Raw genomic sequence first — 245,477 nt, 5'->3', positions numbered from 1 at the left:
CTTCCGAGTAGACATGCAAAGGATTGCATAGTTGGGTTGCAGTCCTAGGCATACTTACCTAGGAGTAAGCCCCATTGAAATCTCTGGAGGGCCAGAGGGTAGTAGACATGTACTTCTGAGTAGACATGCAAAGATTGCACACTTACCTGGGAGTAAGCCCCATGGAGTACAGTGGGGCTTACTCCTGAGTAGACACACAAAGGATTGCACAGTTAGGCTGCAGATCCAGACACCATCCTATCCCAAGCAGGCCGGATAAGGGATAGCCAACCAGTGTGACTGGCAAATCCCACCTCTTCCACCAGAGACAACAGCTGTGCAGAGGGGTGGGAGGCTTGTTCCCCAGTTAGGGCTTTGCTCTGCACCCTCCTTCCCCTAACCATGCCTTTCCTGAAAGGCCTGGCACATTCACAGGACACGTAGGCTAGGCAGGGCAGTGCCATGTAGTCACCATGGTAGTTGGGAGCCAAGGACTGTCTGCCATACCGCAAAAAGTACCACGAACTGTAAAGCACTGCTTCAGTAGAGGACAGCTGCACACAACTGTAATATTTCCCTTGCTGAAGGCAAGAGAGAGGATCTCCTCTGTGGGGTGCCTTGCTTGTGGCACTCCCTACTGGTGGAGAAAATGATGGTTCTGATCATTTCAGTGGCAGCTGTAACTCATCTTGGTCATCTCCTGATTGGTCAGGCTAAAATAAATAAGGCTGCAGTCCTATGCACACTTTCCTGGGAGTAGGGTGCATTCAAACTTACTTTTGAGTAGCCATACATAGACTGAAGGATGCCAACAACATAGGATTGCATTGTAAATCAGGGGGTGGACAAACTTTCAACTTTAGAGATCCTGGACTTTTAACAATTATATAAAAGAGGGACTTTCAGCAGGTGCAGCTTATCATCTCACAGATGGGTCTTCAAGGTACATAGACTTGCAACTGTAATCATGAGAACTAGTAATTTGTATTTTTAAGAATCGCAAATCATTGGATTCCAGATTCCATGCCCCCATTGCTGTCTTACGTATGCCTGGAGTAAACACTCTGGATCAGAGTGAGAGAGAAACTAGACTCTTATTTTCTTATTTTCTATTTACAAACAAAGGAGGTGTGGGAAAAAAGATTAGTAGGAGAGAAATGTTTTCCCCAAAGTGAGAAAGAATCTTGTAGTACCTCAATGTATCAATCGATTAATCTTTAGGATGCTACAAAATCTTTGTTGTTTTTGCCGCAACAGCCTGATCCTGTGGGGCAGGGAAGCAGTACCAGATCTCTTCAGGTAAGGGAACAAATGTTGCACCGAGGTGGGCCTAATGGGTCTCCCTGGATCAGTGCCAGCTACTGAGCTGGTGCAGACCCAAGAAGATGTGTGTTGGATTTCCTGGCCCAGGAGGGGGCCAGGATATGGCAGGCAGAGACTGCCATCGTCTCTGCCCCCCTCCCTTACCTGTTCCTCTCCTCCCCCACCTAATTCTGCCCCCTTCCTGCCATCCCCCTGCCCTGAACTGCCTTGCCACTAGTTGGTGACTGTACTTGCTGCTGGGAGCTCGTGGTAGCCATCTTCCAGCGATGAGGCCCAGCACAGACTGATGCTGGGCTCAGCGCTGGTGGCATGCCAGTACCACTGGCATAGAAGTGCCTTACGGCACTTTTTGTAACAGTTGGGTCAGTGGAGCCTGTGCTCTGTCACCACAGCCAATAGAATTGGGCCCTCAGGCCAGAGCTCTTGTGCAATGCTTTATTCCAGTGTTTCTCAAACTGTGGGTTGGGACCCACTAGGTGGGTTGCAGTTTCAGCTGGGTCCCCCATTCATTTCAAAATTTTATTTTAAATATATTAAACTTGATGCCACCATGGTATGTGACTGCATTTGGGGAAATGTCACACATCTGTACTTTTAACAGGCTGCTATGTATATGCTTTTAACTATAATAGTAAATGGGACTTACTCCTGGGTAAGAGTGGTTAGGATTTCATCCTGGGATTGTTAAAAATTTTCCTGCTTGATGATGTCCCTTTTGGTCATGACATCACTTCTGGTGGGTCCTGACAGATTCTCATTCTAAAAAGTGGGTCCCCGTGCTAAAAGTTTGAGAACCACTGCTGTATTCTGAAGGATCTGGGAAAATAAAAATGGGCATTTTATCACCAGCTGAGGGTGCTCTAGTTCTACCAAATGTGTTAAGTCTGCTCTGGAGGGTATAAAGCAACAAATGCAACCATCAGATGTCTCTGCTATGAGGATGCAGTGTGTCCTCCCAGATGAAGCTTTAATCTGTAGCGCACATCTTTGCTGCTGTAAATTCATGCTCCATTATTCCACCATATGCTTTGATTCTCCTTGAAAACGCTGCAGTCATCTCAGCATCTTGTTCTGGAAGGGAATCTCAGCAGGCTCCGTTGCATGTCGTTTTTGTGCACCCTTTCAAGAGTACACCTTAACAAGTTGTCTTTACACAAGTCTATTAGTCTGTGAAGGATGTTGTTTAAAAAAGACAACAGCAAAGAAGTTGGCACCAATTACAACTATGGGATGAGCTTCAGATGAACTTAAAAAAAGATCTGCTGAATCAGGCAAACATCTTTCTAGTCCAGTGTCCTGTCCCCAATGGTGGCCAGCCAGATACCTCCAAGAAACCCATTAATAGGACATGAATGTCACCAGCACCTGGGATTCAGAGGTATGTAGTATAAGGCAGCTATCACTTCTAGCTGCCACTGAAAGACCCATTCATTAATTTTTCTAAGACTTGCTATATAGCAGCGGTTTTCAAACTGTGGGTCTGGGACCCACCAGTGAGTCATGACCTAATTTTGAGTGTTTTGTAAAAATGACAGGGCAGGTTAGGCTATGTCCATCAAAGGGTAAACAAGCTGCTACTTGGGAGTGGGGAGCACCGCTGTCCAATCAACATTATAGCCACACCCCTTGGCATTTATAAATCAGACAGCAGCCTCTAGAACCTCTAAAAAGTTTGAGAACCACTGCTATATAGGACAAGCTGCCTTCTACTGAAGCGACAATCCTATCGCACACTTTCCTGGGAGCAAGCCCCACTGAACATAATGGAACTTACATTTGAGTAGACCCACTTGGGATTGGGCTGCAAGTGGGGCCATCTAGTTCAGTATTGTCTACATTGATTGGTATTGGCTCTCCGGAGTTTCAAGCAGTGGTGTTTTCCAGCCTTATTTGGGAATGCCCAAACTGAACCTGGAACCTTTCGCATTTAGAGCAGATTCCCTACCAATGAACTACAACCCCTCCCCATGTCACAAGACAGTGGGCGCCAACTAGAAAAAGTCATCTGAGTAGCTATCACCCACGTCCAACGTGGCTGCAGATTTTATTTCTTTCCAAGATTTGCTTCCTGTTTTTGAACAGGTTACCAGTTCACCAGAGGAGCTGTCCTGGCAGTGGTACTCAATAGCCACCTTTGAAGTCAGTTATGCGTTCAGTGTGCACCAGATTGTGCACCTCGGTCTTGTGCATCTTTCCCAGGGCAGTGCAAGTAGTCAAGCAGGTCAGGTGCAAGCCCATCTGAAGGCCCAGCTGACTGGGCCAACCTCTGAATCCCACCCACCCCCCAGTATTGCCACCAGCAGGAAAACAGTTCAGAGACTTTCACCACAACTGTGCCTGGAATTCAAACTGGAATTTGGAGCATCCCCCAGAAGCCCCTTCAACATGTAGGATCTCTCAGGGATGCTTCATTGGCTGGTAGGGAGGAGGGAGCTGCCACTGCTGAAAATTCCATCTGTTTGTGTATGAGAAGGATGGAAGGGAAGAATTTTGCCTGCCTCGGTTGCCCAGTGCCTGCTATCATGCCCCCTGCTGATAAACCTGGGAGCGGAAAGGGGCCCAGTGTGACAGGGAGCTCAGTTTTGTCCCAGGGCCCCTAGCAGCCTGGTCCCAGTGCAGTGACAGGACCATTGCATCCTGGACACTTGTGTCCCAGTCAAATGTCCCAGTTTTGGGTGTTTGCAGTCATTCTTTTTCCATACCAGACATCTGTGTCCCAATAGATGTATATTTTATTCGATGTACTTTTTAATTTTTAAAACACAAAGGTAGAGTTAGGGCTGGGATAACAGGTATAGAATATATAACCTGGGGTTCATTGTCCAATTATAGTGGGCTGCAAATGACTATTGCAGAAGCGCACGTAGCCTCTGGGACACCAAGTGCCTCGGGAACAAAGTGCCAGGTAAGGCACAGCAAGTTTAGCATCTATGCGAGTTCAGCAGCAGGGCGAGGAAGCCAGGGCCCCAGATACTGCCCTTTCTCTTCCCTTGAGAAGAGGGCTGCTAACCAGTGTAGGGTTTTTAAGTACCCTTAAACAGAAACAAACAAAATTTAAAAAGCTATGCAGTCAGACAGCCAGCAGCAGGGTGGGGGCTATCCAGTGTTTTGCATCAAGTGCCACATGTATGACTATATGCCTCTGGGGCATAAGTCATGGGTGTGTCCTTGGTGCAAGGAGCTCCAGGGACTCAGGGAATGCGTCCGCTCCCTTGAAGCCTTGGTGGGCTCCACAGTCAGGGACAGGTCCTCTCCTGGATTGAGACCTGGTTGAAGACCAGGAAACAGAGAGTGGGTGTCAATGGGCAATTTTCACAATGGAGAGAAGTGAAAAGCGGTGTGCCCCAAGGATCTGTCCTAGGACCGGTGCTCTTCAACCTCTTCATAAATGACCTGGAGACAGGGTTGAGCAGTGAGTTGGCTAAGTTTGCAGACGACACCAAACTTTTCCTAGTGGTGAAGACCAGAAGTGATTGTGAGGAATTCCAGAAGGATCTCTCCAAACTGGCAGAATGGGCAGCAAAATGGCAGGTGCGGTTCAATGTAAGTAAGTGTAAAGTCATGCACATTGGGGCAAAAAATCAAAACTTCACATATAGGCTAATGGGTTCTGAGCTGTCTGTGACAGATCAGGAGAGAGATCTTGGGGGGGTGGACAAGTCGATGAAAGTGTCGACCCAATGTGCGGCGGCAGTAAAGAAGGCCAATTCTATGCTTGGGATCATTAGAAAAGGTATTGAGAACAAAACAGCTAATATTATAATGCCGTTGTAGAAATCTATAGTAAGGCCACACCTGGAGTATTGTGTCCAGTTCTGGTCACCGCATCTCAAAAAGGATATAGTGGAAATGGAAAAGGTGCAAAAGAGGGCAACTAAGATGATTGCTGGGCTGGGGCACCTTCCTTATGAGGAAAGGCTACGGCATTTGGGCCTCTTCAGCCTAGAAAAGAGGCACCTGAAGGGGGGACATGATTGAGACATACAAAATTATGCATGGGAAGGATAAAGTGGATAGAGAGATGCTCTTTACACTCTCACATAACACCAGAACCAGGGGACATCCACTAAAATTGAGTGTTGGGAGAGTTAGGATAGACAGAAGAAAATATTTCTTTACTCAGTGTGTGGTTGGTCTGTGGAACTCCTTGCCACAGGATGTGGTGATGGCATCTGGCCTGGATGCCTTTAAAAGGGGATTGGACAAGTTTCAGGAGGAAAAATTCATTACGGGTTACAAGCCATGATGTGTATGTGCAACCTCCTGATTTTAGAAATTGGCTATGTCAGATGCAAGGGAGGGCACTAGGATGCAGGTCTCTTGTTGTCAGGTGTGCTCCCTGGGGCATTTGGTGGGGCCGCTGTGAGATACAGGAAGCTGGACTAGATGGGCCTATGGCCTGATCCAGTGGAGCTGTTCTTATGACTAGGACACAAAAAAGCCCAGATGCAAACATCCAGGGACACCAATGAGGGATTCATTTGACCAGGACACAATTGTCCAGGATGCAAATACTCTAGTACACCTCCCTCAAGCACTACCCCTTCCTCTCCAATCCGCAGGCCTTCCAAGCAGACAACCAGAAACTATCCAACAGCCACTTTCAAGCTTCCCATATGTCTCCTGCAATGCTACAGCAGGGTGGCCATCTGTGGCCTCCGACCTTGCTATTAAGCCCAGCATTAACACCTCTCAACAGATGCCTGGAAAATCTGGAGAGAAGCAAAAGGGTGGCAATGCTGGACTTAATTGTGTGTTTGGAGGCTAAAGATCAGTGCCTTCCCATGTGATTACAGGCACCGTGAAAGCAGACATTAAGTGGCTATCATGTAGTTCCTGGGAATCCGAACCTGCTCACAGCTTCATTGGTAGCCACAGTGGATGTGGAGCACAGGGCTTTAATTTCAAGATGCAGTCAAGTAAGAGACACAACAGCCGTTGGGTAAATCGGCCGTGCACATTGGCTGTGTGCAACAGAGAACTGTTTTGGTTTTTTTTTTGCATATGCACAGCCAGACAGAATTACAGATTTAGAACAGCCGCTCGTCTTCAAATTAAAGCCAAGCAGCTTTAGCCTATAGTTTAGCTCCTTCTCTGTCACTGTAGTTGCGCTCATCGTGAGCAGCTTGTGTTTAATATCTTGAAAAACACGTGGATCAGTGAGGCATAGGCACTCGGCACATATATGGGAGCTGTCGCCCAGCAAGGATTACAGTTTAGCATAAATCGGGAAGATACTTAGCACTGCTGTTGCCGTCTATGTCATTGGATAAAGAGCTGTATGTATGTTATCTCAGTGGGCCTTTGGATGCACCTGTAATTATACCTGCAATTTATTATTAAATAAATATTATTAAATATTATATTATAAATACAGGGGTGTGCTGCTTAACCACCATTCGCTTAATGACGGACTGCATATATGATGGTGGTCAAATATATGATGGTGGCCTCCAGATGCATGATGCTGCCCCCTCCCATTCAGCAGTGCAGCAGCTGCCACTGCAGCTCTTCTCCCAAACCTTAGGATCAAAAAGAAAAGGGGAAGACACTTTAGCTTAGCAGCCTTCTGTCTGCCACCCAGATACAGGTGGGCACCTGAGGCGACGGCATCAGTTGGCCACATGAACGGGCCAGCCTATGCTCTCCCTATCTTTTGTTTATATTTTGCACATGAAAAATGTCTGCAAGCACCAATAGCACAGCAGCCCCGATTCAGAGAACGGTGCACCAAGGTCTAGTTGAAATAAATGGGACATATTCATTGTGACTAGCTTAACTTCCTCTTGGAATTGATTAACTTTCCTTGGGGTATGACTAGGCAAGTGCCACAGACTAAGAGAAAGAAGAAGAAATTCTTGTGACTGGCAGCAGAGTCAGAGACTCTCTTCAATGAGCTACAACTGGCAGAAAATTGCATTGTTCTTTGTTCTTCACTATAATAACAGCCATCCCAAAATGTCCAATTGAACTTACAGCCCAGTCCTATTCAGAGGAAGTGCTGGAAGCTCCTGGAGCAGGTAAGCCTAAAATGGGGCACAGAGGTAGGACAGGTCAGGGATGGGATTGAACAGTGCAGGGGAAGGGAAGAATGGGGAGAAGATGGGGTGGGGAGCAGAACTGGTCCCAGAAGGAGGTGGTTTTGGCAGAGTATGCCAAATTCTGACCCCCTTCCAGGACCTGATTTACCTGCATGGATCAATGCAGAGTCTTCCCCCGCATGCTGGCTGAATGACAGAGGCCCACTGGAGCAGGTAAGCCTGGCGTGGGGGGCAGGGGAAAAGCAGGGAGGAGTTAAAAGGGCCAGGGTATCGTGGAATGGGGAGGAGATGGGAGATGGTGGTTTGGGTTTGGGAGGGGGCAAGTTCGGCCATAATCCATGCCAAATCCCAACCCCCTTCCTTGAACTGATTCACCTGCATGGATCAACGTGGACTTGTGTCATCGATACCACTGGCACAGGTCTGAGTCAACCTGTTGCGGCTGCTGGGGCCAACCCCAAGGCAAGGGGACAAACGTCCCCTTACCCCAAGGAGACCTGCAGCATCCAAAAATCTCCCTGCAGGATGCAGTGTAGCCTCTGCCAGTGCCCCCGCATCGCACATAGGACTGGGCTGTTACTCTCAGATTCAAAGCTTTTCCCAATCCTATATAAGGCATCAGAGGGCTGCAGGACTTGGGTGATTTATTCCTCACCTACCAAAGCAGCTTGCAGGTGGGGAAAGACAGCTGATTTGGTTCTTGCAGCTCCACAGTGTCACCCTGTTAAAAGTTGGAAAGTGTGCTGCAGCTTGGCAACCAAGCTGGGTCAAGGGATCTGGGGAACCGATAGGGGCCCTGCTGGCCTTCCTTGGAAACTCCATGTCTCTTTGGTTTGTTTGTTTGTTTTATTTGTTTGTTTGTTTACTGTACTTCTACCCTGCCTTTCTCCCTGAAAGGAGCCATCATACATTGTGGAAGAAATAGCAGTGGACTAATCCCGGAGACCCAAGTTCCTCATGGAATTCCTCTGCTGGTGATATGGACCCATCTTTTAGTAGAGAGGTAACAGGCATCTCACTAAGATCTAGCAACTTGGGATTTTGTCCTGCCTGGTATTCCCTCACCAGGTAGAACTGGGTACAAATTACGGTTGCCAGTTTGCCACACCTGACCCTTTTATATATAATAAAGGCCAGCAGGATACTTGAGTTTGTCACTTCAAAGCGATGGTAAATTGGAAGTTTAGCCCCATTTAAATATCAATAGGTGTTATTCTGCTTGTTGGCTGCTTTGGATTCAGGCAGAAAATAGAAGCTAATTACTTGAGCAGTGCTATTTTCTGATGGTGTGTGGGTTTCCATTATTCACCGAGCTCAGATGTTTTCCAGGATAATCACCTTGTCACTCTGGGTGATACACATGCTCATTGCCAAGATCTAAAATATGAAAAGCACTTTCCCAAATTAGCACATGCTCTAATATCTGGTTCTGTCACCCACTTGGGATAATCATTTTAAACAAGTTGCAACTTCAAGGGAGAGCCAAAACGCACCTAAGCGGAATTGCCGTGTCTCTGGGAATTGAGGGGCACGGAAAATGTCTGACATGGAAGTTGTTTGTCAGGAGATGTGGGTGATAATAAAAACACTGCCGTGATAATCTCACTGCTGGATTTTACATTTTCTGAAAAATGGTGGAACAGGAGCAGTTATGATTGCTGCCCTGGGTGCATCCTGAAATCGGCATCTGGCACGGAGTGTCAGGCTAAGCACTTAAACCTGCCCAATTCCTTTTGCATTGTACTTTAAGTTGGTTATAAATTGCAGGCTTTGAGGCTAATCACACCATCCAAGGCCCCCTGCCCTGCCCTTTTGGCTTTGCTTAACATGCAGCCAATGGAGACTTAGGGAGACTGTGACAGCATCCTACTCACAACCTGCTGACATTTTGATTGAGTCCAGTAAAGGGAACTTCTAGATATTCTTGTAGTGCCAACCAGTTTTCATTTCTCCATGCACAGAACTGCATCTTTCCTTTTACGCAGCATTCAATATACTGTAGGACAGTGGACCCCAAAATGGTTCCCATGGCTCCCCAGAGAGCTGCAGAAACCAGCCAGGGGAACCATGGAATCCTTGTGAAAAACCCACCCTCCTATACAATGTATAGGAATACAGCCCCAATGGGGAGCTGTGGGCAATGGTCCAGTAGGGCGAGGAAGCTGCCAGTTGAAAATGGAGATGGCGGGCAAGTGCCTCTGCCCTTGCTAATCTGCCCCCCCTGAGCCAGCTGGTGGAAGTATGTGCTCATGAGTGTGGCACAAGACAGTGATCAACATGTGAGCCTGATTTGCATGACCCCCACCCCTTTAAGAAGGAAGAATGATGTGAATCAAGCCTGTGGACCCATCGATAGAGGTGCTTGAAAACAGTGTTATTTACCTTACTCAGAAGTAAGCCCATTGTGTTCAGTAAGGCTATGGTCCTATCTTACTTACAAATAACAAACACCTCTACCTAGAGGTGTTTTTGTTAAAAACACATAAAAATACAAAACACCACATTTTGTGTTTAAAATATCTGAATAAAAACACTGCATTTTGGTGTTTAAATATTTTCCAGAAATTAAAATAGGTTACTTTTTCAGTGACTGCATCCGCTGACACTATATCACCTACCTAGTAAACTTTTGAAATGTTTAAAATTAATAAAAATGAGAGCATGGAATAAAAACACATAATACCACTTTCTGCTTTTTTCATTTTTTTCAAATCACAAAATCTGCAAAAAAAAAATTTAAAATTCAGGCACCTCAACCTATGGGCTTTCTGATGAATTCCCCTCCCCCACCCATCCTGCAGCCTTCAATACAGATATAAACCTGGTCTTCCATCACTGCAATGCAAAAACCACCTGCTAAGTGTGTGAGCAAGACTTTCATTTTTTCCTTGAGCTTGCAGATCAGACAGACAGTTTCAGGAGAGGAACAATAAAAACAATTTTCAAAACAGAGGAGAAATCACCATATGAAACAGGATCAAAACGACTGGCATCAAAGGAGAAATATTTTTCAGCATCAAAGGCAGTATTCGATTTAACAACAGCACTAAATACAAGTTATGGTCACTCCTTAATTTGTAAGAAAATGCTTTACCAAACTGAGTTAACAAAACACCTTGATCTCCCAATCTCTCTGCCTTGAGTATGTGGATTCTGCAGAATCAAGTTGAGAAATTTAGGCTGTAATCCTCTAGAGCAGTGTTTCTCAAACTGTGGGTCGGGACCCACTAAGTGGGTCGCAAAGCAATTCCAGATGGGTCCTCATTCATTTCAGTATTTTTTTTAAATATATTAGATGATGCTACCATGGTATGTGACTGCATTTGGGGAAATGTTGCAGACCTGTACTTTTAACAAGCTACTATGTTTATTCTTTTAACAATGATAGTAAATGGGACTTACTCTTGGGTAAGTGTGGGTAGGATTGCAGCCTAGAATTGTTAAAAATTTTCCTGCTTGATGACATCACTTTAGGTCATGACATCACTTCTGGTGGGTCCTGACAGTTTCTTATTCTAAAAAGTGGGATACAGAGCTAAATGTGTGAGAACCACTGCTCTACAGCAGTGGTTCTCAAACTTGGTGGGTCATGACCCACCAGGAGAACCAGAAGATGACCATTCCGCCTTAAGGGAAGTGGTCACAAAAGTACTAAGGCAACAGCTTCACAGCAAGTGTGGTGCTACCACGAAGAAGGTACTTTCAAATGTACCTAGGGGTAGTGCCGAACATTGGAAGACTGTGGGGGGACTTGTAGAGATGTGGGCCTCCATGCTGTGTAGAAAGGCTTTAATCTTCTATAGCAGGGGTGCTCAATAGGTGGATCGCGATCTACTGGTAGATCGCAAGGCAAAATGAGTAGATCGCGGAGTGCCGACCACACCCCCTCTTCAGGTGCCTCTGGGAGGAAACGCCGGGAATAAGGCCCATTGTACTCAATGGGGCTTACTCCCAAGTAAGTGTGGCTAGGATTGCAGCCTCACAGCCTAATCCTAGGCATGTCTACTCAGGAGTAAGTCCTGTTATACTCAGTGGGACTCAAGGTACACCAACATACATCGTACACATAAATGTTATATGTTATGATGGCGCAAACATTGTAAAAAAAACTCTGGTAGATCTCCGGGCCTTACTGGGTTTCAAAGTAGCTCTCGAGCCAAAAAAGTGTGAGCACCCCTGTTCTATAGCAACCCACTTCTGGGTTCACGATCATCGTGTCCGGAGGTGTTTTGAGGTCCAGAGAGGCCACCTCAGGCAGGTCTCAGAAAGCCTCCCAGAAGTGTCAGAGAGGCAGTTCTGCTTTCACAAAAACTAGAAGTGTCTTTCCAACACCTCTGGGAGGTGTCTTGAGGCCCAGAGAGGCATGTGCAGCCTCCCCAAACCTCAGCACTTCCAGTTATGATGGGGAGGTCAGGTGAGGTCCTCCGGCTGAATCCTGTGCTGTGTCAAATCCACAAGTGCCAAACCCACAGATAAAGAGACCCCACCTGAATTGGTTTGAGAGTTGTACTTAGACTTGGAAGATTTAGGTTCAAATCCTAGCTCAGCCATGAAGCTTCCTGAACGACATTGGGCCAGTCGCTCTTTCTCAGCCTCACCTACCTCACAGGTTGTTGTGAGGACAAAAGGAGGGGAGAAACATGCACCCTGCCGTGGGCACCTTGGAAGAAGGGCAGTACAAAATATGAAAATAAGTAATGAGCAGTGAAAATGAGCAGTGCTAGCCCTGTACCTCCTGAGATCTGAGACAGGGTACCAATTGCTGCTCCCCCTTATCCTGGTGGTGTGCTGGCCTCTACTCCTCGAACTTCTCAGATTGGAAAAGGAAGGGGAGCATGGAGTGGAAGAGGAAGGGTGGAGGAGATCAGAGTGGTGGGCTGTGGTAAATGCCAGTCTGTTGCCTGAAGTGACCACGTCTGTGGCCTCATGGATGAACTGGTTCTGCTCTTGATCTATTGTTTAGTATTATCACTGCTAGCTGGGCATAGAGGCATTTTTAAAGCAGTGTTCCTCTTATATTTAGCAAGGGGAGAACAACTGTCCCTATTCATCATGGTTATCTGCTAATATTCCTTCTGCATCTTTTTAGATGGTGAACGCTTTTGGGACAGGGAACCCTTTCTTTAAAAAAAATTGCCCTGTAAACTTTTTAAAAGTGCTGTATTTTTCACATTTTTAAACTGCTCTTCCTCCAAGGAGCTCAGGGTAGTGTACATAGTTCCTGCCCAATTGTCACCCAGGTCATTTGCCCCTTCTGAGCTCCCAAGTACGCTAGTGTTCCTTCCCTCTTTCTGTCTTAACGACAACCCTGTGAGGTAGGGGAAGCTTAGAGATAGTGATTGGCTGGCCCAACCTCACCCAGGAAGCTTCATGACGGAACAGGAATTTGAACCTCTATCTTCCAGGTGTAAGTTCAACTCCCAAACCACTACCACCCGGCTCTTAATAATAAGTTATTAGACATTTTTATACTTCCTTCCTATCATGAAACCGATGCTTAAAGTTGCTTACAATAACAAAAATACATTTAAAAATTACATTTCAATTTAGACAATACATATACAAGTTAAAAAACAAAAGAGAGCAATAATTAAAAGAGAGCAACCATCACATTGCTTGATTGCTACTGTACCCCAAGCAACATACAGGCACGCCCTGAGATTTACCACTAGACCCCCATCTCCTTTCTTTCCACCCCTGGTTTACAGCATTTCCAGCTACAGATGTACAATCTGGGGATTCTCTGAAACCTGCAGTCTTGTACTTCTGCTTTTTTAAAAAACATTGGTATAGCTGTGGACTTTAACTCCCCTCCCTGCTCTGGCCCAGCTTGGTAGAAATGTCAGAATGTGACCCCGATGCATCAGCTTGCTAGAGTGCCAATTTTCTTGACTTGAGTACACAAACATGGGGACTCTAATGGACTTCTCTTGTTGTTTCTTTGAAAGCTGCTCTTCTGCTGGTTACAGGTGCATTTAACTTAAATCCAGCAGCCTTGCTGCACTCCTGACAGGAAGAATTTCTGGTGCGTGTCGTCCACCCTCCCTGCGGTCCCTGTTAACCCAGTTTACAGTAGTTTCATCATCTTTCGTTCTTTTCAGTAAACATTTTAATGGATGCAAAAAAGAGATCTGTGAGTTTTTATTATGTAGACAAGCTGAAGCCCATCAGCCTTGGATGGATGTACTCTCTCTCTCTCTCTCCAGCCTGCCTCCTCACACACCAGCACTCATCAGTTTCGGAGGTGAATTCCAGCTTGCCTCCAATGTAGGATGATGATGACTTGGATGGCCCAACTTGAAGTGTGTCCAATGCCAAGGGTCAAAGAGCAATGACGCTTTGTGATGATGGCGAGACAGGTGCACACACCACGAGACTGAGTTGGAAAAGGTGTAAAAGAGGGCAAGCAAAATGATCAAAGGGCTGTAACAGCTTTTTTATAAGGCAAGAATACAGCATTCAAGAATACAGCACTTTTTAGTTTGGGCAGAAAAAGCAATTATGAGGGAGCAGGACTTATAACATTGTACGTCGTGTGGGGACACTGGAGAAACAGAAGATTTTCCCCCCTCTCTGGCTGAAACTAGGGGTCACTCACTCAAACGAATTGGTAGGAAACTGGTAGGATCAACAAAAGGAGGTATTTCTTCACACACAGGGCTTAGTTTGTGGAGTTCATTGCTGCAAGATGTGGTCAGGGCCGATAGCATGGAAGCAAGAATAGTGGGCTCGAGTGTCACTTGAGTCTGTCATTCTAGCCCACCGCTCTCATCTCCTCCACACTTTGTCCATTTCCCTCTACCAAACTTTAGGAGGCAGGAGGGTGAGCAGTGTCAGCAGTGAGCAGGTAGATGGAGGTCCCCCTCCCACACACACAATCTGTTCCCTTTCAGGCATCCTCACAGATGAGCAGTTGCAACAACTTTTTTTAGATACCACTGACAATTACTGCATCCAAAGATGCCTGCATCAAGGGTGTGTGTGTGTGGAGTTGCAATGGCATTGGAGCAAAGTTCTGCCAGTGGTGTTGGGGTGAAGTCATAGCAAGTCAGTGGTGTGGTTTAGGTGGAGGAAAGTTCCACTGGAGTCCAGGGGCCAAGGAATTCTTTTTTCCAAGTATAGGATCGTATTGTAAATGAGCCATTGGAAGTAGGAAGGGTGGGGTGGGAGAGAGTAATCTGGTAAACAGTGAGGGTGGTGTGTTGATATCCTTTGCTCAGTGCTATGCTTCTAGTCTGAACTGTCCCCAGCTGCTTTTACTGAGAAGCCTTCCCTGCTTTGCAGGGAACCCACATATTCAGCACAATCCTATGCAGGTTTACTCAGAAGTAAGTCTTCTTCACACTTTCTCTTTTGCCCCACCCCCCCTTCCTTCCTCAAAACTGGAAAATGGGAAGAAAGGTCTTTTCCCTCTTTAAAGTCTTCAGATTCCTGCCCATCTCAATGGCTCCATCCAATTTCTTGTCTCATCCCAAACCAAGCAGGTGGGTTTGTCATGAGATCAAGCAGTGGGTCACTACTTCACAACATCTAACTCCCTCTCAGCATTTAAACTTCCCATTTGTCATCTTGCCTTGTTATTGCATGTTCATAATTAGGCACGATACTAACCTCCCTGTACAAAGTAATCTCACTGTTATTCCCATGGCACACAGAGAAAACAGAATGAGAAAGAGCGATTGACCCAAAGCTATCCAGTGAATCTATGGCCAGGTTTATGGCTAGGGGTCATAAAAAAATGCTTTTGCTCCTTTTCCCCATCTAAGGAGAGCCACCCAGGGTTTTAAGGGTTAGGCAGGGTGACCAGATGTCACAAGTGCAAAACTGGACAAGGCACTCCAAAATGTAGGACTGCCAAGAAAAAAGTAGGACATGACAAAACAAAAGCAAAAATACTTGTATATTCATTTCATGCAGTCAATTTAAACACTGTTATTTATTGTTAAATTTAAAACTACTATTGTTAAATTTAAATTGTTAAATTTAAAAACTCGTATGTTACTTGTAAATTATTACATATAGTTTATCAATTATAGGAAGACAATGTGCTGCCTGCTCACAGAGAAAAGGACATTTACATTCTTTTCTAGGACAGGAGGCTAAAAAAGAGGACATGTCTTGGAAAAACAGGATGTCTGTCTGATGGGCTATGACACAGCCCTTCTCTCGAAGCTAAGTATGTTTAGACCTAAACACTGTCTGGATGGGTGACTGCTTGGGAAACACAAATTGCACTGTCTTGAGTTCCATGATGGAAGGTGTGATCTACGCAAATGTATTCACAAGTTGGGAACAGCAGGGTCAAAAAATGACAGATTGTGCACCACCATTCCTGGGAGACAAGGGTGGCCATGTGTCTTACGCTGTGCCCTAAAACCATTCCCAGTTTCTCCTCATCTTTGATCCTGCAGCAAAATGATGCCGAATGCCCTTCATGGCAGATATTAGCTGGAAGCAAGAGTTGTTCTTGATCGGAGAAGGAGCCAAGAGTGCCCTGTAACTTCTTGTGCCCCATTTGCTGGAAGCCATCAGACATAACTGCACAATGCAGGATGTCCTGGACAGGTGAGTGACACCCTTCTTCCTACTGTGCCACCACCATTCCTGCATTGCACACCTGCAAACAGTTAGGGAGATTCCCCTTTTGCATTCTGTGTTGATTATATAAGTAAAGTTTAATTTGATTTTTTTAAAAAAGCATCTGTTGTGTCAGGAAAAGTGTGTGATTAATGATTAATTAACAACTGTCTTAAAATTATCAATTGCTAAGTCACTCATGAAGAACAGAGATTCAATGATTTTTTGAGACCTAAATTAATCTTTCATGACAGGACCTTGCGGCTTTGTCATCGCAAGCATCTGGCAATCTCAGTGGGAGGGAGGAGGAAACACAGAAAAGGGCTAGCATGGTTTGGTGGTGTTGTATGACTTACAGACTGGTCCACAATCTAGTGACATCAAAACACTTACATGGAGGTCAATTTTGGATGAAAGTAGATCTAATACTTTAAGGATCATAGAGTTGATTTGAAAACACCTTCTCTGCTCTGGAAATTTAAGTCCATTATTTTCTCTTGTAGCAAGAGCTCCAAGTTCCCATCATCTTGAGGAAAAGCTGGGCACCACACCAGAACCAGGAGGCACTCACTAAAATTGAGTGGCAGGAGAGTTAGAACACACACAAGAAAATACTTCTTTACTTAGCATGTAATTAATCTGTGGAACTCCTTGCCACAGGATGTGATGATGGCACCTGGCCTGGATGCCTTTCAAAGGGGATTGAACAGATTTGTACAGGAAAAGTCCATCACAATTACAACAATAGCATAGTTACAGGAGGGGGGGCACAGCACTATGTTTTGCAGGGCTCTTCAATGTGCTGTGTAAGCGGCCCTTCCCCCTTGCCTTTAGAGCCATTCCAGGCAGTTAGAGCACTGCACAGGTGACCCCTTTGCTTTGCTCTTGCTGCTAGGAATGGCTCTGACAGTGAAAGGGAGGGGCAGCTTACACAGCATGTTGGAGTGCCCTGCAAAACTTAGTGCTATGCCCTCCCCCATGGCTATACTACTGGGTTACAAGCTATGATGGGTATATACAACCTCCTGGTTTTTTAAGTAGTTGATCTCTGAATGCCAATACAAAGGAGTGGCAACAGGATACAAGTGTCTTGTTGTCGTGAGTACTCCTCGTGAGTCACTGTAAGTTACAGGAAGCTGGACCCTTGGCCTGAGCCAGCAGGGCTCTTCTTATGTTCTTATTGGTGTAGTGCCTATTGTCCCATGCCCATGCTGCCACTGACATACTTTTTCAATCCCTGGATAAGTTTTGAAACCGTTTTTTCCAGGTACTCCAAGGCATTTTTGTTTGTAAGGCAAATTGCAAAGCCTTGCAAGTTGGGGTGTGTATGTCACAGGGTGGGTGAAGAATTTGTTGTGACTGTTCTTACAGATGTTAGATCTGGCTTCACATTTAATGTTTGCTGTTAATTTCATATAGTTTACAAACATACTCCTTGCCTAGAGGATAGTCTTATGATATGGTGTACAGGGTGACCCCATATTCGAGGATCCCATATTTACAGTTAACTGTGGATTAGGTCTGTAAGGCCCTCCTGCGCCCCCTACTTCCCTGAATGCCTTTTAAGGCAATAAAAATATCAAGTAACCTTTTTCTCTGTCATTCTTAAGCCCAAGTGTGTATCTGTGGATTCAGTTATCCATGGGGGATTCCACAATGGAACCCCCCATGAATACAGGGACATGCCTGTATTTTGCTTATTTTATTATTTAGAATATTTATATACTGCTTTCAACAACAATAAAACATTCTCAAAGCAATTCACATATCAAAAGGAAAGAGAAAATGGTTCCCTGGCGCATAAGCGTTTGTAATCTAAATAAAACCATGAGACAAATCAGTAAATAGTCACCTTCTGAGATGAACAGGAGATCTTCCCCTTTATTGTCTTCTTCACAATCTTTTCTGCATTAGCAACAACATGTTAACACAATAACTTGGGTAAAGGACACAGCATGGTAGGGAGAAGACTCACAGCCCAATCCTATCCACACTTTCCTGGGAGTAAGCCCCATTGACTCAAATGGGACTTACTTCTGAGTAGACAGGCCTAGAACTGGGCTGATGCTCAGCATGCAGAATGTCTTGACTTCAAGCCCAGGTGGAATCTCCAGGTAGTGCTGGGAAAGGCTCCAGTCTGGAATTTTGGAGTGCTGCCTCCAGCCAGTGTGGACAATACTGAGCTAGAGATAGACCAGTGGTCTGGCAGCACCATATGTTTTTTAATACAAGTCAGGCTCAACTGCTATTTAAATTTCTTGCATGAAAATACTTCAGACCAACCTGATGCAGAGTCCACAAGCATTTCTCCCCCTACTAGAGCACAGAAAATGCATGTTTAAAAGACTATATTGACTGCAAATGTTTCAAAGGCTGGAAGCAAAAGCAAGAAGGGCCCAGAGCTCTTTAAAAATAGCTAGCTATGTAAGGTCCAGCATTTCAACTGAAAGGTGACTTGGAGGGCAAAAAGGCAAAGAAGGGCTGCAAAAAAAGGGCTTACAAAAAAAGGCAAAGAAGGAACACAGAGAACCCTGCCTGGTGTGTCCCCTTGCTGAAAGATGTGCTTTGATGTTGGGGGACAATTTCTTCTTTGGCAGTAAGGGTTTTGGATAAAACAGCATCCACACTGCAAACCAAGAATGCTGTTCAAGGAATGGCTCAGCAATATTTTATACAAAATTCTTGTGATTTATTAATAGCTGTAATTGACAGTCATATTTATGATTTAGGCTTCAGTGGCCAGACTCAGAATCTCTCTCTCTCTCTCACACACACACACACAAAAATGGCCTAAATCTGAAGAAATGAGTGATGGATTTTAATGGGTACAACAAACAGGCAAACAGGCTTCTGTCAAGACAATAAAGGTCTAACAAACTCAGCATCAGGGAGGGATCAGTTTGCTTTAATGAAAGCAGACTACGCTGGAACAAACACATGATGAAAATCCCTTGGAAGTTGTCTGATGTTCTGAAATCAAAACAAAAGACAAAATGTGCACGCCAAAACTCTTCAGACTTGTTTCTATTTTTAAAAAAGCATTTAATGGAAATGCATGAGATCCCTAGAGAAGACAGGGTGTGGTGTCAACAGTGCCCCTTGCTCTGGCAGGCAAGCATGGGGTTAACCACAGGGCTGTAACTAGCAGTGGGTCTGCTGCACAGCTGCAGCCACTAGAGGCAGCCAGGTCATTAAGGGATAAAAGCAGCACCTGGAGAAGGGAGAGTTTGGTGGGTGTTGGAGAGATTAAGAGAGCAGAGAGAATTAAGCTGATGGATGAATGGACTGAGGAACTATTGGACCTGCTGACTGACCAATGGACAGATGGGCAAATGGACTTCTGAGAATTGCTTAAATGGGGACTGCTGAAGATACTGGAGATTGGTGTCTGGCTGCCACTCCCAAGACCTGCTGAGGACCAAGGTGTTGCTGTGGTGGATGGAGGAACTGCTGGCAGGAGAGGGGAGGAAGGAGGACCTCTGCAGGCTGAACAAGTGAGTTACTCTGGTGGTGGGGTCCAGCAATGTAGAACTAGGGCCACTGTTGGGGAACAAAGGAGACCTAATTAGCTAAAAGTGGGCATAGGCTCTCTAGGGGAAGCTTGGCCTGGGAATTTGGCAAAACACAGGGCAAGATAGGGAGAGCCACTCTCTGGGAAGCAGGGGGAAGGCTGCTGGGGAGAGCCCTGGATACATAGGCTGGGAGCATTAGGTTCTGTTTATGTTGGCTTGTCCTCCCCCTCCAGATGTTGGGAGCTCTTGTCCCCTCAGCTCGGGCCAGACTGATTTGGGATATAGGCTTTCAGCCTAGTCCAGCAGGGCCTGCATGTGTGAGGCTTTCCTGCAGAGCCAGCACCATTCAGGGGACATCACCCTGTGAGGAACCAAGCCTGTCTGCATTTTTTCTCATCTCTTAAAAAACTTTTTTGCTTAAAACCTCTGGGATTAGTGGGTGTCGGCCTCCTGCTCTGCAGGTGCTACTGGCAGAGTGAGGGCATTTTAACAACCCTGAATAGCAATTGTGGGGAGGGGTTTTGTCCTGGGAACTGGATCTCTTGGGCTGGTGGCAGTGAACTAGATCTACCAAGCTGCATGTCCAAACTGATTGGAGGAGTGGGGAATGGGAAGGGAGTGAGTGCTTGGCACTAGACATCACTGCCCTGGATCAGCGGGTGGTTGCTAGAAGTCCCCTCCCTTTCATGACAGGGGTAATGGGGGCAAATGCCCTGGGTACCAGGCTTGGTGGGGGTGGTGGTGCCATGACCTGCTGTCCCACAGGTATTGTGGTCCAGAACCACACCAACAGTTGCTGCACTTCTGCAACAACTGTTGGTGCGGTTCTGTGTCAATCTGAGGGCTGCCCTCTTCTCCCCCCTTTCTTTAAAGGGGAAGAGAGGAGGGCAGCCCTTAGATCAGTGGGAGATAGTGTCTGAGCTCCTGCAGCCATTGTTGGATCGGTTCTTGACTGTGTCTGAGGGCCACCCTCCTCTCCTTCCTTTAAAGAAAGGGGAGGAGAAGAAGGTGGCCCTCAGAATGGCTGGGTAGCCAGCTGGACGCGGTGCCCTCCTCATCCAATTTTGGAGGAGGTGTGTGCTACTTTTAGCTTTGTTGGAGTCTTTGGTGGCCCTGCTAAGCAGCGCAAAAGGCTCCATTGGAGCTTTTTGTCTCTGCTGGAAGTGGTGCCCAGAAAGCAAGCACCACTTCCAGGAGACAGATGGTGCTTGTCTCCTAGGTATCACTTCCATCGATGCAAAACAGTTCCAGTGGAGCTTTTTGTGCTGCTTAGTAGCTGCGCAAAAGGCTCAATTGGAGCCTGAGCCGCCGCCGCCGCCGCCGCCGCCTCCTTCCTTCCTTCCTTCCTTCCCCCCCTTTTTTTTCCAAAGGGGGAAAGAAGGAAGCAGTGGAGAAGTAATTATAGTGACAATGGCATTACTGTAATTCCAGCTCAGTTGGTAAATAAGGGGGTGGCCATGGCGGGAACACCAACACCACTCCCAGGCTCTGCTCTAGTTACGGAGGAGGCACTGAAGGCTTTGTGCACCCTGTTCCTTCTCCTATGGTGGTTCCCAGCCTCCAAGGAATGGGGTGTGCAAAGTTGCTGCAGCGACAGTCTCCTCCTCCAGGGAGAACCCGGAAGTGACGTCATGTGACATTGTGATGTCACTGCCTAGACACTGGGCCCTTAGTCATATTGTTGGTCCTTGGACAAGCTGTGGAGGGATGCAAGGTTGGGGCATGAGGATAGGACACTCCATTTAAAAAGAGAAAAAATACAACAGCTAGGCTAATGGACTTCTTTATGCTCTCAGTGCCTTTGTGGAAAAATAACAGACCATGGAAGAGAGAGATAACTACAAGACAACAAGAAAATACATGAGACTTGCAGAAGAAAAGGGAACAAGATAGATCATATTTATTTTTTCTAGTGCTCAAAAAATAACAGTAAGAGCATGAAACCCCGAAACAGGGAAAGGAGAATCAAAGATAAAACTCGGATCTATTTTTAAACTAGAAATATCCCCCCCAAGAGGTGCGCCATTCCTAGAGATACTGCATTCACTCTATGGATCAATTGGGTATTGCGCTAAGGTTCTATTCCATCTCCCAGCCCCCCAAATCCATTTAAAATATATGCTTCTCAGAGGATGTAAAAGATATTAAACTAGTAAGAACAGTTAAGAGACTGTTTCATTTTACATTTACAGTAGCAAAATAGGAGTGAATACTGTAAATGAATCCCCAAGATTGTTGCATGCATGGGAGATAATGGTGTCAGTGGGTGTGGGAGTACATTCTGAGGTATGGGAGCTCATCATGACATCCTCATAGCCATGTGCTCTGAGACTATACAGCAACAGCAAAAAATAAACTTTAAATGTCTTCATAAGAGAAGAAAACGCTCTAATTCCTACCTTGAAATGAGTTATGCTGCATTAAAAGATTAGCTTATTTCATCCCAGACTCTTGGAGTGGGTTCCTATAGTTCAAAATAAATGTATAAAAATGGAATTTAAAAATCATTGTTATCCTCTGCATGTTTACTCAGCAGTAAGTCCCATTGTGCTCAGTAGGACTTCCAGGTAAATCTGCATAGGAGTCTAGCCTTAATGCAACGTGAGCTATGTAATGTCTCAGGCAGCCCTTGGAAAACATGATGACCTAGAGACCAGTGGCTCCCAAATGGTGAGCTGTAGCTCCCTGCAGAAGCCAGCCAGGGGAGCCGTGGAATCCTTCCCCAGAACTTACCACCCTATATAATGTACAGGATTGTAGCCCTGATGGGGAGCTGCAGCCAGTGTCCCAGTAGGTCAAGAGAGCAGTCAGTCAAAAAGGTTTGGGAACTGCTGGCCTAGACATTAACCAACTCTCCAAGGCAAATTTCTCAGTTTGCCTCTTGCTGAGCCAACTAAGCCATGCTGCTTCTCAGCTAAGATCCTTGGCAGAAACTCTCAAGAGTGAGCAATCCTACTGAAGACACCACTGCTCCTGGTGCAGGAGAAATTCCAAAGCTCTGCTCCCTTGACTATAACCCAGAGGTGACTGCAGCCAATATTGAGCTGAATAGACCAAGATTCTGAATCAGTGAAAAGTAGCTTTCTATGCTCTTGTTCAAATGAAATAATCAGAAATCCAGGGCTTCATCTCACTGCTGTAAAATGGATAGGAAAAGAGTCTTCTCCATCATTTTTGGGGATAACAGACCCATCAGTTTCGGGGAAAAAAGCCCATAAAGGAAAACTTTTTATTTATGTATGAGCCTAATGTCTAAGCACTGCACAAAAAATGTAAAAAACATACATTTGTTACTCACTGACATATAATCTCATAGATAAATGTAGAAAATATATAAAAAAGGGTGCCCTAATGGCACAAAAGGAAGGGACTAGGAGGGAGGAAGAGCCCAAGAAAATTTACATACTAATTCTACAGAGTTAATAGTAATTCTTCAAAAAGTTACATAAATGCCCAGATGGAATTGCCACTGAAGACTAGGAGGTGCTGACTTGCCATTGGTCCCAGCCAACTGGATAGAGTAGCTGTCATTGCCTCAGGCTGGACAGCTGTAGATATAGTTCTGGGGAAGCAGTGGTGTAGCTAGTGAGGGGCGGGGGCGGTCCGCCCCAGGTACCACCCTTGGGGGAGGGTAACACCACAAATGACCTAACATTGTGAAGGTTAGGAGTAACCGCATCATGCCATATACTATTGGATGCTGAATTTCCAGTGGAATGCAATGCAAAATACCAGAGTGAAATATCTCCATCAAAAGTTATGGCCAAAAAAAAAACAGAAACCCAAAAATGCACGGAGCCCTATGGAAAGTGAAACCAACTTACTCGTGAGTAGGCAGACTTGCCTTAGTCCATCAGAAAGGGCAGGCTGAGAGGAATCCATTCCTGTCCAATGAAAGTAGCACCCCAAAAACACCCAAGAAAGAAGTCCCTGAGGAATGTATTGAGCCCTATGGAAAGCAAAAGGAAGCCACACAGTTGTGCTTACTCCTGAGCAGGCAAACGTGCCTTGGTTCCTGGTCAAGTTGGGCACAGCGGAGTGCAAGGCTACCTGCATGGTCCTGATCTGATGAAAGTAGAGCTCAACAAATGCTCCAGAAGGAAGCCTTTCCCCCTCAAAGAATACAGCAGAGGCTTCAGCTGTAAGGTGAATTTTTACTTGTTTTTAGACTTGCAAAGCTGAGTGAGTCCTGATAGTGCTATGCTTACTCCCCCCCCCCAAGCCTGGATTCCCACAATGTCCCTTTCTCCCCCCCAAGCCTGGATCCCCCAATCTTTCCCCCCTCCAAGCCTGGATTCCCTACAATCTCCCCCCCCCCAATCCTGGATCCTCCACAATCTCCCTTTCTTCCCTCTCCTCCAAGCCTGGATCCCCCACAATCTTCCTAGTGACCAAAATTCTGGAAATTGTGGCTTTTAGGAATAATACAATGATGTTATGTACCATTTTATGCAGAATTTCATCCATTGCTTGTGAAGAAATATTAACTGCATTTATTTTCTGGCCATTATTATTATTCATTTCATATCATGACTATTATTATCTCTGTCTCACCTACCTCACAGGGTTGTTGTGAGGACAAAAATAAGGGGAGGAACCATGTACACCACCCTGAGCTGCTTAGGGGAAGGGTGGTATAAAAATGTGAATTAATTAATTAATAATAAATAATATAATATAATTTCGTCATATGGGGTGACAAAATTTTATGGGCCCCGGGTGTCAAATGACCTAGCTAAGCCTCTGTGGGGAAGAGTCAAAGAAGTGACTGCAATAAAACTGAACAAAGATCCTATGAAAGCAGCTTGATGTTGGTCTTGAATGAAATTAAATGAGCTGGGTGATGTGGTTGAGCTTTGAAACAAATTTGTATGCAGGAGATTTATGGAATATGACTCATTACACCCAAATGACTTCACTGCACATTCAAGAAGAAAGCCAACTTGCCCTCTGCCCATAGCAGCCAAAATGACAGAGACCTGTGGTGCTTTTAAGGGTGCAATCCTTCACATACTTCAAAGTAAATTCCATTCCACTTTAAAGGGCTTACTATGCACTATGTACCTTGGGGATTGGCCATGATTTTCAACTATTGTGCCACTGGGGTGCCATGAATAGTCTGCAGGTGTGCTACAGGAGTTTGGGGGGAGGGTTGCATATTAGTAGGGTCATTGGGGAATGTGAGACCCCACTGGCAGTATGATGTACCTTGCCAATTGTCAAAAACTGATGGTGTGCCTTGACAATTTTAACTCCTTGTCAGTGTGCCACGAGCTGAAAAAGGTTGAAAATTGCTGCTTTAAGGGGTCAGCACAGATGGTTCCTGGTATCTGGTTCAATTCAGTGTAGGCAGCCTGAATGAGAATCAGGAGCCAGCCCTAACAAGAATAGCTTCCAACATGACACAGATTTGAATAGGGCAGTGGTTTTCAACCATTTACCATGGCACATTGGTGTGCCATGAATTGTTCACAGGTATGCAGTGGGTATTTGGGGGAGGGTCATATATTAGTAGGCCCATTGGGGATGTGTGTGAGCCCCATGCTGGCAGCATGGTGTTGCATTATCAATTATTTAAAAAAATGATGGTGTGCCTTGACAATTCTAGCACCTTGTCAGTGTGCTGTGAGATGAAAGAGGTGGAAAATTGCTGGAATAGGGGTATGCTTGCAACAACTACCTATTGTCATACCAGTTACTGTCTAAGGGCCAAATTCTATCCAACATTCCAGTGCTGATGTAGCCATGCCAATGGGGCATGTGCTGCACCCTGCAGTGGAGAACAGTCATGGAAGGCCTCCCTCAAGTAAGGGAACATTTGTTGCCTTACCTCTGGGCTGCACTGCAGCTGCCTCAGTGCTGGAAAGTTGGATAGGATTGGGCCCTAAGCTGCCTTCACTCACCACTACACACTGCTATAGGCTCCACTGTGTTCTGTAGTCATTTAGTTTGTAATAGCACTTCTTGCACAGTTGTAAAAGCCAAGAGAGTGTTACAGCCCAATTCTATGCCCATCTTTTCAGAAGTCCCATTTAATTCAAAGGGGCTTATTCCCAGGAAAGTGTGCACATGACTGCAGGCTTACAGCCTAATCTTATGCATGTTTACTCAGAAGTAAGCCCCAACAATTTCAATTGACCTTGCTCCCAGGAAAGTGCATAGGATTGCAGCCTTAGGGTACAATCCTAACCCCTTATGTCAGTGCTTTCCAGCGCCAACGTAAGGGCAATGAAGCTCAGAGGTAAGGGAACAAACATTCCCTTACTTTGAGGAGGCCTCCATCAGTGACACCCAACTGCAGGATGCAGCACATGTCCCACTGGCACCGTTATGCCATTGCTGGAAAGCACTGACGTAAAAGGTTAAGATTGCATCCTTACTTTAAGAGAGAGTTTTTGTGTGTGTGTGGTAATGAAATAAAAACACATAATACCACTTTCTGCACTTTCATTTTTGTAAGACAAAGCCAAACAAAAAACCCAAAACCTGCAAAAAAAAAAATTCAAATTATTCTCTAACACCTCTGCATATTCTCTAACTCAGCCATTTTCAACCACTGATCTACAGGTGTGCCCTTGGAGTTTGGGGAAGGATCATTGCTTCGTACGGCCACTAGGGGATGCAAGCCCTTGCTGTCAGTGCAGCCTGCCTTGTCAATTGTCACAAAAAGGGAGGTGTGCCTTGACCATTGTAGTGGCTTGTCAGTGTGCCTGAGACAAAGGAGGTGGAAAATCGATGCTCTAACTCCTCTATATGCATGTGGCCGCACCTGCTACATATACCACCTATGGGCCCAATCCTATCCAACTTTCCAGCACTGAGGCAGCCACAAGGCAGCCCCCAGGTAAGGGACACTCCACTTTGGAGGCAGGAGCTCACCTTTCGTGCTCCCTGTCGGTAAATGGAAGGAGAGGCGCTTTTCACAGAGGTGGTATTGCCACTGTGCGTGTCCCGCCATAGGATTCATCCAGTGGCAGAGCTAAAGCACGAAGTCTTGCAGGGGGCCTCACTGCGGCAGCGCGCAAAGGGCCTCTCCTCTTCAGAGCCATGGGGTGGGGGAAGGAGAGCGAACGGAGGCTACACTCCTGGGGCCTGATCCTGAGCCTCACTGCAGTGTGCAAGGGGTTCCTCCGTTTTGCTCCCCCCTGCCTGGAACGGCTCCAAAAGGAAGGGGGAGGGCCCCTTCAAAATTCCGTGCTTTGCACCACCTCTAGCTACGCCACTGGGCTGAATCCCCCTGGCAGGCAGGAGCAATAAATCTGCCCCCTCCCTGAGATGCCATCCAGCTCCTGCCTCCAAAGGGGAGGGTGCTCCAGCAGCGTGGGGAGGCTCCCGGCAAGACTTACAGCCCAATCCTATGCGTGTCTACTGGGTTCACGGGGACTTACTTCCAGGAAAGTGCGCATCTGATTGCAGCCTCAGAGCCCAATCCTACGTGTGGAGCAGGTGCCATTAGGGTCGGCGGGGCTTACTCCCAGGAGAGCGTGCCCAGGATTTCAGCCTCAGGCCGCACTTTCCTGGCAGTAAGCCTTGCTGACTATACTGGGAGTTAATTCCGAGTAGAGGCGCATTTGCTGGGGCTGCGAGCCTGCCCACACTGTCCCGGGAGGGGGGCGAGCCGCAGCAGCCTCGACGGGCGGGGAGGGGCGGGGAGGGGCCTGGCGCGCCGTCCAACCGGCTGGGCGTCCGCGCCGCGGGCTCCGCCTCCGCGCGCGGCAGCCGGGCGCGAGGCGAGGCGCAGAGGGCGCGGGGCTGGGCGGCATGGGCGGCGGGCGCCTGTGGCTGCTGCTGCTGGGCTGCGCGCTGGCGCTGGCGGCGCGGCGCCTGCCGGCCTTCGGGGGCCACGTGCTGGAGAACCGCCCGGCGGGCTCGCGGGTGGGCGGCCTGAGCATCCCGCTGACGCGGCTGGGGCCGGAGCCCTGGTGCGCGCGGGTGCCGGGGCGGCGCTGGCGGCTGCGGCTGCTGGGCGAGGGCGCGGGGCGCTTCCGCGCGGCGCTGCACGCGCGCTCGGGCCGCGTGTGGCTGCGCACCGCCCGGCCGCTGGACCGCGAGGAGCGCGCCGCCTACGCGCTGCGCCTGGCGCTCTGCTGCCGCCGCCGCGCCGGCCCGGGCGAGCCCCGCGAGCTGGCCCGCGTGGCCGTGGCCGTGCTGGACGCCAACGACCACGCGCCGCGCCTGCTGCGCCCCGCCGGGCCGGGCCCGCTGCGCCTGCCGGTGCCCGAGACGCTGCCGCTGCGGGCGCAGCTGTGGCGCGCGCGCGCCCGGGACCCCGACGCCGGCGCCAACGCCGAGCTGCGCTTCCTGGCGCGCCCGCCCAGCCCGCACCTCTTCGTCGAGCCCCGCGGCGGCCGCGTCCTGCTCGTGCGCTCGCTGCTCGGCCTGCGCGCGCCGCTGCGCCTCCGCCTCTTCGCCCGCGACCGCGGCCGCCCCGCGCGCCTCAGCGCCCCGCTGCTGCTCGAGGTGCTGCCGCAGCCCGTGCGCCCGCCCGCGCCCCGCCGCCGCCGCCGCCGCCGCGCCGCCCGCGCCCCGCCGCCGCTGGCCCTGGCGCTGCCCGAGGACGCCCGCCCCGGCTCGCTGCTGGCCGCGCTCGGCCCCGCCGCCCGCCTGCCCGCCGCCCGCTTCCAGCTGCTCTCGCCCGACGCGCCCGTGCGCCTGGACCCCGACACCGGCGAGCTCACCCTGGCCGCCAGCCTCGACCGCGAAGCCGCGCCGCGCTGGGACATCGTCTGCCGCGTCCAGGACCGCGCGGGTGAGCCCCGGCAGCTCGCCGCCGAAGGGGGGCCCAGCAGAGGGGGCGATTCGGCCCGGCCCGGCCCGGGGTCAGGAAGGGGGCACTGAAAGTTCCCGGGAGCGGGCTTTTCCTGCCTCGCCTGAACTCGCTGCCTGCGCAGGATGCTGGGGACCCAACCGGGGCACGCAGTGGCCACTTCGGCCACTGCCCGGGCCCAGGAGAGCATCCACGACCCTCCTTGACACAGTGTCAGACCAAGCAGGAAGCTGTCCTGCTGCAGTAACTCTTACTGCTTGTGGGTCCAATAGCCATGAGAGAGTGCAGAGGAGCTCAGGGGCAGCTGCAGAAGTTCATTCTGGTGCACGCAGCACACTCTCCACTCCAGTGTGAGCCAAACTACGACGATGCTAATTTTCTGCAATGGATTTTCTGCAGTTCCAAGATTTTAGAGAGACTTAGGAGTGTGTTTAGTTTTCCATACTACTTTAGCTGCCATAGGTAGACCTGGGCTCTGCATCAGGAAGCCTGGTAGACCTGGGCTTCAAAGACTATTCTGGCTGTCAGCACCCTCTCCCTGCCGTGTTTTGTCCCCTGTTCTGCCTGTTCCCATTGCCCCCTCCCCCTTTGGGAAGGGGCCCAAAAGAAAATTCGTGCCCCCTGATAAAAAGCCCTTACACACACTGGGGCTTACTCCCAGGGAAGGGTGGACAGAGTGGCAGCCTCAGAGCCCAGTCCCATGCATGTCTAGTCAGAAGTAAGTCCCATTGGAGTCAATAGAACTTACTCCCAGGAAAGAGTGGACAGGGTGTCGGCCTGTATACTCAGAAGTAAGTCCCATTAGAGTCAGTAGGACTTACTACCAGGTAAGTGTGGATAGGACACACGTGGATAGGATAGTCTTAGCGTCAAACCTCAGAACTAAGCCCTGTTATAATCAATGGGACTTACTCCCACATAAGTGTGGGTAGAATTGCAGCCTTTGAGCTCAATCTTATGCTGTTTACTCAGAAGTAATTCCTGTTATGGTTAATAGGGCTTATTCCCAGGTAACTGTGGATAGGATTGCAACCAAAACCCTGTTCTATTCAGTGGGACTTGGGGTAGAATCCTATGCATGTCTGTTTAGAAGTAAGTTGTATTCAATGGAACCTACTCCAAGGTAAGTATACATAGGATTGCCACCTTTGAGCACAATTCTAGCCTTGTCTACTCCATTGTATTCAATGGAGCTTACTCTCAGGAAATGTGCATAGGATTGCCACCTTAGAGCACACACCTATGCTTGTCTACTCAGAGGTAAGTCCCATTGTCTTCAATGGAGACAATTGTATTCTCTGGAAAGAATTGTAAGAATTGAAAAGAATTGTATTCTCAGGAAAGTGTGTGTAGAATTGGTGCTTTAGGCTGCAGTCCTGTCCACGCATACCAGGGGGTAAGCCCCATTGACTATAATGGGACTTACTTCTAAGTAGACATGCATAGGATTGGGCTGTTGCTCCTCCTAGGGGCCTGATGCTTTCCAACATTCCAGCACTGATGGAGCCAAAGTTCTGTTGTATTCAGTGGAGCTTACTCTCAGGTAAGCATGTGTAGGATTGGCATCTTAGGTTTATTCCTATTCACACTTACCTGGGGTTAAGCCCCATTGACTATAACAGGACTTACTATAAGCCCCATTATAGTCAATGGGCCTTACTCTCAGGAAAGTGTTTAAGTAGACATGCATAGGCTTGGACTGTTACTCCTGCTGGGGGCCCAATCCTATCCAACTTTCCAGCACTGATGGAACCACAGTGCAGCCCCACAAGGAAAGGGGACAAACATTTCCTTTACTTGACTGCCCACCACCACAGGATGCTGCACGCACCCTGCTAGTATGGCTGCAAAAGTGCTGGAAAGTTGGAAAGGATCTGGCTCTGGGTCAACTTCATCCATTCATGCATTTGCAGTGCAGCGTGACTATGTCCAAAGCAAAACAAATAAATACTAGCTCAGGAATAAGTCCCATTTAATTTAGTGGGGCTTAAGTTGAAGTGTGAATGTATATTGTGTTATTTATATTTACACCTTTCATTTCAATAATAATAATGTACTGACATTTGTCAAGAGCATTCAGGTGTTTAAAAGGTTTTGCATCTTTCCTCTCAGTCCTTTTCACTATCTGTAAAGTGAGTATTAGTATCCTGTGTTGCAGCTAGGAGAATGGCTGACTGAAGTCCCACTCCATTGAGGGGGAGTGGCTGGCTGAAGCCCTCTGAGTGAGTCCCTGGCAAGAGGTGAGATTTGAACTAGACACTTTCTGATTTGTCCTGCTGTCTCTTATAGTCCATGTTTGCTCAGAAGTCCCATTTTGTTCAGTGGCACTTACTCCCAGGTAAGATTGCAGCCTTAGGGCCCAATCCTCTCCAGCCTTCCAGTTCTGGTTCAGTTGTGCCAGTGGGGTGTGCACTGCATCCTGTGGTGGAGGGGCAGTCACTGGGGCCTTATCAAGGTATGAGAGCATGTGTTCCCTTACCACAGGGCTGCATTGTGACTACACCAGAGCTGGAAAGTTGGATAGGATTGGGCCCTTAGCTGCTCTCCCTTACACCAGCCATGATTGGCTCCTCAAATACAGTAACTTACAATGATGAAAAAACTATCACATACACAGTTTGTTGAGAGGCAATGTGGTGGAGAGACTGGAGTGGTATATACACAGATCCCTATTTAGCCAAGAAAGTTCCTTTGATGACTTTGGGCCAGTCAGTCTCTTTCTGCCTTGCCTACTCACAGGGTTGTTGTGGGAGTAAAAGGGAGGGAAGAACCAAGAGTGTTGCCTTGTACTTCTTGGAGAGAGGGTGCAATATAAATGTGACACCTAAATATTAAAAATACAGGGGGGCTTATCAATGAGTTTTTGTGTAGCAGTTGTCTCTGGTCAACTGGCAGGTGATACAGTATAGTCCAAATTCCAGCTCTTTTAGGGGGAGGTTGCTGAAGGAGATGCAGGTGGACTTGGAGGCTGGAGGGGGAAGTTAATGCACAGGAGCTGCCCTTCCACTGATTTGCTTTCCCTTGTAAAATTGTTTCACCTGTTGTATTGTTTTGCCTGTCTTGTATTTTTTATTTTTTGTATATTTTGCCTGCACTTGAGCTAACAGGAGTGACTTCCTAATATTTTTAGGTTCATATAAGCAACCCATTTGAAGGTATACTTGGCTGCAATCAGTGGAACTTGCTGTCTGTCTATCTGTCTAGTGTCATTATTTATTGTGAAAATTATCTATATATGTTCCTGCAGCAAAAAAAGTTCCTTAAGTGGTTTAGGGTGCAGTCCTATACAATTTTCCAGGGCTGATGCAGCTGTAATGCAGCCTCCCCAGCTAAGGGAACAAACATTCCCTTACCTTCTGGAGACCTCAATGACTGCCCCTCACCACAGGATGCAGCATGTGTCTGTATTGGTACTGGAAAGTTGGGTAAGATTGGACTCTTAGCAAAATAAACAAAAGGTTCCCTGTCTTCAAAGGGCTCACAATCTATTCCATTACACATTTATCTGAGTGTAAGTCCCATTGAACTCAGTGGGGCTTACTTTTGAGTAACCATGCATAGGCTTATGCTGCAGTGAATCTGTGTCTGACCTATTTTGCTCACTCAGAGCTGATAACTTACCATGTTCACAGCCTGAAAGTGTGCTTCCTCCCTGAAACTGCCCAGCGAACAGGCAGTTAAAACTCTTCCTACTGTTTTAATTCTCTGTCAGCCACAAGGTAATCCAAAGATGCCATGTTATGGGGAGAGACTCCAGCAGGGAAGGCAGTCTCAGGGGGAGCAACCAAAGGCATGCATTTATTTTTAAATATCTCTACCCCACCTTTCCTCTCCCAGTGGGAGGTGCCCAAGGAAGCTTTCAACAGTTGAAGGAAGATAAACCAACAGTAGCACAATAATCAGTTTAAACAGAAGAAAAATCACAAAGCCAGTGTGTGTGGGGGCTGGGGGGGGGAATTCTCAACAACAGAAAAACAATCCTAAAGGACAATTGAAACTAAGCCCAATGAGCCAGAGAAAATAAGTGGGTTTTCAGCAGCTGTTAGAATGCTGACAGAGAAGGGGACCATCCTGATATCCAGAGGCAGGGAGTTCCACAGACACGATAACAGTACAAATCTATATCCGTTTTATACCAGTTTAGCATTATGCATGATTTTTCATAAAAGAAATGACTGATTTTGTGTTCTTAAAAGCTGATTAAAAACAAAACAAAACAAACAAACATTGTCTAGGGCAGTGATTTTCAATCTCTTTCATCTCATGGCACACTTACAAGGCACTAAAATTGTCAAGGCACACCATCAGTTTTTTGACAGTTGACAAGGCACACCACATTGACAGCAGGGGCTTGCGTTGCCCAGTGGCCCTATTAACAAATGATCGTCCCCCAAACTCCCGTGGTGAACCGGCAGACCATCCATGGCATACCAGTGTGCCACAACACAGTGGTTGAAAATGGCTGGTCTAGGGGCTGGAGGGCAATTGCCTTACTGGTGGATGTCTTGAAGGCATCTAGTTCGCTGCTGTGAGATAACAGGATGGTGGACCAGATGGACTTCTTGATCTAATTCTTCAGGACTCTTCTTCCATTCCAAGAATAGTGCTCCGAAATCTACCACCTAATGTGGGTTGTTCCAAGGGCTAATGACTCACCTAAGGGTTGACCAGTTGACAATCCCCGCCCTTAGCATGTGCGGAATCCTCATTAAGGTTCTCAGTCATAGGTTGGAAGGGGGTTTGAATTGAAGCCCAGAAACATGTGTTGTCAATACGTTTGTTGTACATAAAACAATACATGGGTGTTCAGTAACCACATTTGATGGAGTTTCTGAGCCAGTGAGGTCGTCATCTCTCTTGCTGCTCCTCTAGATACGTTTTAGCCCATCATTTCCTTTGCTCTTCCTCATCCATTTTGACCTTTTCTTCCTTTTCAAATCTAGAAAATTGGGTAGTAGGTGCTCTTGCACCTCACCCATCTCCCACGCATCTGGCCTCATGGGTGGGTCAGCTCTGCAAGGAGGAATTTGCTCATGGACTTGTACCTTTCCTTGTGTTTTTGTCTTGGCTGTGGAGGGTCTATATTGCTTCAGTGTTGGATTCTGTTCTCTGACTAAACCTTCTTTCTCTTTAAAGTTTATTTCCCTGGACACCCAAGGTTGATCATTGGGCTTCTTTTCTCCTTAAAATCCCACTTCCTCCTCCTAACTCCACCGTGACCTGATTTTCCCCGCCCCGTTTTATTTTGGTTCCAGCTGTTCTTCTTTTCTCTAACATTCCCTCCCCAAGAGTTAACCCACCAGTAAAAAACGCTTCTCTGAGATTCCTCATTCATTGTGGGGTCTATATTTGTAGACTTATACTTAATCCATTCATTGCATTATGGAATAAATTATCAGCACTTCAAAGGAGACTATCCATCAATTCTTCCTTGGTTGCACAGAAATCTTTTTAAGATGGATGTTTTCGAAGTCTTGGGGATTGTTCTTGGAACAAGAGACAGTCTATTCAGCTGGGAGTTTGCCTCCCTGAAATGTGCTCTAATTTTTATTTAACAAAACTCAGAGCTGGGTATCCTGATGTTGTAAGCCCCAAAGAGTTTGACATGATATTTTTAATGTTGTCACGAAGAGATCTTTCTAGTGGTTGCCTCCATCCTGCCACTTTTCATGTCCCCGCAGTCTTTTCCGAAGCGTGGTTTAGCATCTTGAAGTGTCTGTAATCTACAATCTCGTCTTTCTCCAGAGCAAATCGGTTTCCTTTAATGTTTTTTTGCCAGTTCTTGTCATCTGTAGTAGCTTCAGCAGATAAAGAACAGCATATCGCATGGGGGAAAGAAGGGGCTGAATCTAGAAGGAGCTGCTTTCGGAATGACTGGCTTATCCAATGGCCCTGAGCCAGCTGCTTATGTGCCAGCAAGGGAAATTTTTTACATCAGTTGCAAATTGCTGCACAATAATCTGAAGAAGGCTGGTATACAGAATGGAGAATGTGAGATATCCTCTGCTAGCTGAGTAAAGAGGAGCCTTATAAGAGTTAAATTTAGTAGGGGAAATGTCCCTGTTCATCCCAGTATAACATCTCTCCCAGTGACTTTTCTTTTGCTGGTGTCTTCCTTGTGGTGCTTTTTGGATTGTGAGCTCATTTGTGAAAGGGAACCAGCTTGTTCCTTTCAGCATAAACCACTTTTGTAACTTCTCCATTGAAAAGTACTGTGTTTCCCCGAGAATAAGACACTGTCTTATATTTTTTGGGGGGGCTCAAAAAAAACACTAGGTCTTATTTTCAGGGTAGGTCTTATTTTTTTCAGAAGTCAGTCCCTTTATAGTTAATGGGACTTACTCCCTGGAAGGTGTGGAGAGGATGTCCCCTCAGCGCCCAGGAGGATGCCTGCCTGCCTGTCTATTCAGAAGTCAGTCCCTTTATAGTTAATGGGACTTACTGCCTGGAAAGTGTGGAGAGCCTCAGAGCCAGTAGCCGGTAGGCAGAGATCAGAGCCGGTAGGCAGGGTTGCCTTGCTTGCTGCTTCCCACCTCAGCTCCTCCTCCGCGTCCTCTGCCCAAGGTAGCACAGTGGGTGCTTTCTAGGTGGCACGCATGGGAGTGCAGCGTTCCCGGTCATGTTGTCCGCCTGCCCCCGCTTGAGGACCCCCTCCCTCCCCTGTCCTGGCCCTGATCACAACTAGGTCTTATTTTTGGAATAGGTCTTATTTTCAGGGAAACGGTATATAAATACATACAGGCATAACTTCTATAGCACTGCTGAGTTGAGCGCTGATTCGTTACAGTGCTCTTTCTCCTGGAGTGATTGGCAGCCATTCTAACCAGTGGTAGCTGTGCATTCATCGATGGTGTCTCATAGCGCTGTTTCATGCAGTGCTTGACTTTCAGGTGACATATCCCCTGTGCTGGCCCAAGACCTCTTGGCACCTGTGGAGCAAGCTTCTGCTCCATGGAGTGGAAAAAGAAGAGGGGGACAGAGTGGAAGAGGAACTGCTGAGGAGATTAGAGTGAGGTACTCTAGCTCATCACTCTCTTTTCCTCTCTCACTTCCATTCCATCCCCTCCTCCTTTTTCCATCCAAGGAGTGGAGAGACAAGGAGGTACAGTGAAGGTGAACATGCAGATGGAGGTTGATGTCTCTGTTAATCTGCTTGAGGCCCAAATCCTATCCAGTTTTCCAGTGCTGGCGCAGTCGTGCCAACAGATCATGAGCTGCATCCTGCAATGGGGGGGGGCAGTCATGGAGGCCTCCTCCAGGGAAGGAAATGTTCATTCCCTTTCCTTCGGGCTGCATTGCGACTGCACTGGCACTGGAAAGTTGGATAGTATTGGGCCCTGAGACGACGGTCTCAGTTGGCCTCATGGGTGGGCTGTTGCATATGCCAGTTGAAATACCTTTTGCACTGAACAGTTTGCTACAAGAGAGAGCGCACTGCATAGTTGTATCTGAGTTGCTCTTTAGTAGTGATTGATTGGCACTATTCTCTCTGTCCGCAGAAGGAAGGTGAAAAGGGTGTTTTAGCTGTGAAATGAGCATTAACTTTTAAACATTGCTCTGACATTTAATTTGAAGAAAGAGCCAGATTTCCATTAATGTTCGGGTGGAATGCATGAAAGATCTTTTCTCCTTAATCCTCTGTCATCTCGGGCTTCCATGACCTCCCTTCATCCCTTGGCATTAGCTTAGTAATCCCTTCTCGTTCACTTTTTTCCCCCTTTTCTTATCAAGGGATTTACTTCGTGTGGTGTTTGGCATGTTCTCCAAATAGGTAGTGCCGATCTTGTTATATTTTGTTTAAGCACATATTTATATCATTTAAGCTGGGCATGCTGTGGAGAGAGTTGCTCTAGTTGTTTGAATATTTTATAGCATGCAGCCTTTGCTTTAATGAAGGCAAAGGGTTGCCCGTTTTTGCTGAGGCCAGAGTCCCCGGCTGGCTGTGTTGATTGGGCGTGCGTGTCCTGACCAAGCTTGAGATGAGGGTGAAGTCTCATGAGGCCACAGTAGGCAATACACAACCTGTTCTGGGGGAAGGGAACAGCAGGGTAGGCTGATGTGCTGTAGAAATACAACCCTGGTTGGGACCATCAGCACAGATTCCATAATTGCAGAGAACTGGAGGAGAATCAGGCTTCTGGGACCCCAATCTTCAGCTATCTTGCTGTAAATCCAGCCCCCGGGAGACACTGTTTATGAGGAACTTAATTTAATCCTTAGTCTGCATGCAGTGGAATAAGAGATAGTGTGGTTAAGAGTGTAGGACCAGGGCTTGGAAGACCTGGTTATAAAACCCACTCTGCCATATCACTGTCAAACGCTCTCCATCTAACCTATCTCAGTGGGCTGTTGTGAGAATAAAATGGAGTTAGATGGGGGGGAAGGGAACCATGTATCTCTGCTTAACTTTATAGTGGAAGGGGGGAATAAATAATAATAATAAAAGAATAAGATGGTAAAGTACTTGGGTGGTAATATGGACTGTCCCACCTCAGACTGCAGGTTAAGGCCTGCATTTTTTGAATGCGCACCTGCATTCAAAAAATCCCTTTAAGTACAGGTGTGCCCTGGTATCCATGGGGATGCATTCCTGGGCCCCCCATGGATACTGGAAACAGCTGATGTGGTGGAATGCTATATAAAGAGCGACTCCCTATAGCCCCCCCAACACACCCATTAAATTACCTTAGTTATAAAGCAGAAGCACTTGCAGCACGACTGTTCTTGTTTAACATTCTTGCTGAACATAAGGAGGTCCTGCTTCCTGTTAGTCTCTCTGGAGTGTGCAGGCTAGTTGCCTGCACTTCTGGCTCTTTAGTTCAGCAAGAATGTTAAACAAGAATGTTCAGGTTGCAAGTACTTCTGCTTTACAACAAAGGTAATTAACAGGCCGATCTTATCCCCAGTGGGGCCACTGGGTGCAGCGGCAACAAAATGGCGACTGCTGGATCCTGCGGCCTCGTGGAGGTCACCAGAAGTCTTCTTGGGGGAAGGGGACATTTGTTCTCTTCCCCTGAGTAAGGGCGTACTCTAGTCTTTGTAAGGGCGTATTCAATGGGGCTACTCTAGTCTTTGCTGTCTATTTTGCTGGTGCAGACTGGAGAACCTCCATGTTGGGCTTTTCAGCCAGACATGGAGGATAGAATCCGGTGGAGCAGGGCTCTGCTGGTCCCACCCCCCCGGGCTTGTCATGCCTGCTCCACTCTCCCCCTTCCCTGGAACGCGCCCCCACCCCGAAAACCCTCACTGCTGCCTGGTCATGTGATTTACCTCTGAACACTCCTGCAGTGTCTCCGCTTGGTGCTGACTCATTGCTGGTGCTCCCTCCTTCCCAGGTGCTGTGGACTTGCCTTGTGGCACATGTGTGACATGTAGTGCTGGAGGTCAGCGCTATCGCTCAGGTAGTATAGGATTGGGCCCTTGCCCCAATATACAGATAACTGAATCAGCAAATACGGAATCCACAGATATGGGGGCCCACTTGTAATAACCTAGTGCAGTGGTTCCCAAACTTTTTAGCATTGGAATCCACCTTAAAAAACAGTTTTACTTTACTGTTTACTTCACTTAAGCCTCTGTGGCTATAATGGTGATTGGGTAGCAGTGCCGCTCCCAAGTAGCAGATTATTTATCTCTTGATGCACATACCTTTCAGTTTACCCTCTCAGTTTTGCAAACCACCAAAAATTGGGTCATGAGCCGCTGGTGAGCCACAGTTTGGGAACCACGGACTAGTGCAACATAGAATGCAGTGGAATCTTCCTTGATGCGTTTGTGTTTTTGCTTCTAGAAAACTTTGTGCATAAGGTACGTTCAAACAGGATGGCTCTCCTCTGCATTGTGAAGTGCAGCCTTGTCCAGTCTACAATCTGGATCAGTCCCAAGGTTCAAGTATCTTTCTAGCAACCTGAGCTTGACCTATTATAGAGGCTACAAATGAAACTGCATCCAGTTCTTGTTCCCAGCTCCTTAAAGCCAGCTTCTGCATCCTGACTGTTTTCTGTTCTTCTGGAATCTTTCTCTAGCTGTTTTAAGCCTTGTCCCTGTTCCTTGAGCATCGCTCAAGGAACCAAACTAATGCAGTTCAGTGTTGCAATATACTATCTCCAAGCAGTGTGCCATCTCTACAGGTTTAGTTTCCATTCGGATGTAAGGGTACTGGAGTTTTATGGTGTCTTTCTGATCCTAGCCTTATATACAAAGATAGTGGAAGTAAACCCTTCTTCAGCAAACAGAAAGCAACTAGTGCAGCTACCCCAAGGTTGCACCCCCAGTTCCAACTAATTTCCACTAACTACACTTCCTTTGTCCATTCGAAGCTGCCTTCCCACAGCTGGAAGAATGTCACGTTTTCTAAACTCTGAGTATCTCATTCCGCTTGATGATGTCACTTTCAGTCACAACATGACTTCCAGATCAATGACATCACTTCCCGTGGGTTCCGACAGATAGTCATTCTAAAGTGGGTCCCGGTGCAGAAAAGTTTGAGAACCAATACTCTTGAGAAATCCCCAGCAATCGGGAAATTATCCCTATCCATTAGCTCCCCTTGTCAAAACATCCTGGCCTTCTAACCAGGAATCTTGCAAGAAGGTGAACCTGTGGCTTCAGCCATGGATTCCGTTTGTGCCATGTTTATACATTCCTTTTTTAATTTGTAATTTTGGCATGTTGCCCACTTTCATTGAAGGGAATATCAATGAGGAAAGTTGAGAAACAAAGCTGACTCTCTGTTGCCTTAGAGTTTATGCGTACAAGAGATTTAGATAGGACATCTTTTATCTTTTTCTGCAGGCAGTCAGATTAGAGAAACATCATTGTGAAACTACTTGCAGATGAGCACCAAAGCTGTTTAGACCTGCTGGCTGTTTTTTTCTCTCTCTTACAAACATTTAATTTCTGCAGAAGTTGTCAGCTCTTTTTTTTTTTTAAAGATCTAACTGAATTTCAGCACAAATCTGTTAATCTGCTGACAGATGTAGATTGTAGAACATATGGGTAAAGTCTGTCTCTAAAGCTGGTTGGTAACATTTCAATTTGGAGGACGAGTTGTGAGGCTGACAGTGCAATTCTAGGCATGGCTACTCAGAAGTAAACGTCATTGAGTTCAATGGCACTCCCTGGACAGTATGATTAGGATTTCAGCCTGATACTATGTTGTTTTCACTTGGAACTATTAAAAGATTTCTAAAACTAATAAATGGTGAGGATGCTGTCCATTCCAATTTCTTTCATTATCCTGTAATGTTAAATGGTTTGAAACTTCTTGGGGATCTCCGTATAATGTGTCCTGAAAATTTGTAGATTCTGCAATGCTAAACACATTGCATTGTTTTATTGTTAGGGTCTTCAGATTTCTTGTTTGCTAACATTTGAAAGGGTTACAGATGTTAAATTTTGTTTATTTAGAATGCAGGCTTGCTCTGCTAAACAACTGTTCGCTTAATGATGGACCACATATATGATGGTGGTCAAAGCACAATAAAGATGCTCTTCGTGAGGCAATCACATCTCTTATAGCCTGCAGCAGAGTGTCTGTTACACAACAGAAAGACTCGTAATGCAAAGAAGAGGCGATCTATCTCCAGTAGCTTGTACAGCCAGCTAGCGTCTGGCAGGGAATGTCTGTTTATGCAACAAGGGCAATAGATTGGACTGAATGTTCACTTAATGACCTAACTGAATAACAATGGGGATAGGAGAATGTATCCATCGTTAAATGGTGCACATCTGTAGTTATAACTCGCCTTTTTCCCCTTAATCAGGAGGTGGCTAAGGGCCCAATCCTATCCAATTTTCCAGGGTCGGTGCAGCCATGCCAATGCAGTGTGTGCTGCTTCCTGTGGTGGGCAGGCTGTCACAGAGGCCTCCTCAAGGTATGGGAACATTTGTTACCTTACCTTGGGGCTACACTGCGGTTGCATCGTTGCTGAAAAGTTGGATAGGATTGGGCCCTAAGTTGGCTTTACAGGAACCCCTCCTCCCCATCAAGATATTAGGGGAGATTCTCCTCTCCGGCCTTTTCTCCTCCTCCTCCTCCTCATAGAGCACTTGGTTGGGCACAGGCTTGGGATACTCATAGGGCACAGGCTTATTGTAGTGCCAGCCAGTCATTATGTTCCACTGAGGCCGCCTGTGGAATTGCAATGTTCCTTCCACACTGCAATATCTGTCTCGTGTTCTGGGGACACAGTGGACCAGTGGTTGTCAACGTTTGTCCTCCACTGTGCCACTTCACATGGTCCACCTATTTGAAGTACCACTAGAAGTAACTGGTGATGACATCGTTGCCAGTTACTTCTGGGTTGGGAGGCCAGACGCGATGCAACAAACACCAGTAAGAAGCTCAGGGTGGATGTGAGGGTTTTTTTGAGTGCTGAAAAGCATGCTTTGGAGCTCTGCCCATTGAGCTGAGCCTCCTATTGCTGTTTGTTATGTTGCGTTCCTGGTCTCACTGCTGGGCGGCAGTTGTCCAGGTGGTGAGTACCACCAGACATCATCTCAGGTGCCACAGGTAATACCAGTAGCATTGGTTGAGAAACACTGGAGTAGACTGACCTTTTTCCTTTTCCTCCTTCTGTTTCTGCAGTTGAATATGGGCCTATGCTTCTTGAAAAAGACAGAGCAGCAGCGCTAATGATGATCCACCTGTGTGGTTATTGTGCTGCTGTTTTCATTATTAATGGATTTTCCTTGTTGTTAAAATGTGATGACTTAAGCCTGAAGAAAATACAGGTGGACAGTGGGTGGGTGACGGCATTGTGGGAAGCCATTGTAAAGAATGAGGGCACAATCCTAACCGGGTCTACTCAGAAGTAATTCCTATTTTGTTCAATGGAGCTTACTCAGGAATGTGTGGTTAGGACTGCAGCCTAAATGAACAGAGTGTGACCATCTTGAATTAAACAGCCATCCGGAAGCAGCCACAGAGGAATTGACAGTCATTTAGGGTTAAGGAACATACGCTTTTGAGCATGTGTTAAGCTCGAGAATTTGTTTTCTGTGCCACAACTTTGACGTACAACTTCACTCTTTGCGTTCCCCAAATCTTTTTCAGCAACCAAGTTTTAAAATAAAAAGAGAGCTTTTTTCTGCTCCTGTTGTTAAACAATTGGGAGTTGGACATCATCCCTTCCCAATGTACTGCAAATCACTTGGAAGCCTACCAGTAGATACTGATCTCTGTTCTGCCTGCTTCTGATTTAAGGCACCTGGCAGGTGGGAAATGTGAGCAGTAAATTATACTTTTAATTCCTGTTGATGCATGTGTGATTATGAGCAAGATTGGTTTTTAACACTTGTCGGCAGACATTGTTAATAGTATTTTTGGGAACCAGGGTCTCTGCATGCATCCTTTGGGGATTGTCCCCCAAAATTCATGGGTGCTGTTCTGCATTCAGCTACTGCAAACTCATTGATTTTTACGCAGGTTCAGCTTTTGACAGAGGATCACTCTCAGGCTGCAATCTGATACACGCTTACTGAGGAGGAGGTTCCATTGATCTCATTGGGGCTTACTTTTGAGCAGACATACATAGGCTTGCACTGTCAGTATTTAATGATTCCAGCTTGCAAAGCTGGGGAATGTGGCAGCTACTGTAATTCAATTCTTGTCCTCGTTCTGTAGGTTATATTTCAAGTGCTGTCAGGTGCAATCAAGTACTGATTGCGTGAATTTCCCCCATGGAGATGGAAGGGTTTTTTTGGTGTGCAAATGGATTTTTGTAGCTCATGCAGCATTCATCTGTGAGCACTCCCTTTAAAATTAGCTTGAGGTCTGCCAAAATTTGAATTTTTGTACCCCTTGATAAAACCTTGGAAGGAGCATTTATTTATTCCCCAGTTCAACTTTGTTGAGGCTTCTCCCTCATTCTTCTTTGCTGCCTACAGACTCTTCCACCCTTTGCTGCTCCTCCACCTACCTCCTTGTACAGCAAGTCATCATTTAAAGCCATTTCGTTTTAAGGCAGTGTTTCTCAACGTTTGTTATTCACTGTATAACTTCACATGGTCCAACTATTCGAAGTATCACTGGAAATAACTGGTGATGACATCATCACTACTTCTGAGTTGGGAGGCCAGAAGATGCAATGTGACAAACACCACTGAGAGGCTCAGGATACATGGGAGGGCTTTTTCAAGCATGGAAAAGCATGCTTTGGGGCTCTTGCCCATCAAGCCAAGCTCCTACCGCTGTTTATTGTGTCTCATGTTCCTGGTCTCACTGCCAGACGGCAGGTGTCCAGGGGTCCTGAGAGTACCACCAGGCACCACCTCGTGCCACTGGTTGATGACTGGTGGTACCCATATCACTGGCTGAGAAAAACTATTTTAAGGTGTTCTGTTATAAAGTTGATGAGGGGGAAAAATCAATTCTTGGCTTGGGCCGCTGTTTGTGTGGAGTTCTCACATTCTCCCCGTGTCTGCGTAGGCTTTCTCTGACCTGGAAAGCTCATACTAATTTCAGTGTTTAATATTAGAAGGGTTTGGGGTCCTTATTTAGATGTTTGGTAATCTTTTTGTGACCAGAAATGTGGGGTAGGAACTTAGCTCTTGTTTATGTATATCAATTAGCCTATGGTAAAATTGGTTTCATTATAGGTCGTTTTGCTTAAAGTTGCAATTTCCAAGAATCTGTTGACAACTTTGAGTGAGGACTTGCAGTACTGCCACTGGTATTCTTTCAGCTGCTGCACTCCATTCTCATCTTTTTAGTGTGGCTTTCTATCTCCAGGGAACTGTTTCCAACATTGACTCCTCTGCCAAGGAGTAGTGGAATAGCGAGGGGGATACAAAACACTAAGTTTTGCAGGGAGCCTCACCGAGGTGTGCAAGTGACCCTTCTCCCTTCACCACTGGAGCCATTTTGGGTGGTGGGAGCAAAACGGAGGTGAATGTCAAAGAAGACCCAGAGAAACAGGCAAATGCCTCTGTTTTGTTCCCACCACCTGGAATGGCTCCAAAGGGAAAGGGGAGGGGCTGCTTGCACAATGCAGTGAGGCTCCCTGCAAAACTTGGTGCTTTGCACCCCCCTCTAGTTACACCACTGCCAAAGCGCATATTTTATGGTACCCCAGCACATGACAGAAGATTCTGGTCTGCATCCTCCGTTTATACACATCACTGGCAAGGCCAGTTGCACCTGCCCTGTGTGAACTGCAGAAAAGTCTAGCCTTTGCTGTGAGTATTCATGAATAGATGTGCGACGGGTCTTCCCTGTTTATGCATATGTTTGGAACCCACGGATTTAACTCACCACAGATTCCAAATCCATGGTGGAGGTCTGAACCTGAGCTCCTGGATGCGATAGGAGGTGTTCTCTAGTCACGGCCATTTGCTTTCGTGCAGGTTTCAATATCTTTGTGTGTGTGGGGTGTGTGTGTGTGTGTGTGTATGTCTGGGAACAGATCCCCCATGGATACAGAGTTCCAACTGTATTTTGTTGCCTACACAAAGTGTTCAAAAGTAGTGTTGTTGTGGCAGATTTGCACCATAACAGGACTATTATTTTATTTGGGAGGAAAGGGGACCTGAGAAGTGTTCAACTGGATCAGATGAAATGGGCATGTGGCTCACCATCGTCCTACCCAACTGGCCGACTGCCTCCAAAGAGTTCACAAGTGGGGCATGACTGCAACGCTCTGCCTGTTCTTTGCCGCCATCAACTGATGCTAAAGGTATATTGTATTGGCAACCTTCAGTCTCGAAAGACTATGGTATCGCGCTCTGAAAGGTGGTTCTGGCACAGCGTCTAGTGTGGCTGAAAAGGCCAATCCGGGAGTGACAATCCCTTCCACACCGGGAGCAAGTGCAGTCTGTCCCTGGTCTGTCTCCCTGGCTATGGGCCTTCCTTCTTTGCCTCTTAGCCTCAGACTGTTGGCCAAATGTCTCTTCAAACTGGGAAAGGCCATGCTGCACAGCCTGCCTCCAAGCGGGCCGCTCAGAGGCCAGGGTTTCCCACTTGTTGAGGTCCATCCCTAAGGCCTTCAGATCCCTCTTGCAGATGTCCTTGTATCGCAGCTGTGGTCTACCTGTAGGGCGCTTTCCTTGCACGAGTTCTCCATAGAGGAGATCCTTTGGGATCCGGCCATCATCCATTCTCACGACATGACCAAGCCAACGCAGGCGTCTCTGTTTCAGCAGTGAATACATGCTAGGGATTCCAGCACGTTCCAGGACTGTGTTGTTTGGAACTTTGTCCTGCCAGGTGATGCCGAGGATGCGTCGGAGGCAGCGCATGTGGAACGCGCTCAGTTTCCTCTCCTGTTGTGAGCGAAGAGTCCATGACTCGCTGCAGTACAGAAGTGTACTCAGGACGCAAGCTCTGTAGACCTGGATCTTGGTATGTTCCGTCAGCTTCTTGTTGGACCAGACTCTCTTTGTGAGTCTGGAAAACGTGGTAGCTGCTTTACCGATGCGCTTGTTTAGCTCGGTATCGAGAGAATGAGTGTCGGAGATCGTTGAGCCAAGGTACACAAAGTCATGGACAACCTCCAGTTCATGCTCAGAGATTGTAATGCAGGGAGGTGAGTCCACATCCTGAACCATGACCTGTGTTTTCTTCAGGCTGATTGTCAGTCCAAAATCTTGGCAGGCCTTGCTAAAACGATCCATGAGCTGCTGGAGATCTTTGGCAGAGCGGGTAGTGACAGCTGCATCGTCGGCAAAGAGGAAGTCACGCAGACATTTCAGCTGGACTTTGGATTTTGCTCTCAGTCTGGAGAGGTTGAAGAGCTTTCCGTCTGATCTGGTCCGGAGATAGATGCCTTCTGTTGCAGTTCCAAAGGCCTGCTTCAGCAGGACAGCGAAGAAAATCCCAAACAAGGTTGGTGCAAGAACACAGCCCTGCTTCACTCCGCTTCGGATGTCAAAAGGGTCTGATGTGGAGCCATCGAAGACAACAGTGCCCTTCATGTCCTTGTGGAAAGATCTGATGATGCTGAGGAGCCTGGGTGGACATCCAATCTTGGGGAGAATCTTGAAGAGGCCGTCTCTGCTGACCAGGTCGAAAGCCTTTGTGAGATCTATGAAGGCTATAAAGAGTGGCTGTCGTTGTTCCCTGCATTTCTCCTGCAGTTGTCTAAGGGAGAATACCATATCAGTGGTGGACCTGTTGGCTCGGAATCCACACTGCGATTCTGGATAGACGCTCTCTGCAAGTACCTGGAGCCTCTTTAGTACAACTCGGGCAAACAGCTTTCCTACAACGCTAAGGAGAGAGATGCCGCGGTAGTTGTTGCAGTCACCCCTGTCACCTTTGTTCTTGTACAGCGTGATGATGTTTGCATCCCTCATGTCTTGAGGTACTCCACCTTCTCTCCAGCAGAGACAGAGGATTTCATGCAGCTCAGTGACGATGATCTCTTTGCAGCATTTTAGGACTTCAGCAGGGATGCTGTCTTTTCCAGGTGCCTTGCCAAAGGCAAGGGAGTCCAGGGCCACGTGAAGTTCTTCTAGGGTTGGTTCACTGTCAAGCTCTTCCAGCACAGGCAGGCACTCAATGTTGTTCAGTGCTTCTTCGGTGACTACATTTTCTCTGGAATATAGCTCAGAGTAGTGCTGCACCCAGCGTTCCATCTGCTGTGCCCGATCCTGGATGACCTCGCCTGTGGCAGACTTCAGAGGGGCAATTTTCTTCTGTGTTGGACCTAGGGCCTGCTTGATACCATCATACATCCCCTTGATGTTGCCCGTGTCAGCTGCTATCTGTATCTCGGAACAGAGCTGGAGCCAGTAGTCGTTAGCACATCTCCTGGCAGTCTGTTGGACTTTGCTGCGAGCAGTTCGGAGGACCTGCAGGTTGCCACATCTCCTGGCAGTCTGTTGGACTTTGCTGCGAGCAGTTCGGAGGACCTGCAGGTTGCGCTGCAGGTTGCGCTCACTGGGACAGGCCTTGTATGCTGCTTGAGCTCTCCTCTTTTCCTCAATGACTGGTGTCAGCTCCTCAGAGTGGGCTTCAAACCAGTCTGCCGCCTTGTTGGTCTTCTTGCCGAATATGGACAAGGCGGTGTTGTAAACGGTATTCTTGAAATGTTCCCATCTGTTGGATGCGTTTGCGTCGGCCGGGCCTGGAAGAGATTCCTCAAGCGCTTGTGCAAATTCCTCCACTTTTCTCTGATCCCGGGTCTTGCTGGTATCAATGCGAGGTCTTCCTTCCTTTTTCGTGTGATACAGTCGCTTTGTTTGCAGTTTCACTCTGCTGCACACCAGGGAGTGGTCAGTGTCGCAGGCAGCACCATGATAACTGCGTGTGATCTTGATGCTGGGAAGGCTGGAGCGTCTGGTGAGGATCAGGTCGAGCTGGTGCCAGTGCTTTGATCTTGGATGTCTCCAAGAGACTCTATGTTGGGGCTTTGTGTTGAAGAACGTGTTGCTGACACAGAGACCGTGATGACAGCAAAACTCTAGCAGGCGTTGGCCATTTTCGTTCATCCTCCCAGTGCCAAACTGACCTAAGCAAGTGGGCCATGAACTGTTATCAGCACCAACTCTAGCATTGAAATCGCCGAGGATGAACAATGGCTCTTTTACAGGGATTTTCTTGACAGTGGTGGCCAGGTCATCATAGAATTTGTCTTTGGCTTCTGCTGGAGACGACAGAGTCGGTGCATAAGCACTGATGAGAGTGATAGGTCCTGCTGATGACTGGAGCTGCAGGGACAAAATTCTTTCACTTCCCACAGTAGGTGGGATGATGGATTTCAGCAGGGTATTTCTGACCGCAAAGCCAACGCCATGTTCCCTGGTTTCGTTTGGTGGTTTTCCCTGCCAGAAAAATGAGAAATTTCTCTCCTTGACAGATCCGGAATCTGGCAGCCTAGTCTCTTGAAGGGCGACGATGTCCATCTGCAGTCTGCTCAGCTCCATGTCGATGACAGCTGTTTTGCGTGCGTCGTCTATTTCTTGCAGGTCATCAGAGAAGCCAGGTGTCATTGTCCTAACGTTCCAGGTGCCCAGCTTTAGGGCAGTAGTTTTCTGTTTTCTGTTGTATGGTGCAGAGTTGTCGATCCACTTGTCAGTTTTCACCCTAAACCCCACGCACCCCATGAGGTTAACGGACCGTGGCGAGGCAACACCTTACTGGCTGGGGACTGCCCAGCTTAAGGCGGGCGGTAGCTGCCCAATGAGATGCAATGATCTCTCCCACCGTCGGAAGCAGCCCCTGGCGTCATGCTCTACGCCAATCGAGCAAAGACTTATAACCGGTAAACTGCTGCTTCCCGTGTTGTGCCGACGCCGTATGGCGAAGTTGGAGTGTCCTCTCCAGTGCGTGAAGCCTGGGTAAAGAAGGTATGGAGGATAGGCTGTTACCCATGCAGCAAATCCCCCCTCTCCACGTCGCTGGAATGGTCCAATGGAAAGGCAGAAGCCAATACGGTTGGTTCCAGTGGCGTCGCAGGAGTTGCCAGAACGTGACTGTGTTCAGCCATGAACTGCCTAAGGGACTCCGGCTCCTGATTTTGCCTCGAGGTTGACTCCTGAAGCCTTTTCCAGAACTGGATGTAGCCACAAGGCAGTGGAGGTTTGAGGTCAGAGTTTCCTTCTCTCAGATGAGCTGCCTTCCTAGGCTGACGAGTCCCATCTACCCGGTGGCTGTTTAGTCGCCTCTTACGACAAGTACAGCCAAACTGAGGGCCTATTCTTAGCCCCAGCCCCCAGGGGATGCTAAAGGAATACTTTATTATCTCTGAACATAAAGCTTTCATGAAACTATGGAATGTCCTGTTCCTTTTTCCAGAGGAAGCATCCCTACATCAAAAGGGCCCGTGAAACACGTTCTTAGATAATGGAATGAAGATTATAATGCAACAAGTCACTTGATTTTTTTGTGCTCTACAGTCACTCCTTTTTGGTTCCCTTACCCCTAGGTTGGAGATGTCCTTTCGAAGAGAACGTCCTTTTGAAGGACATAAAGGCTGTCCTTTATGTCAGCCTCTCCCAGTCAGTATGTAGGGTTTCAGTTCTTGCCCTGGCCCCAATGGGCTTTCTTGTAGTCGTTAGTGTCCTATCCCAATGGTAGAGCACATGCTTTGCATGTAGATGGTCTGAGGTTGAATCCCTGACAGCCAGCCTTAAACTCTACATACAGTATTCATTCATAGTCTGGCTTTGGAGAAGGCACCTTATGTGTTTAGTCTCTAAAGACGGGCTTTTGAAGAGGGGCCGTAGCTAAGTGATAGCTTTTTTTGCATGAAGAAGGTCAAAAATTGAGCCCTAGGAATATCTAGGCAGGGCTGAGAAATGCTCCTGTCTGAAATCCTGGAGAACTGGTCTCGGTCAATGTGGTAGACCATACTATTTGGATGGAAGTACTACCTGTAGGGATATGCGAGACAGCCTTCTTGGTTGTGGCCTCCTCCCTGTTAAATTTCCTCCCACAGGAGATTCTCTGGGTTCTTTCCCTTTTGCTTCAGTAGAAGGAGAGAAGGCTTCCGGACTAAATGATTTTAGAAGACTTTCTTGGACTATTGTTGATGGCAGTAATCCTTCTTGTGGAGTATATTCTGACTCTGTGCTCATTTGGCTTTTTTGGGGAGGGATTGATTTAATTGTCTTTTGAATTAATGTTGTAAGCCATCTTGGATCTCTGGAGAAAAATAAGTTTGATGTCTTGTAAAATAAATGAATTATATGAACTGATACTCTTTCTGAGTAGGAGTCCGCTTTGTATGTTTATGAGACGATCTTGACTGGCCCAGCAGAAGTATCCCTGAAATGTTTCTTTTCATTGAATTCAGCCTGGAGTTTGAAAACGTTGATGCTTGGCCCTACCTCAGACGTTTGGGATTCAAGGTTCTCCTGCTGAGCAGTACTTCTCCCATTTGCTTTTAGCTTCTAGTTCCTTTTTAAGCACTCTGGCTTTTAAATGCAAGATGAGAGGGGTAAAGAGCAGGGAGATGACAAAGTGATATTATTTTACCTGTGAATAAGGTAAGCTTTCTGAGAAAAGAGCACGGGCTGTCTGTTTCTTTAGAAGGGTTTATGTTTTATGAATGAAGTCAGTACAGTACCAGAGAGCAAAAATCCGTCACTGACAACTTGAATTTCTGAATTTGACATGTGGACATTGTTTTACTTTTAAGAGGGGAGGTTTTCATTTCTTTTAAAGAGCTGGGAGCAATAATTGGTAACTCTGGGAACATTGTTGCCCAGCTCTTATTAGTTACAGCAGGGGAGGGCAAACCTTCAACTTTAGGCATCCTGGATCTTTAACAATTGTATAGAAGAGGGAGTTTCAGCAGGTGCAGCTTGTCATCTGTGAGTTGAAAGTTTGCCCTCCCTGAGTTACAGTAATGTAGTCATATAGCTAGAAGGGGTGCAAAGCACTAAGTTTTGCAAGGGGCCTAAATGCAAGCGGCCCCTCCCCTTTGTAGCCGTTCCTGGTGGGGGGAGCAAAACAGTGGCATTTGCTCCTGGGGCCTGACCCTGAGCATGTATGCTCCTGGAGCCTGATCTTGATTCTCACTGCAGCATGCAAGGGGCCCCTCCCCTTAGGAGCTAGTCTGGGCAAGGGGAGCAAAACAGAGGCATTCACCTCTATTTTGCTCCCCACACTTGGAATGGCTCTGAAGGGGAGGGGCCCCTTGCAAGCAGCAGTGAGGCTCCTTGCAGAACTTAGTGTTGTGCACCCTCTCTAGCTACACCTCTTCAGTAATGCTGGAGAACTTCCCAGTGGATTGATGCTTCCCTCTTCACACTGAACTGTTAATGAAAGCTGACATTTTTCCCAGGATGAATTTCCCCTACAAGAACAATCCTGTTCCTTGGGTTCCTGTTTAGGTTTCCCCAATATGATATCTTATTTTCTTTGACTGTCCACCGATTTGGTAAAAGGTCAGCCTCACTTCTCACAATTTGGTATTGTTTTGCATCTCCCCGTGTTCCAGAGTGATGGAAATTTCCAGAAGCTGCTGCAAGATCTATTCCTTTGTAAGGCTTGTGTTGCTTTTGTAATACCTACTTATTTACAAATACGCAACCTGAAGGAGGGAGAGCTGGCTTGCATGCAGACCGCTATTCTTTGTTCCTGCACAGGAAAAAAAATAATCAGGTTTTTGTTTGTCTGCATTCCAGCTGCCAAACTGTTTTCTCTCTTGCCAGTTCTTAGCTCTCACCTGGTCTGCCATTGGCATTGTAATTGGTTGGTAGTCGCTGCTATCAATCAGTGCTCATTTAAGTAATGTTTTTCTGGCCATTAGTGATCATTGAGGAAACACCCTGTGCTTTAGCTAAGTCAGGAAAAAAGGTCATCCCTTTACCTGACTCATGCAGCTCTTGTTGCTTTTAAGGACTGGTGCACAAAGATCTGAAAAGTGTCTCAAAACATGCCTCAAAAATGTTAATGCAACTTTTTAGCATTTACAGCTATGTTGATTCTTTCAAAGGAGTCAACTGAACAAATATTGATGACTAAACTGCATGCTATATAAACAGAAAGAAAAGATCTTGACTTTGTTTGCTGATGATTGGACATTTTTAGAGATGGCTGGAAATGTCCTGAAGATATTCAAGGCTTTTTATTGCCCTCATAATTTTTCTTGTGTTTTTAAAATCATAAATTGAAATGACCTAAAAATGCCACAACTAACCTGACTTCTCAGCCATTATTGTTTAATCATAGTAATACAATACCTCTTCTCTCAGTAAAATAAAAGAAAGCAGAGTTGAGTTCATAATTGTGAAGACATGTTCACCCAAGTAAGATATTCTGTAGTGTCAGGTTCCCCCCCCCCCACCCCCATTGAAATCACTGAAGCTGTCAGGATTTCTTTTGCCCTGCCACCAATTTATATTGATGTGCAAGAGTTTGTATTTATAATGACTTGAGTTTTCCTGATGTATAAAATGAAATCTTGTATGAAGCATTTGCAGGATTTATTTGTGTCCTTTTTGGAGAAGGTGACTAAACGGATACAAGGCTAATGAAATCAGAAGTCTGAAAATATGTTGAATTTTTGTGGGCCGACAGCATCCTTAATGATTTGACATGGTGAGATGACAAGTCTAGAGGCATATTCTATATGGCGCTCCTTACAAAGGCAGTCAACCTACAGCAGTGATGGTGAACCTCTTGGGCTCAGCATGTCAGAAATTTGGAAAATGCCTAACTTGACTCCGCTGGCATGTCACTCCCCCCCGTCCAATTATGTGTGATGCTATGTACTGTCCAACCTTGGTATCTGCAGAACCCCCACAGATACTTAAACCTGTGGGTAATGGAATCCTCAGGTAGGGCCTCAAGGACCTCCTGGACCTTCTGAAAGCTGGTAGTACCTCTTGGAGACTTCCAGAGGCCTGAGGAAGCCACACACAGTCTCCCCATGTGTTATGACGCCTCCTGAACGCAAGCAGAAGACTGATTCTGGTTGCATCTGGGAGGTACTGTGAGCCACCACAGCAACACCTTGGTCCTCAGCTAGTCTTGGGCATGGCAGCCGCGCGCCAATCTCCAGCAGTCCCCATTCCAGTAATCCTCAGAAGTCCACTTGCCCATCTGTCCAATAGTCAGTTCATCAGCCATTAGTTCCTCTGTCCATCAAGCCTGCAGTGCAGTCTCCTTCCTTCCTCCTCCTACTACCCACCAAACTCTCCCTTCATCAGGTGCTGCTTTTATCCCTTAATGACCTGGTTATCTCTAGTGGCTGCAGCTGTGCAGCACACTTACTGCAATCTGAGGCCCTGGTATTAACCCCATGCTTACCTGATAGAGGAAGGGGCCACTGTTGACACCGCACCCTGTCTCCTTGAGGGATCTTGCGCATCTCCATTACACAAGCATCTGGTCTGTTACTGAGCAGCAACCTCAATTTCCATTTATTTATTTAAAACACAGACATCCCAATCCTGAGCTGCCCATTGTTCTGGGACTGGGACCACAATGACTGTCATGGCATCCTGTGTGCAACAGGGCAACCACAGGGCAGCTCCTTGGGGGTAGGGGATTTTTGTCCCCTTCCCCCGGGTAAGGGACGTAGCCCCACAATGGCTACTTGATTCTGCAGCAGTCCTTCGGCTGTCATAGAATCAAGAGCCTCCATGCTGGGCTGCACAACCTGACACAGAGCTCAGGATCTGGTGGAGTTGAACTTCCCTGGTCCCACCCTCCCCACAACCGCTGAGTGGCAGAGCACAGGTGTTCAAGCCCAGTGCCTGCTATCCTGGACCTTTAACGATTGTACAGAAGAGGGAATTTCAGCAGGTGCAGCTTCTCATCTCAGTTGTTAAAGGTCCAAGATCCCTAAAGTTGAAAGTTTGTCCGCCCCTGTGTCTTGGGGGATGGGCTGGCTGATATGGAAGAAGGTGGTCATGTAGATATGGTCTTCAAGTCGTTTGTTAAAGCAGCTTGTTCAACAAACTTTTTCTTAAATCCCTCTAGTCTCCCCTTCTGCCACCTGACTTTCCCGTAACCTCTCCAACTATTCATTGTAAATCCCTGTCTTCTCTTTCCCTGTCTTTTTGATTTAGACTGCAAGATAAGGTGACGTGTTGATTCTGTGATCCCTAGAGCTCTTCTGCTGCTATAAAAATGTTGGGCTAATACTACTAATTCTTCCAAATGAAATTTCTGACCATTTTTGACATTGCTAACCTTGAGGTTATGAATCAGAAGTATAAAATTGTAGTGACTGCCATACCCTAGGTTTGCAGGTTTATTTACCATGTTGGAGTAAATTCTATATCATTGCAGTTGTATAAGAAAACAGGGCCCAATCCTAAGCTGGGCCAGCACTGGCACTGAGCTCCAGTGCACAATGCTGGGTGTTTTCAAACATGCTAGGTAAGAGCTCTGAGTGGTGGTGAGGGCCTAAGGAGTAGGGGGCAGGCATTCTGGGGTGGGGGGGAGAAACCGGAGTGGAAGGGGATTGGACTTGCAGAGTTCTGCTCCGCCTGATCCTGAACTCTGCATCACGCTTGAAGGGCCACATGGAGTCTATGCTTACAAAATATCCAGTGCAGACTTGAGAAGCCCCATTGCGGGGCTTGGGGCTTTCCCCTGAGGAGACCTCCGGTAGCCTCAGTGGTGTTGCTGGATGCAGTGGTAGCTGTTTTGACGCGACTGCACCCGGTAGAGCTGTCAGCGTCAGGAGTGGGCTATTAGTAACTTTGACTTAGGCTGCAATCCTGTGTGCACTTACCTGAGAGTAAGCCCTGTTGACTACAATAAGTCTTACTTCTGAGTAAACATGCATAGAATTTGGCTGCTAGAGAATGAATGCTGTCTTATGACACCTCTTCCTCTCTTTCCTCCATAAAATCCAGCGATACAAAAATCCATCATTTAATACCATCTTTGCTGTGAGTTTCAGCCTCATTGTCCTTGCAGAGGTGGAGTAACCCATGTGTGGTTGTCATGCACTTTGTATTAATAGATGTGATCAGTGAGAAGTGGGGTGGCAGATTTGGCTGGTAGTCCTGAGTCTGCAGTGATGTCTAGTTCTAGTATTATTCAGTATTCTCTATGTGGCCAGGAGGCACTTGCAAAAAAAAACAACAACACCCCACACCCCCACTCTGTGGCTGTACAAGAATCTGAAATTGCAGCAGATTTAATTTGGACAAGAAGGATTGGCTGTCATCAATAATTATAGACCTTCCAGCAAGAGTAATAAATTTAAAAAAAATACCATTCTTCGAACTGGAATCTCTCAGATTTATAGCAAGCACTGTTTGCTGTGTGTGTCCCCTCCTCCCGAAAGCATGAAAAATTTTTGTCCTTTGGCAGCCGAAATTAAAGGTCAAACTCCTGTTTTTAATATTTCATTTCTCTTTCTCAAGTTTTCTGTCAACAAACCTTAGAGATCTTCATGGGCCTCAAGATCTTGGAGGCCAGGAATTTTTTTTTTTTTTTAAAGATGCCTTGTAGGCTAAACGCCTACTCTCATTTTGATATGACATTTTGATACCATATTTCCAAACTCTATGTGTGTGCTTTGTCCAAGCTTAATTTCTTCTGCTGGATACTGCTGCCCCCTCTCAGCATGAAATGAGGGTCACTTTGCTCCAAATAAGACATCTTTAAAAACAACTTGAAAACCAGTATAGCCAACCAAATGACTTCTGACCTTCCTCAGCTGGGTAGCCAAGAGGGAGTATTCAAGCTATAGTTTATTTTTCCTTATCCCACACATGAAAATATCATTCTGGATAAAATTTGAAGTTAACTCCTTGAAGCATTTTGAACTCGCAAATGAATTATGTTAATGTGCATGTGCAATGAAAGTGTGCAGTTGTGTGGCTATTTATAAGATTAATAGTCCATTGTTCTCCGATTTGCACTTAGGATAGCTAACAAAAATTACAATTGAAAACATCTTAAAAATATACATTTAAAAATAAGTTTTAAAAAGCTAAAAGAGAGAGAATCAGACTAAAATTCCAGCATAAGATGGTTCTAGAAGGCCTGACCAAACAAAAATGGGGCAGACAGGGATGGCACTAGGTGGACTTCCTTGGGGAGGAAGTTTCATGGCAGAAAATACTCCATCTGTCCGTCTGTCTCTCTCTGACTCCCTCTGCCTGTCTTCAGAAGGCAGGGGGACTTGGAGGAGGGGACTTTGACTATGCTCCTAAGATTTGGGCAGTAAAATTGGGAGAGGGTGTTCCTTTAAGTAGCCTGGTCTCAAACCATTTTGAGGTTAAAAACCGGCACTTCGAATTATGCTCAGAGACTGATGGTAAGCCATAGTGAAGTGGTCTCAAAACTGGACTGAAAAGTTTCATTGATACATATCAGGGATTGCCAGTCTTTCAGCATTAGCACTCCTGAACCTTTAACAATTGTGTAGAAGAGGGAATTTTAACATGTTCAGCTTGTCATCTCACAGATGCCAAACTGCACCTGCTGAAATTACACAATTGTTAATGGTCCAGGAGCCCTCAGACTGAAAACATGTGGCCACCCTGATCCATATGGTTAATGTGCAGCTGTATTTTGCTCCCACTGCAGCTCCTGAACAGTCTTCAGTGCTATTCCCGGCACACTGCAATAATCTGTAAATGAGAGGATACCAGTGCGTAGCTTACTGTATGCTTTGCAATGTGTGCTTGTCTGATAAGACGAGCAATGCCAGCAGGCATCCATTAGGACATGTGCACATGGAGGATGGATTGCTTACTACATCATCACTTGCCACCCACAGCACTCCTGTGTCTCCACTGCCTATTGTTTTGCAGGATGCCTCTATTGGGAACGGAGGGTTCTATGCATATGGAATCAGTGTGTATGAATCATGTGTGAAAGTCATTACAATGGCAGTTTCTTTCCTTTTAGCATATGGATTCTAGGGTCACTTCAAAATACTGAACCTGCCATGTGCTTACAAGTGTGTATGTGATCAAGGAATCTTGCCTTTGCAGAGTTCCCACTTGTGTTGGCTTGCTCTAGATCAGGGGTCTCCAAACCCCGGCCCGGGGGCCAGATGCGGCCCGCAGCAAGCCTCTTGTCCCCTGAGAGCCTCTTGCCCACTCAACTGAACACAACTGGAGCTGTGCTCTGGTTGTGTCTGGAGGATGTTCTGAGAGCCAGAGAGGTTGAATGAATGAGCCCATCATTTATTTATTCACTCATTTAAGTTCCACCTCCAATTTATTTATTTAAATTTTATATTTAGATTTTTTTTCTGGCCCTCAACCTGCACCAGATATTCGATGTGGCCTTCTGGCCTAAAAGTTTGGAGTCCTCTGCTCTAGATGATAGGTGGGGAATAGAGTCTGCTGCCATGACTGCATACTGGCTGGCTACCCTTGGTCATTCTATGAGCATAGGACATAATTAAAAAGCTATATTTTATGACTTTTTTCATGCCACATTAATACCTGAGTTATCACTTCCACCTCCCATTCAATTCTTACTGCACCCTTTTATAGATTTGACATTTGGTTCCAACTCTGATCCATGCTAGCCTTGCAGATGTCCCTTTTTGGTACCAACACCTTTAGCACATACATAACCACACAAAATAGTGCAACCTCAAGAATTTGACGTGTTCAAGATCTCAAAGCTGAGAAATTTAGTTCTGCTGGAAGAGTACTGGCAGTTGTGGCTGAACACCTGAAGCTGCCTTTACTGGGCGTGAGACCAGTTTTCCATCTAGCTTAGTACTGTCTGCACTGGGAGCTCGTTTGCAGACAAGGGTGTTTCTTGGCCCTACCTGAAGATGCAGCCAACATCAAAACTTGGGACCTTTGATGCAAAGCAGCTGTACCACTGGTTTGTGGCTCTCCTCCATCAGAGGATGCAAGAAGCAGGTTATAGACTCAGGGTGCAATCCTAACCAACTTTCCAACACTGGCATAGCTGTGCCAGTGGGGCATGTGCTGCATCCAGGAGTTGGGGGGACAGTCATGGAGGCCTCCTCAAGGTAAGGTTTGTTCCCTTACCTCGGAGTTGCATTGCCCTTATGTTCATGCTGGAAAGTTGGTTAGGATTGCAGTTTCAGAGCCCAGTCCTATCCAGTTTTCCAGTGCTGGTGCAGCTGTGCCAATGGGTCATGCACTGCATCTTATGGTGGGGCAGCAGTCACATAGGCCTCCTTAAGGTATGGGAACATTTGTTCCTTTACCTTGGGGCTGCATTGCGGCTGCACCGGTGCTGGAAAATTGGATAGGATTGGGCCCTAAGTCCCTTGAATTTTACCGTGCATATCCCAAATCTGTGAAGCCAAAGACCTGCTCTTGCTATGTGCTTTAGAAATAGAGTGCTCCTTTGCTTGTTTGGAACTTTAGATACTTAAGGGTAGAAAGTGGAAGATAAATTCTTGCAATTAATTTGTTCTACAATAAATAATATTAGCTTTGCTTTTTGCAAATGGATCTGTCCATTTTGTTTAAAATCGTTTATTTTGTTTCAGCCTGTGACAACCAGTTCTGCACACCAGCGGTCATGCTTGTAGAATGATCTCTCCAGAGTTTGTTGGCTTGCTTTTAGCATGTTTGAGCACTGCTCCAAATTGGAACCTTTTGAATGAACAAGCACCAACTAACCCCATTTCAGATGGCTGCTGTTGCATCTGTGTGAAGATAATATAGCAGCTTGTCCGTGTAAATGTGATTTACAGATTCCTTAGTATACTTGTCTTGTGCGTTGCACATTATTGTCCATGTCAGTCTCCTCTTTGCTATCTCTGTCCTCTGGCGAGCCCTTGTCTGATTATGCTTCACAAAGCACTGTGAGATTTGTTTTCACAACTTGTCCAATCGTATTTGTAGGCCTCAGTGCAGAAAAGTGCAGTACTGTCTAGTCCCTCTGCTGCAGTTTCTACTGCGGCGGCTGGTCCTGGAGCCAGGCAGAAATGCCACTGTTAATACCTCATAGGAAGCTGGGCCAAATTAACTAATGGCACTGGGGGCCAGCCAAATGTTGATTCTCTGGCTAGTGTTTTCTGTTTATTTCCATAATTTATGCCCTGCTTTCCTATTGCAGAAGATAACATAAAAATGGCCTGGAATTTCAGCAATAAAATGTGCATATACTGTATATAACATCATCCCTTTCATTAAATGCATCGCTTTTTATAAAGGAGTGTGTGAAGAGGGCTCATATTTCACACCTGTGCAGCTTGGTCTTACTTTAAATGTTCTCTACAACTCAAGATCTTATGTTAACAGTGTGGGATGGGATCATGTTACAAACACTGGGAAAATTAAAACATGCAACATGCTTATGGGTAGATCCATATAACACTCCTAAAACTGGCGTCATACCAATTCAACTGTCTCAGGGCCCAGTCCTATCAAACTTTCTGGCACTGGTGCAACCACAGTGCAGCCTGGGGGTAGGGGAACAAACGTTGCCTTACCTTGAGGGGGTCTCTGTGACTGCCTCCCCACCAAAGTATGCAGCACACACCCCATTGTGACGGCTGCACCGGCGCTGGAAAATTGGATCAGATTGGGTCCTCAACACCCCCATTTAGGGGGATACAAATGATACTCTGCATTAAATCCAGCATCAAACAAAATGTTTGCCCACTTTGAGCACAAAGCGTACAGCCATATTGCAGCATATTGGTGCCTTCTTGTCCTACTTGTGTAGGTGGGGCTTTATGGGAAAAAATGGGCCAAGACTACTGTGTTGTTAGACCAGATTTGTTGTCGCTGTTGGTCTCACTCATTGTTCTACCAGCTTTCCTTTAATTTCCAGGCCCCCCAATTTGCATGATGGGAATGATCAAAAGCAATTCATAGGTGTGGATTTTTAAAGTCATAATGAACTGGAAACTGGATTTTACTTTTGGTTATGGAGATTTCAGTCCTGACATTGGATTTGCAATGTGCGCCTGAGGGATTTTCAGTGCCATTTTGTGATTTATGTTCCTGAATTCTCTCACAACAGCATCATGCAGCTCATACATATGGATTTTAAAAATCATTTTGAAATGGATTGTGCCCTTCTTGTGTATATTTTAAGCCTTGTGCTTATCTGTTGGTATGATGTTGGTGTAGTGTGAGTAGTGTAATTGCTTGAGTGGAACACTATCTTTAGGCAGAACGCAAAGTACTTAAGTGTTGTAACAGGTTAAGACATTGGAGTCTATACTAAGAAACTTAAACTTGACATAGTTAATCTTCACACCAGGGAATTTTCCTTACCAGAATCCACTTACTGGTTACTTACAGACAGCAGATTATGATAACCCATGCTAAATTTTGCTACCTTGTTTGTGAGACTTTCCAGAAAACATTAACCATTTGATGTGCTGCACCGATATATAAATATGAATGCCTCTTTGGATAAACAGAGGGGAAACAGAAAATTACTATTACAGTATATGAATACTGCAAAGACCCAGACAAAGACAGTGGGCATAGACATTTTAGAACTGAGGTTTCTTTTCTGGAGTAAGAAGTCATATGGAAGTTCATAGACTGTAAGTAAGTTAGACTGTAAGTAAGTTAGGCCAGTAAGTTAGACTGCTGCCTGCCATGCAGTGGCATAGCTAGAGGGGGTGTAAAGCACTAAGTTTTGCAGGGAGTCTTACTGCAGCATGCAAGTGGTCCCTCCCTCTCCATTAAACAGATGATGCTGTTTACAAGATCAGTGTGTGGAACAAAGGTGTATTTTTAGAGCACTCAACTACTTGGTTGTTCCCTTAGCAAACATAGAATAGCAGTTTAAGTGTGCTATTTCTGGAGGGTGCATTTCTAATCGCAGTTCATTTGTCTAAGAGTGATTTTCAACCTTTTTTGTCTCATGGCACACGGACAAGGTTTGAAAATTGTCAAGGCACACTATAAGTTTTTGACAGTTGACAAGGCAAACAGTGCTGTTGCTGGGGTGCTCACATCCCCCAGTGTCCCTACTAATAAATGCCCCTCCCCCAAACTCCCGTGGCACACCTGCAGATCATTTGCACACACCAGTGTGCCACATCACAGTGGTTGAAAATAACAGGTCTAAGTTGCAGGAGCAATTGTACTCAAAATCTAATGGCAGATTTCAGATGTTACCTACAATGGCAGTCTTAAAGGTTGTGAAAACTTGTTTCAAGATGGGACCTATTTTGGGCAATTATGTGTTAAATGGCGGGATAATTTAAACATTTCTGTCCCCTATAATGGGGCACTAACTGTGGGGCACAGCATACAGAAGCACTAGATGTAGGTGCTAAAAATAGTAGCACTAAAAGCAGGCACTAAAAACACCAAATAGGTGGTGCAGATCCAAGCAGCTTGACTGTTAGGCTGGGCCACCTGGCACGGGGGTTAGGATCCAGCTTAAGTGCTGAATCCTGGCACCATCCCCCTTCTGGGCTTGGTCCGCCCACTGGCCCGCCCACCACCCTTCCTCTTCCCATCCTGGAATGCCCCCATCCCACCTTCCGCTTTCCCTCCCCAAACCCCTGCACTGGCCTGACTCACAAGGGACTTGCGCTGTCCTAAGAGTGCCTTTGAATTGCTCTCTTACTGAATTTATACACTGGGTGGCATGGCTCACATGCTATTCCCTCTCCAACAGTAATATCAGCAGTGCATCTGCTGATCCTAAACAGTTTCTGTTGAAAAAATAATTAAACTCAGTCTCTTTTTGTTTTTGAAAGCTGATCTGTCGCAGAGATTTAGGGCAGGTAGCAATTTCAGACAGTCTGTTCAAGAATGCTACTCATTTGACTTCCATAACCTTGAACTAAGGAAGCACATAGTGAAACATTTCGACAAGTAGTTTATTTTTGACAGCCAGCTTGGCCTAAACATACTTTGTTCCTTTTTAGTTCAGGATAATAAGGTAGTGGTCTAAATAGCAGTTCCAGGAGGGTGGCAATTTCGAACAGGCAATTGTTCAAAAAATGATACCTGCCTGATTTTACTGTTCTGGCACCAGGGAACTTACAGGGCTTTATTACTGATCTTCAGATCTGATTATGGTGGTGGGGTTGATGATGGAAATGTCACCTATGCTTTTAAAAAAGGTCTTGGACAGAAACAGGAAAAAACTGCATCTGCTTACCAGTTCAGTACTGTAGAGGTTGCACGCTTATGTATTGGGCAGCCCAATCTGATTGAAATTCCCCTGTGCCAATTCTCCAGGGCCAGCACGGCTTGCACTATACCCTGCTGGAGTCTTTTGCAGCCTGGAGGCTACTGTTATTGCTTGAGAAAAGCTATTCCTGCTTAGAGTTCCTTCTCTCTCTCTCTTCTTATTCAACAGGATTGAATTGGTACCTGGTGCACTTGGAACTGACCGTGACAGACGTAAATGACAATGTTCCTCAGTGGGTCATGGAACCCTTTCCTTACTTGGCCACAGTTTCTCCTAAAGCGCCAGCAGGCACGAAAGTCTACAAGCTCTTGGCTGAAGACCAAGACGAGGACGAAAATGGAGCCATTGAATATTTTCTGGTGGAAGGTAAAGAGACCACTTTCTAAAAGGCAGAAATGGCACGTACACATTTATTTTGCCCTCTTGCTCCGTTTTGACTTATTTGTCTTTAGAATTTTCACTCTGCCATTCAGCCCAGTAGGTTCTTAGAGTGGCTATTATTCTAATAATATTTACAACATAAAATCTTACTTTTAACTTACAACATAAAATCAACTAAGAGTTGATTTTAGGTGCTCAAAAAATAATAATGTAAGCCTGACAGGCTGAGTATTTGGGCTGTGGAAGAAAAGAGCTCGATTTTGATGCATGACGAATAGCGGACCTCTCTTAAGGATTTAACATTTCTTCCTGGAATGTCTTCCTTTATTCCATAAGTGCTGTGGTTTTCAAACTCTCAGAGAGTTTGAATCCTGCAGTAAGTCTTTGCGGGGGCGGGGGGAGGCAGCGGCACGATCCCCAGGATTGCGCCGCTCAGGGGGACTGCAGGGGCTTGGTGCACTTGCCCAAGCCCCATGCAGCCCCCCGGGGGTGCGGGGAGCCCTGCACGACCTTCGGCAGGGCTCCCTGGGTCAGGGAAGGTGACAGCCGAGCGATTGCGCCCCGCTCCGCTAAACCGGAAGCGGAGCGTGATCGCCCCACTCTCACTTTCCCTGACCCGAGGAGCCCTGCATTCGCTCGCGCCCAGCTCCCCACAGCCAGGGACGGCTGCTGCAGGGACTGGAGGGTGCACCCCAGTCCCTGCAGCCCGGTCAAAAGGGAACGTGGAGCGATCGCGCTCCGCTTCCGGTTTAGCGGAGTGGGGCGCGGTTGCTCCGCTGTCACCTTCCCTGACCCGGGGAGCCCTGCCAAAGGTCGCGCAGGGCTCCCCGCACCCCCGGGGGGCTGCAGTGGGCTTGGGCAAGTGCACCAAGCCCCTGCAGCCCCCCTGAGCGGTGCGATCCTGGGGATCATGCCGCTCCCTCCTCCCTACCTCCTGGCTGCCCCCGCCCCTTAAGGGGAAAGGGACCAGGACCCTCAGGCTGGAGCGTTGCGACGCCCCAGTTTGAATATCACTGCATAAGTGGACTGCAGTATGTAATAGAGAATTGCTAGCAGTCCTCCTCCTGTTCCATTGTCCGCCTGTTTCAAAAACATACAACGGCTGACCTCTTGTCATTCTGTCTGCTTCCTTGAATAGATCAGAAGCAATGCTGGAAGCTGGAAGCTTCCTGGGCCTCCCCTTGTAAGAATAGCTCTGTTTATCCTTTCAAACTCAGGTGACTGAATGTGCCTTGGTGAGGGAATGAGATCACAGTAGATGATCCGATCCCTGACTTAGGGCCCAATCCTGTCCAACTTTCCACTGCTGATGAAGCTGCAATGCAGCCTCAAGGTAAAAAAACATTTGTTCCTTTACCTTGAGGAGGCCTCTGTGACTGAATCTCCACTGCAGGAAGCAGCATACGCCCGTTGGCACAGCTAGATCAGTGCTGAAAACTTGGATAGGATTGGGCCCTTACTTGCATTCATCTGAAAGTCTGTGTAGAGACTCTGCACATATGACTCTCAACACAGCCAGTGCGCTCTGCTTATTCAGAATTCCCTGTCACATGGAGCTCTCCAAATGAACATGTGTAAATTAGGAGGTGGGAATGGTATGTGTGTTTCCACTGCCTCCACCATGTGCGTTCAGACACTTAAGAGTGTGAATAGGCCTTACGCTCACAGATTGTTCCATAGGTCATGTGACAATAATCCCTATGTTTTTGTAGGTGGAGAAGATCGATTTGATGTTGAAAAAGACACTGGCTGGGTCAGAACCACAGGTTTGCCTCTGGTGAAAGAGAGGGAATATTTGCTGACTGTGGTAGCGGCAGACAAACCTGGTCGCCAAGGGTCTCCTGCTTCCATTTCTGTCCTAGTTGGACGTCGACCACCACAGTTTGTCAACACTTCCTACACTGTTTATATTCCTGAAAGCACACTGCAGGGGAAATCGTGAGTATCCGCAAGAGGTCAAGTTGTTTAGTTAAGAGCTCATATACTACAGTTGTATGTCCTAAGGGCTGCCACTAGGAGTGAACTTAGGCGTGCTGTGGAATGAGGGGATAAAATGGGTTGTGGTATTTCAGATTGTGATGTGTGTGTGTTTTTGAATGTTCACAATTTTGAATGTTGCCTTCAGTCTAAAACTCCTTGCAGATTGAAAACTGTTACAGTAGAAAGCAGTCAAGACCAGAACTTTCCTCCCTGGGATGGTAGTTTTTGCTTTGAAGGAGTAGATTTGCATGGGAGAGGATTTTTTTTAAAATGGCGTCACCATGAGAAGTACTATCGATTCTACTGCCTCGGGGTTCTCCCAACTTGTTCTGCTGCAGGTTCCAACCAAGCCCAATACAAGCCCAGCCAAGCCCAATACACAGGATTCAGGTCTCCTGTTATCTGGTGTGCTCCCTGGAGCATTTGGTGGGCTGCTGTGAGATACAGGAAGCTGGACTAGATGGGCCTATGGCCTGATCCAGTGGGGCTGTTCTAATGTTCTTATGTACTTCCAAATTCAGGTATTGTCAGAATTCGGATCATTGTAGTAGGTATTGAGCTATGGGTAAGAAACACATTTCTTAAAGAGGGAGGGCATTAATAAAGAGGGAGGGTAAAGATCCTAGTTAATGCTTGAGGGGAAAAAAAAGAATACCAGAGATGAGAAAATTTTGTGCTCTATCCCGGAATCCCCTCACCCTGTTTATGAGTTATTTTATTTAAATTAACTTGCCTCTGTACTGCTGTAGTGACACCAGCTTTCCAACTCCGTCTTGATACAAATTGGTTTGGGTTTTTTTTTTTGGAACTTGTCAGTTGAAACAGACAGATGATACTTGTTGCTTACTTTAGGTGATCTACTGTATAGCAACTCATCCTCTTTTCAGGATAAGTACTGTTATAATCTTACCAGATATAGGGCTTGACCCATTAATGTCTATGAGATTCCCATGTACTTTGTTGAACTTTGGCTCTGATCTGGCAGTCTGTCATAATTTAGCACATGTGTTACTGGATGATGCTGTGGGTATAACTTAAATGGTTTAATATCCGATTTACTGCCTGCTGTCCCTGCTTTCGAAGAACAGTTATTTTTTTGTAGCTGCTACTTCGAATGCAAAACAAAAAAACAAAAACCAGCATTAAGTTTTATATGCCACTTTTCAACAAAGAATTCACAAAGTAGTTTATATAGCAATAGAGGGATGATTTCTGTTTCCAAAACTTACCCTCATATGGAAAATATAAGAACACACACTTTGATGTGGCAAAGAATGGGGTTGATTTTGAGTCGCATTTGCTAAATTCACCTACTTAATCTTGCTGAGCTGTTGTGGACTTTCAAAGGATATTTCATTGGTACATACTGGTGCATTGGTACAGAGTGGCCATATGATGTTTGGTAGAGGGCAGCGCGGGATCAACCAGTTCATGAGTCTTGGTGATATGGATTGTGGGGGAGGGGGACGGGCGGTGGATTTGGGTGCCTTTCACATTACACAGCATAAGATAGTAAACTAAGGTGATAGAATTCTGAAGTCTTCTGATTCAGCCTGCATGTGGGGGGAGTTGTATTTTTTAATATTCCCCCATGCAAAACACATTCTGAATGTTGTCAAATAGCAAATTGGAGCGAGGTCTGCCCTAAACCTTTCTTTGGATGTGCTCATTTAATACATCAGTGAGGGGTATTTGTGTGTGTGTGTGTGTGTGTGTGTGTGTGTGTGTGTGTGTGTGTGTGTTTTGCGTAGGGAAGCATTTTAAAATACGGTTCCAGCACCTGCAGTCTGAAGGAGAACAGTCCAGAATTCTACTGTCTCACTCTGCATAATGTTAAAATTGCTCCTGTCTTATGGCACAGTCCTGTGCATCCTTTGTGGTCTTTGGAATGTCTCTTGGCGGCTGCAGGCAGACACACTTGGCCTTTGCGGGCTTCAGAAAGCCCTCTGCAGGCAATTGGAGCACAGCTCCGATTCAGGTCGAGCCAAGTCTGGCTCAGTGTAGGTCCAGAGGAGCCACTTTGAGCCAGATCTGTGGATATAGAATCTGTGGATAAACAGGCTCAACCTGTCTAGCAATCCACCCTTAGTTGCACAAGAGTATGAAATATTGGGAACTGACTCAATTTGCACCTTGCTTTTTAAGCCATCAATTTTTGTTAAACTTTTCATGCAGATTTTTGACGGTGTCTGCTGTGTCACATCAAAACAAATCCCTGAGTTACAGTCTTGTAACTAATCCAAGTGGCCTCTTTGGCATTAACCAAGCAACAGGTGACATCCATTTCAGTCGAAATACGGACTTCGAGAGTGATCAGCACCAGTACCTGCTGCTGGTCCAAGCAAGAGAAAACCAGGGGCAGCTCAGCAGTACAGCTGAGGTAGGTGTGTCTCATTGTTACACATTTCAGTCTCCACTTGTATATTTAATTCTGTTCTGTATTTGTCGTCACCCGCTATTCATATTTCCCAAGCAAAGCTGCTCCAGAACAGGGCCTCCTCAGTTGTGGCATGGAGGCTTTAGAATTCTCTCCCTTTAAGAAGATTTTGCCATCTGGGCCTCTAGAGGAGGGTTCTAGAGGAAAAGCAGTTCTTTTTTTTTTTTTTTTTTTTTTAGACTAATATCCTGAAGATAATTATTTTGGGAAAACTCTAACTTCAGACATTACAGCATGGACAGAACCGTGATTTGCTTGGATACTAGTAAATGCTGTCTTGCTCTTGCATTTAGGTTTGGGTTGTAATCACAGATGTCAATGACTGTGCCCCAGAGTTCCAGCAGTCTATATACACCAAAGACAATGTTCCTGAAACAGTGGCTGAAACAACTGCACTTCTGCAAGGTTAGCACCATATTTGTCGGAAAAAAATGATTTCACATCTTGCTGTCAGACTTTACACCAAGGATAGGGAGGCTTTGAGTGGAGTTGCAGTGTCTGAGAGATAAGGCAGAACTAGGCAAGAACAGTTAGAGTGGATGGAGCAAAAGCATGGTGATTGGGTAGGGCTGAGCTTCTGAAGGAGCAGACCAGACCTGGAAGTTCTTATATAGGCTAAGAACTTGGTTTGCTTGATATATGGTCATAGTGAAAGAAAAAGACTAGAGTCCCACTGACATAAGTCTTTATTGGCATTGGCTGTTGTCTGACTGCAAAAAAAACAGGGTTCTCCAGTGGGATCTCCATGTCTGGGTTCGCCCTCCAGTTGGGTAGCTCCTTCCTCTCAGGATTGGCAGACCAGAGTTAGAACTTCTAGAGGGGGGGGGGCTGCCTGGACTACCCCAGTCTGGCCTAGCCTTTCGGCCAAGCTCTGCTGACCCCCCACTGGAGAACACAGGGGGAACTACTCTTTTTGCTCTTGCCCTTTTTCCTTGCTCCCCCCCACGCACACCTCCAGTCCTAGCAGCCAGGCAGCTCCCTGCCTGATCCGTCCAGCAGGCTCCTGAACATATGCATGTGAGACAGAGACACATGCACAGTGGGCCTTTATTAAGGTCTGTCCTCCCTCTAACCAGAGGTAGCTCACAGATTTTCAATTTGTCCAACACCCCATCAAGCTCTACATTCTGGTGTGGAATTATTTTTTCTGTGGTGTGGTACTTTGTGTGAGTTATGGGATGTGATGCCGCCTGGAGTGTTGAGGATGGAATTCATGGTCACGCACATATGAAAAAATCAGTTTGTAGTTGATGCTGATTTGAAATCATACTTGCGTTATGAGGAAAATACTGTATTGCAAGCATCAAATCTTCTGTGACCATTGGAGTTTGTTTGCAGTGCACCTTGTTTGCAGTGGCGTATCTGAGGGAGACACAAGGGTCAAATGCCTGCATGGATGCCACCATCCGCTTCCCCATGCCCCTGCCCCGTGGTACTCAGTCGGCAGCCAATAGTATCAGCGCGCCATTCTGAGTGCTGAAAATTGTTAACCATAATAATGATTTTCGGTCCTTAGGAGGCATTTTGAGGGCTGGCAAAGCCATGGGTGGCCTCTCCAGCCCTCAGAATGCCTCAGGAGAGAGGCATCAGGTGTGAGTGTGGGGTTGCACCCGCTCTGGCCACCACAGTGGCTAGGAACGCCACTGCTTGTTTGTTTTCTCATTTGCAACTTTGTTTCAAGCGCAAAATTTTGATGGTTAAGACTTGAGTTTGAGCATTAACTGTGGAATGCAGACTCCGTGGGAGGATGGAGGCCAGAATGTGCAGCCAGATCAAGAAAGAAACATCTGAATGTTGTGGTTTCTTGAAAGATAGAAACCTTCTTTCAAATTGTAAAAACCCCTACAGGGATTTAAATTGCTGCCTGCCTATGTAAACCGCCTTGAATAAAGTCTAAGGAGAAATCTGAGAACCAAGAAAGGCGGTATAGAAATACCTGTATTATTATTATTATTATTATTATTATTATTATTAACAAATTTACATAACTAAGTTCTGTTTGGTTTTCTGGTGGGGTTTCTAGCACAGGCCTGCAGCAGGAAAAGAAGGAGGGGGCAGTATGTTGTTCTTAGAGGGACATTGCACTTTTAATTCACTGCACCTGAATACCACACACTTGTCACCTCACGTTTTTCCCCCAACAGTATCAGCCAGCGATTGTGATTCAGAAGAGAATGCAGAAATGTTGTACTATTCCCTGAGCCCTGATTTCAGCATTTCAACTCAAGGCACCATCTTTCCAGCAACAACATTGGACTACGAGCGCCCAAATCACCTTTATGAGTTTGTAATCATGGCTGTAGATAAAGGAGAACCACCAAAGACTGGGACAGCAACCATCAAGATCCGTGTCTCCAATGTCAATGATGAAGTGCCCAAGTTTTCACAACCAATGTAAAGATATGTGGGGGGTTTATGTGTGTGTGTGTCTATGTCTTTTAATTAAAGCTTCAGATGTGTCTGGTTGTCCTAATTGTCATGTGGCAATTTCCAGCCATATTGTCAGACATTGGTGTTCCTGTCAAGAACCCTGCCTCCTCTTGTCTGTCAAATGTATGGGGGGTGAGACCATAACTCAGAGGTAGACATACTGCCTAAGGTCCTGGGTTCAATGTTAGATATTTTCAAGTAGGCCTGGGGGAGATCTTCTCTGAAACCCTGGAGCAGCGATTTTCAACTGTTTTCGCATCATAGTGACAAAACCCTAAAATGGTCAAGGCACACCATTGGTTTGTTGACAATTGACAAGCCACACCACACTGCTGCTGTGGACTCACATCCCCAATGGCCCTACTTAAGTGACCTTTCCTCAAACTCATGCAGCACACCTGAGGATCATTTGCAGTATACTAATGTGCCATGGCACACTGATTGAAAATCACTGCCAGTGATGACAACGCTGAGCTAGGTGGACCCTTAATTGGACTAGGTATAAGGCAGCTTCCAATGCAAGTGTATCTGCAAATTGCTGCCTGCCTGTTTCTGGTGCTCTGTTGTTGAGACTTTGTCATGTTCTTTCTCCTTCTTCCTGAACAGGGAAACAATCAGTTATGTCTTTCCGTTGCATTAGTAGAGTTTTGTTTCCTTCAATCTGTTTCTTCCTTCGTGCTTTGTATTTATCAGCTACAGGAGTTTTGTTTCTGAAGATGCAGGTCCCAACACGCTGATAGCCACAGTTCATGCTATTGATCCCGACGGGGACGGTGTCTCTTACAGCATTACTGGAGGGAATCGGGATGGAAACTTTATTATTGACCCTCAGAAAGGTAGGGGTGTGATTTCAGTGACTGTTGTAGATGCTCAGCTGATGAAAATCTAGTACCAGGTGGTTGTGCACAACTAGAAAAAGGATTGGGATGTGCATCCAAAGCCACTGCAAACATTGCTCATTTTTGTTTAAATTTTATGGAAACCTGAGGTCCACAAAACCTTGGTGTAAGGAATTGCTACTCACTTGTGTCTGATTGCTCACCAGGGAGAACAGTACTTGAGCTTTAGCTTCCCAGAATGTCCTCTAAAAGCAAGCAAAAAGAGGCTGTTGGCAGTCTTGACCATGGGTGCTTTTTGTTGAGCACTGACTGTGCCCTTCCCATGAAACCCTTTGTTTTGCTCCTTTTATTCTTCCCGCCTTGCTCTTTGTGATGATTCTTTTGCTTATATCCCAAATCTTTCCAGTGCTGTTTGTTTGCCTGCTCCTTTCTTATATGCCTTGGATTTTGCTGCAGATGTCTTTCCCAGCTTCCTGATCTAACTGTGCTGTTTGTCTCAGCAATTCCTTGACACCTGGTATCCTGGCTGCATGAGCTTTGCTTGGCAGTATTCCACATCCACAACTCCTCCTCCTCCTGCAATTTCTGTGTGCAATTTGTAAGTTTTCTATGTAACACTTAAGGTTCTGCTCCTCATCTAGGAAGGCAAACCAGGACACCGTTGCCTATTAAGCAGCTAAGCTATTCTTTCATATCTTTTCCCCGCTCTTTGGAAAATACTTAGGAAAAATCCTCTGTGGCTGTAAAAGATATGCTTCTGTATACTCCCAGCTATTGCCTTGATGCATTCACTTGGAAGTGTTGTTGATTTCAGTGGCAAGTTGATTTCTGTGCTTAGACAGAAATTCAGTGCCTGTTCCTAAAGACTTTAGCAACACTGGGGGGGGGGGGAATAAGATACTATCTCATGGATATTTTGAATCTCGAAGCAACCTAAAGCTTCAATCCTAAGCTTAGTGACTTTGAAGTAAGCCCCATTGAAGCCAACAGGACTTGTTTACAATATGATGAGGATAGGAAGGTGTAAACTAGTCACTGACAATCAGAAACTTCTCTACAGCTGCAGATCAGTGAGTCATCTGAATTTGGAGACAAGTGCCATTGAAAATAATAAATCCTGTTATGCAAATTGTGGAGAGGAAGCAGATGCATATTTTTCCATGTGTTTATGAAACATTCTTCATGTTCACATTCAATTTTTGTGTCAAGATTCTCTTAAGCAGTTCTGCAATTCTGTTGGTGATGGTGTACTAACTAAACCAGAATTACATAAGTCTTTTAAAAAATAGTCAGGGAGGAGGGGAAGGGAACAGATATAATCTGATGCAAGGGATCTTTGTGCCAGGATCCTAAATTTGTTTTATGGGGTGCACAGTCTCCATTGCTGTTATGACTGGCTGACATGTAGGTAATGATCGCATGTGAACCATTGGAGTTAAATGTGCATATCTTAATTTGCCCACCTTCAAACATCTTATTTTAGACCATTGTTTTATGTGTACAGGTGAGCATGAAATACAAATTTGCAAGAGACTGATACATGTAAACCTTATGAACAGGTTCAAAGAACCATGAACAGAATGAATGCAACCATTTAGTGCTGAACTGCAAACTCTTGCAGGAAAGCTTCTGCAGAACTTCATGCAGTACTATTACAGGTTGAGTCTATAGCAGTCCTCTTGGGTCACCTTGTACATGAGCGTCACCTGGAGTTCTCCTGTTCAAGATCTAAACAGGTCTTCCGTGAGTGGAAGAAACCTTCTGCTCCATTGGATTCAGCCCTATGTAACTTTCCCCTTGTCTCATGTCTTCAGTCATGAGGTTAAAAAGAGCATTACATTTTTGAAACATCTTCAGATCTGTTACATATTGCATGTTGTTAAACTAGTGTTGCATGTTTTTAAGCATGTTGTTAGATTCCCATGCTGTTTGTCCAGTGCCAAGTGTTTCCAAGTTGTAAGAGGGGTGTGTGTGTGTGTGTGTGTGTGTGTGTGTGAGAGAGAGAGAGAGAGAGAAAGAAAATCCCCCAAATTGACAGTCTTGACAAATGTACTTCATTCCTTGCTTTAACTACCTTACAGTTGACACCTTAATTAAAATACTGGGATTGCTTTGATTTCAGTCCTTCTGGGCTAGCAAAAAAAAACAAAAACACACCAGTATTTTGAACCAGAAAAAGTAAGTCTTAGAGTATATTTGGAGTTACATTGATGTCTTTGCCTAATTTAACTGCAGTCAAATTTTTTACTCTGGCTTTCTGAACTCTCCTGAGTCAGGGAGCTAATCACAAGTAAATAAGATGCCACAGATCTGTCGTACTCTCTGTTTGATCTGTCTTAGGGGTTCGCTTATTATGAAAATTTAATTTCAGTGCAAATAGTACTTTTGCAATATTAATGCTCCAGATCTGAATGTACTTCAGAAAGAGATGCCATCAAATTGTTATACAAGGAGTTGTCGCAAACAACTACAGTCCTGTGTAGACTGCGACTTCCTTTGCCCCCTTTATGACTTTCTTTATGTTGCCAGTTCTCACTGCTTTATAGGTTGAACACAGTATCACAGGTGTTAAAGTGAAATTGCCACTATTTCACAGCACAATCCTCTGCATGTCTACTCAGAGTTAAGACCCATTAAATTCAATGGGACATACTTCCAGGGATGTGTATAGATATAACCCAATTATCCATGGATGAGAAGCGCCCTTTAAATTAAAGGAAAAAAGTTGTTTAACAGTAACCTCGGCAGCCGGCTGACAATCCATCAATCATTCTCTCTCCAGGCACTCAGAACGTCTTCACTCCAAGGCAAGTGATCCCTCCCTTCCCCCTGAGCATGTGAAAGAATGGTAATCATGTTGGGTGAAGGGAGGGGTTACTGGCTTGGAGAGAAGCCTTCTAAGTGTCTGGAGGGAGACTGATTGATGAATCGACTGCCTAATGACTCTGTCTTACATCTCAAAAGGTCAGCAAGGCTGTTTTTAAATTGCCTAGCAAAGGGACATTGTTTTTTAAATGGCTTTGCTTTAATGCGATTTTTGCCATCCATGGGAGTTCTGGGAATGGAACCCTTGCAAATTACAAGACTCAACCTGTATAGGATTTCAGTCTAAGTAGATGGTTCTCGAACTGTGTGCAGTGGCACCCAGGGCTCTGAGGCAAATTCACAGGGGTCCTGTGTGTCCCCCTGTCCCCCCGTGGCCTCTTTAGAAGCTCTCCCCAGTGTCGCAATCTTGAATTGTGTGAGATCTTGCACGATTCAAGACAGTGGCACTGAGGAGAGCTGGACAGTGGTGGTGCTGTGACTGCAGTAAGTTTGGGAACTACTGGTCTAAGCCATTTAACCACTGTTGATTTCTCACTGAGCAACTGGTTTTTTGTTTTTTTAAAATATTGCTTTTTTATCCTAGGATTGGATATCTCAGTGTAGCTTTCTGGAGAGATAGAATTAGTGACGTGGTAAACTTTGAGGGTGGACTGGTGTTCATTCTCCAGACTTTTGGAGCCCTTTTCCCAATCCATCTTTGCCAGGACCTGATCCAAAGTGAATCTGTTTCAGCCTCTAGTGCATCTCAGTAGCTGTTTTCTCAGTCCCTCTTTCTCCAATGTGGTGGGGTTGGGAGGGTTGAGAAGGACTTCTGGAATTGCTGAGACTCTCATCATTGCCATATGAGCTCTGGGGCTACCGAGAAACTTGGGAAATGTTGTTAGCATGGCTACCAGTGCCCCTTGCATGATTCAGTGACCAGGTGTGGTACATGGGATGCCAGCATTGGCATGTGGGATGTGGCATTCCTGGAGTGCCAGGAACTCGGTTTTCCTATGACTCTTTGTGACCTTGGATACCGTAGTGGGGCAGTGCCAGGGTTCTGCCATAATGGTAATTAGAAGAACTTCCGTTGCCTCTTGTTAGGTATTGCCTTACTGTAGCTTAGAAGTCTGATATGTTCCAAACCCAATTTAGTATTCAACTTACCTTTTTTGCTGTCCAGTAGACTTTCCCCTGGAAATAAGAATAGAAAAAGAGCTTAGCTGGGTCAAGCCAAAGGCCCATGTAATCCAGCATCGTATTTTTTATAGAGGCCAACCAAATGCCTCATGGGAGGCCCAGGGCCAGAGCATGAAGGCAGCAGCTCTTTCCCACCACTGTTTCCCTGCAGCTTTCAGCTATTTTTTTGTAAAAAAATCTGTTGGAAGCCTGTTCTGTCGAAGAGTTGCATTTGATGAAACAGGCTGTAACTTTTGCTTACCGTGATAAATCTTTTTGTTTTTATGGTGCCATAGGAGAGTCTTAAGTCTTACTGCAACATATTAGCACAGTTTCTCTACTATAAAGAATCCTTAATTGTCAAAATTTGAATTTTTGACTTTTATGGGAATGTGAGCCTGTTTTTTTTTGAGAGCTGTGATAGTTTGCCTTGGTTGTCAGTCCCCACCCTTCCCATCTATGCCTGTCTCCTTGGGCAGTTCTATTTTAAGGCAGCACTGTCAATGAAATGCACTTGATATCTGGGGAACGCCAAGGTGAAGCTGAGACATCTGTCAGAAATAAGCGACAAAGACATGGCATTTGCAAGTGAGTGACACTTGTCGTGTAACGGCAGTCCATTTGCAAATGACACTTTTTATTATGTTGGATAAATGATAGATGTGATGGGACCATGTTGTAGTAAAGACTGACATCTGCTCTCTACGGCTTTTCTGATAGTTCACGCCTGGTTTGCCTTTTTAAAAAAAATATTTAAATAAACTTTTGTAGATTTCTGATTTTTGCTAGCACTTATATGACCTAAAGGAACATGAAGCAATATTACTGTGTCCCCAAGACCTAAGGAGCAGAGGCTCCTCACAGCAACTGTCAGTCGACTTTTTTAAAAGCAACGAAGTGAGAGTGTCTTAAATAGTGTGCTTGAAATGCTGCAGGTAGTGGTCCGCAGCGCTGGGTTGCGTACACAAGTACTTTTTGTAACAGTACTGCACTTGTGGAATTTGCATTGCTGGTGAAGGAAACCAGCTGTCCAAAGGTGCCCTTCTCCCACGAGTGTCACTGCCTTCCTTCCTTTGTTGCTCCTTATTCTGAGAACTGCCTTCCACAGGGCCTTGGTGATGCCATGTCCTTTCCTTCCCTTTAATCCCTCCTCAAAACCTGCCATGGCCCATCCCCTACCATAAGTCCCTGAGAGAACTGCACATAATTCTCCAGTTTATTCCCTGCATCCCCTTATCTCCTTTTTTCTCAGTCCTGGAGAGCTGCTGCAGGTTGGTGCAGACAAGGTTTAACTAGATGGACACTTCGCTGTACCACTTTGCATGATCCTCCTATTGGAAGTACCTTTGGAAGTAACTGGTGATGACGTAATTGCCAGTTACTTCTGGGTTGAGAGGCTAGATGAGATGTGATGTGACAAGCTCTAGTAAGAGGCTCAGGGTGGGCAGGAGGGCTTTTTAGAGTGTGTGAAAAGCATGCTTTGGAGCTCTGCGCATCGCATTGATTGCCTGATCTCCAGGGGTCCCGCATTTACCCCCTCAAGTACCACTGGTGGTACCCATACCACTGGTTGAGAAACAATGGTTTAGAAAACAAAATGGGAAGGGACTGTAGGTCAATGGCAGAGTGCCTGCTTTGCATGCTACAGGTCCCAGGTCCAATTCCTGGCATATCTAGGTAGTGTTGGGAAAGACCCCATCTGAATGCCTGCAGGGCCTGTGCCAGTCAGTGTAGAAAATTCCCATGTTAGATAGACTCTGTATAATCCAGTTCTGTGAGAGGTTGCAGCTAGCTCATGGTCAGCTACTGAGGTTCATGGCTGAGCATGGATTTCAACCCAGCTCTCTACATTCAGAGTTCAATACTTAGTGATTGCAGTAATGACTAGCAACAGAAAAGGACTGGAGCATACACAAAGCTGCATTAAAAAGCTCACACCAATGTCTTTTGCAGGGTTAATTCGCCTCCGGTCAAATCCACCCCCTAACCTGCAGGGGCCAGAGTATGTACTTAATGTTACAGCCACAGATGACAATGCCTCCAATGGACCCCTCTCTCTCACCAGTACCGCCTTGGTTATTGTACACATTGATGATGTCAACAACAACAAGCCTGTATTTCAGAAGGTAAACGCACTGCCTCATATCACGCCAGACTTGGAGGCTCTGAATTCTACACTGACCTTCAGGCTGACATAGAATCGAGTGGCCCCATTGTGGGGCTACTCACTTTACCTGGGGGTAGGGGATGAAAGTTCCCTTCTCTCGAGGAGAAGGCGGCAGCTGCCTGGAGCGCACTGGATACGGCGGCAGCCATTTTCAGCACCGCTGTAGCCCCACATGCCGGGCAGCTCAAGATTGGGCCATAAGCTATTTATTTCTTTTTCACATGTTTATACTGCCCTTCCTTCTAGGAGCTCAGGGTGGTGTACATTGTTCCTCCCTTGCTTTTGGCCTCACAACAACCCTATGAGGTAGGTGAGGCTGAGAGTGACTGGCCCGAGGTCAACCAGGGTCCATCGTTGGCTGAGTGGGGATTTGGATCTTCCAGGTCTAAGTCCAACTCCTGAACCACGACCCCATCTTGACTACACAATTTCACACAGCTGTTGTGAAAATAAACAGGGAGGAAAACTTGTATAACCATTCCAAGCTCCTTGGAGGAAGACAAAAAAAAACCAAAACAACCCCAGTAATTAAAAGTAGCAATGTTTTAAGTAAAACAAGAAGAGAGATTGCTTCTATTGCCTGCCTGTAGGGAAAACACCCCTCATTTTAGCCATTTTCTGTTTTGAGTGTTGTTTTTTTTCTTCACTGTTGACCCTGATTTCAGTGGATTGCATCACATGTCAAATTGTATTTAATAATGATGGTTCTTTCACCAGTGTCAGCATTACCGGGAGCAGGCCTCTGTGCTGGAGAACCAGCCCGTAGGAACCTTTGTGTTGCAAGTGGAGGCAACGGATGCAGACGAAGGGGCCAATGGCAGAGTGAAATATGGCTTGATGCACAGAGATGGTGTGCTTCCCGTGTTCAACATTCACCCTGATACAGGTTAAAAAACAACACTCAACTGTTGAATTACAGCTTTATTCACGCAGAAGCACATGTAATGGTTTCGTAATCCAGCTGATTACATTTGCCCTAACGGGTTACCACTGTTTTCCCTGCAGAAGCTACAGCTAAATATGGCTTTATAGTGGTGGTTGAATTTCCACTTGACACATTGTAGCTTGATTATAAATAATGACTGAAACATCAAGCCACAGTTTTTATCTTCCTGGTCCTGCAATACTTGAAAAACGTATTCTGGATCAAAGCATGTTGACCTGTGTCTTGCAGGGGCAGAAATAATGCTCTTCTCAAAGGATGCATGGAAAGAGGTAGGCAGTCCCAAGTTGGTGCTAGAATGTGGCAATTTGTTCTATGAAGATTGCCCAGCTTATTTTGACTCCAGCAAAGGTTTTGCATAAGTGAAGACCTGGCATCCCCAGTAGGACTGGGAAAGACCCTTCTCTGACATCTTCGTGAACAACTGCCAGTCTATGATGAAATCACTGGTCTAGTTGAACTAGTTTCCTATGATTTGTGGTCTTCCCCAATACATCGTATCATCATCCCGCAGCAGTGGCACATCTCCAGTATCTGCTAGTTCAGTGTACTTGCCCCAAATTCCCAGGCACTCCAGCTGGTGCAAATTTAGCAAAGGATTGCAGCTTGGTTCTGTTTCTGGCCGCCCTCCAACCCCCACCATCTGGAAATTTAAAAGAGAAAATAATGGACAGTGGACCCCCGTCTTCCACATCCCAGCCCTTGATGAATTATACTGTGTTTAGTTTCTTTTGCTTATGCTCCCCTTTCTAGGTGTCTTGACAACACTTCAGATATTTGACCGAGAAAAACAGAGAGAGCACCCAATCACGGTGACAGCCACAGACCAGGCTGTGGAGCCTCTCATTGGGATCTGCCAAATCAACGTTGTCATCTTGGATGTCAATGATAACAGCCCCAGATTTGAAAACACGCACTATGAATGTAATTGTGGCCCACTGGATTCTGATGTCTAAGTGTGTGTGTGTGTGTGTGTGTGTGCCTGCCTGCCTGCCTGCCTTGCTTGCATGTTCTCTCTCTCTCGCCTGAACTTCTGAACTTTGGCAGAATCCATGAGTCTTTACTGATCATGATTCAGCATGGATGCACAATGAAATTCTCTATTCCTTAGCATTTCTGCGATTTAAAAGCCCTGATTCAAACCAGTAAAGGGGGTTTGCAAGGCTGGTGGAAGGCAAAAAGGCTTTTTGGGCTAGTGTAGAGAACGGGAATATGTTGTATTTGCTGTCACTTGTGCCAGTTCTGAAAATAGTTTTTCCACAATCTGCAGCACAACTAAGTAGATAACAAATGTCAAACCCACTTTTCCAGATTTCCTGAGAGAAGACACAAACGTCGGGACCAGCTTCCTTCGTGTTGCAGCGCACGATGACGACTTTGGTTCCAACGCTTCCATTGTGTATTTTGCAGCCAGTGGGAAGATGAAGTACTTCCAGGTCAATCCTGTAACGGGCTGGGTTTATGTCAGCCAGCCTCTGTTGCAGGTACGGGATGTGTTGTGCCTGGTCTGTATCCAGATGTCAGTTGATAGGCACCTCGTAGGTATAGCAGGAGGCCGAGGAGAGAAATGTGGCTCGATGGCCCGAGCTTTCTCCTTGTATAAATTAATGTCATTCTGATTGGCATACATTGGTTGAGGGCCTGCTTCTCTTGAATGAGTTATTTCTATCAGCATTGAGTTATTCACAGGTGTCATGTCATACCTGTATTGTACTGGCAACCTTCAGTCTCGAGAGACTATGGTATCGCGCTCTGGATGGTGGTTCTGGAACAGCGTCTAGTGTGGCTGAAAAGGCCAATTCGGGAGTGACAATCCCTTCCACACTGGGAGCAAGTGCAGTCTGTCCCTGGTCTGTCTCCCTGGGCCTTCCTTCTTTGCCTCTTAGCCTCAGACTGTTGGCAAAGTGTCTCTTCAAACTGGGAAAGGCCATGCTGCACAGCCTGCCTCCAAGCAGGCATGATTTTGTATTCTGCTTTGGTGGAAAAGGAAGGACATGGAAAACGGTGCTGGCAGGCTCATATCCAGGAGGTGATGATGGTGTCAGAATTCTCTGGATTGAATAAGTTGTGCAAAGTGTGGCAGTGTTAAGGAAATTGGCCTGTAGAGTAATATTTTTAAAACCCAGTGATTCTTGCAGAATGGGCAGCCCAGTCCTAACCAGTGCTGGCACTGCAGGACCACATGGCCCATGCTGTACCCAGCACTGGGAAGTAGCAGGCTGGAGGTCCCCTCAGAGTATGAGGACTGGTGTGCGCCAGCATCAATTATCCTGCCCCCTCCTGGGGCCAATCTGCCCCATCTCTGCCCTCCCCCATCCCTGTGCCACCTGGCAGAGGCTTACCTGCTCTGTTGGGTGTTGTTCCTGGATCCAGGGATGGTGCAGACCCTCCTGCCTGTATTGTTTATTTTCCGGGTGTTGCAACATGCTTAATGGTATGCTTGTGGCACCCTATTCCGACATAGAAGTTACTGCGCCCGCATACATGGCAAATAGGATTTTTTGGTTGGTAGAGGGAAAGGTAGATCATTAGGAGGCCACACATGGCCAGTGTGCCCTTGAAGTGAACGATGTGGCTTACTTTGAATGGCAGGTGGAGGGGGAGTGGCACACTCTGGGTCACCTTGAGTTACTGTCATCCCCTTCTAGTCTGCTGTGGATGGAGCTGCATTGATTCCTTTCCCCACCCATTCCCCTTCCTTGCACAGTCTCTATAAACCCATGAAGGAGTGTACTTCCTGATTTGTTTAAAGGGACTGCATGAGGTGAGTAATGAGGTAAATGAATAATGACCAATGAGTAATAAGAACATAAGAACATAAGAACAGCCCCACTGGATCAGGCCATAGGCCCATCTAGTCCAGCTTCCTGTATCTCACAGCGGCCCACCAAATGCCCCAGGGAGCACACCAGATAACAAGAGACCTCATCCTGGTGCTCTCCCCTGCATCTGGCATTCTGACATAACCCATTTCTAAAATCAGGAGGTTGCGCATACACATCATGGCTTGTATCCCATAATGGATTTTTCCTCCAGAAACTTGTCCAATCCCCTTTTAAAGGTGTCTAGGCTTGACGCCAGCACCACATCCTGTGGCAAGGAGTTCCACAGACCGACCACATGCTGAGTAAAGAAATATTTTCTTTTGTCTGTCCTAACCCGCCCAACACTCAATTTTAGTGGATGTCCCCTGGTTCTGGTATTATGTGAGAGTGTAAAGAGCATCTCCCTATCCACTCTGTCCATTCCCTGCATAATTTTGTATGTCTCAATCATGTCCCCCCTCAAGTGTCTCTTTTCTGGGCTGAAGAGGCCCAAACGCCGTAGCCTTTCCTCATAAGGAAGGTGCCCCAGCCCCGTAATCATCTTAGTCGCTCTCTTTTGCACCTTTTCCATTTCCACTATGTCTTTTTTGAGATGCGGCGACCAGAACTGGACACCGTTCAGTGTCCAATGAGGTGGACACAATGTTCAGTGTCACAATGAGGTGACGCATGAGGTAAAGGGACCAATGGGGTGAGTGAGTAGGGAGGTGGACCTTCACTGTCAGTGCCCCAAAAAACTATGGAAGGGCAGCAGTGATCCTCTTCCCTGTCCACTCACCTTGCTCCTTCTTGGCGCAGGCCCTTCTGAGATGGAGAAGGTGCTTCGTACCACTTTATACCATGTTAGAAGCAAACAAAGATCTGAAACAGAAAAAAAATCTACTGGAAGGAGGAAAGCAGAACTCCTTTCCCTGCAAAAGTACAAACAAAACCAAACAAAAAACCCAACCACCCAGCCAGATATTTGGATCTGCACATAAGGTTCCCTTTTAAGGCAGAGAGTGGAAGCAAAGTGCGATATCCTTTATGTTGGCAAATCCAGAGCCTGCAGTTTTTGTCTATGAAAAATGATTCCCTCCTGCAGCAATCCTTTCCCCTTTTTCAGAGGTCTTTTATAACTGAAGATATTGTAGCGATGGACGGAGGGAACAGGAGCAGCAAGGCTGAACTTAGAGTCACCGTCACCAGTGCGGAAAACCAGCCACCTCAGTGGGAAAGGGACAGTTATGAAGTTGTCGTTCCCGAAAACACAACAAGAGATACTTCAGTTGTGGTAAGTTGGGATTTTCTGGAGGGAGGTGGGTGGAAAGATTTGTACATAGCTGTGTAGTCGCTGCAGGTGTGCATCGCTTAGCAATGTTCTGACCAACGATGAACTGTGTATACGATGGGCCATCGTTTGTTTACTGTTCAGTAGTTGAAACACATTGCCTTTTGGTTTTATGTGTTGGTGTCATTAGAGGAGTCCCCAGATGCCTCCTCCGGGTTGCACTGGGCCTCAGAATGGCCCACAGAAGCCTCCAGAACCTACTTCTGGTTTTTGGAAAGCTACTTCTGGTTTGCTTTTGAAAACTAGAAGTAGTTTCAGGTTGCTTCTGCTGGCCATTCTGAGTCTTGTTGAGAACCAGCACAATCCAAGAGAAGCCTTTGGGCCTGCTAATGTCACCACCAACACAACACAAGGTAGGTTTGCAAAATGGCTTAACAGCAGGTTCTGGAGAACATATCCCAGTTGTTGAGTGATGTATACCTCTACTGTGGCTTTAGCTGTCTACTAAAATGCTGCTTCTTTATGTTCTGCAAATATTGAGAATTAGCTGCAGCAGCAAAAAGCTGTCACAACTTCCTGAGTTAACTGGTTCCGTTGGAGAAGTAGGAGAACTAAATTTAAGGAGGAAGTTGTTCTGAATGTTTTGCATGAGTTGGTCACTCTTGGTACGAGTTTAAATCCATTGCTTTTTTATACTATCCCCCATTGGAGAAGATGGACTTCTTCTCCTTTCCAACTCCAGAAGCTCCAAGTCCTCTTGGGGCCTAATGTAGTGTGCAAAGTGTTGCCCTTACTTACACAGTGGTGTCACCACTGCTGCTCCTCCTTCTCTCACTCTCTGAAAAGGAAGCAGGAAATAGAGAAGAACAGGAAGTGTGGAAGAGATGAGAGTGGCAGGCCAGAGTGTCAGAGATGCTCTAGCCTGCCATTCTCCTCTCCTCCATACTTCCCTTTTTCAAATCTAGGGAGGAAAAAGAGGACCAGTGTTGGTGGGTGAATGGAGATGGTCATCTGAAGTAACCACATCATTCAGCCTAATGGACAGGCCATGGTTTCCAATATCTACACAAAATGTTTGGAGTGTAGCACTGAATGTTCAGCTGCTGTGAGGCTATAGATTTTTGATCTAGTGCATGCTCTGCATTTGACAGACCACACAGTTTTGTGCCCAGAAGCTAGGAAGAGCTGGTTTAAAGTTCTGCTGTCATTCATGACACTGGAAGGAGCCACTTCTGCTGGCCTGTATAGTTCAGTATCGTATGCACTGAGTGACAGCAATCCTCCAGGGTTTCAGAATGTCACCTTCTCCTGCTCTAGCTACCCTGAAGATGCCAGGGATTAAACCTGCATGCAAAGTATGTTTCTGTTACAGCTTCACCCTTATGCGAGGCTGACAGTGCTGGATGAGATGTACTATTTGTCTTAACAGTAGCAAGGGTTGCTTTTGTACTCTGATATTTCATTTATGCTGATTTGATTTACCGTGAAGAGACATGTCAAACTTAATAGCTGTGGTTGACAATAATAAACACAATATTTTTTGGAAAATAATGTTGGGTTGTTTTTTTTGGTGCATGCACAAAAACTACGTCTGACTCTATGAACATTTTGAACTGCACAGACAATTAAAGCAACATCCCCCCTTGGCGACCCACGTGTAACTTATAATCTAGAAGAGGGCCATGTTCCAGAGACCAACATGCCAATCCGATTCTACTTGACTCCAAACAGAGATGATGGGTCTGCCTCCATCCTCGTAGCTGAGCCTCTGGATTATGAAACCACCAAGAACTTTTTGTTGAGGGTTCGGGCCCAGAACGTTGCCGCGGTACCTCTAGCAGCATTTGCCACTGTCTACGTTAATGTGACAGGTGGGTTATGTTGTTAAAAATCAAAAGTCAGGGAAGAAGCATACCGGTCCAAAACATATTGCTTAATTCAGAGAATCCGTTTCAGTCTGATGTCTGATTTGCACCCCCAAGATCAAGCATACCTGTTTGGAATGTGTTAGACTTACTGTTTTTTATCTAAGAGAATGTTGTTACCTGTCTTTTTAAGTCCACTTAATTGGTCTGTACCAGGGGTGTCCAAAGTTTTTGGCAGGAGGGCCACATCATCTTTCTGACACTGTGTCGGAGAAGAAAATAATTAATTTACATTTAAAATTTGAATAAATTTACATAAATGAATATATTAGAGATGGAACTTACATGAATGAATGAAGGTCTTGCAATAACTCAAGGCCTATAAAAGGCCTTGCACAAAGCAAGGCTGGCCTTTCCTTTGCTGCCACTGCTGCATCACAGATGTGAAGCAGCAAGCTGTGGAGGGAGCTCTCGTCCCACAGCTCCCATGAGTGGTCAAACAGTCGCCCTCACGCTGATAGCACTTGCGTCATGTCAGTGTGGGCTCCAGCAAGTCTCCAGAGGGCCAGAGGCTCATTGGAGACTCGGGGCTCCCTGAGGACCACATTGGGAGTCCTCAAGGGCTGCAAGTGGCCCCAGGGCCGGGGTTTGGGTACCCCTGGTCTATACCACTGGTTCCCAAACCTACCCGGGTCATGGCGGGTGCCCCCACAGCCTCTTCTTCCTCTCTCAGCCAGGCACTGCCAGCTTGGATCTCACAAAATCTCACCAGAGCCAAGATTGCAGCATCCAAATCTGGGATTTTGCAACACCCCAGATGTCGACTCCCAAATCTCATGAGATTTGGGCACTGCTATTTTGACTATTGTGAGATTTTGCGAGATTCAAGATGACGGTGCCTGCGACAACAGGTTGGAGGAGCCACCAGGGACATCCTGCTGTGTCCCGGTGAGTGTGTTGTGATGCCCTAAAGCAGTGGTTCTCACACATTTAGCACCGGGACCCACCGGGACAGAATGAGAATCTATCGGGACCCACCAGAAGTGATGTCATGACCAGAAATGACATCATCAAGCAGGAAAATTTTTAACTATCCTAGGCTGCAATCCTACCCACACTTACCCAGGAGTAAGTTTCCTTTACTGTCATTGTTAAAAGATTATACATAGTAGTTTGTTAAAAGTACAGGTCTATAACATTGCCCCAAATGCAGTCACATATCATGGTAGCATCAAGTCTAATAAATTAAAAATAAAATATTGAAATGAATGGGGACCCACCTGAAATTGTCTCGCGACCCGCCTAGTGGGTCCTGACCCACAGTTTGAGAAACACTGCCCGAAAGCATTGTGATGCACACTTTGGGAAAGACTGGTCTACATACGCATACATGCGCAACACTCTAAGTGTGATGAAATTAGTGTTCTTAAGTATTTGAAAATAATTCATCTTGTTCTGTGCAGCATTTGGCACAACTCTTTAGTCTCCTGTTCTCTGCTGCAGTTAAATCAAAATACATGTAGGTGCAATCATGACACATTCTTCTTTTACCATTCATTCTAGCATAGCATCTTTTCTAGTGGCGGTTTACTGGCACTTTTGCAGCCTTTTAGGATGTGTGCGTTTTGGGAGGACAGGGAACCATTTCTTATTAAACTGCTTTGTGATCTTTTTCTAGAAAAACTGTGTGCAAATATTCTTAGTAATTTACCCTGCTACCATTCCACCCTCTCCCCTTTTCGTTATCTCCTTTGTTCTCTAGATCATCCATTTTCAACCGCTGTGCCGTGGCACACTGGTGTGCCGCGAGTGGTCCACAGGTGTGCCACAGGAATTTGTGGGAAGGTCATTTATTAATAGAGCCAATGGGAGATGTGAGCCCCCACTGGCAGCAAAGTGTGCCTTGTCAATTGTCAAAAATCTGGTGGTATGCCTTGACCATTTTATTGCCTTGTCAGTGTGCCGTGAGATGGAAAAGGTTGAAAATCACTGCTCTAGATTATGAGCCCCTCAGAAGAGGGATCTTTCCCTTTTGTTTGCTGTATATTGATGGCACTCTGTAAATAAATGATCATTTGAATTTTAAAACCCCTTTCAGATGTCAATGACAACGTTCCTTTCTTCACCTCCTCTGTTTATGAAGCCTCTGTAATGGAAGGAGCAGAGATTGGGACTTTGGTTCTCCAAGTTTCTGCCACTGATCTGGACCTTGGTCGGAATGGTGAGGTAAGCTAAACAGAGTAGCAAAACATCCACATTTGATCAGAGTGGAAACCGTGTATATAAAGGACCTGTCTGTGTAGTAGTATTACGAATTGAAGTACAAAGCAGTGGTTGCCAAACTTTTTAGCACTGGAACCCACATTTTAAAATGACACTCTATAGGGACCCACCTTGCTTTACAAAAGTTTTAAAAAGGTGATCTAGAATAAATATTTTTATTTATTTACAGGTGATCCTCCTTACCTGTGTTTCAACTATCCACAGGTTCCAAACCCACGGGGTGCGTCCAACCTATACCCTCTGGATGCTCCCATCACCTCCGGAAGGTGTTCTTAGACCTTTGGAGACTGCAAGCATCCTCCACAGGTCTCAGAAGACCTTACCTTCTAGGACCTCCAGAAGTCCAAAGTTGCAGCTTCCAGTTTTCAGCCGAAAACCAGTTTTCAGCCTTCCATAGAACTTGGAAGGTCCTCCAAACATTGCAATCTGAGGATTTCAGGTGTCCAAACCTGCGGATTTCATCTTCTGTGGTGTTTAGCGTCCACAGGGGTTCCAGGAACAGAACCCCCCATCCCTGCAGATACTGAGGGCCCACCGTATTTACAAGTTATTTATTTATTTCTTTGCAATAAAACTCGATCCATTTCCTGTAATGAGGTAGCCTAATGAATAGCCTCAAGGCTAATGAGGGTCTTAGTTATGTTACCCAACCTTTACCTGCCCCCACTACCTATCATTGATGGTCTTGGGGAAAAAAAGCCAGAAAAAGATGCTCAAACATTTATCTCCCTATATTTACATATGCTTGCAAACTGCAGGAGGTCAGCTATTTGCAGGGAAATTAGCAGCTATCTTGCAAACTGCAGGAGCTTGGATCTTTGCAGGGCACTTAGCAGCTATTTGATTTCTGATTTGGGGCTTGAAGGAATTGGTTATCTGATATTTTCATCACCTTGTTTTCATTGGAGACTCTGGGACCCAACAGAAATTGGGTCACGATTCACCAAGTGTGTTCTGACCCACAGTTTGAGGAACAGTGGTATAAAGTGTTTCAATACTGTCATGTAGGAACTACAGCCAGTCACAGCTCTCTGGTGAATCTGTCTGTATGATAGATGCATGTGTTGCATTCACACATTACATTTTTACACGTGCACCTAAAAGTGTATTGTGTGACATGCTTGTGAGAGTCGATTGCATTCATACTGGCTTGGGTTGATGCTCGAGTCTGCTGAGCCTCCAGTGATTGTCCTTGGGGATTCTGATAGTGGATACCAACCTTGGTTCAAGACTTGCAAAAGGTACAGTTCTTGGTATCACTTCTGTATATGCGGAAGTTAATAGGTCTGTCTGCTATCCTACTTTTTGATTTGAAATAAAGGAAGAATGCCATCTATAGTTTGCCAATTCTGTGATCATCCTGTGGAAAGACAAAAATTCGCCTGGGTTTTGTTGTAGCCTCATCTCTCTTCTCAACCTTTCAGATCACTTACTCGATGCTACCTGACCGCAGCGGGGACAATACCTTTTTCCACTTGGACTCCAAAACAGGTTCAATCTATACTGCCTCTGTGTTTGATAGGGAAAAGAAGGCATCCTACCTCTTAGAAGTCAAATCTATCGATAGCTCTGAGTCAGCTCGTCCAGGAAAGTATGGACAGCCAAATTCTGGTAAGAGGAAAAAACCCAGTCATGGCTCACTGGCATCAGGACTTAAAAAAATTTATTTTGATGCTATGGTTTTTATGTTTTAATTGTTACCAGATATTAAGATTAGTGCCTGCTCTTGGAAATAACATTAATTCTTGCAACATCTGGGCTCAGGGGAATTAACTTGCAGTTGAAGCAGCTGAACTGCTGAAGCCATTGCACAGGGGTCTCTAAACTTTTAGGCCAGAGGGCCACATCAAATATTTGGCATGGTGTCGAGGGCCAAATAAATAAATAAATTTTAAATATAAAATTTAAATAAGTACATTAGAAAGTCTCAGAAAGCCTAAGGCTTCAGATGGGCAAGAACGTTTCAGGAAAACCAGGAAGTGATGTTTTTAGGCCTTTAGAAGGCATTCTAAGGCGAAGCGCATGACCTCCCAAGCCCTCAGAACACCCTCCAGGCACAACTGGAGTACAGCTCTGGTCACATTTGGTTGATTTGGCCCAAGGCTTACAGGGGGCCAGAGGCTTGCCGTGGGCCAGACAGAGGTTTGTTGTGGACTGCATCTGGCACCTGGGCCGGTGTTTGGATACCCCTGACATAGCGCAATGATTTTCAACCATTTTCATCTCATGGCACACTGATAAGGTGCTAAAATTGTCAAGGCATACCATCAGTTTTGTTTTTTTTACAATGGACAAGGCGCACTGCACTGCCACTGGAGTGCTCACATCCCCCAGTGGCCCTACTAATAACTAACTGACCCACCCACAAACTCTTGTGGCATACCTGTGGACCACTCATGGCACACCAATGTGCTACAGCACAGTGGTTGAAAATTGCTGCCTTAGCAGGTCTGTCCCTGTAGGGTGCTGATGGACTTTGTGTCAGCTGATGTTAACTTTTAAAAGTGAGAGAGGTATATATGTAATGTATAAATAGTATTTCTTTTTGTGTTGATGGAGCCATATAACTGTAAGACTTGCATATGGCACAGCCAACCAGTGAGGGGATGACGACTACTCAGACCTCTCCTTCTTATACAATAATGTCTCAGTCAGTAATGAAAAACTGCTGGAGAAAAGGTCAAGCCTTAAATAATAAAAGGAAATCTGATTATCAGTTGACTTAGCCATGTTTTTAAAAGGAAGGAGTTAATTTGGGGGAACTCCAGGCTTTGGGACAGGAAAGTTACTACGAAAATATACAACTGTCATATTAGGCGTGGGTTATGCACGTGTTATCTGCTTAAACAAATTGGATGTGACATTCATTTGATATCCAAGTGCTTTTTGAGTAATGGTGGTATTATAAATTGTCCACAACCCTGAGGGTTTGCTTCTGTATTGTCTGTGTTATTCGTCTTCATTTAACGTGCGGCTAGACAGCTAAAAGAATTGCAGCTGACAGAAGTGGCACAGCTGAGGATTTTAATCTCTTGTTCCCCATCTCTAGACACGGCCTACGTGCGCGTTTTTATCAGCGATGTGAACGACAACAAACCTGTCTTCGCCAAGAATGTCTATGAAGTTAATGTGGACGAGGACCAAGATGTGGGATCCTCTGTTCTTACCGTCAGCGCTAATGATGAAGATGAAGGTAAAGTTTCAGAATGTCCACAGGCGGCACCTGAAATATTGAGTTAATTTTTCAGGGAGCGTGGAGACTGTTCTAGAGGCAGAGAAGGGAGACGTCTTGGCTGTCTCGGAACATTTTTTTTGGAAAGGTTTCTCTTGAGCTTGAAAGGTTGTGATCATTTTCTTTATATAGGGCCTGCGAGGCTTATACCAAGCAACTTTTTTTTTTATTCAGGCAGACCTTGCATAAGCACAGCTAAGGTTGGGGAACTGTGCCAAAATAGTCTCTGTTATAGGAGCAATAGAAGCAGAGGAGTGAATGTGGGATAATGAAGATGCTTGTCCTGACCAGGCAGGATTCTCAAGATTTCATGTAGTGATTCATTCAAATAGGGCATTTCTAGGCATGTTTACTTGGAACATACAGTGGGCCTTCCTTTTGCACAGGCTTGGACAAATCCTTATCCACGGGATTTTAATATTTGCGGATGCCAAGTCCACGGCTGTTTAGGGTTGTGCCCAACAAAACAAGACCTTTTGAGAGAGACTAGTGTGTAAGTGTATCTCTGTTCAAATTTCTCCTTAGTCAAGTGACCATAGCAAATGTTGACCGTTCAGAATATAGGTATATTGATTCTGGTCTGCTTCATAGGGTGGGTGTGTAAGGTTTACTTCTAAGGTAATATATGTGTGGTATAAGTTGAGCACTTGATAGAACATATTTTACTTATTAGTATTGCTTATAGGAGAAGATTTTGTGTGGCAATGTGGGTAGTTAATAAAGATAAGCACATTATTTTTATTCACTATTTATTAAGGTATTTATATATGTCCCCCCCCCCCAAAGTTCAAAGTGGCATACAACTATCTCCCCAAATTGGTTCAATGAAACAGAAGCACCACTCATGGGGGGAGGGCTTTTCCAAACCTCAGATCCAGCCCATGGGCCAGGGTTTGAAGAGTTCTGGGTTAAAAGAACATGGCCCAGCTATTGATCCAGAATTGATGTAAGATTTACAAACAGAAATCTGCTTTGCTAGTTGTGACAGCACATAGTTTCTCCATTTCTTCCTTGAAGTGTGCAGCAGTTGCAATTGTAATCAAGAATAAGTGGTGGGGGGAGGGGGGAGTCTGGAAAATTGCAAAGTGAATTTTTTATCATAGGAACTGCACTGCATCAAGATTCTGTTATAGACCCTTTTCTCTTGAACCTCCAGAACAGTGATTTTCAACCAGTGTGCCATGAATGTTCTGCAGGTGTACTGTGGGAGTTTAGGGGAGGGTCGTTTATTAGTAGGGCCATTGGGGGATATGAACTCCCTATCTGTGTGTCTTGTCAATTGTCCAAAAACTGATAGTGTTCCTTGACAATTTTATCACCTTGTCAGTGTGCTGTGAGATGAAAAATCACTGCTCTAGAAATGTTCATAAACATTATGATGAGTCATTCTAGGAATTTATCAGAAAGGTGGGACTGGGGTGAATCTTTACCATCATGCTACATTGGGGTGTCAAACTCATTTCATACAGAGGGCCAAAGTTAGAATTCATGGTGTCTGCTGAGGGCCAGAAGTGACATAATTAAGCAGAAAGTGACATCATTAGTCAGTGGCTAGAAATAACCACTTTTATATGTTCTCATATAAAATTTCATTAGTTGCAAATGACAGAAGAGAAAATGTGAAAATCTTGTTCATATTTTCAAGATATGAGAGAGCCTAATTATCAAGCTGGGAGAGCCAAATTATGAGGGCCCGATAAATTGCTTCTGGAGGTCACATTTGGCCCTCAGGCCTTATATTTGACACCCTGTGCTGCATCATCACATATTGTTGTGGGGAGGACATCTAAAGTGGTCCACTGTGAATCAATCCTTTCTCTTCCTTGCTCCCACTCCTCTCCATTTGCAGGAACCAATGCGAAGTTAAGGTACCAGATAACCGCTGGAAACACAGGAGCAGTATTTGGTGTTGAACCAGAAACTGGAGTCATCTTCATTGCTCAACCACTGGACTATGAAAAAACACAATTATATGAGCTTCATTTCTTGGCTTCTGATGGGAAGTGGGAGGACTACACCATTGTCCTCATCAATGTTGTGAATAAAAATGATGAAGCTCCAGTTTTCGCACTCAGTGAATACTATGGAAGTGTGATTGAAGAACTTGATGGTCTTCCAGTCTTCGTTCTTCAGGTACATTTGGGTATCCTTATCTGGCATGTAGCTGGCATGACTTGGCAGTGCAAGGGCCAGTTAGGTGAAACCACACTCCTTGCTTCTGTTGCTATTGATGCAGCAGGCCATAGCGAGGGAAGGACCTTCTGCTTCCCTTGCTATACATTGCTGGCTTCCATTTTATCCTCTGTTGCTTAGCCCTGGGGAACAGAAGGGTCTCATGGTTCTAGTTCAGCTGTCCTGAGGCTGATCCAAGCCTATGGTGCCAGGTCCCTATCACTGAATTGTGATTGGGGACATGGGGGAGATCTTGTCTGCGTGCCGGAAGCTGTATGGCGACAGAGGAAGGTGCACAGGTTAGCTGTTGATGCCAGCAACCTGTTTAATCCAGTGTCATTGGTTTGGAACTGTGCTGGTTGTTGGGGCTGCTGCGAGCTGCTTATGTCTGTTGGTCCTACAATGCTGACATACTATGCTGTTATATTATGATTTGTTGTTACTAGATGTATGAATTTTTCACTTCATCCTCCGTAGGTTGTTGCAAATGATCCTGACAGTAGCCTGGATGGAGGTGACCTGAGATATTCCTTGCATGGTCATGGTGCGGATGACGTGTTTGCAATAGATGAGAACACGGGCAGCATTTATTCCCAGAAGATGTTAGATCGGGAAGAGCGAGCCCTTTGGAGATTTGTTGTGTTGGCCACTGATGAAGGAGGGGAAGGGCTTACTGGATTTGCAGATGTAATTATAAATGTTTGGGATATAAATGACAATGCCCCTGTGTTCACCTGCATGCCCAGTGACTGCAATGGGAGTGTCTTTGAAAATTCTCCTGAGGACACTTTTGTCATGGAGATGTCAGCTGTAGACTTGGATGACCCAAATGTGGGCCTCAATGCCATTTTGACTTACCGCATAACTGAGAATGCGAAAAATGACTTTGATGTGGACTTGTTCAAAATCAGCCCCGCTACTGGCCACATCTATGTAGCAGGTGGGTTGTTGGATAGAGAAAAGACGGAAAAATATTTCCTTATTGTTGAAGCAAAAGATGGGGGAGGATTGACGGGCACAGGGACTGCTACAATCTGGGTTGCTGATGTAAATGATCATATCCCTAGTTTCATGCAAGAAATTTGTCAGGCTGTAATTCCTGAAACTACCACTGTCAACTCGGAGGTTCTGGAAATGTTGGCAACTGATGGAGACAGCGGAGAAAATGCTCTTTTAACCTTCAGCATTATTGGGGGGGATCTGGAACAGAAGTTTTACATTGAAAACCATCAAGAAGGTCAGCGTGCTATTCTCAGGCTGAAAAAGCCCCTGGATTACGAGCAGATTCATGAAAGGTGGTTCAACCTGACGATCAAAGTGGAAGATCTAGATTTTTCCAGTGTAGCCTCTTGCTTGATTGAGGTGGAAGACCGTAATGACCACAGCCCTGTTTTCAGTTCTCCGTTGATCCAGATGAGCCCTTTCTTTGAAAACACGCCTGTGGGTACAACCGTCATCACAGTAACAGCCGCCGATGAGGATTCTGGTCTGAATGGGAACATTGAGTATTCCATCCGGTTGGATTCAGATCCCTTTGAGCAGTTTGCCATTGACCAAGATGGTCATGTGACTGTGGCAAAAGTATTGGACCGGGAGGTCACTCCGGAGTATGCTTTGGTCATACAGGCTTCTGATCAAGGACTTCCTGCCAGAACAGGAAGTGTTACAATATTGGTTGACTTGTTAGACATCAATGACAACGGGCCAAGGTTTGAAGCGTCCTATATGCCTGTGGTCTGGGAAAATACACCTGGACCTCAGCTGGTTTCCATGAACCCTGCATCTAACTTAATTTGGGCTTTTGACCCAGACAGCAATGAGAATGGGCCCCCTTTTATGTTTTCCTTGCCGTCAGATTATCAGAACGCTTTAGATTTTTCTCTTACCGACAATGGAAATAACACTGCAGTGGTCACCGCTCTGCGGTCTTTTGACAGAGAGAAGCAGAAAGTATTCCATCTGCCCATCATTATAACCGACAGTGGGACTCCACCGATGAGTTCTACAAACGTCTTGACTATAACGATTGGTGATGAAAATGATAACAATCATGAAGCTGGCCATAAGGAAATCTATGTTTACACACACCCAGGTAAATATCATGTAAACTATTGGCATAGCTTTGGCCATCCATCCACCCCTGCTAATCTCATCCTTCCCAAACAAAAATGCTTGATGGAAGGGGGAAGGAGTGACCAGCATTAGCCAGGAGTGTTCTAAAGGTGGGAGAGGGTCTAACCAAGCTCTTTGAACTGGAAATGATGCTACCCATTTCCAGCTGGGAAGTATAGGATTTCCAGTGGAATTCGAAGACACAGAAAACTTCAAATCCCATGCTCCCTGTCTGGAAAGGAAGCTTTCAGGTATGCCCAAGAGCATTGCTAGCTATCTGTAGCAAGGCATGCCTGTGTCATTTGTTGTTGCCTTCTGTTTTTCAAAGAAATATTCCCATACAAAGAGGGGGGAATGGCAGGAGAGTGGGTGAATTCTCGTGGATTGGGAAATGGACCTTATGTACATGTGGATCTGCCTTATACCCCATTGGTCCACCTTGGCCCAATATTGCCTACTTCAAATGGCAGCAGCTCTCCAAGTACTCAGGTAGACATCTTTCCCAGCATCTGATATTTGAGATGCTTTTAAAGGCCATCATCCTGCATACATGAACCTAGCAGTATGTCCCACTGAACTTGATGGGGCTGAGTAAGACGTGCATAGGATTGAGCTATAAGTAGATGTGCATTTAAGGATTGAGGATCCAAGGATTGAACCACTGACTTGCAAAACACTACCATATTGATCTATGCTCTGAATAGTTATTTAGTTTTGCTAGCTGTGGTGAAGGGCAGAATAAATGATGCAAAACTAGAAACCTAGTTTTTTTAACAAGGAAATCATTTATTCATGCTGCAGAAGAAAACTTTCCATGGAGCAGAGTTGTGGGTTAGCTGGGTACAGCAGTATTCAAGAAAGCAGAACATCAGTGTGCACACTCCTACACAACACTATTTGTGGCCTCGCATTCTAGCGGCACTTACATGAAAGATCAGACTCTGTGCTATTACATTACTTGAAATGTCTTGGATCATAACCTTCATGAAAGCCAAGCAGCAATAAACATGATAAATGCATCAATAAATGCTGTGGAATGTGAAGCTCTTTGGGGGGGAAAAATAAAACAAAATTAATGCAGATTTATTATAATTTATCTCAACAGAAAAATGGTCAAGAACAGTGCTTGGGGAAGTATTTGCACCCGATCAGGATGACTGGGACAATAAAACATTTGTCTCTGAAGGAAAGATGCACAAGTGAGGATTGTATTTATGTCAAACTGAGTAATATTTAATATTTATGCATCTGTAATTATTTTCTTACGCTTCTTTATGTGTGTTATATATGTATAAAACTGGGATTATTGTTTGGTACAGAGATGGCAAATCTTTCGTGTTTGCATTTCGCACTATATTGTAGGTTACAGTTGTAACGATCAGTTTGTTTCGCTGGTGCTGCCCCATTTTTGCCACCCTGCCTTTCAGTGGATGGGATGATACTAAATACCAAGTTTGGGCTGGCCTAAGTCAGCTCAGATTCCACCCTCTTTGCCTGGCAGTGCACCAGCCACTGCTATCGCATCTTCTCCTGCTCCCTAGTTTTTAAGAGGAGTGGAATACAGAGCCTTCAGTGCCCTAGCCCTGGCAAGCCAATCTTTGGGTAGCCCCTCCTACCTGCTCTCCCAGGCACCACCATCTTGCATCTCATGAGATTTTGTGAGGTCCAAGATGGCACTGCCCAGCTGAGCCAGGAAGAAGAGACTGTGGGGGCTCCATGACCTCAGTAAGTTTGGGAACCGCTGCCCTAGCCAACCATGCTCCTCTCCTCTACGCTTCCTCTTTCAATCTGTTCCTCTTTTCCATTTTGAGGCAGAAAGCAAGAGGAGGAACAGCAGTAGAGGTGGGTGGACAGATGTGGGTGCCCCCCACCTCAGTCAGCCTCATGAATGGGCTGTGTCTGATCAAGGAGGAAGGAGGGGGTCTTATATTCTCAACTTTGACCCTCTCCCAGTCTTACGATGGCTCCAAGTTTTACGTAGCAGTTGAGTGTACTGCCATGTTTCCCAAAGCAGACTGTTAAAATGCAAATGACAAGTGTGTATTCTTAAAACACCCAAGTTCATGCTTTGGAGTTAGCAGGCTAGGGATGTTAGCCTTATCTGGAAATGTCAGAGATTGCTTGTAATAGTCCAAGGTTCAAAGCAAATTCTCCATATCTGAGGTGCAGCTTTTGTTTCTACTGGATCATATTGGTTAACTTTGGGATGTATTTTCATATGATTCTTCTCTACAGAAGTGATTCTTGTAGAGAAGACAATTACATCAGAATCATCTTTTAATAAGCTGCGTAAACTGTAATGTTAGCTACAAAGATAATGTCTTTTAGATTTAATCTTTTTTGTGTTAAAGAAAGCTGTACGTTGTAGCCCAAAAAATGTTTCAGTGCTTAGCATGAGTTAAAAGACAGTCCTCTTTGAGGTCAAGAGTGTAGTTCTTGATGCTTTTATTGATGTGGGGTATGTGTTATGTTTCTAGATCTTTCAGACTGAATCAAAGAACTGGCTCTCTGATAATGGTGGATAATGCACCTCAGGGAACATATGAACTAAAAGTCAGGGTGTCAGATGGAATCTGGCCTGATGTTGTAGCATCTGTGCAGATACATGTCAAAGAAATAGAAAATGAAGCCATTCGAAATTCAGCCACCATACGCCTGGCAGGTTAGTGTTCTCCATCAGTTGAACTTCATTGCGGTTCCATGGCGAAAAAGCCAACCTGAAATGTTTAGAATTGTAGTTAAGAGATTTTGTTCCTGTGACTCACAACTCAATCAAGCCTTGTGCAAGTTCTTTAGTATTGCTGGGAGGTGCTGTAGACATTTTGATAGTGTAGGGCCATTTGACACGTTAGGTGTACTCCCGAGGGCCAAACTAGAGACAAGTTTAAAACAGGAACCAGAATTGTTACTTCTGAGCTCCTGTACAGCCATGGAGCCTGATTTGGTGTAGAAGTGTGACTTGCCATGTGGGGAGCTTCTCTCCTCCTCCTCCTTCCCACACTGTTTGTTTTTGGGATTTTTTTTAGTTTAAAAAGTGGCCATTTGTTCCTCCAGGAGTGCTTTGTGGCCAGATCACTGCTTTGGTGGGGATTTTGGCTGCCACAGCAGCCGTGAGGAGGAAGTAGCCAGTCCTTTCTTATTGTGTGCCATTCTGAGCCAGACCGCTCATGGGCCTTACAAGGATCACCTCTAATCCACTTGCTTTAAACCCAGCTCTCAGTAACATATGGTTTGGCTCTGAGATTATTTAAGCATACAGTGGGCCCTCTGTGTCTGTGAGGGATCCAATCCATTCCACAACTCCCCTGCGGACAATTAATTCCGCAGAAAATTAGTAATAATTCCAGAGGGCCTGCAGGGGACCTCCCTGGATGTGACCAGACATGCCTTCCAATTGCATCCAGGAGGAGGTGTTTGCAGGCACAGAATCGGCTTCCACGGATTTCAGTATCTGCAGGTGCCAAGTCTGTGGCTGGAGTGGCCTCTGAGCACCTTCTAGATCAGTGGTGTTGCTAGGAGGGTGCGGGGAGTGAGGGCCACACCAGGTGACATGCACAGGGGTGACACCATTACTGGCCAAAATTTTAAAAATTGGTTTTTTGAATAATGCCATCATGTTATATATCATTCAGTGTGGAATTTGAAGCAGAATGCAACGAGACAAACAGTGTTGAAATATCAAAAGTTGTAGCCAAAAGGCCAGCAGGGTCAGGACAATGGTGCATCTTCACGCCTACCTCCTGGGGCATTGCCCTGCCCTCTGCATGGGAGGAGGTCCATCCTGGGGGTGATGCGCTAGCCTCCTGCATGGGCTGACAAACCCTAGTGACGCCACTGCATCTGGAGGAGGTGTTTGCAGGCACAGAATCGGTCCTATGAGGCCCTCCAGTCACAATCTGAGTGTTGAAATCCGTGAACGCTGCAGCAACTGTTACCCAGCAGATGCCTGATCTTGTCTGATCTCGGAAGCTAAGCAGGGTCAGGCCTGGTTAGTACTTGGAAGGGAGACCGCCTGGGAATACCGGGTGCTGTAGGCTTATACCATAGTCTTTCCAGACTGAAGGTTGCCAACCAGATCCTTCAGATAAAGAGGGCCCACTGTATACCTCCCCCTAAAATGTGCCATGTCAATATGATCAGATGAATCATGCAGGGGAATTTGACAGGGAGTCAGAATTTGCTGTCACTCGCTGCTGAGTATATGCATAATAGGAAAACATGGGTTTGCTACTGTTTCATGTGTGAAACGGCCCTTTGTCAGCTTGGGATAGATGTAGCTGATGACATGTTTCAAGGCTCTTGCATTAATACAGCTGGTTTTGTTTTTAACCCACTCTCCTGGATCAGACATGACTGCTGAAGACTTCATAAGGAGGGATGAGCCTGAAGAAAGCAGACGGGACAAATTTAAAGACCTACTTGCTGGAATCCTCTTGGTCCACCCTGACGATGTCCTTGTTTTCAGTGTGATGAATGTGGATGAGAAGCAGGCAGATGTGAGGTTTGCCGTTCAGAACAACTCTTCCTATTACAGGCCTGAGAAATTGCAGGGGCAAATGGCAGCCTTTAAAGATAAGGTGAGGCTGCGTCCTTGCCCTTGGTATTAGGCTGATCTGACATTGACTGTGTGCCATGTACATTGAGGGTGCAAAATACAATTCATTTACTTTAGAGAAGTTCATTTTGAAGTTAGTGAAATGTTGGGGGGCAAAAAAGGTTGTAGCCTTGTGTGCAAGAGCAAAGGTCGTTTTAGGGCATGAGGGATGCCCAGGTCTATCTAAGGCACCCGTGGTTGTTGCAGCCATTAGAGAGAGAATGGCACCATATTTGGCCTGGGGAGGGAACGCTCTTCAAGAACATGCTGCTAAAGGCTGCCATGAGGCTTTTCCTTCCTTTGCCAAGTGTGACTGAGACTGCAATCCTACACCCATTTATCTGGGGCTTAGTGAGACTTCTGAGTAGACCACCCTCAATTTCTGCTATTAGCTGTTTTCCTGGAATCACCTTCAGCTTACCCACTTAGCAAGGGATTGTCTACAGTGCACTTTGCTCCTAGCTGCATGCACACTGCAGTGACCAGCTGAAACTGGTCTGGGGAAGTGTATTTGAGAATGCACGTCCATGTTTTTTCCACTTGCCGTAAAGCACAATTTCTGTAAACTGGGGAAAAAGCATTAAGAATCTGGCCTTGATGTTATTCTACTAGAACAGTGCAACCATGTTTATACTTGGGAAAACGTTCACTTCTTTTAGGAACAGCTGGGTTGCCTCCAAACCAGAGGTCCAGGGAAAGGATAAGTGGCCCATGTCTTGTCTGCTACAAAAACGTTGCTGTGATAGTTTTGTTATCGTTGACTTGCAGTGCTACTAATAAACTAGTATAGTTATCTGTGGGTTTCTGATAGTTTGTCACAGTTCTTGAACTCCATAAATTGAGCATTATTTTTACTTTATTTTATTTATTTATATCCCACTTTATTTCCCCTGGAGGACATTCAAAGCTGCTTACAGGCCTAAAAACACATTAAAAACAATATAGACATTAAAAACTCCTTAAAAACAACCTTAAAAATATCACATAAAAGCCCCCAAAACAAGGATAAAAACCCCAGACTCAGAAGGCTAACCTAGAAAGAAACTTCTTTAGGCCCTGCTGGACCGCCTCCAAGGAGGGAGCATGTCATGAACTGAGAGGGTGGGAATTCCATAAAGTTGGTGCCACTACTGAGAAGTCCCTATTTCTTGCTGCCTCCCCCATCTCCGTAGGCCCCACGTGTAAACAGCTGTTGAGTATGATCACTTTCATGCCTTGCTTGTGAACCTTCAGAGACATATGATGGGCCTCTGTTGGAAAACAAGAATAAGCACTCCCCCCCCCCCCCAGTTGAGTATACTGGCTCACAAACAGCATTGCTAGTTAACTACAACAGACTGACAATGACAATATTTTTGTAGCAGCCAAGATGTGAACCGGAAGAATGAAGTGGATATCTCCTGCTGTTCAAAAGTGTCTTGCTCCCTCAAACGATGCCACCTTTTCTGCTTCGCTGCCCCTTGTGCTTAAAACTGCCTCCTGGAATACCTGCATGATGCCTCCTATCAAATCCCTTCTTATAACCATCTTTGGCATTACACCTTAGCTGCCATACCCTACTGCTATTGAGCCTAGGTATGTGTACTCAGAATAAGCCACATATGCTTTCCCTATTCACCCATTTCTCCATTTCCCTCCCCTTCCCCAGTTGTCTCCTTTTTGCCAGTATCTAGATTGGAAGCTGCTCTGGCAGACATCTGTCTTGTTCTTTGTAAAGTGCCATGTGCACATATGGTGCAATATATTGCACATATGGTGCAGTATAAACATTTGGATGGTTCTTGATTTTATTCTGCAGTGCATTGCTTCTGCTCATGTTCTTATGCAGTAGACCAGCGGCTCCCAAACTGTGGGTCTGTGGCCCACCAGTGGGTCATGACCCAATTTTTGGTGGATCTCAAAACTGACAGGGCAGATTAGGCTACATGCATTATGACCCAATTTTTGGTGGATCTCAAAACTGACAGGGCAGATTAGGCTATGTGCATCAAGGTTAAACAACCTGCTACTTGGGGGGAGCATTGTTGTCCAATCACCATTGTAGCCACAGAGGTTTGAGTGGCTGTTAAGGTGAAACTTTATTTAGGTGGATTCCAATGCTAAAAGGTTTGGGAACCACTGCAGTAGACCATATAGGCCAGGGGTGTCAAACATAAGGCCCGGGGGCCATCTGTGGCGCGAGGAAGCTTTTTATCTGGCTCTCAGCTGCTGAGCACATACTGAAGTGTTACTGCTAAAAGGGAAGCCCACTTGAAAATTGAGCTCTCCCATATCTTGAATATGATCAAGATATGTATATTTTCTCTTCTATCATTTGCAGCTAATGAGTTCCCAGGTGAGAAAAAGTGCTTATTTTTGGTCATGACCTGTTTAATGACATCACTTCCTGCCTAATGACATCACTTTTGTTCCTCAGCAGGCATCATGAATACTATTCAGCCCTCTATATGAAATGACACCCCTGATATAGGCTAAGGGAAGCATCTTGAATCTCTGCAGTCTTTGGAGAATAAGTAGTAGGCTTGTTTGGCATGCACAGCAGTTCATGATTAACCATGTGGGGTTTAGAGAAAGAAAGGAAACTTTTTGGGATTTCGTGTCCCTCCCCCCCCCCTTAAATTCTCGGTTAGGTGCTAAAGAAGCAATTTGTAATTAAAACCATCTGCAACGTAGATGAGTGTATCAATGTAGAAAGCTGATGGAGAAGTTGAAAGCTCTTTGCTAAGGAATCTACTGGCTCTTGGCCAAACTATATTTTCCTCTCAGATCCAGTTGGCTTTAGGAGTTAATGTTTCTCAGATTGAAGTGGATGAATGCCATAGGACAGACTGTAGTGGCGGAGGCAGCTGTACCAACTACATCACGGTGAGTGACATCCCCACTGTGATGGACACAGGAAGTGTGTCACTTGTCTCCATAACAACCAGCGTCAACGCCGTCTGTACGTGTGCAGCTAGAGACAGAGTTCATCGGTCATGTAGCTCCTACTCTAACAACCCATGTTTCAATGGAGGGACTTGCATTGACATGCTGAACGGCTACAGGTGAGACAGACCATGTTTCACAAGCTCTTCTTTTCTTGTGTTTCCTGACCGTAATATATGTCAAGATGTGCAACTACAGTGGTGTTAAAGAAAGTGATACATAGACCAGTGTTCTTCAACCCATGGGATGCGACTCCAAGGGGTCATGAAGCCTCTTTTGGAGGTTGTAGCAATCTTTCAGAGCCCTCCTCTTACAGGAACAAAACTGGCTCAAGCTTTACTCTCACTTATTTAACACGATTATCCACATGTGCAAGAGAGGGCTCGGATCCAATCCAGCAATTGGTACAATTACAATCTTGATACAATCCTGCACAGCCTCTTCTCGCTGTCTTGCCCCTCAGCTCCTATTGCTGGCTCTGCACAGGCCGCTACCCCACAGAGTTGTTGTGAAGACACAAGAAGTGGGGGAAATGGGCTTGAGTGGTGATGGGAGGTTGGGCAGATCGGATCCTGGGATGGAAGCAGGATCAGCGGTGGATCTGCAGCACAGAAAAGGTTGAAGGCCACTGTCATAAACCATTTATAAGGCCCTGCTCTTCGCTATGTAACATGCTTGGTTTAAATAAAAAAAATTCCGACCTGGTTTTATTCACTGTGCTTTGTTTCTTTGCTTCAGATGCCAGTGTTCTGCTTCATTTCACGGACCTGATTGTCAGCAGACAAGACGCAGTTTCTATGGAAATGGCTATGCCTGGCTCCGCCCCATCAGGCCTTGTTTTGAGAGTTCCCTCTCCCTCGAGTTCATTACCGATGTTTCAGACGGACTTTTGCTATACAATGGTCCTTTGTCGGATTCAAGTCCTGGGAATTCAGAAAACTTCATTGCAATAGGTATTTGCATCCTAGAAGTTGACTTGCACATTATCTCCTGGAAAAAGCTGTCAACTGATATCGTATGCCAGTTCCTCCTGCTCCTGTGCACCCCCGGTCCCCCAAAAGTCAATTTATGTTGTGGCTCCTCTTGCAAGATTCATGCTTTATATGTTCTAAATCAGTGTTTCTCAAACTGTGGGTCGGGACCTACTAGGTGGCCAATTTCAGGTTGGTCCCCATTCATTTCAGTATTTTAGTTTTAATATATTAGACTTGATGCTACCATGTTATGTGACTGCATTTGGGGAAATGTTACAGTCCTGTTCTTTTAACGAGCTACTATGTATATTCCTTTAACAATGACTTACTCAAAGTCAATGGGACTTACTCCTGGGTAAGTGTGGGTAGTATTGCAGCCTAGGATTGTTAAAAATGTTCCTGCTTGATGATGTCACTCCCGGTCATGACATCACTTCTGGTGGGTCCTGACAAATTCTTATTCTAAAAAGTGGGTCCCGGTGCTAAATGTGTGAGAACCACTGTTCTAAATATTTAAATTCTGTTGTCTTTTTCGCTAATGAATAACGTACATGTTGTGCATCCTCTTGGGCTGTTTTTGAAGAGCTAAGCAACGTTTAAAATGCCCACAGATAAAACAGTGAACAAATGTGCATTCCTTAACCTTTGTGCGAAGCATGTCATGATTTATTAGTGTTATTTCTTTGATGCAGAGTTTTGTATTTTCTTGGTACCGGGTTTGGACTTCCCTAGCACTGAATGTTAGTGGGGCTGCAACTTGTTCCCAGCGGCAAGCTAGTTGTTTAAAAAAAAAAAAGACAGTGAATCTGCATCATATACTTTAGTGGGTTGTTTTAGTACTTCTGGTTGAGGCTTCTGGCCCATGTCTGAGATGGAGCAATCAAAGTGAAAGCAAAGCCGACAGTTCTATCAAAAGGATCCCAGTGGGAGGCCTCTATTGCCTCGAGTTTTTCAAATACTTTTGAGGCAGGTATTACATGATTAATGAAGTCCTGCTTGCATGTTACTTTTATGTGCCTTGGTGAAAACAGAAAATCTACTTTTGAAGCGCCTCTCTTTCTCAAGTCTCCCCGTACAAGTGCTTTAAAGAAAGGAAAAAAAGACTTCTGGTTGGTTGAATGCGATTTAATTCCATTGTACTGTTGTGTCCTCTGGAAAAGAAATGGAACAAAAATTGTGGTCGCTCACTGCTGCAGGAATTCCCCCCCCCCTCATTTTGTGTTGCAATGCATTGAAAATAGGCAGAATATAATGGGATATATTTTATGCTCATCCAGATCGCTCTACAATTTGACATGTGAGTTTCTTGTATGGAGATGCTCTGAGCACACAAATTGAACGAGGAGAGGCACAGAGAGCAGGGGGAATGCTGATAGCCAGGGGTGGAGAGAGGCTGGGGGACATGCTGAAAATTTTTGAAAAAGCAACACTCAGATTCATTAAGCATCAAAAACTGGTGGCAACTATTGGCCACCACGCAAGGTTGTTGTGGAAGCCTGAAGGCAGTGCACTGACTGATGCAGTCAGTCTATGAGAAAGGCAGTATGTAAGTACTGTAATAATATCCTTCAGCCAGCTGCTGGCACTAAACTTGAAGGCAGGGGCTGTTCTCTTGTGACAGGGCCCAGCTCACTTAACCCTTCTCCTGCACAGTATTTTCTCCCCATATTTGTATGCCATGGTTTCAATAATTTTTTGTGTCTAGAAGAACCCTCCTTCTCCCACTTGTTCTGCTCTCTGGATTTTCCCTGTTCATCTGTTCATGCATCCTTCATCATGAACAGCTGACTGCAATGTATGAGACACACCAATGTTAATTAGCAACAAAACAAGGAGCCATGTGGCACCTCAAACTTTCACTTTCAAAATGGGCATTTGTGGACTATGTTTAGCCTCATTGGACCTTCTTCAAATACTTTAGGCAGGGGTGGGTATGCGTCTGTATTTCATGTGCACATACTTGGGCAGAGATTTTAAAAAAAAAAAATCAAGATCAACAAAATGGAAACCAGGAGTGGTAAGAAATGAAAGTGACCTAGTCTATTGACCATCTTAAGTATACAGGATAAACATGGAAATGTTCACTTACTGGACAGTCTGAGAAACTGGATGAAAGTTTTGAGACTTGCAAAAACTAATTTAGAAAGTGAAATTGACCTCATCAAGAGGGCGGTAATTCATTTGTCGAACCTCAGAAAATGAGACCCATAGCCGCTGCATACCCTGGGAGATCTATTTGGCGCCTTCTCTTATGATAGCGGTTCCCAAAGAGCAAACTCACAAGGGTGCCATGGAATGTCCCTGGTGGCTTCTTCTGGCTTTCTTGGATGCTGCCCTCTTGGATTGCACATGATCTAAGATGGCGGTGCCCGAGAAAGCCGGGAAGAAGAGACTACTGCCAAAGAAGGGCACTGGGACCATGGTGCATTTGGAAACTACTTGCCCTGTGGTGTTTCAATAAACGGTCAAGACATTTTTGCTTTGGAGGGCTTCTGACATGCCTGCAGCCTGCTGTGTTCTGCCTTGTTCTCACTTTCTCTGAATTCTCTGTGCATTATGTTTAAGGGATTTCTTAATTGTCGTCATCCTGAGGCTTTTACGTAATTGTTGTTGGTTGTCTTGGGTGTTTGAGGATGCATCCCAAGAGTCTCTCTCCTCAATTTCCTGATCCTGATGCATTCAGGCCTGCACTAGTAGCAGGTGACCCACCTGATGTGCTTTTTAAGACTAGTGCCAGCATCTGTGATAGCGAAGGAGCAAACCCATCCCCTGTCCCCCCACCCAGTCCCATTGCCGTCTCGGGGCCAGATTTGACTTAGTACTTTTCTTTTTCAATCACCTCAGAGCTGTCAGTTGGCATTCCTGTGCTGAAAATCAACCATGGCTTGGGCACGGTGGAGCTCCATTTACCCAGCTACGTGAATGTTACAGACAAAAGGTGGCATAGGCTTGAAGTGAGAAGCGGCAGCAGGCAGGTTAGTGACCCACCATTGTGTGTTGTGGATTTGTTGCAACGAAAGGGGAAAAGCAGGCAAGTAGGAATGAGACATTTACTTGAGCCAACACTAATATATTTCATGGATGTCTGTAGTGAATGCTATAAGAACAGTACTGTGAATAAGAATATACTCCACATTCAGTGGACCCTCAGTGTCAGTGGAGGATCTATTCCTGGACCCCTGTGGATACTGATATCCGTGGATAATTAAATCTGCGGAGGGACCCAGCTGGAAAAACCAGATGTGCTTCTCAGAAGTCTCCAGCCGGCCTTCTGAGGCTCGGGGAGGTGGTGCGTACAGCCTCCCTGCGCCTCAGAAGGCCGCCCAGATGCAGCATCCGGTCTTGTCCAGGAGATCTTCTGAGGCCCTCCAATGTGGGCTTGCAATCCGCATTGAGTCAAATCCATGAATTGCAAACTCACAGATGATGATGGCAGACTGTGTTCAGTGTGTGCTTATTATGGGTAGCTGTTTATGTTTGCCACAAGTCAGATATATAGGGATATTTCTTTACTACAGAATTGTGTCAGCTTTAAACCGTGCAAACTTTGTGTCCCCAAACTGTTCACTGGACCCCAGTTAAATGCTAGTTTAACCTGCATGTCTTTGAACGGTGGAGAGGCGCCCTTAGTCATGTTCCCTGTGTGGTGATCTGATGAGGTCACCATAGCCCATCATATGGGATAGAAACAAGACACACAGCTCATGAACCTGATGCATTCGTGGGTAGCTCTCAACAAAACAAAGAGGGTAGTTGCTTACACCAGGAAGAGAAAAATCACCAAAATGGGGGGCTCTTTACCCTACCTTCTTTTTCAGGGGAAGCCCAATTTTTGAGTCTGTGCAAAATCTGTTTGATGGTACACATGAAATTTTTTGTGTCAACATATTTCAACTGCTTTCTGTGTTGTTGGTGCAGCATGTCCGATTCATTTTGGACCAATGCAGAGCCGCTGTTATCTCGGAAATAGAAGGAGTGGGAAAGTGGCTCTCCACTGAAGACCGAACAAACTGTGAAGTCATTGGCTTTGTTCCACAAGCAAGAAAGTCAGCATCTAAACTACTTTTCACAACTTTAGAATGAGTGCTTGCGTGTGTTTATTTGCCAAGCTAGCAGCAGTGTTTTGTTTAATGATTTACTAAGGATTCTTTCTACTTGTGTAGCTTTAATCCTACAACCCAATTATGCAGAGTTAGGCATGCCCAAGCCAACTGAATTTTGCATGGGAATGAGGTCTGTTGAACAAAATGGAACTGAGGCTGTGTTTGTGCCAGCAGTGCAACCAGGTACAATGGGCTATTGTCTCTTCAGATTGCAGACATAACTGAATACTCTTCATGTGGGGGGAAAAAAAACCCCTGCAAGCAGAAAACTAGCATATTGGTTAGAGCAGGGGTGTCAAACTTGTTTCATATAGCAGGCTGAATAGCATTTGTGATGCCTGCTGAGGGCCAGAAGTGATGTCATTACGCAGGTCATGACCAGAAATACACACTTTTTTCTCTCTCTTAGGAATTCATTAGTTGCAAATTACAGAGAAAAATATGCAAATATTTTCAAGGTATGGGAGAGATTAATTATCATGCAGGCTGTCTTTTCAACAGTGACATCTCAGCACAACTCAGCAGCTGAGGATGGTGGTAGGAGAGCCCGAGGGCCAAATAAAGAGCTTCATCTGGCCCCCAGGATTTATGTTTGACACCCCTGGGGTAGAGGTTCTGATCCAGCTGTTCCTTTGCTGTGCTGGTTTTTTAGGTGGAGGACATAGTTATTCTTTGTTTGCTTAAGAAGGCTTTAAAAATGTGATCTGTCACCTCTAGTCTATAACCTCATTCTGCTGTGTGTGCTTTACTTCTGAGTAGGTAGACATTGAACTGATGGAAAAAGATAAATAAGAGTCCAATCTTAGGCATGTCTACTCAAGAGTAAGTCCCATTTTAGTCAATGGGACTTACCCCCAGGAAAGTGTATATAGGACTGCAGCTTGTGCCAAGCTGTGGTGCATTTCTCACACCCCTTACCCCCCCCCCCAACTACAGATGCAAAGTTGGATAACTATGGGCAAGATATTTCAGATCTGCCCACTAGTTCTCAATTAATTATGCTGGACTCGTTTGTTTGTGTGATACCACTGACTGAGGGCACAATCCTAAGCATGTCTACTCAGAAGTAAGTCCTATTGTGTTCAATGGGGTTTACTCTCAGGAAAGTGTGGATAAGATTGCAGCCTTAATGACTTAAGTAGTCAATTTATTTACTTAATTTTTAAACTGCTTTTCCAAGCTATCAATGTGAGTTTATTTGTATGGCACATAGAGTAGTAGACAAGCCCTTGATCTGAGGAGTTTCATAAGAAGAATGTTAAGAGTTCTTTGTTAAGAATTAAGAATTCTTTGTTACAGAATAAGGAAAACTGTTGGCCACACCCTCTGAGTCCGGTCAGGGGATGATCCAAAATAGTCAGGGAAGGTGGTATGGCTGAAGCATCTTGGAATTTCATGTTTAAATCATCACAATATTACTTGAGAATCATTTCTTACTCTTGTTTGTGTAAGCAGAAAAGTACACTCCTCCCTCAGCTCAACTCAATTGAAAAGTACCCAATAGACCTCACTATAACCGCCTAAGCTGTAAAAAAGAAACGGGGAAATGACCTTTCTGAGCTGGACTGCTTTCAGAAAAACTCTGAAAGCAGTCCAGCCCAGTCCAGACCTCTTCCTCCTTTGCAAGTGGGCACGGTGCTGACACCCACCTGCCCATCCCTAGAGCAGTCTGAGTTTTACTGGTCGCCGTTTGGGGCCGGGTAGGAATTTTTTGCTGTCTGCCAGCATTGGCTGGTGGCAGGCAGTTTTTTTGCCTACCCCAGACTACCGGGGTTAAGGAGTTCCTTTCTCCTGCTATCCTAGGTCACTTTATGGCAGGTGGTGTGGGGTAGAAAGCGTGAACTGGATGCACCTTCAGGCGGCATAGGCAGGGCGGAACCACTTTCAGTCCTCAGGGGCCCAGCAGCCTGAGGGCAGGGACAGGGCCTTGGCCGGGACTGCAGGGCCACCTCAGAGGCTCTGTGGCTCGAGGTGGCATTGCCCGCAGTCTGTCTGCCTCACCCCTTCATGGGCTGGAGACCTGGATAAGCTGCGCCACCTGTAATGGGACCAGGCTTGGAGTCGGGTGCTCGCCCAGCCCGGGGGACGGGTACGATTCTGGTGCCTTCCTTCCGAGGGTCCAGCCTCCGCACCACAGGTGCTTCGCTGCGACAGCATCTGCAGGTCTCTCTGCCTCTCCTTCTACACTATCTTACTTGTTAATAAAGTGGCCCTTTCTCCCAGCTCAGTTGTCTGGAGTGTTCATTGGGGGGTGCACAAACAAAAGCCATTGAATAGTTCCAGAGTCATAAATGGAACAGTAGATGGATCTGGAACATAAGAGTTCCAGTGATTTGTGGTGGTAGGTTGATCTGCCCTCTGCACCTTCCCAGTGTATTTTTTAGTGGCACAAAATACTAACATTCATCTCTTATTTAGCACCTCTGTGTTTTGAAGGTATCTGAATATGAACCAAGTCCTCCAGTTAGGCGGCGTAAAAGAATCGATTCCTTATGCATACCCTCAGCTGCAACACAAGCATTTCAGCGGCTGCATTCGCAACCTCGTTGTGGACACTCAAGTAAGTGGCAAGTTGTCACCTGCCGGTATTGGGGGTCTAGACGTTTTGGTGTGTAAGCGAATGCGATAAGTGTAGAAGGTAGCTGTTGTCCAAGGTTAGAATGTTAACAAATCAGGCCCAAATCCTAACCAACTTTCCAGCACTGCCATAGCTGTGCCAACGGAACATGTGCTGCATCCTGCAGTTGGGTGGCACTCACGGAGGCCTCCTCAAAGTAAGGGAATGTTTGTTCCCTTACCTTGGAGCTACATTGCCCTTATGTCAATGCTGGAAAGTGGATTAGGATTGTGCCCTTAACCATGCAGTTTACTGAGCCATTTTTTGCAAGGTCTGACACTGTTTTCTGAAAGTTGTCCAGACACTTGTGCATTGGAACAGATGTATGAATGTGGTCTTAAATCCCTTTGTCCAAACTTGTCTGCAGTAGACCCTTCTTAGGCTAGGAATGCCAACCCTGATTTGGTGGTTGGTTGGCACTGGTTGGCAACCTTCAGTCTCGAAAGACTATGGTATAAGCCTACAGCACCCGGTATTCCCAGGCGGTCTCCCATCCAAGTACTAACCAGGCCTGTTCCTGCTTAGCTTCCGAGATCAGACGAGATCGGGCACGTGCAGGGTGACTTGCAGTCAAAGTCTGCTTTGCTTTGGGGAGGGCCCTGTTTGCCCCTGACTCGGCCTGGAAGTTCTCTCTTGCTTTTCTTTGTCTCCTTTCTGCCACGTGTGGCCCTCTCACCATTTTATTTTTTATTTATTCACATTTTTATACCACCCTTCTTTCAAGGGGCTCAGGGTGGTGCACGTGGTTCCTCCCCTCCTTTTGTCCTCACAACAACCCTTGGTGTAGGTGGGGCTGAGAGATAGTGACTGGCCCAAGATCACTGAGGAAGCTTCATGCATGAGCAGGGATGTGAACCCAGATCTTCCAGGTCTATGTCCAACTCTTGAACCACTGCACCATCCTGCACCTCTCACATTTGGCAGCCCAGCCACTTTTCAGCTGTATATGGCACAATAATAGTCCTGGGATATTTAGAAAAGTCTCTATCTAGCCTGTACCCTTCAGCTCAGGCATTCCTGGCTGACTGGCTCTGTCCAATTCAGACTGGACTGTGAGCTTTCATTTGCTATCCTGTGTGAGCAGAATTTTGTGATAACGGTTCAAGGGACAGGATGGATCAGCTGGGCCTGATGGTGATTACCTTTAATCATGTGTGGCCGAACCATAAAAATACATCATTTTGTAGTGGTGGCAAATTCAGAGATTACACACATAGGAAGTAGTATCTGTCTACCCACGAGGTGTGAGCTGTACAAATCTGATGCAAGTTTGTGTTCTTTCTAATTCTCAATGATGTGCAAATTTCTAGCTCTCAATGAGAACAAATTTCTAGAACAAATTTCTAGCTCTCAATGATGTGCAGAAAAGTCTGAAAATGCAACACGGATTGACAGTGGGGGTTGTCAGAGCTTAGCATAGCTTCTGGCCCTTCTGCGAGAGCCTGTATTCCCATATCAGTTATTCCTTTTTTGGTCTGTTGCCATCTCAGACCTTGCCAAAGTGTCCTAAATGTTATGAGGATAAAAGAATGGCAACAAATGTGTTCATGCAGATTTGCACAAAATTTAAGGTGTGTGTATGTGTGTTGGTTATATATTTACATTTTTTCTCTTTTGCATCAAGAATATATCTGGACTTAGTGATCAGTTACTCCTTTTAGAGACAGCAAATATATTTGGCACTTCTTCACACCAAGGCAATTGATAATACCTTCTGTTGAAAAGGGATAATGGATATACTTTTTCTAGCAATGTGGAAATCCATTCAAAGCCCCTCTAAGTCCATTTTAAAGCTCCCTTTATTGTTTTTTACAGCCAACCCTGATGTTCTCTTCTGCCTTTGCTTTTTTTTGTTGCTCATTTAAAGGTGTATGACCTTGAGTCTCCAGCGGAGTCTCTGAATAGCTCTCCTGGTTGCACCTTGACAGATGGCAGCTGTGACAAGATGGGGTCTTCTCCCTGCGGTGATCATGGGCGATGCCTTGGCGAGTGGGGCTCCTTTACCTGCCATTGCTTGCCAGGTTACTATGGTTATAAATGCGACAAAGGTGAATTTATCTGCCTGCTTCATTGGAGTAGTGCATTTTACAGAACTGCAGTGCAGTCTTGACCATGAATATTTTGAGTTTGGGTCCTCTGTTCTGGTCACCCACAGGCTGCAAAGACAGTAGCTGTACATTCAAGAACATATTGGTGTGTGATGGCTGGTCCCAGCTTAACGCTGGCTCTCACTGGACTTGTTCTTAACCTTGTTATGTTCACTGGCCAGTGCTCATCCCACCTGACTTGGACCCCTGGTGTGGCTCCTGATTCCAGTGTATTTATTTAAAGCATTTTTATCCCAACCCTTCAGCTGAGAAGGCTTGCATAAAATCATTACATAGGCATTGTTTTTTATGCAATGCCTAAATCATTTTAGGCATTGCATAAAAAACCCTTCAGCTGAGTGACTTGCATAAAATCATTACAACTGTAAACGGTTAATTTTGGGGGGTAGGGGAGATAGTATTGTTTTCTGCTTTTTTCTTTTCACAGGATGGTGTTTCTGTGGCCACTTTGAGGGGGAAGGGGTACAGTCCACACTGAACATCTGGAAAGCCAGCAGATGGGGCCAGGGGATCAGAAGCAACCAATAGAGTTGCATGCTTCCCCTCCCATTTCATACTGTTAATCTCCCCAACCTATTTTAGTGCAGATCAGCGTTCCAGCTGACCACCATTAACAGTGTTAAGGTGACACGGAGGATAGTCCTAAGGTAGCTTTTGGAACCTGGTTAAGGAAACACAGTGGAACACTTCAGTTAGTGCTTGTGTGCACTTTGTCTCATGAGTGTAGATGTGGAGCTGTGATGGTGCAATGCGCCTGGTTGTCTGGAAACACTGAATACTTGTAGCTGCGACCAGCAAACGGCCCAATTACAGGCCTGCTGGTGGAGTTTTCTCTGTATATCTTTCAACATCTCATTTCCCACCATAGTAAACATCTATTTAAAAAATTTTTAAAAATGAAACCCATGCAATTCTTCCCCAATTGTCTTAGTTGCTGAGGAATACTCCTTTGGGCCAGGGAGTCACATTCGCTATCAGCTGCCTGACTTCATACCTGCTCGCAGAACCCTGGTAGAGGCAATGATACGGACGCGAGAGCCCAACGGTGTCATCATGAGCATGTCTTCCCGCAATAAGGATGAACACATCACCCTGCAGGTGAATGGGGAGTGATGGTCAATGTCAGCTCTGAGTTAATTCTGCTCTTCTGACCAAGTGAGGCATAGTCAAGATAGGTCTCTCTTGTAGGCATCTTTATTGCTTAGAATTCACCTTTGATTTATTTTCTCCCCCTTTCCTTACTTACTGGTGAAAGTCAGTACTGCGCTGAAAGGAGTACAATAGTGTCCTCATTATCCTAACCTCAGGGCTGATTCACACTGAGAAATTCCTATCTGTGGATACGCAGGCATGTGGAGAAATTTTCTTCTGTATAGGTGGGAGACCAGCAGCCGTTGGTGTAATTGCAGTTGTACTCTCTTCTAGCGGCTGCGCCTACAGAGATGACTGACTCCTGGCTCATCACATGTGCAGCCTGGTTCACAGTCGACTTTTTTCATGTAGTCTTGCACCCACATATATAATTGCATGGAGGAATTTTGACAATAGTTGTTGAAACTTGTTGGTTGCTCTAGATCAGGGGTGCCCAAAGTTTTTGGCAGGAGGGCCACATCATCTTTCTGACACTGTGTCGGGGGCCAGGGAAAAAAAGGATTAATTTACATTTAAAATTTGAATAAATTTACATACGTTTACATAAATGTATGTATTAAAGATGAACTTCTATGAATGAATGAAGGTCTTGCAATAGCTCAAGACCTATAAAAGGCCTTGCACAAAGTAAAGCTGGCCTTTCCTTTGCTGCCGTTACTGCATCACAGATGTGAAACAGCAAGCACTGGAGGAAGCGCTCACCCCACAGCTCATGCAAGTGGTCAAACAGTTGCTCTCACGCTGAGTGCAGTTGCGTCGGGCCAGTATGGGCTCCAGCAAATCTCTGGAGGGTCAGAGGCTCATTGGAGCCTGGGGGCTCCCTGAGGGCTGCATTGGGAGTCCTCAAGGGCCGCAAATGGCCCCAGGGCTGGGGTTTGGGCACCCCTGCTCTAGATGCATTGTGTGCTCTGCACAGTCACTGCAGTCAATGAACAATCTGATTTAAGATATCTCATTAATGGGATAATTTGGACGGTCTCCTCACTTTGTGCTATATAAGTATATGATTGAGTGAAGCCATGGGCAGGGCTTTTGAGGGGGTTGATTGTTCCCTTCGCAATAGTTATTGTGACTGTCAGTTACTCAAAGATAGAAGCACGAAAAATGGAAATGTTTTCCCTAACTTGAGCTGTAGTTGTGGAGCATGTGAACATATTTATTACGGGTAATGTGAATTCAGTGGACGACCTGCACAAACACTGGTGATTTTACACATTCCTGTGAAGGCAGGGATAACGTACCCAGAATGATAGTGTGGTCAACATATGTGATACTGTAGAATGCACACAAGTAGACAATGTCAGTCGGGTAGTGGTTGGTCACTGTGTATAAGTGTGGAGATGGCCAATTGATGTTCATTTTGTCCAACTGGGGGCTATGCACATTGCCCAGGAAAAGAATGAAATTTGTGCGGAGATGATGCATTGCAACTGGGCAGTTTATGACATGTCTATTCAATTCATATTCTCTGGCATCCTTCAGTGGTTATCGTGTACTGCTTGCAGAAGATCCCAGGTTCAGTTCCTGGCAACGTTTCCAGCAAGGGCTGAGAAAGATACCTGCTTTGAGAGCTGCATAGACAGTACTGAGCTAGGTTGACCAGTGGTCACACTCTGTGTAAAGCAGCTTCATGCATTCATTTTAACTGGGCCAGTTTATCTATGCATCTGTTATCATTGTTGTAATGAGCTGCCCTGAGGGCCTGTTGGGCCATGTGGCAGGGCATAAATATAAATAAATAAATGAACCATCAGTATTTTACGTAGGTTCCCCAGTCAGCTCACATTTAAGCCAAGTGCGTTCATACAGTATCATCTCCCTTGCGATGAGAAGCTTGCTGCATTTGTCTAATTGTGTGAAAGGAATTGCATTTCTTAAGCCTGATCCTCTGAGCATGCACATGGCTGAGTCCATGGCTCATGGTGCAACCTGCAGAGATGTTCTTCTGCCCTTGCTCCCTTCTTCAGCAGTACTCAGAGCCTTACTATATAGCATGCACAATTACTGACACCGATTCTTGGCTTTCTGCAAGGTGGCCCAAGGGTTATTAGCAGTGTCTTACAACCTGGGAGATGGAGCGTTTGTGGTTAGCCTTCCTTCCTATCAAATTGATAACGGTGAATGGCATCATGTCTCCCTGGAGAGAAATGAAAACGAGTTCATTCTTCGCCTGGATGAAGGAGGCGGGAAGAGAGAAATACTGAAGGCGGCTGGTGTCTACAAAGAGATCATCACTGACTCCAGCAGCTTAGTGGTTGGCAACACCTACCCTGCCAATCAAAACCACAGTTTCCAAGGTACAGAGAGTGCCACATAACTGTTGCTTTTGATAACTGTCCATCTTTGAGCTTAGCTATTAATGGAGTTTGGAGCTGGCAACTGAAACTGTGTTTTGACTTCAGATGTTAACATTTTGTGTTTTGTCATTTGTGCACAGCGAAAGAATTGCAAGATTAAACAAGAAAAAAATATAGTGACATCTTTCTTTTTTCTGATTATTCTGACTTCTCCTTTATAAATCTTATGGCGCAATCCTAACCAACTTTCCAGCACTGGCATAGCTGTACCAATGGGTCATGTGCTGCATCCTGCAGTTGGGGGGCACTCACGGAGGCCTCCTAAAACTAAGGGAATGTTTCTTCCTTACCTAGGAGCTGCATTGTCCTTATTTCGGTGCTGGAAAGTTGGTTAGGATTGCAGCCTTAGCCAGTTGTGATATCTTGTAAGCTGAAGGTGAAGATATATAACATTTTAAGAGTGCTAGAGATGGTTTAATATTGCTCTTCTGTTCTTTGTAAACAAATGTACATTTTTCTTTTCTGGGAAAATGCTATGACAAACAGTTTTGCAGGTTTTGAGAATGATCCAGGTTTCTTTGCAGAGGGGGGGAGCTGAGTATGGAGGTTCTGTTGGTCAGTGCCCATGACATCACCAACATTCCTGGAGCAGTTTTGAAACTGTTTTGTAAACTATTTTAAATAATTTTAAATATATTCAGGAAAAAAGGAGCAGACAGCCTTTTTGGTATACAGGCAGTGGGAAAGACTGAGGTCTTATCCAGTCTCTGACTTCCTGGGGTGCAAATCTGGAAATTATAGAGCTCAACTCATGTTGTTGAATAAAAACTTGTCGTGAGTGCTCCTAAACTCCCGTGTCTCTCTTTACTGTGATGGGTTGTCTTTGCTAGTTTTGAGGCAGAATTTTCTTGGTGACTACAAGGACATTTAGATCCAGGTCTGCTTGCAAGAAATTTAGAGTTTCAGTAGAACTCTGCAACTAATGCCCTCAAAATAATAATAATAATAATAATAATAATAATAATAATAATAATACAGGTATTTATATAATGCGTTTCTTGTCGTCAGATTTCTCCTCAGACTTTAATTCAAGGCGGTTTACATAGTTACATAGGCAGGCTGTTCTAAATCCCTGTAGGGATTTTTACAGTTGAAGAAAGGTTCTACCTTTCAAGAACCGCACAACATTTCAGATGGATCTTTTGTGGTCTGTTATCACTTTCTGGCCTCCAGATTCCTCCCACACAGGCTGACAAGCAGCTCCTTCATCTCTCCAAGAGCAGTTGGAATAACTCGGCTGGGTTTGTCAGCTGCTTCAAGGTCTCGCCATTCGCGGTGCCGGTGGCCTCAAGCTGGCGACCTTCGGATGTTATCTTCAGGCAAACAGAGGCTCAACCCTCTAGACCAGACCTCCTGCCCTAATCTGGAGTAGGGGTGTGGAGATGGGGTAATTAAGAGCTGGGCCCAAACTCCTTTTTTTACTTGAGTCCGTCATTAAATACAACACCTGCACAACCTGATGGTTCTGTGACTTCTGTTTCAAATATTGTTCTTGATCAAGAGCTTTCCAAACCAAGTGTTTGTGTTTTTCCTTAGGATGCATGAAGGACGTCAGATTCAATAACTACGGGCTGCCTCTAGATTCTAACTCTAAGGAGATGGTGTTGAGCGCCCAAGGAGTGAAAAAAGGCTGCATTTCCAACGCTTGCAGGAGCAGTCCCTGCAGCCCACAGTTTATATGTATTGACTTGTGGATGATTCATGAATGCAGGTAAGTTTTATTTTGGCTGCAGTCCTAAATGCACTTACTAAGGAGTAAGCCAGATTGAACACAACAAGACTTGCTTCTGAGTACAGGCACATACCACAGTATACAAGGGTCCCTTGGCATCCACAGCATCGGATTTTACTATCCGCAGATGCTGAGGGACCCAACCATGGAGCAGTTTCTGTTGCTCCTGGAAGTTACTTCTGGGTTACACTGGTGCCCGATCTCGTCTGATCTCAGAAGCTAAGCAGGGTCAGGCTTGGTTAGTGCTTGGATGGGAGACCGCCTGGGAATACTGGGTGCTGTAGGCTTATCCCATAGTCTTTCGAGACTGAAGGTTGCCAACCATTTTTTGAGGCTTGAGATCCCCTCCCTTTCCCCCCAGAATGCATTGTGGATGCATTTGGGAAACACTTCTGCAATTCATTCTAGAGTGTACCAGGGCCAAGGAAGAGGGCTGTGAGGCTCAGTGCGACCCCAAAGTGGCTTCTGGGAGTGCCAGAGACCACCTTGCGGCTGGTGCAGTTTACAATGCGAAGGTAGAGAATGCTGTGTTTTTTACTTTTTAAAAACCTTTTTAAAACGGATTTTGCTATCCATGGGGGGGGCGTGTCCAGGAAAAGTATCTCATGGATGCTGAGGGCCCCTTCAGTTTTCAGGTCTGTCTTCATTTTGTGTGCAGCTTTGCCAGAACATAGACCTAATGAGCTAGATCTATTCCAGGAATTCAGCCTTTGCTAATGGGAATCTTCTGGGAACAAATTTCATTATGTTGGACCTGGCTGTTGATGGAAGTACAAGGGGATATTAAATTAATTTGGATTGCGTATGGAGCTTTGGATGAGCCAATGACAAGTTTAATTCTGGACAGTATTTTTTGCGCATTTGTGTCTTTTCAGTTGCCCTCTTGGACACATGTTGGTGGAGAATGCCACAGGTCGGCACTGCATTTACACAGCATGTGCTCAAAGACCTTGTAACTATGGCACATGCGTCTCTCAGTCTGCAAGCAAGTTCCGATGCCACTGCCCTGATGGCTATGCCGGCCGCAACTGTGAGATCACCCTAGCGATCTTTCACAAGGATGCTGGGCTGAGTTTCAGCTCCATGTTTGCCATCTGCATCTGTTTTCTGGCTCTTCTAGGTAGTTACGGCAACTACATATTGTACTATCTTTGGTGACTGCTAAACATAGCCATCCCATATGTTGTCATGGATACTCACCATGTCACCTTGCTGTGAAGACTTCCCTTGGATTTATGCCTTCACTGCTTTGTCCCTCCGTCTTTGTTCCATCCACCAACACAATCCCTACCCATTTTGTCTGCATCTCTGTGTGATTGTTCTTGGGAAAAGATCCTTTTCAGCATCTGCTTTTATTTGCTGCAAGTTGTATGCTCTGTCGCCAAGGCTCAGTTCAGAAGGGACAAGTTCAGAAGGGAGTGCATGTTCTCTATGATTGTGGAAAGAAAGAAGTGAATATAAGAAGAGTCCTACTGGAATGACCAAAGCTCCATGTTGCTCCCCAGCAATTGACATTCATAGCTATGCTGCTTCTGATCCATGAAGCTTCAATAAGTTATCCTGGCTAAAAGATAGTTGATGACCTCTCCTCACCCATTGTCTGATTTGCTTTTAAAGCCATCTGAACTGGTGGCTAGAAAAAATGTACATTTTTCAAAGTGTAGTTCGTCAAGTGATAGATTTCCCAGACTAAGTTAAGCAATTTGATGGAAACTGTACAGTATGCTGAGCATTATTGATCTTTAAGTGTTCCATTTTGGTACAGCACTTAACTCACAAAGTGCTTTACAATCTTTTTATCCTTACAACATTATTACCCCATTTTACAGATATGGAGGTTGAGGTGATGTAAGTACACGTGACAGGTTATGCAGAGACCAGCCCTTATTCCAGTTCTCTGCCTGTGGCAACATACTGGCTCCCTTCCCCGTTAGGGAAATTTCTGTGGAAGTATCAATGGAACTGTGAATCCTGTTACATGATTAAGGTCGTAAAGGCACGTATGCCTAGGAGCAGGGACGTCCAAACTTTTTAGCAGGAGGGCCAGATCATCTCTCTGACACTGTGTTAGGGGCCAAGAAAAAAAAAAGAATTAATTTACATTTCAAATTTGATTAAATTTACATAAATGAATATATTAGAAATGGAACTGATATGAATGAATTAAGATCTTGCAATAGCTCAAGGTCTAAAAAGGCCTTGCACTTTGCTGCTGCTGTAGCATCACAGACATGAAACAGCAAGCAGTAGAGAGAACCATCATCCCACAGCTCACACGAGAGGTCGAACAGTCACCCTTATGCTGAGAGCAGTTGTGTTGGGCCAGCACGGGCTCCAGCAAGTCTCCAGAGGGCCAGAGGCTCATTGAAGACTGGGGGCTCCCCGTGGGCCAGATTAGGAGTCCACAAGGGCCACAAGTGGCCCCTGGGCCGGGGTTTGGGCACCCCTGCCTAGGAGGATGGAGGGAATAGAAGAGGGAATTCTGGCAGGTGCAACTTTTTAAACCCTTCCATGTTGAGCTGCACAATTCCAAAATTGTGCCAAACAACCTGCCAAAATTCCTTTTTCTATACAATGGTTAAAGGTATAGGCAGTCTGTCCCTGTTTGTATCTAGTACCACTGCGTATGCCTTCACGTTCACTCCACCAGGACAAGTCTTGACTCATCCAGTCCCACTACTAAAGATCTGAGAAGGTTCTGTAGAATTAAACCTGCCTCATTAGAAAGTTCACCTCTATTCTGTTGGCTTTGTTGTATTGTCCTCTTTCAAGTGATTGTAGTTGCAATTTTGTGGCAAAACTTGGAAAACCAATTGCTTCTTTTTTCAGTATGCTTATCCTCTTTGTCTTTGCGTTTTTGTTGTTTCTGTTGTATGAATATGTTTGCTATGCAAATATGGGACAACAGGTAGATCTGACTAGATCCGAATTAACTTTTGAGAATTGTAGGGATCTCTGTGGTTTAGGTAAACAGAGAGTTTATAAAACAGTTGGTGGGCGTTTCTGCTATCAGTTTCAAGTAACCTGTTTTCATGAGGTTGCCCTGTTTTTGTTTAAATATTTATTGCCGTTCTTCAGTAACGTGGGGCTTCCAGTGCTCTCCTGCCTAGAGGACTGACCAGGTCCATGCCTGCTTAGCATCAGCAGTGCTGCAGCCGGGGACACCCCCTGACGATTCACCGGAAGCCATATGAGGCCACATTGTTGTGCAGTTGTGCGCTGGGAGAACGAGCCCTTCCTTCCCAGGCATAACCTTTTACTTGGCAGTAAGGGTCTGAATACATGTTCTTGGAACGGTATGAAACATGGCTCCCAACTACTGAACACTTAGCGTGTGTCGCCAGGGCTCTTTTCCAGTCAAGCTTACAAATGTCCAATGCAAGTTTCTGTTCAGTTTGAAGCAAGATGAAGTTGGCTTTGAGATGTAAAGCTGGCATCCACTGGCACTTTCTGACAGGCGGTACCAGAGGAGTAGCTCCTCTGAGCATTGCGTCTTCAGAACGCAAGATCTTAAAAGAAGCAGAGTTGTGTGTCCCACGACGCTTCTCTGTAGTCGGAAGAAATTTTTTTTTTCCTGTGCCAGGAATAAGGAAAGTGAAACTGAACTGGGGACATAAATTTAAAACTTGAATAGGCCTCCTCTAAGTGTTTGCCCCCACCACACAGGAAAAATCAGTGTAACCGTACCCACTTATCTGTACCCGTAGCTGTCCTTAAATGTTCTCTCAGCTATGTCTTGGGTTGTCCTTAGGCATGTAGTGCTGATGCGTTTTGGCAGGACATCTGATGGTTTGCTGATTTTAGTACCGATGGTTGACATTGGTGGCATCAGTGACCAACGTCTGCCTTGGTTGATTATAGCATATTGCTAAAGAAGTATTTTATTTGGGATATTTCTCCCTGCATATTTCTGAACCAGATGCTTTATTAAAAAAAAACAAAAACTCTCATGAATGTGTTCTTAATGTGGATATCTCAGTGGGTCCCAGTATGGATGGAATACTGGGAACTTAGGGCCCAGTCCTATCCAACTTTCCAGCACTGATGCATCCATACCAGTGGGACACACACTGTATCCTGCTGGGGCAGTCATGGATGCCTCCTCAGTTTAAGGGAATGTTTGTTCCTTTACCTTGGGGTTGCATTGCAGCTGCATTGATGTTGGAAAGTTGGATAGGACTGGGCCCTTAGAATGCTGATATTTTAAATATTATAGCCTTATCCTGTGTATGTTTATTCGGAAGTATCTGAATCCCACTGAATTCAGAGGGAATCTTTCCCAAGTTAAGACTGAAGCCTTAAACATATTGGTTTTGGACCATTTACTGCTGAGTTCTGTGGAGCTCTTAGCAAGTTCCTTAGGATTTCTGCAGTCCTGGGCTCATGTTTTGGGGAGCAGGTCCAACTGAACTCTATGGAATTTACTTCTGAGTAACCATCTTTAGGATTATGTTGCACAATTGCAGTCTTCAAAGCCCAGAGTTTTGATCTGAGCTATACCAAAGAATAAGTAAGGGCTACAGTCTACTGGGGGGAGAGAACAGTAAAAAGCTTATTTCTTCAAGAACGCAAGTTTTTGAAAATATTTCACAGGGGTATTTTTCTGCAAGATCTGGATTTGCAAGAATGGACTGTGGGACAAGGATTCCTTTTTAAAGTCATTATGGAGATCACGCCTGCAGCGAATTTGCCCTTCAGTCATCTCTGTTCTAGTGGACATTTTTGAACGTTCCCGTTATGCAAACTTTAATTCAAATATACTATAGTCATTAAGTTGTGAAAATAACTATCCTTTATTGTTGTGTTATCAGTTTTTGTGTGACAGATGTGTTTTCAAGCTTACGTTTATCTTGCTTTAAAGCAGTGGCCAGTTCCACCACATAATATTCATGACTAAGGGGCAGTAGAGTAGCTAGAAGAGGTGCAAAGCACTAAGTTTTGCAGGTGCCTGAATGTGCCCTGCCAGCGGCCCCTCGTCTTTCTTTTCGGAGCCACTCTGGGCAGGGGGAGCAAAACGGAGGCTGCTGGCAGGAGGGGCTGCTAACATAGTGTGTTCAGGTACCTGCAAAATCTTAGTGCCTTGCACCCCCTCTAACTACGCCACTGCTAAAAGGGCATACATGAAATCACATTCTGATTTTGCTGATTGTGCAAAGGTTAGGAATAGGGCACATTTATGCCACTTCTCTGTTCCATTTTCCTTCCCTTCCCCTCCCCATCTCTTTTGTGTCTATTTAGTTTGGTTCCTTCCCATGGGCATGCTGTGCCTCAAATATTACTTATTATATATTTTAAAGATTTAAACTCCTACTTCTTGATGAAATGGTCTCCAAGGCAGTTTATAGCAGATTAAAACAATACAAGACTAAAATAGAAAGCAATTTCAGAACCGCTGAAATAAACTGTGGAACAGCATCCACTTCAAAAGCAGCACAATTAGATTCTATCTAATGGTTGAGCAAACAAAACAGGTTTTGTGTTTTTTTTTAGCCTGGCAATCTTTTTGTGGCACCTAGTAGATTTTAGGTGATTTAGAAAAAATATATTTTATTAACAGGTTTTGACAGGGCATACAGGAGATGCTGAAACGTGAGGCTTAATTTCCAAAAGGAGAGGTGCCAAGATTTAATGCATCTTAGACCCAGCTTCTGTGTAACACATTCTGCCTCAAAGGTCTAGTTTGACTTTTAATCACCAGATACGTAACGGATGGTTATGGTTGCTCGGTGGTTAGTGACAGGCATTCTGTTGTACCCAGAGGCACATTCCTCATTATCATTTCACATGTTTCACTGGTGAAAAAGGATTCCAGATTGAGCCATGGAAAGCTTGGCCCAAGTTAAATGCTGGCTAAACTATTAAGTAAGAGGGGATCTTAAGCCTGTGCCCTTAATGGGTTACTGTCAGTGATAACTGTGAAGCAAGTTGCATTTGATGGGTAATATTTAAATAGGAAGCATGTTCAAAACAAATCTTCTCTTGCAGCTTTCAAATCTGAGGATAAAAAACAAGGCATTTATTTTGTGTCTCTCCTTTCCATTGCCATTCTCAAGGCAGGCAGCAAAATCAATGCTGCTTAGAGCAATCAGACAAAATCAATATCAAAAACATATTAAATGGCTCTTATGACAGTCACACTGTTTTGTACACCCCCCTAATATAGATGAAGGAGGAGCATATAAATCTATTAAATAAATAAACAGAAGGTGGAGGGCTTGCCCCACTGTTGGCTATAAACAATTAAAGTCATTCAGTGACTGTAGCAGAGGTGGCAAGTGAAGGTTGGTCTTAGATCTTTCTCTTCTACTTGCCAGGGATGTGCCCCAGTCACTGTGCTGAGTCACAAGTCTCCATCCTCTTCACTCAACTTGCTTGCGAGTCATATCTGGTGGCTGTCATGACTATCCTAAGCCTTTTTTAGAGTCATTCTTAAGTCAGAGTCTTCGAAAAGCGAATCAAGCCGCGAGTCAGGCGCAACTGTGCAGAAAAAAGTGATGGTGGAGGGATTCCCCTCCCTGGCCTAACCAGGCATTTTTCTATTGCAGGAACCCCCACCCCCCTCCATTGGGCTCCCCTCTCATCCAGAGAAGAAAATAAGGCCATCCATTTGGCCAATCAATTGTCCGTTCCAAGATGGACAAGAGAGCCTGCTCCCTTCCATGTCCTGGCAGCCCAGCCTTATGGTTCCTCTCCCAAGCCTCATGCACTTTCTCTAATCCCCTCCACACCCCCAGGCCTTGCCTCCTGGAACCAACCTACCCTCCTCCCACCAAGTCTGTTTCTTGCACTGGTTTGGATGCTGGCTTCCAGATTGACTATGAGATCTTTTGGGGCGGTGCAGCGGGGGATAAAAAATAGTAAGCAAGCATGCAGACACATAAAACTGAGTTGCCAAGTCTTGGTCCTAAAATGACAAGTTTTCATGACTTACGTTTATTTGAGTCATGACCGTTCAGGTCCGACTTGCGAGTCGGTGCCTTGTGACTCAAATCAGCATGTTCACAATTCAAGTCTGTGAATTGCGAGTGCCCAATCCCTGGTACTTGGCCTTGACATTAACAGTGCAACAGCAGGTAAGACAGATGGGCTTGTTTCCTGAGATGTTTGTCATCAGGACAAAGTGGAGATGAGACTATCCTATTACACTGGCGCAAAATACATCCTCCCCAGAGGTCTGCAGTGAATGTTTTGCTGGTAAATTCCAATATACCACCTCTATGATCAATAGATGATTCCTTTCCCCTCCCCCTCCAATGAATGCTCTCTGCCCTGATTCAGATGTTGGCACAGGTTCTCCGCTTGAACCATCTCCAACAACATGTTAGGCACTCCACAAAGACAATCTCATGGAGGTCTCAGTCTTATGATTTCTCAAGGAAAGGAAATCTGATGGGGTGGGGAGGGGAGGTTCTGCATGAACAGGAGGCACTGCTTGCCCACATGTTCTTGGAAGGGAAAGATGGAGGATGGGTGGCAGCTGTTGCCAATGTGCTGATTGTAACTTTCTTTCTCCCCTTGCATCTACTCTCTCATCTCCTTCCTCCCTGATCCATTTGGTGTTTTTGTGTGTGTGTGTGGAAAGGTTTTCCCTGCCTTGTGGACAATACAGTACAAGAAGACATGTTGGTACAATGGGATAAACATTATGTGATGGCTTTTATGGAGTTGCTAAAATGTCATTATTTTTTCCCCCCATTTGTGTCATTTGTCATCAGCGATTTTAGCCAATAAAGCAGTTTACCATCTTCATGCCATTCATTCCACATGACAAACATATAAGGTAGGTCCTTATTTCTGTTCTATCCAATAGGGAGAAGACTGTAAGAAAAAACACTCCAACCAATCCAAGCTGGCTAGTTTTTAAACCTAACTAACTGGATTACATTGTTGTTGTTAACATTGCAGTTTTATATAAATTTAATTTAAACCAATAGCTGTTGATTTCATGGAATTTTCTCATGTAAACGCTCTTAGAATTGCAGCCCAAATGTAGTTGCTAAGATATTTCATCTCTGCTCTGGGCATTGCCTTCTAACTGATTTACTGCTATTAATAGTAAATCAAAAGATGATCTTAAGTTGCTGCTAAGACTGTAGCTGTGCTTATTGGATTGTGTACTTAAAGATCCAAATCTGTGCACACTTAAATCAGCAGAATTCCACTGACTTTGATAGAACTACTGGGGTTGCACTGCTTGGGAGCAGACACTGACTCTCAACATTTTGAGTATGTTGATTAGGGGCCATTCCATGTGCAAACTTTCACATCTTTCAAGGAGTCATTTCACACATGGTATTCCAGCATGAAAACCATAATTCCTGAAGTTCTGCTGTATTTCCGTTGTGACACTTGGACTCCGTTTCTAAATGTCAATTTCTCTTTATCTCTTGATCCAGTTCTGTTCAGTGGCGTTTTCCTGTGGACTCGGTGGAAGAGTCACAAAAGTATGAACGGAGGAGTCTACCACGTCACCACCTGTCAAGATGACTTGGAGGGCATCCGAGAGAACATCTTGAACTACAATGAAGAAGGGGGTGGAGAGCAGGACCAAGTAAGGGTGTCTCATTTTTCTGGGTTGGCCAAAGGTGTCTCAGATCAGACAGAAAATAACCTGCTATGCCAGTGCTCTTCAACCTGTGCTGGTGACCCCAGTGGGGTTGCAAAGCCTCATTTGGGGGATCATGGCAATCTTTCAAAGCCTGTGCAAGAGAAGGCTTGGATCTGATCCAGTGATGCTACTATCTTATCAAAACTGAGTTCTTGACATAATCCTGCACAGCCTCTTCTCACTGTTTTACCCCACAGCTCCTAAGTCTGGCTGATCTCAGGCTGCTACCTGACAGGGTTGTTGTGAATACACAAGAGGTGGGAAGGGATGGGAGGTCAGTGGATTGGATCCTGGGAAGCAAACAGGGAACGGTGGTGGATCTCCAGTCTCATATTTTACGTATTGTGGTCGTGGCATGTAAAAGGTTGAAGACCGCTGTGCTATGCTTTTTGGCATGCAATGGCTCCTGTAGTCATATTTTGTCAAATCATGGCAAACCGCACCTTAGAAGAGGCACTCCCTTCTTATGGGAGGAGATACCTTTTCTGAGATAATGTAAAAGCAAAGAACACATGCTTTTGAACCTCAGCACTATTTGTTTTTACTCATATTCGAATTTAATCAGTGCAATTCTATACAGATTTACTCAGAAGTAAGTTTCCCATGGGATTTATTCTCAGGAAGGTGTGTACAGTATAGCAGCAGTTCTCAAACTGTGGGTCTGGGGCCCACCAGTGGGTCATGACCCAATTTTTGTTCAGTCACGAAACTGATAGGACAGATTAGGCTAAGGCAGGTCTTTTCAAACTGGGGCGTCACAACGCCCCAGCCTGAGGGCCCTGGCCTCATTCCCCTTAAGGGGTGGGGACAGTCAGGAGGCAGGCAGGAGGCAGCGACGCGATCCCCAGGATTGCGTCACTCAGGGGCTGCAGGGGCTTGGCTGCACTTACCAGAGCCTCCTGCAGCCTCCTGGGGGCGTGGGGAGCCCTGTGCAACTTTCTGCAGGGCTCCCCAGTGCTTCAAAAGTGAAAGTGGAGCTATCGTGCTCCACTTCCACTTCCACTTCAATTGCTCTGGAAGCAATTGCAGAGGTGGGGTGCATTTGCTCCGCTTTTGTTTTCAAAGCTTCGGGGTGCCTTGCAGAAGGTCATGCAGGGCTCCCCACACCCCTGAGAGGCTACAGGAGGCTCTGGTAAGTACAGCCAAGCCCCTGCAGCCCCCTGAGTGGCTCGATTTTGGGGATCATGTCGCTGCCTTCTCCTCGCCCCCGCTTCTTTCCCCCGATCCCCAAGAACTTAGGGCGGTTTTCAGACTCCTGGAGAGTTTGAAAACTGCTGGGCTAAGGATTAGACAAGTTGCTACTTGGGGGGGGGGGGAGGCTGCCCAAACATCATTATAGCCACACCCCTTGGCATTTATAAATCAGGCAGCAGCCTCTAGGGCAGCCATTTTCAACCACTGTGCCATGGCACACTGGTGTGCCACAGGTGGTCCATAGGTGTGCCATAGGAATTTGGGGGGAGGTCATTTAATAATTAAAATAATTAATATTTGTCAGTTGTCAAAAACCTGGTGGTGTGCCTTGACCATTTTAGTGCCTTGTCAGTGTGATGTGAGATGTAAAAGGTTGAAAATCACTGCTCTAGGGCATCTAAAACATTTGAGAAGTTTTTTTTTTTTATAATCACCCTGTGATCACCATTTCCCCCCCCCCCATTGATTAGCATAATAATATGGGGAAGCTTGCTTTGCTCATGAAGCCAGCAAAATGAAAGGAAAGCATGTAAAGTCATTGTGCTTTAATTCTCAGCAGTGTTCCTTTTCAGACTAGACCTAAATGCTACAGAAGTGGGCTTACACTTAGAATTTCCTACATCTTGCTTGTCAAAAGGAAGTTTCCTGTGCTGGTAAAAAAGCTGAAAATTTTTGATGAATTTCCGTGAACATGTTTTAAACACTTAAAGGGATATTTATCTTCAAGGTGGCACAGAGAGAGCTAAGTACACAAATCCTATTAGTGTATAATAAGATTAGCTCCCCATGCAAATTGTAAGGGGGGGGAAGGTTTACCCATGTAAGGGGGGATGTAAATGGAAGAAATGCTCATTGTTTGCCTATCATGTCAGGCATTTTGTGACTCTTCCTTTTGGAAAGCTGTAAAACTAGTTTGTGTGGTTCAAATGTAGATTGACTTCCTCTCTGCCCTGGTACTAGGAGGCAAAGGATCTGCATGTACGCAGGGTGAGGTTGGTGGGAGCAGCAGTGTTCTCTAAGGCCAGAAGAACCTTTTATAATGGGGTCAAACTATGTGTGCCATGAAGCTGATGGGCTTGTGTAACAGCCAGATCAGGACCTCTGTGGATCCTTGAGGCATCTGGTAGGCCACTGTGAGATATCGGAAGCAGGACTGGATGGGCCTTTTGCCTGATCCAGCAGGGCTTTTCTTTATGTTCTTATGGGATTGCAGTGTTGGAGGAGGGGGGCATTAACCCCGCCACAGTTCATGTCCGAATTGAAGCCTTTTGTGACTATTTTGCTCTTTGCACCATTGGGTGCTCTTTTTCCACCTAGGACAAAGCAGTTGTGAGGGGCCCTGATCAGAATTGGGACCATGGATCATTTGCCTTTTGTCCTCTCTCTATGAACCTCATAGATGTACACACACTCACATTGAGAAAACACTACCCAGGGGAGGAGGAGCCAACAGTGGATGAACAGACATGTCTTCAGGGGCTCCTGAGAGACAGTCTGTTTCCCCCCCCCCCCCCAAAAAAAAACTGCAGGTCTGAAGGGGATCTGAAGATCTTTATCAGGAGAGATAAGATCTTTCCATGGTGCAGGTGCCAGAGATTTTGGAACCCTGATTGGGGGGGGGGGCGGGCGGGCGGGCTTTCTTCTTGGAAACCTAATCATCAGGGACAGTATTGGGGGAGGTGCAGTGTCTGCAATCAAGCTGCTGGCTCTGTGCTAAGATACCATATGGAAGAAAAAGCATGAAGCGTAAAGTTTAAGTTGGAAATTTAAGATAAGTATGTGTTAATATTGTCCCCGGCTTTGATTGACTGATTTGGCTAAAAGCCCTGGACACACTGAAGGTGTTAATGAGAAACTTTTTAAGGATGTTGAAAGTGCTCTTTATCTTTGTAGTGAAATAAATTGGTCGTGGATTATAATTATAAATATAATTTGGTGTGTGGACTAAAATCCAGAATTACTTGTGGACATAATTTTTATTAGACTTGGAAGAGTTTTGTCTCCTTGAGACTGTTTCTTTTGTTTTGTTTTTCTCCATTAATCACACTGTTATCTGTAAGAAAAATTCAAAAAATGCCTGACTGAAAAAACATGTGGTGGAAGTAAGGAGAATAATATGCTGTGGACATCTTGTGGATTAGAGAGAAATTGCAAGATGGAGCCTGTTCCAGATATTTGGACTCAAATGATCCTCAAAAATTTGGAAAAATTGCTCACAATGAGAAGGCAGCAGTTGAGTTGGTCCTTACAGATTCAAGCCAGTTTAAAGACTCTCTCTCAACAGATAGATGTGTGCAAGGAGCAATTGGAAGATGTGAAGAAAACAGAAGATAAACAGAAGGAGAAAGCGGAAAAGATGATGGTGAGGGATGAAGAGTGGATACAGAAATTAGAAGAGTGGAAAATCAACAGGATCTAGAGGGGACGCTGATAGAGATTGAAATAGAGAAGATGGACAGAGTAACATGGGTGCACAAAATACAAAATTTGTTGGAACAAGAAGAAGAAAACATATCCCAGTTAATTGGAAGAATGAACATACCTTATACAAGATAGTGTGGGCTTATTGGAATCTGTTATGGAGATAATTTATTAAAGATATTACAGGAGAAAAAATGGAAAGAAAGAAAGAAAAAGAAACCTGAGGAGGGTTAAAGAAAATTGGAGGATTTTATTTAGTTAATAACTGGTTTAAATTTACTTAAAAAATAAATATATATGAAATTGATTTATATATGAATTAGAATGAATTAGAAAAAATAGCTGGAAATGTTAGCGTGTGGATGAATTGTTTCATAGGTGGTTATTATGTTAAAGAAAAAAATGTAATCAGATTGGAGAATTAGATTGGAGAATGGTAAAGAACATATTATAAGAGACTGTTGGTTTTATTATAATTTGGAAATTAGATTATTATTTGATATTAATAATTGAACTAGCTGAGATGATAAAAAGTGAATATTTAGAAAAGATATTATAGGGAATTAGGAAAAATCTATTATATTTGATATAAGAAATATATAAATGAGTAGAAGAGTTAGAAGTAGATGGAAGAACTTTTTTATATGTTATACTTTGGTAATTAGATTATTTTGTTTTAATATTAATAATTGAAGCGAGTTTATGTTTGATAGAAAGTGAAAACTTAGAAAATATAGTACAGGGCATTAGGGAAAATTTAGTATATAATATATAAATAAATGGATAAACTAATCATCATCATCATCATTTGTATCCTGCCCTTCTCCCTAAAAGGGACCCAGGGCAGCTAACAACATGTAAAAAACAGATTTAAAAAACAAATTAGCACAAATAGCAGATAAAAAACATATTAAAAACACATTAACAGAGACCATAAAAACAGTAGTCAGATTAAAAGACAGAATAAAAAGAGCACAAAAGAGCAAATCACAGAGGAATCAGGCCTGTAAAAAACTAAAAGATAACTAAAACTAATAAGAGGCAGAAGTAGATGAGTAGTAGATTCGGAGATATAGTATGATTAATGAGTAATGGTATATGGTATTTAGCACTCCTAAATTTATGTTATATGTTTGTATGTCTCTGTGTGTTAATTAAAAATACATTTTTTAAAAAAGAGAAAACACTACCCCAAAAAGCAATCTGAATGTGCAATTGCATCAAGATTCTTTTTGTGCACATTTTACTGATGTGCCCATGCGCTCTTGCACATCAGCAAACCAAGACGCAAAAGGGGAATAAGAATTTTGGAACCATATCTAATTTTGACAGACATGAAGTAGCAGAAAAACCAAGCAAGGGTGACAGTATGAAGAGATGCCCATGAAGTTACATGTGTGTTGTGTTTCTAATACTTTAGACATCAACCAGTCTCTGTAGAAGAAGTCAGCCTTTAAGAGGTGGCACCATGTCTGCATTCAGAGGGGAGGTTTCAAGCCTATGGTTAGCAAAGGGTAAACCTCCTTGTTGCATGTAGCTACTTGGCTCGATTGTGGCTGTTGAATGAAAGCCCAGTGAAAATGGCGTATTCCCTGTAACAGAAAATGGACCATATTTTTTTGGCGGGAGTTCTGAGTAATAACACCATCCTTATTTCTTTCCCCAGGATGCTTATAACATGGCAGAGCTGCAGATGTCTCTTCAAACCAGTCCAGCTTACTCCCTCTACAAGAAAAAAGGGAAGCGATCAGAGCTGCACAGTCCCTTGAGCTGTGACTTGCCCCTCGGCCCGAAGGAGCCTCTGGAAGCTTCTGCCATGGCTGGAAAGGGCTGCTCCTCCTCCTTCTCAAGCATAGATTTTGGCTGCTACCTTTCTGGCGTGGTTAGAAATGTTGACGAACAGCACCATGCTCTGCCCTGCGATTCCTTGCAGGTGTTTTACACCGAAGGCGAGTGTTCAGAAGCCAGCAGTCTGAGCTCCCTTGGGTCCTGTGGCTGGGATGAAGATGCGATGTATGGAGATATGAAAGATTGGGGCCCCAAGTTTGAAAAGCTAAGTGAACTCTATTCTCATGCAGAGCCTGATGACATCTAGACTGTTTAACAGCACAATCCTAGCCATGTCTACTCAGAAGTAAGTTCCACTGTATTCAGTGGGACTCACTCCCAGGTAAGTGGGCATAGGATTGCAGCCTGAATCTCTCTGCATAATGTTAGAAGAACTGGTTTGTGTGTTTTTTTAAAGAGTGAGGTTGGTTCTTTGCTCACTTAAGATATTTCAACAATGTCTGGAGACGAGATGCCCATGAATGGGCATTGACTGCATCCAGAAAAACTTGCCATCCAAAGTCTGGAAGAAGAGATTCAAAACTATGGGCACTTGGGCAATTGCTTTTTGAAGGCTGGGAAAGAAAGGGCTGAATGAAACTGGATTGAAGGTGACTGCTGGAGATGCTCTAGGAGAACTTCCTGCTACAAGCAGGGGGTTGGACTAGATGACCTTTAAGGATCCTGCCAATTCTATGAATAAAGGTTGCTGGAAGATGCTTGCAAGTGACGATGCCTTCTCCATGGGACTTTTTCTGTGTGCTTTTTGGCAAGCGGAGGAGACTGCAGCACCAGGCAAAGTGGACATCTCAGGGCACTGCAGGGCCTTGTCACCATAGCCTGGGTCTTTTATTGAACTGCTGCAATAAGTCATAACATCTTTAATGCACAATTTTTGTCATGAAATGTACTGAGTTGAAACTGAGCGTCCTCTTGAATTTAAAAAGCCCCTGCTACAAAGCTGCTGCTGTTCAATCTTGGACTTGGGGGATTTTTCATGCTCCTTCTTAGGAGAAACCTTGGTGGCTTCTGGTTCGGTTCAATTCCCCTGGTACCCCTCCCCAGTTTAGGAAGGAACACAAACTTGCAACTTAGCGCAAGACATGGAAATCTGTTCCTTGCCACTTTTACAGCTACCCTAAAGGAGCTGTGCTGCCCCTGAAGCGGGTCCAGGCAAGACAGTGTTCCCCAAGGTGGTGTGTTCCTTCTGCGATTCCAAAGCCTGTGAAATAAGGTGGATCCCAAACAACTGAACATCTGTGCAGATGCACTGGCTAGCAGAAGATGGCTAATTTGGCAGATCCAATGCAGTTAAACACAAAGCTGGCTGCAGACCTGTATTTATTGTGCTTCTGAATTGCCTCAACCTGTTGTCTTGCAGAGCTCTGGTCTTGATTTTCCCATGCAACTCGATATGCATATTATCCTTTCTGTCAATCCTCATTGATTTACTAGCACAGGGGCATGATATGGCCAAAAGTGGGAACTCGCCCTTAAGAAGGGCAAATTTTCGTTCTGTTTTTAAATGCAACGCTCCAAGAAAAGCCTCTTCTTTGCAGGATACTTGGGTTGGCTTCACATATGCAAAAGAACTCAGTGGCAGAGTCCAGTCCTTGCCTGGGTTGTACTTCTTCATATGGCAAGCAGAGGATATTGTTGCTGTTTGCTCCTGTTCTTGTTAAAAAGCTGTCGTTCTTGCAAACAGAAAAGCTATAGAGCAGCATTTCTCAATGCTGCTTCCCTGACATCCCACATGTTATCGCGCTGTCCGTGGAGGTACCACCAGAATTAACTGACCATGATGTCATCTCCAGTTAGTTCTGGGTTCGGAGACCACAATGGAAGCTTCCAAGGTCAGTAAGAGGCTTAGAGTGGGCAGGACAGCCCTTTTGTGTGCTCGAAAACTGCACTAGAGCTCTACCTGCGAGCTCTAGCTTCCTATCGCCGTTGGAAGCTTCCATTGAGATCTCACTGCTGGGCTGTGGGTGCTATGTATACCACCCAACACCGCCCAGTGTACAACTTGTGGTCTGTTTACCACCAGTTGAGAACCACTGCTGTTGAGCAAACAGATAGCACTCTATAACCTTTCTTTCAGTTATATTAGCTTTTATGTGGGAGGGGCTCTTAAAAATGGTCCATCCCAGTACAAGGGGAATTGTCCACTCTATCACCTCATTCAGTTCCATTTGTTATTGGGACTACTTCACCTAGAATTGTTGGTCAACTACAGTACCTCTTTGCAAAACCTTGAGACCCATCATAGTCTTCCCTCTGAACTCTTTTCCCAGTCAGCCCCATTTCCAACATGAGCCTCATGTGCTTCCAAAACAGACCTTTCACTGAGCTGTTTGAAAGAGGGGCTTGTTTTTCTGAAGTTGCAGCCTATCTGGGTAGGAAATGTCAGATAAGCCATTGCAGTGAGTAGCACCCTCATGTTTGTCCTGGCTTCTGCAAAACAGGAATGGTTTGACAAGGGATAAATGTCAATGGACAACCTCTTCTGTTAAGAATGGTGATGTTGCAGTATGATTATGCATGTTGTATGTTGGTAAGTCCTTTCCAGAATTCTTTTCTTTCACTAGCTCAAATTCTGCTTTCACTAACTCTAAATGTATGCATTGGGTTGCGGGTTTTTTTTTTTTTTTTTTTTGCTAAACCACTAATATTGGAGAGAAGAAAGCACGGTGGTGCATTTCAATCTTCTTATCTTGGGTCTGCATTTTGGCTTAAAGCATTCTGAATAAAAGCAGTGCGGTGTCCTAGAAGGCACTGCAGACTTAAAATCTAAAGTTAGATTTCATTCTGCTGACATTTCAGCCCAGAGTTAAGTTATCCCATTCCCTCGGCTTTGCAAAAAAAAAAGTCTCTGGTTATGAGTGCTCTTTAGATTATTCATACATTTTTTCAGCAAATGAAGCATGGAAGAATGAGATATAATGTTATGAGAAAAGTCAGGCAGATGAGGGACTGGAAAATGGAAGATCATCTCTGCACAGGGAGGGAATGAACAAGTGTATTGAGAGACAGATAATGGAGATGGAAATGTCCTTGGTAGCACACAGAATAACATTTTCAAAAGTTCCTAAGCCCAATTTTTCAACAGTATATTAAGCCACAAAGGGGTTCAGCATTTCCAGAAGGGAGAGTAGAGTTGTTTTTCAGGCATTTTCATTCACTTTGATAAGGTCATTTTCTCCATTAATTCAGTGCTAGACAGCTCACTCAGCCATCTTGTGTATGATGGGAGACTTGCAGACTTTCCGTGTTTCAGAATAACAGGGATTGTTTCTAAAACTCGAATTTCAGTGTCAGTCCCATAATTGTATCAGTTACTTGGTCAATAGCTAGACGAAATAGCTACCCCTGGGGGCTGGGGATAAGAATAGGCCCTCAGTTTGGCTGTACTTGTCATAAGAGGCGACTAAACAGCCACCGGGTAGATGGGACTCGTCAGCCTGGGAAGGCAGCTCATCTGAGAGAAGGAAAACTCTGATCCCAAACCTCCACTGCCTTGTGGCTACATCCAGTTCTGGAAAAGGCTTCAGGAGTCAACCTCGAGGCAAAATCCGGAGCTGGAGTCCCTGAGGCAGTTCATGGCTGAACACAGTCATGTTCTGGCAACTCCTGTGACGCCACTGGAACCAACCGTATTGGCCTCTGCCTTTCCATTGGACCATTTCAGCGACGTGGAGAGGGGGGATTTGCTGCATGGGTAACAGCCTATCCTCCATGCCTACTTTACCCAGGCTTCGCGCACTGGAGAGGACTCTCTGTTCCAGAACCACCATTCAGAGCGTGGCACCATAGTCTTCCAAGACTGAAGGATGCCAACAACTAGCTAGACTAGCTATTCTTCTAAGTCCCAGTTCATACGTGCATTCCTGGGCTGCTCTAGTCCTGGTGGGAGAGGCACTGCTTGTCTGAACACTGTGAAAATCATAGAACTTACAGAGGAAGGCTTAACTTATGACTTGCTCATCCACAAACTGATCACCCTCTCACAAATATACATGTAGCTTTCTGAAATAGCTCGTAGGTGTTGAGAAAAGTCAGGGAAAAATTCATGAACGTTTTCCATTTACTCAGACAATGAACTACTAGTCCAAACATAATAACCCATTTTCCAGGAAATGGAAAGAAAAAAAAATTTACATTTACATTGTGCAGTTAGCTGAAATAATGGTGATGCACTGTTGAGACTTCTTTTTGTTTTGCAAGTGTAGCAAACAAAACTTTTTAGGAAATGGCAGGAGTGCACATCCTCCAGTCTCCTGCCCCTCCAAATACCGCAAGACATTACTCTGTATTAATTATTGTTTCATCTAAATCCCATCCGTCGTATGTATGATATGCTGTCATTTGAGTTGCATTTTCAAACCCATTTAGATTATTTACCTTGGCTTGTAGTATGTCATTTACGCCCTCGGTGTCTTGTACAGAATAAAATGCTGTTCTCAACATGAGCCTGGCTTTGGCGCATTTCACTCAACCCACTCATCAAATGTTGATTGATATCAGCCCAGATTTCTGCTGCATGAAGCTGAAGATGCGATGCTGTTCTTGGATAGGTGAATTTGTCTCGCTGGTTCAGATTAGGAGAACAGAGATCAGAAGGGAGAAGCAGTCCTGACTGAACTGTGCTCAGGGGGCTGTCGGAAATGAGACCAGATGAAATTGGTACAAAGCGCTCTCAGTAGCTAACCCCAGTCTGTGAGTAATTTGCTGTGTTCCACATTGTTCCACAGCTTCCCAATTCACACGGTTGTTATAGCCTGCTCTTCAGTCTAGGCCTGAGGTGATGAAGATGCAAGTTATGGTGTTTAGGGCTGAATGAGAGGGATAACCTTCCAGCCTCTTTACCAGCTGGGGCTAGCAGAGGCATTCATAGCCATTTGCAGAACCCCACAAGGTGTAGCAAATGCTTGCACCACGATTATCATCTTTTTGTTCACAGCCATCCTAATTCTTGCCATATTATGCACATTACTTCATGGGCCTGCTCCTTACCATAAAATACCTTGTCTTATGGGTTGTTTTTCCCCTTGGTGCTGTCCTACTCCTTCACTAAAAAGCTTATGTGAGAGAGTTAGTGCCATTGCCAAGAATGAGGCCAGCAGGCTTGATTATCAGAAGAGGGGGTGGGGGAAGGAAATCAGTATGTCCCTAGGTAGTTGTATTTTCAGTAATCTGGTACTTTAACTAATCCCCTTCCAAGCTCTTTACGGGCTATCATGTGGTAACAACAACTCTATGTCGTATTTAAAAAAATTGTGTATAAGTCTGCAATTTAAATAATCTTGTATATATTAGTATTTAATCTTGCAACCTGTCAGCTCTTATTGATTTTCCACTGGGTTTTTCTTTCCTCATCTTAAAAAAGTGGCAGCCCAGAGATAACACAGAGCTGAGTTGTACAGCATTGAGGCACCCTCCCACGCATCGTCCCAGGATTGGTGGGTGCTCTTAGCCATGCCATAAGTGGAGACATTGAAGCAACTAAAAAATAAGTTGGGTCCCTTGAACCTGATGGCCTGACTTCTCAAAGGCTGGAAAAGAAGTGGAAGTACAGCAGTTCATTTGCCCACTGTGCCTGCCTGTCAATCTTGCAGGTGGCCCAATATTGCAGACTGGGGTTTGAGGAGACTCTTCGCTTTTCACAGACTGAAGACCACTTGAGTGAGAGTGCTTTCCCTTAGCAAAGGGACTTCCATTGCTACAAGAAAGTTGCTGACCTAGGGCTGCTGAGATTAGATAAACTGCTTGAAGCAATTACATCTTAAGAGAAAATCATTACAATTCCTAATTTTGGTTCATAGTTTATATTTGTTTTACATTGTGCAGTTTTATCAAGATACAGCTAGGCAGGCCATGGGGAAAGTAGGTATAACTAAAATGTCTTCAGGCTCACCCATGGCATCTTACTTGTATTTTTAAACTCTTGCTTTTGAAGTTCAAATAAGGTACATGCAAAATGCAGTTTCTTTGGGATGACAAGGCCTAGCTAAAACATGCTTTTATATATCATTCAAAATTTCAAAAAGATCCAGGCATTCACCATGAGGAGGAAAGGAATGGGGGAGGGGGAAGAAACAACTGATCCCTCTGGATCAGGAAGCAACATTTACTTAACAGTATCCAAATAACTGCCAGAGACAAGCTGCTGTGACCCTAAGTGCTTCAGGCAGCTGCAGAAAAAAAAGCTACTGATGAATCATTTAACTTGGAAATTCAATAAAAAACTACTCTTACAAGCTGTCAAAGCCAAAGATTATTGAAATAAATATTAACTTCTGTCAGCCTGTTCTGGAACATGAGCCAAAGTCAAAAAAGTTTCTGGCAAAAGAATGAACTGCTTTTGCTGGACAATGTGAATAGGAATAAACTCTCAAAGTCTGTGTTAAACAGGACAAATGGTGACAAGTTTTTGTTTTTTACCTGTATTGAGAAAACAGTACTTATTCATGCAGGAGGTCTGGTCTAGAGGGTAGAGCCTCCGTTAGCCCGAATATAACATCAGAATGTTGCCAGTTTGAGGACACCGGCAGCTTGGCTGAGAATGGCAAGACCTTGAAGCAGCTGACAAACCCAGCTGAGTGATTCCACCTGCTCTTGGTGTGAGCAAGAAGTGTCTTGGCTGCCCTCCACGTGAGAGATGGAGCTTCTTGTCAGCCTGCATGGGAGAACTGGAGGCCAGAAGTGAGACCAAACCAGGAAGATCCATTCTGAAATGCTGTTCGTTCTTGAAAGAGAGAACCTCTATGATTGTAAAAATCCCCTTGAGGGGTTTAGAAACGCCTGCCTATGTAAACCACCTTGAATAAAGTCAGAGGAGTGATCTGATGACCAGAAAGGCGGTAAATAAATACCCTGTTGTTGTTGTTGTTATGCCTCTCATTTACAGCATCTTAGAAAATGCCTGCATTGTGAACTGTCAACAATAGAACTGAACCTAGATTCCAAAACTAGAACTGAAATGTTTTCAAACTGACAGAAAACAAAGAACCTATCAAACCCCTTATGACAAGTGACTTCTCACATCCATACTGGTTTTCTTGAGATGCTGCTGCTCTATGGACTTCTTCTTGGACCACAAATGTATGCCTGTGCTCCTGTTTGTACCAAAGGACAAGAACCGGTTGTACACAGTTACTTGGAAGTAAATCCACTTTATATCAATTGGCCTGACTTCTGCATAAACTGTGCAAAGTTGGATTTTAAACACTATCTTAGGCGGTGCACAGATAAAGAACCAAAAGAAGCCAAAGTGACTATTAATATCTGGTGGCTGGAGGGCAGTAACTCTCAAAAGCTAAGTTCCATTTTCAGGTGGTAGAATGTTGGTGACTGGGCTGAAGTTACATGGGGGGACGGGGGACTAGTCTTGTTTCTGGAATGCGAAATATTTAGGTCTTCACAGCTAGACTTGACTTTTTGGAAGTGTAGTTTGATTGAATTCTGTAGTACACTGTTCTTACCTGTGCTATGGCAGTTTAAACCTGACTCACGTGGTTGGCACAAATTCCAAAGTACAGTTAACTATCCTCCAGTTTAACTTCAAATTAGCAACAGGGCAACTTTCTGCAAGTTCAGATTCTCAGGGGTTTGCTGCTTGCTAAAATACGTTAACCTACTTTTTAGTTCTTTTGTTAACAGCCTCCAAAATCCTCACTGCCACTATCTTGAAGAGAGCCACAAAGTATCCCCCAAAATGCACCTTGTATATGTACTATGGTTGTAGTTGGTCTAGTCTGTATTAGGATTGTGTCTTCATTATGTATGTAATTAATATAGCCCATGATTTTTGATGCCAACTTGGCTAAGTTTGGAGGGGCCCTCCCATGACCACTTGAACCTTAACCTGTGGAAGTTCAAATTGATGGAAAAATCCACTAGCCAGCATTTGGTCCATTTCCTCAAAGTTGTGGGTGCTCCCATCATCTGAAGTTCTGATTAGATGAGCGACCTAATCCTTGAAGGTCACTTGAAATCCTAATCTCTGTCAAAAAAAAGAAGAAAAGCACTATTTCAGTAGTAAACAGTATTCCTGTCTTGGCTATGTGAGCTTGGGTTGGATCTTGGAAAGGATTTCTTTTTAACTACAGGTAGAGGGCTCCTATTCCTTTACTAGCTCTGTTATAAAGGAAGTGAGAAGTTTGCCCTCCTGCTTAGCTGGTAGACCATGGCTCTGCCATTTAACCACTGGCTGGACCACTTTAGTTGCATTATAGAATAGTTTGGGCCAGCTGCTGAATAGTTTTGCCACAGCTGATTGTGAGTTGGCATCCTAAATTACTGAATGAGCAGGGCTGCCATCTATCTTAGAAATTAAGATGTTTGTATTCAAGATTTTCCAAATGGAGATAGGTAAGAAGAGTGTAGCTGCCTATTCATACAAAGAAGGGCTAAGCTTGTGGTTTTAAACGGGTGTCAAACATAAGGCCCGGGGACTGGATTTGGCCTGAAGCCGAAGCTTTTTATCTGGCCCTCAGGCTCTCAGCTGTTGAAAGGTGTCACCCGCATGATATTTGGGCTCGCCCATATCTTGAAATATTATCAAGATTCGTATTTTTTTTCCTATCATTTGCAGCTAATGAGTTCCTAAGTGAGAAAAAGTGCTTGTTTATGGTTATCACCTGTTTAATGAGATCACTTCCTGTCTAATGACATCACTTCTGGCCCTCAGTCAGAAAGAAAAACCTCTTCTCTTTGAGTCAGTAGGTATTCTGTAGGTATTCCACCTGATTTTCAGGTATTTTTCAGCCTATAATAACTTCTTGCATGTTCTTACAGCCATCAATACTGGTATCTCCAGGAAGTCAACTGCAGTGAGAACTATTTTGCAGCAGCTCAGACATTACTCTGAATGCCTTAGGGCAGTGGTTCTCAAACTGTTAGGGAACATTACACCCTAACTTTGTGGGGCTGGGCAAGGGCAGTGACATGATTCCCATGATCACTAAGGGGGGGCGAGGGAGGGTGCTTTTACTTACCATGGGCTTCTGCAAGCAGCAAGAGGTGCAGGGAGTCCCACCCAGCCCTCCACAGGGCTCCCCGAGGCTTGGAATGTTGAGAAACAGCACGTGAAAAACCACGTACAGTTTGCAGGAAGTGGTTTGCATATGCAGTTTCTCAATATTCCAAGCCTTCAGGAGCCCTGTGGAGGGCTGCATGGGACTCCCCACACCTCCTGCTGCTTGCAAAAGCCCACAGCAAGTCAAAGCACCCCCTCCTCCTGCTTAACGATGTGATCCTGGGAATCGCGTTGCTGTCTCCCCCTTCCCCTGCCTCTTAAAGGGACAGGGGAAGCTTTACACTAACTGGTGAGTCGCAGCCCACCAGTTTGAGAACCACTGCTTAGGGGATTTGGGGCTATCTGTGATTGTATTGGTGTATTTGTTGCTTTTTAAAAAAGATGCCTCTCTACTACAAAGCCCTTCAAACACCAAGTAATGCCCCTGAAACTGTTTTACAGATCAGGCACAGCAAATCCTCATGTCTAACATTGAACCTCCCTGAAGTCTTGATGTTTCTTTTTCGTCTGGAAAGACCTCACCAGATTAACATCTCTCTAGCCAAGCAGCAGCCCTTGTTTTCCCCCATTGCTTTTAGGATCTAAGCCTCTTGGTATTTTTTTAGCTGACCTGATCCAAGTTATTGCCTCACTGACTTTTTATTTCTTGTACTGTCTGCCCCAGCAGCGTCTTTTCTAGTGGCTGTTTGCTGGTGTTCTTTTGCATCTTTAAAAATATGCCCGTTTGGGACAGGGAGCCATTTAGTTATTTGACTTTGTCGGTAAATCACTTTGTGAACTTTTTGTTGAAAAGCGGCATATAAATACTGATGATGTTCCTTCATGTTAAAGGACAGGGCTGACATTGGGATTTAGCTCTTGCCAGTTCCAGGAGAAAGTCTGGATCAATAGGTTGGTACTACTCCCTAAACTGGTATGGAAAATTATAAGAGGAATACACTGAAAGAGGAAGTCTAAAGGGGTAACAATCCTGCTTGTACTATGTATCAAAACCCTCAGTGCAGAAGACCAATACCATAAAACTGTGGTTCTCAAACTTTTAGTACCAGGGCCCACTTTGTAGAATGAGAATCTATCAAGACCCACCACCTGTTAAAAGTACAGATCTGTAACATTTCCCCAATGCAGTCACATGCCATGGTAGCATAAAGTCTAATATATTAAAAAATACTGAAATATATGGGGACCCACCTGAAATTAGCTTGCAACCCACCTAGTGGATCCCGACCCAGTTTGAGAAACACCGGGCTACTATGTATACAATGTATATGCTTTTAACAGTGATAGTAAATGGGACTTTGGGTAGGATTGCAGCCTAGAATTGTTAAAAATTTTCCTGCCTGATGATGTCACTTCTGGTCATGACATCACTTCTGGTGGATTCTGACAGCTTCTCATTCTAAAAAGTGGGTCCCGGTGCTAAATGTGTGAGAACCACTGTAGTAGCCTGTTCAAAGTACAGATCTGTAACATTTCCCCAAATACAGTCACATACCATGGTAGCATCTAATCTAACACATTAAAATAGTGAAATGGGGACCCACCTGAACTGGCCTGTGACCTACTTAGTAGGTCCTAACCCAGTTTGAGAAGCACTGCCATAAAATAATCCAGGGCTGGCTAACCAAGGCTGTGTGCGATGTGTAGAGGAGAGATGCAGGTGTTGGGCAAAATGGTGCTTACTGCTTTAGCAGATTTACACTCCATGACTTTCAAATAGGACAGTCTCACCTCATCTTAAACATGCTTATCCTGAATTAGTATACAGCTTGCAGGGGGAGCGATTCCACTGACCCAGGCCATCAGCAAAATCAGGCACCCATCATTTAATTAAAGTTTTACTACTTATTAAAATGTTTTTTATTATATTGAAATGGCAGTGGGCTCCAACCTCATTAAGGGATACAGAGTAGAAATTATTCAGGGCCTTTGCTGGCTTAAAAAAAATAAAAAGGACTTCTTGTCCAGGTTTGATTTAAATGCAAGTTGATTAAAGTCTGCTTTATTTATTTATTTTTTGATGGCAGCATAAATGTGCAGAATGATCCTGCATGTTCACTTAATGAACACTTAACTAAATATAACATTTTGTGTGTGGATGACAGAATTGTATCTAGCCCTGCAGTAATTTACCTAGGAACAACTGCAGAGGGGAAAGCATTTAAATCATTGGGAAATGGAACACAGCTCAGTTGGGGAACTTTAATCTCATTATACATCTTGATTTAATTAAACGAGGGGGAAAGTGAGCTGGAGCCCTGCAAGTTTCTCATCATTTGAAATTAACTGTAACCATTTTCTTCTGTGAATTATGGGAGCTAGGCCAATATGCTCCTATTGACATTCTGACTGTTTCCCAGAAGCACTTGATTACCTTTGTATTTTGCACCTGACATGAATACTGGTCACAGTCTGCTGGGATCTAAACATGGGTAGGTCTGATTGAAATTAATAAGACCTGGATTGTGTCCTTGTCTGACTTCCATTTTTCAATAAGAATGGTGCGGGAGAAGGTACAGTTCTCTTAGGAGCATGTCTATCAGGTGAATTCTTAAGCCAATTCTGCCCAATGTTGCATATACACAACAGGAATCAAATGTGTGGCAGAAATGGGTAATGATCCCAAATGCTGGGCAGAAATGGGTAATGATGGGAAAAACTACTTTCAAACAAACCCTCTCCCAGTTTCAAATTTTAAAAAAAAAAGTTAAAATTAGCATTAAATCATCACAGTAATTTTTTTCTAAAAAAAGACAGCATTAAAAAGTTGGTAGTCTCCATAAAAGTTCAAAATGTACAAAAATGTGCCATCAATGTGCTTGAATAAAATATGGTTAATGGGTTTTGTTTTGTATAAGGAAGGAAGGGGGGACTGTCTTGGGGAAAAGGTTTCATGTATCTGTCATGTTCAATAAAGAAAATTCTCCCTTGAAACATGTATATCCAACTGATTTAATTATCTTTACAACAATATCTAGATTTGGGTTTGGCACACTTACTTAAAACTTGCCCTCAACAAACAATTCAGGGACTGAACATCGCTGCAGGGCAAAGAGAGGGCATTTTGCTCTTGATTTATAATACTGCTTTTAACAATTTGAAATACAAGACACTATAACATGCAACATTACAAAACAGAAAAGAGAAACTCATGCTCCAGTTTTCAAAACCTCAAAATTGCAGACAAAAACCCTTATCAAGTGAGAAATTGCAGGAAAACAAAGAGCAACTAGTGGATACAGCTAAAAAAAACTGAGTAACATGAATTTGAAAGTAACAAGAGCTTAAAAAGTGGAACGTGTTCTGAGAACACACACAAGCCCTTTAGCATTCCTAAGAGGGCTTGCTGGATTGTGGCTACAGTTGTAACACCCATACAAAAAGACAAAGCTCAATCCTCAGCAGTTGTGAAAAATTGCCACAGGCTGACCCATCGCATAAGAAGAGGACACAGCTTGTTTCAACCAGGATACACACTTGCAAAAGCGTACATGAGCATATTCTTGAATTCCTTTTGCCTTAGCCACAAAATAGGTTGCTAAGATGCTGGCAGCCTTGTTAGCAACCTATGCCTTTAAGGTCAGGTTACACGCTGCCCTAGACACATAACATGTTCTGGTGGGGTGGAGGTGTTTTAGATAGCCAGGAGAGGTGTAGTGGGGGGGGGGTGGAGCATATGAGGATTCTATATGTGCCATTCTAAAGAGCTTCAATTGAAAGTCCTAAAGCCTCCAACCTATTTGCCATCATTTGGCTCCCCTTTGTGCCCTTCCTAGCTGCTATTTTGGGGATGGGGAGAAAACACACTACACACCAAGCCATGTTACATGTTTATGGTAACATGCAATTTACAAGTAACCTTATAACCAAGTACAGGTTTCCTGTGGATCCGCCCTCCCTGCCCATTACTTTTGTTTGCTTACCTAAGTGCAAATGTAAATGTCTTTTAAAAATGCTATAAGCACAAAGCTTATAGTAAGTGGAGCAGGCAAGCAGCCTAGAAGAGACACTAAGAGGAAACAGGAAGTTTGTTTTTGTTCTTAGTGGTCCCTTCTAGGCTGCTTGCCTGCTCCACTTGCTATAAGCTTGGTGTTTATAGCATTTGTTAAAGCAAGGTAGTGAAGCTAAATAAAGGTAATGGGGCATGGGGGTCGTGGAGATAGGGTTGCCCATGGTTTCCAGTATCTGTGGGGGATAGGGGGCAGGAACATATCCCAGGCAGATACTGGGAGATGCCTGTATTTGGATTTTGAATTATCGTTCCAGAGCACTCCAAGAAAAAGAAAACAACATCACAGGACCACAGCAGGAAGGCAGAACCCTGAGCAGAAATTCCTACGCTAGTGGTTGATGGAAAGAAATTACAGTTGATCCACACAGGCCTATAATAAGATGACTCTACATGGCCTGAGGTCATGTCCCATTTCATCCCCAGCTGTACACTGGCCATCTATTGTGACATGTGACATACGCCTGCATGCACAATCTATCCTTCACAAAAAAAGTCACAAATGACATCCTCGTTATATAGAGCTGGAGTTTTCAGAAGTCCGACTTTTGCCCCACCACATGTAGAGTGTACAAAATCAGGGTCCTTTGTGAACCAGCTGGATGTAATCTATACAAGCTTTCTGGACATATGAAGACGTTATCAAAACAAACCCTCTTGACTTGTCACAGTAACTAAGTAGTAAACACTTCAACCCAGTGTACAATAATATTTTAAAAATGGTCCATTTTTAAGAACAGCTCCAGCGTTTTTCACTGTCATCACAGCAAAACTCAGAGGTCTTTTTCAGGCTGTTTCAGCTTGTAAACATGGAATGTTTTATTCTGGTACACTTTAGTAAAATACTTCATGTATGAAGGCATGTTGCTTTTGACTTCCTCACAGAAGCGAGGATATGGTGATGGTTTCAGATCCAGGTAATTTTCTCCAAGATCATCCATAATCTGCAACAGAAATCATAGGGTTGTTCATACATCCTTAATTCTTAATACGTGTGGGAAAAATAAAAGGATCACTTATACTTCCTACAGTATGAAAGGAGTACACTGCAAGCTGTACCAGCACCCACTGTAGAATGCTGCATGTCTCCTCCTGAACTCCTCCCTTTACTAGCTCCTAACATTCCACAGAGAATGCCCCATTTCCTAGCCTAAGGTTAACCTGTGAATCCCAAATCAGAAATCAGCACTGTCATCCATAATAGTCTGTACTTCCTGGTCCACAATACATATCTCCCTATCCCAGCTGTCCATCTAAAAGCTGTAAGGATATCACTGAGACAGATGACATACCTGGTGGTTAAGCCCCTGGTACTATTTAAATGCAGTATGTGTTTGAGGGATACAAGGTTCTTGCAAAGACTTACATGGCCATTTGCTACATCAAGAAGGTCACGCAATCGACAGCCCCTGCTATGTGCTCTTCCATAACAAATGCTGTCCTCCAGTATGACAAAGTCTGTGCCAAAGGACTTGAGGATCCTGTAGACATCTTCTGGGGACCTTTTTGCATACACTTGATAAACCTACAAACAAGAAAACCATTGGGACAATGAGTTATTGTTCATTTTTGATGCCTCCTCCATTACTACAACTCATGATTCAATTTGCAATGAAGTCAGTGTCACACTTTTTTGTGACTACTAATGGTCCTGTTTACCTCAAAGTCAGGAAGCTTCAAGATACAGCCTTGCTTATTAGCAGAGGTGTTTGAAAAGAGTGTTATTTCTTCACTCAGAAGCCTATTGTGTTCAGTAAGGCTGTAAAACTTACCTTACTCATTGAAAACAAACACCTCCACTTATTAGCTTGAATTTGCTGATTAATCAAGGTGCAACTGGTTACAGAGTATTCTAAAGTCTATATTCTAAAGGTGTCTCTCTCTGCTCCAATGAACCAACATCTGGTGTTTTCTTTAAAGGCTGTGGGACCTGATACATCCTTCCCATCAACCCAAGCAAAACAACCTGAGACTGGCCTTGTTATGTGAAAATCCCTTTTTCCTTTTAGTTGTGATTTTATATCTGGTTATGTTACTATGGACTAAAATATCAGGCAGGCCAAACTTCTCATACAGGCCACAATCAGGTCAAGTCACAAGCTCATGGTTACAAAATTCACCTCCCTATGATTCACATATAGGAAGAAGTCTGGCATAGTAAATCATTGTTTAAGTGTCTCCTATTCATTGTATTGTTTTAACCCAATCATTGTTTGCAAAAGTGTCTCCTAACTCAATCACTGTTTAAGTACTCTATGCAAATTTGAACTGCCTTCCTGGGTTACTGTATTCATTGTATTGTGTAAGTTCCCCCCACCTAGGAAGCCAGCCATTGCTGATAACTGACTTCCTGATCCTTTCATTGTTTTACTTACTCAAAGCATCCTGCTGGGTGGTAGTAAGCAAAGCTACCATCCAGCTCAACACGTTCTAAAAACCCCCTTTTTAAGAGAGGGCTGGCTGCCACACGCTCTCTCTGGCTCCCCCTCCAAGGACACAACACATCTGTGTTTTGTCAGAGGGTCCTCTACACAGGTCTCCCCCCCCCAACTGCTCTGCAGGACAGGTAACTATCTGGAGCCTGAAACTTTCCTTCTTCCCCCCTCCTTTCTCCCCTTCTCTCCCCATCTTTAGTTAGCAACTGGGTTTGGCAGACCAGGGACCCCTAAAATCCTTCCCTACAACCTTTCCTTTTTCTAATTTCCTCGGATGCACCAAATACTCTCCACATGCAACCACCATGAAAGCTAGGTACACTGGATTCAAGTACTAGGACCAAGAAACATATATTTACCATTTTTCCATGTGCATTATGTTTACCTTTGTGCTTCTGTAATAAAACTATAATCTTTTATTAAAAGTTATCTTTCTCCCAGTCTCCTCTTTAAGCTAAAGGGAATTTCTCTGCATTACGCCTTCTTGTTATCCAGCCTGCGATCCTGAGGTTCCAATAAGGGTAGTGTAATAGTTCCCCTGAAACACAACAGCCCTTTTGGTAACAGCATGGCTCATGCACTCCTGGCATGTGCCCAGCACTATGTTCATGTATATCTAAGGCTGCAATCTTAACTGTGCCCAGGGCTGGCGCAAGCCCCTTGCACCTGCCCAGGAGGGTCACAAACATGCCGCAAAGCACGTTTGCACCTCCTTGTGTATTGGCTGGGCAGGTGCAGGGACGTGTGCCGGCCCACAAAGACTACATCCAGCCTCCGTGCTGATGGAGTTAGGTAGGTCAGCACCAACCCAGATCAGCTGGCGTAGTGGTCTGGGGGGGCATGGGGAGGGTGGAGAGGAGGCCTTTTGGGGTGGGGGAGGGTGGGTGGTGGACAGGCCCTTGGACAGGGCCAGGACCCAGCATTTATGCCAGATCCTAGCCCCGTTCTGCTCAGATCTGTGCCACCTCTTCAGGTGGCACAGATTCAAGCAGACCCATTGGGACCACTGTGGCTCTCTCTGGAGTAAGGGGAATAATTTCCCCTTGCCTCGGGCTGAGCCTCAACCAGCTCCAAACTTGCACTGGATACAGCGCAAGCCTCCTGGCCTGCCTGTTCCACTGCATGTTAAGATTACTCTGCCCATGTATCAGGGAACATTGCTGAATTTTTGAATTCTAGTAATGTTAAAGTAGAATTCTAGAAGATGTCATTTAATTTGTGCCATCATGTATGAGCAAAAAGGCGGCTTACATAGATCCTTGGTAGATAATGTATTTGTCTTGAACTCCAGGGAAGGAGACAGGAAGACAAAGGTCAGTGGAACCATCAAAGACTCAAGACCAGGACTATTCAAGATGGCCAGAGCCCCTTACCTGTTTTGTCCTCTCTCTTAAAAATTTATCCTCATAGTGGGGGTGATTTGTTAGAATCCTTCCAGTACACAGCTTGACTCCTGCTAAGAGCTGCATGCTTCCAGCAATCACCGCTTTCTTCGGAGTGTTAAGCCTAAATTGAACATTCAGCACAACTTTGTAAGGGTATGCATATAACTGTAGCTGGAGGCTAAAAGGGAACTGTCTATGTTGCAGTGACCAGTGATGGAAAAAATTCCTCTGTACTCACATCTGCTTGCAGAATGGCTACATTTAGCTGCAAGCATCGTTTTCTGCACTCCAAAATGTGAATGAACATCCTACAAATTGAATGCCTTGCAGGCTCTGCTTAGAGCTGCCCACTGGGGAAAGAAACTGTAGCCTCTAGACTTGTTTTTCTGAGTAACTTTTCAACAAATTCTTGCAAGGTACTTTTTAAGAGTGTTATAGTTGACAATTCCCTTCACAACAAGAGTGAAGTATGGGGTCGTAGTAGCAGCTAAGAGCTGGAGGGCACAGGACTGATGTACTTGAAAATTGCAGGTATGTATTTCATGCCAGGGTTACTGGCAACCCTGAGACAAAGTTCTGCCCGGTAGCCCTCATGGCACCCCCTGTCTGTCCTGATAGTGCATTGGATGCTAGCACTGCCATAATTACTTTGGGTTCAGGGGCCAGCCTGGGCAGGTGGGCCCCCAAAGGGCATGTCAGCATCTGACCTGGCCAACCTGAACCATCCCTGCAATCACTTGTCATTACTGCACGTGTGCAGTTTACTTTTGTGCCAACACCAGACCAAAAGCAAATTTCAAGGATTTAAAAAAAATTAGACACTGTTTAATATTGTTTCAAGAAAACTGGCTGTAACTGCAAATTATCCAAGCCCTTGAGTTACCATGATAAAAATTTGAAAATGTTAAGAGACAACCATAAATGCTTGCTACAAGCCCTAAAGGCGATAACTCTTAGAAGTGAATGCAAAAAGTACAAGCAGCATTTCCTGAAACTTCTTACAGGGCCAGACTATCTCATATATAGACAGCACAGATAATGTTTTTGAGCATGCCATTTTAACTTTTGATGGGAAAAGAGAACCACTGCAGTCTCTCTTTGGTTTCAAAAGCTGGCTTCTTTTGAAAAAAAAAATCTCTTTGCTCCAGTTTAATATTTTATAATTACATTTAAAATATTCAATGTCACAAATGCCATGATGCGAGGCCTCAGCATATGAATTGGCATAAGAATTTATAATCTCCTGCTGCTAGTCAAAGGGTGGAGGACAAATCCCAGATGGACCTCAAGTCTATGACTCAACCACATGAGCAAAAAGTGACTCCATTAAGTGGTTCACATGTGGCAAAGCCAGGTTCAAAAAACTGATTTGCTCTCTTGCTCTTCCCACCTTTCTTGTGACATTTACAGCCTGGATTTCAAGTTTGTTGGCAAGAACAACTTCTGAAACTGGTCAGACTGTCTTATTCCATGCCATTTCTTCCCCATCTTTTCCATTCAAGTGCTCAAGATAGCTTATATTAAAAATAGCTTAATATAACAATGTCATGCCTAATTAAAAACGTTACGGTCAATCAAACAAAAAAGTACATTAAAAAAAGAAAAAGATCAGAAACAATTTGCAAAAGACCAGCATTGTCCAAGGAAAGGCTCCAAATAATGAATAGCTCTTATTGTGTCATGGTGTCAGATGGGGCACCATCACTGAAAAGAATGCAAGTTCATTTGCCACCTATCCAACCTCTGAAGGTAGGGGTACCTGGAACATGGTCTCAGCAGAGGACCTAAATGATCAGGGTTATCAATCAGTAAAACCAGTAAATAGATTCTGCCAGCCTCCACCCACCACCTGCCCTAGCACTACTCCCAATTTGCCATACTGCTTCTGACCCACCGGCTTTTGCCGTGACTCCACATGCCACAACTTTACCCTTCTAACGCCAGAATTTTGATCCACACATTCAATTCTGATGTTTCAAAAGACAGAAAGATGAATCCACTGTTTTTGTTTTCCGATTTCTATGTAAGCGTTAAATGAACTCCAAGTAGACATAGCAGCAGGAGAAGAGTCCTTACCCCAGAGAATGGCCACTGGAGGGGGACAACGAGCCAGTGAGTTCCAGGCACAGGAGTGCCCGCTATACTGCATTCCTCAGCTTCAATACTTCTGCCTGATGCAGCCACTGAAAAGCTTAGCCTGTATCTTACACAGCTAATGTGCTTCAAACGACCAAATGACACTTTTCCATTATGGAAAAACGAAGCAATTTTTACAAATGTCTGAATAAATGATGTATAAAATGAAAGGATAATTTGTTTTTATAGGTTTCTGCCAAGCTCCATAACCAGGCTGCCCAACCTGCAAACAATTTATTCTGCAAGAAATGTCACTAAATAATGACAAGGACTTACAGGTCAAACTGATTTACATTATGTAATTTAAATGTCATTCCAAGCAGACTTGATGGCATTTTGAACAAATACTCTCATTTATTTCTGAAGCTCTAAGCTTCAACAAGTTAATTACTGCTGAACTAATGGGGTAAACTGAGCACTATAATACAAAATGGGATCCTCTGGTTTATCTACACTTTTAAGAATTATAGGATTACTACAAAATAACTCATTTACAACAGAAGGCTTTAATGGGAATTACAGGGTTCTATGTATTTCTGGAGAAAAGGAGACTTTAGCCTGCTTTGGTTAAGATCCTAACAATATGCAAAACACTTGTTTTAACAAAAGTCTTGTGAGAAAAACTGGGCTCTCCAATTTTTGGAGGCTCTTGTGCCCATTATGGGCTTGTGGCAAGGGAAAATATGGGGTTTGTGTCCTACAGCTGAGTAACAACTAAGGGTGCAATCCTAACCCACTTTCTAGCATCGACATAAGGGCAATGCAGCTCTGAGGTAAGGGAACAAACATTCCCTTACTTTGATGAGGCCTCCATGAGTGCAGGATGCAGCATACGTCCCATTGGCATCGCTATGCCAGTGCTGGAAAGTTGGTTAGGATTTGGCCCTAAGGCTCTCTTGCTCAGTCATGTGGCATCAGGGGCTCTCGTGATCACTTAAGAGGGCCAGGAGTTAGGTATGGATATTGAAGGAGACTTCTTCCTGGTTCATACCTAGACAATATCTACAGGTTGGACTCCAGATGCAAAATTTTTAGCTCTTCCACATTAGAATTCAGTGCTACAAACACTGTGAATAGTTACAGTGTTCCCTGGTGTTGCATAAAGCAGCAAAAATAGCACGGAACAAGAAGCACAAGAGGATGTACCTCAAAGAAGAGCCACTTCTTTAGTAAAACAGCAGCAGTACCAGCCGACAGGTTCTGGAGGACATGGGACAAAACCCTACACCTACTGGCACCTCCTGGCTCTCTCCCTGATGGGGCATTAGATATTACCAGTGCCACTGGTGTTGAAGATTCAGGGATCAAGCCACATCTTGTGATTAGCAAGTGATTCACCACGCAAAATGTATGCATTTCGGTTAAAAATAATCAAGGATAAGAATCCTTCATTCTGCTGTGCTAGCTTTCTTCTTGCAGGGATTTTTGTTTTTTCATGCAAGGAAACTTTAAAAAATGAATTGAGAAGTTTCCTTAAGGCATTTAAATTTAACCTGGATTACGTCACAATACTCTAAACACCTACTGCATGGAAAGGGTAATTAAACAACACAATGTATAATTTGTTGAACTATATCAAAAAGGAAGTCAATGTCTCTTAAATCTGACTGTGTGCAATGATAAATTTGGCTTTCAAATTATATTTTGAGGGAAGCAAACATGAAATCCGCTTTGTCATTGAAAACTGCAAGCCCAAACAAAAAAATAGTTACACCATGCAAAAATCCCTGAATCAGATTAAATGAAGTTCAGCTGAACTTTTAAAAAGGCTGAATGAATAATGACTGAATCATTTTTGACATCAGGAGCTTACATGGCAAGAAAGTATCAGCCCCAGTTTCAGGTGAGAGGCATAAATTGGTTGTCGGTGACTGTTAAAGAAAAAGTAATTAACTTCTCCTTACATGCATAACATTCGCTCTCCAACGCAATAAATTCTAAACAAAAAAGAAGCGTCAGCCATGATTTAGCAGGAAAAGAGGATAAGCAGCAGTTTAGTATTCTCTGCTCTGGAACTGTGTGAAAAATTACTCTCATTGCAACCAGTCAAATCCAGTTTGTGGCTGAAACCAAAGCCCTATGTATATTTTATGTATAAATCTATATATAAAACACTGCATATTGCACTCCAGAGACCCGGACTATCAAACATTTAGCATCTCTTAATACAGAAGTGGTACTAAAGACCCCTAAAGCTGGGGAACATTAGTCATGAGAATATGTCAATATGGTAGCAAAGGATAGAGATGACTTTGGTCTGCTTTCAGAATGTTGTTGAAGATTTATACTACCTATTTTGCTCTTGAATAATTACACTTACCTTTAAACCCAACAAAAAAGGCAAACAAGTTGTATACAATCCCATCAAATTTTCTGCAGGTGACAGAAGGAATTTGTTCTCCTTTTAAGAGAACATGTTCTTCACCAGGAGTAGCCAAGCAGGAGGCCAATGGGACCCAATCAATCCTTGGCCCAATGCTTTGGCCTTGAAATGCGTCCTCTGCCAGGTTGGGTGGCACTTCTAATACGGCATCCTGGGGGCTGGATTCTTCCAGTCGGGTTGTTCAGGGACTGAAAATGTCCTTCCACCCACAGCTGACATTGGTCTAAAGCAGCTTGGCTAGACTGGGTCCATTCCAACAGGAATGGGCCTCTCACTGAGCAAGACAGCAGTAACACTACTGCACAATGTGAGAGGACATCAGAGGCCTTTGTACTCTCTTATTTTGGAATATAAGATGGAATCAGTGGCTTCACGGGCACTCTTAATTTGCACTGGAACCATGCTATCGAAGCTGCTTTGGGGCCAATAGCATGCTGGGAAAAGTGATATGGAGAAGACTTCAGCCCCAAAACAACCTGACTGGGAAAATCTAACCATCTTACCTGACAAAGGTGGTTAGAGCAGTGGAAGGAAATCAAGGAGATACAGGTTCAAATTTTAGCCCAGACATGCAACTCACTGGGTGACCCTGGACACGTCACTCAATTTACCAATTCCCTGAGTTCACTATCTTAAAAGTTAGACCTAATCTTGGATATATTTGGATGCTGAATCCAAAAATGGCATTGGTTTTGCCTGATTGGCTCTAGTTTTGGGGGTATAGCATAGGTACCTTACATGCTGATTCAAGCAGCTTTCTCATGAAAAAGCTGATGCCATGGCTTCCTCACAAGCAAGCTGCTTGAATCAGCATATAAGGTGGCTATGCAGTATCCCCAAAACTAGAGCCAATCAGGCAAAACCAATACCAATTTTGAATTCAACCTTCCCAAAATATCCTACATCCATTCAAATATCCTTGGCAACTAAAAAAGGGGTTTTTTTTAGGCCTGTCACTTGATCACTTATCAAAAACTATAAATACAACCCTCAGTAAAAGGCTTTAAACATAGTGATTTCAATTATAACTGCAGACCAAAGGCTTTTTTTCTGTGTTCCCTGGCCTACACTTTCTAGTGCTGGTCAGTACAGGTCATGGCTGTAACTGGAAGGCACCTTGCTTAACAGCACAAGCTCACTCTGAACAGTATCTAATTTAAATAAAGTGCAAATCCTCTTACTTAATCCAGTTCATCAGATCCACTGTGTCTGGGTCATAGAATTCTGCCAACTTCGAAAGCTCAGCCTTCATTCCAGGCCAGAACTGGAAGTTACAAGAAAAACATGAAAAGCAGAGTGCATAAGACACACGTCAGATACTAGGATACAGCTCAATTATTCAACAGATAAAAGTGAGATTTTTTTAAAGCAGTGGTGGAAAATGTGACCATTTACATCCCTGACATTTAAAGAAACCAGTATTTTGTTTGGCTCAGTACTGGTTGCATGGTGTTTTTAAAACGTAACTGACAAGAACATTATGGATTAGAAAAGACTTGCAGAATATTAAATTGTCTGACTACACAGACTATGCCAACCTTGAGAAGGGCTGTTGCAACATCTATATGTCAGATGATAACCAGCAGTTGCTTGAAGGAATAGTGCTTTATCATGAGAGGAATCTGCAGGGGTAAAGTCTTCTTACTTTGAGGACCAAACTAAACGTTATATGCAAATCAATGCTTTTTAACCTCCCATGGCTGCTTCATTTATGGATTTCAGATGGAGCAACTTACACTGAAGCAGTGTGCACCTGCGTCTGCACACTGAACCTCTCTTGTTGCCTGCCATTTCTAGTTTCAAGTCAAACTGTGAATTCCACATGTGTGTGCGTGTGTGTGCGAGGCTAAACATACACCTGGAATTCCACATGGAGAAGAGCAGCAGAAAGAGGGGGAGATTGGAGTGGAAAAACTGGAGGCAGAGAAAGGGTTAAACAAGCCTAGACCCCTCTTGTAGGTTTCATGACACTACAGTAGATGACTAGCCATTCTAAAGTTGGCTAGTGAAGCAGCTGCACCTGTAGCCCAACAAATGAATATATCAAGTAATGTATCTGGATTTATAGTGACCACATGCCTCCAAAGAGACTTTCATTAGTTCATTGTGGATTAGGTGATAATCCCCCCCCCCAATTAAAAAAAACGCTACTAGTTTGAGTAGATGGCAGCTAATGCATATTCAGCTTCATAAATATAACCACAGAAGACTATGGGTACAATCCTACCCTGCACTGGAACAGGCAAGCCAAGAGGATTATATCCAGCTCAGGATTGTGGCCAGAAGCTGCTTAGCCAGAGGCAAGGGGAAACTTTTTTCCTTACCCCTGGGTAAGGGCTGCTGGGCCCTATGGGTCTCCTTGGACTTGTGCCATCTCTGGAGGTGGCACAAGTCCAAGGAGAGTGGAGCGGCTTGAAGCCAGGAACAGGGGTTGGGATACAGCATAACTGCCAGATCCCAGCCCCGCCTCCCACTCCCTGCCCGACTGCCCCCGGGGCCACCCACCACCTACCCTTCCCCCTGCCCAGGAATGCCTCCCTCCTGCCTCTCCCCACCTCCCTTTCTCTCTCTCTCAACGCAAGACTTGGTGGGGAAGCCACCATGGAGGCTGGATTCAGCCTCCGTGTATTGGTGCATCTGAATGTGTAAGGAGGCACAAACGTGCTTTGCGGCACATTTGTGACCTTCCTGGGTCGGCACAAGGGACTTGCGTCAGCCCAAGGTGCAGTTTGGATTGCACCCTATGTAAATTAATTCCTTAAAACCAGATGCAACTGACAAGCCAGTTCAAAAGTTTAGGACAGAGCTGCTGTTTGATGCACAACAGGAGGGAATCTAAGAATGGAAATAGGTTTCCACGCTTTTAACAACCTTCTAGATCGACAAACAAGTGATGAGAATGAGAATGTAGAAAGTACCCCACAGGCAGGTGAAGCAGAGGGCATCCAAGTGTGGCACACTGTTTTGATGTGCATAAAAAGATGATTGGGCCACCCAGCATTAATCACTAGCTTGAATGGGACTGAATCGAAGCACATCCTTATCTCCCCTCAAACAGGTGATCATGTTTGTCAGTACTGACAACACCAGCCATCTGTTTAGCAAGAGGAGAGAGAGAAAGCAACCTTCATACACATCAGCCAGCACAAAGCCAGCTGCTGCATGGCATGATCTCTGGATGATGGCCGTTGTTTGAGGTATTTACACATAAAAGTTGGAGGCTGCTACAATTTGCTTCTGAGCCAGAGCTAAAAACAGAACACATCTTGCAGCAGTTTCTATTTTTAAAAAATGTGAAATAAGACAACAAACAGTACAGATGACAGTACTGTAATCTCTTTTTTTTTTGCCCTAAAAATGGGTCATCAAACAGCAGGTATGGTGTATTTGCAGTAAGTATTTAAGATGAGGATTGAAGAGACCTACACATTTAAAAAACAATTGATTATAGAACATTATTAGCTAATCTAGTTGCTCATTTGTATGTGAAATTATTGCTATGCTGCTTCCACTGACAGAGGTAGAATAGGGTTTATACTGCAATCCTAAATGCACTTACTAATCAGTGTCCCAGGGAATACAGTGAGACTTACTTCTGAGTAAATATGCACAGGCCTGCACTGTCTGAGTACAGTATGACATTTAAACATTTAAAATGGAGAAAGGTTTGTAGATGAGGAATTCACTTGTTCAGAACAGGTGATAATTTTTAACTGGACCAGCCTTTATAGGTACAGGAATATCTGCTGCACAGATCTCTTCCTTACCAAAACAGTAATTTTACTTACCTGGTGAATTCTTGTTCCTGGTAGAGGAAACATATTCCGTTAAACTGGGGAATGACCTTGCACTGGTGTGAGGGCATTCCCCAGTTTAATAGAATGCCCTTCCTCTACCACGGAAAAGCAACTATTCCTCAGCTAGAGAATGTGCCATATTGAGTTTGAATGCAAATATGCAAACCTGTTTCCTAGATCAGAAATTTCATATACATAGATTCATACCCACGTATGGAGGAAGTATAATTTTTATTTACTTTTAAAAACATCAACACAGTTACTGGGAAGTTGATACAGCTGATTTACACTGTCAGGATGAAATAAAACACATGATTTCTAGTATAATATAATTTGCACAAATTAATTATCCCATGCAATCATTTACAGGCATGCCCCCTTATCTGCAGGGTTCCCATTCCGGGACCCCCCATGGATACCTAAAACCGCAGATACGGGCAGACACCAATCCCTGTAGTCCCCCCGCCCCGGGCGAGGGGAATTACCTCCAGGGCTTCCCTTGACCTCTCAATGCCTTCTAAGGCGTTAAAAAAGTCACTTCCGGTTTATCAGTGAAAACAGAAGTTGCGTTTTTTGAGCTGCATAGCTCAGTCTGAGTCCGGACTCTGCTGAGCTCAAACTCCCCTCCGGAGGTGCGCTTGGGTGTGTGCGTGCTGGGGAGGACCGGACCCAATCCACAGATAACTGAATCTGAGGATACAGGAGCTGTGGATACAGCCTCCTCTGTGCATGGTTGTGTGTAGAAAAGTGCTCTGGCAGCCATCTCTGTGATCATGCAAATAATATGAGGAAGTACCACTGATTCCCCTTAAACTGTCTCTGTGTGCTTCTATATCTACGTAGAAGACTGCACACAGAACTCATCAAATGCTTGGAAGATAGTTTTATATTTAAATTGTCTTTCATAAAAAACATTATTTTACCAGATGAAAAATGCAACGCTATGAAGAAAAAGTCCTACCTTATAAAAAAGAAAAAAGATTATGAGGATTGGTGTTAAATACCTCATCACCGTTACCTAAACAGAAGAGACAGCAATTACATTTATTGAAACATACAATAATTTTGATGAACAAATTCAGTGAAAACAGAGACCTATGAAGCAGTTTCAGAAAACAAATTCTAGGGTCAGAGAGTTAACTTTCTTTTGCATGAACAACTAATCTCTCAGAAAGTCATTTGGTTAAGAACTTCAGCAGAATGTCATGAAACACATTAAGCTTTTGTGAAATTCAAAATATCTTACTGTGCTATACGATCAAAAAATTGTATACATTTCATTCTATGATTTTTCATGAGAAGTATTGTTTTGTTTGTGCCTTTCATTGCTTCTGCAACATCACCATCTAGTGGATTCAAATGGCACTTATTTTAAAAAGTACTACACTCCCCCAAATGAATCCTAAACTCCAAATTAACAAACACACTTTCTCTGGTATATTACATGCCAGTTATAAGCAACTAGTTGATTCACCTCAGTTTTTCCCTTAAAAACCTAAATATTCATGGATCAATGAGAAACAACATAAATACAAGGAGAACTGCTCTAACCCTCCGTGGTGTATGAAGATTGAAAAGTCTTAGGATCAGTCCCCACATGTCACCATTACACAAGCCAGAAGCTGCAAACACACACATATGGGAAGTCCAAAGATACTTCATCCTGCAAAAAATTTTACAAAAATTTGTAATGCAACACGTGAAACTATAATTGGTTGTATTTTTTTTTTATCTATTTGGCAGTGCAAAATTAACTGTGATTTTTTTTAGACCCAGAAAATGCACTATTTAAAAGTAGCTATGTAGATAGGTTTGGCAGCCCAGCAGGAGGAGCTGGAAGTAGAGTTCTTACACTTCCCCTAGTTTGGGGTTCTGTTTTTGTGGGAGGATGATTTTCATGGACAATGCAAAAGGGACACATCCATGACAAAAAGGGAGGTAAACGGGCAGTAGGAATGATTTATTGTCTACTTCTAAAATGAAGGTCTAATGATTTCCATGGGGAGAAGCTATCTCAGCAGCTGAAAACAAAAGAAGCTACCTCAGCAGCATGCAAAATGTCCCAAATTCAATCCCTGGCACCCCCAGGAAGGGTTTGGAAAAATGCCTCTCTAAAAAGCTGCTTCCAAAATGCTGACAACACTAAGTTAATGGACAATGGTCTAGAGCAGGGGTGTCCAAAGTTTTTGGCAGGAGGGCCACATCGTCTCTCTGACACTGTGTTGGGGAAAAAAAGAATTAATTTACATTTAAAATTTGAATAAATTTACGTAAGTTTACATAAATGAATATATTAAAGATGAACTTATATGAATGAATGAAGCTCTTGCAATATCTCAGGGCCTATAAAAGGCCTTACACAAAGCAAGGTTGGCCTTTCCTTTGCTGCTGCTACTGCATTACAGTCATGAAACAGCAAGCAGTGGAGGGAGCTCTCATTCCACAGCTCATGCAAGAGGTCAAACAGTTGCCCTCACGCTGAGAGCAGTTGCGATGGGCCAGTGCAGGCTTCAACAAATCTCCAGAAGGCCAGAGGCTCATTAGAGACTGGGGGCTCTCTGAGGGCCGCATTGAGAGGCTTCGAGGGCTGCAAGTGGCCCCAGGGCCGGGGTTTCGGCACCCCTGGTCTAGAGGCCCAATCCTATTTGGCCATACTAACCCCTGCTAACTGGGTAAGAGGCACTTTTTAAGTGAGTGCTTTTCTTTTATTTAGCAGGGGGAGAGTAACTGGCCCTCCTCACCCCAGCAGCGTCTTTTCTAGTGGCCGTCTGCTGGTGTTCTGCATCTTTTTAGATAGTGAGCCCTTTTGGGACAGGGAGCCATTAGCTGTTTGTTCGATTTCTCTGCAAACCGCTTTGTGAGCTAGCCGTTGAAAAGCCTTATATAAATACTGCTGTTTAATAATAATAATAATAATAATAATAATAGCAGCAGCAGCAGCAGCAGCAGCAGCAGCTGATGCAAACATACCATAAGAAGAGGATGACAGCTCCGGGCCAGCACCAGATGGCACTGAGCCTCAGTGCCATGCAGAGGGCCAGTCGGCACTCCTGCAGCGCTGACGGGCAGTATTTTGGGGTGGGGGAGGCGGAGACTGGGTGGGGTGGGGACAGAACCAGCCTGGGAAGGGGTGGGAAAAGTGAAGCCTTGCTCTGCCATATCCTATTCTCCATGCCATGTTGCAAAGCCCGACCCAGAAGCTCTCGAGTCTCTGATGACAAAATAGCTGGAGCAGACTTGAGAAACCCCATTGCAGGGCCTGGGTCTTTCCCCAGGGGAAGGGGACAAAAGTCCCTTTCCCCTGAGGAGACATCCAGCGGCCTCAGTGGTGCCACTTAATATAGTGATAGCCATTTTGTTGCTGATGCAGCCAGCGGAGCCACCAGGGACAGGATTGGGCTGTAACTTGGTGCAAGGCAGTTTAATGGTTCAAGATACATCAAATCAAGAGTACCTCATTGTGCTTAAAGCTAACAATCCAAACAGAATGGTGTGTACTAAGTTGTAAGCAGCACCAGGTTTCAGCAGAGCTATGCACTTTTGTAGAATATACGCGGCCCTGATGTTACCACTGAGTGAGAAAGAAAAAAACAAAAAATAAACAGAGAACACAGCTCTATTACACTCAGCAATAAGTTATTTTAAAGCACGACATCTGTATGCAGTTCATAGTAACCATAGTTTTCCATGGTTCCAGGGAAAATAAAACATTCTAAGGCAGTACTAATAGATTTTTCATTCTCATTGAGAGCTTTAAATATTCCCCTGTGCAAGATTTTCCATTTTCAAGCTGAACTGGCAAATGTTGATACAGGAGAGAAATAAATATAAAAATGAATGATTTTATTTGCACAATGTTATACTACAAATGACAAAGAATAAATGTGCAGCAAAAATAAATCCTGACAGTCAACTCCAAATTTATATTGAATTTTCTTCTGTGATTTTGGACAAAATCCTGGTCTGTAGCAAGGTATGTGCAAGTGTTGCCAAAAAGAGTTCCTCAGACAAGCACCAGTTCTATAAAGTCCTCTCCTCAATGCACAGATCATTACCTGATCATTTTATACTTGGGGTCAGGGAGATTCTTCCCTGCTCAAGCAGAATAATTTTTGTGTCAATTTAATGTGGTCTAAGTGGAACACATTGTTGATGACTGACTGTGGTTGTCATGAGCATGCATTAATCCTGGCAAGAAAAAAAGCAAGTGACCCCAAGCACAGTTGTCCTGTGATAAAGTTCCCAGTGCCAAGGGTGCTACAAAGTCTTGCTGAGAGTACATACAGGAGTGTGCACCTTTGGTGCATAATCATGGAATAGCTGAATCGGTTGGAAATAAGTGAAAAGGAAACCCATGCAATGTCCGCAAGGTTGCCTGGGACAAACCTCAAACTGGAACTCCCATGGGGCTCCCATCTAGCTCATAATGGTGAATTGGGCACTACTTTTACCTGTGGTGAGGGTTCAGCTGTCAGTCCAGCATGAGGGCCCTCTGAGAAGTGTGGACCTGATCTGGCTAAGCCCTGATACCACCCATGAAGTCATGTGTCCATATCTCATCATTATAATCACCAGTAAATTAAAAAGTGCCTAATATGTGCAAGGCACCTTTTACCACAAGCACTTAAACAAAAGCAGGCTCACGATCTAAACCAGCATGACACAAAAGGAGAAGGGCACTAAAGGAAAAGGGCAAACATTGTATAAACTGGGAAAGAATAAACAAAAGAGAATACAAGAATTAACCAAGGAACAGGAAAAACCAAAAAGCCAATGACATCAAAAGAAGACAATGGAAGAGAAAAGTGGAATTTCAAACCTGAGAATTCCTGTTCTGGGGAGAGGAAGGGAGGCATTCCTGACTCTTGGGGAACCATTCCCACTACCAGGAGGCAGGGCCAATCGCAGATGAAGTCTCCTCCTCCAGGGAGGGCTTCCCATCTCCTCAGATCGATCCTGGAGAGCTGGAAAACACCTCCATGATCCCACTGCACCACAGCAGGTGACATCAACAATGGGATCACATGAAAAGTAACTACAGTCAAACACATAACAAGTAAAAACAAGAAAAACAGGCAAATTCAAACTGGCAAGCTGATGCCCCGAGACTACCCTTGCCAGAAGTTCCCCAAATTCCTGGATATCTCCCCATAAGTAAACTAAAGCTCGAAGAATGAGACACCAAGATTGGTGAAGAGGTGGGTGAAATGCCCCCCTTCCTTTCCCCAGGACAGGAATTCTCAGGTAAGAAATTCTACTTTTCTCTGGTAGAAGAAGGGGGTCGTTCCTGACACTTGGGGGTATGTCAGAGCCGTCAGATACTGGGATGGGCCAGACAAGGTGGAATCATTGAGGGCCTCACTGCAGAACTCTGCAGGACTCGCCTGCCAAAAACGTCAGCCAACTCTCATGTCCGCCTCATAATGCTTGGCAAAGGTATGCACCAATACCCATGTAGCCACCCTATAGATATCCACCAGAGAAGAACAGCCATAAAGGTTGCTGAAGCGGTTCTTCCCAAGGAAGTGCACAGTGGCACCCAAGAGAGGTTCCCTGAGAGGTTGTTTTAAGCAAAACAATAGGCGTACTACCTGAACCCTCCCCAGAAAGTTCTTCATGCTCCATGGAGGAATCAACAGGAGAAGAGAATCAGGGCTCAGTATGTCACAGATGTTTGCCACCTTGGACCTGCCCTGCTTCTTAATAGATCTTCTGGCTTGGCATTTAGAAGTTAAGCAACTTTTGGTTTTGTATATGGGTTTAGCCTTATGCCACAGGTTTGAACTGGCATCTAGTGAAGGACCTCAAACACAGTGAACTCAGGGGATCTCTCTGAATGGGGAAGGGAATACCCTGCAGACATCATCCTGGTAGTTCACCTTCCTCCCTAGAGGAGTTGGAAAATACTGCAGACTCAGAAACTGAGGAGTCACAGACAAACCTGAAGAGGCTGGGTTGAGCTTTCTAGGGTGCTTAACCCTGGTCCATTCATGACCTTGGTGCCCATCCCTGCTGTAGTGGATAGGGAATGGGGCCTCTATACTTGGCAGCCTGGCTTCAGCAGCTCAGCTGTGATCCATTACTGAAGGGCTGTGCTCTGGCCTGATTTACCAATAGATTGAGCAAGGTTGAAGAGGAGATGACCCCAGCATCAAAGGAAGACTTGTTGGGGAGGTCTGTCTGTCTGGGATTGCCCCCACCCCAGAAAACACATCCACAGTACCAAACCCAATCTCAAGGATCATGCCTGGTCAGTTGTTGCTGGGCTTGCCACATTCTCCCTCTACCCTATTCCACCCAGTCCACGAAGGCATAGGGTGAGAAGGGAAGGCTGTAGCTGGGGTGCGTTGGGCAAGACTCCATGAGTGAGAGCACTAAATGCGCAGGCCTGCCAGATCCTACCAAGCCAGCCAGTTCAGGTGGACAGGCAAGGTGAATCTGGGAACTCTGCAACTCTCCCACAGTTTGCCACTACTGCTGTGACCTGAGTGTGGCAAAGCTGAGCCTAACTGGGTAGCACAAGGCAGCAGAGAATGCACTCTACCCAACTCCACCACAATATAGGGTGAGAAGGGGAGGCTGCTACTAGGGTGCGCTGGGCTAGGACCCTGTGAGGAAAAAATGCATAGTCCTGCCAGGCCCTACCAAACCAGCTGGGGCAGGCAAGGTGGATCAGCGAGTTCTGCAGCTCTTCCACAGCTTCGTCACTGCTGTTGTGATCCATGTGTGTCAAAGTGGAGCCCTCTTGGGCTGTTGTGCTGGCAGGGTTGGCTACAGGGAAGTGCTGGCAGGATGATAGCCACATTTTCCACCAAAAACTGTGAGGGTTCTGAGTCTGCTGCTGCTGGATGCCCTCCTCTGACTGTCACTCCTGTCAGGAGACCCTGCCATTCTTAAATTGGCATGTAGGCCAAAGACCACCCTTGTGCAGTAGCATAGGGGAAAAAAGGTGGCCTGCCAGACCTAGGTCAGCGCATAGGCCTTGGGCCTCCCTTGTACAGGGAAAAAGACTGCTAGGCCCAAGTCAGCATGTAGGCCTGAGGCGTCCCCTCATGCAGTGGTATGGGGAAGAAAAAATCCCCTTCCTTTGCCTCAGTGAGGGCCAAGCCCTGGCTAGGAAGGCAGGAGCAGAAAAAAAATTGTTTGAAGAAGAGAAGAAAAATGTACAGAAAAACTCTGAGCTGCAGAACTCATAGGACAAGCTTCCTGCCCCAGCAGAGCCGGTCTGGGGAGATGGGAAGCCGTCCCTAGAGGAAGAGACTTCACCTGCCTCCTGATAGTGGGAGTGGCTTCCCCAAGAGTCAGGAATGATCCCCTTCCTCTACCAGAGTTTAAAAAAAAAAAAAAATTTCTTAAGCTAGCAGAGAAGAGGCCAGCCAATGCTAATCTTCAATTACCTAGAGCTAGGTAAGACCAAAGCCTCCCTTTGGTTAGGCCAGAGCATATCTGGTGAGACTCTGAAAAGTACAAAGGCATTGTCCCTTGTTGAATTCCAAGCTCTTCCTGAGTGTGTGTCTTGGTTTAGAGGTGGAAATGTTCCTCCATATCCGAAATTATTACCATTTGAGTAATATGCGAGAACACTAGGATAGGAGAGAGAAGACTTCTAGCCTCGACTTCCGTAGACATGCTAGCTTTCTACATGAGAAATTGTATCAAGGAGCACTCCATCATGCGAACAGAATACAGTAGAACACAGATATAGGCTTAGCCACCTCAGTGAGAACTAAGCTTTGGTGTGTGAAGTACTGGTGATCGTCACTTAGCAACATTCTGACCAGCGACAGCCCACATATATGACAGCTGCTGGTGGTCCCTGCCCCCCAAGCCTCCAAAGTCAAGGGGAATTGGGCTCCCCTCACCCTCAGAGGCTTTTCTGAGCCCTGCAGAGGCAGCGTGTGTCCGCAAGCTGCCTCTGTGAGGCTCTGAATGGTTGAAACGGCCAAAAAGACGCAACTTCTGGTTTCCTCAGGAAACCAGAAGTAACTTTTTTCACCTTATAAGGCAAAAAAAAAAAGGTCTCTTCCATCACCTTCCCTGGGACTCTGAATGCCTTACAGTGTTTCTCAAACTGTGGGTCGGGACCCACTAGGTGGCTTGTGAGCCAATTTCAAGTGGGTCCCCATTTCAATATTTTCTTTTTAATATATTAGACTTGATGCTACCATGGTATGTGACTGCATTTGGGGAAACGTTACTGACCTGTACTTTTAACAAGCTACTATGTATATTCTTTTACCAATGACAGTAAATGGGACTTACTCCTGTATATGTGCGGGTAGGATTGCAGCCTTGGACTGTTAAAAATTTTCCTGTTTGATGACATCACTTCCAGTCATGACATCATTTCCGGTGGGTCCCGACAGATTCTCATTCCAAAAGTGGGTCCTGGTGCTAAATGTGTGAGAACCACTGCCTTATAAGGTGAAAAAACGACACATTTTCTCAGTTGTTTCAGCCATTCTGAGCCTCTGCAGAACTCAAAAAAGCCTCTGGAGGTGAGGTGATCGCAGCTCCCCTTGGCTTCAGGGGCTTCATTAAATATCAAGCCTTGCTTGATAATGAGGGTGCCAGTCCGCATCCCTGTCATTAAGCGACACATGACTAGTTGTGTTCAAGTTCAGAGTAACTGAACTCTGATACCGCTGTAGTTTGAGAACTTCAATTTTACATCACAACTGAATTGTGTTACTTTCCTGAAGTGTTACAACCACAACCTTGCTATGATGACAACTCATTTATTTACTTTGCAAATCTCAGGATTAGGATTGCCACTTACATTTTTTCATGCAGCACATTGTTTTGATGTTATAGATTCAGAAGAACAACTTTAGTACTGCTATCACGTAACAACCAAATACCTGGTTCACTTCTGCCATGAGAATACCCTGCTGTGGTGCTCTGTTCGTGCATTCCTGTTCTTAGTAAAGAAGCAAGAAAAGATTCCCAGTTAAAATCTTAGAAGTTTTAAACAGACATACCTGAGATTGTGAAAAGCAACAGCAGCAGTCGCGAAGATCATTACAAGAAGCACAAACATGTAGGAATGGAAGACTAATGTGTCTTTAAGTCTCATGAAAGTATCAGAAGGCAAGAAACCAAAAGCTGTTTCACACAGGTACAGATTAGCATCAAAATCTCTACAAGGAAAAAAAAGTTATATTGTAAAGCTCTCAAGTGAGCTGCACATGTATACAGAAAACTATTCTTACAACCCTATGTTAAAGCATTAATCTTTCATAATCAACAAGCAGGAAAAGTTACTACTTTATATCTATTTAAAATATTTATATTTTCCCTGATTTAAATTTATTTTTTCCCTGATTACAGCAGCGCCCAAGGTAGCCTACAAAAGTCACAATAAATACAATACTGTGATAAATAAATAAACAGAAGTAAAAAAAACAACTAGTAGCATTAAAAATAAAAACATCCCCACAAAAGCAAAGACTAACAAGAGAGGAAGAGACAGAAATTCAGAGAGAAAAGAATTTACTTTGCATCATGATGAGTTACCCTACCTTGTTGCACCAAATCCAAACTTTGCTTTCAGGAATTTAAATATATGTTCATCGGAATCAAGTTTAAAAACTCTCTATGGAATAAGGAAATGTAGAAAGTTATATTGTCCTTCTGGCTATCAAAAGTAACAACTGCTGATATTATTGGTTTGATATAAACAAGCCACTGTGATGCTTTGTAAGCACCATATTTTTACTCTGGTTTTTCTTAAAATGACACATTTCACAATGTTCAGGACTTAAAGGATAATGCCACTCCAATAAATGCAACACACATGAAAAAATACCCACACAGAACACCCTCACTATCAAAATATTATTATTGGTTTGCAAACTCAGCCTGTAACTTGACATTCATCTAGAAGTATTTCTTGGGGGTGGGGGGCAGCACTATTAAGACATACTATTTATGATTTTATGTATTTTTATATGAATTTCTAATATTAAATCTTCACTTAAATGAGAATCCCTATGGGTTGCAAACCAAGAAAGCCAGCCATGACTTGTCCCATTTAAATAAATCACAGCTAATTTGCCTCACTGATTTCAAAGGTGCTGAACCAGGATTAACTTTCTTTGAACACCAAGTATTGTCTTTGGAAACTATTGTCTTGATTCATGCTATGGGTGAATTAAATGTAGATTCTTCAAGTGTAAACAAAGAGATCAATCAAAAAAATCCAGGCTGCAACAATGCCTGGAGTTGAGGAATGCACACCTGGCTTCTCTTATAAACCTCATAGGTTCTAGGAAGAGAAAGACCATTTAATTTCCATTTCTGCCCTTGCAAACAAGAAAGTCTGAACTGATGGAGAGAGGTCATGAACATGGGAAAGTGGAGCCTCAGCAGTGGCATCAAGATTAGCCACTTTAGGCATGTGCCACACCAAACAGAGGGCCCATTTGGCTAAGCTGACCCCTAGACCTCCAGTACCTTATCGAGGGTTACTGGGAAGTGCAGTGCTTTCCCCATGGCCCCAACATATAACACTGGCATACAATGGAGGCTATGGAAACTCACTGTACTTGGTCACCTGGAATGAAAGCAACATATTCTATTTCTTCTTGTTAATGAATGTTTTTGCAAGTACAACAATCTGCAAGATTATGACCTTTTTGGAAGTGGAAAATTCAATATCAGGAGACTTACGGAAGACAAAAAAGAAACAGCATTTTCTTACGATCTTACTATGACTGAATGCATAAGGGTACAGACCTATGCAGTTAAATTGAAAGTAATTCCCAACTCAACACATTGGAAATTGCTTCTTAGTAGACATGCATGGGATTACACTGAAAGCCACTTAACTCTACTATCTATTAAAGAAAACCATAGGAAAAATAAGTGGACAAAAAAAATTCATATTTACTTACCTTAATAGAAGCATTTATTAGAAGTGTTGAACACAGAACACAGGGAACATGTAAAAAAAGCTTTCCAAGTCTAGTAAAAAAGCTTCCTGTTTTCAGTTTTTTCTGAAACATATAAACAATCAGTATTTTATTGTTGAAAACCACTTTGCAATTGTACAGTGCTTTTGGAGAGCACTTTATACATATTAATGTTCTCATTATGGCAACCCTGCAAGGTAACTAAACATTATTGTTCCTATGTTGCAGCTAGGGAAGGCTGAGGCTGAAAAAGAAGTGCCTTGCCTAAGGCCACCTTGTGAGTGGAAGAGGCAAAATCGAAACAGGGGGAATTCTGACTAGTCTTTTAGCCACTATGCTATACCAGGTCTCAGAGCATGTGTAAAGACTATGTTGAATATTCAATATTTCTTGTTCACCTAATTTATAATAATATGTATATCACTGTTTTAACATACTGATGATGCACAAAGCAACATTTCAGCCTTGTTTATATAGTAGCACTAAATGCACAGTTTTGAAAGGAGAAGTCAATGATGTTTCAAAGCACTGGCTCTCCTGCAGCAATCATAAAGTTGGTGTCAGGAGCTGCATGTGCCAGTGACAGGCAATAGCAACAGCAAGAGCATGAAATGAAGGAAGAAACTTGGAGAGATTATGGTTGTGAGAGCAGGAGTTCATACTGAGTGATTCTCTAAACCAGTGGTTCCCAAAATCCTACTCGGACTTTGGGAACCCTGTAAGTATTTGCAGGAGAGGACGCTAGGGCTCTCTAGAGGGTCTGGGGGGCCTGTGACCTCCTTTGCAGCCCACCCAGCAGCTTCAAACTCCTGAAAAAAGAAAAAAACTTCCTGTTTTTGTCGCAAAACCAGAAGTGTTTTTTTTCCTTTGAGGGTGCTGGGGGGGGGGGGGTGTTTTGCAGGCTCCCCAGATCCACCAGAGAGCCTTAGTGATCCCACAGGTAAGTTTAAAAAACCCTTCCCTCATCCCGATTGTGTTGCTGCCGATTCCCCTTAAAGGGGAATGGCCCCTTTCCAGTTCCCCTGCTGGGTCGCAACCCACCAGTATGGAAACCACTACTGAATTGATAAGATTAGGCAAGAAGGGCTTGTGAACCGGAGATCTGAGGGAAATCCCCAGGTTCCTCATGGTTCCTTGGGTAGCTGCTTGTTATGCACTGAGGCTGGAAATGGTATGCCAGCTCTCTAACCAGTTCACCTGTCATGGTGTTTCTCAGCATTCAGGATGCTTCTCCTTTTTACTGTACCTCTCCCCTTGTGCCACTTGGTGAAAGCACCCTAAGACTCCAAGCATTTCCAGATGTTATGCCAGCATCATCACAGGCCGGCACCATGTGGCTACCAGTGTTCCCAGGTTGATACTGTTACCCAATATGACAGCTGAATCAATGGAGAACCCACTCAGCCCCACGCCCCAAAGGTCTGCAATGCCACCCCCCCCCCACTCACTTGGAGTGAAACAGAGCATCATGTGGCTCCAGGACCAACCCGAGAAGCCTCCTAAGCCTTCCCTTCGGTCTTAAACTGTGCTTTCAGCAAACCGAAACTCAGTTTCCAACTGCACTGGAAGCCTCAATGAGGCTTCCTGTGTGGTCCTAAAGGCACGTGGACTCTGCGTCCGGGATATTTGCCCTGTTTACAAAGTGCTAGGTCTGCTGCTGAGCCAAATGGGCATAAGAGGAAAGGACCAGCAGTGGCCTGCCAGGGATGAAATCTCACCTTATACTCTTCTGCCATTGCTCAGTCTTCTTTAGTCATCTGATTCTTTATGCCCCATTTTTCTGTTACTTTTAAAACAAATGTTTAAAAAAAGGCATACCTGAAATCTTCTTGCTAGCAAGCAGGATATATTAAAGCTTAGAAACAACGAGCCAATTATCATGGAATTAAAGAACTGCAGGAAGTAGACAAGCAACAGACTTGCTACTTGTATTATGTAGATACTGGTTACCTGCAAAAATAACAATGAGAACAGATGCAAGTCACAATTTTAAAAAGAAACACACACACACACACACATTTTTGCTGTACTTCTCCCCTTGTGCCACTTGGTGAAAGCATACAAAAGAGAAACTCCATCACAGAAGATCGCTTCCCATTTTCTAAATCAATTGACTATCAATTGACTATTGAAAGTGAAATGTCAAACTTGCATAACAGTCATGTCAGCCCCACAATCAGGAAATTGGCATAGGTAGACAGAGAGGGTAGAATGTGCAACATAATTATTGAGCTTCAGTATGCCTTCCACCCTTAAACATGCATGTGTGCCTAAACAACCAATGATGTATTTACTTATTTTTTTAAAGGATCCTATTGTGGATAAGGAACGAGCCCTTAACTCAGGTGACTGACCCTTATGGGTGTTCCAACACTGGCCCCTGTCTTGACCTACAGCAATCCAGGGACATATTTCCAGTTTAGGTAGATTAGACACTAAGGCTGCAATCCTAACCCAGCACTGACATAAGGGCAATGCAACTCCGAGGTAAAGGGACAAACATTGCCTTTCCTTGAAGAAGCTTCTGTGACTGCCTCCCAACTGCAGGATGCAGCAGATGCCCCACTGGCACAGCTATGCCAGTGCTGGAAAGTTAGTTAGGATTGCACCCTTAAGGGATCCAATCTCAGTTTAAGTGTCAGGTCTACAGTTCTTAGTTGGAGTTATTCTATTCCTTCCAAACTCAAGGGGGCACAACATACTTCAAGACAGTAAGACACAGTTCTTAGCAAACTAAACTAAATTACAGAATCTTGGTAGGACTGCCACCACCCTGATTATGCCAGTTCCTCAGCTCAGGAACTGAGGATCTAGGGGTTTACACCAGCCCTTGCAGACTCTGGGCTCCCTCTCCCTCAGGGACCCAAGCCTCAAGGCCCTGGACTTTTACACTGGTAGCTAGACCTAGCAGTTAGGTTAGATTGCTGGCTCCCATTCCAAAGTACTCAAGACCAAACAGAGACCTATAAATATATTTGGATTTATTAAAGAAAAATTAAGATTACAAACACGTAACAAGGCAGAAAATGGCCTAACTTAAAGACAGAAATATTTCAGTTCTAAAATAATAAAGCTAGCTTCCTAGACTACATTATTCCCTATCTCTCACCAGGTTCTTCCAACCATAAAAGAAACCAAATGGTTCCCAAGCTACTTGTCCAGTCAGGCACCCATGATGGAAGTCAGAGCCAAATGAAGACAAGCTCCAAGCAAGAGACACCCCTCCCGCAAGGGTCTTTTTTAATACTCTTATGATAATTACGTCTGAGACAGTCAACCAGGATGCAGAAAGGCCAGAAACTTCTGGAAGACTGGGCAAGTAAACTACCTTTGGACACTGATCTTACCCCTTACAACCAGAAACCACACAGCCGTAAGCAATTCTCTCTTGATTGCGTCCCTGAGTGCGTCCTTGAGCACCTGACACTATTCTGTTATCTAGTTCCTGTGGCCACAGAGAAGTAGATATCACCAGATGCACAGAGGTAGTTGCACGTTCCAAGAGGGACAGAGTTGGGCCCAGATTCTACATGTTCATGACACCCATGTTTTAATGTCTAAATTTTCAAATTCTGACGTAAATTTAAAAACCCTATCAAAAAGCCGCAAAAGGGGCTGCATCCAATGAAAGACAATCTTTAGCCCCATTAAAATGAGTGGAACTTAGTCATCATGACCAAGTTTGTCTTGTTAATTTCAATGGTGTTTAGTCAGGATTTTTTTTTTTTTTTTTTAGACACAATGCAGGGGCAGCAGGGATAAAACAAATAAAAGCTGAAACACCCAAGAATGGAAAAAAATAAATGCATCCAGAAACCAACAATGAAAACAGAGCAGTCATAGCAGCAAATAAATAACCTAACTAAAAGACTAGGAGAATTAAAAAACATTTTTACCTGGCACCTATACACCAAGTAAGTGCCAGTTGAGTGTCCCTGAAAAGACTGTTTTACAACCAGGGTGCTGCCAATGAAAACGCCATTTCCAGCTGCAATTTGTCTACTTCAGAAGGTGAGAGTATCTGCAGCATGGCCTCTGATGAAGAGGCCTCTAAAAAGAGCGGGCATATGGAAGCAGGTGGCCATTCAAAAGGCCTTTAAGTATTTTAAGATGTGCAATGCTACTATATCTAGGCCTGGATACAGGGGCTGGATTGTATGATGAAACCCCAAATTCTAGTTTCTGTTTCTTAATTGCATACTACAAGACATGTCATCCTAAACATACATGTATGATCTTAGCAACTAGCACAATTTCCTATTACAGTTGTGTGCCACTTAACGACTGGGATCAGGACCCCAATTCCCAAGGTCAAGCAGCGCTTGCGGAAATGCGGACCTTCCACAGGGAAGGGGATGCTTCACTCCCCTCCCCTCTGGAGGGTTGTCTGAGCATCCCAGAGGCAGCGCAAGTCTGAGTACTGCCTCTGCAAGGCTCAGACTGAGATGCAAGGTCTCGCATTTCTCGCAAGACTTCTGGTTTCACGGAGGAGGCCGGAAATTGCATGAGAAACATGATTTCCCAGTTTGAGACTTGCAGAGGCAGCACTCGGACGTGTGCTGCCTCTGGGAGGCTCAGAAGACGCTCTGGAGGCGAGGGGAGCAGAGTTTCCCTCACATTTGGAGGCTGGGGGTGTGCGCCCCCCAATGACCACGAGACCACACGTGGTCACTGGATATGTGATCCCTGTGTTAGCCTGAACGTTGCTAAGGGGTGCACGCCTGTATTGCAAATGAGATTTAGGTATGCCCAACTGCATGCCAAGCATGCCGTGTCCAGCAATTAGCTTACCTTGCTGTTAGGAAGTAAATCTAAACAATCAAGGGAGAACAGAACCAATGCTTGGATCAACAGTATAAATTGATTAAACTGCCAAGTCAAACTGAAAAGGAAAGTTGAAATAAATACTGCCAGAAGTGTCGGCCCCTGGAAAGAGAAGAAGAAAAAACATATATACAAAGACAGCACGTAAAAATGAGAAATAAGAGGCAACCAACACCAAAATAAACAGCAACATCTGGACTTTTCAACACAGCAACCAGCTGTTATTTGCTACCATCCTGCATTTCAGCAACTCCAAAAGTAACACTTGTTGATTCAACACTTGGTACAAGAAATCATTTTTTTTCCTTTAAGAGTCAAATCCCATCAGGCAGCAGCTTGATGGGGGACAAGGAAACAAATCCAGCCTTCTCTCCCTGAACAGACCAAATTGAAAGAATGCAACTTCTAAGAGTGAACTGCAGGCAGCTCTGACTTCTGGACCATGTCTGAGAACAGCACTCAGCACCTATTTGTGCCTGCAATCCAACTCCTCCCCCCCAGCTAAAGATCCATGACTGAGTATACCCAGGGCCCCTAGCTGAATTGGGAAACCTGTGCACAACGGAAGATGGCATGTTAGAATAGAAACAATCATTTTAAATAGCAAGTGCATCTGCTATATTCTTGGTTTTCTTTGCATCAGCTTTGTCAATACTTCTGGTATGACATCAAAAACAATTACCATTACATTTTAATCAGAAAATTTTTCCTATAGAGCACACAAACAAAATAGCCCAGATGTAACATAACTCACTTCGAAAAGAGGATGTAGATGAGGTCGGAACAAGAATGTAATTGCTGCTACCTGAACAGCAAAGAATGGCAGTGCCCAGTTCTCTCTCAAAGCAATGCTGAATTCCACCCGGGTGGTGTCTAATCTAAATAAAACAAAAAGCAAAGGTGCCTAAAAGTTCTTCTTTAAGAGGCAAAAATGAAGAAAATCACAGCCAAGAATCTTAAATATTTTACTACTTTCAAAGTTTTTGGGTTAAGCCAGTTAAAGCAATAGAGATTTAAAATATACTTAAAAAAACCACAGATTAAACTAGAAGAACTATGTGGAAAGGCATTCAGTGCTTAAGCTCAATACAGTTAGTTGGCAACCTTCAGTCTCGAAAGACTATGGTATCGCGCTCTGAAAGGTGGTTCTGGAACAGCGTCTAGTGTGGCTGAAAAGGCCGATTCGGGAGTGACAATCCCTTCCACACCAGGAGCAAGTGCAGTCTGTCCCTGGTCTGTCTCCCTGGCTATGGGCCTTCCTTCTTTGCCTCTTAGCCTCAGACTGTTGGCAAAGTGTCTCTTCAAACTGGGAAAGGCCATGCTGCACAGCCTGCCTCCAAGCGGGCCGCTCAAAGGCCAGGGTTTCCCACTTGTTGAGGTCCATCCCTAAGGCCTTCAGATCCCTCTTGCGGATGTCCTTGTATCGCAGCTGTGGTCTACCTGTAGGGCGCTTTCCTTGCACAAGTTCTCCATAGAGGAGATCCTTTGGGATCCGGCCATCATCCATTCTCACGACATGACCGAGCCAACGCAGGCGTCTCTGTTTCAGTAGTGCATACATGCTAGGGATTCCAGCACATTCCAGGACTGTGTTGTTTGGAACTTTGTCCTGCCAGGTGATGCCGAGAATACGTCGGAGGCAGCGCATGTGGAAAGCATTCAGTTTCCTCTCCTGTTGTGAGTGAAGAGTCCATGACTCGCTGCAGTACAGAAGTGTACTCAGGACGCAAGCTCTGTAGACCTGGATCTTGGTATGTTCCGTCAGCTTCTTGTTGGACCAGACTCTCTTTGTGAGTCTGGAAAACGTGGTAGCTGCTTTACCGATGCATTTGTTTAGCTCGGTATCGAGAGAAAGAGTGTCGGAGATCGTTGAGCCAAGGTACACAAAGTCATGGACAACCTCCAGTTCATGCGCAGAGATTGTAATGCAGGGAGGTAAGTCCACATCCTGAACCATGACCTGTGTTTTCTTCAGGCTGATTGTCAGTCCAAGATCTTGGCAGGCCTTGCTAAAACGATCCATGAGCTGCTGGAGATCTTTGGCAGAGTGGGTAGTGATAGCTGCATCGTCGGCAAAGAGGAAGTCACACAGACATTTCAGCTGGACTTTAGACTTTGCTCTCAGTCTGGAGAGGTTGAAGAGCTTTCCATCTGACCTGGTCCGGAGATAGATGCCTTCTGTTGTAGTTCCAAAGGCCTGCTTCAGCAGGACAGCGAAGAAGATCCCAAACAAGGTTGGTGCAAGAACACAGCCCTGCTTCACGCCGCTTTGGATGTCAAAGGGGTGTGATGTGGAGCCATTAAAGACAACAGTGCCCTTCATGTCCTTGTGGACGGATCTGATGATGCTGAGGAGCCTGGGTGGACATCCAATCTTGGGGAGAATCTTGAAGAGGCCGTCTCTGCTGACCAGGTCGAAAGCCTTTGTGAGATCTATGAAGGCTATAAAGAGTGGCTGTCGTTGTTCCCTGCATTTCTCCTGCAGTTGTCTCAATACAAAGCAGTTTACAATACAAGCTCAATACAAGCAGTTTGCCAAAACCTACAGCAAACAAAGTGAACAGCAACAACTTTCAAACACCAAAGACTAACTATGGGCCTGCATTATTTAGTCAAGAAAAAAATGGCCAGCTTCCTTGAGCATCCTCAAAATATTATGAAGTAAAATATTGCAGCAATTACTTTAATTAATTGATTAAAAGCCAGTTAATTGATAGTTCATTGACTGTGTCACACCTGTGTTACTTACACTTTGCAGCAAGCTAATAGCATTAAATAAACATTTACCAGCAATAAAGTACCCATAGCTAGCTGTCAGCTCTGCTCTCAATGTTGCTACACAAAAGGAAGATTGTTCCTCTTAGGGATTGTCTACATTTGAACACCCTAAACCAGGGGTTCTCAGACTTCTCAGGAGTAAAACTTTCGAGGTAAGTTTATGCAGGTACAGGGAGAAAGGCATTGACATGATCCTCAGGATCGTGCTGCTGCGGGAGCAGGGAAGCTTTTTTTATAACCTACCTTACCTGCTGCTGGAGTTCAGGGGGTGTGGGGAGCCCCGCAGAGCCCTCTGCAGGGCTCTCCGCAGCTTGTAGAAAGTGAAAATAGCAATCACAACCCACTTTTAAGTTGCCCCCCTACCCATGCAGTGGCGCAATCTTGAGGATGGCGTCACAGCCTTCTTGCTTCCCCCATCCCTGGGGCAGAGGCTAAGGTCCTCTGGCTGGGGCGTTGAGACGCCCCAGTTTGAAAACCACTGCCCTAAACTAAATACAAACAACAACATTTCCTTCAAACAACATTTTTACACTGAGACTTCATAGCTACAAAGTGGCACTGTGTAAAAGGTGTACACATTCTTCTCGAGCTTCACCCATAGGTGGGATGTTCTTAAGGAACATGTACCAATGCACTTAAAGTGACTGTGTGACACAAGATGGAATTCAAAGCAAGAAGCTATAAGGGTATGAGCACACAGAGAAAATGATAGAAACGTTGGAAGTGTTGAGATGGGCCAGAATAAAACCTCTGAAACCAAGGGCAATACAGGAAGTCTGTTAGTTTGCATCATGCTCTTTCCTTTTTTCCTCATTCTTGCATTTTTGGAGCCCAGTACTAACCGAAGTGAATGATGCTCAGATCTACCAGCAGCAAGAAGAATTTACACTTGATCAGTGTGTGCAAAACCTGAAAGCATTGACTCTATTTTACCAGAAAAATGAGACTGTCAAGTGTCAAAGGCAACTGAGAAAGCTCTGCAGATGTGAGAGAAGAGTTGGAAGACAGACGTAAGAAGACGCTTGGTGAGCAGAGTTGTGATCCTGGTTTGACTTTAGCACAAGAAACACACAGAGAACAACTGGAATCAATTGATCAGCTTAAGGTAGAAATTACAAATTGTACAATATGGATGAATACACTTCACGAGCGATTCGCTTTCCTGCAAATTCAGATGTTGCTGCATACTGAAAAAGATGGTTCTATCAATGAACAAATTCACTGCTAAGTACAGAGTTGAATGCTGCAACTACAATCACAGAAATGGCCTTTGGTGCCAAATTGTCTTGTACAAGGAAGCCAATCTGATATGCCGATTGCTAACTGGACAGCTTTAGATTTGTTTTGGTGGGTGTACAAGTGGAAGCTGCAAGAGAGTTTGACTAACTTTGTTATGACTTAAGAATCTTTTTCACTATCACTGTTACTATTGCCAGTTGTGAAAGAAGTTTCTCAAAACTTAAATTAATCAAAACGTATCAGAGATCTACAATGAGCCAAGAAAGACTGAATAACTTAGCATTACTGTCAACAGAGAGATTCCAATGTAGATTTAAATACCGTTATTGAAAAATTTGCAAATTAAAACCAGGCAACTTTCAATAAATTTGCGTATACTAGCATTAAATTCATTTTACTTCAATTACAACGGTCCACAGGTTACAGGGTGCAATACTTGCCTTGCCCCAGGTGCTGCAAACCCATGCTGCGCTACTGGCTACAACCTTACCCAATGCCTGTGTATCTCCCTGCTATACTGTGCTTTCCACTTTATGTTCCTTCTCAACCACTGTCCAACATGCCCCCTGTAAGTTATGTAAGTCTGAATCAGGGCTGGCCCGCCTACGCGGCCAAATGAAGTGGTTTCCTCAGGTGGCAAGTTGGCCAGGATCAGTATCCACTGCCTGCATCCATGCTGCTGTTCCCCTCCCTTGTACTTCCAAGATTCGAAAAGTGGAAAATAGACAGAGGTTGCCCAGAGCACTGAAGATGCACATTTTGCTTCCTTTTCACATTCTGGAAGTAGAAGGAAGCAAGGTGGAGGCAGAGGCTGGTGCATCTCCAGATAACAGTGAAACAAGGTACCATGCAAAGAGGGGAACATTTGGTTGCTGCCTTGCTTGAAACAGACCCACATACAGAAGTAATTTTGTGAATAGATCTACTGCCAGCAAGATCTTTGCTGACGTACACATGTTTATCTGCTTACAAAAGATTTAACTTACTCCTTTCTACAGCATGGCAGAAGTTGGATTATTTTAAGGAGTAGGTATAAAATTAACCTCACCTGTTAGTAATATACCAGATGGCGGCTAAGGCACCTGAAAGCCACGTTCCACTGAGAAGCCAGCTGGTTACATACAGAGCACCAACATAGACTGCCTGAAGGCCAAACAATGTGTAGATGTAAAAATAAACAGGCTCTAAATAGTTCTGTGAAGGAAGGAAGGATATATTGAAAGGTGTTAAACACTTGCTGCTTCCAAGTTTCAGCATGAAACCATCAGAAACTCCTGTAAATTAGGCGTGGCAAATTTCCACAATACCATACTTGTAAGCAAAGATCAAGTTGGAGTTGTAATTCATGGAGCTTTTATTGCCAATTTATAATTAAACACTTACCTCAATAGGAAAAATCCTATACAGGATGCTGAGGTATACTTCCTGATAAACATTCATTCTTTTAAGTATGTTAATTATCCTCAAGGATTCTGTTTTATTGTCATAAATCAAATCTTGTAAACCTGTACAGTAAGAAAGAAGCAACTTTGTTTGCAACAGTACTTATAGCTTTATGTAGATGCAATGCAACTAGGTGGCAGAATGCTTTGTCATGGATCTTTGGGGGGGCAGGCTTCTATCAGTAAACGCCTGGGTAGCAATGTGTCTTCAGATTATTTATGACGTACACGGATTCTAAACCTGTAATTGTACTTTTATTACATTACAAAAATTAGTCTAGCCGAAGATTTCTGAGCTGATTTTGTACAGCTTTACATGTTTCCCTTTTAATGTAGGGGGGTTAGGGTGGGGGGAATCAGCTAAGTGGTGAAGAATGAGCTGCTCTGGAGGTCTTATGCAGAGGCATCACTGACAGGGTGCCACCCAGGAAGGCATTTACCTGAAGGAGCTTCATGTCCTGGAAGTTCAGGGGTGATGTAAGCGTGTTGCCCCTGACTTTCCAGGCTCTTGCACTGAGAGCTACCTTCACTGATCTTCAAGTCACTTTGGGCTCAGCTACTGCAAGCTCTTGCCACAAATGGTAAAAACACAATCAGTGGTCCAAAGCTCGCCAAAGGATGGTGTGGTAACATGCCCCCGTCTGGGGGTATCACTCGGGGTAGCCTGCTCTAATAGTACTTATTTATTTCACATTTTTATATCCCTTCTTTCTGCCTCACAACTGACATACAAAGCTGATCCCAGTAAGGCACAATAAGTTTAATACAGCAGTGATAATCTCATTGATTTTTAAGAAGCTGGATAGAATTCCATGTAGCCAGGTGTTCAGGGGCCGCTGTACTTGTCCCAGAAGATGATGAACTCTCAAAGGCAAAAGGTTGCAATGTTGGATGCTGTGAATACCCCTGCAGATTAACCTACAGTCATGCCCCATTGTAGGAATATGAGTGAAAAGGCGCAAGTTTGCTGAAAACACAGATGTCTCATGAGGCTTGGGAAGAGCACACGCACCAGGTGTGATGCTCTAGGACAGTTCAACTTAGCAGGGCTGCTGCTTCGGCAGCTACACTGGCAGCCAGTTTGTTTCTGGGCCCCATTCAAAGTGCTAAATTTGACTTTTAATTTAGTCAAATAGGGTGCTTCCAGGCCCTATTTGACTCAGGACTAGGGTATCTGAGGGGCCGAATGCTTCCATAGAATTCTACTCCTCCTCCATATTAGTAGATATGGACTACTAATCCAGCAGTATCCTTAGTCATGCCATCCTCAAGCTGTACCTTTTGTCTTTCAGAAAATCAAATGGTTCAAAATGTTAGCACTGTACCTCGTAGAATGGATGGAGCCTGCAGCATCTGCTTGTAATAAGAGTAATACAGACCACATTCTGTCCTGAATGAAATTTCCCGCTCTACCTCCTGTATGGAAATAAGGCATTTAAAAAGATGCAAGAAGCTTAAGCCAACACTTGTCTTAGCACTGCTTGACACTGACCTGTATAATACAGCCACCACACTGCTGTTAGGATGGGAACAATTATCAACCTAATAAGCAAACAACTCCCTACAGTTCACTTTAATTCTTACAACCGATACCATCAAGTTAATCATCATCTTTTTCAGTTTAACCAATGGGGACTTGAGGCTGAGCAATTACTTACTAGTTGAGTTGATGGCAAAGACTGAAACTGTGAATCTCAAAAGAACATAAGAAAAGACTTGCTGGGTCAGGCCAAAGGCCCATCTAATTCAGCATTCTCTTTCCCACAGTGATTCATCACCAGCCTCTTGGAAGCTATAAACAGGAAAGAAAGGCAGACCTCTCTTCCATCATTGCTATCCGGCAACTGGTATGCAGAGACATTCTCTTGCTGGGCCCAGATGTAGCTTGTAGCCATCAGGACTAGTAGCCACTGACAGATCAGTCTTCCATGAATTGGTCCAATCCCCTTTTACAGTCAGCCAAGTGAATGGCCATCACCACATCCTGTGGTGAATTCAGCTATCCTGGCTGAACTGAAGAAGGAAGTCTCATTGCCTCACCTCTTCCTCCAAGGTAGAAAATGGAGGCAATTATGAGAAGAGAGGCCAAGTGGCAGTTGGTTCCAGCCAGGTTAATTTCTTAAATGTTAATCCAGTGTATCAGTCAATTCAAGACCCTAACCAAAAGTATTACTGTGGGCAGAGATGTGTGTATGTTATATGTAAAAGCAGAAATGTGCTCCCATTATTTTTTCCAAGTTCCTCACCCAAACTCAGAGAGACATAAATGTGAAGCTTTGAGAAACCATATTTCTCCAATGCTTTTGGGCGGGTGGGGGGAAGCAATGTATATCAACAACTACTAAACACTGTTAGTGTGCCACTTCTTTACTTCAGTTGTGAAATACAATGGTCTATTCAGAATATAGTCAAGTTTTCATGATCCAATCCAAATTAAGACCAAACTTGAGACAAAGCAATGGAAAAAGAGAGAATACATACCTAAGTGTTTCTAAACTTTATAGGTTGTATCCCAAGAAAGCGAATCATAACTCAGAATCACTGAAACAATTGAGACTTCACTGACCCATGACTAATTTGTCCCATTGATTTCAATCGCAGTTAGGATCCATTTTCTTAGGATACAAGCCAATGTTCTGCAACATACTAAATGATTCAAGTACCAATAAAAACCCATTAAACCATCTGAAATACTGAACATTGCATCGCAGGTTCAATAAATTATAGTGACTAAAGCTGTTGCATTAATTGCACAACTACTAAAAATATATTCAGGAAAAAATAACTTCCATGTTAAAATAAACTGGAAGGTCTCTGAAACATTTTGGAATTCATTCTGAAGGGCTGGTCATAAAGGGGATCTAATTAGCAAAAATGCATCAAACATGATTAATTTGTAAGTCTGGCACCAGCAGTATTCAAGTAAATGCCATTCTTTACAAGGCAAATACTACTGTTTTACATCTGTTTCATACCAGATAACATCTGCTTTCCTCACTCATGATACATTTTCTGTTCTGCAATAATTCATTCTTTTCCAAGAGCCTCACGCCAATGAAGTGGGCAGTTATGAGTTAGTATTTTATCAATACAATGTTATCTAATATCATGTTCTATAGATGTAGTGTACCTGAACCTGAGGTGTTTGGTTGAAAATTCCAAAGTTTTCAACCAGCAGAAAAGTTTCAAGATCAGCAGACAAAAAACACATTTAAATATGCTTGCTGGAAAGCTGATAGTGAATTCTGCAAATGTATATGAAACTACTCTGAGTCATCATGTGATCAGCCACTATCCCTTTAGGTAATAATTGAACAAAGGAAGCCAAACTACAAGGAAGTCAAAGAGAGAAGACTGAAGATCAACCAATAAGCTGTTGGGGCAGCCAGCCCTATTTTCCTATCCTTCTGCCCCCATCTCTGAAGAGAACAGCATGGAATCTGGACTGTGCCATCAGCTAGCAGAGAGCAGACTAGACTGCAACAAAAATTCCAAACACACTCCTGACTGGGTTTTTAATTGTAAGCTGCTTTGGGACCAAACACTTGGCTGATATTGGGATATTACCTATAGCAGTGAAAAACCCAGGAGATGAGCCAGAGGAACTTTGAGGTAAAGGTGGTAGAAGGAGAACAATGTACAGGTTGAGACTCTTTATTTGCAAGAACTCAAAAAAATCAATTTGAAAAACAAAGTCTCTTTCCTCCTGTGATTTAAAAACAACCTTGCTGACCTTTGTAATGCGCACAGTCAACCAGACTCTCTCCAGGAGCTTAGGCTTCACTAGGAAGCAGCAATCCCTCCCTTCACCAGGAGCTCCAGCAAAGGGAAAAGAATGCAGAAGGTGATAATTGCTGCCAATTAGCCTTCTTTCACTAGCTGGGGGAAGGGAGGAGTGAAGCCTGCAGAGAGAATGATTGATGGATTGTCAGCCAGCTGCCCTCTCTGGCATTATTAAATGTCTGTTTTCCTTTGATTTAAAGGGCCCTTCTCATCAGCTTTGATATAGAAAAATCTGTGGATACTTAGGTTATACCTGTAATCACTTGTATGACTGTCTCTCTGCAACAGTAAAAAGCAGTTTTTAAAGGGGTGTATTTTCCCCCTTCTCCAGGGATCAGTACATTCCTTCTCATTTGCAGGGGGCCATTCATAATGAATCAAATCTGTGTATAAAAAAATCCGTGCATAACAAGACTGGACTTGCCCTGAGCTCCTTGGTTTCAGGGCTGGCTGTGAAAGGTTAGTATATTGCAATGGTGGAGAAAACATAACTCCCTCTCATCTAGGAAAGTTTTTTAATTTTTTTTGCTAAAGTAGGGGTTGGGTGAAGGGGGGAAATCAGCAGTGTCTTTTTATGCCGTTCTCTTCAATTAGGTTACATGACAGGCCATTCTGTCTTCTCTGTCCTCTGCTCAGGGGAAGATGGTTCTTAAGGCACCTTGTGGTGGCAATGCAAGGTAGAGTCCTACTCAGTTGAAATCACCAGGACCTGAATGTTAGGCAGGAACTAGGTGGCTGCTCTCTTCTTTCTCTTCCCCTAAGAGCAAGTTATTCTATAGCTTTGCATTCATCACAATCAGACACTACATTTATACAGGTTGAGCCTCATTATTTCCATGGATTCCCTTCCAAGCGCTCACTTGGATGGCAAAAAACACACTATAGCAAATCAATTTAAAAAACAAAGTTTCTTTGCTCTGGTGATTTAAAAACAGTCTTGCTGACCTTTGTGATGTAAGATAACAGTCATTAAGAAGACAATCCATCAATCAGTCCTCCTCCAAGAGCTTAGAAAGGCGCTTCCCTCAGCCCCTCCCTTCACCAATGCAAAGTGATCACCTTTCTTGCTCAGGGGGAAGGGAGGGGTTGCCTGGGGAGAGAAGGACTGTCAGCCTGTTGCCCCCCCCCCTCTCATTAAGCAGGCTACTGTTATAGGACTGTTCAGTTTTTTAAACTGATGTTAAAGGGATGCATTTTTCCCCTTCACCAGGGATCAGCACATTCCTTCTCATTTGCAGTGGCCATTCATGTTGAGTCAAATCCACATATAAAAAATCAGTGAATAGCAAGACTGGACCTGTATGTATTTTTAAAATGTATATCCTGGACTTTTCCCTCCCACTTAGGAGATGCTCAAGGCAGTTAACAATAGAAAACATTAAAAACAACAATAAAATCACAGTAAGAGAGAACAGTTGATATATCTTCCTGGTTACCACATCTCAGGAAAGAAGGCCACCAAAATGATGAGAGGGGCTGTAACACCTTCCTTATAAGTATAGGTGTTTGTTTTTGTTGATAATGACTTAAAAACCACAAAACATTGCATTTTGCTTTTTAAGATATTTTCTAGAAATTAAAATGATTACTTTTCCACTTGGAAATAATACTATGGCTGCTTCTGCTAACACTATATCACCTACATAGTACACCTACCTAGTATGCTTTTGAAGTGTTTAAAATAAAAATAAGAACTTGGAATAAAAAAAAAAACATAACACTGCTTTCTGGCTTTTCCATTTTTTTTTTTTCAAATCACAGACTCTGCAAAAAAAATCTATTTTCAAACACCTCCACTTAGAAGACAAGACACAGCATCTATGGCTTGTTGGGTTGAGGAATAAAACCATTAAGAGAGGAAACAACTGGGACATCTATGCATGGTGTGGACAGAGTGAAAAGAGAGAAGCTGTTCTTTCTCTTTTACAAGGCTAGATCCAGGGATCATTCATTTGACTGATGGAAGATTTAGAATGAACAAAAGCGGGTACTTCTTTATGCAGCAACTCTGTGGAATTCATTGCCACAAAATGCAGTGATGGCCACTGGATAAATTCATGTAGAACAGATCTATCAATGGCTGCTAGTCATAATGGCTAAGTGTTACCTTCAAGTTCAGTGGCAGTATGCCTTTGAATACAGTGGCAAGGATGCAATGGGAGGGCATGAAGGATGCCTTTCTCTCCTGCTTGTGGGCTTTCCAGAAGCATCTGGTGGGCCACTGCAGGAAACTAGTTGAACTAGATGGGGCTTTGGCCTGACCCAGCAAGGTTTCCCTTATTTATTCTCTCTGTTTTCACTCACTACATTTCCCACAGGATAGCTTTCCACATGTACAACCTTTCTTGGAAGGTGTGGTGTGTGTGCGTGCTTCCCAGCCCTCCCTTTTCACAAACCAAGAATTTTATGCGTAGCTATGAAGTACCCCGCATTCTGTCTTCATCATGCTCAACAGGTTGCAGCACTGACAACGTGTTAAAGAAAAAAAGCATGCTGTTTTCGTGTACGGCAAATATGTTTCACTGAACTCTCAACACTTCAGCACAAACCCTAAATTAACTAAATCACATTTTGAAAGGTCTTAAAACAGAACTGTCTAAAAATGTATTGTCACAATTTAGATCCAACTTGTATTCAATACATTAACATTTCTATGAAGAGTTCTGAATTTCCAGATGGAGGTCAGTCAGTACTCATCTGCAGAGTTCAAGAGCTTGCTGTGTGATCTGCTGACAGCTTGGCAATAAAACGTTTGAGACTATTTGGAAAAGGCAATACCTTCTGAGTCACCTGAATAAGACTAATATCTAAATCCTGTTTCACTCAAAAACTTCTCTGGGGTCCCACATCAGGAAAGAATCTTGGAACTAAACCAGGCAAAACTGGATTTAATTTTTTCAGAAGAACATAGTGCAACAAATGCACAATATTTTTGCTTTTCTATATATGCTCATTGCTTAATAAAAGCAAAAATGCTTCAGGAAAAGGGTACTGCCTATACAAATGAAACCCAGTAAATGAAGTCACAAACCACCCCAAGCATAAAAGTAAATGTTCAATACAGATATCTGCATCAAAAAGCATCAGATATCTGCATCAAAAGGTTACCCAACATGTTTTTGTAAGCATAGTTAATATGCACAGAACAAATTTTGTCTGGCAAACAGCCAGCCCATTTGTCCCAACTAGAGTTTGTTCATCTTTGATAAAGGAAGGAAGTGATGTGTTTATACACAGTGGCTGGTGAAATATAAAAAGGAGACTTGCTCAAAACGAAGTAAAGCATTCACTGGATCCAAAGTCATATCCAGTCTTGAAAACTTAGGTTCAATTCTCTGCTTGGATGCAGTAAAATCATTACTTCAAAGCTGTACAGAGCAAGCTTATGCATATTTTCTTAGAAGCAAGTCCCACCAAATTCAATAGGTGTTACTTTCATATTAGTGTGCACAGGATTGTAGTTTTAGTTTCCAAGCCAAAGGAACAGATTATGAATCTAAACAAATTGCTCAGGGCTTGTTATTGTTCCCTTCTACTGGACTGGAGGGAATACCTATTCATTTCTAGACATTGTAGGCTTGTAAGAACCAGAACAAACAAAAGGCATGTTCATAATAAGCTCTTTATCTTGTATAAACCACTTTTTGCTCCTAGAAGGAATCTATGTTCAAAGCAGTGAATTATTGACTCAAATTTTCTCTTGGCAGATTTTCTATCACCATTTGGACCTGATTTATCCTGAGGGAGCTGGCAGTAAATTGCAACTGAATTTGGCCTAATAGAAAGTTAAAGATACAACAGATGCTATTAACATGACATTATTACATGAAAATACTTTAATGTACCACATATGAATTCTGCTGGTGCAGGGTGTGATCCAATTCCAAACTTGCTGGAGTCAGAAATCTCAAGTAGAAAATACCTGGCATGTCACTGTGATATTACAGATCCAGTTTAGGTTTTCTTAGCACAAAAACAATTTTGTGTGTGCCCATAACAAATGTATTACGGTTGTAGATTCATTTTTTTTTTTACATTGCAGTTTAACATTGTGAGGTTGGTTGAGGGTCTTTGGGAGCCAAAAAGCAGCACACAAATTTTGATACAAATAAATAAATATAACATCTGGAGTGGCCCTTATTTGGAGGGGAAATGAAGCCTTTGTTTTTCCTCAATTATGTAAGTCCTGATTAAAAAGAACCTTGTGTACACTGCTGTTTGTTTGATTCCTACTGAGCCTAAACAACTGTGGATTTCTTATTATATATTTTACATTGCACATATTTAAAATACAAAATTACATATCAGTGTGGCTGCCACATCAACTGTATAAGCCATTTTAACCACTGTTCCATGGCACACTGGTGTGGTCTGCAGTTGTGCCATGGGAGTCTGGGGAAGGTCATTTATTAGTAGGGCAATTGGGAGATTTGAGCCCCCTACCAGCAGCATAGTGGGCCTTGTCAATGGTCAAAAAACTAATGGTGTGCCCCGACAATTTTAGTGCCTTGTCAGTGTGCCGTGAAATGAAAAAGGTTGAAAATCACTGGTGTAAGCACTGCTATATACCACCACAATTCCCAAAGTTGGATAAAATCAGTGGCTACTAGAGAACAAAGTGATCAACAATGCAGAATAAGCAGAGTTTTGCAAAAGCTTTGATGAAAAAAGTGGTTTATAAAATACATAATTATCCATATTATGAGCAATGCCCTAGGAAAACAATGATATAATTATAGTTATTCTGTTTACCGAGATGTTGGAAAACCACTGTTCATTTTCATGTAGTGTGGCAACATACACAGCAGTGAGAATCCCCAAAGAAATGCCAACAATTCCACCACTGATGAATGAAATTTTCTTCCATGGCTTGCGACCTACGGAAAATAGTTCCAATGAATACTTCACCAATCTGTTTAAAAAGAACTGCTGTTCCCTCTCTAGATGCTGGCTTCCATTTATTTTAAAAACATATATATCCCACCATTCCTAACCCAATGTGCAAGTCCAAGCAGCATTAAAATACAGCAACACAGTATTACAATATTGAAAACAGGCAATTTTTAAAAAAACCAAAAATACAGAGAATATGCAACATATGTTTACACATAAACAGATTTTTGTTGTGGAAACTAGGATATGTGGAGCACAGAATCAAACTCTGAAATACGGGAAAACTGAGTGGAATAAAAAACACAAAAACAAGCACATATATTTCTTTTTAGGCAAAAAGGGAGCATGGAGGCCAGAAAGAGCTGATCAAAACACAGTGCTTTAAAATAAATACCACAGACCCTGGAAAGGCATATAAAAGTGAAAACAATGCTGGTTTCAAATACTGGTGAGGAGGAACTCTGGTTAGTCTTAACCACAGTCAACATAAAACCCAATACAATGAAGTTTGAAAGATGCATATTCTTGATGTTTCTGATTTTTTTCAACTTAAAAAATAATCACAATTCCAACAGAGTATAGTGTGCAAACAATGCTTAGGCATTTTAATGATCGTTTGTCAATACGACCTACCAGGTACAAGTTCCCAATAAAGATCCCAATTCGTGTTATGAAACACTCCTGGAACAGCTGGGAATCTTGCTCCTCTTCTCTGTCTAACACCTGACATGATGCCAGAATTTTTCACGTGTTACACTGCAAGATGGTTCCTAAATATACATACACACAAAGTAATACATAAATCTCATGCAGCACTATCCTATGCATATCTACTCAGAAAAAAAGTTCTAATGAGTTCAGTAGGACTTACTCACAAGCAGTGGTGTCACTAGGGTTTGAGCCACCTGGTTTGAGAGCTCACTGCATCACTCCCATGATGGACCACCATACAGAACAATTTACAGTATCATATGCACAACCAAAACATAGAGGCATCACTAAGGTTGGTGTAACTCCCATTAACTTTATTTATTTTAATATATAGCAGTACAGGTCACCCAACAAACCACTAACCAACAAAAAACCAGTGGCCAACTTGATGGCACTCACACAACTGAATAAGGGTGCAATCCTAACCCCTTACATCAGTGCTTTCTAGCACTGGCGTAGCGGTGCCAATGGGACATGTGTTGCATCCTGCACTTGGGTGTCACTCATGGAGGCCTCCTCAAAGTAAGGGAATTGTCATGAATATGTACAGTTTAGGCCTAGTAGCATGTAAAGCCTGAACCAAGCTAAACCAGTAACAAAGAAGTAGCTTGTAGTTCCTAGCTGCAAGGAATTTACAACTGAATGGAAGGTGATAATGTAGCACCTAAGCAGACAGAGAGGCTCCCATGAATCTCCAGTGGGGAAGGGAAGAGCTAGGAGGACTAGCATCCAGCCCCACTTCTGGAAGATTCTGGTCCCAAGGGTCTCTGATTGGACAGTTTAAATGAATACAGAGTCACCTCAGACCTGTTAGCATGAGAAGTATAAGAACAAAGCCCAAGGAGTGTGTCTTTGTCTTTTTGGTGGTTCTTTTGGTGGATAAGGTTGTGGGTGCAAGATCCTGCAGGGAGAGCCTGATCCACCAGGGCCAGGTGGCCTCTTAGGTAACTGGGAGCTGAAAGATCTACAAAAGAAAGCTGACCCAGGTGAAAGTTGGGGAATAATACAGATAGCCAGTTAGCTTTGTTATTTTAATGCTGCTATGTTTCTCAGAAGTTTTATGCCTCTAGCATTTGCTGCCTTTTGTAACTTTATGTAACCCTATGTATTTAACAAAGTAAAAATCCTTTTGCTAAGTTGTTTCATTGTCTGTTGGGGACAAAGGTTCATAATCCTGCCTAGCCGTTTAGCAAGCTACCATATCCTCATTGAGGACTAGTAACTTGAGGACTGAGGCTTTAAGGAAAGGCTCAGTGCCTGCAAGGGATAGAATTAAGCCTAGAGGGTCTGTGTCCCTGGACTGAGACACTGGCACACACAGGGTGGTGGCAGTACTACCGAACAGGGGTCCTTGAGGACTCTAGGGTTCAAGAACCAAGAACTCTGAGCACCCCAAAACCCTGGGAATGTACGAAGTGTACGACAGGAATGTTTGCTCCCTTACCTCAGAGCTGCATTGCCCTTATGTCAGTGCTGGAAAGCACTGGCATAAGGGGTTAGGACTGCACCCTAAGAGTTCTAGTATTAGTTATGATACATGGAAATGAGAGCTGACTCATTTGCCATCGTAACACCTCACTAGCCTCACTAGCACTCAGAACAATCAGTTTCACTCGTCAGTTTTGAGTTATGAAAATCCACTTTTTGTTAGATAAAGCAATTGTGTTTTCCTTTCCTGGTTATCTACCCATAACTTTTGATAGAATGTAGATATTTACACAGGGTTTGTTTCATTTTGTTCTGCATGAAACTCTACATCAAATGTTTTATATAATATGATGATATTTTTCAAAGATACTAAGATTTCACAATTTTGGCTAGTAGCAGTGTCACCCCCCCCCCCAGTGTGTTACCTGGTCTGGTACACACTCCCCTAGTGACAGCAATGCTCACAAATAAGTGGGTATAGGATTGCAGCCTATGGCATGCAAAACTTCACAGACATCTGAGTATAATTATTAAGTTACCAAAAAGATGTTTCATCATTTTATCTTGCAAAACATGTAAGTATGCAGTTCAGAAACTGCAATTAGTGCAGAATGCGGTGGTCTGTGTAGTTACTGGAGGTAGGCGGTTCAACTCTGTCAGGTTACTTTTCCAGCGGCTGCACTGGCTACCCATTCATTTCAGGGCCCAATTCAAGGTGCTGGTTTTGACCTTTAAAGCCCTATACAGCTCGGGGCCAGGGTATCCAAGAGAATGTCTGCTTCCATATAGTCCGGCTCGTCCCTAGTTCAGCAGCTTTCAAACTCTCTTGGAGAGTTTGAGCTGCTCTAAGTCATTGTGGGGGCGGGAGGAGGCAACAGGGGCAGGGGAAAGGCAGCAGCGCAATCCCCAGGATCACGCTACTCAGGGGGCTGCAGGGGCTTGGTTGTGCTTACCAGAGCCTCCTGCAGCCTCCCAGGGCTCCCAGAAGCTCCCAGGGCTACAGAAGGTCATGCAGGGCTCCCCCCAAAGCTTTAAAAGTGAAAACGGAGCAATCGCGCCCTGCCTCCGCTAAACCGGAAGTGGAGTGCGAATGCTCCTTTCCCTTCTGAAGCTTTGGGGAGTGCTGCAGAAGGTCGCACAGGGCTCCCCCCCCCCGGAGGCTGCAGGAGGCTCTCTTAAGTACGGCCAAGCACCTGCAGCCCCGAGTGGTGTGATCCTGGGGATCGCGCTGCCTCCTCCATGCCCCGCCTCTTAAGGGGAAAGAGGCCAGGGCCCTCAGGTTGGGGCAACACTGCAATTTGAAAACCCCTGCCTTAGGTCATCGGAGAAGGCCCTCTTACAAGTGCCACCACCCAGGGAAGTATGTGGGACAGTGGCGAAAAATAGAGCCTTCTCAGTAGTGGCACCAACGTTACAGAACTCTCTCTCCCTTGATTTACGAATTGCCTTCTCCCTGGAAACATTCCAGCATGACCTGAAAACATTTCTTTTTAGACAAGCCTTCTGAGTTCTTGGTCTTTTTAACATCTTTTAGCATTTTTTTAACATCTGGTTTTTACAGGCTTGGGAGTTTTATAAAATTGCTGCTCTTTATATTGTCCAATTGCTCTGTATCAATGTCCAATTGCTGTTTTTTAAGATGTTTTTAATTGTGATGGTTTTAATTTGTCATAATTATGATTTATGCTTTTGTATTTAAGCTATGCTGTAAGCTGCTTGGGTCCCTGCAGGAAGAAAGTCGGGGTAGAAATATAGTAAGTAAGCAAATAAATAAATAAGCAATCTCATTCTCTCAACATTCCCCAACAAATAAGCTACAAATACAATATCAAGTAATGTAAAGGCAATGAGTAATTTGAGATGATTTTGTGATCAGTCTGAAAGGAGGAAAAGTAAAACATAAGCTCCTTAATTCATTTTTTGTCAAGGTCAGTATAAAATTGCATTATTCAGAAGTATTTATACTTGCATGCTGCCCAAAATTTTAGTGGATCTCAGATTTTCCAGCCCTCTCCTCCTGTAGTAGATCATTTTTTGATTTAAAAAATACCTGCCAAAGCACAGCTCTCTCTAACTTGGGTGACCAACATAGACACAAAAAGAAAGATGGTTCCTTATTCTATAAAGCAGTGGTACTCAAACTTTTCCAGCCAGTGGCTCCTTTGACCCCCGTGGCTGTTGGCCATGACTCCCCATCATGTTCCTGAGGGCTGGAAGTGATATCATTAAACAGGAAGTGGTCAGAAATATTAACTATATTAAATATAATATTATAATATTAATCATATCATTAATTAAATGCAGATCTTAAAATATATTATTAATACACAGCAATATACATGCTTTATAAATGATCAGCTGCTGATCACTGTTGGAGACAGGATGCTGGAGTAGGTAGATTTTGTCTGGTCCAGGAAGACTCATTTTTTTAACTTTGTAAGCATACCAATAGAATTGTTTTATCAAATGAACTTTGTGAACAACTAGTCTGACCAACATTACACACACACACACCCCTGTGGACCCCAATCCAACTAGTCATTTCTCCCATTCTCCTTGGATAGGATTGAACCCTTTATTAATTTAATGAAATTAAATTTTTCCAGCAGCTGGTGGGGAAAACAAAAATAGACCATGAAAATATATCAGAGCTGATAAGGGTTTGGTTAGGAAGCTGATTTGTCTCCTATACTAGGAGATGCACAGCTCAAGCCTATGCATGTCTGCTCAGAAGTAAGTCCCATTAGAGTCAATGGGGCTTACACCCAGGAAAGTGTGGATAGGATTGGGCTGGCAATCACTTCATCAATGGCTGATAAGTATTCCCTTCAAATAGCAAGATTCATCACTTTAAAAATACAGCCTCTCCTCTTCAGTCAAACAACAAGATTAATAAATCACTTTAAAAATAGTAACCTTTTCCTGCTCCTGGCCAAGTAAAGTGTGTGCTTGTCTCTCACCTCCCCCTTTGCCAACTGCATGGAAGCAACTTTAAGACCCCTGCTGACTGGTAAAATATGAAGCCTTTTATTTAGGGAAGGGGAGGAAAGCGGGAAGGTTTGGAGATCAAAAGGGGGGAGTAAAAGAGGGAGAGGGTTGAAAAGAGAGATTTCACTTTGATGAGAAGCGATCCCAGGCTGGTAACTAAGAACCAACCAGACAAGGATCAAGGAGGGTTTCTTTCTGATGATCAACAAGGGCAAGGACTGCAAACTGAGCATGCTCTGTACTTGCCAGATGGGGGTTGGAGTCAAGAGCTTTGGAAACAACATGCAGCGAACACAGAAGGCGGCAACCTAGGAGTGGAGGGAGAAGAGGGCGGGGCGGCAGCAGCCACTCTCACAGTCCCTCTCAGAGGGAGCACCTGAGCAACTCCCATTTCTTCTGCTTTAAAAAAAAGTGCAGATGGGCTTGTATTCTGCCCAGAGGTGTGACTGTATCGCTGCGAGAGGACATCCCGCGCCTCCCCTTTGTGTTCCTGGCACCTCCCTAAAGAGCCACGCCTCACAGTTTGAATAACACTGCTATAAAGACTAACAGTATGCCACTTTTGGATACTGTATTACCAGAACAATCAGTAAGGGATTCTGCATGGCCACTTTGTGAATATGCAAGCAACATTAAGGAATACACATTTAGGCAAGAACTAGAAGGAACAAAAATAATTTTTATTTCATATTCTTTAGCTTCAAGAAAGGAACACTTCTACAATCTAAAGTATGGGTCTCCAAACCCTGGCCTGGGGGCAAGATGTGGCCCACGGCCAGCCTCCTGTCCCCTGAAAGCCTTGGGCCCACTTGGCTGAACATGACTGAAACTGTGCTCTGGTTGCATCTGGAGAGTGTTCTAAGGGCCAGAGAGTTTGAATGAATGAGCCCATTAATTCATTCAATTAAGTTCCATCTCTAATTTATTTATATAAATTTTATATTTAAATTTTTTTTCTGGCCCTCAACACCGTGCCAGATATTTGATGCGGCCCTCTGGCCAAAGTGTTTGGAGAGGAAGAAGAAGGACAAGATATATCTCCTATGGTTTTTCTTGTAATAAAATACTATTCCCAGGTCTGCTCATTTGTTACTGATTTGAACAACACCCATCTTGAGGTCAATGCATGAGAAAGCAAGATACAAATATAATAGAGGGGAAAAAATCTACAGCACTAAGAACTTGATAAACCTCCTGGTTTCTCTGTCTGACAAACTGCGAAAAATAGGGCCAGTGGGGAGAAAGTCAAACATATGGCAGGCTACATACAGGGCTGGTGAGATTTGTGTGGCCTGAAGAATATTAAGATGCTCAGACTGGTTCAGTTCTACAGTTTCAATGTGGTAATTTGTCAAACCATTAACTGCAGATTGAGTTGGCATCCTTCAGTCTCGGAAGACTATGGTGTCACGCTCTGAATGGTGGTTCTGGAACAGAGTGTCCTCTCCAGTGCGCGAAGCCTGGGTAAAGTAGGTTTGGAGGATAGGCTGTTACCCATGCAGCAAATCCCCCCTCTCCACGTCGCTGAAATGGTCCAATGGAAAGGCAGAGGCCAATACGGTTGGTTCCAGCGGCGTCGCAGGAGTTGCCAGAACGTGACTGTGTTCAGCCATGAACTGCCTCAGGGACTCCAGCTCCGGATTTTGCCTCAAGGTTGACTCCTGAAGCCTTTTCCATAACTGGATGTAGCCACAAGGCAGTGGAGGTTTGGGATCAGAGTTTTCCTTCTCTCAGATGAGCTGCCTTCCCAGGCTGACGAGCCCCATCTACCCGGTGGCTGTTTAGTCGCCTCTTATGACAAGTACAGCCAAACTGAGGGCCTATTCTTATCCCCAGCCCCCAGGGGAAATTAACTGCAGATGGGAATGTTAAAATAATGTTTTTTTTGTCTGCACAAAGTGAATGTCAGGACAAGCAAAATGAGGTTCTTTTTGCATCATGCAATATTAAAGTGCTACATCAAAGTTACAGGTGTGAAGTCAGAGAGGGCAAATCTTATAAGTAACCCACAAGTAAATGTCTCCTGGGCTACTGCTTTGCTTCTAGCATCTTACAGCTGCCCATGAGGAATAACTTTAGATAAACTTAAAGGCTATTGATCTTTTAGTCTGATTTAATGCAACATCAACACCTTCCACACTAGTTGCAAATTACCTAATTATAGATATTGGCTATTCAGGGTACAAGTTCCTTAATAACTGGAGGTGAAGGAGTGCCCTCTTAGGGAGAAGTGCTGTCCTCATGTAAAATATGGAAGTCAAACCAGAAGCTTCAACTACAGATCATCACCTGACAAGAGTTTGTGAAATGCTGCATGATGAAGACATTTGGGCCATGCTTTGAAGGGTCCTTCCTACTTCAAATCATCTCCCTTCCCAGCAGAATACTATTGAAAACGGAAGTCATGGATAAAGTACATACTCAAGAATCACCATTATGTCTCCATCGAATCATAACAATGAATGGCTCATAAGCAGATTATGAGCAGAAGGGATGAGCCAGCATGATCAAGGGGAAGTAATGTTAAGTAAATACAGAATACAGAACAATACATGAGTGCCTGAAATTAGCTATGAAAGAATAACATATACAGGCAATGATGGAGTAAAAGGTGAGGCAGGAAGAACAGGCGCAAAAGGAGCGAGCAGTGTGACTGCACTGAGCTTATACAGTCTTAGGATAGAAATGAGGTGCAGAGAGATGGCATAGGGATTTGGCTCCCAAGTGGTGAAGGGAAAGAAAAAAAACCGGGCATTAGACAGTATACAAAAGATGAGGCAGAAGGATGAATGTGTGACATGTGAGTGTGCCATGGAGTTTGAATAGACTAGAGATATGTATCAAAGACTCCTTGGAGTGGATGAACAGCATCTAAATAGATGCTAACTTGGTCTTTCCGCACACAAATAGAAATGGTTAAATAGGGTTGCTGAGGAATTTTCCCCTTGGAGGTGCCGGTAGGTGTATGACAGGTACAAATTCAGCAAGTCATTCTCTTTCTAGGTCAGAACAGGAATCAGTGGTTGAACTTTTGTCTCTCATATTAAAATCCCTGCCAAGAGCAACAACAAAACAGTTGGCAACCAGGATAGTATGAAATTCCCTACACTACAAAAAAGAAAAAAAAAGGAAAGCAAAACATTTGCTTGTGGATTTTAGTTCATGTTAGAAATAGCCAGAATATGTTGATGGACATGATTCAAAAAGTGACAGAGATGTCAATAAGTTAACTTGATGCAAGAAAAACAACAAAGGGTGCAATCCTAACCAATTTTCCAGCACTGACCTAGCTGCACTGCAGACCCAAGGTAAGGTAACAAACATGTCCTTACCTTGAGGAGGCCCCTTTGACTGCCTCCCCACTGCAGGATGCAGTGCACGCCACACTGCCACAGCTATGTCAGTGCTGGAAAGTTGGTTAGGATTGTGCCCAAAGAGTCTTGCAGTACCTTAACAACTAAGGACCCAATCCTATCCAATTTTCCAGGGCTGGTGTAGCTGTGCCAATGGGGCGTGAACTGCATCCTGTGGTGGGTAGGCAGTCACAGAGGTGTCCTCAAGGTATGGGAACATTTGTTCCCTTACCTTGGGGCTGCATTAAGGCTGCACAAGTGCTGGAAAGTTGGATAGGATTGGGCCCTAAGGCTGCAATCCTATATATACTTACCTACGAGTAAGTCCCATTGGACTTACTTCGGGTAAATATTTATATGATTGCACTGTAGCTTATCTATTGAGGGAGATGCTTTTGCATCCACCTTTTACAGTTCATGGCCTTTAGGCTGCCAATCTTATCACCCACTTTCCCAAGAGTAACCCCATTAGCCAAAGAGGTACTTACTTTTGTGTAGTCTGAATAGTCACTACCAAATAGTAATGAAAAAGCACTCAAAACATTTTTGATGAAGAGCAAGAATTTGATTCCACATGCTTTACAGACCAGAGAAGAGGAATTGGGGGGAGACGACAACAGCAATACTTACAATATCATTATAATTAATGTTTAATGAAGGCTTTGGGTGGGTTGACAGATAAAAAAAATTTGGGGAGTAGTATAACAAGGAGTCTTGTTAAAGACTAATATTGTAGATGTATTGTGCCAAAAGCTTTCATGGATTAGAGCCCACTTCTTCAGATTCATGAAGGGTTATCCTCAGTTGGCAACATATAACTAACATACACAAAAAAATAATCTCAGATAATCTGTGTAAGGAGCATCTACAGTTCAGTTGCAGAAAATGTAGGCCGAGGCTCACAGGTTCAACCCCAGGTTGGGATTTCTGCATATGACAGGGAAATTGCCTGTTTGAAGTAGTGCCAGGCAGAGTAGCCAACACTGAGCTCGGTGACCAGTGTTTACTTTCAGACAGTGCAGCTTCATATGTTCATGTTTACAGTATTCAAATTTCCCACAATGGAGCCAAAAGCCATGAAATGCAAATAATACCATTTCTGTCATTTCAAGGCCTTATTCCAATGTGTACAACAAATGGATAGTGAGACTGCACATAACAGTAGGGACATTGGTGCAGACCAGGCTGTCCATTTTTAATCCCAAATCCAGGACAAAATAAATTGTGGGTTTTGTCAACCTGGGTGACCAAAGGGGCACAAATAGACACATAGGATAAGAGGCAACAGCAGGACTGACAAACATTCCTCCGCGGGTATGTCTTACCCTTCCTTTTGTGTTCCCCACCCCAAGAACCTCTGAAGTAACTTGAAGGAAAGACAGTTTTCACATCCTCAAAGTGCTTTTCTGTACTATCATCAATCAAGATATATAACAAAGCACTATTACAGATACATATAAAAAATAAAAGAGCAATCCCCCAGCAATTAATTCCCTGTTTATGTTTAGGATGGAAGTTTTAACTTGAAATAAACCATGTTTAGGATTCGGAAATCTAACGTTTTGAAAATCTAACTCCCCCTGCCCCCCCCCAATTCCACTTTGCCCCTTCTATGCCTCCCAAATAGTTTTTAAAGGATTGGATTGGATTGGATAGATAGATAATTTTGCACTGTTAGGCTTGCCTAATTTGGATACTGTTGATTTTACATTGTTGTATGCCATAATTACTTGGGAGGGCTATTGTACAGTGGAAGAGCAACTGCTTTGCATGTCCCACGCTCAATCTTTGACACTTCCAGATACAGCTGAAAAAGACCCCCTTCTGAAACCCAGGAGAGCTATTGTGTAGCAGCTGTAGATCACAGACAGCGAAGAAAATACAGCACTATATGGACCCTGTGGAAGGCAGCTTCCAGCATTCCTAACTGTTCTGTACCGTTTGATTTGTAAAAGTAGTACATATAAAGACTTTAAATAATTATATATATACACACACACACATACATTTTCCCAGTTACGCTAATGGATGGGCAGAAGGAGGAACTGAGGTGGGGAAGAGTTACAGTACCAAGAAACCAAATGTATGTGTAGGAATTCAGAGGGTATATACTTTGAAATAATAGAGCGCCTTGTTTTATACACACACACACACACACACACACACACACACACACACACACACACACACAAAATTTAAAATGATGGGGAGAGATGAGAGGGCACTCTAGAGGTGTAATGGGTACTCCTGAGAGTGTGCGCATGCGTGTGCACATGAGACTTAAGGATCTATGCTTTGAAGCTACAAAGGGTCATAGCTTAGAGACAACCCCTTATAATTTATTTATACTGTATAAATTACATAAAGACACATAAATTACTACAGCACAATCTCTTGTATGTGTACTCAGAAGCAAGGCACAGTACACTACATGGGACTTACTCCCAGGGAAGAATGTATAGGATTGTAGCCATAGTCACTAACTTTAAAATGGGAGGGGAAGGAGAAAACAGAGGTTACCTAGAAGGGGTATTGAGCTCACTCCTGCACATATACAGATACACTTTCTCTATATACATACTGTACACTGTACAACACTAGATGGAATTATTATCAATAATAATATCAAAATAATAAGAAAATTGAATCTTCTGGCTAGCAGACATTGCCGTTCCTGGAGATGCCAGAATGATAAAAAAGAACTAGAAAAAATGACAAAATACCAAGGCCAGGCCACTGAAATCACACAACTATGGGTAACATACCAAAGTGGTCCCCATTTTCATTGGGGCACTCGGAACAAGTTTTGTGAATTACTTTAAAGAACCGCAGCTGAAACAACACCATCAGATCTACAAAAAGCAGTGCTTTTGGGAACATCATACGTACTGTGCTGATACGTAGTTGATACTTAGGTCTCAGGCTGACTTATATCAATTACCCAACGGCAGTTAACAAAAATGTCCCATGTAGTTTGGAATAATAATAATACAACACACACAAAATATGTACTTTCCTGGTGCCACTCCTGCATAGGCAAAAAGGGAAAACTAAACATGTGTGCTGCGTGTTGTGGGGTGTGTCTGCATCGTGAGGGTCTATGTGTTGAAGTGATAGAGCAACAGTGTCAAACATAAGGGAATACAGGTGAATGTCATTTAATGATGTTCCGACTAGCATGCAATGCCTTGCATATGCGACGGTCTCCGCTGTTCCCTGTGCACTCCCCCCCAAGCTTCCGAAGCCTCCCCTCGCCTTTGGAGACTTCGCTTAATGTCAAGCCTCATTGTTGTTAAGCAACTATATATTTGCTCCCTGTTATAACTGGGCCCTTCCAGCTTGATAATTGGGCTCTCTCATATCTTGAAAATATGAACATTATTTGCCATTTTCTTTTCTGTTACTTGCAGCTGGTGACTTCCTCAATGAGAAAAAAATAAGTGCTTATTTCTGGCCATCATCTACTTAATGATGTCACTTCTGGCTCTCAAAAGGCACCATGAACAGCCCTCTGTATGAAACAAGTTTGACATCCCTGTTATAGAGGGTCTTATCTGAGACAACTCTGCTTAATTTATTTACACATACCATGCTCTAGAAAGGGTCCTATCCAATAAGCTCATCTTGGACTCCAGAGCAGAGACCATCAAGTTGCATAATCTCCCCACAACACAAGCACATGTGTTTTGTACTAACACATTCACTGGTGGATCAGGTAAATGGGGAGCATGTGTGTCCACTAATCCCAAGACTGGCCAACCTCTTCCTCAGTTTTAAGCCACCAGGGAGGGCTGCTAGGCAGTTTTGGGGAGCCAGCCACACACACACTTCCCGTTTTCCTGGCCCACCGGTGAATGTGTGAATACAACACATGTGTGTGTGTGTGCCTACTAACCTCAAATCTAGCCAGTCTCACCCTCATAAGCCACCAGGTAGGGCTGCTGGGCAGTGTTGGGGAGCCAGGCACACACACGCTGCCAGTGTTACTGGTCCACCATTGAACGTGTGAACACAACACATGTGTACGTGTGTGTCTACTACCCCAAGTCTGGCCAGTCTCTCCCTCGGTTTTAAGCCACCAGGAGTGTGCTAGGCAGTCTTGGGGAGCCAGGCACACGCACACTCCCTGTTTTCTTGGTTCCCCTATTGAACGTGAACACAACACACGTGTACGTACGTACCTGTGTGTGTGTGTCTACTACCCCAAGACTGGCCAGTCTCTCCCTCGGTTTTAAGCCACCAGGAGTGTGCTAGGCAGTCTTGGGGAACCAGGGACACACACACTCCGTTTTCTTGGTTCCCCTATTGAACGTGTGAACACAACACACGTGTACGTGTGTGTGTGTGTCTACTACCCCAAGACTGGCCAGTCTCTCCCTCAGTTTTAAGCCACCAGGGAGGGCTGCTGGGCAGTGTTGGGAAGCCAGGCACAGACACGCTGCCCATGTTCCTGGTCCACCAGTGAACGTGTGAACGCAACACACGTGTGTGCGGGGGGCGGGCGAGCCTCTGGTTGGAGCCCGACCCAGGCTTAGCGGAGACGCCCGTTGGAGCGCGGGAGGGGGCAGCACCCGGAGGCGCCCCGGGGCGGCGAGCTCCGTGGCGGGGCCAGGGGTGGCCTAGGCCTGCCGTACGGCGACGCCGCGACGCGCCCCCTCCCTCCCGCAGCCGCCCCGCCCCGCCCGCCGAGGGGCCCGCCGCCCTCACCTGCCGGGGACGGAGAGCCGCCACGGCGCGTCCGCGTGAGGAGGGAGCCGCGCTAGCCGCTCCTGCCGCCGCCCGCCTTCCTCCTTCACGGCTGTGGGCGGGCGGGCGAGCGGCCGTTGGGAGACGCCTCCTCCTCGGGTCTCTGCGGGAGGGGCTCCGACGGTTGCGGGGACGCGCGCCTCGCCTCGCCTCAGCCGTCGCCTCCCGAGGGGCCGAGCTGCGGAGAGACCATTCAGTCCCCGACTGGCTCCCGGGGAGTGTGCGAGGCAGCTAGCCTGGGCACGCTGGCCTGAGGGAGTCCCCCGGCCTCAGGGCCTTACTTCAGAGTAGACGGGCTTCTGCCAGCCCCTGCACACTGACACCCGGGTAAGCCCCCTTGGCCTCAGTGGGGCTTACTTCAGAGTAGACAGGCACAGGCTCATGTCATCCTATGCACACTTCCCTGGAAGTAAGTCCCCTTGGACCAGGTTCATGTCATCAGGATGCAATCCTATACAGACTTACCCTGGAGTAAGTCCCCCTCAGTATTTCCTGTTGCAGAGTGTAATTAGCCTGTGGAACCCCTTGCCACAGGATGTGGTGATGGCATCTGGCCTGGATCCCTTTGAAAGGGGATTGGACAGATTGCTGGAGAGAAAGTCCATCAAGGGTTACAAGCTATGATGGACAAATGCAACCTCCTGATTATAGAAGTAGGCTACTTCAGAAGGGCAGGTGCAAGGGAGTGACACAAGGATACAGGCCTCTGGTGGTCTTGGGTGGTCCCAGAGGCATCTGGTGGTCTACTGTGAGATACAGGGAGCTGGACTAGATGGGCCTTTGCCTGATCCAGCAAGACTCTTCTTCTGTTCTTAATTTCAGCAGGTGCAGCCTGTCATCTCACACATGAGAAGCAGAATCTACTGAAATTCACCCCTCTACACAGTTATTTAAGGTCCAGGGGCTCTAAAGGTGAAAGGTTGACCACCCTTGCACTAGAGCGTCATTGACAACCTTCAATCTCGAAAGACTATGGTATTGCGCTCTGAAAGGTGGTTCTGGAACAGCGTCTAGTGTGGCTGAAAAGGCCGATTCAGGAGTGACAATCCCTTCCACTCTGGGAGCAAGTGCAGTCTGTCCCTGGTCTTTTCTCCCTGGCTATGGGCCTTCCTTCTTTGCCTCTTTGCCTCAGTCTGTTGGCCAAGTGTCTCTTCAAACTGGGAATGGCCATGCTGCACAGCCTGCCTCCAAGCGGGCTGCTCAGAGGCCAGGGTTTCTCACCTGTTGAGGTCCACTCCTAAGGCCTTCAGCTTCCTAAGGTATGCAACTTGTCCCTCAAAACGGCCATGGTGCCAGAAGATTGGAGGATAGCAAATGTCACGCCTATTTTTAAAAAGGGAAAGAGGGGGGACCCGGGAAACTATAGGCCGGTCAGCCTAACATCCATACCGGGTAAGATGGTGGAATGCCTCATCAAAGATAGGATCTCAAAACACATAGACGAACAGGCCTTGCTGAGGGAGAGTCAGCATGGCTTCTGTAAGGGTAAGTCTTGCCTCACGAACCTTATATAATTCTTTGAAAAGGTCAACAGGCATGTGGATGCGGGAGAACCCGTGGACATTATATATCTGGACTTTCAGAAGGCGTTTGACACGGTCCCTCACCAAAGGCTACTGAAAAAACTCCACAGTCAGGGAATTAGAGGACAGGTCCTCTCGTGGATTGAGAACTGGTTGGAGGCCAGGAAGCAGAGAGTGGGTGTCAATGGGCAATTTTCACAATGGAGAGAGGTGAAAAGCGGTGTGCCCCAAGGATCTGTCCTGGGACCGGTGCTTTTCAACCTCTTCATAAATGACCTGGAGACAGGGTTGAGCAGTGAAGTGGCTAAGTTTGCAGACGACACCAAACTTTTCCGAGTGGTAAAGACCAGAAGTGATTGTGAGGAGCTCCAGAAGGATCTCTCCAGACTGGCAGAATGGGCAGCAAAATGGCAGATGCGCTTCAATGTCAGTAAGTGTAAAGTCATGCACATTGGGGCAAAAAATCAAAACTTTAGATATAAGCTGATGGGTTCTGAGCTGTCTGTGACAGATCAGGAGAGAGATCTTGGGGTGGTGGTGGACAGGTCGATGAAAGTGTCGACCCAATGTGCGGCGGCAGTGAAGAAGGCCAATTCTATGCTTGGGATCATTAGGAAGGGTATTGAGAACAAAACGGTTAGTATTATAATGCCGTTGTACAAATCTATGGTAAGGCCACACCTGGAGTATTGTGTCCAGTTCTGGTCGCCGCATCTCAAAAAAGACATAGTGGAAATGGAAAAGGTGCAAAAGAGAGCGACTAAGATGATTACGGGGCTGGGGCACCTTCCTTATGAGGAAAGGCTACGGCGTTTGGGCCTCTTCAGCCTAGAAAAGAGACGCTTGAGGGGGGACATGATTGAGACATACAAAATTATGCAGGGGATGGACAAAGTGGATAGGGAGATGCTCTTTACACTCTCACATAATACCAGAACCAGGGGACATCCACTAAAATTGAGTGTTGGGCGGGTTAGGACAGACAAAAGAAAATATTTCTTTACTCAGCGTGTGGTCGGTCTGTGGAACTCCTTGCCACAGGATGTGGTGCTGGCGTCTAGCCTAGACGCCTTTAAAAGGGGATTGGACGAGTTTCTGGAGGAAAAATCCATTATGGGGTACAAGCCGTGATGAGTATGCGCAACCTCCTGATTTTAGGAATTGGTTAAGTCAGAATGCCAGATGTAGGGGAGGGCACCAGGATGAGGTCTCTTGTTATCTGGTGTGCTCCCTGGGGCATTTGGTGGGCCGCTGTGAGATACAGGAAGCTGGACTAGATGGACCTATGGCCTGATCCAGTGGGGCTGTTCTTATGTTCCTCTTGCAGATGACCTTGTATCGTGGCTGTGGTCTATCTGTAGGGCGCTTTCCTTGCACAAGTTCTCCATAGAGGAGATCCTTTGGGATCTGACCATCGCCCATTCTCATGACATGACCGAGCCAACACAGGCGTCTGTTTCAGCAGTGCATACATACTAGGGATTCCAGCACGTTCCAGGACTGTGTTGTTTGGAACTTTGTCCTGCCAGGTGATGCCGAGAATGCGTCTGAGGCAGCGCATGTGGAAAGCGTTCAGTTTCCTCTCCTGTTGTGAGCAAAGAGTCCATGACTCGCTGCACTACAGAAGTGTACTCAGGACGCAAGCTCTGTAGACCTGGATCTTGGTATGTTCCGTCAGCTTATTGTTTGACCAGACTCTCTTTGTGAGTCTGGAAAACGTGGTAGCTGCTTTACCGATGCGCTTGTTTAGCTTGGTATCGAAAGAGTGTCGGAGATAGTTGAGCCAAGGTACACAAAGTCATGGACAACCTCCAGTTCATGTGCAGGGATTGTAATGCAGGGAGGTGAGTCCACATCCTGAACCATGACCTGTGTTTTCTTCAGGCTGATCGTCAGTCCAAAATCTTGGCAGGCTTTGCTAAAACGATCCATGAGCTGCTGGAGATCTTTGGCAGAGTGGGTAGTGACAGCTGCATCGTCGGCAAAGAGGAAGTCACACAGACATTTCAGCTGGACTTTGGACTTTGCTCTCAGTCTGGAGAGGTTGAAGAGCTTTCCATCTGATCTGGTCCGGAGATAGATGCCTTCTGTTGCAGTTCCAAAGGCATGCTTCAGCAGAACAGCAACTGTTCAACCTCTCACATGAGCTGTGGGATGAGGGCTTCCTCCACTGCTTGTTGTTTCACGTCTGTGATGCAGTAGCAGCAGCAAAGGCCAGCCTTGCTTTGTGCAAGGCCTTTTATAGGCCTTGAGCTATTGCAAGACCTTCATTCATTCATATAAGTTCATCTTTAATATATTCATTTATGTAAACTTTACAAATTTTAAATGTAAATTAATTCCCCCCCGGCCCACTACATAGTGTCAGAGAGACTATGTGGCCCTCCTGCCAAAAACTTTGGACACCCCTGCACTAGAGGATAGCTGTAAGAAACAGAATGAGCGCAAGCCTATGTATATGTATTTAGAAGGCAGTCCCATTGAGTTCAATAGAGCTTGCACCCAGGAAAGTAGGTGTAAGATTGCAGCCTTAGAGGGCTTGAGCTAGGAGAGACTGACCAGTCATAACATTTAGTGGACTGAAGGGGTTAAGTGCATTTATAGGATGCCACTAACAACTCCTGTGTATTTAATAATTGAGAAGGGGTGAGTATAAACTTCAGTTACTTTTAATTTCTCCCCTCCAGTTCTTGCCTCTCCTGCAACTGATAAAGGTTCAGGAGTACAGCTAGAAAAAGGCAACAACCCTATTTTTGGGGTGGGAGAAACTATTGCATTATTTTTGCAGGATGCAATTAAGTGGGTAGGAGCAGTGGAGGTGAGATATGGGGTGGCAGCAGTCCTATTGGCTTAGAGAACATTGTTTTATTAAAATAAAGTGAAGCATACCCATTTTTTCCAAACATCCCAGTGATTAGTACAAAAGGAGACGGAACTATTGGACACGCTATCCGGCTTCTTTTGTATTCTTAATCCTTCATGACCAATCTGGTATTCTTTGACACAATGCATCTTACATTGCAAAAGCAGGATCTGGTAAGATACAGGCAGTGGCAATGCTCTCTTGGATATTACAAAGCTTTTCACACTTGAGGATAAAAAAAACCTGGAAAATTCCATAATAGGACAGTTATAATTCAGTTCATAATCATCTTTAAGTGCCTGACTGCTCTGGTAGCAAAGTACTGGGTTAGATTAGAATTGCAGGAAAGGAAAACATCCTTTTACTAGTCTTCAGCTTAGACCTGCACAGTTGCCTTGTAAGATAGGCCACTATTATCCCGATAGGTGGTAGTGACTCAGGCTGAGAAACAATCTAGCAAGGACATTGAGAACTTCTAAAGATCCCTGCTGCATCAAATCCCAAGGTCCATGTATTCCAGTATTTTTATTTATTTAAAATATTTAAACCTTTTCCTTCTTGTTGGAGGAGTCAAGGTAGCTTACAGAAACAACTAAAAGCAAAAAATAGTTAATACATAAATAAGAGTAGAAGCTTCTGGAAAACTCTCCATGGAGCCTGAAGGGTTTATCTGCTGTCCACCTACCCAGCAACTAGTATTTATGGCATATTACCTCTGAATATAGCAGCTCCCATAGAGCCATCATTGCTAATAGCCAACCATAGATACACCCTCTCTATCAATTTTTCAAACCCATTCTGAAGTCATCAAGCCAGTGGCCACCACCACCACTGCTTGCAGCAGCATATTCCTTGTGTTAACATTTAACCAGCTTTAAAAAAAGTGATCTCTCTCATCTGACTTCCCAGTTCATAGCTTGGTTGCTCCATCACAGTACTACACACAGTCTTTCTAATACACACCAAACTTGCAAACAATGAAAGCTACATTGACTACAGTACAGATATGTTCAACAAAAGTGTTTATTACCAAAATATAGTTAGTCAATACATGACAAAACTTCTGTAAAGCAAAATAAATTATTCTAACAATGTACAGTATTCCAGAAAGTAGTCAAAGTAGTACTACAAAGTTTGCTTCAGTTCCAAACAGACAATCTTAGAGAGAACTTAAGGCATGCAGCTTAATGTGCAGGAAATACCTTATAAAATAAAGCCATCCTATCAGTCAGATACAGCAAGAGACACACCTGCAATCTTTTTACATGCCAGTTTTCTAAAAGTTTTATATACTTTGGCTATAAAAAGCAGTGCCACAGTATTACAATTACAATTCCTTGTCTTAAAAAAATATAGGTACCCATGCCTATGAATATCAAATGCAAATTTCTATTAAATATATTTTAACATTACTTGAGCACCAACTGTACTTTTTTTTTTTTTTTAAATGATTAAATAAGTGCTTTAAAAATGCAGTAACTGACTAGATCCCACTCTGTCTTTCAGGACAAGAGCAATGTGAAGAGCTAAAAAAAAGCCTTGACTGATAAGCCACGCTTGAATCCAATATAGCATGTTTCCAGATAGGTTGCTTACATTGTAATCCATGGAATGGTTCTAACGAACCAAGGGCAGGGCAGGTGGGCTTGGCAGTGAAGAAGAGAATGGTACTTTACCAGTTCATACCACTAACCAGGTGTGCTTGTCTTACCACCAGACCCACCAGAATGTCTACAAATTGGATGCAACCTTAGCACAGGTTAAAAAGCTACACAGTTTAATAAGTGTATAGGTTGGGCCCACACATCCTGTGCTTCATGTGATTTGGCCTGATGCAAATAGTGCTTGTTGTATGTAGATGTTCAGTGGGCCTGTAGATTGGATAGGCACATCTGATAGGCAGGCATGACCCCACTACTCTCAACCCCTGCAACCTTTTTTACATTTAGAATTCACCCAGAGCAGCTCCCAGTGCTGATTCACTGAAATAATTCTCTCCCCACTGAGTATGACTGGGTAAACTCTGCTTTGTTAAAATATAATCTGCAGCACATTTGTTTGGGAATGATTTCAATATGATCTACTCCCCAGCAAACATAGAAAGGCACTGCAGCCAATAGTCAAAGCAGAAACTTCATCCATAACAGAAACACAATGTCTAAAGCAAAGGCTGAAACTATCATTCAGAGTACTGTATCCACTCCTATATAAATTAAATGAAACAAATGGTACGATTAGCTTTGTGTGCCTGAGCATTTTATCTTAATAAAAATCCTACAGCAGAAAGGGAAGGTGTGCCACATGTCTGAGAACTGCTCTTAAAAAAATAAAAATCCCTACACACCAACACCTTCCAAGACAGGTAACATGATCAGGAAACTCCTCTCAGCCTCAAACCTTCCAAATGTCAAATGTGTGCAAACAGATGGCAATGCATGAACACTAAAATTAGGGATCCCTCAGTATGACTTTTGCTCATTTTCTGTGCAAATGACAGTAATGCCAAACTTGAAAGTATGGTCAGTTTGTTTAAAAGACTCCATTTTATCATTCAAGAGTTAACAAAATATTAACAAACGGCAAGAACAAAACATGCTGAATACATACACCTTGTCTAGGCTTTGCAGTTCATTTCAGTTCCTTGCATGTTGTATTCTAAGAAAAGACAAAACATCTCCACGTGCATTTAAAAAACAGTTCAACAAGAGTACCACTCATAAGCTCATCACTTCACAATTTTCCTGTAGTGTAGTAAGAGGCATGATCCATTATGGGGAGAAAAAGGTTCATGGCAAAGTGAAACTTATGTTTCTGAAATGAAACTAAAATGAATTTGAGTACTTTGGTAATTTTTACCAAGCTTTACACTAGTTGCAGCAAACAGGCCTTAGAGGAGTTGGACTGTTAATACATCCTGTTTGATCTCCAATATTATTCGCCCAATGTCATATGCACGTTGAAACTCCATGCTGAGAATACACAACCAATGCAAGGATTGAATACAAAAGGGCAAAAAAAAGTTGCCAGACATGCTTTATGTGACTGAAATTCATTCTCATCAACAATAAGAGTTCAAAGGAAAACAAATACCTAGTACAGTGCTTTGAATACTGAACATTCCCTCTCAATTGCCCTTCATGTGTCTTATTCTTCAAGAACACAAAAATCCAAATTCTAAATCTCATCGTTCATGTATTTTAAATGTTAATTTTAGGGCATGTTACTCTTTTTCATACACTGCTGTGTCTAACTTAGAAGCAATTAATAGAAGAAGTAAATATGGGGAAGAATACTAGTTCAGGATGTCAGCATAATGCCTTGAAGTACATCGGCAGTCAGTACTTAAAGCTTCTTGAAAATTATATACACCACTCTTGTCCATTTGTCCAATTTCACAGTTTGGAAAAAGAACCTTAAGTAGCACCATGAAAGTTCTGAGCTTTTAGCTTAATTCAGTAAACAAAAATATATAAATAGATAATAAATATGAGAAATATGTTCAGCTATTCTTGGAAAACAATTCCAAATGTGCATACAATGAATTTGTTGGACCACACAGTACATACCATGAAGCAATGAGCTACTATAGTGAAAGAAAATGCAGCAATGTGGCAGGAACTGGGAGTGTGTTCACCCAGACTGAAGCACGCTGCTAGTATCTCATGGAGAATGACAGACTAGTCTTGAACATAGGCTTGTTAACTTACACTGACTTCAGTGAGAGTTTAAAATGGCTGAACAGCATAGAACACTGCAGCCAAAGAAATAAGCTCAGTATATTTAGCAAGGTGAGAGAGCTTTGGGGGGCAGGGGGAATCAGGGATGGACACAAGTACATTAATGGGAATGCAACCCTTTTAGTGGCCAATTTATAACTCTTATAAATTATGGTAACTTCCACTGTATTTTAAGAACATGTCAGTGTACGATTTAACTGGATTTTGAAGAAAACTGTTATTGGATGAAAAATTGAAGATTCTCCTTGAGTTTTCAAAGTTTGGGTTAAGATTCACCTAGGACTAGTTGTACTTCCCTCCTACCCCCCCCCCCCCAATTAGGGCACTTCCAGTACATCTGTAATGAAACACTACTAGTTAAATGCCTGTACATATAATATACAGGCAGTATTAAAATTTGTTGTGAACTGAGTTCAAGACACATATATAGTACATTCATCTAGGATTTCTTATGGCAGCATCATACTGAAAAGAGATCTACTTAGTTAAACCACGGGAAGGTACCAAGTCGTTTTATGCCACCCACCTCAGGCAAAAATTAGTACCTTTTCTGAGAAAAAAAGCAATTAAGCAAGGAACGATAAGGCTTAAGCTGTCCTATTTCCCCTTCTTTCTAAGAGTTCTAGGAAACTAGCTGTGTTATAATCTTACAGTCAGTTACGTCAAGAAAAGAGAGTTATTTACCTGAAATGACTTTGACACTTTTTAAACAGTTTCAAGGTAGGAAGATAACTCCTTAGGTTAACACCTTAGTGTGAATTTCTCATTATACTATCATGCTTTGGATTAGTAACAGGTGTTGAAAATGGCTCTCTTGGCAGGGGATAATGGATGAAATGGACTTTTTCTTTAAAACGGAACGTGCAACAGTTACTCTAAGAGCTTGCAAAATAATCTGTTATCAGTTGTCAACAATTGGGTAACCCTGCTGTGTTTTTACTCAGTTGAGTGAGTATTTTAGGTTATGCTAGGAAACACAGGAAAAAACAGTACTTGTCAGAAATTTCCTCGAGGACCAGTTCCGCCTAGCTCACACTCTGAGCTGCACCATGGTCCTTGTTGAGGATTATGTTTATAATTTCCCCTTCATGCTCCTTCATATGGTCCAACAAGTTCTCTTTGTTGGTGGATTCAAATCCACAGATGCAACAGCAGAAGAGCAGAACGCAGTACTCTGTGCTGAAGTGGGGCAGACCAACGGCCTTATCTGACGTGCATGAGGTAGTCAGTGTGGAACTAAGGTTTCGGTTTTCATCCTCAGAACTGACAGGTTTGTTCACTGTCTGGTTAGATGTGTCTGAAAGAGACAAGCCCTCTGAGCTACTTATCAAAGGAACTGAATCATCTTCAGAACCATTGGTTATCGGCTTTTCAGGTAGCTGCCCTGGGAATCTAAGAAAGGAAGAAAGAAGCTTATGTTAGTTGCATCAATACCATGTAGATGTTAGTCTCCTGTGCCAAGTTCAATTAAAGGTAACCACTACAGATATTCACACATTATACTGTACTCGCATTCAAACTGTGTGTGGTGCACCCAGATGGTTGATTTGTACACATGTAGTTGTTCACACATTATATTCAACATATACTCTAATTGTGCCCTACATCTGATGGCAGAGATGGGCAAAGTACAGCCTGATGCTGGAGCCAGCCTGTGAGAGCCTCCAATTTAGCCATGCACACTGTGTGCATGAAAGAAGGATGCAGGCATACACACTGACTGACCAACTGATAATGCTAGAACTAAGCATGAGCTAAGTATGTCCTATCCAGGGGTGGCACTAGCCTTTGACCCATAGCCATTGGGGCTCCATGTGGTCAACCCTTGATGTTCCAATAACTAGTGTCAGTGGAAGCCACAAGGATGGGTGGTGGCCCTTTTCCCTCAGGGTTTGCAGGAAACTGATGCCAGCACTGGTCCTATCTGAGAATAGTGCAGGTATAAAATATCTGGCTGTTAACAAGAGGTATGGCAAGAAAATTTTCAATTTTCCTTTCCAGAATCCCTCCAATTCAAAAAAAATGAGTGCTATAAAAATAAGAGGCCAGTGAATTTCATGTAAAATACCTCTGTAGCTGGAATCAAAGATATGATGGTACTTATAACTGCATTATGGCTATTCATACAACGTCCACATCTCAATGTGGCCCTTAGCAAAGAATTTTGCCTGCCCTTGTTTGAGAGGTTTCAGTCTCCAGCATGCATTCATGAAAAATAAATGCATGTACAGTTACAGAAGAACATGTACATGTGTCTATTTTCACAAATAGCCCCTCTAAGAATCTGTTTCTAGAGGTGTGTGCATGCACAAGTTGCATTCAGCATTTTCCCAACAGTAGTCCACAAATGCAGCAAATACTCCAAACTATACTTTAAATTCCCAGGACTTTCAAGAAAAATTTGGAGGCTTGGCACAAGAACTGCAAAACTGGGAATTCTCCAATAATGTTCCCTATCAGTACATCATGCAGGAAGCTGAACTGCTCTCTCAATTTGGGATGGTGGGTTCCCAAAAACCTTTGCTGAAAATTAGTTGGGGTTTGGGAGCTTCCAAAATAAAATCATCATAAAGTAACTATAAAATGTAAATATATGTGATATACTATAAAGCAGGGCTTGCCAAATCCTGGCCCGCAGGCCAGATTTGGTATTCACCCAAATCTCTCCCCTCTGTGAGCAGCTCTTACTGTTCCACTGCTTTGTTCCTCAGCCATACGGGCATAGGGAGCTCTGGGAAGTTGCATCTATTGCCTGATATCCCAGCAGGCTTTGCACCAGGATGCCCAGGACATAGATGTGATTGCCCAGTGGGTCCATATGCCCACACAGCTGAGGAACAAAGCATCAGAGCAGCAAAACAGTAAAAGCTGCTCAGGATGGGGAGGCAGTTTTTGCTGCACAGCAGTCTCCAATTTGAAGACTGCTGCTATAAAGTAACTGACATACCATTCAGGTCTTTGGATTTTGCCTTATGTTTACTCCTCGTATTATGACAATGTAAATGACTTCAAAATACATATGCACACACCTGCCACTTTGTGAAATTGCATCATTAATTGCTTTGTTCACTTGTTCATAGTTATAATTTTGGTCACTTGCATGTTTCCACATATGAGACTTTAGGGAAGGAGGATGGCTACACACATAACCACAAAGGGAACATCTGAAAAGAAAAAAAATGAGAAGAGGAAGCAGAACTGGTTACAAATGAAAAAAAATTACCAAATCAATCTGCCATGTCCAAAATTTGGACAGAGAAATATCTGTTGGCTGAAACATACATTCTACACACCTAATTTCAAACCTAGCTCAGCTAAATTTCATGTTTTTTAACAGATATTGTTAAGGATAATGTACTGAAACATCAACACACACCCAGAGCTATGAAAGTTATTCAGTCAAATGCTGGAGGATAAATATTAGAAGTTAAAATGAAAACAGAGCAAGCGCATAGGGGTGTGGGTGTGAGGCTGAGTGAGAGATACGTATGGTGCGTAGAAGATTCTCACACTGAGGATTTGACATATTTCCAGAAGTTCTGGATAACAGCCACCATCAAGGATGAATCCCCAGACAAGCTAGAAAAAGAGATGCAACAAAGTGGTCATTGCAATATTTCTAAATTCAGCTAAATGGGTAAAAAAAATAGCCCTTTGTTGAACAGGCTTTTCACTGGAGGTTAGGTCAAATGTTAATCAAAGTGTAAACATCAACCTTTTCTGAAGCCCAGTTTATTTTCATCTTCTCTAGGCCCTCCCTGAATGCAAAAAACTGAACCACACCTAGGACAAGTAAGCTCAGACCATGCAACATGAAGGAGGAAATTTCCAACCATGTGCACACTGCATTTCCTTGGGTCCCCTTAGGGGAAGAGGGATAAAAATATGGTAAATAAATAAATTTCCCTTACCACTTGGTAACTCCAGTCCACTCATATATACTTTTGAGAGCGCCTGACTGGCAGAGTCTCTCTCTTTTTCAAGCATATGTACTATCTGGAGCCACCAGAATACCAGGCTACAATGACTGCAAGGTGTAAATCCAAAGAAGATGCAACATCAAGGATCCCCTTGCCATGTGTGTACAGAAAGGTGAAGAACCCCAACTATTTATGCATGTAATAAAACCATCTGCATTGCCAAGCAGATGCAGTTACCTACTTGAACTGTTCCATCAGCTGCACTGCCTGGTGCTCCTGAGGATGGCGTCTCATATGGCATTTCAAACTGGTCATGTTTGTGGTGGCGAAGTCACACACTCGACATCTGAACAAACAACAGCAACAGAGTGACCCATTGCCTCAACAACCTTAGTCAACACAGCTCTTTGAGAGAACAATGGTCATCTTGACAATTGTCCAAAGTTCAGCTGTTTAATCTCTTGTGCTGGAATCTTTTCATTACTGTAGTCAACCACGGTTGCTATTTATGGGAAGGTGCTCAAGTGGAGAGGCCACTGAGAGCCCTTCGAGGTGTCAACTACCTATTTGAACAAGGTACTCCAGCTGTATTCATGTGAAATGTCACAAGTGATCACACGTATGTTTCACATGCATGTGCAAATATTGATGGTCTTCGGAAAGTTGTGCTTGAGTCACTAGTAAATCTGGCTTGTTGTTCATCATGGGTTACAAGTCATGGTACTTATGTGCAAGGTAGAGGTAGGCTGCCTCTGATTACCAGATGCAGGGAAGGCACCAGGATGCAGGTTGTGTCTGTTGTCTAGTATGCTCCCTGAAGCATTTGGTGGGCCACTGTGAGATACAGGAAGATGGGCCTTTGGCCTTATCCAGCAGGGCTCTATGTTATGTTCTTATGTTTTCATAACTTCCTTCCCAAGAATCCTTTTTTCTTTTATGAGCTGAAAATGAGTGTTCTTTATGACATGTCTAAAGAGACCCTACACAGAATAGTGGTGGATTCTAAAGAGGCTATTGGCATGAATCACCAAAAAAAATGACACTCTTCTCCAAAATCAAGGTATCACCCAAAGCTTACTATCTCTAGAACTGGCAATTGCAAAAATAAAACCTTGATATTGTATCTTAAATACAAGTTTAAACAGAAGATACAGAGTTCCTTACCTGTATGGCTTATCGGAGTTGTGAATTCTTCTATGATTCCGCACACCAACATATGTCGTGCTTGTGTAATCACAAGTGTCACATCTGTAAAGTTTCTGGACTGAAATCCTATCCCCTATATTGGACATGCAACAAATATTATATTTTGAAAAGTACTTTCTTCATAACCAACAGATTCTATTTCAGCACAACCTGGCTTATTTAGGTTAGACTGTAAGCTCTGTACATTAGAAGGAACAGTTACCAAATCTTGGTATTTGGAAGCTGAAGTTTCGGTTTTGATAGACATTGGATTTAAGTTTTTATAAAGCTACCAGGGTCAGGCTAACCAAACAAACAACCCAAGAGGCTGACTGGGGTGATACTGTTATGGGGGCACCAAGGAAACAGCCTGAGACCCAAGAGGTACCCCTCAGGTTTCCACAACTCAATAGCCCCAGCATCCTCTGTGACACTGCAATCATGTGGTGCAATGGTTAGAAGAAAGTCTGCAAACAATCAGGTCTATTACTAACTAAATCATATAGCAATGAAGGAAATAACATTTGTTGGCAAATAAAATACACTGTCTAGTGATAAGCACTAAATCGCTAGCAATTCCATATTTTACACAAAATTATTTGTATCACTAGTTTCAATTCATTCTTTCAACAAACTGCAACAACATATCTTACTGTACGTTTTAGTCAGGTTGATAGGCTGAGAATAATTTCTATTTCAGGCGAATAAAGAGGAAGGGCAAGGTCTGTGGAGCTTAATGGAGGGACCAATTTCAATCTCACAGCAAAAGCAGGTGTTTTTCTAATATTTCGTATTACAAGCCTCCAACAATATTAGGCATTTACAATGCAATTATATGCAGCAAGGTTTCTATAACATTCTAGCACAGCCGTGATAAATAGGGGCACTGATGATTTTATACACAAGGAGCTAACGTTCCTACTCCAATAACTCACATGCAAACAGATGCTCTGTCATAAACTTCTTGGGCTGGGGCTGTTTTATGCAGGTGGCATCTGTTTCACAAGAGAACTTCCTTCCTGCAACTGTGCCATAATTTGACTGCAAAGAGTTTCCAAAATACTTTAGAAAGCTTAATATTCTCATTTAATGAGTGCTATTAAAAAGGAGAACATTGCTACCCAAGACATACCCCCAACCCCAGCTTTTCAGACAAGAGTCTGTGTTAAGAGTTGAGGCAAGGATTGTGGGTTTTTTTGGTTGGTTGGTTTTTGGAGCAATACACAATAAAAAAAATTGCAGTCATTTCCTCCCAATTCCAAGATTCTAGAACTGCAAAAGCAGTTTTCCCAATGCAGTGTGGACAATGGGAAAGGGATGTGGATGCCACTTCCTAAATTCTGCCTGTCTAGTTTCACAGTCTGGCACTGTAAAATGAACAAAAACCCCATGTTCAGATTGCCAAAAATCTATTTCTTCTGACAATGCTCCATGGAGCAAATGTAACATTTAAAAGCCCCTTGCCGCTTCCATGGCCTCAGTAGCAGGTGCTGCATCTTCCTGACAACAGCAACACTGGTGCTCAGATACTACATGCAGTTGGGAAGACCAACGTTGTGAGGGGCTTTTAAATGTCATGCTTACTATCTGGAGTGCTGTCATGACAAAAGGTTTCTTAGGAATCTCTTCATGGGGCGTCTGGTACCTCAAGTAGCCCAATGTTATCTCAAAGTGAGCCAGAAAGACAGTACCAATTCGTTCCTCCACTTCGCTACACGTCACTAGTGTGTCAGACGATAGGGCTGAGTATGTATCTGGGAGGCTGTGCTGTTCTCTTTCATGGCTTCGTAGCTGACTCTGGAACGCAAAACATGGAGCTAAGTTTACATAACAGCGCAATCAAACTCCTCCAGTATTGAACTGTGGCAGTTGTTTCTCTAACAACCATGGTCTACAACTTTATGCTTGTTAGCCAAAACAAATGGCAATTAAGAGATTCAAAAGACAATTTCTAAATTGTAAGCCTTTTGGGGCAGGGGTCTGCCTTCCCCCCCCACCCTGTACAAAGTTCCATGCACATGGATTGTGCTATATTAATAAATATTTAACATAAAGAGATGTTTGATAAACTGGGCACAAGGGGATGGAATCCAATTTCTAAGGCAAGATGGAGAAACAGAATGGATGGCACTGATCCAGTTTCCTGCAGTGTGTAAGACAGGGGTGTCAAACATAAGACCCTGGGGCCGGATGTGGCCCGGAAAAGCTTTTTATCTGGCCCTCAGCTCTCAGCTTCTGAGCAGTGCTGAGGTATTACTACTGAAAGGGCAGTCCACATGAAAATTGAAAATGAAAATATGATCAAATTTGCATGTTTTCTCTTCTGTCATTTGCAGCTAAGTGAGAAAAAGTGTTTATTTTTTGTTATGACCTGTTTAATGACATCACTTCCTGTCTAATGACATCATTTTTGGCCCTCAGCAGATATAATGAATGCTATTCGACCTTCTGTATGAAACAAGTTTGACACCGCTGGTATAAGGAATGAAAGAAGAGACCTGCTGGATCCAGGCCAAGAGCCCATCCAGTCCAGCTCCCTGTTATCTCACAGTGGCCCACTAGACCTCTCTGGGAGCACACAAGACAACATGATTTCTGTATCCTAGACCCAATATTGTTCAAGAGACACAGTCCAAGTAATTATCCTCTTGCTCTATTCTAACAAAGAGTTGAAAGGGTTACAAAGGAATCCTATCCACGTCTACTCAAAAGTAATTCCCAAGGTGCTCAACAGGCATACTGCAAGGCATTGTGTACAGGAGCAGACTCCAAACCATGGACTGCTGTGTAGCAAAAAAGCCTTCCCCGTTGTGCATGGTATGTACTGTTCTGTGCTACTGCCTCTTATCTTTCACTTGATCCTGTCAGAAAGTCACTCCAGGCAGCTGCTTCTGCCCAGAAATTAGGGTGCAGAGCCTGCTGGGCCGACGGGCAACTGAAGCAGCTGCCCAACTTGACTTTCTGACAAGATTGGTTGGAAAGATAAGAAGCAGCAGCATGCAACAGTAAGCACCGCACAGGATGGGGAAGGCTTTTTCCAGTTGCTGGATCTGGCTCACAGGCCAGGGTTTGGAGCCCGCTGGTGTACAGGATTGCAGCCTTAGGGCTTACTTACACTTGTATTAAATGGTGTTTATTTCTTGGTAGAAACGCACAGGACTGAGAGCTGTCAAACAACTGACAGTTCTGGGACCAGAGCATCTCAAGAACAGCCTCATCTCTTACAAGTCTGCCCAAGAACCCTGCTCCACTTCCATCACATTTTTCCATATTCCTCTGCTGCCAAAGGTGCAACAGGTTTGCACAGAAGTGTAACGTATTGGTTCAATGAGGAGTACTTGTACATGCTCCCCGGAAAGGGAGTACAAGGAAGACTTATTTACCTTACAGGGTTATTCTAAGGATTATATCAATTTACTACACGTGAAAAGCTTTGCATGATTAAAAATGATGATACACACTTATTACTATTGAAGCTCATTCTTTTTTGGCATGCCTTTCAGGGTTCCCAAGTACTTTAACATACTGCTTAACGCAAGCTTCATTTACTATCATTATCTAAAATCTCATTTGTAAAATGCCTTTATAGGCCACAATGAGATTGCAGCATGGAGAGAGGTTTAACTCTACTCCCCCACAGTAACTATTTGCTCAGTTTTTCTCTGAGGTAAAGAGCACCTAGGGGATGGTGGAGAAGAAAAAGACAATCCAGACTGGGACCATAGCAGGGGCAAGAGGTTAAAAGCCTCTTTCCCCTGTGTCTTGGTCCCAAACAAAATCCCCCCCCCCCAGATATTTAGGACAGAAAAATCACAAGCCCACTGGGACCAATTACATGCTTGTCATAATACGTAGTTTGGCTCTTGGAGGGGGATTTCACTGTAGCTTTTGTTTCTTCTGTATACTCGCATATCTATAGGTTGAAACTTATAGATATGTTCCATTTGCTCCATCATTAACTCCAGCATCAAATAAAAACAGAAGCCCAATTCCAATCCAGATGCCTCCTTGATGCCTACCCTCTGGAAGAAACATATGGGTTCTGACACACAATTCAACCTTGGATTCTTATTCTGGCATGGAGTGTGATCAGGGACTCCACTGCTGCACTCCCAACACGCCTCTCCTCCAGCCCAGTCATAGACCATTTGCAGTGAAAAGCTATGCCTTCCTGGAGTTTGAATGGCCAGGGCTGTAACTCAGGAACAAAGCACCTGCTTTGGATGGAGGAGGTCCCAGGTTCAATTGCTGACAGCACCTCCACATACAGAGGGGAAAGACCTTTATTTGATGCCCTGGAGAGCTGCTGCCGCCGCCACCAATCAGCGTACACAACAGTGAGCTAGATGGAACACTGCTCATTCTTATCAGGACTACAGAAAACCACAAAGCAAGAATATTCACCTTGTAATAAAAGGATTCCCCACACTGTTTACACTGGTACATTCGGGTTTTGCAGTGGTTGATCATATGGCTTTCTAAATCTTTACTGTTGTCCGCAATGTGCTCGCAGATTGGACACTGATAAGGCTGCCTCTGGCGATGGACTCGCAAGTGCTGTTTGATGTAGCCCTGGTTGCCACTGCTGTAGTGGCACAAGCGACACCGGAAGGGATGATCCACATTGGGGATGTATTCGACCAGGTTACTCCCCAGCCCCTGGGCATCAGTGACAGGCTGGCATTGCACATTGTCTTGCAACTCCTTCAGAATGTCATCATCAGAGGCATTTTGGTCTGTCCTCTCTTTCAGTTTCTCAATGACTGTGAGCAGCGACATGCTAATGCCCATTTTAGTGGGGCCTTCAGCTAACTCCGGTCTATCCTTCTCTATTTCCATCAAAGTGCAGTCAGCTTGGTCCAGGCTTGACAATTCCTCTGTTTTAAGGGAAGTGACCAGTTTGGAATGGGCCGCGTAGTTTCCGTCAGTTTGTCTTTGCCCAGCATCAGAACCTAGAGTGTTAACCTCAGCAAAGGCCCTGAGGCTTGACCGGGTTAGCTCCGCGGCTCTGATAGGCATTGTAACGAGAGCTTCTGCAGCCAGCGAATGCAGCCTCAAGGACTCCGAATTGGTTCTTCTCCGTGCAGGAGGGGTATTTTCATCAGCAGCTTTGGCTCCGATAGGGTTCAAGTCACTATCTTTCTTTTCCGAGCTGCTCCATCCTATTATTACTTCTTCAAGTCCCACCAAATTTTTATCCATGTGATAAACGTCCTCTGACCCATCACGTGCAACTTGTGTTTCATCGGAGATCATTTTTTTCTCCATCTCTGTATCTGCATCCATTGAGTAAGGCTTCTGCAAGACAGATTCTTCAGCGCTTGGCAAACGTTCCACTATGACATTAACATGACCTTTCTTATTCGGGCTGCAGCTAATGATTTTCTGGGCTGATGAAAGCAAGCTATCGGTTACCAAATTATCTTGTTCCAGATCTGCATCCAATACAGTTTCCTCTAACAATTTTCCTGCTGGTGAAAGTGCTACTGACTGACTTTGGACAGCCTCCTCTTTTACAGATTCTTCCACTACCAAAGGTTTGTACGTCAGTTGCTCAGGGCTACAAATATGGAGTTGAATGGCTTGGTCACTACAGAGACCCAGGTCGTTATTTTCTAATGAAAGAACAACGGTATCAACGTTATGAGAAACACCTGATAGAGCAGAATCTGGCAACACTGGCTGCTCATTTTCTTCCTCAAATATAGGATAAGAGCAATCAACTTCACCCGCGTGCTTCCAGGCATGCGTTTTCAACATTCTTTGCTGGCCACAAGTGTAGCTACAAATCAAGCATCGGTACATGCCATATTGCTCATAGGTGTACCATTTTTGCCTTTTCTTTTCAGCCAGGTGGGAAGACTGAAGTTGGGCCACCTGGTCAGTTCCTACCTTGACGAGACTTTCCACTGGCCCATGCAAAGTTGTATTGGAGAGATTTGTACATCGCTGTTCCTTAGATGGCACATGGGCTTTGTCATTGTTCTCTGGGTGATGTTGGACGTGAACTTCAAACTCCTCTAGGCTTTTTGTGGCAAAATTGCATATTGAGCACATGAGTATGACCTCGTTCTGCTGATCATGTTGCTTTAAGTGTTCTTTTAAAAGATGAAGAGTGGGAGACAGAGATCTGCAGAGACTACACTGGTAGCAAACCACCTTCTTTCTATTCTGCGGAGGACAGTCCGTCACATAATAATCATCTATATTTATTGTGCCCAAGGGAGGCAGTTCAATTGTTTTAGCAGGGACCTCTGGAAGAACCTGAGAGTCCAACGGCAACACAGATGCTTCAGGATGCAAGCGCTTCTTCCCTATCAAAAGGCATTTCTGTGACTTCTCACTCTCGACAATCTTACTTAGCTTTCGAATGACCTGGATTAGTGGATCAGGATTACACTTCCTTTGGTCTCCGCCACTTTCCGAAGAAGGACCAATTACTGTTTCAGAGATCAGTACAGCTTCTTGTTCCCCAATGTTTGAGACCAGTGCTGTAATATTGCCACCCTCTTCCATAATATCTGAAAGAAATTTACAAAAAAATACTGTTCTTATGAAACATCAAGCTCATAGAACCAAAAAACAAGAGGCAGAAGTGCAACTTATGATCCAATCCTAAATCAAACAACTTACAACTAAGCGCTGTTAATTTCAGTAGAATGTACTTACAGAAAGACAAGGATAGCCTCCTAAGAAACTAATAATAAGCAGCTGATGTTGCCTCAGTAACTATTTTACTAACCATCTTTTTGACTGTGGATCTGGAGCATCCACACTTGGTTTGCGATGTCCTGCTCTGACAGCAGGTCACAGACCTGTCACCCCATTCTGCAGCATTGCTGGTAACCTGGCACAATCATTCTGCACACCCTTACTTTGCATGGCTGATATAACGCGGTTTGTCACATTTAGTGCAGTGCGAGACCAAGTGAGATGGTTTCTATGTGCCATTACTACTGTTTGAGCAAAGATTCCATTCTCCACCATAATTGCTTATGGGCCATCACGGTTTTAAGAAGCATGCAAATGTGAGACGGAAGAGAAACATATGGCAAAATTCTAGGAACTCTAGAAAATTCTTACATATGGCAAATTCTAGAAACTGCTGGGGAAGACATGCACCTTTTCTGTGAACCAGATGCATAGCTATCCATCCTCTTTTTCATTTGCTTTGCATCTTAAAGCAGTGTTTCTCAAACTGTGGGTCAAGACCCACTAGGTGGGTCGCAAGCCAAATTCAGGTGGGTCCCCATTCATTTCAATATTTTATTTTTAATATATTGGACGATGCCACCATGGTATGTGACTGCATTTGGGGAAATGTTACAGACCTGTACTTTTAACAAGCTACTATGTTTATTCTTTTAACAATGTCAGTAAATGGGACTTACTCCTGGGTAAGTGTGAGTAGGATAGCAACCTAGGATTGTTAAGAATTTTCCTGCATGATGATGTCCTGTCCAGTCATGATATCACTTCTGGTGGGCCCCTGACAGATTCTCATTCTAAAAAGTGGGATCCAGTGCTAAATGTGTGAGAACCACTGTCTTAAAGGATGAACGAATGCTTGCATACCTTCAAAGAATGACCTGCTATCCTCTGTATGTTCCCTGTTCCCTCCCCAGACTTCTATTTGTCAAATGCAGTTGCCAATCCAGCACTTGCCTCAGCTGTGCTTGTGCTCTTTTAGCAAAGGCAATTAGGGATGATGTCATCCCTACGCGCCAGAGCAGAGTTGCCTTGATCTGAACATCTGTCTGTTGATCTCTTGCAAGCGTCCTGGGAGTTACTTCCCACACCTAATTGAAAAATTCTCACAGCAGGCTGTAAACTGTGGAAGAAGAACATTCATTTGAGACAGACTGAAGTTGTTGAGCACTGAAATACTTAAAAGGATTTGCTGAAATATTTCTGAAGGATATATCTGCCCTGAACAGATAATCCTTTAAAATCAATACAAATGATGACTACGAAGTTGGTTAGAAGACAAAAACAGACATGGCCATAGCTGCGACTACTTTTGAGATGATTTTATTTGGGACAGAACAAATGTAATGCAAATTTGATATTTGTGACTTTTAGTGAGCATAGAAAGCTATCTTACACTGAATCATACCATTGGCACACATAGATCAGCATTGTCTACTGGCAGGAGAGGATATCCAAGGTTCTGTGCAGGTCTCTAACAGTCCTACCTAATGTGGCGGACAGTGTTCACAATGCATTACTGTAAGATATTTAAACCTCTTTTTCTCCAACTATTCCAACCCAGCTAAGCAATCTCTGCCATGCATTTCTGTGCTCTACATAAGCAATTACTCAGCTTGGCACAGATTTCATTTTGCAGGCTGATTTCCTGCAAAAACAATGCTGTTAAATAAGCATAAGATAAATGTTTCCCTCCCCCCTCTGTGCAAAAAACAAAGAAAAGTATCCAGCTAAAAACAAGGCAGGTGGAAGAATGGCAGGTTGGGAATAAGATGACATTACAATTTGATAGATCTTTCTTAAGATTCAGCCACATTTCAATTGACATCATTTTGAATCTAAAAAGATAATGCAAGATATATTTTTTTTTAAACCCCATAGTACAGAACCTGGACTTGCGTTACCAAAGAGGGTATAACAATTTAGATAATGAGAAAGCAACTTCAAGGATTTATTCAGAAGGATGAGAAGCATGCCAACCCTAAAACAAACAAAGGAGTGGTTTTAAAAAAAGGAAACAGGAGAGAAGGGGATTTCTTACTATGAAAAAAAGGGGGAGCAACTGTCACTTTTCCCTGTATGTACCTGCTCCTTTCTCTTAAGTGGAATGTGCTGAAGCATGACATACCTTGTGAGTTCTGTGGGTGTATGCAAAAGGTCCACAGTTAAAGGAGCACATTTATGCTCTGAATGGCGACAATCTATCACTTCTGACACACCAGCAAATGTTGACAATCCTTCCTTTGGTGATGGCTGTTCAGGGGAAAATCTATAAAATTAACCTTGATGCTCTTTTGCACATCACAAGGAGAAGTGCATATTATCTGATTCTCCCTGCCAATACACCTGAAGCAAAAAAAAAAAAAAATCAAAGTAACTCAGGGGTGGCTTCAGGTTATATGGACTACCAGATAAAATGAAATATCTGCAACTTTTTAATGCTTTGCTTTCCAGCTATCCAGGCACAAAGCTTTCTCAACCTGCCTTTATCCCCAAGAGATAAAGGAGATGAGCACTTTTATCTTTTGGAAGCAAAAGCAGTTAAAGTGAGATAAGGACACCATTTTAAATAGTCAAGTGATCAGAAAAGAAAAGGTTAAAACAGCCCCTTTCCCCAATCCTCTCCTCAGCTTGAATCTACCCACATAGACTTCTTCTGGCAAAAGAAAGCCTTCAGGGAAAACCAACTGTGGGACTATAATGTGGATAACTGGCACAGATTTCAGTGGAAATACGCAGAATTGTGGTCAGTATCTAATGTTTTTAAAGGCCTAATTCTGAGAAAAGACCTACGTGCTTGCAGCACTACACCTGCAGTACAAGGCCCACCCACTCCGCTCTAACTGCAAGATCAAATCCTAAAATGAATATCTGCAAGTGAAGGCAGCTGTGACATCAGACAAAAGAACATACCTTTCAAATGAATCATCTTATCTCCCACATCTAGAAGCACACATCCTTCTGCATACCATTTTAAAGCAGAAGGGAAACAGAAAGTTATACAGTTATTTTACAGTATCAGAGGGAGTCTATCAGCAAAATGTCACTTTCTACAAAAGGAATAAACTTTCTGCTTAATCTCAAGAAACATACTATTGATACTGCAATCAGAAGGCTGAGAGTGATAAGAATTTGTTAGCTTACTAGGACCTCCAATGTCTTACTTACAATAGCTTACTAGGACCTCCAATGAGAAAAGCATTCACCATGTCCCTTATCCAACGCTCTTGGAAACTGAGTGTTAGAGAGTAGGCTTCCAACAACAGTACTGCACTTGCATTTTACAGCTCCACGGAGATAGCAAAACACAAATTGCATTAGCACTGAACATGTAGAGATCCTACTGGGGCCAATGGTGGGGAAATGTTTACTGCTAAGCTGGGCAGTGAAGTACAGAGTTAAAACGGCCAGTTGGAAGGGGGGGGATCAGAAACCTGGGGAGATGGTAGAACATTCTCCCAAACCCTAGAGTGTGAAGATTAGGACTAAGATTATTAATAGAACACGTAGGGTATGAGGCATTAGTGGACTGGAAAAGGAAATCAAAACTAAATAAAATCCTCTTTTGAGATTCATGGTTCTGAAGAAAGGGGAGAGGATACCTGATAATAGAAATAAATGGTCACTGAAATACAAAGAACCAAAGATGGGGGAAGCCTCAGACAGCCTTTTTTAAAGCCTCACAGAACCAAGTGGGTGGAAGAGAAGAGGAGAAAAGTGCTTATGAGTAACTGGATCTCAAATGACAGGGATCAGAGAAAGAAACAACAGGAGAACCCACTTCTAAGCATCAGATGTTTTTTAATTGGACTGGAGATAGCTCTAATGCTGCCACAGAGGCTGTGTGTGCAAGTTTCTTTTTGTCACTGATAAAGTCCAATACATCAATATGTATTGCTATTCAGTAAGTATTGACTTCTGCTCTTCTGCACACAAGGTTGATGCTGGAGCTTTTCTTTTTGAAATAAACACACCTAAGGATGCAAACCAAAGTCTGGAAAACAAGGCCTGTGAGAAACAATTAAGACAGCTTGGTATGTTCAGCTGGAGAAGATTCAAGGGAAATATGATAGCCAGTTTCAAGCATTCAAAGAGCTGTCACACAGAAGAAGGAAAGGGCTCACTTTCCATGGTTCTTCAAGGCCAATCCATTAAAACTGCAGGGAAATAGTTTAGGCTAGACACGAAGAATTTCCAAGGTGCAAGAGCTGTCTAGTGCTGGAACAGTCAGAGCTTGTGCAAATGCTCCCTCACTGGAGGTTTTTCAAGCAGAAGATAGATGGCTACCTGTCAGAGATGCTGTAGCTGCAAGCACTGAGCATTTAGGGGGTCAGCTTAAATGACCTCCAAGATCCCTTCCTACTCTCACATCCTATGAAATTGCACAGTAAGTTTGTCAGATTAGCTCATTATAGCAGAACAAAGACAAAGCCTTGAGAGGTACTGGTCATGCCTCCACTGGGGTTCCGCTTCAGAACCCTCAGTGGATTAAAAAAAAATAATCAGTAGATAACAAATCAGTGGAAAAAAAATAGCTTTAAAGACCCACTTGCACTGGTGCCCCAGAATGCATTGCTATAGACCAGGGGTGTCCAAACTTTCCACATCATCTCTCTGACACTGTGCGGGGGGGGGGGGGGTGTTAATTCACATTTCAAACTTGAATAAATTTACATAAATGAATATATTAGAGATGGAACTTATATGAATGAATAAAAATCTTGCAATAACTCAAGGCCTATAAAAGGCCTTGCACAAAGCAAGGCCAGCCTTTCCTTTCCTTTGCTGCTGCTGCATCACAGACATGAAACAGCAAGCAGAGGAGGGAACCCTCGTCCCACAACTCATGCAAGATGTTGAACAGTTGGCCATCATGCTGAGAGCACTTGTGTGAGGCCAGTGCGGGCTCCATAAAGTCTCCAGAGGGCCAGAGGCTCATTGGAGACTGGGGGCTTCCTGTGGGCTGGATTGGGAATCCTCGAGGGCCACAAGTGGCCCCAGGGATGGAGTCTGGGCACCCCTGGTATAGACACTATACTGCATTAAGCATCTATACCAGTGCATTCTGGGGCAACCCTGACAGTGGGTCTTTAAAGCTATCTTTAACCCCCAAGAAGCTTGCAACCAGTGCTGTTTAACAGCCTGAAGGTAGAAAGGGGTATTTTGGTTGCTTTTTTGCCTTGTTACCAGTATCAGTGGATGCCAAATCAGCAGATCATGAGGCATGACCTGCACTCTTTAAAACACACAAATACAGAGAAAGATTCACACAGTGGCAGGAACATTGGTGGATTGGAGGGGTAAGTTTTGCAGGGGTTTTCCTGAAGGCAGGAAAAGAATACAGACCAACAAAGCCTCTACCAAAGATCCTGAAAGATCTGTCTGTGCCCCATTAAGTATACTATGACTGTATTTTTGCCAGCTGTGCATGGCAGTGGACACAGCTATGAAGGTATTCATGAGGTCCCTGCCCCAACAGATTAGTCAGCCTCTAAGGCACCCCAAGCTGTTTCCTAGTCAAGAGTGGGATGGGGGGAAAATGGGAGCCCAGTCCTAAGCATGGCTACTCAGAGGCAAGTCCCCTTACAGTCCATGGGGCTTACTCCCAGGTAAGTGTGGGCAGGATGGCAGCCTGGGAGCCCAGTCCTAAGCATGGCTACTCAGAGGCAAGTCCCCTTACAGTCCATGGGGCTTATTCCCAGGTACATGTAGAGAGGATAGCAGCCTGGAATCCCAGTCCTAAGCATGCCTACTCAGAGGCAAGTCCCCTTACAGTCCATGGGGCTTACTCCCAGGTAAGTGTGGAGAGGATGGCAGCCTGGGAGCCCAGTCCTAAGCATGGCTACTCAGAGGCAAGTCCCCTTACAGTCCATGGGGCTTACTCCCAGGTACGTGTGGAGAGGATAGCAGCCTGGGAGCCCAGTCCTAAGCATGGCTACTCAGAGGCAAGTCCCCTTACAGTCCATGGGGCTTACTCCCAGGTACATGTAGAGAGGATGGCAGCCTGGGAGCCCAGTCCTAAGCATGGCTACTCAGAGGCAAGTCCCCTTACAGTCCATGGGGCTTACTCCCAGGTAAGTGTGGGCAGGATGGCAGCCTGGGAGCCCAGTCCTTAAGCATGGCTACTCAGAGGCAAGTCCCCTTACAGTCCATGGGGCTTATTCCCAGGTAAGTGTGGGCAGGATGGCAGCCTGGAAGGGCTGGGAAGGCGCCTACGGGTGCTGGTCCTCCCCGCCCCATATCCCACCCTCCGCCGCCACGTACCTGCAGGGCGACCCCACCGCGCCGCCCGCTCACCCACCTTCCTGTCCAGGGAGAGGAAAAAACTCTCTCCCTTCTTTGCAGAGCAGAGCTTCAAAATGGCGACGATGGAAACGGGATCACGTGGGCCCCGGAACGCGGTCAGGTGACCAGAGTGTGAAAGTTCCGTCCTCCTTGAGCGCACCCGCTGCCCCCCGCTTGTTGCCATGGAGACCAATGCTGATTGTGGACGAAGGCCTCGTGGAAGGCCGAGCAGTCGGGGCAGAACAAGTGGCACCTCCGCGCACAGGCTTCTCCGGCACTGCCCCACACAGCACAGGGGAGTCTCAGAAGCACCAACCCATACAACACAGGGGCATCTCACAAGCACAGTCCCTGCCACACAACACAACCGCCTCTCACAATAATAATAGTTACAGTATTTGTATACCGCTTTCCAACAGAAAGTTCACAAAGCGGTTTACAGATAGAAGAGTCAACAAGCACTGAAACCACCCACACGACACGGTGGAGTCTCACAAGCACAGGTCCTCCCACACAACATAGTGGAGTCTCACAAGCACAGGTCCTCCCACACAACATAGTGGAGTCTCACAAGCACAGATCCTCCCACACAACACAGTGGAGTCTCACAAGCACAGATCCTCCCACACAACATAGTGGAGTCTCACAAGCACAGGTCCTCCCACACAACACAGTGGAGTCTCACAAGCACAGATCCTCCCACACAACACAGTGGAGTCTCACAAGCACAGATCCTCCCACACAACATAGTGGAGTCTCACAAGCACTGGTCCTCCCACACAACACAGTGGAGTCTCACAAGCACAGATCCTCCCACACAACACAGTGGAGTCTCACAAGCACAGATCCTCCCACACAACACAGTGGAGTCTCACAAGCACAGATCCTCCCACACAACACAGTGGAGTCTCACAAGCACTGGTCCTCCCACACAACACAGTGGAGTCTCACAAGCACTGGTCCTCCCACACAACACAGTGGAGTCTCACAAGCACAGGTCCTCCCACACAACACAGTGGAGTCTCACAAGCACAGGTCCTCCCACACAACACAGTGGAGTCTCACAAGCACAGGTCCTCCCACACAACACAGTGGAGTCTCACAAGCACAGATCCTCCCACACAACACAGTGGAGTCTCACAAGCACAGGTCCTCCCACACAACACAGTGGAGTCTCACAAGCACAGGTCCTCCCACACAACACAGTGGAGTCTCACAAGCACAGGTCCTCCCACACAACACAGTGGAGTCTCACAAGCACAGGTCCTCCCACACAACACAGTGGAGTCTCACAAGCACAGATCCTCCCACACAACACAGTGGAGTCTCACAAGCACAGGTCCTCCCACACAACACAGTGGAGTCTCACAAGCACAGGTCCTCCCACACAACACAGTGGAGTCTCACAAGCACAGATCCTCCCACACAACACAGTGGAGTCTCACAAGCACAGATCCTCCCACACAACACAGTGGAGTCTCACAAGCACAGGTCCTCCCACACAACACAGTGGAGTCTCACAAGCACAGATCCTCCCACACAACATAGTGGAGACTCACAAGCACTGGTCCACATGACACAGTGGAGTCTCACAAGCACTGCAACTTCCCACACAATATGGTGGAGACCTTGTACCATAGTCTTTCGAGACTGAAGGTTGCCAACCATGGTGGAGACTCACAAGCACTGACCCACATGACACAGTGGAGTTTCACAAGCACAGGTCCTCCCACACAACATGGTGGAGACTCACAAGTGCGGACCTTCCCATACAACACAGACACAACACAGTGGAATCTCACAAGCAGTCAGGGGCAGAACACGAGTGGCACCTCACAAGCATGGCCCTCCTACACAACACAGACATGACAGCACACAGAGCCCATTGGGGAAGTGATGCTTGCAAGGAAAGACCTGCTGGCTGGCTTCCCACCCGCCACCTTTGGATGTGGCTCTAGCTGCTCTCTTGCCCTCTCTCTAGCCCAGGGGTGGTCAAACTTTCAGCTTTAAGGCTCCTGGACCTTTAACAATTGTGTAGGAGAGAAAATTTCAGCAGGTGCAGCTGGTCATCTGTGAGATGACCAGCTGCACCTGCTGAAATGCCCTCTTCCATACAATTGTTAAAAGTCCAGGAGCCCTGCTCTAGACAATAGAACAGGGAGGATGGAGTCTAGTGAGGTTTCCCAACATGTGAGTATCTAATTGTTTGTTCTCTCTCTCTGGGTAGTGCAGTAGGGAGGGCTGAGCTCACTGGGTGCAACCTCACTGCACTCTGCCTAGAGGACTGTTTCTCAACCAGTGATATGGGTATCACCAGTGGCACTTGAGGTGGTGACTGATGGTGCTCAGCAGGTGGTGGGACCCCTGTTGCCCAGAAGCAAGACCAGGAATGAGACACAACAAGCAGTGGTAGGAGGCTCAGCTCAGTGGGCAGAGCTCTAAAGCATGCTTGAAAAAGCCCTACTGCCCACTCTGAGCCTCTTAACTGGTGTTTGTCCTGTTGCATCTGGCCTCTCAACCCAGAAGTAACTGGTGATGATGCCATCAACAGTTACTTCCAGTGGAATTTCAAATAGGTGGACCATGTGAAGTAGGATGGTAGGGACAAATGTTGAGAAACGCTGTGTGTGTGTGTGTGTGTGACTGTGCCTGAAGAGGCAGTAGCTTGCATTCTCTTTAGGCTGGCCCTCAGGGTCCAATCCTACCTGCTGTGCCAGAGAATGCAAGATAGTAGGACTCTCATGACCTGCTTGTGTCCTCTTCTTCTAGAATTTGGCCTATATTTGTCTGGTACTGCTGCGTATCATGCTGATTTTTTTTTAAACATTTATGTTTTAATGTAATGTAATGAGAATTATATAGGCCCTCTATGATATTGCAATATGATTTTGGAGGATATTGCATGAAAAACTGGGTTAAATGTTTATTAAAATACTGAATATGCATAAGAATGTGGGAAGCAAGTTAGGGTTCTCACTTCTTGAATGAAGCTGCAGGATCAGATGATCACTATCCTTAGCTGCACATTTCCTGGGAGACTGAAGTGGTTCCCTGGACAGGTCCACACAAGAGCAACTGATGCTGCAAGAATCAGATCATTAATTGAGCCACAAAGTGCTCGGTGCTATAAAATATGTCATTACTTCTGCCAGCTTTAGAGAGATGTTCAACCACTATTTCAGAGAGGAACTACTGGGGAATGAATTGATTGAAATGTAAAGCCATCAGCTAAACGGGGTACTAAGTGTATTTTGGAAGTATTAAAAGGCTTTAATGTTTATGAAATATACTAACCCTGAGTTTTGAAATCTGAAAAGAATCAGTTGATGCGGTCACTCCAGTAAATCTATCTGTAACAGAAGTCCACGCAGAGTATCTTGGTGATAAACAGTGAAATCCTGACCCCATTTAAGTCAATTGGAGTCCTGCTTTTGACCTCAATGGAGGCAAGCTTTCATCCACAGTATCTACTTATTCTTTGTGTCCCAGGTTCAAAGCATTTTTCAGTCATTAAGATGAATGGGATGCTTTAATGTTATTAATGAGTTAAGTAGTGGTGAGTTCCTCAAGAAACATAAGATTAAAGGATGTAATATATTTTATGTATGGTTTTGAGTCATAAATTTCCCTAGCCCATGCATTTTCTGCACTTGGGGATGTGAGTGTACCGGAACCCCTTCAAACACTTTATAACAGGCACTTTATTATAAATGTAACACTTAATTGGGGTTCCTTCCATCGTAAATTTGCTTTGCAGTGTGTTAGAGTATGCTGCGATGAGAAAGTTTCGGCTATTGAGTGCACTGTGCTGACATCTGCAAGCCACTTGAGCATCAGTGGTTGATGGAGATCCACGGGATGGACGCTCAATGTCATATCTAGGATTGTACAGTATTAGAACTAAAGTAACTTAGACCCACCTTTCACTTTCCTCTTGTCCAGGGGTTTCCAAACCTTTTGGCCAGAGGGCCGCATCAAATATCTGGCACTGTGTTGAGGGCCCCAAAAAAATTTAAATATAAAATTTATTTAAATAAATTAGAGATGGAACTTAGATGAGTGAATAAATGAATGAATGGGCTAATTCATTCAACCTCTCTGGCCCTTAGAACACCCTCCAGACACAACCAGAGCATAGTTCCTGTCGCATTCGGCCAAGTGGGCCAGAGGCTTTCAGGGGACAAGAGGCTTGCCGCAGGCTGCATCTGGCCCCCAGGCTGGGGTTTGGAGACCCCTGCTCTTGCCCAAGGTTTGACAATGACCAGGGCTTAATCTGAGGGTTTCCTGTGGCCCAATTCTCTAGTTCAATGGTTACCAGATGGTTTAGCCTTGGGAACCACCTACAAAAAGTTTCACTTTACTAGCCTCTTAAGCCTCTGTGGCTATAATAGTGATTGGGCAGCAGTGTTTCCCCCCAAGTAGCAGGTTGTTTAACCCTTGTTGCACATAGCCTAATCTACCTGGTCAGTTTCACAAACCACCAAAAATTGGGTCATTATGCACTGTTGGGCCACGGACCCACAGTTTGGGAACTGCCAATTTTGATGGTTTTAAATGCTAGCATCTCTAAGGCTGAAGTCTTATCCACACTTTTTCTTGAGTAAGCTCCACTGAAGATAATGGGACTCATTTCTACGTAGACATGTCTAGGCTTGAGCTTTTCTTCTTTCTTTATTGTTGGGTAATGATACAATAAGAATGTAAAGCAACAAATGTAAAAAAAAGGGGGGAAGAGAAAAATTTTAAAAAAGAAATATATAAATAACAGCGATAGGCACCCATGACTTGCAGACTCGACTTGAAACACATGTTTTCCGAGACCCATGGGAACTCAAGTAATGTGTGCCACTGACTCAGGTGTTGACTCTTGACTTCCAGGGCTCTGACTGGAAAAGTTTCATGACTGCTATTTAACTAAGAAGCAACAAGTATTTCAGTGTGAACCTAAGAATGATCTGATGTTTGCAGATGTGGTTTTCCTGCCTCTTCTGGAATCTCTACCCCAGTATGGACAGGCAGAGGACTATCAGAAAGCTGAGAGACAGGAAGATACTACAATGTCAAGGGGCAATGTCAAGGGGTAACAATACTTTTGCTGGAAGAGAGCCTCACAACTGCTTTCTTGCCCTGGAAATGGAGAATAGTCTTTGGATGATGTAGAGGTAAGGGCTGTAGTTACATCAACAACCAGCATGCAACTTCTATCTCTCTACCTTTTCCTTTGTTTGCAAGCTTGAGAATTCAGTGTTCTCCATGGTGAGCTGGGCCATGATGTAGATATCAAACCTGCCCATTTTATTTGCAACTTGGTAGTGTTGAATATTGGAGTGCCTTTAACATGTGCAAGTTACCAAAGGGAGCTGCTAACAGAATTTCACCTTTGTTTTAGTCAGGTCCACCTGCCAATTCCTTGCCCCTTTCTGAATTACATAATTTGATTTATTAGGTGTTTGTCAGGTGAGTCACAGAGGGGAAAAATAGTCCCTGCATGATTGTATATTTGCTTATAGTTCTAGATCTGACTCATGCAGTCACTCCCAGGTCTGGATCCATGCTGGGTGGGCGCTGGCATGGGCCCTCAGCCCTCTCCCCATGGAGCTATCCCTGCCTGAAACCCTGGAGTGCTTAGACAGGCAAGACTGGTCTGGATGAACCAATGGGCTCACTTGGTAAAAAGCACCTTTTTATGTTCATATCGATCACCTGCAGTCTGGAGCTTAGTCTGCAGTCTGTTTTGTGTGGCTGGAGTTCTGTGCTTTAGAGTTTTTTTTTTTTAGATGAATTTTATTTCTGAAGAAATCTTGTTTGTTTGTCCATATGGGGTGTTTCCAGTGCCCTCAATAACCGTTCTGCTGTACTTGTGTTAGGAAGTAGGTATAGTGCAGGATATTGGGGGGGGGGGCGCAGCAACAGTGCTTTGTCCAGGGGACAGATCACTTGCTGGCTACCTTTCTCAGATGTTTACTTTTGTCTTTTTTGAACTGTGAAGGTGTCCTTTTTCCATCCTCCTTGTAATATGCACAAACCCCCTCCATAAGCACTGCCAGCCACATGAAGTCCACCATGCCATGAGTGTGTGCACGTGCGTGCTAGGATCCCTTATTTCAAAGTCTCAGAGCCCAATCCTATGCATGTATACTCAGAAGTCCCATGATAGTAGGGAGCTTACTCCTAGGTAAGTGTGGATAGATTGCAACCTAAGGACCCAATTCTATCCAACTTTCCAGCTCCAGGGTAGCCACAATGCAATCCCATGGAAAGAGAACATACATTCCTATACCTCAGGGGTGCTCAAACTTTCAACTTTAGGGATGTTAGACCTTTAACAAGTGTATAGAAGAGAGAATTTCAGCAGGTGCAACTTGTCATCCCACAGATGACAAGCTGCACCTGCTGAAATTCTCTCTTCTATACACTTGTTAAAGGTCCAGCATCCCTAAAGTTGAAAGTTTGAGCACCCCTGCTATACCTTAAGAAGGCTCCAGTAGCTGCCCCTCCACCACAGGATGCTGTGCACACCAACACTGGCAAATTGGATAGGATTGGGCCCTAAGTCCTGTACAACTACTAATAGAGCTGCAAATGCTTAAACTGAAAGTCAAATGTGTTTTCTTTGAAACTTTTTTACTGCCTCTGCTACTGTTTCATTGTGAGCAGCAAACTAGCTGGGCTTGGTGGGAAGCAGTCAGAATAAGAATCTTCTGCTTTCCCCCCAACTTTTAAAGAAACATACCACCCTTCCTCCAAGTAGCTCAGGGTGGTGTACATAGTTCCTCTCCTCTAGTTCTTACAACAATTCTGTGAGGTAGGTGAGGCTGAGAGATAGTGACTGGCCTAAGGTCACCCAGGAAGCTTCATGGCTGAGCAGGGATTTGGACTTAGATTTGAAGATCCAGGTTCAGCTGTGGAACCACTACAACATCCTGGTTCTACTTGATTTGTAGCCATAGACCCCTTCTTCCAACAAGTTAGAGAGGTTTGTGGCTCCAAATCCTTGATCCCACTATATGTGCAGCTGTTAACAAACTTGTTATAAGTGTTCAGTACTGAATACATGAATCCTTGAAAGATAGTTTAACAACATAGACAGTGCTTCAGAGTTCAAAGACTGTGTGGTAATATGCTAAACAGCCATTTACCACTAGTCTTGGAACATATTCACCACATGTGAAACCAATAGCGGAGCTAAGGCAGGGCTGGGAGGGTACACAGCCCCACGTACCACACCTGAGGGGGTATCAAGCTGGGGGCACTCAGAGCAATTGTGTGCAGCTCAGAGTGGCCAATGGATTTTTTCACCTCTTTTTTTTTTCTTTCTGAACAAGACAAAAAAAAAGTTGGCTGCTCAGAGCAGTTTGCAAACACTTTGAGTGCTGCCATAACCTGGAAGTAATTGACAGTGATGTCATCACATCACCGCAGTTACTTCTGGGTCAGGCATCAGGGAAGGTTACATTATGAGTCCCGGTTCGTAGGTGCCAGAGGGGCCAGCTACATCACTGTGTAAAGCAGATCCACATCTGCTGCGCTGCTCTTCCAACCCCAAAAATGACTACCTTCACGATTCTGTTTGATCTTTGAGGTGCCAAGTTTCATGTATAAATGATTTTTATACTGAACCTTTCTTACAGTGCAATCCTAAGCACATTTACTCAGAAGTAAGTCTCATTGACTTCAGTGGTACTTATTTCCAGGAAAATAGGATTGCAACCCTAGGGCCCAATCCTATCCAACTTTCCAGCACCGATGCGGTCTGGAGGTAAGAGAACGTTCACTTACCTTGAGGAGGCCTCTGTGACTGCCCCCCCCAATGCAGCTCACATCCTGTTGGCACGACTACATCTGTGCTGGAAATTTGGATAGGATTGGGCCCTTAATGTACTGGAGTTAAGGGTCTGTATACAATCCCTGTGGGCCATGAGCTACTCCCTTATTGCCCATTTCAGTGTCCAGGTCTCTGCACTGTGAGCTCTCATGCAATTTTGTTCCTTTGTTACCAATATGACCTGATAGCATCATGATAACCTTTCTCACCGCCCTCTTGACATAGAAGGATTTCACACTGAGTAAGCTGCAATGTTATACACACTTGCTTAGGCATAGTTTCGTTAAACCCAATGGGGCTTATTTCTAAGTAGACACACGTAGACATGCACTGTTAATTGGTGAAGTTTTAACTCTTTCAAGAGAAAAGGTCTTTATGTTTCTTCATTATTAGTGATATTATTGATTTGATGTACTGTTGACATGAATTATTACATATGAATATAATGTTTATAAGCTGTACACTTGACATTGCTATTCTGATCTACTGATGTCATGTATTTTTCATGGTGACTTTCTTCTGCTCTGTAAACTGTGTTGGGCATAATGTATTACGGAGAGGCGGCATACAAAAAAAAGCAAGATACAAAGAATCACATTTTTCAATGGCCTCCCACTATGCACATCACTCTATCAATAAAGCACCATTGGATAGCAGCAGATCAAAATGAAACATCACACTTTTCCTCTGAGACCTTGAGGTGGCAGCAGCACTGCGTTCAACTTCCACTGTGCATTCCAAGTGTGAGCAAAAAAAAAGAAAAGAAATTGCCCTAAATCAAGCAATCCTGTTTGTTATCATTTTACAGCCCAAGCATTGTCAATAAAACTTATCTGGGATGTCATTTGCATTGTTTACAATTTTCGCTAGTTTATCAAACTATGTTTTAAAAGCAGGCTTACGGCGGCTAAATGAAAGAAACAGGGAGAAACGGCTGGAAAACTGGGGACTTGTCTAAATCTAGAGTAAAACTGAAAGGCTCTTGGAGCTTTTCTATTCAGAACTATTTTGTTTTTCGGAGAACATTTGATAGCACCATAATGTTGCTACTAACTGTAGTTAATGTCCTAATGCATGATTAAAGATTGTCCTGTTCGTTGTTGGACCTTTCCTATTCATGATCACATGCTCGAAGGTCATCTAATTATACAACCTTTCAGTCCGGGAGAGCGTGTTTGTTTCTCTTAATAATGAGGAATAATGAAACTTATTTACGCAGATGCCAGAGAAATTTATTGAAGAATTACCACACAAGTAACATGAAAATTAATAATATGAAAACCACTTTTAATAGCATATTCATTATGACAAAGCTTGCCCACAATGAAATGGCCATAAGAAAATCCTGGTACCGCAGGATGCAGGGATGCTTATGTCAGTTTCTGGAGTTGATTACTATGCATTTCTTGCTTGTCAATTATTATTGGATAGAGCAGATTATATTAGATAATTAGTTAAGATGCACCGATAATGTGAAAAAGCAGTTTTTAAAAACTAGGCTTTTTTTTTTAATTTCTTGCTGACATGAGTCTATATGTCATGAGGATACATAGTTCATTAGGTCTAACATGCTACTGTACAGTTCAGCACTTTGGATCAAAGGATAAGTGCTGGTTTGAATCAAATAGTTTAAAGTAGGCGTTTCAAACTTTTATGGGTGCAAATATCTCTTCTCTAACTACCGTGTTTTACAGGGACCATCGTGGACACCCTTTGTGGGTTGCGTAAGCTTCACTGACTCTATGATTTAACACCAGAACCAGGGGATATCCACTAAAATTAAGTGTTGGGAGAGTTAGAACAGACAAAAAGGAAATATTTTTTAACCCAGCTTGTAGTTAGTCTTTGGAACTCTTTGCCACAGGATATGGTGATGGCACCTGACTTGGATGCATTAAAAAAGGTATTTGACAGAGTTATGGAGGAAAAGTTCATCACAGGTTATAAGCCATGATGGTTGTACGCAACCTTCTTGTTTTAGAAGTAGGCTAACTCTGGATGCCAGGTACATGGGAGGATATAGGTATCTTGTTGTTTTTTGTGTTCCCTGAAGCATCTAGTGGGCCACTCTGAGATGCACAAAGCTAGACTAGATAGGTCGTTGGCCTGATTCAGCAGGGCAGGGCTCTTCTTATATTCTTATGATTAGATAACCCTGTAGTACAAAACCCTGTAGTTCAAACTACTATGGAATCTGTGTGGACTGTACAAAATGTGCCACATGCGTTTGAACTAGTGGAGTGATGTACCTTTACATGAATGGGGTGGAAAGTCTCTAACTATTTGCCATTACTGGCAATGGCCCCTCCTGCTTATAGTGCTTTGTAATGCTGAAGAATGGGGCTCAGGCTCATTTTGACACTGTGCTCGTTCAGTATGCCGCAGCAAAGACATTTCTTGCATTCATATATTTGAGCTGAAGTTTGCTTATAACATTGAAATACGCATATTGCTTTATTTCTATTAGCTTTGCAACACTTCTAAAAGTAAAATCCTTGCAGTCATCCAAAATGTATAAAACACTGCAGGAATGAGACAGTATGATATACAGGAACATTTGGGAGACGTTTTCTTTCTTTGGTTCTGTAGTTTTTTTGAATTATTTTAGTTAAATAAAGCATGCATTGTGAGAGCTTTAGGGTGTGCATATGTGATAGGGAGACCCTGCTGTGGACCAAGTTAATATCTCATTCAAATTTGTCTTGAGTTCAGCAGGGGATCTTACAGATGCTGCGTCAGCTCCACATCTGTAAAATGGGAATAATAGGGCAGCCCTCATAGGGCAATTGGGAACACTATGTATGCATTTCTGTGCCACTCTTCATTGAAAAGAGGGTGGTGTGCAGAGGAAGGTACACAAATGCAAAAATACAAGCATATAAATACTAAAACTGCAGTACAACAATAAAATAGCACATGCACACCCCAAAACATGGACAGGTAGAAGACCAGCTGCTCACTTATGAAAGTCATTCAAATTTTCAGCAGACGCTTTGCTTTGGGTGCCCCTGGCTTAAGAAATATCCTGAGCTGCCTGGTGCCCAGGGCTGCAGTGGCACTGAAAATGGCTGCCTCTGCATCCTGTGTGCTAACCAGGGAGTGCTAGTGGCTCTTTGGGAGAAGGGGACTTTCTTTCTTCCCCCGGGTAAGGCGAGTAACCCCGCAATGTAGTTACTTGATTCTACGCCGACCCAAGGGTTGGCGTAGAATCAAGAACCTCTGTATCAGGCCAGTGGCCCAAAACAGAGGCTCAGGATCCGATGGAGCTGAGCTCCATCAGTCCCACCTCCCTGCTCCTTTGCGCAGCATGCCCTCTCTCCACCCTCTGCCCATCTCCCCTGCCCTGGAACACCTCCTCCCCATGTCCCCCCATTCTCCCACCTATGTCTCTGCCACCCGGTGGACTGCGCGACCACAGAGTGGCAGAGCAGTTGTGGTTCACTGGCGCTAGCCCAGTGCCAGCTGGCACTGAGGGCTGCAGACGTGCCTTATGGCATGTTTGCAAAAGTGTGCATCGATGATAAGCTGGCATGTACTGTATAGGATTGGGTCCAGCGTCTTCTTGATGCTGACACTCCATCTTTTGAATTCCCTTCTCAAATTAACTTTGCTAAATTGCCCAAAAAGAACCTGTTTCTCTACAAATCTCTGGTCATTTCGGGGTCACTGCTGACCATTACCCCCTTACTGCTGTGCTATACTCTAGTACTGTATTGGATTATCTCCTCCCCATTTAATGGTTGTTGGACTTGTGACATCCCCAGGCTCCACCTTTGAGATCTTGGGTATTTGGAAGCATCCAGCATTTCAGCTCTCTTTTCCATCATGTGGGTGTCAAGTACGGTAATCACATTTGCCCATGTTTAGCAACATCTGTACAAACTCTTTTTTATGGTATGTGTGTGTGGCTGTTTTGTAGTTTGTCTTTAAATATATATTAGTTTGGGGGAATGTTCATACAATAATGCCCATGATTGTCAACTATCTTGGTAACAATGTTTAAGAGATGGGATAGAGATATTTAACATAACTACGCAAAGCCTTGTTTGTTCAAATTCTAGTTAGCTGCATTTTCCAGTTAAGAGCTACAAAGTCTGAAGTGAACACCTGCTGTTCTCAAAGCCCTTGCATGTAGTCCTACAGGAATGGGAGCAGGTAGTGGTTGAGTTTCAGCTCACTCCTATCTGTGCATAGCTACACATAAATAACTCTCATTAAATTAAACGGAACCTACTTCTAAGAAAATTATATAGGTTTGCAGCTGCCTTTACATATTGCATTTCTATCCGACCCTTCCTCCAAGAAGGCACAAGTTTCTTTCACAATGTTGGTATTGTAACACCCCTTTGAGTAGGAAGTCCACTTCCTGGCGTCTCCAGACAGGACTAAGAAAAGACCCGTCTGAAATTCTGCTACCAGCCTGTGCTGACAATATTGGCTTAGATGCTGAACAGTCAGGCATAGTGTGGCAACTTCCTATATTCAAATAACACTTTTTTGGCAAATTATATGGTGTGAACATGGCTTCGATTATTTTTTTGGAGAAGGTGCAAACTCTCTCCTCTTAACATTGCCAGTAAGAGTAACTATAATCAGAAAATTATTCCTTTGTTGGGGGGGGGGGGGAAGATGTTGGGTGGTTGCTTTTGTACATTTATTCTTGGCACAGGATCACAGTGTCCAGAAGGCACTGTTGATCTTGATGGATAGTTTCAATGTTATGGGAATTCATTTGCAAATACAAGTCCAATGAATTCATAGCATGCACAGGGTGTATTTCTCCATTTATTTTGTTCTGCTCTGAGAACCCCTTCTGTTCTTACAGGCACCAGTGACAGGAGAAATTTAGAGAAATCTCAAACATCCTGATCCTATGCTTATTTACCAGAAGTTAATTCCTTAGAGTTCAATGTTGACTATTTCAAATAAGGCTGAAATCCTGCACATGCTAATGTACATTATTGTGAAGAATAATCTAAATCTACCTTTCCCTCCCAGTCTATATCCCAATAAAATTCTATCTCTCTCACACCGACACAGTTTCAAAGCATCACTTTTTGACCAACACAACAAAATGGAGAGCTAGTTGCAAAATCATGAGCTATGATTTGAGTATTCTCTGTTCATTGTTTTAACTCACCCATGAAAATATTGGGAGGCTTTCAACAGCAGCCCAGAAATGAGGATTTTAGGAATGGACTACCCTACTGGGTTGTTGTAAGGATTCCTGAAATGTTTATGAAATATTTTTGAGCTTCGTAGATGCTATTATCCAGCTGTCTTGGTGTAACAGCCATACTGCCTGCTGCATCAACAGAATGTCAGTTAAAACTGGTACTGAAGTGACATATTGCAGGTGGACAAGGCAGTGGTTTTTGTCTGTCAGGCACTGTAGGGCTTCAGAAGTAGTGGGAACCGAAGTGTCAAATATACCTAGCAACTGTTATGCAGATTGTCTAATGTCAATATGCATGGCACTTTACTAGTGGACCAGTCCCTGCCCCAAAGGTGGCAGTGTGGACACATGTGAAGCAGTGAACAGGAGAAGAACATGCAATTGGTTATTGCAGCTACATTTTTCTTGGGCTTACAACACAATCCTATCCATGTTGACTCAGAAGTTTCACTAAATTCAATGGGACTCGCTCCCAGGTAAGTGTGTAGAACAACCATTTTCAATCTTTTTCAGCACATGGCACACTGACAAAGTACTAAATTGTCAAGGCACACTACCAGTTTTTTACTTACATTAAATTGCTACATTACAATTAATCTTGAATTAATAAAATTAATACAATTAAATCATTACCTGACAAAAAAATTGGCAAGAAGCATGGAGAGGGAAGTATATGTGGTTTCTGAAAAGGAGGAAAAATCCTATGTTCAAATTCTTATCAAAAGTGCCAGAAAGTTTTGGCAAAGACAGGGCAGGTTGATCACATAGTGGAGAAATGCAGGTGAGGGGCAGTGAGGAGACATGATTGAAACAAGTGCAGGATTAAACTGGGTGGGGGAGAGACAGAGAGAATGTGAGGCAGTGATTCTGTATCTTTGGAAGGTGCAGACAAGTGAGGGGAGAGACAGTAAGAGAGTTCCTAACTGTGATTGTGAGATTGGGGGGGGGGAATATGCCTGGAGAAGAGGAGAGAAAAGTGTCAATTGCCTGCATGTGTATTTGAGAAAAAAGAGTGCAACCAAAAGCCCAATCTTATGCATGCCTGCTCAGAAGTAAGCCCTATAATAGTCAATGGGGCTTACTCCCAGGAAAGTGTGGATGGGATAGCACCCCCAGAGCCCAATCTTATGCATGCCTGCTCAGAAGTAAGCCCCATGATAGTCAATGGGGCTTAGTCCCAGGAAAGTGTGGATGGGATAGCACCCCCAGAGCCCAATCCTATGCATGCCTGCTCAGAAGTAAGCCCCATGATAGTCAATGGGGCTTAGTCCCAGGAAAGTGTGGATGGGATAGCACCCCTAGAGCCCAATCCTATGCATGCCTGCTCAGAAGTAAGCCCCATGATAGTCAATGGGGCTTAGTCCCAGGAAAGTGTGGATGGGATAGCACCCCCAGAGCCCAATCCTATGCATGCCTGCTCAGAAGTAAGCCCCATGATAGTCAATGGGGCTTACTCCCAGGAAAGTGTGGATAGGATCATGGCCCAGTGCCCTTCCTCTAAAAGCCCCAAAGTGCAGGGAGGGTCGCTTTGGGGAGTTGCAGGCAGACTGGCAAGGAAAAGGGACTTTCAAGGACCCTTATCAGGCAGCCAGTCCTTAGGTTGGGGGCCTCAGCAGACTCACTCACTATGTACCTGCTTGCAGCTTCTGGCTCCCTCTTCTAACTCACTCCGCAGCTCCCACCTCTTAGCTCCTCAGGGCTTCTCTGGTTGGGCAATCAGCACGCACTGAGGCAGGCAACAACCTTGCTTGTGCTGCTCCCTTGCTTGTGCTGCCTGCCCCAGTGGCTCAAAGCAGCTGCTTCTCCCCCACGCAGGCGCGCAGCTGCTGCCTGCCTCCTCTAATCCTGTGGCACTCCTGAGGCAGCCTCGCGGCACACCAGTGTGCCACATCACAGCGGTTGAAATCCGCTGGTGTAGAAGAATGCATCTTTAGATTTAAACCAACAATTTTCAACCTGTGTGCCATGGCACATTGCTGTGCTGTGAATGGCGTGCAGGTGTGTCCAAAAAATTGATAGTATGTCTTGACAGTCTTAGTGCCTTGTCACTGTGCCCTGAGATGGAAAAGATTGAAAATTGTTGTTTAGACCAAAGGGGGAATCAGATGGTTGTGCCAAAGATATTGCAGAGAAAGGTGGGTTTTGAGGAACACTTTGAAGGGCAGGGAGAGAGAGGCAGGCATCATCCAAAGAACAGAAACAAGGTGGAAAGATTGAATCAGACTCGGATCAACAATTGCCCATCTCAACACCACCACCACACACATTTCTGTGCCTTTCTCATAAGGTGCATGTCTTACATAATAACAATTTTCTTATCAGAAGAGTTGAATTGACTTTTTTTTTTTTTGAGATGGGGGCACTCTATTAATGCCATTTCTGATTGGCTATTGAGCGACCCTGGTCTCTCCTTCATTCACTGTATTTGTGCAGCAACTTCGATATTGATCCAATGAATTGCACAAACTCTACACTCTTTTTTAAAAAAAAGATATGGATAATTCAGCAAAATGGGTCTCTTCTGAAATTACTCCTGCTATCAAGGGGAGATTAATTCCCCCTTTGATTCCCTCCTTTCAGCACATCTCCTCTAATTCATTAATATCACAGGACAAATTAGTGCCCTACATAACCAAACAGTATGATCTTGCTTTTGGATGTTGTGCTGCGTCTGTTATCTGAAAATAAAATAGCAGATGGCTGTTGTTGTTGTTGTTGTTAATGAAATGTCTGCTGGCCTGACTTGAAAGTCAACATAAATCCGAACTATTCTCTTTGCAAATCTTTGATATAATAAGATATTGCTCTAAACACAACTGGTTAAAGAATTTGAGAGGGGAAGGAGATTTTGAAACACTTCTTAAAGAGCCACACTTATAGAATTTATCTTGGTTCAAGACACTCATGAGCCAGTTCGGATGATGAACCTAACAGGCATCACCCTCTGTATGTTGAGGGGTGTGAGAATGGATGTCATAGGTGGAATCGGAACGGAGCAAGCGCTGCCCCTCCAGCTTGCTTCTCCTCCTGTTGCTACTCCATTGCTGGGCCTCTGCATTAATTTGATGGGAAAGCACTCTGCTCATGTTCAGAGTGTTACATTGATTGATGATAAAAGACATCTATTGATGCTTTTACCCAAAAAAAAAAAAAAATTCCCCATAGACTAGCATCTGATTCTTTTTGGGATGAATGTATTAATATGAATCCACTTATTTTTCCTTTCAGAAACTGTGGTGGAACAATGTCCCCCTGAAATGCATTGTGCATTTCTTCTGTGCCCCCAAATATTTTTCAGGTGCTGGCACCACCTCATATCCTTCTTCCCCTCTTGGTGCACTGTTTCCCTTTGCAAAATCATGGGGGGGCGGGGGGGGCGCTAATCCAAACCACTTCACAAATGTCACTTGTAATGTGACACTTAAGTCAGGCCAAACCTGGAAGCAGCTCTGCCCTTTAGGCCCTTGCTGTGGGTCTTCTGGAGCTATTTGCTTAGCCATGGAGTAAGTCAGGATGCTGTTCTTAGATAACCTTTGGTCTGATGAGCATTGTATGCCAGCAATTATCCAACATTTTTCTTCTCATGGCACACTGACCTCTATAGTTTTATCTCTTATGATGTCACTTCCAGCACCCAAGACACTCTTTCGGGTTCCGCAGCACTGTTTTTAGGACAACTGTCTGCAGTAATGAATTGGCACTGCCACAGGATGAAGGACACATGTTATTATATATACACTTACCCTAAAAAAGGCTGTAGAGCCTGGAAGACTTTTGCACAAACTCACATGGCACACCTGTGGACCTTTCGTGGCGCACTGGTTGAAAATTGCTGCTTATGCAGTTACTGGTGGCCTTGGGACAAAGCTTCCAGCAGTGGGTGATGAGCAGTAGCTCCTCCCACTCCTCTGTCAGAAAATAGGGGAGGTGCTTGATTAGTACTGGGGTGGGTCAGGGGTTGAATCCAGTCAGATGGACTTTCTGATGGGCACTGTCCAACCTGGCTGACCTATTACACTGCTCCTGGGTCTGATCTGGCAGGGCTCCTCTTTCTCTAGAGCAGGGGTGTCCAAACATTTTGGCAGGAGGGCCACATCATCTTTTTGACACTGTGTCGGGGGCTGGGGAAAAAAAGAATCAATGTACAATTTAAAATTTGAATAAATTTACATAAATATATTAGAGATGGAATTTATAGGAATGAATGAAAGTCTTGCAGTAGCTCAAGGCCTACAAAAGGCCTTGCACAAAGCAAGGCCAGTCTTTCCTTCGCTGTCACTGCTGCATCACAGACGTGAAACAGCAAGTAGTGGAGGGAGCCCTCATTCCACAGCTCAGGTGAGAGGTTGAACAGTCGTCCTCTTGTGGAGTGCAGTTGCGTCAGGCCAGCACGGGCTCCAGCAAGTCTCTGGAGGGCCAGAGTCTCATTGGAGACTGGGGGCTTCCCAAGGGCCTGATTGGGAGCCCCCGAGGGCCGCAAGTGGTTTGGGCACCCATGCTCTAGAGGATAGCCTGTTACCCCCCCATTCCCCAACTTTTCTATACACCATCTGAGTAGAGCAATCTCCTTAAAATTGGGGGGCAAAAACCTTGATTTCCTTTGGAAAGGCTTTAGATTACAGAAAACATAATGGATAGTGTCTGTACAATGGCGATTTGTTTACCAGCATTCCATGTGCTTGCGTACATTCTCTCGAGCTAATATTTCTTAGGAAGACACAACATGCGGAGTTTCCGATGGAGCCCAACAGAGAGAGGTACAATTAAATATGTCATGTAATAATGCATTCATCCCCTTATGCACAGCGTGCGTGGGAGGGAGAGGTTTTCAGAAATGCAACAGCCCAAAATGCTGAGCTTTGTACTTTTATTTTGTCACTGCTGCTGAATGAAAAGGGGAAAAAAAAGTTCTGTGCCATTGTATTAAGAGGATTTAGCTGCTTTAGTACAATTGGAAGTAAAAGAAGCCAAAATAATAAAATGAAGCAAATTGCTTCTACCTGTTGTCTAATTAGATCTTAATAAGGATATAAACAAGGAAATATTTGCTTTATTCAGAGCTGTCCTGGGCTGCACTCATTCCCCAGCATGCCTGAGGCACCACAACAGTGGTTCGGTAATGGATCTGCAGTTCCCAAATGGTTGGTGGAGGGAATGGTTTAACCAACAGAACTAGCCAGGGGTGGGTGGATTTGACAGTGCTCAGGGGGTATCCACCACACTCATCTGTCCCTAAACTTTGGTGCATTCTCTGGTCATTTCAGGCTTTAATTACTTCACTCTTTTCCTTTCTTATTTTTCCCTCATCTCTGTTCAGCTGTAAAAATCATCCACTTCTCTTGTTGTTCTGATCACACCACACCCTGCCCAAAGTAGGTAGCAAACATTATTTTTACCATGTCTAGCTCCAGTACATTTTGATTGCACCTTGATATGCTGAAATTAAGTGATAAATGCTTGCTTCCATTAAGTGAAATTCTTTACCTATTACTGCGAATCAAGCTGCTTTTAAGGACACAGGGGACTTTTTATGATCATTTGGCAACCCCAGTGACCTAAAGGAAAAGAGAACAGGGCTGCTGTACCTTTCTAATCCTGGCATAGAACTGCATTGGGTGACACTGTCCTGGCCCATGAAAAATGTATTCTTTGAGGCTGATGAACCCTATCCTTCCCTTGCAACCACAACAGTGTCCACTGAGGCTTAATTTACACATGTAGCAAAATGAGATGGTAAAGTCCTGAGACTGTACCACTTCAGAATGCAGTTGAGGGAGAATACTCTTTCTGAATATCTCCTCACATTAAAAAAAGACTGCTTGCAATTAGAAATCTAGTACATTAGGAATGAAGTTTCCAGATCAAGCAAGGCTGACTCCATGTGGAAGGTCACAGAATGCAGGCAATGATCTGGAATGGGAAACTTGCACACTAGATCAATAGGCTGGGACAGTGGACCTACTCCAGGTTTTCAAGACAGGCAGGAGTCAAAGGCAGTTAGGTATTAGAATTTCAGGACTATGGACAGGTCCCAGCCAATGCAGATGCATCCAACAGATGCGAACATTTCAAAAATGCCGTTTACAACACCGCCTTGTCCATATTCGGCAAGAAGACCAACAAGACGGCAGACTGGTTTGAAGCCCACTCTGAGGAGTTGACACCAGTCATTGAGGAAAAGAGGATAGCTCTAGCAGCATACAAAGCCTGTCCCAGTGAGTGCAACCTGGAGGTCCTCCGAGCTGCTTGCAGCAAAGTCCAGCAGACTGCCAGGAGATGTGCTAATGACTACTGGCTCCAACTCTGTTCCCAAATACAGATAGCAGCTGACATGGGCAACATCAAGGGGATGTATGACAGTATCAAGCTGGCCCTAGGTCCAACACTGAAGAAAATTGCCCCTCTGAAGTCTGCCGCAGGCAAGGTCATGCAAGACTGGGCGTAGCAGATGGAACGCTGGTTGCAGCACTACTCTGAGCTATATTCTCAAGAAGATGCAGTAACCAAGGAAGCACTGAACAACATTGAGCGCCTGCCTGTGTTGCTTGACAGTGAACCAACCCTAGCAGAACTTATGCAAACATCGTCACGCTGTACAAGAACAAAGGCGACAGGGGTGACTGCAATAACTACTGCGGCATCTCACTCCTTAGCGTTGTAGGAAAGCTGTTTGCCCGAGTTGCACTGAAGAGGCTCCAGATACTTGCAGAGAGCGTCTACCCAGAATCGCAGTGCAGATTCCGAGCCAACAGGTTCACCACCAATATGGTATTCTCCCTTAGACAGCTGCAGGAGAAGTGCAGAGAACGACAGCCACTCTTTATAGCCTTCATAGATCTCACGGAGGCTTTCGACCTGGTCAGCAGGGACAGCCTCTTCAAGATTCTCCCCAAGACTGGATGTCCACCCAGGCTCCTCAGCATCATGAAGGGCACTGTAGTCTTTGATGGCTCCACATCAGACCCCTTTGACATCCAAAGCAGAGTGAAGCAGGGCTGTGTTCTCACGCCGAACTTGTTTGAGATTTTCTTCACTGTCCTGCTGAAGCAGGCCTTTAGAATTGCAACAGAAGGCATCTGTCTCTGGATCAGATCAGACAGAAAGCTCTACAACTTCTCTAGACTGAGAGCAAAGTCCAAAGTCCAGCTGAAATGTCTGCATGACTTCCTGTTTGCCGATGATGCAGCTGTCACCGCCCACTCTGCCAAAGATCTCCAGCAGCTCATGAACTGTTTTAGCAAGGTCTGCCAAGACTTTGGACTGACAATCAGCCTGAAGAAAATACAGGTCATGGTTCAGGATGCAGACTCACCTCCCTGCATTGCAATCTCTGCACATGAGCTGGAGGTTGTCCATGACTTTGTGTACCTTGGCTCAACAATCTCCAACACTCTTTCTCTGGATACTGAGCTAAACAAACACATTGGTAAAGCAGCTACCACATTTTCCAGACTCACAAAGAGAGTCTGGTCCAACAAGAAGCTGACGGAACATACCAAGATCCAGGTCTACAGAGCTTGCGTCTTGAGTACACTTCTGTACTGCAGCGAGTCATGGACTCTTTGCTCACAACAGGAGAGGAAACTGAATGCTTTCCACATGCGCTGCCTCTGATGCATCCTCGGCATCACCTGGCAGGAGAAAGTTCCAAACGCAGTCCTGGAATGAGCTGGAATCCCCAGCATATATATAGCGCTGAAACAGATGCCTGCATTGGCTTGGTCATGTTGTGAGAATGGGCGATGGTCGGATCCCAAAGGATCTCCACTATGGAGAACTTGTGCAGGGAAAGTGCCCTACGGGTAGACCACAGCTGCGCTACAAGGATATATGCAAGAGCCTTAGGAATGAACCTCAACAGATGGGAAACCCTGGCCTCTGAGCGTTCTGCTTGGAGGCAGGCTGAGCAGCATGGCCTCTCCCTGTTTGAAGAGACACTTGGCCAACAGACTGAGGCAGAGAGCCAAAGAAGGAAGGCCCATAGCCAGGGAGACAGACCAGGGACAGACTGCACTTGCTTCCAGTGCGGAAGGGATTGTCACTCCTGAATTGGCCTTTTCAGCCACACTAGACATTGTGCCAGAACCACCATTCAGAGCACGATACCATAGTCTTTCGAGACTGAAGGTTGCCAACAAGGACAGGTCCCAGGGAGAAGACATCCTCTTCCAACAAGGTTTGTTGGTAACTGAGTTCTTTTATACAGAGTATATAAGACACCCTACTCCAGACCCTGCTTCCTTATCGGGGAATGGAAAAGGTTTAAAGAGCCAGCCCTCTGGGCTGAAACCTCTGGTGCCTCTCTGTTACCTTTCTCTGCGCACACTGCCTTTAGTGATTAGTTGGGCCAGGAGAACACAAGTCCCTTTGGGGGTGATGATGCTGACTTCCCAGTAGTATTTGCCTTGGGGCTTTCCAGTCTCTAGCTCAGTAGGTCCTTGAACTCTGTTCTTGGTGCTTTTGGAATTTCTGACCCAGTTAGTCCTTTTCCTGCTGAGTCAGAATCCAGATCACTGCTAGAGATTAGGCTCTTGGCTTGTGAAACACCCCTCTCCTCCCTGAAGTTGTATGGTGTGTGTTTTTTACTTTGTGTGTGTGATTAATTTGAAAGGAGGCTTTTCACATAGGGGAGCATTCAAAAACAGTTTTGCCCACCTGTGGTCTGAAGTAGTACAGAGCACCCTAGCATCTCGTTCCTCTGGATGCGTAGACCAGACTGGAATCGTGTTGGGGAGGAGATCTGAAGTGCTATTGTCTGTACACACAATGCATCTCTTATATTCATACCTATTTTATTGTACTTTGTAACCGATGTGTACAGTTGGATAAACAGTTTAACTATTCATGAGTATTTTTATGGAACGGAAAACGGAACGAAAGTGCACCCAAATGGATAATGCATCTTACTCCTCCTGTGCTTGGGGGGGGGCGAAGCCAGTTGGGGAGGAGGGAGAACTCTGGCAGGGACTAGCCACTCAAGGCCATCAGTGACGTGCCAGGGTGTAAAGGAGCGCATGAATCATAAGTGTAGCATGCTTCACCTGTTTTGTTGCTAGCTTTATGATTTCATGCTGCCTTAAGCATTATGATTTTGTGATTGAACTGTCCGTTTTCCGCCTGTACGCTGTAATAAGATGACAGTGAAGAAGGCCCTCCCCTCCTGGTTTGAGCAGACTTTGAATATATCAACATTGAGTCTACAGGCTCACAGTGAAGGATGCCACAGTGCCGCCACCCAAAGAATTTTTGCAAACCCTGTCTCTTGCAGGCTGCATTCATTTACCTTGCCACAGCTTGGCCTGCACTCATTGCAAAAGCCAAGAGCGCAATTGTCCTGTTGGGTGAAAGATATATGCAGTATGCTAGCTGCTCAAAATATATGTCAGGGGCTGCAGTGTGTGAACTGGCTGGTTGTGCATGATGCTTTAGAATCCAGGGGTGGACATTTCTATGCATGAGCGCTAGAGGTAAGATGCATCCACTTACCACTTGGGGATTTAACTTCCAGAGTTGTCTGAACAAGGCATTCCACAAAGGCAATAATAAAGATAAGTACATGAGGAACATGAAACAGACTACTGGGAGTGTGGTCAGTTTTAAGTCCACCCAGGGCTGAGGGATGCTGAGGAGTCCAGGCTGAAGGGCAGGTAGTCTCCTCCTCTCCATTACAGGGCAGGTTCTAGAGATCGGGGACTGTCTCTGGTTGATAGGGACAACTACAGTGTGAGACAGAGGGATAGAATCATTTTGGATTTCACCAGCTTA

General features: G+C 44.4%; 4 protein-coding genes and 1 pseudogene across 8 annotated transcripts; 2 read left to right on the top strand and 3 right to left on the bottom strand.

Moving 5' to 3' along the window:
• The first annotated feature begins 27,193 nt into the window (after positions 1-27,193).
• On the top strand, positions 27,194-118,949 carry LOC136660657 (neural-cadherin-like). The gene is made up of 31 exons (XM_066637965.1): positions 27,194-28,181; positions 60,847-61,044; positions 62,772-62,997; positions 65,215-65,419; positions 65,770-65,881; positions 67,621-67,870; positions 68,600-68,742; positions 74,686-74,858; positions 75,617-75,785; positions 76,596-76,766; positions 77,154-77,326; positions 79,773-79,940; positions 81,559-81,808; positions 83,901-84,028; positions 85,510-85,696; positions 87,135-87,278; positions 89,167-89,450; positions 89,967-91,581; positions 92,707-92,800; positions 94,079-94,263; positions 95,949-96,178; positions 98,962-99,239; positions 99,859-100,073; positions 102,939-103,069; positions 104,013-104,140; positions 106,634-106,757; positions 108,682-108,862; positions 109,854-110,020; positions 112,107-112,371; positions 113,968-114,142; positions 115,039-118,949. Exons 1-31 carry the CDS (start codon positions 27,194-27,196, stop codon positions 115,319-115,321), a joined length of 8,040 nt encoding a protein of 2,679 aa, XP_066494062.1. The 3' UTR covers positions 115,322-118,949.
• Positions 107,272-107,389, bottom strand: LOC136660873 (5S ribosomal RNA; annotated as a pseudogene).
• A 98-nt stretch (positions 118,950-119,047) lies between the features above and the next one.
• On the top strand, positions 119,048-132,679 carry LOC136660417 (cadherin-15-like). 2 transcript variants are annotated; one of them, XM_066637580.1, is made up of 3 exons: positions 119,048-122,714; positions 126,250-126,327; positions 128,053-132,679. In XM_066637580.1, the coding sequence occupies exons 1-3, from the start codon at positions 122,466-122,468 to the stop codon at positions 128,479-128,481; spliced, it is 756 nt and encodes a 251-aa protein (XP_066493677.1). In that variant the 5' UTR covers positions 119,048-122,465; the 3' UTR covers positions 128,482-132,679. The 2 variants fall into 2 exon arrangements, with proteins under 2 accessions (XP_066493677.1, XP_066493678.1); XM_066637581.1 differs by lacking the exon at positions 126,250-126,327.
• An 8,642-nt stretch (positions 132,680-141,321) lies between these two features.
• DPY19L3 (dpy-19 like C-mannosyltransferase 3) lies at positions 141,322-196,534 on the bottom strand. 2 transcript variants are annotated; one of them, XM_066637239.1, is made up of 19 exons: positions 196,452-196,534; positions 183,898-184,034; positions 183,124-183,248; positions 175,914-176,004; positions 174,530-174,651; positions 174,195-174,340; positions 169,884-170,007; positions 169,097-169,231; positions 166,124-166,255; positions 164,288-164,389; positions 162,914-162,987; positions 162,374-162,532; positions 156,847-156,963; positions 154,944-155,055; positions 154,354-154,410; positions 150,777-150,859; positions 145,065-145,197; positions 142,623-142,781; positions 141,322-142,200 (listed from the first exon to the last, which is right to left on the bottom strand). In XM_066637239.1, the coding sequence occupies exons 2-19, from the start codon at positions 183,992-183,994 to the stop codon at positions 142,030-142,032; spliced, it is 2,139 nt and encodes a 712-aa protein (XP_066493336.1). In that variant the 5' UTR covers positions 183,995-184,034; positions 196,452-196,534; the 3' UTR covers positions 141,322-142,029. The 2 variants fall into 2 exon arrangements, with proteins under 2 accessions (XP_066493336.1, XP_066493337.1); XM_066637240.1 differs by lacking the exon at positions 145,065-145,197 and having other exon boundaries at positions 142,113-142,200.
• A 5,351-nt stretch (positions 196,535-201,885) lies between these two features.
• Positions 201,886-222,790, bottom strand: ZNF507 (zinc finger protein 507). 3 transcript variants are annotated; one of them, XM_066637488.1, is made up of 8 exons: positions 222,728-222,790; positions 214,123-216,239; positions 211,410-211,515; positions 209,698-209,812; positions 208,775-208,879; positions 208,124-208,192; positions 207,643-207,777; positions 201,886-206,005 (listed from the first exon to the last, which is right to left on the bottom strand). In XM_066637488.1, the coding sequence occupies exons 2-8, from the start codon at positions 216,232-216,234 to the stop codon at positions 205,639-205,641; spliced, it is 3,009 nt and encodes a 1,002-aa protein (XP_066493585.1). In that variant the 5' UTR covers positions 216,235-216,239; positions 222,728-222,790; the 3' UTR covers positions 201,886-205,638. The 3 variants fall into 3 exon arrangements, with proteins under 3 accessions (XP_066493585.1, XP_066493584.1, XP_066493586.1); XM_066637487.1 differs by having other exon boundaries at positions 222,691-222,773; XM_066637489.1 differs by lacking the exon at positions 208,124-208,192 and having other exon boundaries at positions 222,691-222,773.
• Between the last annotated feature and the right edge of the window lie 22,687 nt (positions 222,791-245,477).

The sequence above is a fragment of the Tiliqua scincoides genome, chromosome 9 (assembly GCF_035046505.1).
Source record: "Tiliqua scincoides isolate rTilSci1 chromosome 9, rTilSci1.hap2, whole genome shotgun sequence".
Taxonomy (NCBI): domain Eukaryota; kingdom Metazoa; phylum Chordata; class Lepidosauria; order Squamata; family Scincidae; genus Tiliqua; species Tiliqua scincoides.
Note: the sequence above shows the minus strand (reverse complement) of the source record. Positions and strands in the feature narration are given on the sequence as shown.

Bases quoted from the DNA above. Each gene is read 5' to 3' on its own strand.
- LOC136660657 (XM_066637965.1), top strand. From the start codon at position 27,194: ATGGGCGGCGGGCGCCTGTGGCTGCTGCTGCTGGGCTGCGCGCTGGCG. The intron at 75,786-76,595 runs GTTAAAAAACAA...TCCCCTTTCTAG, and splicing joins CAACATTCACCCTGATACAG to GTGTCTTGACAACACTTCAG. The intron at 92,801-94,078 runs GTGAGGATTGTA...TTATGTTTCTAG, and splicing joins TCTGAAGGAAAGATGCACAA to ATCTTTCAGACTGAATCAAA.
- LOC136660417 (XM_066637580.1), top strand. From the start codon at position 122,466: ATGAAAACCATAATTCCTGAAGTTCTGCTGTATTTCCGTTGTGACACT. The intron at 122,715-126,249 runs GTAAGGGTGTCT...CTCTCTCAACAG, and splicing joins GGGGTGGAGAGCAGGACCAA to ATAGATGTGTGCAAGGAGCA. The intron at 126,328-128,052 runs GTGAGGGATGAA...TTCTTTCCCCAG, and splicing joins AGAAAGCGGAAAAGATGATG to GATGCTTATAACATGGCAGA.
- DPY19L3 (XM_066637239.1), bottom strand. From the start codon at position 183,994: ATGTCAGGTGTTAGACAGAGAAGAGGAGCAAGATTCCCAGCTGTTCCA. The intron at 169,232-169,883 runs GTGAGTTATGTT...TTCTCTTTCCAG, and splicing joins ATCTACATCCTCTTTTCGAA to GGGCCGACACTTCTGGCAGT. The intron at 154,411-154,943 runs GTTAGAGCAGTT...TCTTCTGTTTAG, and splicing joins ATCTTCATACACCACGGAGG to GTAACGGTGATGAGGTATTT.
- ZNF507 (XM_066637488.1), bottom strand. From the start codon at position 216,234: ATGGAAGAGGGTGGCAATATTACAGCACTGGTCTCAAACATTGGGGAA. The intron at 209,813-211,409 runs GTACTGTCTTTC...TGTCCAATATAG, and splicing joins CGAAGTGGAGGAACGAATTG to GGGATAGGATTTCAGTCCAG. The intron at 208,880-209,697 runs GTAAGGAACTCT...TTGTTTGTTCAG, and splicing joins AACTCCGATAAGCCATACAG to ATGTCGAGTGTGTGACTTCG.